Below are 288,358 nucleotides of genomic sequence, written 5' to 3'. Positions count from 1 at the left end.
GATTAAGGAGCGACATGCGACTAGCTCTGAGCAGGTGGTAACTATACCGACCACAGTTCCTGATCTTAACACAGACACTAGCAGGAGCCGTGGGATGTTCCTGTCACTCCCTGGACACCTCGTCACAGTCGGAGATCTAGCTACCCCTAAAGGTAGAAGCAGGAAAGCTATCTTGCCTCAGAGAAAATCCCCAAAGGATAGGACAGCCCCCCACAAATAATGACTGTGAGAGGAGAAGGAAATGACATACGTAGTATGAAACAAGATTTAGCAAAGGAGGCCACTACTAGCTAGAAAGAATTAGTACAGGACAGAACACTGTGCGGTCAGTAATAAAAACTAGAAAAAGTCCACCGCAGAGAAATGCAAAAATCTCCACACCTGACTAAAGGTGTGGAGGGCAAACTCTGCTGCCCAGAGCTTCCAGCTTAGCTGACTAGATACATACTGATAAGCTGGACAAATGAGCAAAACACAGAAAGTGCTAAACAACAAAGTCCACAACAAGTGAACTGCAAAAAGACAAGCAAGGACTTAGCTTTGCTGAAATGGTCAGAGTGACAGGGAAATCCTCAGAGAGCCATGACTCCAAGCTCAACAATTGACAACTGGCATTGAATTAGGGAAAAGGCCAGACTAATATAGCAGAGCCAGAAAGACGATCAGTGAAAACAGCTGCTGATGCTAAATCCAAGAAGCAGCCATACCACTCAAAACCACAGGAGGGAGCCCAAGAGCAGAACTCACAAAAATGCTACTTATAACCACCGGAGGGAGCCCAAGAGCGGAATTCTCAACAGTGCCCCACAACGTTACAAGAGAGGGGCCCATCATAGAACAGCATACTAAAGAATTCATCTAGGAGGAAAGGAGTGTGGGAACGCTGTGGATGCAGTTGAAGGAATCTGTCCCCATAGAGAGAGAAGTTTGTTCAGCCGGGCAGCACAAGCAAGATGTGGCAGGTCTTTGCCTGGGCGGCAGTTCTTAGAACCGGGACGAAGCGGTGTTGGACTCCCCCATGTGAGGCAAGAATTACGGATGGAATAGATTCTGCAGGACCGGAAGATTTGGTCCAACCCGGGGCTGAGCAAAGTGAATAAAAGGACAGAACAGGAACAGAAGAGAAGGTACTGAATGCGATATCCAAAGTGACTGTACTTGAATGGACTGTGGTGAGTAAACAAGTTGTTACTGAACTTAAGCCAGAGTGTGTGTCTTTCATTTCAGAACCATCTGTGAGGAATACAGGTCCAGATGGTGCAGAGAATCAGCACAGAGGTAATGCAGCAGAGAAATGTGAACTTATGTGGGAAGGGGTCCCGGGAGTGATGCAGGGATTGCTGTCAGCCATGGCTACCTCCCTGGCTCCCCCTTCCTACTACACAACCCCACAGCAATATCCTCCTCGACCAAACTTTACAGCTGCCACAATGGAGTCAGGCAGGTAATGTTTTCCTGGCATTCACCAAACCTGTGTATGCAGCATTAGTGATAAACACTTTTACCAAAGTGGGCTTCAAAAATAATTTTAATTAGATTTGTCACTTCCCATATGTCTCCTATGCAATTCTACTTCAAAAAAGATTTATAATGTCAGCTCTTTTTCCGACTGGAAATTCTATGTGATAGAGAGGTCTATGGATATTAATATTTTCTATGACACTGAGCAAGGAGTCTACAATGTAGCATTTCTCCTTGTGGAGAGTGACATGGCTTACATGTAGTGTAAGTAGACCATGAAATGCTCCTCTGAGAAATTAAATCTGTAAATAGGCTCTTTAGAAGGAAAAGAACTTGATCTCTTGCACCACGTATTGAATGTAACAATCCTAAAAGTCAATATCAACCCTTCAGAGAGCCTTGCCGCATGACTTAGGGTCACCATGGAAGTAGTCAGGCCCTCGTGATGATGTCACGAGGGCACCGATCGGAGGAGCCCCCTCCCTCTCCCTACCTTCTAAATGCTGCTATCAATGTCGATTGCAGTATTTAGGCGGTTAAACAGCTGTGGGCCGTGTGGGCACCACTCCTGGCAGTGAGAGCCAGGTGTCAGCATTCTTGTTAGCTGAACACCCAGCGCCAATTAATCAAATCTATTAATTCAAATGTACTTTGTTTGTGGGACAACCCCTTTAACCATTAGCATGTGTACATAAATAACACAACACCTTAAAGTTAGGAAAACCTACACAAAAGAAAGTCCTCCAGCAAATGTCATATAAAAAATATACATTTTATTAAACCATGTTTAAAACATAATTAAAAATTGATTACATCATACAGAAAGGAATGAAAAAACAAGCAAACGTTGGGCAGAGGTATGAATTATGTCCAACAGTGCTAATAACTGCATAAGTAGCACCACTGGTGTCCAACTGTAAATAAATCAATAGAAGGCTAGTGCTTAAAGTGAATCCATTGCAAAAGTGCATATACATATGGACCAAAAAATCCTACAGGACTGGGTACAATTGTTTCAATAATATGATGCGATACGCGCTTAGCAAAGTTGCTGAGAAGCCTTATAAAGGAGAAGTACACTGTTCAAAAAATAAAGGGAACACTAAAATACCACATCCTAGATATCACTGAGTGAAATATTCCAGATGCAAATCTTTATTCATTACGTAGTGGAATGTGTTGAGAACAATAAAACATAAAAATGATCAATGTAAATCAAAATGAGTATCCCATGGAGGTCTGGATTTGGAATGATACTCAAAATCAAAGTGGAAAATCAAATTACAGGCTGATCCAACTTCAGTGGAAATGCCTCAAGACAAGGAAATGATGTTCAGTAGTGTGTGTTGCCTCCATGTGCCTGTTTGATCTCCCTACAATGCCTGGGCATGCTCCTGATGAGGCGGCGGATGGTCTCCTGAGGGATCTCCTCCCAGACCTGGACTGAAATATCCGCCAACTCCTGAACAGTGTGTGGTGCAATGTAACGGTGGATGGTGCGAGACATGATGTCCCAGACGTGTTCAATCGGATTCAGGTCTGGGGAATGGGTGGGCCAGTCCATAGCTTCAATGCCTTCATCTTGCAGGAACTGCTGACACACTCCAGCCACATGAGGTCTGGCATTGTCCTGCATTAGGAGGAACCCTGGGCCAGGAAGCAGATCGCTCTCCACGGCGTCTACAGACTCTGTCATGTCTGTCACATGTGCTAAGTGTGAACCTGCTTTCATCTGTGAAGAGCACAGGGTGCCAGTGGCGAATTTGCCAATCCTGTTGTTCTGTGGCAAATGCCAATCATCCTGCACGGTGTTGGGCTGTGAGCACAACCCCCATCTGTGGACGTCTGGCACTAAGACCATCCTCATGGAGTCAGTTTCTAACCATTTGTGCAGACACATGCACATTTGTGGCCTGCTGGAGGTCATTTTGCAGGGCTCTGGTAGTGCTCCTCCTGTTCCTCCTTGAACAAAGGCTGAGGTAGCGGTCCTGCTGCAGGGTTGTTGCCCTCCTACGGTCCCCTCCACGTCTCCTGGTGTACTGGCCTGTCTCCTGGTAGCGCCTCCAGCCTCTGGACACTACGTTGACAGACACAGCAAACTTTCTTGCCACAGCTCGCATTGATGTGCCATCCTGGATGAGCTGCACTACCTGAGCCACTTGTGTGGGTTGTAGAGTCCGTCTCATGCTACCACGAGTGTGAAAGCACAACCAACATTCAAAAGTGACCAAAACATCAGCCAGAAAGCATTGGCACTGATAATTGCCAATAATTTCCATCTGTTGTCTATTCCATTTGCACAACAGCATGTGAAATTGGTTGTCAAGCAGTGTTGCTTCCTAAGTGGACAGTTTGATTTCACAGAAGTTTGATTTACTTGGAGTTATATTCTGTTGTTTAAGTGTTCCCTTTATTTTTTTGAGCAGTGTATTTCTCTGCACATCATAGCCAGAATTACGTTTTTTTGGTCGCCGCGACATTGCATTAAAATGCAATAACGGGCGATCAAAAGAACGTATCTGCACCGAATTGGAATCATTAAAAACTCCAGCTCGGCACGCAAAAAATAAGCCCTCAACCGACCCCAGATCATGAAAAATGGAGACGCTACGAGTATCGGAAAATGGCGCAATTTTTTTTTTTTTTTTAGCAAAGTTTGGAATTTTTTTCACCACTTAGGTAAAAAATAACCTAGTCATGTTAGGTGTCTATGAACTCGTAATGACCTGGAAAATCATAATGGCAGGTCAGTTTTAGCATTTAGTGAACCTAGCAAAAAAGCCAAGCAAAAAATAAGTGTGGGATTGCACTTTTTTTGCAATTTCACCGCACTTGGAATTTTTTTCCCGTTTTCTAGTACACGACATGGTAAAACCAATGATGTCGTTCAAAAGTACAACTCGTCCCGCAAAAAATAAGCCCTCACATGGCCAAATTGACGGAAAAATAAAAAAGTTATGGCTCTGGGAAGGAGGGGAGTGAAAAACGAACACGGAAAAACAAAAAATCCCTCGGTCATGAAGGGGTTAAAAATGTCACTTCAAATCTGCACCAATAATGCATCAAATAAGGAGGAATACACATTATTATTATTATTATTATTTATATAGCAACATTGATTCCATGGTGCTGTACATGAGAAGGGGTTACACACAAGTTACAGATATCATTTACAGTAAACAAACTAACAATTACAGACTGATACAGAGAGGCGAGGACCCTTCCCTTGCGGGTTTACATTCTACAGGATTATGGGGAAGGAGACAGTAGGTTGAGGGTTGCAGGAGCTCTGGAGTTGGTGAGGTGGTAGGTCCGGTAGTGGTGAGGAGGCAGACGGGTCAGTGCAGGCTGTAGGCTTTCCTGAAGAGATGGGTTTTCAGGTTCAGTCTGAAGGATCCAAATGTGGTTGATAGTCGGACGTGTTGGGGCAAAGAATTCCAGAGGATGGGGGATATTCGGGAGTAGTCTTGGAGGCGATTGGATGAGGAGCGAATAAGTGTGGAGGAGAGAAGAGGGTCTTGGGAGGACCGGAGATTACGTGAGGGAAGATATCGGGAGATTAGTTCAGAGATATATGGAGGAGACAGGTTATGGATGGCTTTTTAGGTCAGTATTAGTAATTTGAACTGGATACGCTGAGGGAATGGGAGCCAGTGAAGAGATTTGCAGAGGGGAGAAGCGGAGGAGTAGCGAGGAGAGAGATGAATTAGTCGGGCAGCAGAGTTAAGGATGGACTGGAGAGGTGCAAGGGTGTTAGCAGGGAGGCCGCAGAAAATGATGTTGCAGTAGTCGAGGCAGGAGATGATGAGGCCATGCACAAGCATTTTAGTAGATTGACGGTTGAGGAAAGGACGGATTCTGGAGATATTTTTGAGCTGGAGGCGACAGGAGGTGGAAAGAGCTTGGATGTGCGGTTTGAAGGACAGGGCAGAGTCGAAGGTTACTCCGAGGCAGCGGACTTCCGGTATGGGGGAAATCGTGATGTCATTGATTGCGATAGATAGGTCAGGTAAGGAAGATCTATGGGATGGAGGAAAGATGATGAGTTCAGATTTGTCCACATTTGTACACATTAAAAGTGCAGCAAAAATGCAATAACCGGAGAACATCGTTATTGTGTAGTTTTGTGCAGACACCTGCTGAAAACGTGCTGAAAACAAAGAACTCAGTATTTATGCAGTATATGGGCATGGCCTTACAGACACAAAAAAGCAAGACCTCAAATGGAGAAGCTGACATAAAAATGAGAAAGTTCTGGCTGCTACAACAATGAATGAATGAACAAAAAATAAATCCATAGGTCCTAACTAAAGATCAGCATCACACACCAATGACGTTGTGACAACCCTGGATAATCAAAAGCCAGAAGGGAAGAGATTCGTCCTTCTGTCCATCTGCCAGGTAGCACTGACCTGGACACTGAACTAGAGTCCTGTGAATCGACCTGCTCACCTATGGTCACAACCATCCTGGATACAGCGGACAGTCCTGGATTTGGGTCTACGCCCTTCAGTCCTGGGCATCTGCTGAATGTCACTCACTACCGCTGCCCTTCTGACATATATTCCTACTAGGATTCAAAGAAATGATAAATGTGTGTGGCTAGGGGCATGGTTAAAAATTGCCATGCCGCATATATCGTGCCGTATGGTTTAACCCTCTTTCCGTTCTATAAAAGTCGGGAGGTGTGATGTTAGGCTAAGTTCACATTAGCGTTTGAATCTGCAGCGTGGTGCTGTGGACTTCCTTCCTTAAGCGCCACCTACTTCCACATGCGTCCTGCGTACCTATCATTGTGTACAGGGACATGCGTTGTATGCGGAAGCGTCCGCATGCGTTGTTTTGACGTGCCCGCCGAACACAAGAAAATGCAACCTATACAAATGCCCCCATAATTTATATTTTTTATATTTATATATATATTTTTATATTTATATTTTATATTTATATATAATAATATAGTTATATATATATTTTTGTGAAGGCCCTTTGCAATGTATTAACATAGCATATCTCCATTTCGTGGTATCAGAAACTTTTGCCATTATCAGGAAGACATTCATAAAAAAGTCTAAGAATCTGGAGATATGGCAAAAATGGTTGTCGGAGGAATAAAAACATAAGAATGACAAGTTTTATAGACTATAATTCTGATTTTTATGACTGGTTTATTATTTCTGCTAGTAGCAATGACTATTACTATGACTATTCTTAGCCGTATCCAAATAGTAAGTAAAAATAACCACCCAAAAGTGAAAAATGGTTGTTTGGAGGAGTTTTCCTCTCAAGAAAGAAGAAAGATAACCAATAAATATAATCTATGAGGGATTATATATATATATATATATATATATATATATATATATAGTTACGCAAAAGCTGTGTAGGAATAAGGAACAAGGGTGGTCTTTTGGAACAATCTTATTGTACTGTCTTTTCTCCACTGGATTTTCTTTTTGTTTAGATAGTCGCTTATAACTCACTATTATTCACAGCAGAGGGCGCTCACGCCTTGTATAACAATATCTGACGGGACTAGCGTTAGCTGTCTTACTAGCACAGGTCAGGAACATACTGGGAAGCAAACACATTTATGCTAGTAATTTCACATTTTATTGGACTTACTAATCTTTACATCATTTGCACTTTTTCGGCTCTACAGATGTGAATTTAATAGTATAATGGTTCCTGGATATCTCCCAGGGATTAAAAGATCCGCTTTATACCCTAAAACAATTTGTACTGTAATAGAGCACGCTTACACACCTATATCTTAGTCACAGATGGATGGATAGATGTGGTCAATACTACTTGGCTCTTCTACTGTGCACCAACCTTTGGATGAACTCTTCCCAACTAATCTACCCACATTTGACAACAGTAGACATTTATATACAGGTCTTTCCCTGAAAACAGTTTAGAGCTGAACAGTCAATGTTTTCAGACCCAAAGTAGACGTAAACAGTAATAAAGTCTTATTGCCTTCCCCACAACCATATAATTGTTTCTTCCTCAGTTGGGAACTCCCTTGTAAAACAGGAGCAAGCCCGATGTAGCGGAGATGAGTACACAAGAAACCTTCTGAGCACCAAAGTAGGAAACACATTCCTCCACATGCAAGGAACACTATTGTTATTGATAAATATCATTAAGGTGTTTTTTTTTCTACTTTAACCATGTTTTCATTCTAAAACCGCAAGCTCGGAAATTAAGTTTTCCAAAATTAAGGTAAGACAAACTCATTGGCATGAACCCACTTGTTGATTTTCCGGACCTGGCCTCTCCTTTTAGCACAGTGGAGTTGCTTTGACACATTGACAAAAAATCATATTAAAGGCATGCTTACATAAATAGAGCACCAAAGCTGAAGCAAATATTTATAGGTGTGTGCTTAGATGTCTGGATTTGAAATATTTTCAGGATTACCTGTTGCTAAATGGAGAAGCCACAAAGAATATACAACCAATTTAAGATGTTTGGCAAAGAAATCATCAGCTTCAAATGTTTTTTTAAACTTGTCAGTGGAAATCGGTATGTAATTGGAGAAGTTTCACCCCAAGTTAATGGTTCACCCAAGCTCTCCGTGGTTGAAGGATAAGAGTCTTGGGATAAAAGTTATACCGGCCCACCTGCTGATTCTGTGACACAATACATAATATGTAGATACTATGTGTATGCTGTATATAATGTTTGTACATTATATTTTTCGGATTATAATACACACCTGACTGTAAGACCCTTCCCAAGTTTAGACAACAGATAACAGGGAAAAATACGTTTGGGGTGTAGTGGGAGAAAGTCACGCTATTGCCTCCTATAATGTTAGCAGGCAAGTACTTAACAATCAACAGCAAAGAAGAACACCCGAAATACATCAAGTGATTAAAATCAAATCAAAATTTTATTGAAATATAAATAGAAAACTAATAAAAAGGTGGGGACAACACCAGAACTTGAGGGGAACACCAAAGGGACTGACAAGCTGCAGGATATTCAGTAAAATAAAATAAATAAATAGAGTGTTCTGTTCTTTCTAGCCAAGCACAGTAATGCCAATCAGAGACTGGGGTTTAGCAAATCTCTCCCACTATGTATCCGCAGGTCGCTGCATTGCAGCAATCTCTGGAGCTGAACAGTTAAAGGCTTATTCAGGTGGTGATCTTCAGCAGGAGCCCACTTCTTCCTCGCCTCCAGAGTGCCTGCTTCCTGGGGTTGGTTGCAGTCCTGCTTGATTAACAGCCGGACCAGTAGCATCATTGGACTACTGCCCCTGATATATATATATTTTTAAAGCTTGATGGTGTCCAATTGGAATAGGACACTTTATTGGATGAATATGACACTGAATTACTTTATGCCAATATCCGTCATTCTGACAGTTTGGTTGCTGTCTCCTTCTTTCTTCCATCCAGTGACTACTGTCATCATGCATCATCTATTAAGAAAATTCTAGAAATACTGCACAGAAAGGGTAAATGTAATGGCATCATGTGAAAGTCAAAATATCTTATCTGAATATATTAATTGGATAATGTGAGAAAAACTCTGATATCATATGAGGCTAAAAGAAGATGGAGTGCTGACTTCATGAGTGTAAAAAGTAAATTTTATTAATCACAAACAATCATAAAAACGAGAGGTGTACATCAAGAAGGAAACATTAAAATGTCACCTAGAGAACATCCAAAAAAAGTGGGCTGAAAAAATTCAGAAGATCATCATAGCAAGTATAAAGCTAGTATCATGGGTCTAACATATAAGAGTCCCTATTATTATATAGTGTAATAGATCACCTATGGTGAAGAGCCTCCAAAGAAGTGAAAGAAATGTATATAAAGTGCATCCATATCTTAATGGTATTCATATCCCTGCAGAAGAAGTATAGACAGGTGACTCATACAAGAACAACCCATATGCTTATTAAGTAAAAAAATATTCAACTGAAGGAGACTAATCCATATTAGGCCTCTTTCACACGTCCTGATATTTCCGGTACCGGAAAAACCAGTACCGGAGATATCCATGTCCGTGTGTCCATGTGTTTGTGTGTGTAATACTTGCGGCACATGTGTGGCAACCGTGTGCCGCCAGTGTGCCAAAATGCGACCGTCCAGGCTGAGAACAGCATCATTGACCAGCAATGACATCATCGAGGCTCCCAGCCAGGCTGAACTGTGGTGACCTCAGGGCCGTGGGAAAAAGTCAGTGATGAGGTCACCGCAGTTCAGCCCGGCTGGGAACCTCGATGACTTCACTGCTGGTTAATGATGCTGCTCATTCACCAGTGGTTCTCAGTCTGGACGATCGCATCTTGAAAACTATATGGCCCCCAGATATGGATTACGGTGTGGGACAGAACGACAGACAGGTTTGGTATATTGTTGTTTATTCTGGCTGTGTCTTTATTTACCATAAAATGATAGGATTAGTAATGGATAGGTGTCTTATAGACACCTCTCCATTACTAAGCGTGGGCTTGATGTTACCTGACAATGCAAAGGTGACATCAACCCCACAAATATTAACCCCACTTGCCACTGCTACAGGGCAAGTGGGAAGAGTCGGGCAAAGCGCCAAAATTGGCACATCTAATAAATGTGCCCTTTCTAGGTGCTGCGGGCTGCTGTTTTTAGGCTGGGGGGCCTAAATCAATGGCCTCTTACCAGCCTGAGACTACCACCCCCCAGCTGTAAGCTTTGGCAAGGCTGGTTGTCAAAAATGGGGAGGACCACATGCCTTTTTTAAATTTATTTAAATAATTAAAAAAATAGCATGAGGACCCCTCTATTCTTGATAACCAACGTTGCTGAAGCTGACAGCTGAGGGTTGCTGCCCTCAGCTGTGAGTTTTGCCTGGTTGGTAAAGAAAATAGGGGGGAACCATCACCGGGTTTTTCATTCATTTATTTAGTTATATTGCAGGTGGCGGGTGAGGAATACCCCCATTCTCCGCTCCTGCTGTCACTGTTCTTAGTGGCAGCAAGTATAGGTTGATGGGAGTAATAGTTCCAAAAACCCCTACCTGCTGTCATCGTTCTGACTTTAATATAACTTTCATCATTCTCCTCTGCTTGTGCCAATCACCGGCAGAGCAGGGAAGAATGATGAAAGCCATCTTCAGCACCTGCCACCGGGGAACAGCCCTTACTGTAGCGCTTCTTCCCCAGTGCCGATGCGTGTCACATGGATGCCATCAATGTGTGTTCTCCGTGTGACATATGCACAGACCCATTCATTTGAATGGGTCTAGGTGTGTCAGTGTCTCTGGTATGTGTAAAAACTGTCACCACACGTACTGGAAACACGGATGTGTGAAAGAGGCCTTAAAGTGCAAATGCAATTCAATATTCCCTAGGGACCACCCCAACGCACGTTTCGCGTTCGCTTTCTCAAATTGGTCCCCTTGATGTTTTCTTCTTGATGTACACCTCTCGTTTTTATGATTGTTTGTGATTAATAAAATTTACTTTTTACATTCATGAAGTCAGCAGTCCATCTTCTTTTAGTCTCATGTCATTTTTATGCATCACATTTTGTTTTAGAAATTTTGATTTCATCCTCACTTACAATTTTTTAAACTTTCAATGAGTCCTTCTACCTGAAGGTCCAAGGCGTTATTATGGGAGTGGCTTCCACATCCTCATATGCAATTCTGTTTCTCAGGCTGTGGGAGAAGGACCTCTTTATGGCAGATCAAGATGTCTCAATGAACCATGCCCTTCTTTGAGTGTGGTACATTGATGAAATCTTGATCTGTTAATTATTTATAATTCATTAATGTCAGCACTTAATCATAAAACCTACAATGTTCATTTTACCTACAAATAATATCACAACAGAACTAATTTTCTTGATGTTTCATTATTCCCTGATTTGAAGAACCTAAGAGCATCTAACTAAATGCACTTCTACATACATCCTCATCCCATCCTTATTCTACCATTGAGGCAATTCCTACTAAATAATTTGTTATAGTGAAAAACAGCTGCTCAACGAATGATCAATTTGAAAATCAAGCTATGTATTTAGTTCAGCATTTTTGGAATCTAGGTGATAGTAGTGGATCTATTAAGAAGGCTTATATCAGAGCTAACATACATCACAACATGACCTTCTGTACTTAATTTATTCTGATATGCAGGTAAAGTTTGTCAACAGTTATTACGCACAATGGGTTACTATGAGTGAAGGCATATACAAACAGGGCCTGGACAAGGGGTAGGCAGGAGGGTAGTCAGCCACTTAGGTCCCTACCTCCTGCCTCTCCAAGGGGGGTGTACATTGTTAAAAAAGCCAAGACAATGCTGAATGCCTGTGGCTGCTTGGCAACTTCCTCCGGTCGTAGTCATTCAGCACAGTATCGGCCGGGGATGCAGGCACACAGGGGAGCAGTGTCAATCACTAACATTGCTCACCCCTCTCTCTTCCTGCGTCCTTGTTGTTGCTGCCTCCCTGCACTCAATTGTATTGCTGTGAGCGCTGCCTTGGACAGGAGCAAAGAAAGTCAGTGCTCTGTTGGAGACAGTACACGCAGGGGGCGTCGGATGGCACAATGAAGTGATGCTGTTGTGCTGTCCAAAGCGCACTGCTGTCCTTCGTAGAAGAGGAAATGGGATTATGTCCACATGAGCTTGTTTTTTAAATTTTTCTTATTTTACTTTGATGAGTAGGGACACAGTGAGGAGCTGACTGAGGACATTGAGGAGCTGATGTGGGGACGTTATAAGGGATTGACTGTGGATATTGTGGGGACTGGATGTGGGGGCTTTATGAGGGGCTGACTGTGGTGGGGCATTAAGAGGAGCTGGCTGTGAGGACATTGTGGGTGACTGGCTGTGGGAACATTATGAGGGGCTGACAGTGGGGACATTATGTTGGGCTGTATGTGTGGACATTATGAGGCACTGGCTGTGTGGACATTATGGGGTACTGGCTGTGTGGACATTATGAGGGTCTGGTTGTGGGGACATAATAGATGCTGGTTGTGGCGACGTAACAGGCTGGCTGTGGGGACACAAGAGGGGCTCACTGTCTGGTCATTACAGGAGTGGCTGTCTGTGGGGAAATAAGAGGTGCTGGCTCTGGTGACAGAAGAGGGACTGGTTGTGGGTACATTACAAGCAGAGCTGACTGTGGAGACATTACAAAAGGGGCTGTGGGGTACATCACAACAGTTGCTGTGTAGGACATCACATATGGTAGACTGTTAGGTACATTATACTGTATACAGAGTGCTGTGGTGGACATCATACTATGCAGTATATGAGTGGCTGTGGTGGTGACCACACTATATAACAGAGGGCTATGGTGGACATCATACGTCATAGGGGGCTGTGGTGGACATTGCAGTGTATATTTGGGGACTGTTGTGGATATACACATACATTTCCTTTAATGGTACAACCTCTGCTTGCTGTCATCTGCTGTTTATCATCCTGCAACATTTCCTTTAATGGTACAACCTCTGCTTGCAGTCATCTGTTTATCATCCTGCAACATTTCCTTTAATGGTATATAACAGTGCCTGCTGAATCTTTGCTAAATTCATTTGTTGCATTGTACTCAATAGTCACTGCTCTATATCCATGCTTGGGTCACTAGAGATGTAATCTGGTGCAAGGTGTTATAGCATATAGATGTAGCCAGGCCTAGTGTCTTCGATCAACTAACCTCCCCTGGTGTGCTAGCCATTTGCTACTTTATCCAAAACCAGCCTTCACAATCCCTCTCACCTGATCCTCTCCTTACTATAAATTTAGTAGCATTCTAAGGGGTGCACGTGTAAAGGGGTGCCACGCCTCTACCCCTTAACAGTGTATAATTATGTTACTATGTGTAAGATATGTATTTATTCCACGTTGTTATGTGCATTTCTCAGTAGTGATAGGGTAAGTGTAGTACTCTTAGTCAGACACTAGATGGGGTACAATATTATACATAGTTATGTAGGAGGGGCTGTCTGTGTCAAGTGGAAAGTTTCTTCCTGTTTAGAGTTAGTAGGGGCGTAGTGGCCATGCTGGGCAGGCAGCTCTGCAAGGTTCAAGCATTATACCCAGCCATTCAGAGTCCGGATGGACAGCAAGTGCAGCTTTGGCAGCAGAGTAACCACAGTTCAGGATAGAAGCTAGAGAAGTGGTCCAAGACCAGTACAAGGACACAGGTCGGTCACCATGTGGCAGATCATTGCTTGGACTGATGCATTTTGTACCAGAGCTAAACGGGCGGAGGAACACTCAGGTGTAGTAAGCTCGCACAGGGAGGATGCTGAGCTATCGCAAGAGGCGATACGTCCCCGTAATGTACTGCAGGACGTAGGGGAAGGCATAGGGAGAGCAGAGGATGAGAACTGTGTGGAACCTAATGCTGATGATGATGTACCTGACAAGAATGTGCTGTGACAAACAAACAGTAAAGTTCATCGTTTTAAGTTTGAGCAAGACTCTGTCTTTTATTGTACTATGGAGGGAGCAGAACTTCAGCCAGCCCGTTGGGACCCAGAAGGTGTAGAGTGCGAAGCGAAAGGTATGCTGCAGAAGAGACATTGTTTGCATGTAATTGGGAGCCAGGGCATGTGTAACCAGTTAATCTCATCCACGACTACGGCTCTGGTTCAGTCTTTTCAAAATATGCGTGTGGGGTCTGGTATGCATCCCCCTGCAGCAAAGTATCACTGCAGCAAAGCATCGAGAAGCTGCAGTTATTTCAGCAGCAGTTAGTCACAGCAGGAGTCAGGACCCCACACTATGTATCTGTCTGTTTTGGGTATGTCTGCCGAGTAAGCACTTCTTATTACTTGGACCTAGCTTTTCTTTTAACCCATCTGACCCCTTCACCATGATTACAAGTGCTCTTACAGTGTTTGCTCCACTAAGCCTCACTCTCCTTTGCTATCCCCAAACCCCAGCACCCTCTAACCAAATAATCATCTCCCCTTCCCTCTTCCCTCCCCACCTGACCTCCTCTGCCGACCTGCTCCTCAACCTCAGATCTCTCCTAATAAAACATAAAACAAGCTGGCCACTCTCCTTCTCCCACCTGCTCTCCCTTTCTCTGCTTCTCCTCACTGCTGGTGACATATCTCCCAATCCTGGACCCCCACAGCTCATATGATGTATGGACAGCCATATCCTCCTCCTCTCGCTTCCTCAAACTCAATGTGGACAAATCTGAACTCGTCATCTTTCCCCCATCCTCTTATTTTAATGTATAAATATATGAGGGGACAGCACAGAGACCTTTCTAATACCTTTTTACTCGTAGACCTGAGACGGGGACAAGGGGGCATCCTCTGCGTCTGGAGGAAAGAAGGTTTAAGCATAATCACATACATAGATTCTTTACTGTAAGAGCAGCGAGACTATGGAACTCTCTGCCGTATGATGTTGTAATGAGTGATTAACTACTAAAATTTTAGAGGGGACTGGATGCCTTTCTTGAAACGTATACTGTTATAGGTTATACACAATAGTTTCCTTGATAGGGCGATGATCCAGGGAACTAGTCTGATTGCCGTATGTGGAGTCGGGAAGGAATTTTTTTCCCCAATGTGGAGCTTACTGTTTGCCACATGGGTTTTTTTGCCTTCCTCTGGATCAACATGTTAGGGCATGTTAGGTTAGGATATGGGTTGAACAAGATGGACTTAAAGTATTCCTTCAACCTTAATAACTATGTTACTATCTCACAGATCTTCCTTACCTGATCTATCTATCACAAATAATGACATCACGCTTTCCCAGTACCGGAAGTCCCCTTCCTCAGAGTAACCCTTGACTCTGCCCTGTCCTTCAAACCGCACATCCAAGCTCTTTCTACCTCCTGTCACCTCCAGCTCAAAAATATCTCCTGAATCCGTCCTTTCCTTGACCCTCAATCTACTAAAATGCTTGTGCATGCCCTCATCATCTCTTGCCTCGACTACTGCAACATCCTTTTCTGTGGCCTCCCTGCTAACACTCTCGCACCTCTCCAATCCATCCTTAACTCTGCTGCCTGACTAATTCATCTCTCTCCTCGCTACTCCTCCGCTTCTCCCCTCTGCTAATCACTTCACTGGCTCCCATTCAATCAGCGTATCCAGTTCAAATTACTAATACTGACCTACAAAGCCATGCATAACCTGTCTCCTCCATATATAATCTCCCGATATCTTCCCTCACATAATCTCCGGTCCTCCCAAGACCTCCTCCTCTCCTCCACACTTATTCGCTCCTCACCTAATCGCCTCCAAGACTTCTCCCAAATATCCCCCATCCTCTGGAATTCTTTGCCCCAACACATCCGAATATCAACCACATTCAGATCCTTCAGACGGAACCTGAAAACCCACCTCTTCAAGAAAGCCTACAGCCTGCAATGACCCCGCTGCCTCCTCACCACTACCACTGCTACCGCCTAACCAACACCGGAGCTTCCGCCACCCCCCAACCTACTTTCTTCTTCCCCACCATCCTGTAGAATGTAAGCCCGCAAGGGCAGGGTCCTCGCCCCTCTGTATCAGTCTGTCATTGTTAGTCTGTTTACTGTAATTTGAATGTAACCCCTTCTCATGTACAGCACCATGGAATCAATGGTGCTATATGAATAAATAAATAATAATATACTGTATGGGTAGCTATGTTGACAATCACACCATGTAGGGGAATAATGTGAAGAGGGGGAACCATTTGGAGAGGACAACATGGTGAGCAGGACAACATGGTGAGCAGTATTAGCGCACAGTGTGAAAAGGGAGCACAGAATCAGTATGGATATGGGGCAGTATGATTGGGCAGAGTGTGCAAGGTTAAGAGTGTGTAAGGTTAAACAGTGAAGAGGGGACAGCCATGGTTCAAAAGGGCTGATGGTGTGGTGGTTATAGCTAATGATGGCAGACAGTGGGGTGGTTATAGATCATTATGGTGGACAATGTGGAGGTCTTTTTTCATATGAGTCTTATTTAGAGCAGAGTATACACATTATTTTATGCAGAGAGCACTTTAATAACACTTTGTTTTTTAAGGGGACCATGTTGGCTTGTGCTGAAGAAGAGGAGAAGAATGAAGTCTGCAGAGAAGAACTGTGGATGTGAAAAAGTCCTCATGGCATCTGAACAGGCTGGAAATGAAAAGAAATTAGTCAGAGAAAATATCATCTATAAGGTACCTGGATGTAAATGTTTACTTGTTGATACTGACTATGTCTCACCAGTACTGTGGTTTCTGTGTGGTCCATAGTCTGATAATGACTGATAACAACAACTCCCAGCATCTCCTTACCATTGGTAAAAACATACTGGAAATTTTAGGAGTGGAGATACAAATTGATATGATCCTGACTTGACATTGCAACTGATTGCTGTACTTGCTCGTATTCTTCCATCACTCGACCATCAAACCTACTGCGCATGCACGTTTACCCTCTGCCATGTGCGCTGAGGAAAGTGGTCATTCCCGGATGTGATGTATCTTTGCCTTCTGGTCTCCGATGCATGCGCCAGACGCCCGCCTCACTCTCATCACTGACAGCGATCATGGATGTGACACAAAGGTAAATTCTTCCCTCATCTTCGTTTTTGTATATATGTAAGCAGGTTGGGGGATGCAGTGACAGACAAGAGGCAGAGCAAGAGTTAACAAGATGTAACAATTTAATAAACAGGTTATTCACTCCTCGCATGGAGGTTAATGGTTAAAGGAAGGATAATAGGAGTAGCAACTGTAAAACAATAGCAGTCCAATGAAAGAACTTTTCGTGTTCTGTATAGTCCTCTGCAGAAGATGATCCCGCAGTTGGAAAGGTTGTTGAACTGGCAGTGGCCGGGCGATGTGCTCAGATGGGATCCTTTAAGCGATGGTCTTCTGGCGGCAGCAGTCTGTCTCCGGTACCTTCCGCTGAGCCCCTATTCCTTAAGCACGTGCGGCCAAAACAAAAAAGGTCGCGGCACTCTCTGAGTCAAATGTAAATGGGTGGGAAGCAAGTGGCAAGTTAGGCCACAAGAGTCTGTCCGGTACTCAGCCTTCTCTCCTCTGCACGTGCGCGGTACTCACAGTCGCGGAGCGCACGGCACTTAAGTGTCTGGCAGCTACTGAGCGTATGGCACTTCTGTCCCTGGCAGCTACTGAGCGCGCACAGCACCTCGCTCTGCAGCAGTCCCACTGGAGGCGGTGGGGAACAAACAATGCAGCCCGTCGCGGCACCAATGCTCAGAGGACGGAGCACGCTGCTCACCAGGCTGCTAATTCCCACCAAACTGCCCACGGCTGCTCGCGCTTTGCTTTTTAAGCTGCCCCTCCTACCTGGGTCATGAGGTCGGTCCTGCTCCTCATTTCTTCCCCCACGCAACAAGGGAGGCAGCCTCAACAGTTCCGGACCCGGCTGGGTACAGCTATGGTCCGGTCTTCCTCTCTCTCTATATATATACAGTATATAGATATATATATATATATATATATATATATATATATATCCACTTGCATCTATGGACATACTTTCCCTGGCGAAGCTGTTGTGTACAGCGATAAGCGTGGGTTCTTCCCCACAGCCCTGCTTCTCGGGTCAACAACCTATTATGGCTCTGTCCTTTAACTTGAAGCATAGTTTTGTCTGGGGTTAGTATTATTAACAGTTTTTGCAGGACTAGCAGTATTCCTCACACTGTTGGATATTACTTTATGTGACTTGCCCTCTATCTTATCTTTCTGTGGTATTTGTACCATTCATCCTCTTTTCTTGTGTATTTCACATGTTTTTGCTATTTGGCATTTGGTGCACCTGGTGTTCCTCCTATCTTAGTACCATTGGGATGAGTTATATTCATCATGCATATTTTCATGCTTTGATTAGAGGTCCACACAAAGGTCACAGACTTTTCTCATAATATGGTATCCTGAACCCTTTACATTTTTCACTCTTTCTTGAATTTACCAAATGGCTGAAATGAAACAAAGTTCATTTTTTTCACATTAATGTTAGTCCCTATTATACTATTTGTACTCTGGTGAAATTGATGCCACTTTGATGATGTCTGCAACTAATTTTTGGAAATGTGAACACTCCTGGTTGTGTCTCCGTTTGCTGGATTGGCTGTAGTGGAAGGGGTGTTGGTCCCTGTTATACTATTTCTACTCTGGTGAAATTGATGCCACTTTGTTGGTGTCTGCCATACATTTTTGTAAATTTGAACACTCCTCGTTGGGTCTGCATCTGCTGGGTTGGCTGCAATGGAAGAGGTGTAGGTCTCTAAACACTATTTCTACTCTTGTGAAATTGCTGCCCTTTTGTTGGTGTCTGCCACTAATTTTTGGAAATGTGGAGACTATTGATTGGGTCTCCCCGTCTACTAGGTTGGCTGTAGTGGAACAGATGTCACTCTACTTCACTGTTTCTACTCTGGTGACATTGATGCCACTTTGGTGGTGTCTGACCCTAATTATTTTAAATGTGAACACTACTGGTTGGGTATCCATCTGCTGGGTTGGATGTATTAGAAGAGGTGTCTGTCCCTATTATACTATTTCTACTCTGGCGAAGTTGATGCCACCTTGGTAGTGTCTGCCACTAATTTTTGTAAATATGTAGACTCCTGGTTGGGTCTTCTTCATGCGTGTTGTCTGTAGCAGTAGGCCTCCGAGACCGGCAGGCCTCCACCACATTTGAGTTAACTACCCATGTTACTATCCTTACATTTTTCTGACAGTAGTAGCCTATAAAACTGATATTTGTGCCACTTGAGTGTGGCTGAGCATCAAAGTAGGTTGAGCTGTTGCATGTGGTATCAGGGCTACCCAACACAGCAGGCCTACACCAATGACTCACCCACCTCGTCTTAATTTGAAGTTCATCTGGAAGCTGTAAATGCTGGCCCAGACCCTGATACCTCATGCATGGCTGATTGCTGCCATGCCATTCTAAAATTTGTACTGTGGGTCAATTGAGGCCACTTTTGGGGTCTGTCCCTAATTTAATGTGTTTTGGCAGCTTTTGGGCCCATTTGAAGGCGTTTTGTATGCGTTTGTTTTTGCCTCCAATGATGTTTGGCTATGTTCGGCGAATATTCGATGAATAATTAAGCAATATTTCAAATTCGGCGACCGTAATCCGAACCGAACATTGAAATATTCGCTCATCTCCAGTAGCAATGTTTTGAATTTTTGACTTTCAGGCTCCATATCTCACCATCCTCTACTGCTTCGATCATGATACTACCATCATTTTATATACAATCATCTTGGCTATCTCATACACAAATTTGACTTGCAACTGTTTAGCATATGATTAGATGTACAGATTCTTGTCATGAAACTGCATCGTTACTGTTTTGCTCCTAGTGGTGTAAAAATCTTTTTCTGAACCTGTTCTCACATTCCCTAATAGCTCAATGTGTTACTAGGTTGATTCCCAAGCGAAAGGTCACTGGTTTAAATTGACCATAAAATGATGGAAGTCTCACTTTCTAAGAGAGATATGGTGAGATATGGAGCCTGAAAGTCAGAAATTGAAAACATTGTTACCCTTTTGCTCTTCAGTGTATGCTCATTTGGGTTGGAAACCTGTGTATAGAAAAAATAAAATTAGACTATTTTGATAAATTGGCTTATAATTGTTCTGACTCTGTTTTCTTCTTATGGAAAGGCAAAGTATTACAAGTGGAAAAATACTAATGGCAATTTCTATCACCATAATGACTATGAGACTTTGTCCAAAAAATATTACTGATGTCTCACTGAAAGCAGGAGTTAAAGGAAACCTGTTACCAGATGTTTGCTTAACCATCTAAGAGCTGCATGATATAGGGGCAGAGACCATGAGGCAGAGACCATGATTGCATAAATATGTCATTTACTTGGCTGTCGTAAATTTGACAAAATCACTGTTTTATCTGCTATAGATCTACCTGCTCTCGGAATGTTAAGCTCTGATTTACCCTGATCACACCACTAATTGGCATCTTTCTGTGTACGCTGTGCATAGGCAGAAAGCTACCAGCCAATAATGAAGATGAGGTTAAACCCAGCCATGAATATGAAGGACTACATGGCAGCAGGTTTACTAGTCCTCCAGTGATAATGTCCTGTTGATAAAACAGTGAATTTATCAAAACTACCTCAAGCAGCCCAGTAAGTGTTACATCTCAGATATGGTGGCAAAAACCTGGCGACCGATTCCCTTTAAGTCTGAATTACACCTGTGCTGATGTATTGTACAAAGCTTTAATGAATATTACTTTGTTGAGCTAGAAGAAGAAGATATTATGTATGGTTCCAGGCTTCAATATTTTCCAGCAGAACATTGCCCAGCTCATCATACTGTCTTCACAGGTTAGTCATTTTCCCATAGTGCATCCTAGTGCCATGTTTTCTGCAGGTGAGAGGCGCACACGCAGCTTGGCATTCTCATGGTGTAAAAGAGAGCATTATTTATCAGATCAGGTCACCTTCTTCCATTGCCCCATGATTCAGCACATATGCTCAAATGCCCATTGTAGGTTTTTCTTTACTGTGCACGGGCTCCAGTAGCTGTTCTAAGGGATTGAAACAGGCAGGCAAGCATTGCCCTCCACATGCATGTGTAGAAGGGAGAACTAGGCTGCAAGTGCTGCTGAAGCACTGGGTCCGGAACTGCCGAGGCCGCACCTCCTCTTGCAGGGGGAAGGAATATAGAATCAGTCTTACCGGTAATTCGGTTTCTAGGAACCTTCCACGACAGCAGTATCGGAGGATGTCTCCCCGCCCTAATAGGGGACAGGAAACAAAGAGGTTAAATACCCCTCCCCTTCCTGCAACCACCAGTGTTTTTTCTTGACACAGTAGCATATATAGTTACCACTCAAGTGCATGAATCATCCAGTAAGAATATCAGATAGGGAGGGAAATTAGTGCTGTCATGGAAGGTTCCTAGAAACCAAATTACCGGTAAGACTAATTCTATTTTCTCCAGTCACCTTCCACAACAGCAGTATCGGAATAAGGCCAACAACTAATTTCTTAGCATATCTGCTCAGATGATGCGTTCCCTCTCCTCCCAGGAAGTTGAGACTGAACGAGTGGAGTGGGCCTTCAGCAATGCCGGAGGTGAAAGATTCTGTGATGAATATGCTAGACAAATGCCTTGTTTGATCCAGTTAGCGTTTGTATTCTTGGCCGCCTTCTTGCCTTTATTCTGTCCTGCAAACTGGACAAATAGGTTTTGGTCTATTCTCCAATCTTCAGTCTGTTGGAGGTAAAAGAGAACCACCCTGCGGACGTCCAGGGTGTGAAAAGCTTCTTCCTTCGGATTAGAGGAATTTGGGCAGAATGAGGGTAAAACGATATCCTGACCTCTATGGATGTCTGAGTCTACTTTAGGCATAAAGGAGGGGTCTAATCTAAGGATTATGCTATCCATATTGATGGTTAAATATGGCTCCTATATTGATAGGGCCTGCAGCTCTCCTATACGCCTAGCGGTAGTGATTGCCACTAGAAAACAGTTTTTAAGGGTCAGGATTTTTAAACTCATGGCTGATATAGGTTCAAATGGATCCCGGGCTAGACTATTTAGGACTAGGTTCAAATCCCAAGGAGGGGTTTGGCTATGGAGCCTAGGACAGATCCTAGTTGCAGATGTCATGAAACGTTTAACCCAGCGATGGCCCGCTAAATCCTGATCAAAGAAGGAACTAAGAGCTGACACCTGATCCTTCAGTGTACTAGGCGAGAGTCCTAAATCCAGTCCCCTCTGGAGAAAATCTAAAATTTGTGCAATGTTGGGATCGAAGAGATCGGGCTTATTTGGGAAACACCAGGATGAGAATTTTTTACAAACCTTGCCATAGATGACATTGTTTACTGGTTTCCTACACTTCTGGAGAGTCTATATTACATCATCTGAGAGACCTCTGGCTTTCAGAATCCCTGCCTCAGTAACCAGGCCGCAAGATTCAATCTGTGTAAGTCCGGGTGTAGCAGAGGACACTGCTGAAGAAGGTCGACCTTCTGTGGCAGAAGTATCGGGCCTTCCTGAGTCATGTCCATCAACGCACTGTACCAGCTTCTTCCCGGCCACATACAGTAGGTGCTACCAGAATCGTTGTGACTCGGTCTCACCGAATCTTTTGTAGAGTTCTCGCTAACATAAAACTTAACATGGACAAAACAGAATTCATCGTCTTTCCCCCATCTCACGCGACCCCCCCCAATGAACCTATCCATTACAGTAAATGGCTGCCCACTCTCCCCAGTCCCACAAGCTCGCTGTCTTGGGGTAATCCTTGACACTGATCTCTCCTTCAAATCACATATCCAAGCCCTTTCCACTTCCTGCCGCCTTCAACTAAAAATATTTCACGGATCCGTACATTCCTAAACCAAGAATCTGCCAAAACCCTAGTCCATGCCCTCATCATCTCCCGCCTCGACTACTGTAACCTCCTGCTCTGTGGCCTCCCCTCTAACACTCTTACACCCCTCCAATCTATTCTAAACTCAGCTGCCCGACTAATCAACCTGTCCCCCCGCTGCAACAACAGTAGATACCAGAGAACTAATAGGTTTGTGTAATACATTATAAACACCAAGGAGCAACATTTCATGATATGCTAGACTCCAACCCACCATAATGTACATAGTACGCTAGACTCAAACCCACCATAATGTACATAGTATGCTAGACTCAAACCCACCATAATGTACATAGTAGGCTAGACTCAAACCCACCATAATGTACATAGTAGGCTAGACTGAAACCCATCATAATGTACATAGTACACCAGACTCATACTCACCATAATGTACATATAACATTAGACTTGACACTTTTCTCCTAAAAATAGGCTCATCAGGAGTACATACTGTGCAAGTTTATTAGCATGGTAAATATAATTGAAAACTAAGCTCATGATGGTAGTAATGGCCCGATTGATAAAGAGCCTCGTGCATACTTTTGATTCACAAAGGACTAAGCCCACTCAAGGTTCGCCCCATAGTACCAGGGATCAATTCCATCTCACAGTATCACTTGGACAGGGTCACATTGGTTTTGGGGATCTGTTGATATTAGAACATTGAGTTTTTTAATGAATACCAAAAAAAGTTATACCTCGGTGTTCACCAACTCCAGTCCTCAAGAGCCACCAACAGACCATATTTTCAGAATTTCCATAGTAGTGCACAAATAATGAAATTATCACTTGGAGACACTAAGGAGGTAGTGAAAACATGACCTGTTGGTGGCTCTTGAGGACTGGAGTTGGAGAATATTGTTACAGCTATCAGTGTAAATGTTAGCGCTGGGCAAAGATGTAGATTTACTCCACTTTAGTACAATTAAAGCTGGGTTCATAATGTGGTATTCGTCAGTCTTGATAGAAAACAATCTTCATGTCAAATTTGACAGAATCTTCGAAAGAGGCTTCACACAGAGCCCCTGCCACAAATATGTACAGAACCTACATTCCGATTTGTAAGACATCATGAGTGACGTTAGCACTTAGTTTTCCGGTATGATAAACATGGCACTTATCTGTGTTTTGGGGACTTCATTTATCAAAACTAATGCAAAGAAAGGCAGTTACTAATATTTTTGGTTATAGGCTGGACTCATAATTAGAAAGCCTTGTAGCTTGGCGTCAAACTGTGTAGCAAACCTTTCACGTGTGACCAAAAAATGTTGTTCTCTGTGATAAAGCTTGGGAGATCCATTCAGTGGGGAACATGACTCATTGCCTAGGAATGAAAGCAAAAACAAAATGTGATATGGGTTGTTTATCGCAGAATTTACAGTAATAAAACGCATTAGCAAATGTTATCATTTAGCAAAACAGTTCAACCAGAGCTGCTGATCTGAGCAAGATATAGCATATTTTTCTCAGGAACATAGGAGGTGCCTGTAAATTCAATATTTTCTGTTTAACCATCAATAACTGAAGTAAAAAAAAAATTACATGTCTTTTCCCACCACAAGACATTGACGGATTTTTACTAATCCTAATGTTTAGATAAACTAGAAAATGTTAGAATGCACCAAATTTTCATATTTGCTCATACGGTTTGATAAAGTTCGTGCAAATTAAGACACTTTTGTCTAATTTTACACACCGTCTATTAGTTGGCTTATTAGGGCGCTTTCACATTGCTTTCTGTGTCCCCACTGGGGCATACATGTGAAATCCCCAGCAAAACGGGGGTCGGACGCCTGCACCGGCGGGGCCAATAGACTGTATTGCTGATGGCAGAGCAAATGTGCGCTCTGCTGGTCACTTTTTTTGGGACTGTACACCTACAGGAGACCAACACTCAAACACAGTCTACTATGTCTGAGTGTCCACCTCCAGTAGGCGTACACTCCCAAAAAAGTGCACAACAGAGCACATGTTTGCTCTGCCATCACCATTGCAGTCTATTGGCTTCATTGGCGCATGTGTCTGGACCTCATTTTGCCGGGGATTTTTGCCGGGAGAACGCAATTGGAAAGCACCCTTAATTTTCCCCATCATTTTGCAGCAATTTTGGAAGAATTCTCAACGCAATGCTTTCTAGCAAGACAGTAAAAGTGTCTCGATCCAAAAAAAAATGGTGCACGGCATTTACCGTATTTTTCGGACTATAAGACGCACCGTACTATAAGACACACCCCAAATTTGGGGTGAAAAATGCAGAAAAAAAGATTTTTTATAAGATGGGGGTCCGTCTTATTGTCCGAATTTAAGATCTCTTACCTGAGGGCAGGCAGTGGCAGAGCAGGGTCACAGGAGGCATGGTGGTGGCAGAGGTGAGGTGATGCTGAGGTGCGGTGGGCGGAACGGCGTGCACCTGAGCAGGGTCCCATCCTGCTTAGGTGGGCGACGCCATGGCCTGGTGTCCATGGGGAGGTTGCTGTGGCGGTGGCAGACGTGCGGTCACTTCCTCAGGTGGCAGCGGCCAGGGTCCCTTCCACATTTGAGGTGACGCCACAGCAGTAGTGAAGGAGAGCAGCAGAGCTGGGTGGTTTTCCTGGTGGCAGCGGGCTTACCGGCATTGTGGCGGCGACAGAGGTGCGGGCATGATGTGGCACGGTGAGCTGTATGGCGTGAGCCATACCGTAACTGATAGGATTTTTAAGTTATTAAGTTTTGGCCCTTCTTGGCCACAGCACTATAATCCGAAAGCCCATGTCAACATTATCTAGAATGTATATTCTGTAGTAATGCACATTAAATTATAATATTAGTAAGTTACCACAGTTTGCATTATACTGCATTGACTCCTGCGTTAAAGGGTTGGTACAAACTCCCGATTACGTTTCCTCCTAAATCCCTATCTTTTTAATGGCATAATATAAACTACCGTATGGAGAGCAGCAGCGCTGGTGAGTTACTGTATTTTCCGGTGGCGGCGGCCATCTTGCTGAGGCCGCGCATGCGCAGATTCACTACTCTGCGTCCCAGGGCTTCAGGAAAATGGCCGCCGCGATCTCCATCTGCGCACGCGCGGCCTCCCGCGGCCATTTTCCTGAACCCCTGGGACGCAGAGTAGTGAATCTGCGCACGCGCGGCCTCAGCAAGATGGCCGCCGCCACCGGAAAATACCGTAACTCACAAGCGCTGCTGCTCTCCATCAATACCGGGCCGCGGATTCACCTCAAATATGGATGGGACCTGCTCACGCCATACAGCTCACCGTGCCACATAATGCCCGCACCTCTGTCGCCGCCACAATGCCGGTAAGCCTGCGTTCCGAATATAAGACGCACCCCCCATTTTCCTCACAATTTTTTTGGGGAAAAAGTGCATCTTATATTCCGAAAAATACGGTATATGTTTTGGTGCAAAATGAGCCAGAATTGATTTAGCTTGGATAATCTACCCCATCAACTGATGGCAGTCCTGCTACTGGAGCTGCTCCTTGGCATACTGCAAGCTTACTTCACCTTATGACAGATGCGCCTGTGTTTATCACCTATCCTGCAGGTGTATTGACATGCATAGATGTATTTAGTGGAAAAATGCTTTAAACACCCCAGTGTTGTGCTGCGTTTTGATGGCAAGACCCATAAGGAAGTGCTGAGAATATCCAGGAAATCGCAAAGGAAAATGAAAAAAAAAAAGTACACGAGCAGTGACTGTTACCCAAACAGGGTGTGATGTACTAAGGTAATAATTGGTTTCCATGTCTGTAGAAGCTATATTTATTTCCTAATCCAAACTAACATTTTGTTCTTATTTTTAAATCCTAGGTACGGTAAAAATGATGTCTTCTGCTCATGACTCATCATATTTGTGACAGTGAAATCTGGAAACCACTGGCAGTCTACAGAAATAGAGCCTCAAAAGTAGGTACCGTATTTTGCGGACTATAAGACGCATCGGACCATAAGGCGCACCCCAAATTTGGGGTGAAAATTGCAGAAAAAAAGATTTTTTATAAGATGGGGTCCGTCTTATTGTCCGAATTTACAGTATCTTACCTGAGGGCTGGCGGTGGCAGAGCAGGGTCACAAGAGGCATGGTGTCGGCAGAGGTGGGGTGATGCGGTACGGCGTGCACCTGAGCAGGGTCCCTTCCTGCTTAGGTGGGCGACGCCACGGCCTGGTGTCCATGGGAGGGTTGCAGCAGTGGTTAAAGGCACAGGTGCTGGGATGAGGAGGAGCAGTGAGAGGTATGGCGTGAGAGGGGTCCCTTTCCCCGGTGAGGTGATGCAGCAGCCCTGTAATGCAGCAGAGCCGGGTGAATCCTGTTGTTACCGGTGGTGGCGGCCATCTTCCTGAGGCCGCGCGTGCGCAGATGGAGCGCTCTGCTGCCCGGGGCTTCAGGAAAATGGCAGCGGGATGCCGCGCGTGCGCAGATGGGGATCGCGGCGGCCATTTTCCTGAAGCCGAGTTCGCATCTGTATAGGACGCGGTGATTCTGCACGGTTCAATGAACACATTCAGAATCACCTGCGTTCAAAAGCCGGCAGTGCTTTTGACGGAGCGGACATGTGCTGCGTCCAAAGTGCTGCCTAACACTGACCGTGGGGACCTAGCCTTAGATGTCAGGTCACCCACCGAGTTTTCTTAGGCAAAGTCGCTTCAGGAAAACACCAGTGATCATTTTACTGAGGCAACTGCTACTCTATACTTTCAAGTATAGGATGCAAACAGTTTCCTAGAGGAACCTGCCTGACGAGTGAGAAAATTTCTTTTAACACTTCAGGATTTCCATAAGCCCAGAAGCTGTTAAAAGACAAAACAGTAGACGGAACAAGGGCACAGCAATGTCGTTTTGACATTGCTGCACATTATGTTTATTTTGTAGGCCGCTTTTGCAGGCAGATGTCAGATGCCTTAAAAAGAAGCTGTATGCACGTACCTTTTGTGATGTAGCGATGTCCTTGCTATGCAGTGAATAGGCAGTGACCCGTATCAAGTTCAAAATAAAGTCTTGTTTATTTCACAGCATACTCACAAACCGGACAAATAAGCAAACAAGTCCTTTGGTATGCAGCCGGGAAAAGTAAAGACAGTCCACAATCTGTTGCCGTGAACGTAATACACCACCGTGTACGCTGGGGTGTCAGGCTTTTCAGGCTCTGCCAGGCCCGTGTTGCACCACACGGACAGAGCTTCTCATAAAGCTCCTGCTAGGTCTGACTCCCAGACCAACACTGACACACCCAAACTCTCTTGCAGGTTTTTTTTTTCTTTGCTCCAGATTCTATGGCCATGGGCCACTATAAGATCTGGGCTGGAGGGAAGGGACCGGCCCCACTGCCTTCCTGCAGTCCGTTTCAAAAATAAAAGCCCATACCGGGTTTTCCTGAATAATTTCTGGGTCAAATAACTTGATCCAGTTCACACTCACTTTTATTCTTCCCTGTGTCTCACAGGCAAACCTGCTGTGAGCACAGGGCACTCCAGCGGATCTAATATGCTTCTAAGCACATCCTGGGGGATACATAGCGACCCTCGCATATGACACCGGTCACTGCCTTACATACCCCCCCTCTGTTCAGACTTGTGGGGTTGAACATTTGTCAGCATACATGGTGCCCGTGACAGGGCATCCGCATTTCCCTGTGATTTCCCAGCCCGATGTTCCACAGAGAAGCTGAAGTTTTGTAGAGACAAGAACCATCTGGTGACTCGGGCATTCCTCTCTTTTGCATTTCTCATCCAGACCAGGGGTGAATGGTCCGTTACCAACCGAAACTGACGCCCGAGCAAATAGTAGCGTAGGGACTCCAAGGCCCATTTAATCGCCAAGCACTCCTCCAATACGCTATAATTTTTCTCTGCCGGGGTCAGTTTTCTGCTTAAATAGGTGACTGGATGCTCATCCCCGTTCACCTCTTGCGAGAGCACCGCTCCTAAGCCTACCTCTGAGGCATCGGTTTGTACAATAAAGGTTTTCTTGAAGTCGGGGCTGATGAGGACCGGCTGTCCACACAACGCTGACTTCAGAGACCGAAAAGCTTCCTCTGCTTGAGGATTCCACTTGACCATCACCGTTTTCTTCCCTTTTAACAGGTCCGTTAGGGAAGCCGATTTACCAGCAAAATTGGGTATAAATCGACGGTAATACCCAATGATGCCAAGGAATGCCCTCACTTGTTTGGTACTTAAGGGCTTGGGCCAGTTTTGTATGGCCTCAATTTTGTTCACTTGAGGTTTGATCACCCCTCGGCCGATCACGTATCCTAAGTACCGGGCTTCCGTGAGACCTATTGCGCATTTCTTTGGGTTTGCTGTTAACCCTGCGGCTCTAAGAGAGTCCAGCACTGCTTGTACCTGGGACAGATGGGTATCCCAGTCGGTACTAAAGATGACTATGTCATCCAAATAGGCCGACGCGTAATCTCTATGCGGCGCCAACACAACGTCCATCAACCTCTGGAACGTGGCCGGAGCCCCATGTAACCCAAATGGTAAGACAACGTATTGAAAGAGACCCTCTGGGGTTATAAAAGCAGTCTTTTCTTTCGCTGACTCTGTTAAGGGAACCTGCCAGTAACCTTTCGTGAGATCCAGCGTGGTGAAGTACTGTGCCTTCCCCAGTCTCTCAATTAGTTCGTCCACCCGTGGCATGGGATATAGGTCAAATTTTGACACTTCATTTAACTTCCTAAAGTCATTACAGAAGCGTAATGACCCATCAGGTTTTGGTATTAGTACAATGGGGCTAGCCCACTCACTTCGGGATTCCTCAATGACTCCCAACTGAAGCATTTGCTTTACCTCGGCCGCGATGGCTTGCCTTCGGGCTTCTGGCACTCGGTAGGGTTTCATCCGCACCTTTACCCGGGGCTCAGTGACAATGTCATGCTGAATCACTGAGGTTCGGCCCGGCAGCTCTGAGAATACATCCATATTCTGCTGTACCAAAGCTCGAGCCTCCCGCCGCTGCTGTTTTGTGAGGTCATCATTGACTTTTACCTCACACCTGGCTGTGTCCTTGGCGAGTGCCAGAGGGACTTCCGACTGTATGACCGTAGTTGCTTCTGTGACCAAACATTCTCGGTCTTTCCAGGCCTTTAGCAGGTTTACATGGTACAGCTGCTCGGGTTTTCTTTTCCCGGGTTGGTACACTTTATAATTCACTTCCCCCACCTTCCCCCGTATCTCATAAGGCCCTTGCCACTTGGCCATGAGTTTACTCTCTGGGGTGGGTACTAGTACCAACACCCGGTCTCCTTCTTTAAAGGTCCTGACCGTGGCCCTTTTATTATATGTACGGCTCTGAGCGGCCTGGGCATCCAACAGATGCTCCTTTACTATGGGTTGCATGACCGCAATCCGATCCTGCATACTGGCCACATACTCGATTACACTTTTATGTGGAGTGGGCTCCTGTTCCCACGTCTCTTTGGCTACATCCAGCAGTCCCCTCGGCTGTCTGCCATACAATAGCTCAAATGGGGAGAACCCCGTGGACGCCTGCGGTACCTCGCGTATGGCGAACATTAAATATGGCAATAACATATCCCAATCCTTCCCATCCTTGGCGACCACCTTTTTGAGCATGGCCTTGAGGGTCTTATTAAACCTCTCGACCAACCCATCGGTTTGTGGATGGTACACTGACGTACGTAACTGTTTAATTTGGAGCAATTTACATAGCTCCTTAGTCACTTTAGACATAAAAGGGGTTCCTTGATCTGTAAGGATCTCCTTGGGAAGCCCCAGGCGACAAAACATGGCAAACAGTTCACGGGCTATTAGTTTAGCCGAAGTGTGCCGGAGCGGTATCACCTCTGGATACCGGGTGGCGTAGTCTACGACTACTAATATGTGCTGGTGGCCCCAGGCGGATTTTACTATTGGTCCTACCAGATCCATCGCTATCCGCTCAAAAGGTACCTCTATGATGGGCAGAGGCACTAATGGGCTCCGGTAGTTCGTGATGGGTGAGGTTAGTTGACACTCAGGACATGTGTCACAGTACTTTGTAACCTCAGCGTATACACCAGGCCAATAAAACCTTTGTAATATGCGCTCTAATATCTTTTTGGCCCCCAAGTGCCCCCCCAACATGTGAGTGTGAGCCATGTCGAGCACCGCCCGACGATAGGGTTGGGGCACTATCAGTTGTTCCACCACCTCATCCCGGATTTTATCAACCCTGTACAGTAACTCCTGGTTGATCATCATCCGGGGAAACTCTTTTTCTGCACCAGGCTGTTGTGCCACCCCATTCACCTCGATTACTCTTTCCCTTGCCCGGGTCAGAGTGGGATCCTGGAGCTGGGCAGTCCCGAACTTACCAGGTGACACCTCCAGCTCAGGAATTGGTGGATTCTCCTCCACCTCTCCTGCCAATACCTCTAGGGGAAACCTATCGGGATTACACACTGTCCCTATTGTGGCGACCCCTACGGCAGGTATCCCTGACTCGGGATCTTCAGGTTCTGCACCTAGAACGCTTTTTACCCTGAGAGGGTTAACTCTGTTCTCCCAGAGGGACCAGAACAGGGGCAAGTCTCTACCGATCACAGTCCCATACGGAAGAGTCTTTACCACGCCCACAACATGTTTTATCTCTCCACATGGGGTGGAGAAAGTGACCTCCGCAGTTGGGTACTCTCGGATTTCCCCATGGATGCACACTACCCCCACCTTTCGTCCATTAGGACTGTCCCCAGCAACCAAGGACCCGTGTACCAGGGTCACCAAGCTCCCTGAGTCCAAGAGAGCATCCGTCTGGTACCTGTTAACGAGTACTCTACACAGCTGAGGTTCAGTACCGGCAGGGTCTGTAGTGGCAATGCAGACTGGCTGGGCATTCATAGACACCCGACGGGTATACACGCAGTCCATGGGTTCTGTTGTTAGGGGGCAACTAGCAACCACATGTCCAGGTTCTTGGCATCGCCAACACGTAACGACTGTGGCACGAGGTAACCTTGGGGCCAATTTAGGGGACCCCGGTCTGTGGTCACTCTCTTTCCGAGACAACCCTTCAGCACGGACTCGGTCCGGTTTTGTCCCAGTGGAGGGTCGTGGACTTTTCTCAGACTCCTGAGCTGGCGGAGCCTTACGTGACAGTCGAAGCGGAGCAGTGTCCCGTATAAAGTCCTGGGTGGCCTTATACCGCTCTACCAGACCTACAACCTGGTCTAGGGTACCCGGGTCCCCTTGACCCACCCAACGCTGTATGGCTGCTGGCAGAGCCCTCACCAGTCGGTCGACCACCACCCTCTCCACCATCTGTCCTGTGGTTAAAGTCTCAGGTTGGAGCCACCGTTTCACAAGCTGCAGTAAGTCAAAAATCTGAGACCGGGCAGGTTGGGCTTCCACAAAAGTCCAAGAAAACACCCGTTGAGCTCTCACATAAGTATTAACCCCCAGTCGGGCAAGGATCTCACCTTTTAGCTTGGCATAGTCCTGGGCATCCTCCCGACTGAGGTCAAAGTAGGCCTTTAGCGCATCACCCCTCAGGAACGGAGCCACAACTTCAGCCCACTGTGCTGCTGGCAGATTCTCCCACTCTGCCGTGCGCTCATAGACGGTGAGGAAAGCTTCCACGTCATCTTCCGGACTCAATTTCCTCAGAGCGGAGCGGACCTTGTCTCGGGCATCGCGACGTTCTGGGGTCGGTGCTGGAGGTGCCTCACGCAGGGCTGTAATTTGCTGCAGCAACAGGTTATTAGTTTGTTGCTGTTGTTGCTGTGTGAGGACCAGCTGCCTCAGGATCTCCTCCATTTTGTCTGTAGGCCTGAATTGCAATGTAGCAGGCTTAACAACAGACATGCAAATGGTGTTGGGGTATGCCTTAATTCACACTGCTCCGCATTCTCCAACCAAATGTGATGTAGCGATGTCCTTGCTATGCAGTGAATAGGCAGTGACCCATATAAAGTTCAAAATAAAGTCTTGTTTATTTCACAGCATACTCACAAACCGGACAAATAAGCAAACAAGTCCTTCGGTATGCAGCCGGGAAAAGTAAAGACAGTCCACAATCTGTTGCTGTGAACGTAATACACCACCGTGTACGCTGGGGTGTCAGGCTTTTCAGGCTCTGCCAGGCCCGTGTTGCACCACACGGACAGAGCTCCTCATAAAGCTCCTGCTAGGTCTGACTCCCAGACCAACAATGACACACCCAAACTCTCTTGCAGGTTTTTTTTTTCTTTGCTCCAGATTCTATGGCCATGGGCCACTATAAGATCTGGGCTGGAGGAAACGGACCGGCCCCACTGCCTTCCTGCAGTCCGTTTCAAAAATAAAAACCCATACCGGGTTTTCCTGAATAATTTCTGGGTCAAATAACTTGATCCAGTTCACACTCACTTTTATTCTTCCCTGTGTCTCACAGGCAAACCTGCTGTGAGCACAGGGCACTCCAGCGGATCTAATATGCTTCTAAGCACATCCTGGGGGATACATAGCGATCCTCGCATATGACACCGGTCACTGCCTTACAATTTATTCCCCTTCAACAGTTTTCTGATGTAAACGTTGTAAATTTAAACAATAATTTGATGCTTTTAACACCACTTGTGGTTCTTAAACATCACTATGAAAGAGTATGTGGTCAAGTGAAACCAGAGAAATGTACTATAGTTTACACCAAAAACTGGCATAAATTGTAAAGTAAATCTACACAAGGTGTGTGGGTGCCTCTTAAATAAATTAGGCAGTTGTTACTGAAGAGGGCTTTTTATTAAGAGAGGCATAAAAATAAAGCATGTCCTAATAAATTCCGCCAATATCCTTCTCAAAGTAAAGTTTATGGTGATTTAGTGTTAGAAGTTGGAAAGTTTTTACTGGGACTTACCGTATTTTTCGGATTATAAGACGCACCCCAAATTTTCAAAATGAAAATAGGGAAAAACCATTAATGTGTCAATGTGGGTCTGTCTTACAGTCCGAAATCAGCTTACCAGGGGGATTGGCAGCGCTGGTGGAGCATGGTCACGGGGGTGTTTGTTGGTCCGGTGATATGACTCCCATCCCAGACTGGTGCAGCAGGTTCGGCGGTGCTCTGTGATGCTGGGGCTGCGCCGGCATTTTGTGAAATCCTTGAGGCCCCCACACATCCATTGCTGCGATGTGGTGGCCTCTGGGAAAATGGCCTCCGGGGACGGCACATGCTCAGATTGAGATCTCGGCAACGGTGAGATCTTGGCACCGAGATATTGTCTCTTGATATCTTGGGACGAGATCTCATTGCCGATATCTCAATCTGAGCAGCGCCGAACCTGCTGCACCAGCCTGGGAAGGGAGTGTGATCATCACCCTGCAGCGTCAGACCGGGACTGCTGCAGAATCGCCTGACTCCTGCTGCCGCCACACTACTTGGAAGTATATTCCGACTATAAGACGCACCCCCATTTACCCCCAAACATTTTTGGGAAAAAAGTGCATCTTATAGTCCGAAAAATACGGTAAATATTACTGACCTTTTTCTGATAGTAATGTTTGATTTGTGCAACCTCACAAACCTTCGGTCATTGGCACAGTAAAGCTGCATCAACTCACCGGCTGTGCTATATCCCTTTGTGCCCATTTACACGTCAGTCTTTCATGTACAAGTCCTATCTGTCTTTTTCACAGATAGAACTCGTGCCTATTATAGTCTATAGGCCTGTTCACATGTCCACGTATTTTTACGGATTGAGAATCACAAAGACATGTCCAATTTTGATCCGAGACTGTTTGATAGAAGCATCGGAAAACTCCATTTTAATTTTTTTTCCATACAAGAAAAAACTGATTAAACTCTGATGGCAAAACTTGTTATTTTTGCCAAACTGTGCTGAAAATCTCACCAAAAATACTGGCACGAAAAATCACTGACTTCTGAATGACTGACTGAGGCCTTTCACTGTTGAGACACGCAGAGCCTTGTGTGCATGTGGATGGTTGTGCTTGGTACTACAACTCAGTCTTATTCAAGACATGCTTGCAAAAATTTGGTTTGAACAAGATCAAGTCAAAAGAAAGTGGGAATGAACATTATTTCATATCACTCAAAAAAAGGTCATACTTACCGGTTAAAACACCAGTTCCCAGCACAATAAAGACAAGTTACAAGCGAAGTAGAAATAACACCAGACATTTTTATGGCAACCAGAAAAGCCACAAGCCAAACCTATTTAAACAAATGTTATTAATGATGTAGACTATGATACTAACAGAATTGTTTTTAGTTTTGCAGTTGACACCAATCTATGTGTTACTCACTTTTCTCAACTCCTGGACTGGCTCCGCTCCTTTCACCTATGATCACCGTCCTTTTCTGTGTTCCACATCAAGTTTCTCAAGTTACCTGTTGTACTCACTGACATCATCAAACAAGGCCTTTTAAGGTTGACTTAGACACACCTGTTTGTCTGAGTATTCAGTTTGGTGTTGAGTTCAGACATATAGCTGTTGGAGAAAGAGGAGGAAAAAAACAAAGTGTGAAAACGAAAAATCACCTGATCTTTAAGAGGTGAATCTACTTAGCAAATTATATGTATATAAATATGTAGTAAAATACTGTCCTATCTTAATTCCCCCCAAAAGACAAGATGGCTCTTCCTCTATCTGTAGAAAAAAAACATGTTTGATTGCCAGAGCTGACAAGCATTCTTTACAATAAGATTTGTGAATCTGGATAACGGTCTCCCTCTGGAGCTGGTCACAGCAGAAACGGGTGATGGCTTCAAAACAAGCAAAGACGATTTGTGAGAAGAATAGACGATAACCACTAATGTAAATGTATAGAATTCTGTTTGACAGTTGATCCTATCAGACCACCACTTGGGATCATTTTGCAATTTACTGTAGGTCAGATTGATCCATAATGTATGGACTTCATGAGTACCAAAGTGCAAGACACTGAGACTCTTGAAACCACCAAATCCTTGGATACAAGGGACTACCTGGAACACAATTTCTATATACTAAACTTCTGTTCTGTGGACAACTGAAAGTAAGTCATAAACTGTTACTGATACATCTTTTTGTAGGGAAACTGGCAAGAAATTAATTCAATCCCCACACGCTTCATTGCTTCTCATCTGCCTACCTTCAAAGGGTGGGATGTAATGATGTCATCAGCCTGAGCATCCGGTTGTGTCTTATTTAAATAAGCAAAGACCACATTACCTTTGCTTGAGCATCAGTTGATATTTCTGGACTCTGCCTATTGCTTACATTTGTGACTACTCCAGAATGACATATGACCTTGTTATTGTCATCTCTCCGGTTTGACCTCGGTCTTGAACTTTTGAATCTTCCTCCATTTCCTTTTGCAGTATCGTGCTGGTTCTGATCCATACCTGGTACCTACAATGTGTCTCATAGTGGTGACTGAGAACCGATGCTTGGGGATTCTCTGGTCCCTGGTGAAAATCAGGATAGATTCTGCATGTAACTTAGTCAATATTTCAGAAGAAAGAAACTTATCAAATCTGACAACCAGGACAGGTACACTGTAACAATTGATTGCGGGAAAAGGTATCTATTTTTAAAAAAGTTGTCTGACAGTGAAATATATTATTTTAGAAATAGATGGTTGTGAACTAGTAGGCAGAGGCACAAGCTACGATTTCAGCTGGGGGGGCGAAAAATTTGAGCGGGCCCCTAACCAGGTAATCCTGACTACAGCTACGTGGCGCACCCTAATTGTGAGTATAGGGGAACATCAGCAGATGACCGCACTGTGACTCAAAATACATCTATATACAAAAAGCAACACTGATATTACTATGTGAGGACTATATATTGGTAGACAACAGTGCTGCAGACCACATAAGTGATCACAGCACAGTTATAGATGGTGCCTTACAGCTGATGTTCCTTCGTATGGAGTCGTTCACTTTTCCCGTCTTTTCCATCTCGCCCAGACCAACATGTCAACTTCTCCAGCCATGACTCATCTGCAAAGATTACAACAACGACACATTTGACTTCTCACATTTCCTGCACCGTCCATATCTATGCCCAATCTTTGCAAACTACTCATTCTGCTGATACCCCAATACTGAGTCGCTGCTGCCATGTGTCCTACAGCACCTGATACCCCAATACTGAGCCGCTGCTGCCATATGTGTCCTACAGCACCTGATACCCAACTTCCATATGTGTCCTACAGCACCTGATGCCCAGTACTGAGCCGCTGCTGCCATATGTGTCCTACAGCACCTGATACCCAAATACTGAGCCGCTGCTGCCATATGCGTCCTACAGCACCTGATACCCCAATACTGAGCCGCTGCTGCCATATGCATCCTACAGCACCTGATACCCCAATACTGAGCCGCTGCTGCCATATGCGTCCTACAGCACCTGATACCCCAATACTGAGCCGCTGCTGCCATGTGTCCTACAGCACCTGATACCCAATACTGAGCCGCTGCTGCCGTATGTGTCCTACAGCACCTGATACCCCAATACTGAGCCGCTGCTGCCATATGCGCCCTACAGCACCTGATACCCCAATACTGAGCCGCTGCTGCCATATGCGTCCTACAGCACCTGATACCCCAATACTGAGCCGCTGCTGCCATATGTGTCCTACAGCGCCTGATACCCCAATACTGAGCCGCTGCTGCCATGTGTCCTACAGCACCTGATACCCAATACTGAGCCGCTGCTGCCGTATGTGTCCTACAGCACCTGATACCCCAATACTGAGCCGCTGCTGCCATGTGTCCTACAGCACCTGATACCCCAATACTGAGCCGCTGCTGCCATGTGTCCTACAGCACCTGATACCCCAATACTGAGCCGCTGCTGCCATGTGTCCTACAGCACCTGATACCCCAATACTGAGCCGCTGCTGCCATGTGTCCTATAGCATCTGATACCCCAATACTGAGCCGCTGCTGCCGTATGTGTCCTACAGCACCTGATACCCCAATACTGAGCCGCTGCTGCCATATGTGTCCTACAGCACCTGATACCCCAATACTGAGCCGCTGCTGCCATATGCGCCCTACAGCACCTGATACCCCAATACTGAGCCGCTGCTGCCATATGCGTCCTACAGCACCTGATACCCCAATACTGAGCCGCTGCTGCCATATGTGTCCTACAGCACCTGATACCCCAATACTGAGCTGCTGCTGCCATGTGTCCTACAGCACCTGATACCCAATACTGAGCCGCTGCTGCCGTATGTGTCCTACAGCACCTGAAACCCCAATACTGAGCCGCTGCTGCCATATGTGTCATGCAGCACCTGATACCCCAATACTGAGCTACTGCTGCCATATGTGTCCTACAGCACCTGATACCCCAATACTGAGCTGCTGCTGCCATATGTGTCCTACAGCACCTGATACCCCAATACTGAGCCGCTGCTGCCATGTGTCCTACAGCATCTGATACCCCAATACTGAGCTGCTGCTGCCATATGTGTCTTACAGCACCTGATACCCCAATACTGAGCCGCTGCTGCCATATGTGTCCTACAGCACCTGATACCCCAATACTGAGCCGCTGCTGCCATATGCGCCCTACAGCACCTGATACCCCAATACTGAGCCGCTGCTGCCATATGCGTCCTACAGCACCTGATACCCCAATACTGAGCCGCTGCTGCCATATGTGTCCTACAGCACCTGATACCCCAATACTGAGCTGCTGCTGCCATGTGTCCTACAGCACCTGATACCCAATACTGAGCCGCTGCTGCCGTATGTGTCCTACAGCACCTGATACCCCAATACTGAGCCGCTGCTGCCATATGTGTCATGCAGCACCTGATACCCCAATACTGAGCTACTGCTGCCATATGTGTCCTACAGCACCTGATACCCCAATACTGAGCTGCTGCTGCCATATGTGTCCTACAGCACCTGATACCCCAATACTGAGCTACTGCTGCCATATGTGTCCTACAGCACCTGATACCCCAATACTGAGCTGCTGCTGCCATATGTGTCTTACAGCACCTGATACCCCAATACTGAGCCGCTGCTGCCATATGCGTCCTACAGCACCTGATACCCCAATACTGAGCCGCTGCTGCCATATGCGTCCTACAGCACCTGATACCCCAATACTGAGCCGCTGCTGCCATATTCGTCCTACAGCACCTGATACCCCAATACTGAGCCGCTGCTGCCATATGTGTCCTACAGCATCTGATACCCAATACTGAGCCGCTGCTGCCATATGTGTCCTACAGCATCTGATACCCAATACTGAGCCGCTGCTGCCATATGCGTCCTACAGCACCTGATACCCAAATACTGAGCCGCTGCTGCCATGTGTCCTACAGCATCTGATACCCAATACTGAGCCACTGCTGCCATACACTCACCGGCCACTTTATTAGGTACACCATGCTAGTAACGGGTTGGACCCCTTTTGCCTTCAGAACTGCCTCAATTCTTCGTGGCATAGATTCAACAAGGTGCTGGAAGCATTCCTCAGAGATTTTGGTCCATATTGACATGATGGCATCACACAGTTGCCGCAGATTTGTCGGCTGCACATCCCAAGGATGCTCCATACAAGGCAGGATGGATCCATGCTTTCATGTTGTTTACGCCAAATTCTGACCCTACCATCCGAATGTCGCAGCAGAAATCGAGACTCATCAGACCAAGCAACGTTTTTCCAATCTTCTACTGTCCAATTTCGATGAGCTTGTGCAAATTGTAGCCTCAGTTTCCTGTTCTTAGCTGAAAGGAGTGGTACCCGGTGTGGTCTTCTGCTGCTGTAGCCCATCTGCCTCAAAGTTCGACGCACTGTGCGTTCAGAGATGCTCTTAGGCCTACCTTGGTTGTAACGGGTGGCGATTTGAGTCACTGTTGCCTTTCTATCAGCTCGAACCAGTCTGCCCATTCTCCTCTGACCTCTGGCATCAACAAGGCATTTCCGCCCACAGAACTGCCGCTCACTGGATTTTCTTTCTTTTTCGGGCCATTCTCTGTAAACCCTAGAGATGGTTGTGCGTGAAAATCCCAGTAGATCAGCAGTTTCTGAAATACTCAGACCAGCCCTTCTGGCACCAACAACCATGCCACGTTCAAAGGCACTCAAATCACCTTTCTTCCCCATACTGATGCTCGGTTTGAACTGCAGGAGATTGTCTTGACCATGTCTACATGCCTAAATGCACTGAGTTGCCGCCATGTGATTGGTTGATTAGAAATTAAGTGTTAACAAGAAGTTGGACAGGTGTACCTAATAAAGTGGCCAGTGAGTGTATGTGTCCTACAGCACCTGATACCCAATACTGAGCTGCTGCTGCCATATGTGTCTTACAGCACCTGATACCCCAATACTGAGCCGCTGCTGCCATATGTGTCCTACAGCATCTGATACCCCAATACTGAGCCGCTGCTGCCATATGTGTCCTACAGCACCTGATACCCCAATACTGAGCCGCTGCTGCCATATGTGTCCTACAGCACCTGATACCACAATACTGAGCCGCTGCTGCCATATGTGTCCTACAGCACCTGATACCCAATACTGAGCTGCTGCTGCCATATGTGTCTTACAGCACCTGATACCCCAATACTGAGCCGCTGCTGCCATATGTGTCCTACAGCATCTGATACCCCAATACTGAGCCGCTGCTGCCATATGTGTCCTACAGCACCTGATACCCCAATACTGAGCCGCTGCTGCCATATGTGTCCTACAGCACCTGATACCCCAATACTGAGCCGCTGCTGCCATATGTGTCCTACAGCACCTGATACCCCAATACTGAGCCGCTGCTGCCATATGTGTCCTACAGCACCTGCTGTGTGGTACAATAACGGCTCCTCTTACCGTGTCGCATAATACTGCCACCGCTGTGCCCCTTATATAGTAAAAATGCCACTTTTGTGCTCTCTAGATAGTAAAATTCTCCCCTAGTAAATATTAATGCCCTGTGCTAGTGCCCTCCACATTTTGTCCCTAAAAAGTAATAATACCCGATATGCAACTTTGATGGTGACAATACTCTGTGTGTCCCTAAAACAATAATGCCTAAGTGCCCACTTAGCATTTAATAATGTATCCGGAGTCCCCCCCATGTACAGTAAAAATGGCCCCAGCATCGCTGATGTCAGCAGACGGTCATGTGATGACTCTTTCGGCTTCTCTCAATCCTCTTTTATTGAGAGAAACCAAACATTTCTAGTGAACACATCCACATAGCAAATATGGGGTCCATGACCATCTGATAACGCCAGTGATATTGGGGGCTCATGCAGCAGTCACTCCCTGTCATGATTTGGCAGTCTGCAGTCACATAAAATGACTGCAGACATTTATTCCAAACCTTTATTAAAGTTATAATAATAAATTGCTTATTATTAAAGCACCACTCCAGTTTTTTTTTCTTACAGCTGGAGTGGTGTTTTAAGCGCAAGTCCCCTGCCCCGGTCATATACTCATCCTCTGGTGTATTCACCGTTTTTTGGCACCGCCCACAGCTTAAACTTGTGAGTGCAGCTTTTGACTGACCAGAAGTTAGAAACTGTGTCACAAGCGCTCAATGTAAGTCTATGAAAGACAGAAAGACGCGAGAACGAGGCCAGAACGAGGCTCTCATAGACTTACATTGATTATAGACCTCTGTTCCGCTCCATGAAACACTGGCACAACGGACAGGTCACAAACTGCAGGAGACGAGCCGAGCGGAGGCAAAAACAGATGAAGACGCCGGAAGGTGAGCATCAGTCGCTAGAGGTCTTGATTTTAAGGCGTCAATCCAGCAGTGAAATAAAAAAAATTGCTGGAGTGGTGCTTTAAAGGGAATCTGTCACCTCTGGGATGTATATCACCTATTAATATGGGCATACAGGTTATAGAAATGTTACACTAGTCCTACCTGTCTGCCTCATATTAATGGTCTTTTTGCTGAGAAATGTTATATTCTGTCTATATGCTAATGATTTATTCCAGGCTCCAGGGCGTGCGGTGCTGTAAAAAATCCCTGCCCCCTGTCCTCATTGTAATACTACCCGCCTCGTATGTCAGTTATGGTGCCGGAATCCTGCGCCTGCGCCCTGCGAGTCACCACAGTCTGTACCTCTTCCTTCCTTCTATGGACTTCATTCAGGGATCTTCTGCGCCGGCGAATCACTGTGACCTCTGGCATGCGCGCTGATAATATGCTCTTCCCACTTCCTCCCTGCACAGTCATCGCTAGGAACCATGTGTACATGGTGATGACTGTGCAGGGAGGAAGTGGGGAGAGCACACCGGAGGTCACTGGAGCGGAGATCGCCGGCGCTTGCGCAGAAGATCCCTGAATGCAGTACCCACAGAAGGGAGGATGAGGTATGTATTTCTGAGGGAGTGCAGGGCACAGGATTCTGGGGCCGTAACGGATGTGCATGAGAAGGTGGGGGTAGTATTATAATGAGGGCAGGAGGCAGGGATTTCTTCCAGTGACCACGCGCTCAGAGCCTGGAAGAAATCATTAGCATGAAGACAGAATATAACATTTCTCAGCATCAAGACTATTAATATGAGGGAGACAGGTTGGACTAGTGTAACATTTCTATTACCTGTGTGCCCATATTAACCCCTTTCTGACCTCGGACGGGATAGTACGTCCAAGGTCAGAAGCCCCTCTTTGATGTGGGCTCCTTCTGTGAGCCCGCATCAAAGCTGGGACATGTCAGCTGTTTTGAACAGCTGACATGTGCCTGTAATAGGCGCGGGCAGAATCGCGATCTGCCCGTGCCTATTAACTAGTTAAGTGCCGCTGTCAAACGCAGACAGTGGCATTTAACCTGCTCTTCCGGCCGGGCGGCCGGAAATGAGCACATCGCCGAGCCCCGTCACATGATCGGAGGTCGGTGATGCTTGTACATTGTAACCATAGAGGTCCTTGAGACCTCTATGGTTACTGATGCCCGGCAGCTGTGAGCGCCACCCTGTGGTCGGTGCTCACAGCACACCTGATTTTCTGCTGCATAGCAGCGAACATCAGATCGCTGCTATGTAGCAGAGCCGATCGCGTTGTGCCTGCTTCTAGCCTCCCATGGAGGCTATAGAAGCATGGCAAAAGTTTAAAAAAAAAGTAAAAAAAAATGTGAAAAAAATAAAAAAAATATAAAAGTTTAAATCACCCCCCTTTCGCCCCAATCAAAATAAATCAATTAAACAAAAATCAAACCTACACATAGTTGGTATCGCCGCGTTCAGAATCGCCCGATCTATCAATAAAAAAAAAGCATTAACCTGATTGCTAAACGGCGTAGCGAGAAAAAAATTTGAAACGCCAGAATTACATTTTTTTGGTCGCCACGACATTGCATTAAAATGCAATAACGGGCGATCAAAAGAACGTATCTGCACCGAAATGGTATCATTAAAAATGCCAGCTCGGCACGCAAAAAATAAGCCCTCAACCGACCCCAGATCATGAAAAATGGAGACGCTACGAGTATCGGAAAATGGCACAATTTTTTTTTTTTTTTTTTTTTTTAGCAAAGTTTGGAATTTTTTTTCACCACTTAGATAAAAAAATAACCTAGTCATGTTAGGTGTCTATGAACTCGTACTGACCTGTATAATCATAATGGCAGGTCAGTTTTAGCATTTAGTCAACCTAGCAAAAAAGCCAAACAAAAAACAAGTGTGAGATTGCACTTTTTTTGCAGTTTCGCCTCACTTGGAATTTTTTTCCCGTTTTCTAGTACATGACATGGTAAAACCAATGATGTCTTTCAAAAGTACATCTCGTCCCGCAAAAAATAAGCCCTCACATGGCCAAATTGACGGAAAAATAAAAAAGTTATGGCTCTGGGAAGGAGGGGAGCGAAAAACGAACATGGAAAAACGGAAAAACCCAAGTTCGTGAAGGGGTTAATAGGTCATATACGTCCCGGGGGTGACAGATTCTCTTTCAATGTGCAGCTCATGGTTATTATATGGGGGCTTGTTATACTAACACTCGTAAAAGACCCAGCTGGTAAGTATCAAAAGCCCCCGACCTCCCATCTCCAGCCCCCCAGACAGCAACCATTACATGTAATAGAGTGCATAAAATCTCCTAACAAAACAATATAATAATCAGTTCCCTGTCGCCCCTCATCCACCTCAGTCCTCGCAATACCCCCATCTTCTCACATTCAGCCCCCAGTACCCTGTCCCTCTCCCCCACAATACCCCCATTCTCACATTCACCCCCCAGTGACCATGACATGCCACTTACCAAGTCTGCAGGCAGTGAGGCAGGACCAGGAAATGTCTGAGAGAAATGCACGGTCGGCACTAGGACCCAGCATGCCTGAGCCAATCCGAGCGTGCACCAAACTGCCACCCGGAAGAAGCTCCTCAGGTCAGTAAACCCTGCACCGTACAGTGCAGGAGGGAGTCTGTGCTAACAGCTTGCAGAATGTCCGTCAGGCAGGGGAGCAGGCCTTTCCCTGCTCTCCTCCTGTGCTGTGTTCTGCCTCATCAAAAAGCGACAGCGACTCTCAGTGGGCCCCTTCATGTGACGGGTCCCGGGGCAATGGCCCCCTCTGCCATCCCAGTAGCTACACTACTGGTCAGAGACATAATCACCATCCAGTGCCACTGTGGATACAGCGCAGGCTGCTCTGGAGGGCTGAACTGGCTGCTGAAACAATGTTTGCAAAGATTGGAAATCACAGGACCGCTGCAGTCTGTGATTGACTGCAGCAGTCCTGTGATTGCCAAATAATACAGACATTTCTTCTAGAGCCAATACAGACTTCCGGTCTGACCTGCGTTGAATCGGTGGTGGCACTGGAAGGTGAATGAGCCTCCAATTATTATTACATTATCATCCATGGCTAAAAAAATGTATATCACTGTCACTCAACTATTTTAAAGTAAAGGATGAATGACGATAAAAAAAAAAAGCAGAAACATAAAAGCTAAATTATTTCCAAATTACTGAAACCTCAAAATGTTTGACATCATGGCCTGTAAACTACTCACTAATAATGATTTTATGTCCATTACCATCTCAGAAATATTGAAATTCTATATGATTGGTGCTCAATACTCAATAATGTAGCTTTATATCTATATATTTTTAGTTTAAATTACAGCTGAGATTTAACAGAAAATCTTCATGAGCAGAGTCTTAACTTTTGTGTTAGTTTACACTCCATCTGTGAGTGTTTCTGTTCATTGTTTGGATAGTTAGGTCTTGAAGATAAGCTAAGCCCCTCGTTCTAAATCGCATTCTATGAACAAATAACAGAGGAGGCAGTCGGCCAATAAACCTTGTATAACTTTTATAAAACTTGCCAGAAACTTTAAAAACTCCCATCACTCCTCCCCTCTGTTCACCAGTACAAGCACCAGCAAAACTATAGAAATATGAGAAGTGGCTCACTCCTCTCCTTTGCCTAAAACACAGACAAGCTGCTGCCCTTTCATTGACAATAATTGCTTCTATTCTGAGCTTTTGACTTTTTCTCATACTTCTGTGATTTGTATGACTTTTTCATTGAAATCTCAATACTTTACATTTTTATTTGGAAGATGGACTCCTCTAAAGTGAATTTATTTTTACTGCATCTTGTTGGTCTCCTATTATATTGTGTTTTGCAAGGCACCTGCCAACATCAGAGGATAGCTGGAGGTCCAAACCCTTTATGGAGGCAAAGAGTTCAGTGGCAGAACAATGGAAGAGTGTACAGTCTATTGAGCCAGGGCTCGGAATATCAGCCATCAAGGAGAAGAACTTCTACATCTAATTCATCACACAGCCCCTTGCTGCTATTAAGCAGCAGAAATAATACATCTCCAGGAGCTTCAGGGAGACCACAAGCTTCCAGACCTGAAAACCCTCAGACTGAAGTTCCACAAACCACAGGCTCAAATCAGGCAAGTGGGACTGCTGGTCGTCACTGGTTCCAGGCTGGCAGACCAAGAAGTCAAGGAGAGGATGCTTCTCCTAGACAAAGAAACAGACAAGAGAGTGCTACTGATAGGAGGCATACTCCTGCACAGCCATCAAGTCCACAACCATCACAAAGAGTTAATGCAACTGCAAACAGGGCCAGACTGGACATGATGCAAGGAGATGATCCCTATAACCCTTACAAGTACAATGATGACAATCCCTATTACAACTACTATGACACCTACGACAGGCCAAGGTCATCTGACAGACAGCGACCTGGTTATGGTACCCGGAACCATCAGTATGGTAAGATATAGAAATGCATGGAGGAATGTCAATAAATAATATGGCATAATTTATATGTAAATATGTATATGTAAAAATGTATCAACGCTATGCATGGAAATACCCAGAAATATTGTCATTTTGACTAATAAAATTTGACCTAGTTTCGAGACATATAAGAGCCTCAAGGGGGCCCCAATATACCACAATAGTCTCTGAAGGCAGACTATCTAATGTGTCAGACGCGGCTAATTTATACAATTGTTATGTAGATAGTAAATGGCTACTTAATGCATAAAATATACACAATGGGCAGAGTCTAATATTACAATGACAGATTTAGTGGCAGTACTGCATGTGTACAGCGTCCGACATACTTCTGTTACACATTCATGAACAGTCAATAAAACGTAGCTGCAAGTTATCAAGTCTGAGTAAGGATATATATAGTTCTGGAGACTAAATGGAAAACACTGAAGGAACATAAATCCAGAGGATCGAGTCTGGCAAGTGAACAACTAGGCGGAGATATATAGATCTATGTCACGCATTAACCTAAAAATAGAAAACAAATGTATTTTCCCTTTCAACTCCGTATCCACTGAAGCAATCTGAATTCCTAGACTTTGTTATCAACAATCTGTTACCAAGATGATCTCCAGGCATGGGTACGGTAAGGATGGACATGATGACAATAAGGAGTAGCATGTAGGGAAACGTATAGTCATAGTCACCCTTGGACGACCATATCACTATCTGTTTTTACCTTTAATGAGAATCTGTGCAGAATTCCTGCTTGTTTGTATTTTAGACCATGTAAATTTCTAAGTGTTTTTCCAACTTTTTTTGGCTGTTTTCCCAGAGAATAATCATGACCACTATCTATGGATATCAGTAACTTATCAGCAATGTCTTACCAAATGAATTATACTGCTTGATATGTTGATCTGATGTAGAACAAAAACAGTATGCCATAATGAGGCCATTAGAATGAAGCAGCAGTGTGCATGGTCTACTGCCACTCTTTCCTTTCTCTATGGGACTGATGGAGAGATGTATTTAGCTTTTTTCCGCAGCCCTATAGGTAATGAATGGAGCAGACAAACATTCTAATAGAGGTAAAAGTGCATCGGTCAGGCTATCAGTGGGGGACCAAACACTCAGGCCCCACCAATTTAAAAATGATCATCTATTCATTGGCTCAACTTGTTCCAACTGTACGACTCCTTTAAAGCTAACCTAAAGCTGTACCTAACCTCGCATGCTTGGGATAGGTCATCAGTATTGGATCAGTGGATGTCAATTTAAAGTGATAAAGGATGTGGAATGGATTCTAATTGGTAGGTAATGTCAGCAGGATTTCACACTACAAACTATTTATATGTAAGTAGCACTTTCAAGTCCAGCAATACCTTTACATTGTCAGTCCATTCCTCCGCTCCTAAGAAATCAGCGTTTGACTTGATATTTAAATGAAGAGCTATTAGTATATGAAGCCTCTGTCACTACAGCTCTATTTCTTGGCCAGCGCTGCCTACTACTGCTTGCCTGACAACTGTCAGTGAGGCAGGAAGAGGAGGTGCTAGGCCTGGAATAGAGCTGGATTGGCAGAGACTTAATATCTACACATAGTTCTTCAGCTCATTTACATCTTGATTCAAACACTGATTTCTCGATAATGGAAACATGGACTGGCCTTGTAAAGGTTTTTGCTGGTTGTTTTTGAAAGAGCTACATGTATATATAAATAGTTTAGGGGGTGAAATCCTGCGGGCATTCCTTCAAGGGCTCACTCACATTGGTGAGTACCATATGATGCTTCTCTCATGCAAGAGAGAATCGGATGCTATATGCAAATGACTCTCGGCTCCATCTCTGATGCTAGCGTGAGCCAAGTATCATTCTCTTGCATGAGAGAATCACAGCACAGGTACGGAGAAGATGGAGAAAGTAATTTCTCCATATCCTCCATTGCCGATGCAGTCCGATGCTTCACACACACTCATAGACTTGTATGGGTGCATGCAATCCGATTCTTGGATGCACTTGCAGCATGCAGCTAATGTTTTCTCATGCCGAATCGGCATGAAAAAATAATCTCAGATCTGCACTGCCCCGTAGAATTACATTGGGCCGAGTGCTATTGGATAAAACATCGAATAGCACTTGGCCATGTTATACTGCCGTGTGAGCGAACCATAAACTGGCATTTGGCAGCTGTTCATGAGTGCTCTCAATATAAGGTCCAAGAGGGGTCAATGCAAGTGAATGAGGCTATCATTCTAATATCACTAGTTTTCAGCTAGAGATAGTAGAAACTTAAGAACTGGTCAACTTAACAATCTGGGGAAAAGGAATGCAAGCTCAGCAACGCTAAAGTGCCTGGAAGAGCAAAGATTGTAAAGAAATCCCACTCAGCATCTAACCAATTCAAGAACACTTGGTGTAAGATTGTCAAAATCCACAATCAATAGACGCCTCAATAATAAAAATACAGAGGGTTTAACTCAGGAAGCAAAGCACTGATAACACTCAAGAACAGAGAGAACGTAAAGCCCAGATAAGCCTTTACTAGGCTATATTTGAAAGCGCAGGATGAATTGTGAAAAATATAGAGCTTTACATTCTGCTTGGATTCAGTCAAAAACTACAAAACTAATTGGATGATGCTTCACTATACAGATGGATAATAACCACAACATACCACAAAAGTAACCAACCAGTTTCTTAAAGTGAACCTGTCAGCAGTTTTGGCCGATATAAGATACGGCCATCACCTTTCAGGGCTGATATACAGCATTCTATAATGCGGTATATCTGCTCCCAAACCGACCTGCAAGAGAAGAAAAATATCTTTTATTATACTCACCTGCAGGGCAGTCCGGTCCGATGGGCATCGCTCTTCTTGGTCCGTCGCCTCCCGTTTTCTTATGATCCCATCCTCCTGCTTACTTCGTGTGGATGACGCGTCTCTTCGTCATCCACACAGTCTCCTCGGCACAGCGCTCCTGCACAGGCGTACTTCTCTGCCCTGTCGAGGGCAGAACAAAGCACTACATGTGCACCAATGCTCTGTGACCTTTTCCGGCACCTGCGCACTGCAATACTTTGCTCTGCTCTCAACAGGGCAGAGAAGTGTGCCTACGTAGGATCGCGGTGCCAAGGAGACGCATCATCCAAAGGAAGCAAGCAGGAGGGCGGCATCGCATGAAGAAGGGGGGCGCCGGACCAAGAAGAGTGACATCCATAGGGCCAGACCACCCCACAGGTGAGTATAATTAAAGTTATTTTTCTTCTCTTACAGGTTGGGTTGAGGGAAGACATACAGCATTATAGAATACTGTATATCAGCCCTGAGAGGTGATGGCCATATCTTATATTGGCCAAACGTGGTGACAGGTTCCCTTTAAGATAAAGTAATGGGATATTCTTCAGTGGCTGACTTTGACCTGACTCAGCATGCATTTGGCTTACTGAATATAAAAATTAAGGTTGAGAAACCCTCAACCAGAATTAATGGGAATCTATCAGTAGGATCAACCCTCCTAAACCATTGATATGGACACATAGGTCATAGCTGAATAAAGTAATTTCTTGATATTTGCAATCCGATGTTTTTTTCAGAAAAATCTATGTTTTTGTTATATGCAAATGGGCTATTAAGGTCTATGAGCTGGACACTGATCTACATGGAAATTTGCCTTCAGAGCTTGTTTTTAATTAAAGGGGGAGTTACCAGTGTGAGATATATAAATAATACAGTACAGTAGAAGTGAGCGTTCTACTTATAAAGATATTTGCTGCAGTTCTCACAGCTCTGCTGTATTGCAGCACGATTTCAACTCTAGCTGCCTGTGAGATGAAAGCTGAAACACTAAGAGGACTCCTGGATATCTGTTAAAGGGGTTGTCCAGCCTTAGGTTACAAATCTGCAGTCACTCTATAACCTGCTGTTGATTTGTTCATTCTGCCTTACAAACACCCTCTGATGAAGGCGGAAGCCGAAACGCGCACCGGGGTGGATGCCACTAGGATGAAGGAGCTCCTTTTGATTGTGTATGTCATTTGTTTCTACACACTACTACCATATGGCTTACAATGTTAGGTGATTTACCAAATTAGGCTTATACCATACCAGGAGCATTGTCTCCTGTCTTCCTCTACTTAAACACTACATCCATTTCTTTGTACTTACAGATTACAAATCTATTTGCATATGGATTTTGTGTATGATTATTTTTCAGTTGTGATATCACCTACTGCACTTGCACTTTACCTATTTCTACATATACATGTCTATACTTGATAAATATGGCTAGTCACTTTGTGCTTATTGTTATGCACTTTATATCATGAATGACTCCACTATACTAGCCCTGTTGGCTCTCCTTCTAGGACAATTGTCCATATCCTTCTAGGGTCTGCGTTCCTGTTTTTATTCTCCTTTAATTTTTTTTATTGTTTTATCATTGTTCTGTTACCCCCATATCACCTGGTTCTAATAAAGTATTCTTTATTCATAATCATTGTACTGGGACTTTCTGGTCGATTTTTTTCCTCATCTTCCTGCCTTACAAACATTGCATTTGGCTTACATTTATCCTGTGCTCTATGCTGAGCGTTTACATCGCGGTCTCCATGTAAATCTCCAAAATACATCATTCAGACAGAACTCCCAGCGGAAGATTCCCTATAATTAGGCAGATGGAGACACTGTGGTTGTCATCTGGTCTATGATCTGCTGGTGTATGCCTTTCTAAGTGTGCATAAAAGGGCAGTCGGCCACAGTTTTGTTCACTTCTGAAAAGAAGGACAACGCTGAACAGAGGCCAGACAAAACAAAGATAAATTCCGCTGCCTGATTATATTGAATGGATCCCTCAGGGGTTTCATCTGAATCATGTCATTCAGAGATTTAGATGTAAACCATGATGGAAGTGCTCAGCATTGAGCACCGGAGAGATGTGATCCAAAATTGTATGTAAAATGTTCTCAATAAAAGCTTCAACTCATCCACAAAAAAGGAAGTCTCTACTCAGGTCTGTCATCAGTCAATGGAAATATAGAGGTTTCCACGGTACTAGTAGCACAAAGGCTTTGGTTCATGGCAACCCAAAAGAAAACCAGCAAATTCTGCATTCCCAAATCCAAATGCCCCCCTCCCCTTTGCTCCCCACAAGCCTAAACCACATTTAGCACCCACATCTTTGGCATCTCTGTAGCGATGAGAGCCAAGTTAATTTATGGGTACATGTCTCCAGAAGCATGAGCTGGGCACAATATACATACATTACAGTGTACGGGCACTACATTGTTTCTAGCAAACACCCATGGAGTAAAAATCATCCCTACAACTGTAGTTAAATTCCCAGAGGGGTGTAATTTCCAAAATGGGTTGACTTCTCTTCTGCCGGTTAGGGGCTCTGTATATGGAATCCGCAAACTATTCTATGATAATTTGTTCTCTAAGAGTCAAGTAGCGCTCCTTCTGTTCTGAGTCTCACCATGTGGCTATACAGTACTATACAGCCACATATGAGGTATTGTCATGTTCAGGAGAAATTGTGTGACAAATTTTGGTGCCATTTTACCCATTTACTCTTGTGAAAATGTAAAATCTGGGGCAAAAACTAAATTTTTCTGGCAATAAATGTAACTATTTTTTCTTCACCGCCCAATGGTATAAAATTTTGTGACACACCAGTGGTGTCAAAATGATCACTGGATGAATTCCCCAGGGGGTGTAGTTTGTAAAATGAAGTCACTTATGGGGCTCTGCTGTTCTAGCACCTCTGGGGCTCTGCCAGTGTCACATGACACTCTCTAGCTTTTACATATACTGGTTGGTAACCGGTTCATGCAGCATTACATGAACACCCGATTTCTTACATTATGGCTGGTCAGAACATTATTACCATCCACCTTTCATGTCTCCGCTATTTCCTCGTAGATTGTAAGCTTGTGAGCAGGGCCCTCACTACTCTTGGTATCTGTGGATTTATGTGATTATTGTTATGCTGTAAGATCTTTTATTGTCTGTACAAGTCCCCTCGAAAATGTAAAGGGCTGCGGAATATGTTGGCACTATAGAAATAAAATTATTATTATTATCTAACCATTCCAGTACAATCTGCACTACAATATAGTGCTCATTCCATTCCAAACTTTGCACTGTGCCTCGTAAGTGGTTTTCAACCATATATGGGGTATTGGTGCACTCAGGAGAAATTGCTTAAATTGTACCATTCATTTTCTCATATTAATCCTTTTGAAAATTGAAAACATGGGGCCAAAGAAATATTTTACTGGAAAGAATGGTAATTTTCCATTGACTCAGACCAGTGTTATATATTAATATGAATCACCTGATGGTTAAAATGCTCAGTACACTCCTAGATGAATTCCTAAAGGGGTGTAGTTTCCAAAATGGGGTCACTTGTGGGGGTTTCTGCTGTTTGGCATGTCAGAGGCTCTTCAAATGTGACATGGCATCCGCAATATATTCTAGCCAAAATTGTGCTCCAGAATTCAATTGGCGCTCCATCCTTTCTGAGCCCTGTCGTGTGCCCAAACAGTAGTTTTACACCTCACTTGGGGTATCGGTGTACTTAGGATACATTGCACCACAAATTGTATGGTCCATTTTTTCCTGTTATTCTTGTGAATACGAAAAAATTTGGGGTTAAAGCAACATTTTTGCAGGAAAAACTTATTTTTTAATTTACACAGGTCAATGTTATAACATTTTGTGTAGTACCTGTGGGTTCAGGTACACCTCTAGATAACCAGGAGTACATACTCTCATGGGTACAAATTAGGTAGTAAGTGAAGCCCAAATAGTTTAAATATGGTATGAAAAAAATCTTTATTGCACAAAGCTCATTCACAATAAAAAGTGGCTGTCTGCCAGAGTACAAAATACATGACGAGAGATGAGAAGGGAAGGAAATACAACAAAACAACCAATCAAGATGCCTCCAAAATTGTTAGAACCAAGAGCAAGTAAAAAAGTCGTAACATGAGCACCCCTTAATCCTGGCCAGTTTATCTGTCAATGGGGAACTCACACCGGCAGTTGCCGGTCTAATATAAACAAATATATCATTGCTCATGAGCCCAAACATAGCACGTGCTTACCCATGTGGGAAGGAGAGACCTCGACTGGCTGAATATACAAACCCCGATGCCCCCCGAGGAAGCCAGCTACGCAAAACTCACCGAGGTTTGTATATTCAGCCTTCAACTTTTTGAATGTGTGAATTATTGTGCGAATATGAAAGCACTTTGAGCGGTGCAGTTTTTAAAATGGTATCACTTTGGGTATTTTCTATCACATAGGCACCTCAAAGTCACTTCAAATGTGATGTGGTGTCTAATAAATGATTTTATAAATCTTGTTGGAACAATTAGAAATTACTGATAAACTTTTAATCCTTCTAATTTCCTACCCTACCAAAAAATAATTGTTTCAAAAATGATGCTGAATTTGTAAATTGTGAATTTTTTCAACTTTTTGACAAAATTACAATATTTGCACAAATAAACGCAAAAAATGTTGACCTAAATTTACCTCTAACATAAAGTATAATGTGTCTTTAAAAAACACTCTCAGAATCACTGGGATTCACTGAAGCATTCCAGAGTTATTATCGCAAAGTGACACTAGTCAGAATTGGTAAACTTGACCTGGTCAGGAAATGGAAAACAGGCTTTGGGGTCAAGGGGATTAGGAGACTAAATGATAGATCCCCTCCAGTCAAGAGTCTTCCTCTAATTTCAGCAGAATTGAAGTGGTTTGCTTCTGGACTACTGACTATTTTAAAACTTTCTGCTACTAAGTAGTACCAGATTTTGACATATGGGTTTTCTTGGCACTGCTTCAAAACTGATTTTAATAACTGATACCTCTAACTGCTTAATTGCACACATTTTTAGATTAGCTTAGATTTTGTTCCAAACAATTGCTTCAATGAGGATCTTCCATCACAATATGTTGACCTTTTGAATGGCAGTGTATAAAGGTCTCACGCCTGCACCAATGATTGATGGCAACTTTGTACACTGGCAGATAAACAGTGGATGTCAATTATTGTTGAGAGAAAAGGAAAAGAACGGAGGGTGTACTGCTGATACAACCTAACAATTAATCTATGGAGTGTAACTGTCATTTCACGTAACTTTGTAGAATATGTTCCGTGTGTACACAAGGAATAACAGTTTCTAGCAATTTTTTAACAGATTTGAAAATGTGTAGGCTCTAGACACAAGAAGTTACAGCAACTTCTCTTTGCCTCTATATCGCTAAAACGGTTTCCAACATCTCTCCATAGACTTCTACTGACAGCTGCTGTAATCTGATCCCTTAATAAAAACAGATCAGAAGTCAGATTTGAGCAGTGAACTCAAGAGCAGGAGACAGATGGGTCAGGGGAGAGAAGTGACTGATCAAGGGGAAAGAGGCATTTTCTCTAAAATGATATATTACAAAGTTTTTTATCTTTGCTTGTACTGTTGGTCTATGAAAAGAATGATTGCTAATTAAAGAGAACAGAATATTTTGATGACCCGCCTGATTTTAAGCGGCCCGCCAGCTAGCTGTCACTTCTGACAGTCGCCCCCAGCACCGCTCGGCCAGACGCTTCTGAGGAGGACCGCTGGTGGCTGGAGTGAAGGCCCCGAGCTCTGTACGTCACGTGCAATGTGAGCAGCAGAGCCGGGTTGATCACCGTTTTATCGGTGGCGGCGGCCATCTTCCCGAGGCCGCGCGTGCGCAGATGGCGTGCTCTGCTTCACGGGGCTTCAGGAAAATGGCCGCGGAAGGCCGCGTGTGCGCAGATGGAGATCACAGCGGCCATTTTCCTGAAGCCGAGTTTGCAGATTTAGATCTCGGCTTCAGGAAAATGGCCTCCACGATCTCCATTTTCCTGAAGCCCCGTGAAGCAGAGCACTCCATCTGCGCATGCGCGGCCTCGGGAAGATGGCCGCCGCCACCGATATTCAACCCGGCTCTGCTGCTCACATTACATTCCGGGCCGCTGGGTCACCTCACCGGTGGAAGGAACCCTGCGCACGCCACACCACTACTGGGGGGCATGGACACCAGGCCGTGGCGTCGCCCACCTAAGCAGGAAGGGACCCTGCTCAGGTGCACGCCACACCGCATCACCTCACCTCTGCTGACACCATGCCTCCTGTGACCCTGCTCTGCCACCACCAGCCCTCAGGTAAGATACTGTAAATTCGGACAATAAGACGGACCCCCATCTTATAAAAAATCTTTTTTTCTGCAATTTTCACCCCAAATTTGGGGTGCGCCTTATGGTCCGGTGCGTCTTATAGTCCGAAAAATATGGTAATTATATTAGTCCGGCCCTCTAAAACCATCCCAATTTCTCATGCGGCCCCATGGCAAAAGGAGTGTGTAGGAGTAGCTATGTGTGGCCATTATACGGTACGAAGTATCATGTTCTGCCAATATACAGTATGGAGCATCATGTGTGGTCATATACAGTATGGAGCATCATGTGTGGCCATTATACAGTATGGAGCATCATGTGTGGCCATTATACAGTATGGAGCATCATGTGTGGCCATTATACAGTATGGAGCACTGTGTGGCCATATTTTTTTGTTTATAATTATTCTTTATGAAACAGTGTGATCAGCAGTGCTAAATGGGTGTGGTTGGGACGTGGATATGGGTGTGGCTAGTTATGAATGGGTGTGGTCAGAGGCGTGGCCTAAAATTTGCCATGGCGCGCTTTGCGCGCCGCAAACTTTGTCCCTCTTTCCCATCTTCAAAAGTTGTGAGGTATGTTAAAAGTAGTAGGGGCGCAACAAAATAGTTTTGCCTAGGGTACCGTAATCTCTCGGGCCGGCCCTGTTTCTAGCACTGTTCAGCTGCTCCATATTGCTCAGCTGGTGTGTTCCATGTTGCCATCTCATCCCACTGAACTGTATACCAGTGTAAGAAAATGTGCTGGATTCAGTTTGTGGCTTCAGTTGATAAGCCTTGATGAAGGAAAATTGGGGTGGATTAATTAAGGGGGTGTGTAGTTTAAAAAACCAACTTCAAAATTTGTATTAGAGAATTCTTCAGGGAAGGGGAAAAGAAGAAGTGACTCCTTTATAGGACCTACATGCAGGGCCAGTTTTAGACAAAGTGGGGCCCTGGGCAAAAGTTTAAAGTGAGGCCCCAAATGCTAACATATTGCACAATCACACATAAAGTTCAGGCCGGTTAACGAGCCTGACAATATTGAAGTTCTTCGATGCTTGTTTCCCAGCCTCGTTAGGGTAGGTGCACATGTTTGGTAATTGGCAGTGCTTTGGATGCAGCACATGTCCGCTGTATCCAAAGCACTACCGTCTATTGAACACAGGTGATTCAGCATGTGTTCATTGAACCATGCGGATTCACCGTGTCCAATACATTGTACGGGTGAAATTTATCTTACAGAGTCTCGTGTCTCCGAAAGATAAATAGACATGCTGCGATCTAGAAAGATGTGCCGCATGTCCGTCTCCACAGGTAAGCCGCGGGCGTCGTGCACGCATAGTGGGCATGGGATTTCTTGAAATCCCATCCACTATGCTGTAACATCTAGACGCTGTGCAAGCACGCAGCGTCCAACCCGCATCGTTTACTGAGTGTGTGCACCTACCCTTACTCTGGCTGAGGAAGAATGATTGGTACACATAACTCTCGATACAGTATAATGCAGGTCCCATATAGTACATATAGTAAAATGCACTCCACTTGGCCCTTGTGTATAATGCAGCCCCCCTCAGAGTATACAGCAGCCCCCTCATAGAGTACTCATAGAGTATACTGCAGCCCCCCTCAGAGTATAATGTAGTCCCCTCATAGAGCATAATGCAGTCCCCCTCAGAGTATAATGCAGCCCCTTCAGAGTATAATTCAGCCCCCCACAGACAGTATAATGCAGCCCCCTCAGAGTTTAATGCAGCCACACATACAGTATAATGCAGCCCCCAGAGTATAAAACAGCTCCCTCAGAGTATACTGCATCCCCACACACAAAGTATAATGTCCCCCACAAACACACACAGTTGTTGTGAATTAGACCTTTTTGGCTCCCTCTAGTGGTTACTAGTGATATGACTCTGGGATTTCCTTCCCTCTGTTTGCACCCAGCTGGGTCGTTACTTCAGGGGTGTTGCTATATAAACCTCCTGGAACCTTAGTCCAGTGCCTGGCATCGGTGTTATCAGACACATTCTGTTTGCTCCTGTTTGCTGGTCCTGGTTCGTGCTAAATTAAGCTAAGTCTTGCTACTTTGTTTTTTGGGTTATTTGTTTGCTATCATTTTTGTCCAGCTTGTACTAAATGTGATTCCTGACCTTGCTGGAAGCTCTAGGGGGCTGGTGTTCTCCCCCCGGGCCGTTAGACGGTTCGGGGGTTCTTGAATTTCCAGTGTGGATATTTTTGATAGGATTTTTTGCTGACCATATAAGTTATCTTTCTATATTCTGCTATTAGCTAGTGGGCCTCTCTTTGCTAAATTCCTAGCTCATTCTTATGTTTGTCTTTTCCTCTTACCTCACCGTTATTATTTGTGGGGGGCTTCTATCCAACTTTTTGGGGTATTTCCTCTGGAGGCAAGAAAGGTCTTTCTTTTCCCTTCTAGGGGTAGTTAGCTCTCCGGCTGGCGCGAGACGTCTAGGATCAACGTAGGAACGTTCCCCGGCTGCTGGTATTTGTGGTGCTAGGATTAGTTATATGGTCAGCCCAGTTACCACTGCCCTATGAGCTGGTTTTCTGTATTTACTGACTTAGCATAATTCCTGAGACCCTCTGCCATTGGGGTCATAACAGTATGCCAGGCCAATATTGAATGTTTAAAGCATTGCAGAAGTGGGATAATAAGAAAGGAAATTCTGAGGTTTTTTTTTTCCTTCCTTCTCTTCCTCCCCTTTACCTTTGAGTGGCGTGTGCTTGCTGCAGACATGAATGTGCAGACCTTGATTACAAGTGTTGACCAGCTGGCAGCTCGTGTGCAGGGTATACAAGATTTTGTTACCAGTAGTCCTATGTCTGAACCTAAAATACCTATTCCGGAATTGTTTTCTGGAGACCGATTTAGGTTTAGGAATTTCAAGAATAATTGTAAATTGTTTCTTTCTCTGAGACCCCGTTCATCTGGAGATTCAGCTCAGCAAGTTAAAATTGTTATTTCTTTTTTGCGGGGCGACCCTCAGGATTGGGCTTTCTCGCTAGCGCCAGGAGATCCGGCATTGGCGAATCTTGATGCGTTTTTTCTGGCGCTCGGATTGCTTTACGAGGAACCCAATCTTGGAATTCAGGCAGAAAAAGCCTTGCTGGCTATTTCTCAGGGTCAGGATGAAGCTGAAGTGTATTGCCAAAAATTTCGGAAATGGTCCGTGCTTACTCAGTGGAATGAGTGTGCTCTGGCCGCAAATTTCAGAAATGGCCTTTCTGAAGCCATTAAGAATGTGATGGTGGGTTTCCCCATTCCTACAAGTCTGAATGATTCTATGGCGCTTGCTATTCAAATTGACCGGCGTTTGCGGGAGCGCAAGACCGCTAATCCTCTGGTGGTGTTGTCTGAACAAACACCTGATTTAATGCAATGTGATAGAATTCAGACTAGAAATGAACGGAAAAATCATAGACGTCAGAATGGGTTGTGTTTTTACTGTGGTGATTCTACACATGTTATATCAGCATGCTCTAAACGCCTAACAAGGGTTGTTAGTCCTGTCGCCATTGGTAATTTGCAACCTAAATTTATTTTGTCTGTGACTTTAATTTGCTCTTTGTCTTCTTACCCTGTTATGGCGTTTGTGGATTCAGGTGCCGCCCTGAGTCTTATGGATCTGTCATTTGCCAAGCGCTGTGGTTTTGTTCTTGAACCGTTAGTAAATCCTATTCCTCTTAGAGGTATTGATGCTACGCCATTGGCGGAAAATAAACCGCAGTTTTGGACGCAGGTGACCATGTGCATGACTCCTGAACATTGGGAGGTGATTCGTTTTCTTGTTCTGCATAAAATGCATGATTTGGTCGTTTTGGGTCTGCCATGGTTACAGACCCACAATCCAGTCTTGGATTGGAAGGCAATGTCTGTGTCAAGTTGGGGCTGTCAGGGAATTCATGCTGATTCCCCGCCGGTGTCTATTGCTTCCTCTACTCCTTCGGAAGTTCCTGAGTATTTGTCTGATTATCAGGATGTATTCAGTGAGTCCAGATCCAGTGCTCTGCCTCCTCATAGGGACTGTGACTGCGCCATAGATTTGATTCCAGGTAGTAAATTTCCTAAGGGAAGATTATTTAATCTGTCAGTACCTGAGCATGCCGCAATGCGTTCATATATCAAGGAGTCTCTGGAGAAGGGGCATATCCGTCCATCCTCTTCCCCTCTTGGTGCGGGATTCTTTTTTGTGGCTAAGAAGGACGGATCTTTGAGACCTTGTATTGACTATCGGCTACTGAATAAAATCACTGTAAAATTTCAGTATCCTTTGCCTCTCTTGTCGGACTTGTTTGCCCGGATTAAGGGTGCCAAGTGGTTCACCAAGATAGATCTTCGTGGTGCATACAACCTTGTGCGCATTAAGCAAGGTGATGAATGGAAGACTGCATTTAATACGCCCGAAGGTCATTTTGAGTACTTGGTGATGCCTTTTGGGCTTTCTAATGCTCCCTCAGTATTTCAGTCCTTTATGCATGATATTTTCCGGAAGTATCTGGATAAATTTATGATTGTTTATCTGGACGATATTCTGGTTTTCTCTGAAGATTGGGACTCACATGTGGAGCAGGTCAGGATGGTGTTTCAGGTTTTGCGTGAGAATGCCTTGTTTGTTAAAGGCTCAAAGTGTCTCTTTGGAGTTCAGAAAGTTCCCTTTTTGGGGTTTATTTTTTCCCCTTCTGCTGTGGAGATGGACCCAGTCAAGGTCCGAGCTATTCATGAGTGGACTCAACCCACGTCAGTTAAGAGTCTTCAGAAGTTCTTGGGTTTTGCTAACTTCTACCGTCGTTTTATCGCTAATTTTTCTAGCGTTGTTAAACCTTTGACGGATATGACCAAGAAAGGTTCTGATGTTTCTAACTGGGCTCCTGCAGCCGTGGAGGCGTTCCAGGAGTTGAAGCGCCGGTTTACTTCGGCGCCTGTTTTGTGCCAGCCTGATGTCTCACTTCCCTTTCAGGTCGAGGTGGATGCTTCTGAGATTGGGGCAGGGGCCGTTTTGTCACAGAGAGGCCCTGGTTGCTCGGTAATGAGACCATGTGCTTTCTTCTCTAGGAAGTTTTCGCCTGCTGAGCGGAATTATGATGTGGGCAATCGGGAATTACTGGCCATGAAGTGGGCATTTGAGGAGTGGCGTCATTGGCTTGAGGGTGCTAAGCATCGTGTGGTGGTCTTGACTGATCACAAAAATTTGATGTATCTCGAGTCTGCTAAACGCTTGAATCCTAGACAGGCCCGCTGGTCATTGTTTTTCTCCCGTTTTGACTTTGTGGTCTCGTATTTACCAGGTTCAAAGAATGTGAAAGCTGATGCTCTTTCAAGGAGCTTTGTGCCTGACTCTCCTGGAGTCACAGAACCTGTTGGTATTCTTAAAGAAGGAGTTATTTTGTCAGCCATTTCTCCTGATTTGCGACGTGTGTTGCAGAGATTTCAAGCTGGTAGACCTGACTCTTGTCCACCTGACAGACTGTTTGTTTCTGATAAGTGGACCAGCAGAGTCATTTCCGAGGTTCATTCCTCGGTGTTGGCAGGTCATCCGGGAATTTTTGGCACCAGAGATCTGGTGGCTAGGTCATTTTGGTGGCCTTTCTTGTCACGGGATGTACGGTCATTTGTGCAGTCCTGTGGGACTTGTGCTCAAGCTAAGCCTTGCTGTTCCCGTGCCAGCGGGTTGCTCTTGCCCTTGCCTGTCCCGAAGAGGCCTTGGACACATATTTCCATGGATTTCATTTCTGATCTCCCGGTGTCTCGGGGTATGTCTGTCATCTGGGTGGTATGTGATCGCTTTTCAAAAATGGTCCATTTGGTGCCTTTGCCTAAGCTGCCTTCCTCTTCCGATCTGGTTCCTGTGTTCCTTCAGAATGTGGTTCGTTTACACGGCATTCCTGAGAATATTGTGTCTGACAGAGGATCCCAGTTTGTTTCCAGGTTCTGGCGATCCTTTTGTGCTAGGATGGGCATTGATTTATCGTTCTCGTCTGCCTTTCATCCTCAGACTAATGGACAAACTGAGCGAACTAATCAGACTCTGGAAGCTTACTTGAGGTGTTTTGTTTCGGCAGATCAGGATGATTGGGTGACCTTCTTGCCGTTGGCTGAGTTTGCCCTAAATAATCGGGCTAGTTCCGCTACTTTGGTTTCGCCATTTTTCTGCAACTCTGGTTTCCATCCTCGTTTTTCCTCGGGACATGTGGAGCCTTCTGACTGTCCTGGAGTAGATTCTGTGGTGGATAGGTTGCAGCAGATCTGGAATCATGTGGTGGACAACTTAAAGTTGTCACAGGAGAAGGCTCAGCGTTTTGCCAACCGCCGCCGCGGTGTGGGTCCCCGACTTCGTGTTGGGGATTTGGTGTGGCTGTCTTCTCGATTTGTTCCTATGAAGGTCTCCTCTCCTAAATTTAAGCCTCGCTTCATCGGTCCTTACAAGATATTGGAAATCCTTAATCCTGTGTCCTTTCGCTTGGATCTTCCGGTTTCGTTTGCCATTCACAACGTGTTCCATAGGTCTTTGTTACGACGCTACATTGTGCCTGTGGTTCCTTCTGCTGAGCCTCCTGCTCCGGTGTTGGTTGAGGGCGAGTTGGAGTACGTGGTGGAGAAGATATTGGATTCTCGTCTCTCCAGGCGGAGGCTTCAGTATTTGGTCAAGTGGAAGGGTTATGGTCAGGAGGATAATTCCTGGGTGGTTGCCTCTGATGTGCATGCGGCCGATTTAGATCGTGCCTTTCACGCTGCTCATCCTGATCGCCCTGGTGGTCTTGGTGAGGGTTCGGTGACCCCTCCTTAAGGGGGGGGGTACTGTTGTGAATTAGACCTTTTTGGCTCCCTCTAGTGGTTACTAGTGATATGACTCTGGGATTTCCTTCCCTCTGTTTGCACCCAGCTGGGTCGTTACTTCAGGGGTGTTGCTATATAAACCTCCTGGAACCTTAGTCCAGTGCCTGGCATCGGTGTTATCAGACACATTCTGTTTGCTCCTGTTTGCTGGTCCTGGTTCGTGCTAAATTAAGCTAAGTCTTGCTACTTTGTTTTTTGGGTTATTTGTTTGCTATCATTTTTGTCCAGCTTGTACTAAATGTGATTCCTGACCTTGCTGGAAGCTCTAGGGGGCTGGTGTTCTCCCCCCGGGCCGTTAGACGGTTCGGGGGTTCTTGAATTTCCAGTGTGGATATTTTTGATAGGATTTTTTGCTGACCATATAAGTTATCTTTCTATATTCTGCTATTAGCTAGTGGGCCTCTCTTTGCTAAATTCCTAGCTCATTCTTATGTTTGTCTTTTCCTCTTACCTCACCGTTATTATTTGTGGGGGGCTTCTATCCAACTTTTTGGGGTATTTCCTCTGGAGGCAAGAAAGGTCTTTCTTTTCCCTTCTAGGGGTAGTTAGCTCTCCGTCTGGCGCGAGACGTCTAGGATCAACGTAGGAACGTTCCCCGGCTGCTGGTATTTGTGGTGCTAGGATTAGTTATATGGTCAGCCCAGTTACCACTGCCCTATGAGCTGGTTTTCTGTATTTACTGACTTAGCATAATTCCTGAGACCCTCTGCCATTGGGGTCATAACACACAGTATAGTGCTGCCCTCTCACACACAGTATAATGCAGCCCCTTCAGAGTATAATGCAGCCCCCTAAGAGTATAATGCAGCCCCCTAAGAGTATAATGCAGCCCCATACACAGTATAATGCAGCCCTCCAGAGTTTAAAGCAGCCCTTTCAGAATATAATCCTACCCCAGAGTATAAAGCAGCCCTCCAGAGTATAAAGCGGCCCGCTCAGAATATAATGCAGTCCCCCACGCATAGTATAATGCAGCCCCCTCACACAGTATAATGCAGACCCCACACACACAGTGTAATGCAGCCCCTTCAGTGTATAATGCAGCTACCTATCAGTATAATGCAGCCCCCTAAGAGTATAATACAGCCCCACACACACACTCATACAGTATAATGCAACCCCAAAGTATAAAGCAGCCCCCTCAGAGTATAATGCAGCTCCACACACACAGTATAATGCAGCCTTCCCACACAAACACTATAATTCAGGCACCCCACAGACACACAGCATAGTGCAGCAGACACACACAATACTTACCTCTCCTCATTCCCCCTCTGTTCTGGCTTCTGCAGAGCATCTCAGCATCTCATCAGCTCCACTGTTGGCACACACTGAGTCAGAGGCATAGGGGGAGTGATGGGAGAGGGAGTCCTCCATCACTGCCTTCAACTGCATCGACATCTATGATGCCGATAAGATGAATGCGCAATGTGGGCCACGGCGCTGGGCCCCTCTTACTCAGGGGCCCAATAGCGGCCACTGGCTGGGGGCCCCTGGATGAGTGGGGGCCCTAGACGACTGCCTGGTCTGCCTGTCCCTAACGCCGGGAACCTGTCAGCTGATACATGCTGCTCAAACTGGTAGCAGTATGTATCAGCCACTAGCTGCACAATCTCAGCCATGTACTTGCTAACTATTTTCTGTTCTACCAAGCGATGATCTCTTCCAGCTCAGATCTATCACAGATTGCTCCTGCCAGTGATTCTCATACTTTCAGTAATGTCATTTTGATAGAGCAGCTTCTTCTCTTCTGCAATGCTCTGTTGACGGGGCTTCACTGCCAATATATTGCTGATTGATAGCCGCCTCCCTGCTGCCTAACTGTGGGGAGCCAGCTGTCAATCAGAAAGATGTCGGCAGTGATGCCCTATCAAAAGAGCAGACCAGAGCTCTAATGACAGGAGGTGACATAAAGTCAGAGAGTCACTGTCTGAATCAGCAGATATTTCCAGGCAGAACAGGTAGGTAGTTAGCACCTATTTGTCGGTAAAGTTCTTGGCCCCATAGAAAAAAAATAACTGAAATCCTGGATATCACCTTTAATTACTGCCCCTATAGATTACCTTTGATCCATGGAGATCCTAGAAGTGGGATGTCCTGTGATCAACTCATGATTTTGGGTCCATTGTAACAGAAATGGATTGATAATAGTAGTTAACCACAAATTTCAACTATCCTTGCACATATTGATTAACAGCTTAAAGCCTATGCACAGTGTATTATTATTATTATTTATTATTATAGCGCCATTTATTCCATGGAGCTTTACATGTGAGGAGGGGTATACATAATAAAAACAGGTACAATAATCTTGAACAATACAAGTCGCAACTGGTACAGGAGGAAAGAGGACCCTGCCAGCAAAGGGCTCACAATCTACAAGTGATGGGTGAGGATACAGTAGGTGGGGATAGAGCTGGTCATGCAGTGGTTTGGTCGATCGGTGGTTACTGCAGGTTGTAGGCTTGCCAGAAGAGGTAGGTCTTCAGGTTCTTTTTGAAGGTTTCGATGGTAGGTGAGAGTCTAATATGTTATGGTAGAGAGTTCCAGAGTAGGGGTGATGCGCAAGAGAAATCTTGTATGCGATTGTGGGAAGAGGAGATAAGAGGGGAGTAGAGAAGGAGATATTGTGAGGATCGGAGGTTGCGTGCAGGAAAGTACCAGGAGACGAAGTCACAGATGTATGGAGAAGACAGGTTGTGGATGGCTTTGTATGTCATGGTTAGGCTTTTGTACTTGAGTCTCTGGGTAATGGGGAGCCAGTGAAGGGATTGACAGAGGGGAGAGGCCAGGGAATAGCGGGGGGACAGGTGGATTAGTCGGGCAGCTGAGTTTAGAATAGTTTGGAGGGGTGCGAGAGTGTTAGAGGGGAGGCCACAGAGCAGGAGGTTAGAGTAGTTGAGGCGGGAGATGAAGAGGGCATGGACTAGGGTTTTTGCAGATTCTTGGTTTAGGAATGTACGGATCCATGAAATATTTTTGAGTTGAAGGTGGCAGGAAGTGGAAAGGGCTTGGATATGCGGTTTGAAGGAGAGATCAGTGTCGAGTATTACCCCGAGACAGCGAGCTTGTGGGACTGGGGAGAGTGGGCAGCTGTTTACTGTAATGGATAGGTTCGTTGGGGGGGTCACGTGAGATGGGGGAAAGACAATTAATTCTGTTTTGTCTATGTTAAGTTTTAGAAATCTAGCGGAGAAGAAGGATGAAATAGCGGATAGACATTGAGGGATTCTAGTTAGTAGGGTGGTGATATCTGGTCCAGAGAAGTAGATCTGTGTATCATCAGCATAGAGATGATACTGAAAACAGTGAGATTCTATGAGCTGCCCCAGGCCAAAAGTGTAAAAGGAGAAGAGCAGGGGCCCTAGAACTGAACCTTGAGAGACGCTGAATGTTCGGTCAGTTAGGTATGATGAGATCCAGGATAGGGCCAAGTCTGTGATACCAAGAGATGAGATGGTCTGTAGTAATAGGGAATGGTCCACTGTGTCAAAGGCAGAGGACAGGTTCAGGAGGAGGAGGATAGAGTAGTGTCGCTTGCTCTTGGCGGTTAATAGATCATTGGTGACCTTAGGGCAGTTTCAGTGGAGTGGTGAGACTGGAAGCCTGATTGTAAGCAGTCTGAGAGGGAGCAGGAAGATAGATGGGAGGACAGTTCAAGATGGACGTGTTGTTCCAGTAGTTTTGAGGCATAGGGGAGAAGTGATATAGGGCGATAGCTAGATACAGAGGATGGGTCAAGAAAAGGCTTTTTGAGGATAGGTGTGATTGAGGCATGTTTAAAGCTTGAGGGGAAAACACCAGTTGTTAGTGATAGGTTAAAGAGATGGGTTAGGGTTGGGATGAGGACTGTGGCGAGGTTTGGGATGAAGTGGGAAGGGATCGGGTCAAGTGCACAGGTGGTGAGATGCGATCTTGAGAGTAGAGTGGAGAGTCAATCTTCTGTAATGGTGGAGAAGTTGGTTTTGGAGGTGGAGGGCTGGGTAGTTGGGAGGAAGGGCTCTAGGGGTTGTCGACTAAAACTGTTTCTGATGTTCTCAATCTTCTGCTTGAAAAATGAGGCAAAGTCTTCAGCTGAGATGAGTAGGGAGGGAGGAGATGCTGGGGGACGGAGAAGAGAGTTGAAGGTGTTGAATAACTGTTTAGGGTTGTGAGACAGGGAGGATATGAGAGATGAGAAGTAGGTTTTTTTGCTGTGGCGAGTGTGGTCTTGAAAGTAGTGAGGGACTGTTTGAATGCGATAAAGTGCTCATTGGAGTGGGATCTTTTCCATCTCCGCTCTGCAGCCCTGGAAGCTCGCCTCAGTTCTTTGGTCAGGCTGGTGTTCCAGGGCTGTCTGTTGATTTTGCGAGCTTTGGTATGTGTGAGAGGGGCAAAAGTTTCCAAAGCAGCAGCTATTGTGGTGTTATATAGATCGGCAGCGTCATCCACATTGTGTAGGGAACTTATGTCTGTGAGAGGGAGGAGGGATTCAGAGAGTGAATGTAGATCAAGGTGTTTAAGATTTCTGCGAGGGTGTTCAAGTTTGTGGTATGGGGATTGTAGACAAGGAGTGGAGAGGGAAGAGAATGTGAGTAGATTGTGGTCAGAAAGAGGAAGAGGTGAGTTAGAGAGGTTAGATAGGGAGCAGAGGCGGGTGAAGATGAGGTCCAATGTGTGACCATCTTTGTGAGTGGCTGCAGAAGACCATTGAGTGAGGCCGAAGGAGGAAGTGAGAGATAGAAGTTTAGTGGCAGCTGAGAGGGACTGTCAATGGGTATGTTGAAGTCGCCCATGATGATAGTGGGGATGTCCGCAGAAAGGAAATGAAGTAGCCAGGTGGTGAAGTGGTCAAAGAAGATGGCTGGCCCTGGGGGGCGGTAAATGACAGCCAGTTGGAGGTTGGTGGGGCCATAGATGCGCACAGAGTGCACCTCAAAGGAAGGGAGGGTAACAGAGGGTGGCAGTGGGATTGGGGTGAAGGAGCAGTTATCTGACAGGAGAAAACCAACTCCTCCGCCATGCTTCCTGCTGTGGCGGGGTGTGTGAGAAAGGTGGAAGCCACCATATGAAAGTGCAGCAGGAGAGGCTGTGTCAGAAGGGGTGAGCCAGGTTTTGGTGATGGCGAGGAAGGAAAGTTTGGTAGTAACAAAAAGATCGTGGATGTAGGAAAGTTTGTTGCAGACAGAGCGAGCGTTCCACAGAGCTCCTGTTAGTGGGACAGGGGAAGTGGGGGCTGGGCGAATGGCTATAAGGTTAGAGAGGTTACGGAAATTTGTGATAGAGCGTGGATGGGAGGTAGAACTGACTGTGGGGATGTGGTGAGGAGGATCAGGATTTGGAGAGATATCCCCAGCAGTGAGAAGGAGCAGAGAAAGTGTTAGCAGGTGGGAGCAGGAGAGGGCATGAGGTGGCTGTCTGTCCTTGGAGACAGAGGATTGTATGTTAAGGAACAGTTCTGAGGAGGAGGTGAGATGGATGGGGAGGATTGAAGAAGAGATGTACAGTTCTTTACTAGGAGAAGGGATTAGGGGAGTTTGCAGAAAGAGAAGAATTATAGGGGTGAAAGTGAAAACAAACAGAAACATTGTTTACAGTGACTGGCCAGTTCCCTTCAGTTCCCTTCTGGTTCAATTCTGGTTTTAATTCTAAATTAATCTTCACACTTCTAGGACACACTTATCGGAATCACACTGCAGACTAAAGTCAATGACTTGTTCTATGCAATATATGTACAACTAAGTGCATTCAGGTGTGAAGCAAAGAGGAGTGGTCTCTGCTCATCTTGGTCAGGGAATTAAGAGTGGACCAGATGCATACAATCAAGCCAGAGTAAGCAAGGTCATAAATAACACTGGGGTAGGCTGGGGTTAGCTGAAAGGCATACCATGTGAATGCTAGGAGCAGAGGAAAGTCTGTGTGGAAAGTTGGGTGATGTACTATGTGCACTTCATAGACAGACAAGGCAGGAGAGCAGGCTGGAGAGCTGGGTGCATGAACATATCATGTGAATGCTAGAGCAGAGAAAAGTCAGTGGAAAGTTGGGTGATGTACTATGTGCACTTCATAGACAGACAAGGCAAGGCAGCAGACTGGAGAGCTGGGTGCATGAACATAGTGTATGCAGAAAGCTATCAATCTGTAGTGGGGGAGTCGTCAACAAGAGACCTGCCAATTCAGTCCCCATGCTGTTTATTCATAGCTTTCAGCCTATGAATATTATAGCAAAAAAGCTGTCAACTAATGATTAGTTTGGAAGTGTGTCAAGCTCATCCCTGAAAGGTGTAGCAGTGTTGCAGCAGATGAAAAGTGATTACAGTATTTTTCGGACTTTAATATGCATCGGACCATGAGACGCACCTATGTTTTAGAGGAGAAAATTAGAAAAAAATGTAAGCAAAAAATGTGATCAATTCTGTACTTAATATTCCCTATCCTGGATTATATGGCCCCCTCATCCCTATCCTGGTATGCATGGCCCCTCTCATCCCTATCCTGGTATGCATGGCCTCTCTCATCCCTATCCTGGCATGCATGGTCTCCTCATCCCCATCCTGGTATGCATGGCCCCCTCATCCCCATCCTGGTATGCATGGCCCCTCTCATCCCTATCCTGGTATGCATGGCCTCTCTCATCCCTATCCTGGCATGCATGGTCTCCTCATCCCCATCCTGGTATGCATGGGCCCCCTCTTTCTTATCCTAGTATGCATGGTCTTCTCATCCCTATCCTGGTATGCATGACTCCCTCATCCCTATCCTGGTGTACATGCCCCCCTCATCCCCATCCTGATATGCATGTCCCCCTTATCTTTAGCCCGGTAGGCATGTGACATGTCCCACTCATCCCTATCCTGGTAAGAATGGTCCCCCTTATCCATATCCTGGTATGCAGGGCCCCCATCTCTGTCCTGGTATGCATGACCCCATCCTTATCCCCATACTGACGAGTGTCCGTCTAATCACAGTTATAAGGTACTAGATGGTGGCCCGATTCTAACGCATCGGGTATTCTAGATTATGCATGTAGTTTATTTCCGAAGATTTCAGAATAATGCAATGAATACACAGGATTCGGCTGGCCGGGTGCGACCAATTAGCGAAGCGTGGTTCAAATCCCGCGGCAATTCGCGGCCGGACTGTGCCTGTCGCTGATTGTTCGTGGCCGGCTACGTAGTATATAGCACAGCTACGTAGTATATAGCACAGCCACGTAGTATATAGCACAGCCCACGCAGTATATAACACAGCTCACGTAGTATAGAGCACAGCCCACGTATTATATAGCACAGACCATGCAGTATATAACACAGCCCACGTAGTATAGAGCACAGCCCACGTAGTATATAGCACAGACCACGCAGCACGCAGTATATAACACAGGCCACGTAGTATATAACACTAACACGTAGTATATAGCACAGCCCATGTAGTATATAGCACAGCCCATGTAGTATATAGCACAGCGAGGTACTATATAACACAGCCCATGCAGTATATAACAGCCCATGCAGTATATAACACAGCCCACGTAATATATAACACAGCCCACATAGTATATAGCAGTGTGGGCTCCATATCCCTGTTAAAAAAAGAATTAAAATAAAAATTTGTTATATACTCACCTTCCGGCGGCCTCCGGATCCAGCCCAGGCTTTTAGCAATGCTCCTCGCGACGCTCCATTCCCAGGAATGCCTTGCGGCAATAACCCATAATGATGTAGCGCTCTCGCGAGACCGCTACGTCATCATCTCGCGAGACTGCTATATCATCACGGGTCATTGCCTCAATGCATTCTTGGGACCGGAGCGTCGCGAGGAGCGGGAAAGTCTGGCGCGGACGACGGAAGGTGAGAATATTATGATTTTTTTAATTATTATTTTTAACATTGTATGTTTTTAAAACGTAAAACGTTGGTCACACTTACAGGCTTAATGGCAGCATTAACGGACTGCGTTACACCGCGTTATGCCGCGGTGTAACGCAGTCCGTTTAACGGACTTCTGAAACGCTATGTGGGCGCTGACTGGAGGGGAGTATGAAGGGGACACTGACTGGAGGGGAGAAGGGAAGGGGCACTGACTGGAGGGGAGTAGGGAGGGGCCAATTCGTGGCCGGACTGTGCCTGTCGCTGATTGGTCGCGCCCAGCCGGCCGCGACCAATCAGCGACGCGGGATTTCCGTTACAGGCAAACAGACAGAAGTGGAAAACAGACAAACAGATGGAAGTGGACCTTAGACAATTATATATATAGATAGCAATATAGGAGCATTGCTATACCTTATAGCCTGTCAGCCCTACATACACAAGTTAGTTATGTCATGCAGTGTGCATGATCTAACTAACTTTCTAGTGCCTGGTGACTCGGATGTCATCATGACAACATCAGGTCACCATGGCAACGATCGTGACCCCGGAATGACATCATGGGGTCTCCAATCCAAGTGCAGAGGGGCTTTCTTCACTGTCTGCTCCCGGAATGCTGTGATCGAGTTCTCTTGCAGCAGTTAGAGGGTTAAAGTGCCAGGAGCGGTCCCGCACTGCTCCTGGCACGTTAACCCCATAAATGCTACGATCAGCTGACACTCGTCAAAGATCGCGCGCACACAGCCTCTGTGTGATCACCATAACGTATCCATCCATCCCAGGTCCTTAAGTACCAGGCCACAGGGACGTATGGATACATCTAAGGTGATAAAGGGGTTAATGTAACGGTCTGGGTGGTTGAAACACTGTGCCGTGGTCCGAAGAGAGCCTGGAGGGGCGTGACTAGGTGTCAAACCTCTGATGCACGGTGGCTGACGAAACGTGCTACTCCAGGACCCTGGGTAGATGACAAGGAACCAGAGGCAGGTACAGCCAGGGATGGTGGGCTTGGCAAGCACAGACAGGCACAGCTGAGAGGCATGCTGGCCGGAACGGCAGGTAGGCAAGCTGGCGGTAACGGCTGATATACAGGCAGGTGGACATGGCTGATAGGCTAGTGGGCACAGCTGATAGACAGGCTGGCAGGCGTGGCTGATAGGCAGGCATACAAGAATACAAGCAATGGGACCTGAGAACTAACAAGAATGTTACAAACAGACTTACAATGTTGCACAGGCACCTTCCACCTGGTGGAGATGCCTTAAATTATAAGTGTTCCCCAGCCATTGGCCCTTTAAGGCACCGGGACCGCGTGCGCAGTGCCCGGGAATCTGTGAGCAGTGTGCAGACCCGCTGCAGCTACAGGAGGATGAGGATGGGCTGTGGGACCGCGGTGGTGAGTATGTCGGCGTCTCTTCTGGGGAGGAAGGCAGAGTGCAGAGATGCTGGAGCCATAACAGCAACAGCAGGAGAAGGAGCAGGAGGTATGAGGCTGCAGTGGTGAGAGCATTGGCATCTCTTCCAGGGATGGGGGTGCAAAAACACTGGCATTACACTTTACTATTCACAATAACTGTAATTTTGATCAGCTCATGAGCCTGCTCCATACACCTGAACTTGTTTTGGAACATACATGCCTGTCTAGTGTTAGAAAGGGATTGCATATTTTTAAAATTCAGATATTTTTTGTGTTAAATTGTACATCAGAAGCTATTTAACAACATACAGTTTGCCTGGGAAATTAATGTTTTATACAATGAACTTTTAAGTTTCCATCTAAAATTTGGTAACTATGGGTATGATATTCTTAATACGGATCTAATCTTAGTATTCTGAGTGCACAGTGGTGTACTGTTGTAAACCATGCTAACTGGTCCTTCTATTAAAGATCTGAATTGCAATGTGCATTAAGGTACAAAAACAGTGGAGTATAGAGAAGGGTAGCAAAATTTATATGTTTGATTTTACAAACCTTATATGGACAAAAATATTAGGACATACTTCTTAATCATTCAATTCTGGTTTTTCATAGCATTCTATTGCAGCAGGTAATTAAAATCAAGTACCTAGCCATGCAGTCTTCCTTTACAAACATTTGTGTAAGAATGGATCATTCGAAAAAGGTCACTGAATTGAAGTGTGGTACTGTTCTAGGATGCCACACTTGTAACCAGTCAATATGTAAAATTTCCTACCTCTTAAATATTCTATAATCGACTGTGAGTAGTAGAATTGAAAAGTCAAAGCATTTAGGAACCACAGCAACTCAGCAAGGAAGTGGCAGAGAATGTAAAGCCACAGAATAGGGTCATTAATTGCTGAGGTGAAATGATACAGAATCCCAAACGTCCTCAGGCATTAATATCAGCATAAAAACTGTGCGCTGAGAACTTCTTGGCAAGGATGTCTATGGCCAAGCTTCCCTATGCAAGTATTCCATCACCAAGCACAATGTCAGGCTATTATTTGGGGTTAAAGCGTGCCGGCTTAGGATTCTGGACTGTGGAGTGACAAGTCACACTTCTCTTCCTAGCAGTCTGGTGGACGTTGTCTAGGTTTGGTGAATGTCAAGAGTACATTAACGGTCTCACTGCATTGTGCCTCTCCATTGTGCTGGCTGTAAACTGCTATAGGGTGCTATGATGGTGCTTTGGGGATGTTCATCAGGGGTTGGAATATGCCCTCAGTTCCAGTAAAGGAAAATATTAATACTTTAGCATATCAAAACTTTTTGGATAATTGTGTTCTTCCAACTTTGTGGAAAGAGTTTACTAAAGGCACTTTTCTGTTCCAACATGACTCTGCCATGACTGGTCCATGATGGCATGGCTAGGAGGCTTTGGTCTGGAAGAACTTGACTGGCTCGCACATAGCCATGACGTTAACGCCATTTAACACTTTTGAGATAAACTGAGAAAGGAGATTGTGAGCCAAGTCCCTATCCAACATTAGTGTCTGAACTCAGAAATGCTCTTCTGGATGAATAGGAAAAAAAATATCCCACAGATGCTCTCTAAAATCTATAAAGCCTTTCCAAAAGATCGGAAGCTGTTATAGCTTGCAAAGGGGATAGGGAGGACAGCTCCATATTAATGACTATAGATTTAGAATGTGATGCCATAATAGCTTCTGTAGGTTTAACATTTTGGCATCCCAATACTTTTGTCCATATTGTGTTTGGTCTGTAACTAATGTTAGTAAAAAATGGAGCCTCAATTTCAAGTCCATTTCAATGTCTTATATGTATTTTTTTCAGCAAACATAAAAAACATAAAAAAACAGTTTAGATATGTGTGATATTCAAGGAATCTATAAGGAGATATTCACGTGTCCAGTAATCATCAGTTAGAATGGATCCAGCAGCAATTTGCTGGCAAAAATTTGGGGCAGGCACAACGTCTTGGCTGTTTTTAAAAATTGGTTACGGCTGAATATGTTTTTTAAGATTGAAGTCTATTGAAATGGGATCCGTTAAATAGCCATTTATTGTTTTCCCATTTGAAATGGATCCCTTTTTGCTTACTGGATCAGTGTCATAAAAGATGATTACTTGAAAGTCCAGGTCCTGAATATATGATAAATATTTCTTTTTCCGCCTCCAGTAAGCACAAAAAAACAGATCCGTTTCAGATGGGAGAACAACAAATGGATATTTAATGGATCCGTTCTCCTTAGGCTATGTGCACACGATGCGGATTTGTAACGTTTCCGCAGTATTTTTTCCGCTCGGAAATGCTCCAAAAACACAATGGATTACTTAAGCAATGTTAATCAATGACATTCCTGAAGTGTTGTGCACATGATCCGTAAATTTCCGTCCTTATTTGCTTATTTTCCGCAGCATGTCTCCACAACTTTTTTGTCAATGGATTTCTGCTGACATGTGAGCATAGCCTAACTTGTACGCATCTTATATCATCTTTAGCGTTATTCAATCACTGTGTATTGCAGAAATGTTTTCTACTCTACATCTGTGTAACAAATTTGCTCAATCCTTACAATAGAATTTTTTTCCAAGGAAAAATGTAGTTACTGACACCTGCAGCTGAGTTTGCAATGATTACTCTGCACTTTGTCTAATCAGTGTGTTTACAATGCAGGAATACTGCCCAATTATCGATGTCAGTCGCTATCGTAACATATGCTAAACATTCATCCTGCATTCTAAAGCAGCAACCAACACTAAAGGTCAGCATACACCATATCTGTCCAATACAAGCATGTGGCACATAATACGGTAAAGCTGGAGGACAACCCAAAACTGGAGCATTTCATCTGAACAGCAGGCACCAATAAGAACAAATTCATTGCATAGTAGTCTTCAAGAATCTGAAGCTGAATGTTGCATGCAGTGGGAAAAAAAAATGTTGAGATTTAGTGTAAGAGATGCTAAATATGTGAGAAGGAAAAGAATTTCTTTCTGACCTGGTTTTCATGGCTGCCAGATGTGTCTGGATATGGCTCTTTCACAGTTATCCCCCAGGGAACCTGTATGTTATATACTGTTCTCACCTTTGCATCCTGAGATGTGCCCCTCACAGGGTGCATGCAGGAATCTTAGCATGCAGGTCTTTATAAGCTCACGGGCATAAGCAGATCTGGAAGATATGTCAAGTCTCAGTCTATAATGTGAAAAAAATAACATATGGGCACAGAGCCAAAATTCTCATTTTTTGTTCTACTTTAAAGTGCCATGGAAACTCTACAACCCCCTTGTACATAGCCCGAGATCACTCCCAGATCTGTTTTCTATGATTTATATTACAGGGCTGAAAAAAATGCTAGTTAAGATACCTAGATTGCTATTTAGCCCCTGCATTTGCATGATATATAACCTTAGAGTTGGAAAGGGAGGTCTGGTAACTTTACTCCAAACCCCCCTCCCCTTTCCTTACTACCAGCACCAGCAGAATATTAGAAAGATGAGACGGGTCTAGCCTCTCTCTAGCTAACTGCTACCTAATATATTGAGCTTTTTTAAATTTTAGAACTAATTTGTAATTGTAGATATCCCAATACATTCATTTTGGCCACAATATAAAACATGGGATGCTCACTAGGAAGTATATTTTTACTACAGCTTGTTGTGTACTTTTATTGCACTCTGGAAGGCAGCTGCCAAAACCAAAGAAGTCATAATGGAGTTAGTACATATTGGAGACATAGGGTACAATGGCAAAATGGTGGAAGAGTTTATAGCCTGATGAGCCAGGGTCCACAGTACCAGCCTCCTAGAAGAAGGGAATCAACGGTTCATACCGCCAGCAGTTCTTCACTTTTGCCGAGCACCCAAAATCAGACAGGTACTTTGGCTGCTGGAAGATCTCAGTCTCCCATTTCTAACAGCAACCGAAGAGAAAATTCACAGCATATAAATACTCAAAGGCCAAGGGAGGCTCCTGACCAACTATGGTTCCAAGCATCAAGGTCGGGAAACCGTGGAAATGATGCTACAGGAAGGAGCAGAGATGGTATCTCAGATAGACATCAAGGTACAGTCCATCCTCAACCTCAGCAACCACACCAAAGAGTCAATGCAACAACAGGTAATACCGCAAGATCTGAAGTGATGCAAGCGGATGATCCACGCAACCCATACAAGTACCATGAAGAAAATTCCTATTACAACTATTTTGATACATATCAAAGTAGGAGAGAAAGCCAAAGAAGGAGGCCAGGCTATGGCACAAGACATTCCCAGTATGGTAAGATACACAGGCAATTTAATCACCTAGTTATGCCATGATGACACTTAGTCCGGTACTCTTTTTATCATTTAGTTCCTAAGTGCTAGCACACATTTCTTACTTCCACGCAAACTAAATATAGACAATTCTTAAAAATATATATCTAATTGGTTATCTTGAAATTCATGTTCGTTTTTCTGGTAACCTGATTCATAACACTACTCAAAGTAGTATGTTCAATACTTCAGTAAGTTTGTTTCAGCCCAGTGAGTACTCTATAGCATAATAGTTCACTCTTATTCTTCTACCGATACGTGATCCCGATATCGGAAAAACACCATATGGGGAATATTTTCTACCTTTGAGAATGTTAAGATATCTAGTCTGTGTTTCTTTCTGTTGAAAAATTTGGTGCATTTTTAATTGTTTAGGCTACCTATTGGTTTATTTTCTGCCAATACTTTTTGAGACAGATTGTAATTTTCTGCTTAATATCTTTAGTTAAAACTTAGACTAGTCATGCCCACTTTGGAGCAAAACAAAACAAAGTGTTGAGCTTGTAGAATTCTTGGCTTATTTCTAATTGAAAGTGGCGCAAATATCATGCACCAAAATGTTGTTGCATTGTACGATTAGAATCTGGCATTAATGCTGAATCTACTAGTCATTGTTTATTGACTGATGTTACAGAACAGATTTTGTGTGTTTATACTGGGCAAAACATTGCAATTTTTTCATCCAGCTTTTGCTGGCAGAAAATTCACAGTGTATTAAAGAACCAAAAATGTAGATGAGATTTTTACCAAATGTCATCCACAAACTTAATAAATATTCTGTGAAGAAGGTTTAAATCCACAAGTTGAAAATTTATAATGCGGATTTCACCCGCTATAATGCGTAGTTTGAAATCCATTGCAAATATTTGACAAGATCTGGATAGTAAACATGCTGATTTTTTTTCTGTGGATTTTGACAACCTTGTATGTTGAAACTGCATCAAATGTCTCTGCAATTTGTGGTTTCATGTGGATGTGATCTGATAGTCACCACATACTCTACAAACCATCCTAGTCATTCTAGTTCCATTGGTCAGATAATTCTCTACAATGTAACTTCATGGGAAAGTAGTTTGGATTTTTTCAAGTCTGCCTGGTTGCACTGTTGCAAGAGATATCTACAATTTTCCTGAACTAATGTAATTTGTGTTTTTTTGGGTTAATGCTATGAGATTCTTAGAACAGGAAAATAATCCAACATGTAAGTCTGCTGCCAGCATGATACTGATATTGTATATGTAAAGTGAATGAAACAGGAAACAGGGAAATTATACTGTAAGTCACATTCCTATATGTATTTTCCAGGTCTTGATATATTACATTTCATTTCACTCCAGCCATGTCAAAAGAAACAAACTCTTGCAAGAATTCATTCCAGGTTTTGCTCTGACACTTCCAACAAAGGGTCATTCATGAGCCAACTACGGGCTATACATGCACTGCATGACCACTTTATTCCATCTACCTTTTACTTCAAATCTAACATTGTTTGTTTGCCACATATTTATGTGAAACAAATGCTCCAGATATGTTTGATTGAAATGTATCACATTACGTAATGAAATATGTAGTAGTTCACTTGGCATGGGTTCTCTCTCTACTGACAACTCATGCAAGGTGACTTGATCTCAGTCCTTTGCGCCTGTTTTTTGCTTAGTTTTGAGTGTTTTGTGTCTTCTTTTTGTTTGCACCCTATTCATTATGCCATTTGCATTTTTATATGTGCTTGCCTAATTTTTGTTGTTTTCCGAGTTTAGCTATTTCCAATGTTTTTTCCTAATTCATCAATTGCAATGACATTGTCATGTCGGACGCTATTCACACTAGGGTGCCCGACAGATAGCGGTAATTCCACATTTGTCCACTATACGCTCAGTGGCGCCGACTAGATTTTTATCCAGGTTGCCCAGGGTTAATCTAGCTGGTACACGGGTTGGAGGCTGGGTCATGCCCACGGCCTTTAAATAGTATTGCTGGACTTTGGGCGTCACCGATTATAGCTTGTGCCTCGTGCCTAGTGATTCCGGTCTGGAGTGGTGGTCTTGGAGTAGAAATGTCGTATCTGGTGGTGTATTATCCTTTGTCATATTTCTCCTTCCTATATTTGTATTTGTTTTGCCCTGTGCACATTATAGTATTTTCCTGTGTGTCTGCGGCGTGGTGCGTTTTTCAGTTTTCCCTGTCTGTGCTTTCTGTAGGGGTTGGTGTGTGGTCTATTCACTGGGTGGCGGGTGGTGGTTTCAGCATAGGGCTGAAACAGGAGTCAGGGCCAGGCCTGGTGGCCCAGACAAGCACACCATTAGTGTAAATTCTGGGAGAGGGACAGACAGGGTTTTCCCTAGTCTGAGGGATATCGCAGGGGCCCAGGTAACCAGCCTTAGCTTACCAAGTCTTCCCGTGACAGACATGGATACATCAAGACTGTCAATTTTTTTTCAGGTCTTGATGAATCCACGTTATTGACTATGGTACCGATTCATCATTTGCTTTTCTTTTTAGGTCACTTTCTTTTTTTGTCTGTCTTGTAGTATTAGTTTGGACATCAAATTCTTTAAAATGACACGTGATTCAGGAATTTGGCATACAGTCAAAAATGGTCCGTTTTCCAGTTTTAATAGTTTTTTGTACTCTCTTGAAAAGTCACACGTTTTACAAAAGGGCACAATTGATGAAGTAGGAAAAAACATTGGAAGTTGCTAAACTCAGAAAACAAGGTGGACTCTAGGTGGAGTCAGATGCTCCTGATCCATGATGTGGGGCACACATTTTCATGAATCAATAGTGTCTGACAAGTGGCATGCTCCTCTGTGCACCACACCAGAAATCTTACTGAAGTGAAATGTCTGGCGTGTTGAACATCACAACTCGTCATGAGATAGCTGAGCTATAGGTCCCGTCATGCCCCTCAATCGCCCCAGCTGGGAGAAGCTATCATGAAAACGCCAAAAGAAGCAACTTTGCAATTTGCTTCTTATTAAAATGCTCTCCATTTTTAGTTTTATTGTTTAATGCTCATTGTCTTAGTTACTGGCTACCTTTGCGGTCTATCAGAGGTGACTGGTTTCTTAGACAATGAGAGCGTGCTTGCAAACTGTTAGCTAAACGACTTGCATGTGCAGTTCTAAAAACTGGCCGAGTCACTGGATCTGGCCAGCTTCAGTGCCCCTGTGCTCCTCTGATGCTGCAGAAGAAAAGCTACCTTTGCATTAAGCGTGGGAGAGTGCCACCTCAGACCAGTAGCGTGTCTAAAAGCTTAGTCTTCAGGAGCGCACTAGGCAGGGGATTGGTACACTACTGAAAAAACAAGATAATATAACATCTTTAATTCTGTAATGAAGAGTTTCTGACTTCATGATAACTTTCTGATAACTTGAATTTCACACCCTATTTATCATGGGTACTCATCGCATTGTAGAGGTCCAGCTGGCATGGCATTTTTCAGGCAATATCCCATTATAAAACTATATAAATTAGCTATGCTGCAGAAGCCAGACAAAATACTCTAGTTTATGAAGTACCTACTATAGCTTCTCACTCTGCTAGCCAGCACCCTGCTCTACACTATAGAGGCTAAAACCGAAAACATAGTTGAGAGTCTTTTCCTTTTGAAAGAAACTCTGACATCTTAAGATCTCTAGTTTTATTCAATGGAACTTCTATGTGTGGGGCATTGACTTACAGGACAGCTATCTCCAATAAGTAGCACTAGAGACATAGATTTTCTTCCTTCTGGAGGGGAGCTATTAGGCACAATCTGCTAGTAATACAGCAAGGAATTTAGTTTAATTAATCATGAATTAATATACACTTGCAATTGGTAATGGTAACAATATGGAAAATGGTTGGTTACTATTGTGAATGATCAGTGTTGACATCATGAGGTCACTGTTGCTAATTCAGCTAGTCTCGTTAATCTTATGATCAAAAGACACTTTTACATTCCTGTTAGAATGAAACTCCCATCCACGTAACAATTGAGTAGAGTAATTGGCAACTGTAGAAAAATATTTCTGGAAGAAATCACAGTTTTCATGTTTTTGATAGGTCAGCTTGTAAGAGGGGGTTTATGTACTCCCACTCTTTTTCTTTTAGCTATGTTACCAATGACTCTTCTCATCTATTAGAGAATGCATAAAGTATGCTGGATGTTTATACAAGTGGAGGCAACAGGAACTATTTCCTAATGTTCCTCCTACACCTTTTATAAAACATCTGGAAGTGGATTGTTATCATATTTTTAGAAAAAGGTTGAGTTTTTGAATTTACTTGATTTGTACTTCATTACAGCCCCAAAAGGCAAAGTAGGATCAAATTAGATCCATACAATCAACAAACTATTTTAAAAGGGCTGTCCAGTCTTAAGGTACCTTCACACTAAACAACTTTCCAACGAGAACGACAACGAACCCTGACATTGCAGCATCCTGGATAGCGATCTCGTTGTGTTTGACACACAGCAGCGATCTGGATCCCGCTGTGATATCGCTGGTCGGAGCTAGAAGTCCAGAACTTTATTTGGTCATCAGGTCGGCGTGTATCGTCGTGTTTGACAGCAAAAGCAAGATGCCAGCAATGATTTACATGGAGCTAACGACCTGTGACGACCTGTGAGAACGATAAGTGAGTAGCCCTTACGTCACAGGATCGCTCTTGCATCGTTCTGGAGCTGCTGTGTTTGACATCTCTACAGTGACCTAAACAGCGACGCTCCAGCGATCGGCTCGTTGTCTATATCGCTGCAGCGTCGGTGAGTGTGACGGTACCTTTAGACTATAAGTTTGCAGTCTCTCTGAAGTCTGCAGTATATGACTGCAGAATTGTGAATCTTCACAGTGCGCAGTTCTGTGGTGCCAGCGTCGGGAGCAGTGGGCATGTGACCAGAAATATACAATATGCGTACATGCGGTCATGAGCTGCCTAGACGTGTTCGGCCTTGTTCAATGCAAGGAGAATCATAACACACAGTTGTCAATTTATGCTTATATATTTCTCTGAGGAATAACAGATGAATGGTACAACACAGAGTTCTAAGAAAATATCCTCATAAACTGCTCTTTCATGGCAAATACAAGTGTTAACTAAAAAAAGATAACAGGTCCTCTTCAAGCCGTATACAGAAACTTTTTATCTTTTTCAGTACACCTATTTATGCAATTGATGTAGGTCTGACAGTAATTTTCCTACACACACCAATTAAATATTACGCTTAAACTTTTCCTAGACCAGATCAATTGAAACCTGATGTATTGAGCAATAAAAAATGACAATTTTAGTAGTCATAATTTTATCACATTACATATCAAAAATTCAACACGTGGAACAACACCAAGTACTGACATTTTGAATGCAGAATTTCGCCCTTAAATCCCAGGAAGGATAAAACAAAATGGACCAAGTGGTGGCATAATACAACTAAGTATATTTTCTTTTAATAAGCTCATACAAATAGAAATGTTCCTACCCCTGGAATTCTGATCATCCTTATATTTTTTACTTAATGTAGAAAAATTTCACCTCAAAGACCTCAAACACATGTGAGCAGATCCTATAAGTCACTAATGAGGGCCTCCATGAATAAGGTTGTTTTTCAAATAAATCCCTCAATTGTAATGATATTTGAAAAATTTAGAGACCTTAAATATGTTGTCATGTGCCTCAACTCATTCCCAAATTATTTTTCGGAATGTGGTAGGGTCCAAGGCCCTGTTGAAAGAGGCCACTGTCAATAGAGAATGCTGCTGCCATAAACGGGTGCACTTTTTGGACATTTTTTGGGGGAAGCGGAGTTGTAGAAGCTTTGATTCAGTTATCTTACAATCCTTCCATTGTAAAATTCACCAATTTTACTGGATTTGAATTCTTATTTTGAATTCCCTATCTCTTATGATCTTCTTGTTTGGTGGTCATCTAATAAAACATTCATTACCTTATTTATAAACCCTTGGCATTCTTTTATGGTAACTAGACAATGTAATATTGAGTAATGTTTTCCTCTCCTTAGGGCTCCCAGACCTGGTTCCAGATCCCTATTATATCCAGGCCTCCATTTATGTGCAAAGAATGTCAATGTACAGCTTGAGATGTGCAGCTGAGGAAAACTGCCTTGCAAGGTCAGTCTAACATTTTTGTGTGTGGGTGGTTTGATTAAATTTCGGTTTTGAAAAATTAAAGGAAAAGGCCAATACTGCCCAGGAGAAAAAAATATTTTTTGTGCTTGAGATATGCTAACTTATTTAGTGAAGAGCTATCGTCCCTGACCTCAACACATACATACTTACATACATAAAAGAGCCTGAAGACCCACCTCTTCCGATAAGCCTACAACCTGCAGTAACCACCGATCGACCAAACCGCTGCATGACCAGCTCTATCCTCTCCTACTGTATTCTCACCCATCCCTTGTAGATTGTGAGCCTTCGCGGGCAGGGTCCTCTCTCCTCCTGTACCAGTTATGACTTGTATCGTTTAAGATTATTGTACTTGTTTTTATTATGTATACCCCTCCTCACATGTAAAGGGCCATGGAATAAATGGCGCTATAACAATAAATAATAATAATAATAATACTTGGCCTCTAGCAGCGGTTAACCTACCAAGTGAAAAAAGGGCCAAGAGTGTTGAACTCAAACATGATCGATACTAATTTCCCGATCATCCTCATTTGGAAGGCAACCAAAATCTATTAGAGTGTACTTTTGCAGAGCCTACCAAAATTTTTCTGCTGTATATGAGCAGCGGTATTATACTGATTGGGGCTGACACTTTAGATTGCATTAAGTGCTTGATTTGGAGCTAGCTGTAAAATGATATATTGGGGTCGGCCATTCCGAGAGATGATAAAATGATCACTGTTCCATCTGTGCTCTTGTGACATTTAAGGTCCTTATGTTCATCAAAAAAGAAGGTTTAGTCTTGGCACTGCCGCCTACACTCGGGACCGGAGCATGCGGGTGCGTGTATTTCTATGCAGCTGAACGCTCCGTTCCCGAGAGCCGGTGGCAGTGCCCCGTATTGATGCGAGAGACTTGTGCGAGTTTCTCGCATTGCACTCGCAAGTGTGACATCGGCCTTACTCAAAATGTAGCTTACGGCTCATAAGGTGCTTCTAATTGGTATGCATATAATCTCTTATTTTTATTGAAACATGGTTCTAGACAAACTTGCCAACATTTTAAAAATTGCAAAGGAAAATTCGGGTCATAAATTTAATTTGAGAATGGACAACTTAAATTGTTATAAAAGGCTGCCATTGTGGGTTAGTTTCAATTGATAATGCATTTATTCTGGAACATTTTGAATAAGTGCAATAATAGTAAAACATTGTTAATTATTAAGTTTCAAAATGCAGCAAAATTCCTTTAATTTATCACTAACTGGTTAAAATAGGTGTCGAATTAGAAATATTTTGGAAGTACTAAACAGTCAATGGGGAAAATTGTCCACAACGAGCACTGATCGTCGATATAACTAGTCACTGAGCCATTTACACTGGGAAATGATCAGAACTGAATATTAATACAAATGATTGTTCAGGCAATTGTCACCCTATGTCCAAGTCACTTAATGGTCTGTTACTAGCCTATTGGATGCTCTTAGGAAACATAGAATAACCAGACCTTGGCTATTAGAATCAGAAGTGGGCAATTAAATAAACAAGGAAGACAAAGAGAAAACACAAGACATGATACATAGCATATAATTGGCAAACCGCACTGAGAGATATCAGAGATGTAAAAATGTGGATATGAAGATTGTTTCAAAGTTTAAACAGATGTATCATTGTTGTGGACAGACAAAAAGTAACAGACTAAAAACTGAAAAAAGAATTCATCACCTACAGTACACATGTAGTATGTCCATTTTACATTGTATGCAGTAGGAGAAATAGATAGTAGGATAGTGTCACCTGGTAGTAAATCTATAAAAGAAGAAATATTTTTAAACTCCTTATTGAAAAAGAGATTACTGACAAACATAGGTGCAAGCAATGGCATTGTGTGCTAGAGCAAAATAGGAAAACCTAGGCATTGTCGTAAAAATGGCCAAAAAGTTGGCTGGAAGAAATAAAAGGGAACTAAAGAGTAGCCTAATGGCTGAAGGAACTTAAATAGAAGAAAAGGCAGCCAAAGTACTGTCTAGAGGAAGGGAAATTTGAGATAAAACAAACTCAGGCACGCAAAAAGAATTATAGGAGTTATAAAAAGCAGGGTGGCAGTAGACGAGAACAGTACATGTAAAATGTGGCACACAGTGATATATGCTACAGAAGAAAAGATGTAACAAAACAATATGTAGAATTCCATATGTTTACCACATTATTTTCTCAAATGGAATGCAGTTATCAGAATTAAGCATTAATGCATTCTTTACTTTTAGGAGGCACAGATTGTACCTCAGTACGTGACACAACATCATATTTTCCTTCAAACATCTTTTTGATCTGTTTTATAGTGCCCGAGGCAAAATTTGCAAGATGCAAAACTATGGAAGGGAAGGAGAGTCCTCTATGATATGAAATTATTGCATTACAAATTTTACTTAATTATTTTCTTAATTAAAATTCCTAAATATATATTTATTCCTAAGTCATAAATTAATAAATAAATAGAGAAAACAAGGTGAAATAGCAAAGATTCATGCCAAAAAACTTGCCCGGGATGGCCCCGCTGCATCAAAAGGAGACATTTATGGATACGCATTCTCATTACCCGCTTCTACAGTACTGCACAAATGTTTTAGGTGTGAAAAAAATGCTAAAGATAAAAAGGGGAAACACTGGCGCTACAGGCAGTTGCTGGTGAAGAGACAATTGCTTGCTGTAGAATGCTGCTGGTGAATACAACAGGTTCTGTGTGGACCTGTTAGATAAGTAGTATAGATACTTGGTAAAAAAAATATATATAAAGCATTCACTTGTGCTGTCACATTACATAAGCAAAAAATAAATGTGTGTAGTAAAGTGGATATAAGTTCAAAAAGCACTTACTCATTAGATCATCATTGATGATGAGGTAGATTTTTTGATAAACCCTTATAGTTGCTGGTAGAATCTTTTTAAAGGATAAGAGAGAGAAAAAAAAAAGGGCAGATGCTTTTATGTTAATCAAATTCAGAAGTATAATAGAATAGTGAGATATAGAATTTCTACTCACTTAGGTACTGAATGGCAATATGCGGTTGGGGACCGTGAGTCTTTTGTGTCCACAATTATTAATGGTGTCGTGATGGCTGAAAGTGCTTTTTCCAAGGCTGAATGGTTCCTCCTGCTTAGGCCGGGGTCACACTAGACCGTAATACGGACAAGTGCTATGCGATAAAAAATCGCATAGCACTCGGCCCAATGTTAATCTATGGTCCAGCTCCCATCATCCGATATTTTCTCCACCGTATTTCGGATCCGAGGGAACTCGCAGCAGGCTGCGATTGTCAGCGTATCTCGGCCGAGACTCGCCAATGCAAGTCTATGGGTGCGAGAAAAAATCGGATTACACACGGACCATGCATGTGCATTGCGAGAAATACGCAGCGGTGTTCTATAGAAAAGCCGGTAATTCAATTGCCGGCTTTGCATTTCTCCTTCACAAACCCGACAGGATATGAGACATGGTTTACATACAGTAAACCATCTCATATCCCCCTTTTTTTTGCATATTCCACACTACTAATGTTAGTAGTGTGTATGTGCAAAATTTCAGCGCTGTAGCTGCTAAAATAAAGGGTTAAATGGCGGTAAAAATTGGCGTGGGCTCCCGCGCAATTTTCTCCACCAGAATGGTAAAGCCAGTGACTGAGGGCAGATATTAATAGCCAGGAGAGGGTCCATGGTTATTGGCCCCCCGTGGCTAAAAACATCTGCCCCCAGCCACCCCAGAAATGGCACATCTGGAAGATGCGCCTATTCTGGCACTTGGCCACTCTCTTCCCACTCTGTTGTGAATTTGCTTTTTGCTCCCTCTAGTGGTTACTAGTTTTTTGACTCTGGTTTTTCTGTCATTCCTTTTATCCGCACCTGGGTCGTTAGTTAGGGGTGTTGCTATATAAGCTCCCTGGACCTTCAGTTCAATGCCTGGCAACGTAGTTATCAGAGCTAGTCTGCTGTGCTCTTGTCTACTGATCCTGGTTCCAGTTATATCAGCTAAGTCTGCCTTTTGCTATTTGTTTTGGTTTTGTATTTTTGTCCAGCTTGTTCCAAATCTATATCCTGACCTTTGCTGGAAGCTCTAGGGGGCTGGTGTTCTCCCCCCGGACCGTTAGACGGTTCGGGGGTTCTTGAATTTCCAGTGTGGATTTTGATAGGGTTTTTGTTGACCATATAAGTTACCTTTCTTTATTCTGCTATCAGTAAGCGGGCCTCTCTGTGCTAAACCTGGTTCATTTCTGTGTTTGTCATTTCCTCTTACCTCACCGTCATTATTTGTGGGGGGCTTCTATCCAGCTTTGGGGTCCCCTTCTCTGGAGGCAAGAAAGGTCTTTGTTTTCCTCTACTAGGGGTAGCTAGATTCTCCGGCTGGCGCGTGTCATCTAGAATCAACGTAGGAATGATCCCCGGCTACTTCTAGTGTTGGCGTTAGGAGTAGATATATGGTCAACCCAGTTACCACTGCCCTATGAGCTGGATTTTTGTATTCTGCAGACTTCCACGTTCCTCTGAGACCCTCGCCATTGGGGTCATAACAGTTTGCCAGGCCAGTATTAAATGTTTAATGCATTGCAGAAGAGGGATTATAAGAAAGAAGATTCTGAGTTTTTTTTTTTTTCTTCTTCCCCTTTACCTCAGAGTGGCTATGCTTGCTGCAGACATGAATGTCCAGACCTTGATTACAAGTGTGGACCAGCTGGCTACTCGTGTGCAGGGCATACAAGACTATGTTATCAGAAATCCTAGGTCAGAACCTAAAATACCGATTCCTGAACTGTTTTCCGGAGACAGGTTTAAGTTTAGGAATTTCGTGAATAATTGTAAATTGTTTTTGTCCCTGAGACCCTGTTCATCTGGAGATTCTGCTCAGCAAGTAAAAATTGTTATTTCGTTCTTACGGGGCGACCCTCAGGATTGGGCTTTTTCGCTGGCGCCAGGAGATCCGGCATTGGCTGATCTTGATGCGTTTTTTCTGGCGCTCGGTTTACTTTATGAGGAACCCAATCTTGAGATTCAGGCAGAAAAGGCCTTGCTGACTATGTCTCAGGGGCAGGACGAGGCTGAAGTGTATTGCCAAAAATTTCGGAAATGGTCCGTGCTGACACATTGGAACGAGTGTGCACTGGCCGCTAATTTTAGAAATGGCCTTTCTGAAGCCATTAAGAATGTTATGGTGGGTTTTCCCATTCCCACAGGTCTGAATGATACTATGGCACTGGCTATTCAAATTGACCGGCGGTTGCGGGAGCGCAAAACCGCAAATTCCCTCATGGTGTTGTCTGAACAGACACCTAATTCGGTGCAATGTGATAGAAAAACCGCAAATTCCCTCATGGTGTTGTCTGAACAGACACCTGATTTAATGCAATGTGATAGAATCCTGACTAGAAATGAGCGGAAAATTCATAGACGCCGGAATGGCTTGTGCTACTACTGTGGTGATTCTACACATGTTATCTCAGCATGCTCTAAACGTATAGCTAAGGTTGTTAGTCCTGTCACCGTTGGTAATTTGCAACCTAAGTTTATTCTGTCTGTAACTTTGATTTGCTCACTGTCATCTTATCCTGTCATGGCGTTTGTAGATTCAGGTGCTGCCCTGAGTCTCATGGATCTCTCATTTGCTAAGCGCTGTGGTTTTACTCTTGAACCATTAGAAAATCCTATTCCTCTTAGGGGTATTGATGCTACACCATTGGCAGCAAATAAACCGCAGTATTGGACACAGGTTACCATGTGCATGACTCCTGAACACCGCGAGGTGATACGTTTCCTGGTTTTACATAAAATGCATGATTTGGTTGTTTTAGGGCTGCCATGGTTACAGACCCATAATCCAGTCCTGGACTGGAAGGCAATGTCAGTCTCAAGTTGGGGCTGTCGTGGTATTCATGGGGATTCCCTGCCTGTGTCTATTGCTTCTTCTACGCCTTCGGAAGTTCCGGAGTATTTGTCTGATTATCAGGATGTCTTCAGTGAGTCTGAGTCCAGTGCACTGCCTCCTCATAGGGACTGTGACTGTGCTATAGATTTGATCCCAGGCAGTAAATTTCCTAAGGGAAGACTGTTTAATCTGTCGGTACCTGAACATACCGCTATGCGTTCATATATCAAGGAGTCTCTGGAGAAAGGACATATTCGTCCGTCTTCTTCCCCTCTTGGTGCGGGATTCTTTTTTGTGGCAAAAAAGGACGGATCTTTGAGACCTTGTATTGATTATCGGCTTTTAAATAAGATCACTGTCAAATTTCAGTATCCTTTACCGCTGTTGTCTGACTTGTTTGCCCGGATTAAGGGTGCCAAGTGGTTCACCAAGATAGACCTTCGTGGTGCGTACAACCTTGTGCGCATTAAGCAAGGTGATGAATGGAAAACCGCATTCAATACGCCCGAAGGTCATTTTGAGTACTTGGTGATGCCTTTTGGGCTCTCCAATGCGCCTTCAGTTTTTCAGTCCTTTATGCATGACATTTTCCGGAAGTATCTGGATAAATTTTTGATTGTTTATCTGGATGATATTTTGGTTTTTTCTGATAATTGGGATTCGCATGTGGAGCAGGTCAGGTTGGTCTTTAAAATTTTGCGTGAAAATTCTTTGTTTGTCAAGGGCTCAAAGTGTCTCTTTGGTGTACAGAAGGTTCCCTTTTTGGGGTTCATTTTTTCCCCTTCTGCTGTGGAGATGGACCCAGTCAAGGTCCGAGCTATTCTTGATTGGACTCAGCCCTCGTCAGTTAAGAGTCTTCAGAAGTTCTTGGGCTTCGCTAACTTCTACCGTCGTTTTATCGCTAATTTTTCTAGCATTGTGAAACCTTTGACGGATATGACCAAGAAGGGCTCCGATGTAGCTAACTGGGCTCCTGCTGCCGTGGAGGCTTTCCAGGAGTTGAAACGCCGGTTTACTTCGGCGCCTGTTTTGTGCCAGCCTGACGTCTCACTTCCCTTTCAGGTTGAGGTGGATGCTTCGGAGATTGGGGCAGGGGCCGTTTTGTCGCAGAGAGGCCCTGGTTGCTCTGTTATGAAACCTTGTGCCTTTTTCTCTAGGAAGTTTTCGCCTGCCGAGCGAAATTATGATGTGGGCAATCGGGAGTTGTTGGCCATGAAATGGGCATTTGAGGAGTGGCGTCATTGGCTCGAGGGTGCTAAGCATCGTGTGGTGGTCTTGACTGATCACAAAAATCTGATGTATCTCGAGTCTGCTAAACGCCTTAATCCGAGACAGGCCCGCTGGTCATTGTTTTTCTCCCGCTTTGATTTTGTTGTCTCGTATTTACCAGGTTCAAAGAATGTGAAGGTCGATGCTCTTTCTAGGAGCTTTGTGCCTGATGCTCCTGGAGTCGCTGATCCTGTTGGTATTCTTAAAGATGGAGTTATCTTGTCAGCTATTTCTCCGGATCTGCGACGTGTGTTGCAGAGATTTCAGGCTGATAGGCCTGAGTCTTGTCCACCTGACAGACTGTTTGTCCCGGATAAGTGGACCAGCAGAGTCATTTCCGAGGTTCATTCCTCGGTGTTGGCAGGTCACCCGGGAATTTTTGGCACCAGAGATCTGGTGGCCAGGTCCTTTTGGTGGCCTTCCTTGTCAAGGGATGTGCGGTCATTTGTGCAGTCCTGTGGGACTTGTGCTCGAGCTAAGCCTTGCTGTTCTCGTGCCAGCGGTTTGCTCTTGCCCTTGCCTGTCCCGAAGAGACCTTGGACACATATCTCCATGGATTTCATTTCTGATCTTCCGCTATCTCAGGGCATGTCCGTTATCTGGGTGATATGTGATCGCTTCTCCAAGATGGTCCATTTGGTTCCTTTGCCTAAGCTGCCTTCCTCTTCCGATCTGGTTCCTGTGTTTTTCCAGAACGTGGTTCGTTTGCACGGCATCCCTGAGAATATTGTGTCAGACAGAGGATCCCAGTTCGTTTCCAGGTTCTGGCGATCCTTTTGTAGTAGGATGGGCATTGATTTGTCGTTTTCGTCTGCTTTCCATCCTCAGACTAATGGACAGACGGAGCGAACCAATCAGACTTTGGAGGCTTATTTGAGGTGTTTTGTCTCTGCTGATCAGGACGATTGGGTGACATTCTTGCCGTTGGCTGAGTTTGCCCTTAATAATCGGGCTAGTTCCGCCACCTTGGTTTCGCCTTTTTTCTGCAACTCTGGTTTCCATCCTCGCTTTTCTTCGGGTCATGTGGAGCCTTCTGACTGTCCTGGGGTGGATTCTGTGGTGGATAGGTTGCAGCAGATCTGGAATCATGTGGTGTACAACTTGAAGTTGTCACAGGAGAAGGCTCAGCGCTTTGCCAACCGCCGCCGCGGTGTGGGTCCCCGACTACGCGTTGGGGATTTGGTATGGCTTTCTTCCCGCTTTGTTCCTATGAAGGTCTCCTCTCCCAAATTTAAACCTCGTTTTATTGGGCCTTACAAGATATTGGAAATCCTTAATCCTGTATCTTTTCGTCTGGATCTTCCTGTGTCGTTTGCTATTCACAATGTATTTCATAGGTCCTTGTTGCGGCGGTACATTGTGCCTGAAGTTCCTTCTGCTGAGCCTCCTGCTCCGGTGTTGGTGGAGGGCGAGTTGGAGTACGTGGTGGAGAAGATCTTGGATTCTCGCCTCTCCAGGCGGAGGCTTCAGTACCTGGTCAAGTGGAAGGGCTATGGTCAGGAGGATAATTCCTGGGTGGTCGCCTCTGATGTTCATGCGGCCGATTTAGTTCGTGCCTTTCATGCCGCTCATCCTGATCGCCCTGGTGGTCGTGGTGAGGGTTCGGTGACCCCTCACTAAGGGGGGGGTACTGTTGTGAATTTGCTTTTTGCTCCCTCTAGTGGTTACTAGTTTTTTGACTCTGGTTTTTCTGTCATTCCTTTTATCCGCACCTGGGTCGTTAGTTAGGGGTGTTGCTATATAAGCTCCCTGGACCTTCAGTTCAATGCCTGGCAACGTAGTTATCAGAGCTAGTCTGCTGTGCTCTTGTCTACTGATCCTGGTTCCAGTTATATCAGCTAAGTCTGCCTTTTGCTTTTTGCTATTTGTTTTGGTTTTGTATTTTTGTCCAGCTTGTTCCAAATCTATATCCTGACCTTTGCTGGAAGCTCTAGGGGGCTGGTGTTCTCCCCCCGGACCGTTAGACGGTTCGGGGGTTCTTGAATTTCCAGTGTGGATTTTGATAGGGTTTTTGTTGACCATATAAGTTACCTTTCTTTATTCTGCTATCAGTAAGCGGGCCTCTCTGTGCTAAACCTGGTTAATTTCTGTGTTTGTCATTTCCTCTTACCTCACCGTCATTATTTGTGGGGGGCTTCTATCCAGCTTTGGGGTCCCCTTCTCTGGAGGCAAGAAAGGTCTTTGTTTTCCTCTACTAGGGGTAGCTAGATTCTCCGGCTGGCGCGTGTCATCTAGAATCAACGTAGGAATGATCCCCGGCTACTTCTAGTGTTGGCGTTAGGAGTAGATATATGGTCAACCCAGTTACCACTGCCCTATGAGCTGGATTTTTGTATTCTGCAGACTTCCACGTTCCTCTGAGACCCTCGCCATTGGGGTCATAACACCACTCCCTGTAGCGGTGGGATATGGGGTAATGAAGGGTTAATGCCACCTTGCTATTGTAAGGTGACATTAAGCCAGATTAATAATGGAGAGGCGTCAATGATGACACCTATCCATTATTAATCCAATTGTCTGAAAGGGTTAAAAAACACACACACACACACACACACATTATTAAAAATTATTTTAATGAAATAAACACACAGGTTGTTTTAGTATTTTATTGTTCTCTCAATCCAGCTGCAGACCCTCGCTTGGCAAAATAATAAACGCACAAGATACATACCTTCTGCTAACCCGTCACGTCCCACGAGGTAATCCATCTGAAGGGGTTAAAATTATTTACAAGCAGGAGCCCTGCAAATGCAGCTGTGCTCGTGCCTGTAATTCCCCGGCGAATGAAGGAAATGTAGGTCATTGACCTACATTTCCTTCAGTCGCGGTGATGCGCCCCTGCTGGATGTTCTCATGAACTGCAGCCTGGGAACTTTTTCCCACGCTCCAGGTCATATGAGGACATCCACCAGGGGGCGCATCACCGCGACTGAAGGAAATGTAGGTCAATGACCTACATTTCCTTCATTCGCCGGGGAATTACAAGCACGAGCACAGCTGCATTTGCAGGGCTCCTGCTTGTAAATAATTTTAACCCCTTCAGATGGATTACCTCGTGGGACGTGACGGGTCAGCAGAAGGTATGTATATTGTGTGTTTATTGTTTTGCCAAGCGAGGGTCTGCAAATGGATTGAGAGAGCAATAAAATATTAAAACAACCGCTGTGTTTATTTCATTAAAATACTTTTAAATCATGTGTGTGTGTGTGTTTTAACCCTTTCAAACAATTGGATTAATAATGGATAGGTGTCATAATTGACGCCTCTCCATTATTAATCTGGCTTAATGTCACCTTACAATAGCAAGGTGGCATTAACCCTTCATTACCCCATATCCCACCGCTACACGGGAATGGGAAGAGAGTGGCCAAGTGCCAGAATAGGCGCATCTTCCAGATGTGCCTTTTCTGGGGTGGCTGGGGGCAGATGTTTTTAGCCACGGGGGGCCAATAACCATGGACCCTCTCCTGGCTATTAATATCTGCCGTCAGTCACTGGCTTTACCACTCTGGCGGAGAAAATTGCGCGGGAGCCCACGCCAATTTTTTCCGCCATTTAACCCTTTATTTTAGCAGCTACAGCACTGAAATTTTGCACATACACACTACTAACATTAGTAGTGTGGAATATGCAAAAAAAAAGGGGATATGAGATGGTTTACTGTATGTAATCATGTCTCATATCCTGTCGGGTTTGTGAAGGAGAAATGAGAAGCCGGCAATTGAATTACCGGCTTTTCACAGATATCGCGCTGAATGAAATATAAATACAGAATATATATATACAGTGGGGCAAAAAAGTATTTAGTCAGTCAGCAATAGTGCAAGTTCCACCACTTAAAAAGATGAGAGGCGTCTGTAATTTACATCATAGGTAGACCTCAACTATGGGAGACAAACTGAGAAAAAAAAATCCAGAAAATCACATTGTCTGTTTTTTTATCATTTTATTTGCATTTTATGGTGGAAAATAAGTATTTGGTCAGAAAAAATATTTCATCTCAATACTTTGTAATCTATCCTTTGTTGGCAATGACAGAGGTCAAACGTTTTCTGTAAGTCTTCACAAGGTTGCCACACACTGTTGTTGGTATGTTGGCCCATTCCTCCATGCAGATCTCCTCTATAGCAGTGATGTTCTTGGCTTTTCGCTTGGCAACACAGACTTTCAACTCCCTCCAAAGGTTTTCTATAGGGTTGAGATCTGGAGACTGGCTAGGCCACTCCAGGACCTTGAAATGCTTCTTACGAAGCCACTCCTTCGTTGCCCTGGCGGTGTGCTTTGGATCATTGTCATGTTGAAAGACCCAGCCACGTTTCAACTTCAATGCCCTTGCTGATGGAAGGAGGTTTGCACTCAAAATCTCACGATACATGGCCCCATTCATTCTTTCATGTACCCGGATCAGTCGTCCTGGCCCCTTTGCAGAGAAACAGCCCCAAAGCATGATGTTTCCACCACCATGCTTTACAGTAGGTATGGTGTTTGATGGATGCAACTCAGTATTCTTTTTCCTCCAAACACGACAAGTTGTGTTTCTACCAAACAGTTCCAGTTTGGTTTCATCAGATCATAGGACATTCTACCAAAACTCCTCTGGATCATCCAAATGCTCTCTAGCAAACTTCAGACGGGCCCGGACATGTACTGGCTTAAGCAGTGGGACATGTCTGGCACTGCAGGATCTGAGTCCATGGTGGCGTAGTGTGTTACTTATGGTAGGCCTTGTTACATTGGTCCCAGCTCTCTGCAGTTCATTCACTAGGTCCCCCTGCGTGGTTCTGGGATTTTTGCTCACCGTTCTTGTGATCATTCTGACCCCACGGGGTGGGATTTTGCGTGGAGCCCCAGATCGAGAAAGATTATCAGTGGTCTTGTATGTCTTCCATTTTCTAATTATTGCTCCCACTGTTGATTTCTTCACTCCAAGCTGGTTGCCTATTGCAGATTCAGTCTTCCCAGCCTGGTGCAGGGCTACAATTTTGTTTCTGGTGTCCTTTGACAGCTCTTTGGTCTTCACCATAGTGGAGTTTGGAGTCAGACTGTTTGAGGGTGTGCACAGGTGTCTTTTTATACTGATAACAAGTTTAAACAGGTGCCATTACTACAGGTAATGAATGGAGGAAAGAGGAGACTCTTAAAGAAGAAGTTACAGGTCTGTGAGAGCCAGAAATCTGGATTGTTTGTTTCTGACCAAATACTTATTTTCCACCATAAAATGCAAATAAAATGATAAAAAAATAGACAATGTGATTTTCTGGATTTTTTTTTCTCAGTTTGTCTCCCATAGTTGAGGTCTACCTATGATGTAAATTACAGACGCCTCTCATCTTTTTAAGTGGTGGAACTTGCACTATTGCTGACTGACTAAATACTTTTTTGCCCCACTGTATGTGTCTCAATTACATATCTATATATATATATACTGTATATATTTTTTACCGAACATTTGAGCACATAAATCCATTAGATGTCGGTTTTGCAAGCCTGCGCGAAAATCTCAGCATACGGATGCCATACGGATGTCACACGGATCATTTGATGTGAGGAAATCGCATCCTCGCACTGCACACGGATCACTGTTTTTGAAACATTTGTGCGATTCTCGGCCATGAAAAACGGACCGTTTTTTTATACGTTAAGTGTGTCCCCGGCCTTAGAAGGATATACACCCTTTTACAAGTGTGATTCTAAATGTCTGTGATCCAGTTCTCACAACATTAAGTATACTTACTACTGATAACGTCAGGAGTGAAGCAAGGTTTCGTTAGTGGTGAGTATGTAATTTGCCGTCAGGTGGTGTTTGAAGTAGGTTACTTTAACTAGAGACAGTTACCCGTGCATAAAAAATGAGTGGTAATCTTCCTCCAGTGAGACTGTTAATAGTACTGATATATCACGGCTTAGGCTACTTTCACACTAGCGTTTTTGGCTGTACGTTGCAATGCGTCGTTCAGGAGAAAAAACGCATCCTGCAAAGTTGTCTGCAGAATGCGTTTTTTCCCCATAGACTAACAGTACCGACGCATTGCGACGTATTGCCACATGTCGCAACCGTCGTGCGACGGTTGCGTCGTGTTTTGGCGGACCATCGGCACAAAAAAAGTTATATGTAATGTCGTGTCTGCCATTTTCGACCGCGCATGCGCGGCCGAAACTTATCCCCTCCTCCTCGGACCTTACAATGGGGCAGTGGAAGCGTCGTAAGACTGCTTCCGCTGCCCCCGTTGTGCATTTCTTTGACAGCATGCGTCGGTACGTCGGCCTGACACACTGTGACGGGCCCAAATCCACACTAGTGTGAAAGCAGCCTTATGCATGCATATGTAATTGGGCTGTACTCACTGTCTCGCTGGTATAGAGAGGAGCGGTTCCGAGGAATCTGTGTTGCCGCTGTATCGCCGCCGTAGCAGGACGGTGGGTTAGGACAATAGATGCGGCAAGAGCCACAAGACCGCGAAACCGTGGGTGCCCCAGCCGGAAGCAACGCTGAGGTAGTGGTCGGAGAGGTGGGTGGAGCTACAGGTGATGTCACCAAGCTACGGGGCCAGAGAGAGCAGGTGTGCTAGAGCAGCTAACCAACCAATGCATTTCAAGGGCTCTAGCCCTCTTCATCAGGGTTATTGCTGCTCCCTAATTTGTCTGCTCTTATGTAGCGGCGTGCCCTCCCCTCCTGTGTATAATTATTGGTGGCACTTGTTCAATTAAAGAATCGCACCTGCATAAAATAATTGGTTTGCACCTTTAAAGGAAAGTTGCTGGTGTGTGTTTATGTGCTTGAATATGGATCTTAATGGAATTGCCTACTAATTGAAGCTGAGATACATAATAATCTAAAACTTGGAATTGCTAAAAGGTCAATACTTTATTACTTTTAAATAGTTAAAAGCTTGAAAAATATTAAAATGGGGTTCTGTCTCTCAACCAGGCTAACTAAATGCAGCCCAGAGACTAAAAAAAAAAGGTATACCATATTACTATAAATAGAGAAATAAAATGCATAAACATTAAAAGATACATAAAATATGTTTTAAAAAGTTAGATCCCTCTGACACTTGTTAGCCGTCTGTCTCTATATGTAGTTACCAATTTATGGTGTTAACATGGGATGCTCACCTGTTCACTAGATTATACTTTGCTGTATTGAAAGCTATTACAGTTAGTATCCTGAGGGATGGAATTTAATTTGATATCGTGTCTAAAAAAAGGCATAGAGTTCAATTTCCTGGTTCAACCCCTTGGGCACCAGGCTCTCCAGTGAGAAAATCCATTTTGATTCTATTCTTGACATGATTTTAATGTAATTGCCACTCCTTGGATTCTTGGGTACAGTTTGAATACCATAGAAGGAGATACCCTCACATGATTTGTTGTGCTCATAGATTGTAAGCTTGCGAGCAGGGCCCTCATTCCTCCTGGTATCTGTTTTGAACTGTGATTTCTGTTATGCTGTAATGTCTGTTGTCTGTATAAGTCCCCTCTATAAGTTGTAAAGCGCTGCGGAATATGTTGGCGCTATATAAATAAAATTATTATTATTATTATTATTATTATTATTGTGTTTCTCCTGAAAATGTTGAGATGAGGGATGCCCTGTGAAGTCCTTCCGGATATTATCCTGATGTTGCTTTATGCGGACTTTTAGGGGTCTTTTGGTTCACACATGTGATGTTAGACTTGATGGGATATTTATGCACATTATTTGTATCTGTAAAAGATGTGTAAATTTTCCTGCCACATTTTGTATGTTTGCAGCAAAAACATCTGCCGCATGATCTGAAACCTATCATTCTGGTAGTTGGCACTTTATTCGTATTCATGGAATTAGATAGTACTGGTTTAGTAGTGGGGGCAAGTAAGAGACCCAAATTTTGCACTTTGGTGTACACGAACCTTGGATTTTTCGGTAATAAATCCCTAATGTGTTTATCGCCTTGTAATATAGGCCAGTGTTTCCGGATTATGTTATTAAACCTTCTATATCCGGAATGGAACTGGGTAATTATAGGTAATTTGCCTATCTGTTCCTGGAGTGTGGGTGGACTGGGCTTTGTACAGATTTTATAGATCATCATTTTTCTTGACATATGCATTATTTCATTTCTAGATTGGTGTAGGGCCAATGGGTTGTACCCCTTTTTCACAAATTCTGTTGTCAAACGATCGCTTTCAATATGGTAATCTTTTGTGTTGGAACAATTGCGTCTGATTCGCATATATTGGCCCCTTGGGATATTTGACAGCCAGATGGGTAAATGACAGCTGGTCATATGAATGAAACTGTTGGAGTCCACGTCTTTGTGAAAACATTTTGTGACCAATTTGTTGTTCTCCACACAGATGGTTAAATCTAGAAGGTTTATACTGGTTCTGCTTATGGTTGGCGTGAACTCCAAGCCATAATTATTGTTGTTCAGGTTTGAAATGAATGATTGTAGGGCTGAGGATGAACCATTCCAGATGAATATGATGTCGTCAATGAAGCGACGCCATAATATAAGTCCCTCCCTCAATTTACCATTCTTATATATATAATCATATTCCCATTTTCCTACATATATTAGCATTCCCGGGCGCGAACCGCGTACCCATCGCGGTCCCATGCGTTTGGAGATAAAACTTCTTTTCATACTTAAAATAATTATGCTTTAGGATGAACTCGATACTGTCCGTGATAAATTCTATTTGGAGTTCTTTGTATTGCCCTAGTGCCTGGAGGTAAAATTTAGCTGCTTGGCAGCCCTTGTCATAGTCAATTATGGTGTACGAAGATTTTATGTCAAGAGTCCGTAAGGTGAAACATTCTTGCCATTCCAATTGATCTAAAATTTGTAATGTGTGGCTGGTATCTTTTAGGTATGCTGGTATCAGTGACATGCATCGCTATAGATGTGAGTCTACGTAATGAGACAGGTTTGCTGTTAGGCAATTGATACTGGATATGATTGGCCGACCAGGAGGATATGTTGTATTTTTATGAATCTTTGGAATATGGTAAAAAATTGCTATACTAGCAGTTTTGTTATTGAATTGATGTTCTTTTTTGGTGAGTATGCCCAAGGATTTTCCTTTTGTGGCTAGTGTATTCAGTTTCTTAGTGAATTCAATAGTGGGGTCCCTAAAAATTTTTTTATATGTGATAGTATCACTCAGAAGTTTCAATGATTTGTTGTGGTACATAGATGTGTCCATTACAACAATCCCTGCTCCCTTATCTGCCGGGCGGATAATTATTTAATTGTTTTCTTGAAGATCAATGATGGATTGTCTTTCTTGACGATTTAGATTATGATAAGTGAACTTGGGATTTTTCTTATTTAATTTCTTAATGTCCTTGGTGACCATGGTTTCAAAAGCTTTAAAGGCATTGGAGTATTCTTGGACAGGATTAAATGATGACGGTTGAGAAAGATTGGTATGGATATATTCTGAAGTGGTGGTTAAAGTCGAATAGTGCGTACCAGGATTGGTTGCATTTTTCTTAAGAAAGTATTTCTTTATAGCTAGATTGCAGAGAAATTTTTTTATACCTACATACAGGTTAAATGGGTTTGCATTGGAAGTGGGAGCAAATTTCAAGCCTTTTTGTTAGAGGGATTCTTCATTTGGTGATAATTTGTAAGAACTTAGATTAAAGATTTTCTGGTCATTTAGACCAATTTTGCTTTTCTTTATTATTTTCTTTTTGGAGAGTTTCCCACTCCTCTTGCCTCTTTTTGTTTTTGGCCTTGTACCCGGAAAAAATCCCGGTTCACAGATGTGTGCACTTTAGGGTTAGTGCTAATTTTATTAGGATGGCCTCTGGTTACGGCGGATTTGCTGGGATTTTTCTTGAATTAGTCATTGGTGTTCGTTTATTCAAGGGATTAATAGATTGTAAGAAGTTACGGTTTGGTTTGTTATGTCCTTTATTGGTTATTCTTAAAGGTGAATTGCAATAATTACTCGTGGATGGTGTAGATTGTTCCCATTCGTCAGTGTTGCCTGGTTCCTCGACCAGTGAGTTTAATTGGGAGAATCGGTTTTGTGTTTGAATTTCAATTGTTTCTACGATAGGGGCTTCCGAGGACAGGGGTTCCTCCTCATTTCTTTGTATGGTGTATGGAAGTGTATCATCTTGATGTGAATTAGTACGTATGAGGCAATTATTATTTCAGGTGGATAACGGCGTATATTGTGTGGAGTTGCTATATGTTGAGAAGGCAAGAGATGCATCTATTGAGTTATGGGTTGAGGTCACGTTGAATTCATCCAAGGTTACAAATTTAGTGGTTAAACTTGTATTTAATTCTTCATGGTCTTCTGGCAACAAGGATGTTGGTGTATTTTCCAATAGAATATTATCGCGGGCAAATTTCCGCATTTTTTTATTTATGATTTCCTTCTCTTTTTCCTTTAATCTATACATGATATTAGAGGTGAAGTCATTGATGCTTTCATCCTAGTTACAAGCATCTAATTGGTCAAAAAGTTGCGAGATTGTTAGACTAGTTTTCCACAAATTTGACTTACGTTTATCAATAATGAACTGGAGGGCCAGGTTGGAAAAGTTTAAAAACAATTTGTCCCAGTCTGCCTGTATATTGGGGTCACCAATATATCTTGTGGCTCTTGCCGCATCTATCGTCCTAACCCTCCATCCTGCTACGGCGGCGGTACAGCGGCAACACAGATTCCTCGGAACCGCTCCTCTCTATACCAGCGAGACAGTGAGTACAGCCCAATTACATATGCATGCATAAGCCGTGATATATCAGTACTATTAACTGTCTCACTGGAGGAAGATTACCACTTATGCACGGGTAACTGTCTCTATTTAAAGTAGCCAACTTCAAACACCACCTGACGGCAACTTACATACTCACCACCAACGAAACCTTGCTTCACTCCTGACGTTATCAGTAGTAAGTATACTTAATGCTGTGAGAACTGGATCACAGACATTTAGAATCACACTTGTAAAAGGGTGTATATCCTTCTAAGCAGGAGGAACCATTCAGCCTTGGAAAAAGCACTTTTAGCCATCACGACACCAGTAATAATTGTTGGCACAAAAGAATCACGGTCCCCAACCGCATATTGCCATTCAGTACCTAAGTGAGTAGAAATTCTATATCTCACTATTCTATTATACTTCTGAATTTGATTAACATAAAAGCATCTGCCCTTTTTTTTTTTCTCTCTCTTATCCTTTAAAAATATTCTACCAGCAACTATAAGGGTTTATCAAAAAATCTACCTCATCATCAATGATGATCTAATGAGTAAGTGCTTTTTGAACTTATATCCACTTTACTACACACATTTATTTTTTGCTTATGTAATGTAGACAGCGCAGGTGAATGCTATATATATTTTTTTACCAAGTGAAAAAAATGCTGCAGTGTAAGATGATTTCAAAAATAGAAGTAATAGTGGTTTATTTTTGTCAATAAACTAAATACAATGTGAGTGAACAAAAGATAAATCAAAATCAAATCAATAGTTGATCACCTACAAAACAGTATTAAAGCATCAACTCTTCTAGGTAGACTTGCACACAGTTTTTGAAGGAACTCAGCAGGGATGTTGTTACAAGCATCTTGGAGTAAAACTTACCACAGATCTTTTGTGGATGTAGACTTGCACAAATCCATCTATCTCTTCATATATTCCAAGACAAACTTAATGTTGAGATAAGGGCTCTGTGGTGGCCATATCATCACTTCCTGAACTACTTATTCTACTTTACGTTGAAGATAGTTTTTAATGATATTGGTTGTATTTTTGGGGTTGCTGACCTGCTGTCTAATAACTTTGGAACCAATGAGATGCCTCTCTGATGGTATTGTATGATGGATAAGTGTCTGCCTGTATTTTCCAGTGTCATAGAAAACATTAAAATCTATAAAGCTACTCTAGTGAGAGGGCATTCATCCCTACCTGTCCCCCCGACCCACAGAATTTTCAGTAGGAAGAAGAACTTACATTCTAAGTTTCTTTGAAATAGAATTGCCCAGTTGACATATGGGAAATTGCATATAACTAGGGGGAGAGGAAACCAATTAAGATAGGAAGAGTTAACCATTCATATTCCCTTTGAAGCCAAAACTCCCTGGTGTGAACAAGCAATTAATTGTGCTCTCCAGGATGAGCTTTGTGTCTCCAGGATGAGACATGCATTTTCAACTGTAAGGGTACCGTCACACAGTGCCATTTTCATCGCTACGACGGCACGATTCGTGACGTTCTAGCGATATCGTTACGATATCGTTGTGTCTGACACGCTACTGCGATCCAGATCCCCGCTGAGAATCGTACGTCGTAGCAGATCGTTTGAAACTTTCTTTCGTCGTCTAGTGTCCCGCTGTGGCGGCATGATTGCATCGTGTGACACAGGTTGTATACGATGTGCGCACAGTAACCAATGGCTTCTACATCGCAAATACGTCATGAAATTATCGCTCCAGCGCCGTGTATTGCAACGTGTGACCGCAGTATACGACGCTGGAGCGATAATCATACGACGCTGCAACGTCACGAATCGTGCCGTCGTAGCGATGAAAATGGCACTGTGTGACGGTACTCTAAGACTTAGCGGGTAAGAGCATGCATATTTTCTCATTACTGTGATACCTGCCTATAATCCCCTATTCAATAGTGCTCTGATCGCTGACACCAGTTGTGTCATGTTTACTATCTATGGAAAGGTAAAATCATGATAAAAAATATGGTGGCAATTTCGACATCTCTAATCTTCTGAGACGAAGATATCTCATAAGTGGGTAATTTCATAAAATCCTGAAAAGCTGAGAACATCCCACAACCTGGCCCATGTGATGTCATCAAGGTGGTGTGTGGGTGTAACTAAAGTGCTGATAAAAGGACAAGAGACTTATGATCTTTGTTCAATGCTAAGGAAGATACATCTCAGTGTAGGCTTGATCCACCTCAACCAGACGTTTTCAATCAGATTGCTTCCATCCGCTAGGTGAGCCATCTCTGTGACCAGCATAGCAAGTTTCTCTGTTAATCCATTTTATTTTATTTAGCTGTTTATGTTGTATTGTTTTCTTCCCTTTGTAAAATATTTTTAATATTTTTATAAACACTGTCTATCGTTTTGTATTAAATGTAAAATTTGATAGTTCTACTCCTTTTGTTCTTTAAACCGCACCCCAAACTATACACTGGTGGCAGCGAGTAGTTCTTGTGTTATCGTAGAGTTAGCAATCGCGTAATTGTCCAATCAATAGGGGGCAGCAGAGAGCTGTTAATGACAAAAAATAACAGCGGGGTTGTTCAGCTTGACTCTCCTGGCCATGATCTTTGACAATTGGTAGCAGCAGTGGGATTCTGCGTGATCTCCCTGGTATCATTCCTTGACACCCAACATGATGGAACCTCCACCAAATTTTACTGTGGTTAGCAAGTGTTTTTCTTGGAATGCTGTGTTTTTTTGCCGCCATGCATAACGCCTTTTTGCATGACCAAACTCAATCTTGGTTTCATCAGTCCACAGGACCTTCTTCCAAAAATAAATTGGCTTCTCCAAATGTGCTTTTGCATACCTCAGCCGACTCTGTTTGTGGCGTGCTTGCAGAAACGGCTTCTTTCACATCACTCTCCCATACAGCTTCTCCTTGCGTAAAGTGCGTTGTATAGTTGACCGATGCACAGTGACACCATCTGCAGCAAGTTGATGCTGCAGCTCTCTGGAGGTGGTCTGAGGATTGTCCTTGACTGATCTCATCATTCTTCTCTGCCTTTCTGATGTTTTTCTTGGCCTGCCACTTCTGGCCTTAACAAGAACTGTACCTATGTTCTTCCATTTCCTTACTATGTTCCTCACAGTGGAAATTGACAGGTTAAATCTCTTAGACAGCTTTTTGTATCCTTCCCCTGAACAACTATGTTGAATAATCTTTGTTTTCAGATCATTTGACAGTTGTTTTGAGGAGCCCATGATGCCACTCTTCAGAGGAGATTCAAACAGGAGAACAACTTGCAAGTGGCCACTTTAAGTAGCTTTTCTCATGATTGCATACACCTGGCTGTGAAGTTCAAAGCTCAATGAGGTTACAAAACCAAAAAAAGTGCTTTAGTAAGTCAGTAAAAAGTAGGTAGGAGTATTTAAAACAAGAAAATGATAAGGGTGCCCATACTTATGCACCTGTCAAATTTTGTTTGAATGCAGATTGCACATTTTCTGTTAGTACAATAAACCTCATTTCAAGGCAGAAACATTACTGTGTCCAACAGTTATTAGATATATGAAACTGAAATAGCTGTTGCAAAAAAAACAATTTTTATAAAACATTAAGCTTAAGATTAATAGGGGTGCCCAAACTTTTTCATATAACTGTATCATGAGATATGACCATAGACTTTCTTCTGGGTTGATACCAAGCATGTTATATGTGAAACTATGTTTGCACATTGCACTTTAACTGTTTGTACCTATAGTGTTATAATTTACTAATAGTAAGTGCTGTGCACTCGGATCCATCCCACATATGCTCTATATGTGGGACTATTGATAATCTAATATATAAAGCTGAATGTGTGTGTGTATGTGTGTATGTCCAGGATTGGCATCTGCACCGTCGCAGCTACATCCACAACATTTTGCACAGTCACACGCCTGGACCCCGAGAGCGTCATAGGCTATGTTGTGAGGCAAAATTTTAACTGTGCATGTTCCAATTCACCAAACAATTTTGCACCTATCTACATAATGGGGAAAGAGTGAAAGGAAAAGTGTTGGAGGCAAATTGACAGCCAGGAGGAGATGGCATACAGGTATATACTATATACAGGGGAGATGATATACACGCATATACTATATACAGGAGGAGATGACATACAGGTATATACTATATACAGGGTAGATGACATACACGTATATATTATATACAGGAGGAGATGACATACAGCTATATATTATATACAGGAGATGACATACAGGTATATACTATATACAGGGGAGATGACATACAGGTATATACTATATACAGGGGAGATGACATACAGGTATATACTATATACAAGGGAGATGACTTACAGGTATATACTATATACAGGAGATGACAAACAGGTATATACTATATACAGGGAAGATGACATACAGGTATATACTATATACAGGAGATGACATACAGGTATATACTATATACAGGGGAGATGACGTACAGGTATATACAGGAGATGACATATAGGTATATGCTATATACAGGATAGATGACATACAGGTATATACTATATACAGGAGATGACATACAGGTATATACTATATACAGGGGAGATGACATACACGTATATACTATATACAGGAGGAGATGACATACAGCTATATATTATATACAGGAGGAGATGACATACAGGTATATACTATATACAGGGGAGATGACATACAGGTATATACTATATACAGGAGGTGACATACAGGTATATACTATATACAGGAGATGACATACAGGTATATAATATATACAGGGGAGATGACATACAGGTATATACTATATACAGGGGGATGACATACAGGTATATACTATATACAGGGGAGATGACATACAGGTATATACTCTATACAGGAGGAGATGACATACAGTTATATACTATATACAGGGGAAATGACATACAGGTATATACTATATACAGAAGGTGACTGTCATGTCAGACGCTGTTCACACTAGGGCATCCGACAGACAGCAGTAATTCCACTTACGTCCACTACACGCTCAGTGGCGTCGGCTAGATTTTATCCAGCTTACTCGGGGTTAATCTAGCTGGTTATCAGGTTGGAGGCTGGGTCACGCCCACGGCCTTTAAATAGTCGCGCTGGACTTTGGGCTTTGTCGATTATAGCTTGTGCTTTGTTCCTAGTGATTCTGGTCTGGAGTGGTGGTCTTGTTGGAGGAATATCGTATCTGGTGGTGTATAATCGTTTGTCATATTCCTCCTTCCTATATTTGTAGTTGTTTTGCCCTGTGCACATTATAGTGTATTCCTGTATGTCTGCGGCGTGGTGCGTTTTTTCAGTTTTCCCTGTCTGTGCTTTCTGTGGGGATTGGTGTGTGGTCTCTTCACTGGGTGGTGGTCTCAGCTTAGGGCTGAAACAGGAGACAGGGTCAGGCCTGGCGGCCCAGACATGCACACCTTTAGTGTAACTTCTGGGAAAGGGACAGACAGGGTTTCCCTAGCCTAAGGGAAATCGCAGGGGCCCGGGTAACCAGCCTTAGTCTACCCAGTACTCCCGTGACAGTGACATACAGGTATATACTATATACAGGGGGATGACATACAGGTATATACTATATACAGGGGAGATGACACACAGGTATATACTATATACAGGATAGATGACATACAGGTATATACTATATACAGGAGGTGACATGCAGGTATATACTATATACAGGAGGTGACATGCAGGTATATACTATATACAGGAGGTGACATACAGGTATATACTATATACAGGGGGATGACATACAGGTATATACTATATACTGGAGGAGATGACTTACAGGTATATACTCTATACAGGAGGAGATGACATACAGTTATATACTATATACAGGGGAAATGACATACAGGTATATACTATATACAGGAGGAGATGACATACAGGTATATACTATATACAGGAGCAGATGACATACAGGTATATACTGAGGGGAAAATAAGAGGTGTGAGGTGAAAATTAAGAGGTGTGAGTGCAAAAGGAAAGGAGTGAGGGGAAAATAGTGGAGTGATTGGAAAAAGACAGGTGTGAGGTCAAAGTGACAGGTGTTAGGGGTGGGAAATGAGAGAAGTGAGGGGAGAAAATGAGAGGTGTGAGGGAGAAAATGAGGTGTGAGGGGGAAAATAAGGTGTGGGGGAAAATGAGAGGAGTGAGGGGAAAATGAGAGATGTGAGGGGGAAAATGAGAGAAGTGAGGTGCTATAACTATTAGTTACTATGACTAGGCAATGCCGGGCTCTTCAGCTAGTATATAATATAATTGTGGGTCTATTGATAAATACATGCATTCTAAAACGAATACACCATAACCCGTTTATAACTAGTCCTGTGTGAATGGATCCATCCTGCATAAATTGTTTGTGTAGGAACTTTCATAACAAATTTACCATTTGAGAAGGTTAAATGCCTTTGTATTGAGACTGACAGATGTAAGGTGATACTTGCACAATGCACTTTGTATAAACTCTGGTCCATCTCTATGATGTTATGGTGCTAAATTGCTGATATATTAGGAATACGTGTCCTTACATTTATGATTACAAATATAACCTTATCAAATGGTATGTCCTGATATTTAAATTGGTAAATGTAAGGTGACATTTGTGCCATATATCCTCTTTAAAATTCAGTTTACCTTATATTACGCTATGGTGCCAAATTATTGACATATCAGGAACACACAATGAAAACTTTTTTTTGGGAGCCACAAGATAGATACACCTGGCCTTTATATAGACTACTTTGGTGTTTATTGTGTAATAGCCAATGTTGTGCTTTTTAAATGTTTTTACATTTTTGTGGTTTGGTCTTGTTTTTGCTGAAACTAATAAATATTTTGTAAGGTGATCACTATTGTCTTTATATCTCTCTTTCTTTTGTCCCAAAACCCACTTATTTAACACAATGGGCCAACACGGCAATTTAACTTAAATACTGAGGTTTTAGTTAAAAAAAAAGCACCTTGTACATTAGCGCACTGTAGAGTCTATAATAACAAAGCGCTTGTAAGCACTGCATTCTGAGCTTAAGATACTAGCCAACGATTGCAGTGGAGGTCTGTTATTAAGAATGGAGAGGATTATTACCATATTTTTCGGACTATAAGATGCACAGGACCATAAGACGCACCCCAAATTTTCAGAAGGAAAATAGGGGAAAAAAAAATGTGTCAAATGAGGGTCCGTCTTACAGTCCGAATTCAGCTTACCGGGGAGATCGGCAGCGCTGGTGGAGCGTGGTCACAGGGGGAGTTTGGTGGTCCGGCGATATGACTCCCATCCCAGACTGGTGCGGAAGTTTGGTGGTACTAAAGGTGCGGGGGCTCCGCCGACATTTTCTGAAAGCCCGGAGCCCCTGCACATCCATTGCTGTGATGCAGTGGCCTCCGGGAAATCCCATACCAGGCTGGTGCGGCAGTGCTCTGTGGTGAGGGGTCTGCGCTGGCATTTTGTGAAAGCCCGTAGGCCCCGCACATCCGTTGCTATTGTGGGCATTGGTGGAACCCCTGCAAGGACACTCCTATGGGTACCATATTTAGTGTGCTACCAAAGTTTGACGGCAATAATATGCCACTTTCCGACTGGGTGTCCCGGCTGCACCTTGAAGATTTATATCATCAGCCCAGACCTTGAAGCGATGGCCGGGGGACCAACACGGTGCAGGAAGACTACTGTACACAAGATGAAGTGCAAACAACAAAGGGTAGATTTATCGGAAGGCAAGGAATGAAGTGGATGAGGAAGATGCAAACAGGGGTATGCAATGGCAAAAGATAACTTACAAGAGTTATATTCTTTAGCTTGTCCGTAAAATAGCACGGTGCTCCAACTGTTACAGACTCAATATATGTCACACAAGTAAATGCAAACAATAAACAAAGAATGATGCTACTCTACGTATAACCTCCCTGGCCTTTATTAAGCAGGCCTCACGGCTGCTGTGTTCTAACTATTGAAGCCTACACTAGGCCCTAACATGTGCACAAAACAGGAACAAACTCACGGTGATGTTGGGGACTCAGATCCAGTCCCGGGGGGCCCCCTACAGTCTAGTACGGTGGTGCGCACAGCTTTCTGCTAGCTCAAAACGTGGTCTTCGCCTTGCTTCGGGGTCCTGGAGGTGCTCCTGGAAACTGTAAATCCCTTTCTCGGTATCTTTGTGGCTCCTCGAACTAACACAGGACAGCCACCCTCGCTGCACCCGGAAAGGTCTATGAAATCTCACAAGTCCACTCCATTACAGGCTAGGGGTCCTCTCTTGCAGCTATATCAGGACTAGTGTTGAGCATTCCGATACCGCAAGTATCGGGTATCGGCCGATACTTGCGGGTATCGGAATTCCGATACCGAGATCCGATACTTTCGTGGTATCGGGAATCGGAATCGGAAGTTTCCAGTGTATGGTTCCCAGGGTCTGAAGGAGAGGAAACTCTCCTTCAGGCCCTGGGATCCATATAAATGTGTAAAATAAAGAATTAAAATAAAAAATATTGATATACTCACCTGTCCGGAGGCCCCTGGACTTTACCGCCGTAACCGGGAGCCTTCTTTGCTTAAAATGCGCGCGTTTAATGGTTTCCGTGACGTCACGGCTTCTGATTGGTCGCGTGCCGCCCATGTGACCGCGACGCGACCAATCACAACAAGCCGTGACGTAATTTTCAGGTCCTGATGCCTAATTACGTCACGGCTTGTGATTGGTCGCGTCGCGGTCACATGGGCGGCACGCGACCAATCAGAAGCCTCCAGGGGCCTCCGGACAGGTGAGTATATCAATATTTTTTATTTTAATTCTTTATTTTACACATTTATATGGATCCCAGGGCCTGAAGGAGAGTTTCCTCTCCTTCAGACCCTGGGAACCATCAGGGATACCGTCCGATACTTGAGTCCCATTGACTTGTATTGGTATCGGGTATCGATATCGGATTAGATCCTTTGCCGGAATCGGCCAATACTTTCCGATACCGATACTTTCAAGTATCGGACGGTATCGCTCAACACTAATCAGGACACAGTTCTCTTCTCTTGCAGCTATAAGCACAAAGTTCTCTCTGCAGAAGCCTCAGCTCACACACGCTGTTCAGGCTCCATCCCTGCCATCTGTACAGTCCAGTTCATTCACACAGTATATCCCGGGGGAGAAGCAGAACATTCCATCCTGCCAGACAAGAGGGTGCAGTCTCTTAAAGTAACAACGTGTTCCTTACTGTCCATAACAGCACCACCCTCCTACACTATGATGTGGTGGCCTCCGGGAAATCCCATCCCAGACTGGTGCCGCAGGTTCGGCGATGCTCTGTGGTACGGGGGCTGCACTGGCATTTTGTGTTTTCACAAAATGCCGGCGCAGCCCCTGCACCACTGAGCACCGCTGAACCTGTCACACCAGCCTGGGAAAGGAGTGTGATCATCACCCTGCAGCGTCGGACCACCGCAGAATCACCCGACTCCTGCTGCTGCCACACTACTTGTAAGTATATTCCGACTCTAAGACGCACCCCCATTTTCCCCCAAAATTTTGTGTCTTATAGTCCGAAAAGCACAGTAATCAAAAGCAAAATTGCAAAGCTTTTTAGCAACCTCTTTGCAATTGTAACCCTTTATCATGATGAGAATAACCCCTTAAGCCAGGGAAATTTAAATACACTGAGTGCCAAAATTAAAAGCTAGGACAAGGTTGCGGGCCAATCTTGATATTTGTTAAAAAAATGCCTACAATTGAGGAAGTTTTTCCTTATCAAATGAAACGAATAAATTTTGGAATTATATTGGAATAATATAATATGTTATGTAAGAGCAGTTAGAAGCATATGGCCTAATGGCATAATTTAAATATGTGATAACAAAGGATAAAAAACCTTGAATAAAACAGATAGTAAAGTATGATGCAAACAAAAGTGCCCCCAATAACAGTATGATGCCCCCACGGTGAATTCCTCCACAGTACCATCCACACACACAAAATGATGACTCTACTGTACCCCCCTCAATCACCACAACAAAGAATGGTGACCCCATCACAGTATGATTTTCCAACTGTAATCCATTCTCCACATAGCCCTCCATACAGTATAATGGACACAAAAAGTCCTCCTTACAGTATAATGGGCTAAAAAAGTTCTCCATACAGTATAATGGACCCACATAGTCGTTCATACAATTAAATGCTAACCACATAGTGCTCGATACAGTATAATGAGCCACACATAGTTCTCTGTTATGATCCTTAGTGGCTGAGGATCACATAATGGACTAGCTAAGTTACTGAACATAGAACAAGCTCTAGGGAGGTGGTAACTGGACTGACCACAACCTAATCCTAACAAACACACTAAAGGTAGCTGGTGAACGTGCCTAAATTCCTGGATGTCTCGACGCAGCCTGAGAAACTTGCTACCCCTATAGAGAAAATAAGACCTCACTTGCCTCAGAGAAATGACCCCAAAGATATAGGAAGCCCCCAACAAATAATAACGGTGAGGTAAGGGGAAAATACAAAACGTAGAAATGAAAACAGATTCAGCAAATGAGGCCCACTAATACTAAATAGCAGAAGACAGGCAGGGAACTGTGCGGTCAGTAAAAAACCCTATACAAAATATCCACGCTGAGAATTCAAGAACCCCCACACCAACTAACAGTGTGAGGGGAGAAACTCAGCCCCCTAGAGCTACCAGCAAGCAAGGAAATCACATATTAGCAAGCTGGACAAGGACAAGTAAATAACCAAAAAACATATTGAACACTGATGAGCAAAAAATAACCAAACAGAAAACTTAGCTTCTCTTGGAGAGACTGATAGCGAAGGAATTCAGGAGTGATCAAAATAGCACTGAATACATCGACAGCAGGCAAACACTGAAAGTCCAGGTGAGCTAAATAGGAAACCAGCTAACAGATAACGAGACAGCTGATCCAGCCTCAGACCTGCAGAATGACACAAAGAGCCACCAGAGGGAGCCCAAAGACAGCACTCACACAGTACCACTTGTGACCACAAGAGGGAGCCCAAAAACAGAGTTCACAACAGTACCCCCCCCCTTGAGGAGGGGTCACCGAACCCTCATCAAAACCCCCAGGGCGATCAGGATGAGCCACATGGAAGGCATGAACCAAATCGGCCACATGAACATCAGAGGCGACAACCCAGGAATTATCCTCCTGACCATAGCCCTTCCACTTAACCAAATACTGAAACCTCCGTCTAGAAATACGAGAATCCAAGAACTTCTCCACCACGTACTCCAATTCGCCCTCAACCAGCACCGGGGCAGGGGGCTCAACAGAAGGAACCACAGGCACCACATACCTCTGCAACAAAGACCTATGGAACACGTTATGAATGGCAAACGACGCTGGGAGGTCCAAACGAAATGACACCGGGTTAATGATTTCCAAAATCTTATAAGGACCGATGAAGCGAGGCTTGAATTTAGGAGAGGAGACCTTCATAGGAACATACCGAGAAGACAGCCATACCAAATCCCCAACACGAAGTTGGGGACCCACACCGCGACGGCGGTTGGCAAAGCGCTGAGCCTTCTCCTGTGACAACTTCAAATTGTCCACCACATGGTTCCAAATCTGCTGCAACCTATCCACCACAGAATCCACCCCAGGACAGTCAGAAGGCTCAACCTGACCCGAGGAAAAACAAGGATGAAAACCAGAATTGCAGAAAAACGGCGAAACCAAAGTAGCAGAACTAGCCCGATTATTAAGGGCAAACTCGGCCAATGGCAAAAAAGTCACCCAATCATCCTGATCAGCAGAAACAAAACATCTTAAATAAGTTTCCAAGGTCTGATTAGTTCGCTCGGTTTGGCCATTCGTCTGAGGATGGAAGGCCGACGAAAAAGACAAATCAATGCCCATCTTAGCACAAAAGATCCGCCAAAATCTGGACACAAACTGGGATCCTCTGTCAGACACAATATTTTCAGGGATGCCGTGCAAGCGAACCACATTCTGAAAAAATAGAGGAACCAAATCGGAGGAGGAAGGCAACTTAGGCAAGGGCACCAAATGGACCATTTTGGAAAAACGATCACACACCACCCAGATGACAGATATTCTCTGAGAGACTGGAAGATCCGAAATAAAATCCATGGAAATGTGCGTCCAAGGCCTCTTCGGGACAGGCAAAGGCAAAAGCAAACCGCTGGCACGAGAACAGCAAGGCTTAGCCCGAGCACAAATCCCACAGGACTGCACAAAGGAACGCACATCCTGCGACAAGGAAGGCCACCAGAAGGACCTAGCCACCAAATCTCTGGTACCAAAAATCCCAGGATGGCCTGCCAACACCGAAGAATGAACCTCGGAAATAACTCTGCTGGTCCATCTATCTGGGACAAACAGCCTCTCTGGTGGGCAACGGTCAGGTCTATCCGCCTGAAATTTCTGCAGCACTCGTCGCAAATCTGGGGAAATGGCAGACAAAATCACTCCCTCTCTGAGGATACCAGCCGGCTCTGAAACTCCCGGAAAGTCAGGCACAAAACTCCTTGAAAGAGCATCAGCCTTCACGTTCTTCGAACCAGGCAGGTACGAGACCACGAAATCGAAACGGGAGAAAAACAACGACCAACGAGCCTGTCTAGGATTCAGCCGCTTGGCAGACTCGAGATAAATCAGATTTTTGTGATCAGTCAAGACCACCACACGATGCTTAGCTCCTTCGAGCCAATGTCGCCACTCCTCAAATGCCCACTTCATAGCCAACAACTCCCGATTACCAACATCATAATTCCGCTCGGCAGACGAGAACTTTCTTGAAAAGAAAGCACAAGGTTTCATCACAGAGCAATCAGAGCTTCTCTGCAACAAAACAGCCCCTGCTCCAATCTCAGAAGCATCAACCTCGACCTGAAAAGGAAGAGAGACATCAGGCTGACACAAAACTGGAGCCGAAGAAAACCGGCGCTTCAGCTCCCGAAAGGCTTCCACGGCCGCAGGAGACCAATTAGTCACATCAGAACCCTTCTTGGTCAAATCCGTCAAGGGTTTAACCATGCCAGAAAAATTAGCAATGAAGCGACGGTAAAAATTAGCAAAACCCAAGAACTTCTGAAGACTCTTAACAGATGTAGGCTGAGTCCAGTCATGAATAGCCTGGACCTTGACTGGGTCCATCTCAATAGTAGAAGGAGAAAAAATAAAACCCAAAAAGGAAACCTTCTGTACTCCGAAGAGACATTTTGAGCCCTTCACAAATAAGGCATTAGCACGCAGGACCTGAAATACCATCCTGACCTGCTTCACATGGGACTCCCAGTCCTCAGAAAAGACCAAAATGTCATCCAGATACACAATCATAAATTTATCCAGATATTCTCGGAAGATGTCATGCATGAAGGACTGGAACACAGAAGGAGCATTAGAGAGTCCAAAAGGCATCACCAAGTACTCAAAATGGCCTTCGGGCGTATTAAATGCTGTTTTCCATTCATCCCCCTGCTTGATATGCACAAGGTTATACGCACCACGACGATCTATCTTGGTGAACCAACTGGACCCCTTAATCCGAGCAAACAGATCAGATAATAATGGCAAAGGATACTGAAATTTGACCGTGATTTTATTTAGAAGACGATAATCTATACAAGGTCTCAGAGAACCATCCTTTTTGGCCACAAAAAAGAATCCTGCACCAAGAGGGGAGGAGGACGGGCGAATATGTCCCTTCTCTAAAGACTCCTTTATATAACTCCGCATCGTGGCATGTTCTGGTACAGACAAATTAAAAAGTCGTCCCTTAGGGAACTTACTACCAGGAATCAAATTTATAGCACAATCACAATCCCCGTGAGGAGGCAGGGCACCGGATCTGGGCTCATCAAATACATCCTGGTAGTCCGACAAAAACTCAGGGACCTCAGAAGGAGTGGAAGAAGCAATTGACACCAAAGGAGCATCGCCATGAATCCCCTGGCAACCCCAACTTGAAACAGACATAGCTTTCCAATCCAGAACTGGATTATGGGCCTGCAGCCATGGCAGACCCAAAACGACAACATCATGCAAATTATGCAGCACAAGAAAGCGAATCACCTCCTGATGTACAGGAGTCATGCACATGGTCACTTGAGTCCAATACTGAGGCTTATCCTCAGCCAATGGTGTAGCATCAATTCTTCTCAGTGGAATAGGGAATTCCAAAGGCTCCAGAACAAAACCACAGCGCCTGGCAAACGACAAATCCATCAGGTTCAGGGCAGCACCTGAATCCACAAAAGCCATAACCGAGTAGGATGACAAAGAACAAATTAAAGTAACAGACAAAATGAATTTAGGCTGTATAGTACCAACGGTGACAGATTTAGAGATTTTTTTTACGCGCTTAGAGCATGCTGAGATAACATGAGTTGAATCACCACAGTAAAAGCACAACCCATTTTGACGTCTATGATTTTGCCGCTCAATTCTGGTCAGAATTCGGTCACATTGCATAGACTCAGGTCTCTGTTCAGAAAACACCGCTAGATGGTGCGCAGATTTGCGCTCCCGCAAACGCCGATCAATCTGAATGGCCAAAGCCATTGAGTCATTCAGACTTGCAGGCGTGGGGAACCCCACCATAACATTCTTAATGGCTTCAGAAAGACCTTCTCTGAAATTTGCAGCCAGGGCACACTCATTCCATTGAGTAAGCACCGACCATTTCCGAAATTTTTGACAATACACCTCAGCTTCATCCTGGCCCTGAGAGAGAGCCAGCAAGGCCTTTTCTGCCTGGTTCTCAAGATTAGGTTCCTCATAAAGCAATCCAAGCGCCAGAAAAAACGCATCCACATTCAGCAATGCAGGATCTCCTGGCGCCAGGGAGAAAGTCCAATCTTGAGGGTCGCCACGTAACAGGGAGATAACAATTCTAACTTGCTGAGCGGAATCACCAGAGGAACGAGGTCTCAAAGAAAGAAATAATTTACAATTATTCTTAAAATTCAGAAACCTAGATCTATCTCCAGAAAACAACTCAGGAATAGGTACTTTTGGCTCAGACATAGGACTGTGAACAACAAAATCCTGAATGCTTTGCACACTTGCAGCAAGATGATCCACACTAGAAGTCAGACTCTGAATATCCATGTCTGCAGCTGAACTCAAAGCCACCCAGAGATTAAGGGGATGAGAGAAGCTGGACAGACTGCAGCAAAGGGAGAGGAAAAAAAAAAATTGTACTCAGGACTTCTCTTATCCCACTTCTGCGATGCATTAAACACTTTTTGGCCTGCTGTACTGTTATGATCCTTAGTGGCTGAGGATCACAGAATGGACTAGCTAAGTTACTGAACATAGAACAAGCTCTAGGGAGGTGGTAACTGGACTGACCGCAACATGATCCTAACAAACACACTAAAGGTAGCTGGTGAACGTGCCTAAATTCCTGGACGTCTCGACGCAGCCTGAGAAACTTGCTACCCCTATAGAGAAAATAAGACCTCACTTGCCTCAGAGAAATGACCCCAAAGATATAGGAAGCCCCCAACAAATAATAACGGTGAGGTAAGGGGAAAATACAAAACGTAGAAATGAAAACAGATTCAGCAAATGAGGCCCATTAATACTAGATAGCAGAAGACAGGCAGGGAACTGTGCGGTCAGTAAAAAACCCTATACAAAATATCCACACTGAGAATTCAAGAACCCCCACACCAACTAACGGTGTGAGGGGAGAAACTCAGCCCCCTAGAACTACCAGCAAGCAAGGAAATCACATATTAGCAAGCTGGACAAGGACAAGTAAATAACCAAAAAACATATTGAACACTGATGAGCAAAAAATAACCAAACAGAAAACTTAGCTTCTCTTGGAGAGACTGATAGCGAAGGAATTCAGGAGTGATCAAAATAGCACTGAATACATCGACAGCAGGCAAACACTGAAAGTCCAGGTGAGCTAAATCGGAAACCAGCTAACAGATAACGAGACAGCTGATCCAGCCTCAGACCTGCAGAATGACACATAGAGCCACCAGAGGGAGCCCAAAGACAGCACTCACACAGTACCACTTGTGACCACAAGAGGGAGCCCAAAAACAGAGTTCACAACAGTTCTCCATACAATGTAATGGGCCCCACATAGTCCTCCATACAGTATAATAGGCCCCACATATTCCTCCATACAGTGTAATGGGCATCTCATAGTGCTCCATACTGCATAATGGGCCTCACATAGTCCTCCATAGAGTGTAATGGGCCCAACATTATGCTATATGGAGTATAACAAGGCCCTGCGTTTCCTTTTATGCAGCATAATGGTCCCACAGAGTCCTCCATACAGTATAATGGTTCCACTTAGTGCTTCATATAGTATTATAGCCCTACATGCTGCTCCATACAGTATAATGGCCCCACCTGATGCTCCATACATTATGATGGACCGACATAATGCTCCATACAATTTATTGGTCACACATGATGCTCCATACAGTATATTGTGCCCTACATAGTCATTCATACAGTGTAATGGGTCCCACATAGTCATCATACAGTGTAATGGTCCCCACGTATTCCTCCATACAGTGTAATGGGCCTCACATAGTCCTCTATACAGTGTAATGGTCCCCACATAGTCCTCCATACAGTGTAATGGGCCTCACATAGTCCTCCATACAGTGTAATGGGCCTCACATAGTCCTCCATACAGTGTAATGGGCTCCACATAGTCCTCCATACAGTGTAATGGGCCTCACATAGTCCTCCATACAGTATAATGGCCCCACATGGTGCTTCATACTATATAATGACCCCACATGATGCTCATGTGTCAAATCCCCTCAGCACTAGCGTTGTTGCCACTCTCCTCTGCACGCGCACCATCCCCTCAGCACTTGCGCCACCACCCTCCTCAGCATGAGCGTGGCCTGATGAAACAGTGCGCATGCAGTGGAGAGTGGCAGAGGTGCTACTGATGAGGAGGATGGCATGCAGGCTGAGGAGAGGGCACATGTGTAGAGGAGAGTGGCGGCGGCAGTAGTGCTGAGGAGATGGTGCACATGCACACCGGGAGGGCTCTGTGTGCCCCCTCTGGCACGAGTGCCATAGGTTCGCCACCACTGCTCTAGGGTTATGGATTGATTTAAGATTAGACTTAGGGCTAGAGTTAGGCTTAGGGATAAAGTTAGGGTAACAGAATTGATACTTAAAACATTAATAATTGAGAGAAAAAAAATGTATAACATACGTATTTTATTTTTGTAGTTTGAGCAAGTAGAAGGAAAACAACAACTAGGAGGTCAAAGTGCAAACTATGATTACATAAGCTTTTCCTCAAATTATAATCTATGGGCTTGTGAACTGATTCTATCCCCTATCATTTTCCTGTGCAGAAAAGGCCCTCTCCACACTGAAAAGTAGTGTGCTGATAAACAATCCTAATTAAGCAAATATATCTTTTTTATTCTGTACTCTTCTATTGGGCTTTCTCTTTTCTTTGCAATGTGTTTTGGCTTACAGCAAGAGAAAATCTAAACATTTTTACAAACTGTAAAAGTAAAATAAACAAGGAAAGGCATAAAATTAGAATATTCTTCCCGCCAAATGTAATGATGCAATCAGAATTTACTAGCCCCGGAGGACTTGCTACGTGGCTTTGTTCCAGATTGTTCAGCTTCGTCATCACAGCTGAATCCAGTAACACATTATTGTAATCTGTCTTACTTGTAACAATAAGAATTTGTACCCTGACTATGGAGGCCCCACTTACTACATCTGTGTCTTAATCAAGACGATCTTGAAAAAAAACCATTTCCTGCATATGCAGTAGATAGACTATACTAGGGAAACAATGTACATCATTAGCAATCACTTGATTAAATAAAGCATAGACAAATATATCACAAAAGAAAAGAATGAGAATTTTTGTCTTAGGGTACTGTCACACAGTGCAATTTTGATCGCTACGACGGCACAATTCGTGACGTCGCAGCGTCGTATGATTATCGCTCCAGCGTCGTAGACTGCGGTCACACGTTGCAATCACGGCGCTGGAGCGATGCCGAAGTCCCCGGGTAACCAGGGTAAACATCGGGTTACTAAGTGCAGGGCCGCGCTTAGTAACCCGATGTTTACCGTGGTTACCAGCGTAAAAGTAAAAAAAAAAAAACCGTACATGCTCACCATCTGATGTCCGTCAGGTCCCTTGCCGTCCGCTTCCTGCTCTGACTGAGATCCGGCCGTACAGTGAGAGCAGAGCGCAGCGCTGACGTCACCGCTGTGATCTGCTCTCACTTTCCGGCCGGCAGACAGTCAGAGCGGGAAGCGGACGGCAAGGGACCTGACGGACATCAGATGGTGAGTATGTACGGTTTTTTTTTTTTTTACTTTTACGCTGGTAACCACGGTAAACATCGGGTTACTAAGCGCGGCCCTGCGCTTAGTTACCCGATGTTTACCCTGGTTACCAGCGAACGCATCGCTGGATCGCTGTCACACACAACGATCCAGCGATGACAGCGGGAGATCCAGCGACGAAAGAAAGTTTCAAACGATCTGCTACGACGTACGATTCTCAGCAGGGTCCCTGATCGCAGTAGCGTGTCAGACACTGCGAGATCGTAACGATATCGCTAGAACGTCACGAATCGTGCCGTCGTAGCGATCAAAATTGCACTGTGCGACAGTACCCTTAGAGGGAATGATTGTTCCACCCAAGCACAGTGTATTGTAGGAGACATAGCCCTAATAAAAATCATGCCTAATACAAACTGAGCCTTTAGGGGCTATTTTGTAATTTGCATTTATTCAACTGACTTTGCCTTTTGCCATGTTGTCTTCAAGGCCATTTTTTTGCATCAAATTCTTCAAAATGCATGTGGGCTGATGAATTTTGTGCAAAATTGTTTTTACTATCTTGGAGGCTTTTTAGAGTAAACAGTTGCACGTTCCATTAAAATGTCACACATTAGTAGACAATTGGGAAAACATTTTGCTTACATTATGAAAAGTCAAAAATGATGAATTAGGTCAACCAATTTGGATAACCAAATTCACAACCATAATGCTGAAAATAAAAAAGTAGAATTCAAGTAAACTTTATTTAAAAACAGGAGCAGATTAAATAATGAATAAAGTCCAAATATAAAAGTAACTTTTAAAACCATTTTACGCCAGAAAAAAAGACAGAAAAGCAATGATGAAGTCTCCCCTTGGTGTCCAAATCCATTGCTGTATTTGTTGTAAAGCAATGCTTACTGAAATATGCTGATGAGGAGCTCAGTGCACCCCTGGTGTCATCGAGCAGGCACCTTTATACCTTCTTCTTATTACTTGATTAACAGCTCAAGCTTTAAAAGAGCCAGAGGAGGGAGAAGTTAGTTGGAAAACAAGAAAGTGGGAAGGTGCACTTTTATGATAAGAAAAAAAATTCAGCTCACCTCTGAGATGCTATTCAAATCCGGGAGGAGCACGGCGTCCCCGCTGCTGCACAGAGCTGGAGTTGATTGCGGAAAATAGAGTTGGAACCAGATCAACACACTGGAAAAATTAAAAATTCACAAAGTCTTTATTGGAAATCCTTTAATATTAGATGTGATGAAAAAATGGGCATCTCAGACAACAAAGCAACAACAAAGGGGTAGTGTGTATAACAGGAATCACTCCATACGCATTTCGAGCTACATGGCTCTTGAACACTGGATAGAGAGTGGTATACAAACTTGGATTTAAATATACTCCCAAGTAATCAAGGAAAAACAAAACACATGGCACATATGTGAGAAAAAAAGGTTTGCATGAATGTGTACAAGGAATGTATGATGAAAAGCAATAGAAAATAAAATTAAGACATAAAACATTGCAGAAAATTGACAAAGAAAGAAAAAAAATTTGCAAATTACAAGAAGGGCAAATGTGGCAATGCAAATATAAACAACCTAAAAATTCTGCACAATTCACTACAAATTTTGGAAATTACACCCCTCTGGGAATTTACATACAGGTGTTGTGACGATTTTAACTCCATATGTGCTTTCCAGAAACAAGCAGTACTGGATGTTGCTGATTGAAAATTGCAAATCTACTATTGTAGTGCCCATACATTGCAATGGTCAGAATGTTGTAGTGACCAGAACATTGTAGTGCCCATACATTTTGCCCAGTTCTTGCTTATGGAGACATGGACCCCATAAACTAGGTGAGCTCTCATGGCTTCAGAAATGCCAAACATGTGAGTGCTAAATATGGTTTGGGCACGCTGTGGGGCTCAGAATGAAGAGGGGCATTTGGATTTGAGAGTGCAGAATTTGCTGGATTTCTGTTGAGGGGCTAAGGGCCATAGCACTTTTCTAAAGCCTTTGTGCTACCAGTAACTTGGAAGCTGCCTATATTTTCGATAACAGATGATGGACCTGTGTAGGAACTTGCTTTACTGTGGATTGAGTTGAAGCTTTTATTGGGAACATTTTACATAACATTTTGGATCACATTTATCCTGTGCTCTATGCTGAGCACTTACATCGAGGTTTCCATCTAAATCTCCAAGTGACATGATTCAGATCACACACCCTATGGATCCAATCACTATAATGAGGCAGCAGAGTTACTCTGGACTTCATCTGCCTCTGTTCAGCTTTGTCCTTCTGTTCAGAAGTGCACAAACCTGTGGCCATCCGTTCCCTTATGCACGCTTAAAAAGATGGACACTGCCAAATCACAGGTCAGACAGCATCCACAGTGCCTCCATCTGCCTCATTATAAGGAATCTTCCATCTTGGGTTCCGTCTAAATCACGTAGTTCAGATATTTACACGGAAACCCTGGTGTAAGTGTTCAGTGCAGGAAATATCTTAGCTGAGCCTTATTACAAACTTTGGGAGGCAGAAAGAATAAATCAACAGCAGGCTAGGAATTTGTTATGTTTTAATTTTTTTATTTTTGCAATTTAAAAAATACCGTTCAAAAGTTTAGGGTCACCCAGACAATTTTGTGTTTTCCATGAAAACTCATACTTTTATTAATCAAATGAGTTGGCAAATGAATTGAAAATCTAGTCCAGACATTGACAAGGTTCAAAAAAATTTTTTTTATTTGAAATAATAATTTTCTCCTTCAAACTTTGCTTTCATCAAAGAATGCTCCCTTTGCAGCAATTACAGTATTGCAGACTTTTGGCATTCTAGCAGTTAATTTGCTGAGGTAATCTGGAGAAATTTCACCCCATGCTTCCAGAAGCCCCTCCCACAACATGGTTTGGCTTGATGGGAACTTTTTGCGCACCATATGGTCAAGCTGCTCCCACAACAGCTCAATGGGGTTGAGAACTGGTGACTGCGCTGGCCACTCTATTACAGATAGAGTGCAGCTACATGCTTCTTCCCTAAATAGTTCTTGCATAATTTGGAGGTGTGCTTTGGCTCATTGTCCTGTTGTAGGATGAAATTGGCTCCAATCAAGCGCTGTCCACAGGGTATGGTATGGCATTGCAAAATGGAGTGCTAGCCTTCCTTATTCAAAATCCCTTTTACCATCTACAAATCTCCCACTTTACCAGCACCAAAGCAACCACAGACCATCACATTACCTTCACCATGCTTGACAGATGGCGTCAGGCACTCTTCCAGCAGCTTTTCAGTTGTTCTGCGTCTCACAAATGTTCTTCTATGTGATCCAAACACCTCAAACTTGGATACGTCTGTCCATAACACTTTTTTCCAATCTTCCTCTGTCCAATGTCTGTGTTCTTTTGCCCATATTAATTTTTTTCCTTTAACTAGCCAGTCTCAGATATGGCTTTTTCTTTGCCACTCTGCCCTGAAGGCCAGAATCCCAGAGTTGCCTCTTCACTGTAGATGTTGACACTGGCGTTTTGCATGTACTATTTAATGAAGCTGCCAGTTGAGGACCTGTGAGGTGTCGATTTCTCAAACTACAGACTCTAATGTACTTGTCTTGTTGCTCAGTTGTGCAGCGGGGCCTCCCACTTCTCTTTCTACTCTGGTTAGAGCCTGTTTGTGCTCTCCTCCGGAGGGAGTTTTACACACCGTTGTAGGAAATCTTCAGTTTCTTGGCAATTTTTTGCATGGGAAAGCCTTAATTTCTAAGAACAAGGATAGACTGTCAAGTTTCACATGAAAGTTATTTTTTTCTGGCAATTTTGAGAGTTTAATGGAACAACAAATGTAATGCTCCAGAATCTCAACTAGCTCAAAGGAAGGTCAGGTTCTCTAATCAGCCAAATTGTTTTCAGCTGTGCTAACATACTTGCACAAGGGTTTTCAAGGGTATTCTAACCATCCATTAGCCTTCTTACACAGTTAGCAAACACAAAGTACCATAAGAACACTGGAGTGATGGTTCTTGGAAATGGGCCTCTATACACCTTACCACATTAACAATGTATAGAGTGTATTTCAGAATCATTTAATGTTAGCTTCATTGGAAAAAAATGTGCTTTTCTTTAAAAAATAAGCACATTTCTAAGTGACCCTAAACTTTTGAACGGTAGTGTATTTTTCATTTTTTTCACATTTTTTTACTTAGTCTCTCTATGGGACTTTATCTTTCATTACTCTGATCACTGGTATAATGCATTGCAATGCACCAGCATTGTAATGCACTACACCTGTCAGTGTTACACTGACAGACGCCTCTTAGACCATGCTTCTGGCACGATCTAATAGTTTTGCCATAGCTGGCTGACCCAGAGGTCGTCATGGCGACCGCAGGTTGCCATGGCAACTATCAGGCCCTTGCAATCACATTGTGGGACTATGATTGGAAAGGAAAATAATAATAATTATTATAAGCCTCCTTCCTCTCCCTGCCTTCTAAATGCTGCAATTGATATCAATTGGGTCTTTTAGGGGGTTAAAATGCCCGGGGCAATGCAAGCTCCACTCCTTGCAGTGACAGCCGGAGCTCAGCTTTAACTTAAACTGAGCACACTCCAGCGATCGCTTGGTCACAGCTCCTGTGCCATGCACAATAGCTATGAAGCACCTAAAGGTCGGATGTGACTGGTCCGAGTATGGACATCTGAAGCCGACCCAAGGTGTCCTTCACACGTCCAAGTTTCAAGTACATGTGGTATCCATTTTTATGACGGATACTACATTTAATCATTATAACCCATGATGCTATGCACATGTCTTGTTTTTACACAGACCGTGTGTCCATGCAAAACATGTGTGAGACATGTGCGTTTTTTTCCTGGTAACACGGATGAAAAACATCAATGCAAGTCTATGGATCCGTGAAAAACACGTACAGCACAGATGCCATCCATGTGCCGTTCTTGTGCTGTGTGTGATTAACATTGCAAAGTATAGGAGAAACTTTGTAATTTCTTTCTTTATCCATATCGAAAAAACAGTGATGGCAAAAATGAACACATTGATGACATACTGATGGAAAACTGAAGACACGGGTACCGTTTTTTCACGTACGTGTTTTATACGGACGTGTGAAGGAGACCTACAGTGAAGGAAAAATAAAGGTTTCCTAACTTGAAATGAACAACCACACCATGATGATGACACAGCTCTACCTCCTATAGCAGTGCTTAAAAAATGAAAAGTTAATTCGGGAGACATTTTTCTAAAATATATACTGTATATAGCACACTACCTATGGCTAGACAACCTCTGGAAAGAATACAGCATTTTTGTAAAAGTACAAACTAATATCAAATGTGATAAAAATTGGCTATTATGTGTTGTTAATTTCCGTGCCATCTCTAATAAAATATTCCTGCAAATGTGTAAATAACATTTTGTGATGGCCTTTCATTTGGAAAGATTTTCGACTTACTCTCAGTCATCATTTTAGGTGGCATTTTTTTTATTAGAAAATATCATTGAATGTTTGTGGCTTGTGTGCCCCTCGACTGTTGATTTTTCCATATTTTATATATACGAAGAGTATACTTGTGCATAATAACGTAGAGGAAAAGATGAGCTGGGGCACATTCGTGTCATTTTAGACTCTGACTAACCTGGTTCCAGAATGTCTGAAATGTAATTACATAACAGTATTTTTTTTGGCAACATATCCTCTAGCAAGAATGTGCAGCAGCTGATAAACCAAATCAGACTTCATTGTCATTCTATGTTTTGTGACATGAGTATAATCATTGAGTTCTCTGATGTATGGTGCAGGCATACAAATCTGCCGAGATGCCTAGACACTGGAGACATTGATTAGTCTAGTTCACATTTTGTTCTAATAAAAGATCTACAATTGCAGGTTATATTAAGTTCAGTGGAGAGCAAACGTATTTTTCACAGGGGCCTCCTAATATCCTTTATGGCCCATGAATACCACCAAGTCTACAAAGTTCAGTGACAAGGCTGATATACACTTAGCTGGCTAGTCAGACCAAAAATATATTCAAAGAGTTATGGATCAATCCACTATAGACCATAAATACATTTAATTTATTGTATTTACTTACATAACACCATTAACCCCCTTAATGACCAAGCCAAATTTTACAATTCTGACCAGTGTCACTTTATGAGGTAATAACTCTGGAAAGCTTCAATGGATCCCACTGATTCAGAGAATTTTTTTTGTGACATACTGTACTTACTATTAGCGGTAAAATTTATTTGATATGATTTGAGTTTAGTTGTGAAAAAAAATGGAAATTTGGAGAAAATTTTGAAAATTGCAAAATTTTCAAACTTTGAATTCTTATGCCCTTAGATCGGAGAGCTATGTCACACAAAATAATTAATAAATAACATTTACCACATGTCAACTTTACATCAGCACAATTTTTTAAACAAGTTTTTTTTTGTTAGGAAGTTACAAAGGTTAAAATTTGACCAGCGATTTCTCATTATTCCAACAACATTTTTAACCCCTTCCCGACATTTGACGTACTATCCCGTCGAGGTGGGGTGGGCCCGTATGACCGCCGACGGGATAGTACGTCATAGCCGATCGGCCGCGCTCACGGGGGGAGCGCGGCCGATCGCGGCCGGGTGTCGGCTGCATATCGCAGCTGACATCCGGCACTATGTGCCAGGAGCGGTCACGGACCGCCCCCGGCACATTAACCCCCGGCACACCGCGATCAAACATGATCGCGATGTGCCGGCGATGCAGGGAAGCATCGCGCAGGGAGAGGGCTCCCTGCGGGCTTCCCTGAGCCCCCCGCAGCAACGCGATGTGATCTTACCTCCCTCCCTGCCTGCTCCAGACCCGGATCCAAGATGGCCGCGGATCCGGGTCCTGCAGGGAGGGAGGTGGCTTCACAGAAGCCTGCTCAGAGCAGGCACTGTGAAGCAGCCTGTACTTCTCGCAGATCGGTGATCTGTCAGAGTGCTATGCAAACTGGCAGATCACCGATCTGTATTGTCCCCCCCTGGGGCAAAGTAAAAAAGTAAAAAAAAAAATTTCCAAATGTGTAAAAAAAATAAAAAAAAATATTCCAAAATAATGAAAAAAAAAAAATATATTATTCCCATAAATACATTTCTTTATCTAAATTAAAAAAAAAAAACAATAAAAGTACACATATTTAGTATCGCCACGTCCGTAAAGACCCGACCTATAAAACTGCCACACTAGTTAACCCCTTCAGTAAACACCGTAAGAAAAAAAAAAAAAAAACGAGGCAAAAAACAACGCTTTATTACCATACCGCCGAACAAAAAGTGGAATAACACGCGATCAAAAAGACTGATATAAATATCCATGGTACCGCTGAAAACGTCATCTTGTCCCGCAAAAAAAAAGCCGCCATACAGCATCATCAGCAAAAAAATAAAAAAGTTATAGTCCTGAGAATAAAGCGATACCAAAATAATTATTTTTTCTATAAAATAGTTTTTATCGTATAAAAGCGCCAAAACATAAAAAAATGATATAAATGAGATATCGCTGTAATCATACTGACCCGACGAATAAAACTGCTTTATCAATTTTACCAAACCCGGAACGGTATAAACGCCTCTCCCAAAAGAAATTCATGAATAGCAGGTTTTTGGTCATTCTGCCTCACAAAAATCGGAATAAAAAGCGATCAAAAACGGTCACGTGTCCGAAAATGTTACCAATAAAAACGTCAACTCGTCCCGCAAAAAACAAGACCTCACATGACTCTGTGGAGCAAATGTGGAAAAATTATAGGTCTCAAAATGTGGAGACGCAAAAACTTTTTTGCTATAAAAAGCGTTGCTGGTTTCACACTTCCGCTTTTGTCTGCAGCGTTTTTTGCACAAAAAAACGCATGCGTTTTTTCCCTATATTTAACATTGAAAACGCATGCGGTTTTTTTGTACGCGTTTGGTCGCGTTTTCAAACGCATGCGGTTTTTTTCTGCATGCGTTCATTTTCAGAAATACAACCTGCAGTATTTTCTTGCGTTTTTAAGCACATGCGTTTGTTTGCGTTAAAAACGCATGCATTTTTATCGAAAAAAACAGAAAACACACTGAAAAGCCACCCACCACCATCAAGGTGATAAAGGGATCCAAACCCTAACCCTAACTCTACCCCTAACCTCACCCCTAACCGTTTAATGAACATTTTCTGACAGTCATAGTGCCATGTATTTCAGTGCCACGTATTTCAGTGCCACGTATTTCAGTGCCATGTATTTCAGTGCCACGTATCACGTATTTCAGTGCCACGTGTTTCAGTGCCACGTATTTCAGTGCCACATATCACGTATTTCAGTGCCACATATTTTAGTACCACGTATTTCAGTTGCACGTATTTCAGTGCCACGTATTTCAGTGCCACGTATTTCAGTGCCACGTATCACGTATTTCAGTGCCACGTGTTTCAGTGCCACGTATTTAAGTGCCACGTATCACATATTTCAGTGCCACGTATTTCAGTGCCACGTATTTCAGTGCCACGTATTTCAGTGCCACGTATTTCAGTGCCACGTATTTCAGTGCCACATATCACGTATTTCAGTGCCACGTATTTCAGTGCCACGTATTTCAGTGCCACGTATTTCAGTGCCATGTATTTCAGTGCCACATATCACGTATTTCAGTGCCACGTGTTTCAGTGCCACGTATTTCAGTGCCACGTATCACGTATTTCAGTGCCACATATTTTAGTACCACGTATTTCAGTTGCACGTATTTCAGTGCCACGTATTTCAGTGCCACGTATTTCAGTGCCACGTATCACGTATTTCAGTGCCACGTGTTTCAGTGCCACGTATTTAAGTGCCACGTATCACATATTTCAGTGCCACGTATTTCAGTGCCACGTATTTCAGTGCCACGTATTTCAGTGCCATGTATTTCAGTGCCACGTATTTCAGTGCCACATATCACATATTTCAGTGCCACTTATTTCAGTGCCACGTATTTCAGTGCCACGTATTTCAGTGCCACGTATTTCAGTGCCACGTATTTCAGTGCCACGTGTTTCAGTGCCACGTGTTTCAGTGCCACGTATTTAAGTGCCACGTATCACGTATTTCAGTGCCACGTATTTCAGTGCCACGTATTTCAGTGCCACGTATTTCAGTGCCACGTATTTCAGTCACGTTTAGGGTTAGGGTTAGGGGTAGGGTTAGGGTTAGGGTTGGAGGTAAAGTTAGGGTTGGGGCTAAAGTTAGGGTTGGGGCTAAAGTTAGGGTTAGGGTTTGGATTACATTTACGTTTGGATTAGGGTTGGGATTAGAATTATGGGTGTGTCAGGGCTAGGGGTGTGGTTAGGGTTACCGTTGGGATTAGGGTTAGGGGTGTGTTTGGGTTAGGGTTTCAGGTAGAATTGGGGGGTTTCCACTGTCCAGGCACATCAGGGGCTCTCCAAACGCGACATGGCGTCCAATCTCAATTCCAGCCAATTCTGCGTTGAAAAAGTAAAACAGTGCTCCTTCCCTTCCGAGCTCTCCCGTGCGCCCAAAAAGGGGTTTACCCCAACATATGTGTTATCAGCGTACTCGGGACAAATTGAACAACAACTTCTGGGGTCCAAGTTCTCTTGTTATCCTTAGGAAAATAAAAATTTGGGGGGCTTAAAATCATTTTTGTGGGAAAAAAAAGATGTTTTATTTTCACGGCTCTGCATTATAAACTGTAGTGAAACACTTGGGGGTTCAAAGTTCTCACAACACATCTAGATAAGTTCCTTGGGAGGTCTAGTTTCCAATATGGGGTCACTTGTGGGGGGTTTGTACTGTTTGGGTACATCAGGGGCTCTGCAAATGCAACGTGACGCCTGCAGACCAATCCATTTAAGTCTGCATTCCAAATGGCGCTCCTTCCCTTCCGAGCTCTGTCATGCGCCCAAACAGTGGTTCCCCCCCACATATGGGGTATCAGCGTACTCAGGACAAATTGGAAAACAAATTTTGGGGTCCAATTTATTCTGTTACCCTTGTAAAAATACAAAGCTGGGGGCTAAAAAATCATTTTTGAGAAAAAAAAAAAAATTATTTTCACGGCTCTGCGTTATAATCTGTAGTGAAACACTTGGGGGTTCAAAGCTCTCAAAACACATCTAGATAAGTTCCTTAGGGGGTCTACTTTCCAAAATGGTGTCACTTGTAGGGAGTTTCAATGTTTAGGCACATCAGGGGCTCTCCAAACGCAACATGGCGTCCCATCTCAATTCCAGTCAATTTTGCATTGAAAAGTCAAATGGCGCTCCTTCCCTTCCAAGCTCTGCCATGCGCCCAAACAATGGTTTACACCCACATATGGGGTATCAGCGTACTCAGGACAAATTGCACAACATTTTTTGGGGTCCAATTTCTTCTCTTACCCTTGGGAAAATAAAAAATTGGGGGCGAAAAGATCATTTTTGTGAAAAAATATGATTTTTTATTTTTACGGCTCTGCATTATAAACTTCTGTGAAGCACTTGGTGGGTCAAAGTGCTCACCACACATCTAGATAAGTTCCTTAGGGGGTCTACTTTCCAAAATGGTGTCACTTGTAGGGAGTTTCAATGTTTAGGCACATCAGGGGCTCTCCAAACGCAACATGGCGTCCCATCTCAATTCCAGTCAATTTTGCATTGAAAAGTCAAATGGCGCTCCTTCCCTTCCAAGCTCTGCCATGCGCCCAAACACTGGTTTACACCCACATATGGGGTATCAGCGTACTCAGGACAAATTGCACAACATTTTTTGGGGTCCAATTTCTTCTCTTACCCTTGGGAAAATAAAAAATTGGGGGCGAAAAGATCATTTTTGTGAAAAAATATGATTTTTTATTTTTACGGCTCTGCATTATAAACTTCTGTGAAGCACTTGGTGGGTCAAAGTGCTCACCACACATCTAGATAAGTTCCTTAGGGGGTCTACCTTCCAAAATGGTGTCACTTGTAGGGAGTTTCAATGTTTAGGCACATCAGGGGCTCTCCAAACGCAACATGGCGTCCCATCTCAATTCCAGTCAATTTTGCATTGAAAAGTCAAATGGCGCTCCTTCCCTTCCAAGCTCTGCCATGCGCCCAAACAATGGTTTACACCCACATATGGGGTATCAGCGTACTCAGGACAAATTGCACAACATTTTTTGGGGTCCAATTTCTTCTCTTACCCTTGGGAAAATAAAAAATTGGGGGCGAAAAGATCATTTTTGTGAAAAAATATGATTTTTTATTTTTACGGCTCTGCATTATAAACTTCTGTGAAGCACTTGGTGGGTCAAAGTGCTCACCACACATCTAGATAAGTTCCTTAGGGGGTCTACTTTCCAAAATGGTGTCACTTGTAGGGAGTTTCAATGTTTAGGCACATCAGGGGCTCTCCAAACGCAACATGGCGTCCCATCTCAATTCCAGTCAATTTTGCATTGAAAAGTCAAATGGCGCTCCTTCCCTTCCAAGCTCTGCCATGCGCCCAAACAATGGTTTACACCCACATATGGGGTATCAGCGTACTCAGGACAAATTGCACAACATTTTTTGGGGTCCAATTTCTTCTCTTACCCTTGGGAAAATAAAAAATTGGGGGCGAAAAGATCATTTTTGTGAAAAAATATGATTTTTTATTTTTACGGCTCTGCATTATAAACTTCTGTGAAGCACTTGGTGGGTCAAAGTGCTCACCACACATCTAGATAAGTTCCTTAGGGGGTCTACTTTCCAAAATGGTGTCACTTGTAGGGAGTTTCAATGTTTAGGCACATCAGGGGCTCTCCAAACGCAACATGGCGTCCCATCTCAATTCCAGTCAATTTTGCATTGAAAAGTCAAATGGCGCTCCTTCCCTTCCAAGCTCTGCCATGCGCCCAAACAATGGTTTACACCCACATATGGGGTATCAGCGTACTCAGGACAAATTGCACAACATTTTTTGGGGTCCAATTTCTTCTCTTACCCTTGGGAAAATAAAAAATTGGGGGCAAAAAGATCATTTTTGTGAAAAAATATGATTTTTTATTTTTACGGCTCTGCATTATAAACTTCTGTGAAGCACTTGGTGGGTCAAAGTGCTCACCACACATCTAGATAAGTTCCTTAGGGGGTCTACTTTCCAAAATGGTGTCACTTGTAGGGAGTTTCAATGTTTAGGCACATCAGGGGCTCTCCAAACGCAACATGGCGTCCCATCTCAATTCCAGTCAATTTTGCATTGAAAAGTCAAATGGCGCTCCTTCCCTTCCAAGCTCTGCCATGCGCCTAAACAATGGTTTACACCCACATATGGGGTATCATCGTACTCAGGACAAATTGTACAACAACTTTGGGGGTCCATTTTCTCCTGTTACCCTTGGTAAAATAAAACAAATTGGAGCTGAAATAAATTTTGTGTGAAAAAAAGTTAAATGTTCATTTTTATTTAAACATTCCAAAAATTCCTGTGAAACACCTGAAGGGTTAATAAACTTCTTGAATGTGGTTTTGAGCACCTTGAGGGGTGCAGTTTTTAGAATGGTGTCACACTTGAGTATTTTCTATCATATAGACCCCTCAAAATGACTTCAAATGAGATGTGGTCCCTAAAAAAAAATGGTGTTGTAAAAATGAGAAATTGCTGGTCAACTTTTAACCCTTATAACTCCGTCACAAAAAAAAATTTTGGTTCCAAAATTGTACTGATGTAAAGTAGACATGTGGGAAATGTTACTTATTAAGTATTTTGCGTGACATATGTCTGTTATTTAAGGGCACAAAAATTCAAAGTTGGAAAATTGCAAAATTTTCAAAATTTTCGCCAAATTTCCATTTTTTTCACAAATAAACGCAAGTTATATCGAATAAATTTTACCTTTAACATGAAGTACAATATGTCACGAGAAAACAATGTCAGAATCGCCAAGATCCGTCAAAGCGTTCCAGAGTTATAGCCTCATAAAGGGACAGTGGTCAGAATTGTAAAAATTGGCCCGGTCATTAACGTGCAAACCACCCTTGGGGGTGAAGGGGTTAAGGGACCACTTCACATTTGAAGTGAGTTTAAGGGGTCTATATGACAGAAAACACCCAAAAGTGACACCATTCTAAAAACTGCACCCCTCAAGGTGCTCAAAAACACTTTCAAGAAGTTTATTAATCCTTCACGTGCTTCACAGGAACTGAAGCAACGTTGAAGGAGAAAAATTAACATTGCTCAAATTAAAAAATCATAATACAAGTGTGGCACCACTTTCTAAAAGAAATAAAGCATACCCCACACCAATAGATGTTTTACAGTGCCATGCGTGAAATTTACAGGAAACTTGTGGTTTTCCTGATTTTTGTAGGATTAAATTACTCAGGTGTATAAAAGCCGAAACTTCATCCAAACTGCTGTAGTCACGGTAGACAGATTATTCACTTCATACTTTCTTTTCCTGTTAGGTTTTCCCTGGGCTTGTGGTTATGTGATTCATATTGAATCATTCACATTGACCGTGGTAATACATTTGTATGGAGTTGTAAATGGGTTTTAGAACTTTCTCCACTGATGTCACTCAATTTTGTTTTTTATGTGTCACATCTTAGAAGACATTTATAGTAATTCTAATTTTATATATTTTTTTGTGCCTTTGTACCAATGCAGCTCGGCCTACCGCTCAGATGTCAGGGATTACGATCAGAGGGTGCTTCTTCGCTTTCCCCAGAGAGTGAAAAATCAAGGCACAGCTGACTTCATGCCAAGCAGACCCCGTTATTCCTGGGAATGGCACAGCTGCCACCAGTAAGTATGAAATGTACCTTAGTAGGGATGCTCTGTCATGCTTCCAAAAATAAACTGTGGCTATAGAATCAGGAGTCTGGAAACTGGAAGTCTTGGTTTGTGTGTAGAGAAAGAAGACAAAATACCAGATTTTCCAAACTATTAGGTCAGTCCGTGCACTATAGATTATGTACAATTATGTACACTAAAAATATATGCCAAATGAAGCAAAATACTACAATAAAAACCTGACAGACAGTGTCAAAAAATACAACATAATAATGATTATAATAACTATATATTAATAAACATGCTATGGCAAACAAATTAAGTAATACAAAGTAGTACAACAGTATGACTTCTTTTCATGAATCAACAAATACCAACCCAGTTGCACATGACACTTTGCTGTAATATTGCACCTAAGAAGAACAGTAAGTAGCTCATACAACTCCTTCAAGGTTACATTGACTTTACTGTTGTCATTGTTTCTAGGGCTTGTTCAGATGAGTGTATGAGTGTATTATATGTACTTGTGCAGTCTGTGTTGACATCGGATAACACAAAGTCAGCACATGGACCAATGTTACTCAATATGGCTGTTTCAGCTGAGAATTTTTTCGAACAGGTCTATTCAAGTATATCAGTGTGAAACAAATCCAAAAAACGAATCCCTTACAGATCACCTGTATTGCATCCATTTTATTTATATACTTTGCAATTATTAATAAAGGAAGCTAGTTGTGGTCATGTACACATTTGATATTGTTGATGTAGAAAAACAGATATCATATGGATTTTTAAAATGTATATATATAGATGACAATATGGATGCAAATCCTCCGTTTTCCTGGATGAAAAATTTATGATTTTTCATACAGTCTTCTGAACCCAGCCTTAAACTAATGAACAAATGGTCAAACGTATGACATTTAAAATGTGGTATATGATCAGCCTAGTAAAGAGCAGATCTGCACCCTTAATCCTAAACACTGTGCCATGTGCATGACAGGAGGCTCTGATCAGGCAATACATAGGACATGTACTTACACGGAACCTATCATGTAAAATAACGCTATTGGCCTGCAGATATGGAGTCAATATGCAGGTTAATAGCATTGAGACACCATGTGGTGCCAGCACTGAGAGCCCCGCTGCCGAGAGGAAATTAACTCTATTCCCCCTGGCAGCATTCAGTCATAGGGGTGGCACCGGCACGGAGGCTGCACTGACTGACAATGCTGTGCTCTAATCCTGAGCCTGCTATCAGTCAGTGCTGGGGGCGCGGGTACAGCTCACTATACACAGAGCGGTGGCTGAAACCGTGCCGGCGCCACCCCTATGACAGAATGCAGAATGCTTCCAGAGGGAATAAAAGTCATTTCCTCCCAGCAGTGGGGCTCTCAGTGCGGTGGCCACACGGTGTCAGAACGCTATTATCGTGCAGATTAACCCCATATCTGCAGGTTAAAAGCTTTATTTTACCTGACAGGCTCCCTTTAATAAGGTGTATTCATGAGAAGAGCACTTCCCCTGACTCTCCACTTCCCACTTTGATATGAAAAGTTTATCAATTACTGTGGAAAAAGGGTGGATGGATGAGATCAGTCAGGTTCTGTAGTCAGCCAGTCATTTTGATGGTAAGAATATCGATTCATACTCTTTTATTCTTCCAGTCACTTATGATGTAATCTGTGATGGAGACTCCTGATAGAGCCTATGATGCACACAGCCTTATGCTCAATTACAAACTATTTTGTTTGTATATTATACCATATTACATTATGTTGCTATATATACACTTCTCAAAAAAATAAAGGGAACACTTAAACAACAGAATATAACTCCAAGTAAATCAAACTTTTGTGAAATCAAACTGTCCACTTAGGAAGCAACACTGTTTGACAATCAATTTCACGTGCTGTTGTGCAAATGGAATAGACAACAGATGGAAATTATTGGCAATTATCAAGACACACTCAATAAAGGAGTGGTTCTGCAGGTGGGGACCACAGACCACATCTCAGTACCAATGCTTTCTGGCTGATGTTTTGGTCACTTTTGAATGTTCGTTGTGCTTTCACACTCATGGTACTGTAGCATGAGAAGCACTCTACAACCCACACAAGTGGCTCAGGTAGTGCAGTTCATCCAGGATGGCACATCAATGCGAGCTGTGGCAAGAAGGTTTGCTGTGTCTGTCAGCGCAGTGTCCAGAGGCAGGAGGCCCTACCAGGAGACAGGCCAGTACACCAGGAGACATGGAGGAGGCCAACAACCCAGCAGCAGGACTGCTACCTCAGCCTTTGTGCAAGGAGAAACAGGAGGAGCATGGCCAGAGCCCTGCTAAATGACCTCCAGCAAGCCATAAATGTGCATGTGTCTGCACAAACGGTTAGAAACCGACTCCATGAGGATGGTCTGAGTGCCCGACGTCCACAGACGGGGTTGTGCTCAAAGCCCAACATGTGCAGGACGCTTGGCATTTGCCACAGAACACCAGGATTGGCAAACTCGCCATTGGCACCCTGTGCTCTTCACAGATGAAAGCAGGTTCACACTGAGCACATGTGACAGACGTGACAGAGTCTGGAGACACCGTGGAGAGCGAGCTGCTGCCTGCAACATCCTTCATCATGACCGGTTTGGCAGTGGGTCAGTAATGGTGTGGGGTGGCATATCTTTGGAGGGCTGCACAGCCCTCCATGTGCTCGCCAGAGGTAGCCTGACTGCCATTAGGTACCGAGATGAGATCCTCAGACCCCTTGTGAGACCATATGCTGATGCGGTTGGCCTTGGGTTCCTCCTAATGCAGGACAATATCAGACCTCATGTGGCTGGAGTGTGTCAGCAGTTCCTGAAAGATGAAGGCATTGAAGCTATTGACTGGCCCGCCCATTCCTCAGACCTGAATCCGACTGAACGCATCTGGGACATCATGTCTCGCACCATCCACCAACGTCACGTTGCACCACAGACTGTCCAGGAGTTGGCGGATGCTTTAGTCCAGGTCTGGGAGGAGATCCTTCAGGAGACCATCCGCCGCCTCATCAGGAGCATGCCCAGACGTTGTAGGGAGGTCATACAGGCATGTGGAAGCCACACACACTACTGAGCATCATTTCCTTGTCTTGAGGCATTTCCACTGAAGTTGGACCAGCCTGTAATTTGATTTTCCACTTTGATTTCTGGTATCATTCCAAATGCAGACCTCCATGGGGTATTAATTTTGATTTACATTGATCAGTTTTATGTTTTATTGTTCTCAACACATTCCACTACGTAATGAATAAAGATTTGCAACTGAAGTATTTCATTCAGTGATATCTAGGATGTGATATTTTAGTGTTCCCTTTATTTTTTTGAGCAGTGTAGTTTTATATTCATGTACTGATGTATATGTACAATCTAACTGCTCAGTTGGTCCTGACACCAATATATTATGTATATTACAGAAATCACCCTGCAATTAAATTCTAAAAATCTACTCCCCAGTTGAAAATTAGACCTTTATAATACCCTTGTAATTTTAACCAGAAAACCCATCACCTTAGAGATGCGCTAAATTTCAACAATATACCTAAGCTACAACTAGGAATGGAGAATGCATTGAGCAATTCGGTAACTCCTCTGACAACAATACAAAACTTGCTTGGAATTTTTCTTTGCTGCTGTAAAAAGAATTTCCATCCAATTTCGTTGTGCCTTTAGGGGTTCACTTTTGTCAGAGCTTTGTCACTCAACCTTAAAAAATGCTGTATTTCATTCATCTATGTTTTTGAACAGGAAATTATGAAAATGCTGAACTTCTGAACATCTGGATTTATTCAACAAAGTGAAAATCTGGTGGCTGCACAATTCCTTTTTCCTATTTTGAGATCACCCCTTTGCTATGTTGAAATATTTGATGATGCACATCTATACTTCCAGACAGTTAAATAAACTTTTTTTTCCAGTAAATGTACAGCCAGTTACATTTGCTTTCCTCATTCACTCGTACACTGTCTCTTCCATCTTTGCTTTTCATTTTTTCCAGCACAAGAAATAATAAGTAAATGTACAGTTATAGAGCGAGGGGCAGAAAACAATGAATTACCAATATCAAAGCTAGGATGTTACTGTGCAGAAAAAAACTCAAGAAATGAGACAAGCGCTCATAGTCTTCCATGTTCAGTTGCCAAAAACAGAGTCCATGGCTGAGAATGTGGAAGTGCTCAATTGAACTGCCAATGACAATGTGCCAAGAACGTCCTGTGACAGAAGTGATGGAGGGGAGATACGTGTCACTGCGCATGATCGCGTCAGTAAAACCAGAATAGTTCCCTCCAGCACACTGCGTGGTGGGACGGTTTACATAAAATTATATAATGGGCTGGCTTTAGTGGACCTCATAGAGCGGGAGGGAGAATGTCCACGTATCTCCACCGGCAGAGCTGCCAGGACCTGTGTGATGTCAGAATCATGTGATCATTCACATGATAGAGGAGTCACAAGGTCTGGGCTTAAATGGCTGACTGCCAGAGCTTCCAGTATTCAGTGGTTCCTGGAGAGATAGGACTCCAAGAAAGTGTGTTCTAAGCTGAACTGTGGACATTGCTGTCTGTGAGCCGGCTGATCCCTCCTGTGTTTCTTTGTTTTGCTCTTTTGCATGGAGCTTTCCCAGCTTGGTTTATGCTGCTAGAATAAACCAAGCCTGTTCTTAAAGAGACAGTGTTTCAGTTATACCTCTGTGTCCAGCCGAGTGAGCCGCTCTACCACAGTCCATAGAGCCACTAATGTAGACAAACACTGCTGCCTACTAAAACATAAGGAACAATCAGCTGCACAACCTGAATCTTTTTAGTCCCAATGCAAAATCTCCAAGAGGGCTCCAAATTATCATGGAACTTTACTATTAATAGTCTTTTTATATGGGTCAAAGGGACCTTTTAGCCTTCCAACTCTCCAGGGTTCCGATGCAATTGCAATCCCTGCACCTATTATGGCCAAAAGTTCAATTTTGGTCTCATCTGACCATTACACCTTCATTTTGGGAGTCTCCAACATGTCTGTTGGCAAACTCAAAAATAGCCTTGTAATTTTTGTGCAAGTAAAGGTTTTTTCTGCCCATTCTTCCTTAAAGGCCACCTCTATGGAGTGTACGGCTTATTGTGGTCGTATAGACAGAGACTCGAGTCTCTGCTTGGGAACTCTGCTGCTCCTTCAGGGATACCTTTGGTCTTTGTGCTGCTCTATAATTAATGCCTTCCTTGCTTGCTTTTTGTGGGCAGCTTTCTCTTGGAAGGTTTTTTTGTGGTACCATGTTTTTTCCATTTGATGACAATGGATTTGATGGTGCTCCAGGGGATCATCGGAGAGTAGGGATATTTTCTTTTATAACCCAACCCTGACTTGTACTTCTCAAAAAAAAAATTTCCCTGACCTGTTTGGAGATTTCCTTGGTCTTCATGGTGTTGTTTCGTTAGTGGAGCCTCTTTCTTAATGGTGTTGCGGCCTCTGTGGCCTTTCAGAAAAGTTGTGTACATACTGACAGAACATGTGACACTTAGACTGCACACAGGTGGCTTCCTGTCACTAAGCATGTGACTTATGAAGGTAACTGCTCGCACCAAACATTTTTAGGGGCTTCAAAGCAAAAGCGGTGAATACATATGCACATGCCAATTTTTTGATATTTAATCCCATGCATTTAATTTATGCTTATATTTGTTAGGGCTAGCGGAACGCACCAAATAATTAGAGAAAAGGAATAAGGTGCGTTCGCAGCCCGGGGTCCACCGTGCAGAGATGGAACCTGCTGCTAAGCAATGACGGACTATATGGCGGTAAAATGAGGATACACACGGGTTAGCGCCACCCTGTGTGAAATAGGCGAACCCTGTTGCGTCACAGGGCCGCAGTACCGCACGTAACGAAACTAATAATTAAATAGTACGAGAGTGCATGCGATGCCGCACTGGCGGACGCCACTAACCACCCAGACTTGGGCTTGGAAAGCGCGGTGATAGCGCATGGCGCTGCACTGGCGGTCACAGCAATAGACGCTGTTAGTGTATCAGTGTTGGTTACTAGTCGGGCGCTAGATTACAATCATCCTCCTTATGCGAGCATTCAAACACAAGGGAGGGGATGATTAAGAGCGACTTTCACTCACAACACACACACATAAACAAGTGTATACTAGCGCATGGCCGTGCGGCCATGCAAACCTCTTATCGCTGCAGCATGTACAGGACCTTCCCAGAAGGACCAATGGGAGGCTGCCACAGAAGTTGAGCACCTTCAGGACCTTCCTGGAGGACCAATGGGATCTGCTGCAGTATCTGAGCATGTGACCCTCGATCTCCAACGGGAGATCTTGCCCTGGGCATGCTCAGAAGGGGAAAAGCAGGACTTAGTCCCAAAAGCGTCTGCTCGCCGCTGCCCAGCACTGGCTTCCATAGCAGAAGCTGGAAAAGCAGCAGTAATCCTCCTCACAGAGTGAGACTGAGCAAGACGCTGGTACCGACGTCTCCGCTGAGCAGGCTCCACTGCGGCTGATGCAGAATGAGAGACCGCAGCAAACATGGTTCGAGATTCCCCCTGCGCAGCAGTGGGAACTCGACTCCTAACAATATTTTTCTCACTTCACCAACTTAGACTATTTAGTGCTGCTGCGTCACACACAAATCGGATTATTAAAATATTAAAACAGAGATTATAACAAAATAGGCAAAAAGCCAAGGGGGTGAATACTTTCGCAAGCCACTGTGTACAGGCACACCCATACGCACAATAGGTTGAGGTTTCTTCCAAAGTAAAACACATTGAAGTCAATAAATGCAGTTGTAATTTCATATTTGTCATTTACAGACATTACCACAGTATGGATGAATTCAGTCACTATGACTTACTTGATGCACAGTCGCACAGAAGAGTTGCTGAAGGACACAAGGCCAGCTTCTGCTTGGAGGATACCTCTTGTGACTACGGTTACTATAGGAGATTTGCATGTACGGCACATACACAGGTGAGAAATGTAATGCGGAAGTATGAACCCAAATGATCATTATATTAAGCAGCAATTTATAAAATATTGTCTATATGGGCAAAAGTATTGGGACACTTACACATTACACTTACTGGAGCACTTAGGCTACATCCCCACGGTCAGGAATCGGCAGCGCTTTGGACGCAGAACATGTCCGCTCTGTCCAAAGCGCTGCCAGCTTTTGAACGCAGGTGATTCCGCATGTGTTCATTGAACCGTGCGGAATCACTGCGTCCCAACACATTGCATGGGCGAAATTTATCTTGTGGAGACTCGTGACCCCGCTAGATAAATAGACATGCTGCGGTCTATAAAGGCGCGTGGCATGTGCGTATATGCAGGTAAGCTGCGGGTGCCTGTGCACGCATAGTGGAGATGGGATTTCTTGAAACCTCATCCTCTATGCTGTAACATCTGGCCGCTGCGGGTTGGATGCTGCAGATGTATACAGCATCCAACCCGCAGCATTTACTGACCATGGGACATACCCTAATGATAATCAATTCTAAACCCATTGACATGAATATAGAGTTGATCCCCTCTTCTGCAAAGGTTTTCTACAAAATTTTCGAGTGTTTGTGGGAATTTTTGGTGCAGGTTCTAACTATTGTACTTCCTCCCAAAGGTGATGGATGGGGTTAACGTCAGGGTTCTGTATGACCAGTCAAGTTCTTCCACACCAAAGTTCCCCAACTATGCCTTTATGGAGCTTGCTGTGTGCACAGAGGTCACAGTCATGCTGGGGCAAGAGAGCCTTGCCCATACTGTGCTCCCAAAATTGCATGTTTTGTCACTTCATGACTGAGTTGCTGTGGACAGTTTCACTTCTCAATAATACCACTCACTGTTGGTCGTGTAATATTTAGGAGGGAAGAAATTTCATTAACTGACTTACCAGTTAACTTCATCCACCAGCATTAAATTATCCACTTTTCTAAGTATCACAGTTTACTTGCACATATCTACAAGGTTAAGGATAGTATTAGGTAGTCTTTGAACACAGAAACAATACAACACGATACTGTCCAATTGTGTCTAGGACTTTCCTATTTGTATATCATGAGGACAATGCCAGGTGGCTTCAGAACACACAGACTTGGTTATATCCAGTATTCTATGAACTCTTATTGTCAAACTGACAAGAATATCTTCATCCAGAGGAAAGAATAGACTGTTCTACAAGCAGAACAAGAGGCTTAATAGCAAGAGTTATTTGGCTTCATATAATCTGAACATTTTCCTATGCGACGTGAAACCTCAGACGCTATTTGATCAGAAGCCATTTTCTATTCAAACCCAAAGCCAAGATTTTTAAAAAATCCTTTTATGTAATAGCATCCACCACGTCTGCAGAGAAGCACGCATGGCCCACTTTCCTTAAACCTCTACAGCCTCACATTACCCTGAAACGTGCCTGTCTGCAAATACACTGTAGGGATTTTTCTCTTCTACTTTTGTTTTATAGAAATAGTATAATAGTAATTAGACATTATTTTTTCTATAGACCACTCCTTTTGCAGTGATGGAAAGTTTTTGATCAAATAGTAAAGCATTCTTAGGTATGTTCTTCAGGAGGGCAGAGGCCAATACACTAGAGGAATAGCTTAAAGTTCTTAGGCTCCAAAAAAAAAGTCTACACCAGGATCCACAAATTACATGTGCCATTTTCATGTCTAGAATCCTACTTGCAGATGAGCTTTTGGGTATCTGTCCACAAAATAGATCAGTGTAGAACTATAAGTCTGCAAAAAAGACATGCCCATTGCCCTAATGAGTATATTGTGGCATATTTAACAAGCTAAGAGCTCACTGACACAAGCGTATACATCAGTCAAGTGTTATCCAATGTTTTATCAGATAGCATTCGGTCCAATGTTATTCTGTGGGGCAGTGCTGATCAGCTTTTTTTTGTAAAAAAAAAAATAGCTTTATGCTGTGATTTTCACCACAAATCAGATGCCACTCTCTCATTCATGTCTATGGGTGCGTGGAAAACATCACACTGCATTTGGATGACATTGGAGTGCAGTCCGATTTTTGCCGACTCACACAATGGAGAAGATGGAGAAATGTTCTCCATATTCTCCTTACAATAAGTGACAATCTGATCAAATTTGATCGAGTTTCATTACTATAATTGATCTGATTCTGTTGGAGAAGAGAATGTATGACTCCAGTAGAAATGTATAAAACAAGAAAAGTTTTTAAACCTACAGCAATACAGTCCAAATACTCAAAATAATATTTTTTGGGACAATATAACATAATGGAAACAAATAAACGAAATTTATAAAGATAACAAACTTTATTTAAATATTATAAATGATAACATCATATCAGTAATAAATATGTGAGAATCACCAGACAAAAAACAGGAGATAAGAGATTTTATCAGGCAGCAAAACGCAGGATGGAAACCACACCACACTAAATTACTAAATATATAAAAGACCCCAATCTGAGATTCCATATGTAAAAACAACCATGGCATTTAAGTCATAATGGACTTAAAAAAGGTTCAAACAAAGTATGATTGAACTAAAGTAGTATATCATGTTCACAGTGGTGACTAACTAGTTTAAACCTCTAACACAAAAAGATAAGGAAGGTGTAAAAGTGTAGCATATTAGCTTGCTATACCTGTAGCCATGGTTGATCTGTAGAGGGTGGGTAAATCCTGCTGCTGTGCTGCCAAGCGCCTCGACGCGCGTTTCGCCCGATGAGCTTCGTCAGGAAAAGTTGGAGTAAAAATGTCCCAAACAACATATTTAAAAAATAAAAAGTACAAGATTTATTTATTCAACAGTACAAATAACAGGTATGTAATTATAAATGCTGTATACAAAGTATAAAAACCAGGAGATAAGACAGAGGAGACATGATGGTACGCCGGGTTAAGGAGGGGTGACAAAGTTCATCCCCAGGGTGCAAGCATCACATAGAGAAGTTAGGAATAATCCCACTGGCCTCCAGTAATACAAGTTACAATGTGTCAATACAGATAAAGCCCAATATACCCCACAGTAATTTCAGTAATGCATGCTTACCCATTGAATGATCAGGGGAACGTCCCCACCACGCCCGGCAGCCGCGACGTGCGTTTCGCGGTATAGCTTTTTCAACAGGGATTCCAGCAGAAATGTGTTGTAATTCGCACAAAAAAACAGGTCTTTCATGACTTGCAGCACGGTATGCCAAAAACTACGGCAAAATAGTGGCACACATATAGGGCATAAAGTAAGCGAACAGGTGGTGTAAACAACTTTGATGAATTTGGCTGGATTTTAAGACTATCTTCTAGACTAACTTTACACAGTTTAAAATTAGACAGTTTTGATTATTATACCCCAGGGGCCTTAATTCATCAAGACCAGTGTCTTGATGAGATGTGCTGGACTCTTTAAGGAATCTGGTGCATCTGAAAAGTGACGAGTGTACACCTCATCACAACTCTTTCTCCAGTAGGGAACAGGAGTAAGATTTGTGGTGTAAGGGATGAGATTGTTTGTCATGAATTTGATGAGTAGAGTCTGCCATGCTCCTGTCCCAACCCAGCCCTGCCCACTTCAGGCAAAAAGGGAGTGAGAATGCCAAAGGTCACAAAATTTTACCGCAGCCTCACTTTGTATCAAAATTTTACAACTTTTCAAAACTTTTACAACAGAATTCTGCAATAAAAGCTTTTATGATTCGGGGCCCAATGTGTCTTTGTGCTGTCAGTGAAAAAAAACACATGAACAACAAACACTGTCCTTTGAAAAAGCCTTTAATCAGGTATTCACTTAATCAATGTACCATGGTATCAACACTTAGGGTATGTGCACGTTTTTTTAAAGCAGAAAACCTTCTGAAATAAACAGAAATCAGAATGAACACACGTATTTCTATGTAAAAATTACTTAATGTCTTTTAACTGCTGCATGTTTATATCAACGCCAAGTGGTTAAAGAAAGTAACATGTCAATTCTTCTGGTGTTTTCTGGTCAGAAGACAGTATGTACTGTTCAAATGCAAGTCAATGGGAATCTGTCTCTATGTCTTTTGTAGCGTTTTTTCCATTGTTTTTGCTTTAAAACACCAGCCGTTTCATCATTATTTAATGGAGTGAAAAAACAACTTGAAAACAACAGTAAAAAAAAGACACCAAAAAAAGCCTGAGAAAACCCTCCAAAGCCAAAATCGTAGGAAAAAACTCAGGAAACAACTGAGAAAATTACACAAAAGACCCCAGTAAAAATATGAAGCATTTTCTGACTGATAAAACTCGGAGGGTCCTCCTGAGTTTGAGTCTTCGTGGACACGGACCCTTATAGTCCCCTGATGTGTTATAATGCAATCATAATCACGTGTGGGGGCTGAATATATATTTAAATCTGGTCAAACATTTCCATCTCTTTCATTGCCCACTCCTCTGTAAATGGATACTGTATATAACATAAATGCAGGTTCCATCTTACATCTACAGATAAAAAAAGTCTGTCATTATCGCAATGCGCTCATTGTAATTTTGTGATGCCCTAATTCTGATTATTATAGCATTTTGATATAGACCTAGTAAGGCCGGTGTCACACTTGCGAATGCAATGCGAGAAACTCGTGCAAGTTGCATCAATAGCACTCAGGACCGGAGTGTGCGGCTGCATGTATTTCTATGCAGCTGAATGCTCCGGTCCGAACCGCCGGCGGCAGTGCCAGGAATTGATGCGAGAGACTCGTGCGGGTTTCTCTCATTGCACACGCAAGTGTGACATCGGCCTAATAGTGAGGTTATTTTGTGAATCCATTTTTTTCCACTAAAATGTTGAAAATGTTTAGGTTCAAAGGAATGCAATAATTAACATTTTATTGTCTCCAGCTTAGTAAATAGATCAAGTGAAATCATGTATGCAGGAAGCAAGTTCTTGTGAAGGCGGGAGACTTGTTTTTTCCATTCCATAATGTAGCATGTAATATACATGGATTTGACAAAATATCTTTGATCTTGACAAGTCAGTATAAACAAAGACCACTGATTACCTAACACATCTCTGGTAATGGACTAGTTTATATTACATGTCAGCCATTAGAGCAGACTCTTTGCTGTAGAACATGCTGACATGAAAGAGGAAAGAAGTGAGTGGCAGAGCGGAGCAATGTAGGATCCTGCAGGATTGTCAGGAGATTTTCTATGTTATATGATATTACATTATTGCAAAAAGTGTACTGTTTGTACAATTTTAAGCAGTCAAGGTTGTCTATCCTCAAAATCACTCACGCTTTTAAAGGGGTTGCCCATTACTAGTACAACCCCTTCTCAATCTGAGTGTTAAAATAAATAATCAGCGTTGGCATCACTGTCTCCACCTTTGGACATATATCAAGAGGAGGTGAGAGTAGCGGCAGGCCAGTAACTCCCTGATTACTTATTCATCCGAAGGCGAGACAGCAACACCAGCACTGACTGGGTGCAGGGCTCACATGACGTAACAACCTCACATGAGCCCTCGGAACACAAGTGCCGACACCAGTGGAAAGGTGCTGGCACGGGAAGTTAGTATAAGGCCGCGGTCACACTTGCGAGTGTGATGCGAGAAACTCGCACAAGTCTCTAGCATCAATACCCGGCGCCGCCACCGGCACTCGAGACCAGACTGTGCGGCTGCATAGAAATACATGCAGCCGCACACTCCAGTCCTGAGTGCCGGCGGGTATTGATGCACGAGTTTCTCGCATCACACTTGCAAGTGTGACCCCGGCCTAAGTCTTTTTATTTTAACGGGAGCAAATCTTCAGATTGAGAAGAGGTTGTCCTAGTAATGGACAACTGCTTTAATATCAATAAAACAATTAAAAGTTCAACAACTGGTTAATAAACTTGAGCACAGCTGGATTTTGGGCAAATTACCCAAGACTCACATTTCAATGTAAGTCCTCAAGGATGTGAATCCTAAAAACAAACTAAGCCAACCAGTCTTACAGTGGTATAATAATATTTGGGAACTTTATGGAGGTACTATTTGGTCCAAAATTAGTAAAAATCTAAAGTGGCAAGTCAAGGAGGCCTTCTTTACTCGTTGTCCATAGTCCCATTCTGTAGAAAATGGGAGGAACCTATAAGCTGATGACTAGAGGATTAAGTCACCAATTGAGGCTGCAGATCATGGTTTTTGTAGTGGTTTCTCTGCTGTTCTGATCTTATTGTACATGACACATTGTATAAGGATTACTCATAGCTCATGCAATTTACAATAACCTATGTTCTAATGTTCAGGGACTGAGTCCTGGTTGTTATGACACCTACAATGCTGATATTGATTGTCAGTGGATCGACATCACAGATGTAAAGCCTGGAAACTATATTTTGAAGGTGAGGAAAGATTGGAAGATTATATTTTTTTGCAGTTGCCAGGTAGCACAACACCACAATACTAATGAAAAATAATCTTATTTCACAGGTCAGTGTGAATCCAAGCTACTTGGTCCCGGAATCTGATTATTCCAACAACATTGTCCGCTGTGATCTACGATATACTGGCAATCATGTATATACTTCTAGCTGTACAGTTACTCAGTAAGTATATAGGTCTATTAAATATTATAAGCAATTAAAATGGTTATAATAAACTATTGATGTAGATGATTTTCAGAAACTCAAAAATTATAAAGTGGCGCAGAAAACTTCTAAAACAGTGGTTTAATATTCTCTACTTCATTTACTATACAATTGTATTATATTATGTTCTGTTACATGTGGAGATTTCCCTTCAGGATATAATAAGAATTTCAAAGACATGTAACCTTTTTATTGATGGATCTCCCTAGTGTTTTAGGGAGTTTGATGGTTTAGAGAATGTAATTCTTTAAGTCGTGGAACTTGACTCCATTGTAACATAATGAGACGAAGACTGGCTTAATGGAGATTCTTTTAAAATTCTACAAGCAACAGATTTCATTCTGTCTGGTTGAGATATCTTTCAACTCTTTTCCTGGATGTTGTCCAGCTAGGAAAGGTTTTTTTTTCTTGTCTAGAGCTAGTATTATTCCTCTGACTCATTCCTTAAAAACTTCAGTGCTTCAGTTGCCTCTGTAACTTCTTCAAACAATAGGGTTTTTAGGCCATGGAGAAAAATGAGACACAAAATACTTTTTAAAAAACGATAACACTCTTTTGGTCATAGTCAAATTACAGGTTGTCTTCACAGGCAGTAGTATACTCTTTTCTAGAATCAGGGTACCTGCAACACACTGCTTGACTAGATGCAATGGAATCGAAAAATAAAGTCTCCAGCTGTATGCAGACTTAAGGTACCTTCACACTAAACGATATCGCTACCGATCCGTGACGTTGCAGCGTCCTGGCTAAGCGATATCGTTGTGTTTGACAAGCAGCAGCGATCAGGATCCCGCTGTGATATCGCTGGTCGTTGAACAAAATTCAGAACTTTATTTGGTCGTCAGACCGGCGTGTATCGTCGTGTTTGACACCAAAAGCAACGATACCAGCGATGTTTTACACTGGTAACCAGGGTAAACATCGGGTTACTAAGCGCAGGGCCGCGCTTAGTAACCCGATGTTTACCCTGGTTACCAGTGTAAAATGTAAAAAAAACAAACTACATACTCACCTTCGCGTCCCCTGCCGTCCGCTTCCCACACTGAGCGCCGTAAAGTGAAAGTGAAAGTACAGCACAGCGGTGACGTCACCGCTCTGCTGTTAGGGCCGGCGCTCAGTCAGTGCAGGAAGCGGACGCCGGGGGACGCGAATGTAAGTATGTACTGTTTGTTTTTTTTACATTTTACGCTGGTAACCAGGGTAAACATCGGGTTACTAAGCGCGGCCCTGCGTTAGGGCAGTATAGATACCCTGTATGTTGCCACGTCCAGCATACCCCTTGACGCGCGTTTCGATGTTCAATCTTCCTCAGAAGGGGTGCCGCCTTGTTAATGGCCTACACACTTCTTACATCATACATACTGCCGCAGTTCTGACAACTTTAAAACAGGTGTAGACTGAGGCCATGTGCACACATTCAGTATTTTACATCAGTATTTGTAAGGCTAGGTTCAGATTGCGTTAGGGCAATCCGTTTAGCGCTAAGCGCTAGCGGATTGCGCTAACGCAATGTCTTTTTAGGGGTCGCGTTAAACGTCCCCACTAGCGCAGATCCCCGATCTGCCAGAGCGGGGAACGGACCTCGGGCGCGCCGCGGACGCTGCAAGCAGCGTCCGAGGCGCGCCACAAAAGAACGGCACATCGCTAGCAAGGCGCTTTAACATTGCTGGCAATGGGAGCGCTAACGGACGTGTTGCACGGCGTTAATTTCGCCGAGCAACGCTGTCCGTTAGCGCTCACACAAAAACGAAATGAGAACCTAGCCTAAGCCAAAATCAAGTGAGGAACAATCAGAGGAAAAGTATAATAGAAACACGTCATCTATTCTGTATTTATCACCCACTCCTGATGTTGGCTTACAAATACTGATGTAAAAACTCACCAAATACTCAACGTGTGCACGTGGTCTAATAGTCAAAGAGGTAGATATCAGCCTGGTATCCTCGCCATGAGCCAGAGTGGACCATTACTAATTAGGAGCAGCTCCCGTTCTGGAGGACTTGAGGTGTCTCTGTGCGGTGTTACATCTGAATCACTGTCAAATAATGGTCTACTTCTTCTACATGTGCTAAAATGTCTGGTTGGTCATGGCATCCCCTAAAAAGATCATAGCAGCTGGCTGGGATTGTCAGAAGCTGGCTAGCTGCTGTATTAAATGGGGTTACATGTGGTGAGACTTTAAAGTAATTTAGATAAGTTCCTTTAAATTAAGCGGGCTGTCGACTACTCGGACAACAGCTGCTGAATCTCAGTTTCCACCAAGTAAAATAACACCTATACTCACCTCCGGTACTGGCTATCCTGGGGAGCACGTTCCATTATGTCACGAAATCCATGCTGCAAGTCAGTTTCCTCTATGGATGTAATTGACAGAGTGAAGCCAGCGCTGAGTGGTCTCAGTGATCATATCACGAGAGTCCCAGAAGAGCCAGTGCCGTAACTATGCCCACACTAGAGGTGAGTATACGTATTATTATTTACTGGGGGAAACGTTGAGATTCAAAAGGGGTTGTATGAGTAGTTGACAACCCCCTTTAAGGTAATAGTAATATTTCAGAAGAATTCTGTACTAGGAAGTGCAATTGCACGCAATATGTGCAGTCAAAGTACTTATTGTGGTTGGACATGATATTAAGACTGAACTATACTAATAAGCACATGTGCTGCCTCCGTTGATAAGAGTGGAACGTTAAAGAAATTATACTTTGTGATATACACCTTTGGTGTGCTGTATATATAAAAAAAAGTCCAGAAAATTACACTTTCCTAAAAAGTAAGGCATGCAGACAGTAAACTGTAATTCATCCTTGCTAAGTAAAAAAATTATAACTGCAATATGGTTACCTGCTCTAAACCCATAGCCATTAATGCAAGTTCAGCACGAGTAGACATGAACCTACGTGCAATAACTACTGTAAGCACTGTAGGTATCAGGGAGGGGGTGCCAATAATGAATGAAAATATGTTATGACACTTATTAGAGCTGTCAAATATATTTTGGGATAAACAGAAATGAAAATGAAATCAGCAATAAGTTAAAAATGTTTTCTTGAAAGTGTCACATTTGGAGAATTAACATTATCTAATTATACATAAACGTGGGTGGTTTTCAATAACAAATTTTGCTGTCTTTCAGCATCCAGAAAAAAAAATAATTTAACAGCAGGGAATCTCAGTAAAGATATATATAGACATCCCATTACTGTTGCTGACTGTACTTAGGGTTATTGAATAATGGTGGTAAGTTTTTTTGCCAGTAAGTTGTTGTTATTGTCCCATCAGTAGGAATTATACATGATGGGTGCTGTAATAATTTTAGAGCCAATTTTGTGACAAAATTTTCCTTTTTAAATCTTTTAAGATGTTTTTCTCATAGTCAAAAAAAGGGTTTAGGGACTCTCAGGGTAGGAGAACCAGCAAAATATTTTCTTCCTCTCTTGGAAATATGGGTACATAAGGTTTTAAAGGACATTCACATTTTACTGCATTGACTGTTGTGAAACTAGAAAAAAAAAATCTAAAGTTGTGAGAAAACAAAACCACATAAAAAAAACAAAAACAAAACTTTTTATGACACTAGTGTCACTGGAGACATGAAATAATTGCCCTGGGATAAAGTGTATTTTTTGAAGTCCTATTTCCATGAACAAAGCCAGTGTCTTCCATATGAGTGTTTCTTTCTGGCACGCACAGAACCATTTCTCTTGTGCAGTTGTGAACGTTAAATTTCCATTTGGATAAAAGGAATTCATTCTGATCAGCTTGTGCTGGATATTACCAAATAGTTTCCATGATCTGAAAAACAGCATTACCAATTGCATAAAAAGTCAGGATGCCCATGCCAAGCCCCTTGTGGCATGTGCATATTTTAATGAACAAGTTGCAGACATTCCAGAAATTTTTTTCCAAGCGTAGGTTAAACCGTATTTTGTTCTTTCTTTTCACAGCTATTAGACTGCAGTAAAGAAATCCATTCATTCAAAGGTTCGATTATTCTGGAGTTAAGAAGTCGTTGGATGTAAACACTTTTCAATGGAAGCATATGGACTTTGACAAGAGCGTAACTGGATTTTTATCACATGTAACAAAGCGAGCGCTATTTTAATATATACAATATCTGGTTGATCTGTGTAGGAATACCGGTAATTTAATTTTTTTTTTCTGATACAAACAACATTTAAGTGTATGCTACAAATGATTTCTGTATCAATGAGAAATAAGACCCAACGTGTGTGTCTTACAAACCTAAAGACGTGGATTGTTAGTGATAATGAGTATTGTAACACTAATATGTACAACTGAGCCAGAAAATGCCATGTATTTAAGTGAATATTATGTGGAAAATCTATGTAGACAACTTAAAGTGGACCATAAAATAGAAAAGCAGCAGCCGACAGCACTTCAGATATTAGAATGAACGTTCTGGTTCCACTGGACCCAAATGGAAGAGTACATACCAAAAGATAGAGAAGAACAGCATCTAATCCAGGTGAAAAATTTAAATTAACTCTTTATTTTTGCCAAAATGCAACGTTTCGACCAATATAGGTCTTTTTCAAGCATGTTGTTCTTCTCTATCTTTTGGTACGAACTTAAAGTGGACCAGTCATCCATTCATAAAACTGTCAGTGGTATAGGGTTAACAGCAAAGTACTATATAAAAACATGAATTAATCATATTTGTATATTCTTATGATGGGTAAAAAATGCTACACTATATAATTTTCTTGTATATATCCTATGTATGAAGATGACATACTTCTTCACCATTGCACTTATAAGCTTCCTTAAGAATCATACTGGAGTGATGACTTTTCATAAAGATATTTAACAATTATTTTCAGTTATGTTCCTCATGCAAGTGGAGCCGGTAGTCAGAGTGATGGCGATAATTACATAATCTTACTCTGGAAATGAAGTAGTCAACAGATTGTGCTACTTACAGGAATGGACACTACTGAATTGGGCTTCCACTAAAGGAGAGATGTGGAAGTCGCTACCTATAACTCAATGTAATTGTTGTGCTTTCCGATAGATTAGGGCATATTTGAATTATGACAATCCCTTAAGATGCTAGTATATCTTTATAAATAGTCATAGTATGATCTAATGGTAAAAATGACTACATATGGTCTGCAAAAGTCCAATCCTAAATTAAGATGTCTGAATTGTGTTTACAACTGGGAAAAATTTTTGTAAAATGAGCCAAAATGGGCATTAATTTTACACCATACAGATACTATATCGTCATTGCTTAAGCTACAAGTGTTTTTTTCTAATACATAGGCCATTGGGCCCTTCCATGCAAACTGCAATACTTGCCTACTTGACTTTAGTTATTCGAGAGAGTTGCATCAAAGATCAATTTGATTAAAGAGGATGAGCTTGTTTATAAGCCTATTTTACAACTCCAAAAATAAAAACACAAAGTTCCATTGCAAATGGTCTAGATTACATTTTTGTAACAGCCAATAAACATGCAGTTGCAGGGACTTTATGATATTATTCGAGCACCAAGATACTCGGATAACACCCGAGCATGCTCAGATCACACGTTATCCGATCACGTTCGCTCATCACTACTGGTGAAAGATTCTCTTTAAGCTAAAAACTGTAGCTATACTTAATCTCTTTATCCAATGCTTGGTGACCGTGGCTTTCATTCCAAGCAAAATCCTGGGTGCAGACGGTATGGTGACATGTCATCTATGTAGACTGGGGTATAACAATGTGTTACAAGTGTAATGTATTAATGTATTCTAGCGTGGTCACTTGATGTGGTCACTTGATGTAGTCAAGATTAATGTTCACTCGTCAAAACGCAGCTCGATATTTTCTCTTCCAAAAGAGAGCAACTCAAATTTGCAAATGTGTTCCAAGAACAAGTATAGCATGAGGTCCAAACTTAATGCCGATGATATAATTTGACATAGGCTGCACACGTGTATAGAATTATACATCTCCAGGTATAGGGCATTTAGGAAATGATCAAACTTCATTTGCACTAGGATATTGCATGTTTAATCTAAGTGTAATAATAACGGATATAGTGTTGTAAAGAGTTAAATATCAACTAACAGATCTGATGCTGAAAGTGTGTGGTGTTAAGTTTGCCTTCTTTACAAGGTACTATTTTCAATTCTAAACCGAAAAAAATTAACTGGAATACAAGCTGGGACATGAACAAAATAGGAGCACGTTCACACCGGTCATCAAACAGACAAAACCAAAGACAGAAACAAAATAAACAAATACCCTGCTGTAAATATATCAGTAAAAGAAACGGTGCATATAAATAACATGTGGTACTTGGTAAACACCATTTCTGATAATAAAAAGCATAAAAGCCATCTCAGCTATGTCAAGGTGTACCCAAAGTCCTAACCTCTAATATCAAAACTTTACCCTGCGCCATAGTGACCTCCGGCTTATTAAAAAAATAAACAAAAAGTCCTGCTTAGCCCTTCGTTATACAGGACGTCACTATGATGCAAGGTTTTAATGTTAGAAGTTAGGACCATCCCGAATTTGGGTACACTTTGACGCTGGTGGGAAGGCTTACGTTTTTTTAAAATTCAAAAATAGGGTTTACCAAAGTACCCTATGTTATTTATATACACCATTGCTTTTACTTACTTACATCAGGTTATTTGTTTATTTAGTTTCTGTCTTGGGTTTCATTCCTAATCCTAGCCGGGTTCAGTCTTTTTAAAATCATACTCCAGTTTTTTTCATTTTTATATTCATTTGGTCATTAGTCCCCAGATTTGTATACAGTGGCTTGCGAAAGTATTCATCCCCCATGGCTTTTTACCTATTATGTTACATTACAACCTGTGTTTAAATATTTTTGTAATCAAATTTGTGTGTGATGCATCAGCCCCAAATAGTCTTAGGCTATGTGTTCACAAGATGCGTTTTTTCAGCTTTTTATTTTTTTTAATGTAAATTTTCAGCTGCGTTTTACAGTACCAGCAAAGTCTGAGATTTCAGAAATCTCATGCACACGGCTTGTTTTTTTCACCCTCAGTATTTTGTGCAATACTTTGGCTTTTGCAAAATGCAGCATGTCACTTCTGTCAGCGTTTCTTCGGGTGGCGCAAAAACGCATGTAATCGGTTCTTGCTGTGTTTTTGGTGCAAAAACCTGATGAAGTAGAAACATATTTTTTCATGCACTAAACTTTATCAGCATGTACAGGAGACAAAAATACCATGAGAAAACGCAGGAGAAAACAAAAACGCAGCACAAAAATGCAACAAAAACTAAGAAAGACCTGCTGTTTTGAAGAAAGTTTCTTACTGCTAAGAGAGCAGATTTTGTCTGCGGAAAAAAAGCATCAAAAACTCAACATGTGAACATAGCCTAAGTTTGTGAAGTGAGAAAGATGTAGGCATACATTAAATTTATGGGATCAAATAACTAAAATTGGCATATGCATATGTATTCATCTTTTGCTATGAAGCCCCTTCATAAGTCAAATGCTTAGTGTCTGCTCATAAGATCACAATAAGCCGTACACTCCATGGAGGTGGCCTTTATGTAAGAGTGGGCAAAAAAAAGGCTTTACTTACACACAAGAATTGTAAGGCTCATTTTAAGTTTGCTAAAATACATATGGAAGGTGCAGTGGTCAGATGAGACCAAAATTGAACTGTTTGGCCATCAAGGTAAATGCTATGTCTGGCGCCAAACCAACATAGCTCATCACCCAAAGACACCATCCCCAGAGTGAAACATGGTGGTGGTGGCAGCATCATGCTGTGGGGATGTTTTTCGACAGCAGGAACAGGGAAAATGGTCTGAATCGAGGGGAAGATGAATGGTGTGAAATAAAGGAATATTCTTTAGCAAAACATGTATCAGTCAGTCAGTGATTTGAAAGTAGGACCGAGGTTCACCTTCCAACAAGACAAAGAACCACAACATACTGCTAAAGCAACACTCAAGTGTTTTAAGAGGAAACATGTAATTGTTTTGGAGTGGCCTAGTCAAAGCCCAGACCTTAATCCAATTGAGAACCTGTGGTCAGACTTGAAGATTATTGCTGTTCACCAGAGGAAACCATCTAAGTTGAAAAGAGCAGGAGCAGTTTTGCCTTGAGGAATGGGCAAAAACCCCAGTGGCAAGATGTGGAAAGCTCATAGGAGACTTATTCAAAGCAACTTGCAGATGTAATTGCTGCAAAAGGACTCTCTTCATAGTACTGACTTTGGGGATTGGGATGGGAGGGTGAATAGTAATGCACACTGAAGTTTTCAGTTATTTTGTCCTATTTGTTGTTTCCTCTACAATAAAAAAAAGTTCTTTACATAAACTGATGCAAACCCTAAAAAAAAAAAAAAAATGTGAAATTCCAGGTTGTGAGGTATCAAAACACGAAAAATGTCAAGGGACTGAATATGTTTGCAAGCAACTGTAATTCAGATAACTATACTTTTCGTTGCATCCATCTTTAATCATTAATTTACAACATACGGTACTTCTTCAGTTAGGTCCTGTGATCTCTTGGTCACTCCTTGGGAATTCCGTGGGTTTATATTCCCTGAAGGGGGTCACTATAGGTCACTAGAACTTCCTGTATGAACAAATTGCATGGCAATACTGTTGAAGTTTCCCCACAGAGTGATTTGGAAAGAAAAAAAAAAAAGTTATACCTACTGATGATAATTCCACGGCTACTGTCACACACATGTATTGTGGATGACAGGTCAGCCTCCCTGACAGTATACCTATATTCTCTTAAATCTAGGGATAGTACTGAGAGATGGTACTGACAATCTATTCATATGATACTATGCTGACACATCATGGGATTACTAGTGGAGTATAGAGAAATCATATACAGGATGAATCAAGATGGATGTTGAAGCTAAATTATATAAATGTGCGTAATACACTGTCATTAGAGAAGTGTTACAGACAATCAGGTGGTGGGTACATTTAGAAAAAAAACAGGGAGTGCTTCTCTCATTAATGACAGCCAATAGGTCTTTTTACTGACCTGAGATGTAAGAGAATAGCCTCCCCATACAGGTGACAATCCAGCAGCTGCCGGCTGTACGCTATATTAGACATCTTGCTGCATCAGCTATGATCAGTGTTGGCACCGTCCATATCTGTTTAACCCCTTAGATGCTGCTATCAATAGTGACTACATCATATAAATGATTAACAGGGTGGGGGGGCACGATCTATATCCCCATTGACACCCTGAGATCACGATTGTGTGGTCCTGATTTTTACCATGGTAGTTCACTACCAAATTGCGGCCTTAGAGTCTGCCGGCTATAGTAGCCTGTTCAGAAGTTAGAGACATTTAGGTGGTAAAAATACACTTTTTCATTCCTTTCATGTCACTTTGCATTAATTCCTGAAAAGCACCTGAAGGGTTAATAAACTACTTGAAAGTAATTTTGAATACGTCAAGGGGTGCCGTTTTAAATAGTATCACTTTGTGGGGTTTCTGAATATATAGGACCCCAAAAGTCACTTCAAACCTGGATAGGTCCCTAAAAAAAAAAAAAAAGTTTTGTAAATTTCCTTGAAAAAAAATGAAAAATTGCTGCTACATTTTAAACTTCATAAAAGGCTAAAAAGATAAAAATAACATTTTACAAATGTTGCTGATGTAAAACAGACATGTGAGAAATGTTATTTATTAACGTTTTTTTCTGTGGTATGACTATCTGGATTAAAGGGATAATCATTCAAAGCATGAAAATTGCACATTTCTTTTTAACATTTTTGTCAAATTTCTGATATTTTCTATAAACACAATACATATCGATCTAAATTTGCCATTATCATAAAGTACAATGTGCCATGAAAAAAAAAAATCTCAGAATCATTGGGATCTGTTGAAGCGTTCCAGAGTTATTACCACATAAATTGACACTGGTCAGATTAAAAAAAATTAGCCCGGTCACTAAGGGGTTAATTAGCTTATGGCTATGTTCACACGGCTAATAAACAAAATCCCATATGTGTGTAACAGGGATGAAGAGGCATAGACAATAAAATAATATAAAATATATAATTTATTCAATCATACATTAAAATATAAAAAAATATAACCAGGGAAATTTCTCAAAATGAAGCTGGGAGTGAAAACAAGGGCCAGGAGCAATAACAGAAGGGCAATAAATGACTTACAAAACACCGTTTCTTAATAGGAGCTGGTGATGTAAAGAGCCGCTTTAACTAGTATCCATACTCAATACAGTGCATCGTGCTTTTAATATGTAAAGCAATATTACACGCGGAGCTCTAACCAAGATGCTAACACAGTGTGCAAGTATTAATAATATCCATGTGGTATATACATGCCTTTTACTGAACAGTTATCAACACAACAATTCAAGATGATTATAGTACTTACATAAATGTTTGTCCTGGCCCAGGGCACCCCTCAGCTACCCTGACAGTGCCGTTTCACCTAAATGGCTTCCTCAACAGGTGGCATGCCCCCTATTGAGGAAGCTAGTCAGGCGACATGGTGCTGTTGGGTATACCCCCTATTGATAAAGCCAGTCAGGCGAAACGGCGCTGTCGGGTATGCCCCCTATTGAGGAAGCCAGTCAGGCGACACGGTGATGTTGGGTATACCCCCTATTGATAAAGCCAGTCAGGCGAAACGGCGCTGTCGGGTATGCCCCCTATTGAGGAAGCTAGTCAGGCGACACGGTGCTGTTGGGTATACACCCTATTGATAAAGCCAGTCAGGCGAAACGGCGCTGTCGGGTATGCCCCCTATTGAAGAAGCCAGTGAGGCGAAATGGCGCTGTCGGGTATGCCCCCTATTGAGGAAGCCAGTCAGGCGAAACAGCGCTGTCGGTTTTGTTCACATGGTGCAGATTTCTTAAATCTGTTTTGGCAACTTCTTTTCATATATCTGAATTGATTTAGGGGGAGGCAGTCGGTATTTATTCGCCAAACTGAAAATACAAAAATAAAGGGGGTGACGAACCCGAGAAATACAGCATGACATTATTTTAGTACTCTTAGTAGTGCTTATTTTTTCTAGATGTGGTGCTGTATGGAATTTGAACACTTGCTGCTGGATTACTCGACGGCTGATCGCTGTGATTATAGATAGGTTATCATGGGGAAACGCTTCCAATAAAATTAAGTCTTCGTATTCAGATCTCTAAGTGTTAAAAACAGTTATGGTATAACTGCAGTGTGTGAACCAAGACAAGCTGAGCACACACAGGAACCAATGTTTTCCCATGACCTGAAAAATATTTTGTTCACCGTACACGTCCTATTTAATATGATTATGAAAGAACATATCCTTTTTGTTACCAGATAGTGCATGTGACATCACTATGCAGTGTCATACGTCGCTAAGGAAAAATGGTATAGAATGGTTTTGTTTCCTTGGAAGAATGTGTTAAATGGTGCTTAATTGTAACTTGAATTAAATCCATACAAGCCTATGCTACTTACACAGAGAGCTTTATCTTTATGTTTCTATACTGTAGATTTGGTGTTGACTTCACTTTGCTTCTGTTTCTTGTTTGCTTTTAAGTTGAACTTCTATTCAGAAATCTCATATTTATGACACGGGCTACTTTTCTAGCATACTTTCATATTTGTCTTTTGCCTGCCTCCACTCTGGTTGCAAATTATGTGCATTATGTGAAAATGACTTGAATAAAGTATTTCAAGTTTTCCATAAAGAACAAGTTGTCTTTTTTTATATGTAAGTAGAGGAGTAAAATGTGGTTTTCAATTTCAAATGTTCTAAAATCGGAGATTCTCGCCCTCTACAAGGTCCAGTGATGCCTCTTTGGTGCCGTCCTGGTCATTTGTTGACAGGACAACTGCAGCATGTGATGGCTACAGCCAATCACTGAGCTCGGTGGAGATGCAGACGTAGACAGCACGAGCTTCTGAGCCTGGTGATTGGCTGCAGAGGTCATGTGTGCTGCAAGTCCTGACGTCCCTGCTGCAGCCTGTCAACAAAGAAAAGCAGGGCAAGTATATGACCGCGTTACCCAGGTATTTGCTTGAATAATAAGAGTGCCATTTTATTACATAATTTAGGTTCAGGAGTCTACAGGGGGATTTCACTGTGAAATAAAAAAAATCAATTCACTTTTCTTCTCAGAACTAACCCTTATCTATATAGTGAATGGAAGATCAATTCATGCTCAAGACTAGTGATGAGTTGTTATCCCAGCAGGCTCAGATGCTAACCGAGTATCTTCGACATGTTCGAATAATGTGTTCGGGTCCCGGCGCCTGCATGTCTCGCTGCTGTTGGACAGACACAACACATGCATATATTGCCTGTTCGATAGGCATTCCATACATGTGTTGTGGTTGTTGAACAGCAGTCGCGGGTCTCGAACATATTATTTGAGCACACTGAAGACAATTGGTTAGCACCTGAGCATGCTTGGATAACAACTTATCCGTGCACGTTCGCTCATCACTACTCAAGACCCAAGTCTGAGCAGAAAAGCAATAGACAAGCTGAACAATAGATTCTCAGACCAAGGCCCCAGAACACAGCCTAACCCTCTGATGTTTTGGAAATCGGACAACCATCTCTCCCCTTTCAGATGCTGTTGGTGAGGGAGAGACAGATCAGGCAGCTTGAAGCCAAATGTCTTATTCTCTTGATTTTTCACTAGGTAAGGCTTTCTGACCACACCACACACAGAGAAGGGAGAGAGCCAAGCAAGCTTACTGGACAATTTGGACATGGACTTGGGATGGTCAAGCTAAAGAATGAATCAAACATCTAAGTCTCCTCTCACACTTATTCTATTCTCTCCAAAGGCAACATGTGAATGCTTACCAGAGTTGAGAATTTGTGCAGATCACAAGTACATGTAGTTCATAGTAGTGATCTCTATCTCCTCGGTAAAAAAAAGACTCAAGGGGGTGGTCGAAAACCAAAGTTTAATTTAATCTTAAATTTCTATCTAATGTAATATTCTAATCACTTTTCTAATATAGCTTACCGTATATACTCGAGTATAAGCCGAGATTTTCAGCCCAAATTTTTGGGCTGAAAGTGCCCCTCTCGGCTTATACTCGAGTCATGATCGGTGGTGGGGTCAGCGGGTGAGCACTGTCATATACTCTCCTAGTCCCGGCGTTCCTGTCGCTCCCCCTGCCTGTCACACTGTCTTCGGTGCCGCAGCCTCTTCCCCTGTTCAGCGGTCACGTGGGACCGCTCATTAGAGAAATGAATAGGCTGCTCCACCCCCCATAGGGGCGGAGCCGCCTATTCATTTCTCTAATGAAGCGGTGCCGGTGACCGCTGATAGAGGAAGAGCTGCGGCACCGAAGACCAGCTGTCCGGGGAAGGAGCGGGACGCCGGGAGCAGGTAAGTATCGCATATTCACCTGTCCTCGTTCCACACGCCGGGCGCCGCGCCATCTTCCTGGCGTCTCTCCGCTCTGACTGTTCAGGCAGAGGGCGCGATGACGCATATAGTGTGCGCGCCGCCCTCTGCCTGATCAGTCAGTGCGGAGAGACGCTGGGAAGATGGCGCTGAGGAGCTGCAAGCAAGAGAGGTGAGTATGTGTTTTTTTTTTTTTTTATTGCAGCAGCAGCTATGGGGCAATATTGGACGGTGCAGAGCACTATATGGCACAGCTATGGGGCAATGGTGCAGAGCACTATATGGCACAGCTAAGGGGCAACGGTGCAGAGCACTATATGGCACAGCTATGGGGCAATAATGGTGCAGAGCACTATATGGCACAGCTATGGGGCAATGGTGCAGAGCACTGTATGGCACAGCTATGGGGCAATGGTGCAGAGCACTGTATGGCACAGCTATGGGGTAATGGTGCAGAGCACTGTATGGCACAGCTATGGGGCAATGGTGCAGAGCACTGTATGGCACAGCTATGGGGCAACAGTGCAGAGCACTATATGGCACAGCTATGGGGCAATGGTGCAGAGCACTATATGGCACAGCTATGGGGCAATGGTGCAGAGCACTATATGGCACAGCTATAGGGCAACGGTGCAGAGCATTATATATATGGCACAGCTATGGGGCAACGGTGCAGAGCACTATATGGCACAGCTATGGGGCAATGGTGCAGAGCACTATATGGCACAGCTATGGGGCAACGGTGCAGAGCACTATATGGCACAGCTATGGGGCAACGGTGCAGAGCACTATATGGCACAGCTATGGGGCAACGGTGCAGAGCACTATATGGCACAGCTATGGGGCAATGGTGCAGACCATTATATATATGGCACAGCTATGGGGCAACGGTGCAGAGCACTATATGGCACAGCTATGGGGCAACGGTGCAGAGCATTATATATGTGGCACAGCTATGGGGCAACGGTGCAGAGCATTGTATATATGGCACAGCTTTATGTGGAGTATCTATGGGGCAATGGTGCAGAGCATTGTATATATGGCACAGCTTTATGTGGAGCATCTATGGGGCCATAATGAATGGTGCAGAGCATTATATGTGGCACAGCTTTATGTGGAGCATCTATGGGGCCATAATGAACGGTATGGAGTATCTATTTTTAATTTTGAAATTCACCGGTACCTGCTGCATTTTCCACCCTAGGCTTATACTCGAGTCAATAAGTTTTCCCAGTTTTTTGTGGCAAAATTAGGGGGGTCGGCTTATACTCGGGTCGGCTTATACTCGAGTATATACGGTAATTAAAAAATTCCCTTCCGTCCTCTCTCTCCTTCTCTACTCTGTCTTCCTTTTTTTTTTAAATTTTCTGCTTTGAAGAGTTTTGTTTAAGTATTTATCTTTAGTTATTCATTTATATAGCCCAGTAATTCCACAGCGCTTTACTTCTTATCTCAACATGCAATGGGGATTCTCAAATGGGACATCATCAGGGGAAATTGGCTGCAGCAGTCTCTGTCACCTCTCTGAAACTCATCTGTGGCTTCTGTTTCATGGGCTTAGTATGAGCTACATGCTTCCAGTGCTATATTACCTTTGAATGCGCACTGACATTGCGCTCCCTCGTCGGACCTAATGGGAAGTAATGAGCCAGCAGGAGAGCGCACTGTCAGTGGGCATTGTAACGGAGAAGTGGTGGCGAGCAGAGACCAACCCCAGCCGCTGAAAGTGATGTCACAGTAAAGAAGAACTGAGTATCTATATACAGGATATTACTATATGATGCAATAAAGAGATGATGTGTTTTCTAAGTATAGCAAGGTTGGCAGGAAACATTACACTGGCGGGCCCAAATGAGCTTGTCAGCTTTCACCATGACGTCAGAGGGCAGATTTGAGACTGACATCACTGTCCCTGTCTCTAGCAAGTAAAAAAAAACCCAGTCATCTGCAAAAATCACATTATGTTTATTAATTTTACTCACTTAGCAGCATTAATTTTGACCTTTTTCCACACATCTACAAGTCAATCTGCTCAAAGTTGGACAGTATATTCAAAGTAGTAGGTTCACTTTAGAAGGAGATAAAATAGTGATGAACAGAGAGATATTGTTGCATTGTGATGTTAGGTGCTGTAATAGAGCAATGATAAACAATGCATTACCATACTTTGCGCCTTTAATTTTAAAGAGAACCTGTCCCCCCAGGCATTTGTAACTAAAAGAGCCACCTTGTGCAGCACTAATGCTGCATTTTGACAAGGTGGCTCTTTTAGTTCGGGTCCCTGGCACTGCTGAAAGAATGGTTTTTGAAATTTGTCCCTCATACCGTGAAATCGCCACGGGGGCAGGTCTTTCCCCCCTAATCCAGACGTCTCCCAGTCCTCAATCATGGCCTCTGCGCGCCAGGCACCGCCTCCTCTTCCTTTGGTAGCGTCCCCAGCGCCTGCGTGGTAAGTTCGAAGGGCAGCGCAACTGCACATGCCCGGAAAAAAAAATAACAGCGCAGGCGCCAGGGACGCTAATGAAGGAAGAGGAGGCGGCGCCCAGAGGCCATGAATGACGGCTGTCGTGCGTCTGGATTAGGGGGGAAAGACCTGCCCCCTGGTGATTTCACGGTATGAGGGACAAATTTCAAAAATCATTCTTTCAGCAGTGCCAGGGACCCGAACTAAAAGAGCCACCTTGTCAGAATGCAGCATTACTGCTGCACAAGGTGGCTCTTTTAGTTTCAAACGCCTGGGGGGGGTGACAGGTTCCCTTTAATATAGTTTTCTTTTTCTGTTGGATTCCATACAAATCAAATGCAATGGAGATCACTGCAATCTCCATTGGGTTCTGAATGTACGAATGCATTCTCCCTAGAATCACTACTTTAGGCTGCTATATAGACTCCATTCTGTGTACATTACACAAGTAGAAAAAGGCTCAAACATTCAATGAAAAAAATCATAATTTCCAATTATCTACAAAATATCCCATTCATTAATTCACAATAAAACAGAAATATGTACATATTTTTATTACAATTATTATAATATAATTAAACCTAGTCATCGAATACTATCTTTTTGCCTTGAAATACTGCGATCTGAGACTGCTCTTTCCGTTTTCTGCTTGCTTCCCATGACGGGTGTAGAGTCTCATTTTCCACTTTGCTTTGCTGTTTAACATTTGAGGCTTTGACAGGCTGCGGTTTTCGTGACAAAGTGTTCGCCTGAGGAAAAACTAAAAAGGGAGAATTATTTTTTAATATGCAATAGTATAAACAACATTAAATGGAATCTGTTACGTCCCCAAATGCTATTAACCTGCACACACAGGGCTAATTATGCACGTTATTAGCATTATAATGCTGTTCTGCTGCCTTACTGAATGTGCAGCTATCAGGAGAAAACTAACTTTATACCTCCCGGGAGCCGCCAGCTTTAAGTGATACAGTCACCGCTCAGTACACAGTGCTGCGAGCGCTCCCTGCAACACGTCCGACTAAAAGCCGGCGGCTAAAGGGAAGAATAAAGTTCATTTTCTACCCATTTTAGTAAAAAGTGGCCGTACAGCTTTGTAATGCCAATAACCTTCTGATGCAGCCTGTAACTGCAGATTAATAGTGCTTTGAGGACATGACATGCAGAGAACCATAGTTCACCCCTCTTGGCTGTCTTATTTACAACCATTTGCCATTCTTGAACTGCCTGTACAGCTATGATACCCTAAAAGGGTTAAGCCATTGTGGCTGGGAAAGACATGTAATAGCTAAGGGTCACCGTTTCTCAGCCCATTTTCCAAATTCAGAGTCACTTGTCATTATATGATCACGGGGAGCACTTAAACCTTCAGTAAAAGTTCTGTAAATTAAGGCATTTCACTGTCTGAGAAGATTCTGCTTTGACTTTATATCCTAATTCATGTGTCAAGGCCTCTTAAAAGGGTCAATCTAGACTTATAGAATTGTTAACTTTCAAATGGTAGCACTAGAGACACTGATCTATGTGAAGAGGATATATGCATATTGCATTTACCAGGGAGCATTGGTGGTCTCCTTATGGAGAAACTTTACTCCTCAGATTCTTTATTCTGTTAAAAATATCTAAAGTTGGAAAATGATGGGCCAAATATTGGTTCTCGTCTACCACATGAAAATCGTATAAATCACATACCTGGTTTCTTGTTTCTGATTGGTGGCATTTTAGACTCTCTGTAAAGCAAAGCTTCATGTCAGTAGTTGCCAATATACATATCACATTAATATGGGGGTAACTGACGACTATGGTAAAGAAGCAAAGAAATGATCACACAGAAGAGAGATGGAGAGAAAAAAAGAGAAATAGAGAAAGCAAACACATTCCTACTGACAGCACATCACTTTTTTGGATTATCTGACAATGTCGAATATTTTGGGACAAATGGCCATTTCGGAATAGTTACTTGTCTCCTATTGCCATCGAGTAACGATAAGTATTCCTACGTAGAAAAAAACCTACACCAACATAATAGTTCCACAAAGTGAGTCTGGAAAAAATACGCTTTAGTCAAACTGATTTTTCAAACGAAGAAATACCAAAAGCAAGCTAAATAAAATATAAAGTATGAAACTAGCAGGGGCGTATGCTATAAAATCCCATAATCATTTTTCGGTTCTGTATGGACCTGGTAAAGCAATCAGTGTATAGCTACACAATGACGTACTAGTGTGCTGTGGTGATGATGTGGAGTGTGGAGCTTCTGCGTCTTGTGAGGTCAAGTGCTGCATGGGTGGTCTAGGAATCATTACACACTGTCCAGTTGTCACATTTTTGGTTTTTAACCCTTAATTCTGCATCTTACCTTTTCATATACGATGCCTTTGGTTTAGCTTGAGCTAATGATGTGCAAAAGACTGACTCCAGCTTCACATTCTTGGGGCCTACTCTCGCTTTCTGTTCTTCTGGTCCACTAAATGGAGGTTTCGCGATTGCCGGTGGGAGTTTGTCTTTCTTAACCTGGTCGTTGTTTTTGCTTGTTTTTTTCTTTTTTGTTCTTCTTACTTTACCAATAAAGAAGTCATCCTCGCTGTCACTAGCACTCTCCTCAAATCCAAGCGGCTGCTTTATAAACCTTTCTTCTGTACTGTCATCAAAGTATTCCTTATCCTCCTGGTCGGAGTCTTCAATATCACTAGAATCCGAATCATTTGTAGGTGCCACTTTTTCAGCAGGGCTCCTTTGTTTAATTCTCTTTTCAGGACTAGTTGGCATTGCATCTTTTCCTGAACTACTTTGCAACATGTTCTTTTTGTCAGGCACTACTATAATAGCTTGTAAAGCCTCTGCTTGTGGTGTGACTGGAGAACAGGGCACTTCATTACTGGGGTCTCTGGCTGCAAGATCTTTCTCATTATCAATGGTTTCTACTACAGGATTGTTTTGAACATTATTTTCCAGTTTTGTTTCCTGAATTTTCACTTTCGGTTTTGCTTTGCCTGGCTTTGGCTTTTTCTGTGCTTCTTGCTTTGGCCTTATATCTGCTTCTTGCTTTGGCTTTTTCTGTGCTTCTTGCTTTACACTTTTTGCAGGTTTGGAGGGTAAAGGCGGCTGTTTGGGTGGTGTCCCTTTTTCGGTATTGGTCATTCTTGCCTCTTTAAATGCCTTAATGGCATCTATAATAAGGGATTTAAGGAGTCGTGATTAGAGTTATGGTAAGGCAAGCAGTTTACAGTTCATCGGTGATTCAGTAATGGAAGCAGGCAGTGTACTAACCTAGAACGCCCAAGCTCCATCCTCTCTGACTAAAGTCACCTGCTTATAAACCGACTTGTTCTCTGTGAAGCCTGCAATGTCTGTGTCCTCTCCCTGTGAAGCCAGCCTTGCCTGCTTTGGCATCACCCTTCAGAGCACACTGCACAGCTGCTGGCTGAGCCGCACAAAGCACAGACCGGAAATCTCTGTACTCTGAACAGCCTTTAGCAAGAAGCTGGGGGTCACAACACCACATATGACCGCTCCGGAGAAGAGCAGAATCTTAACAGTAAATAAATTAAAATGCTTTAATAATATCTGTACTCAGAAAACCCCCTTAATGCACCAATTTACAGTGGCTCATGGTGGATGGCAAATTTGGCAAAGCTTTTGTCTAGTTTTGCACCACCAATTGGTTGGCTTGCTTCATGCCAAGTTTTCTGTACTTACAATTTCATTAAATTTGGTACATGCTGTCACACTTAAAGCAAATTCCCTGCCTGCTAAGTCAAGCACATTTTTGAGTGAACGGCAAAGTGTTTTGTATAAAAATGTTACATATTTTCAATCTACAATGTTAAATCTGCCACAATGCGCTAGTATGTGCACAATATTATACATTGAAAAACCAAGCAAAAGGTTACACATAAATAGTTTAGGTGAGCAGTCAAGTATCATAAAAGATCTTTAGCTTTATAAATTCAGAGAAAATAACAGACCAATTAAAACAAATGAAAAAATAAAACATTTTAAAATGATCATCTCTTTTCTGGAAAGTTCTCCTAATAGCTCTTTTAGTAGATAAAAAAAAAAAAATTGGGCTATACTCCCCTTCCATGGGGTGTTACCTGCAATGTAAACACCACATTGATAGCGCAAGCAGGCAACCATTGAGATCAGGTGGCTCAGTCAACATCAGCAGAGCTGACGAGCCCAAGTACTGTGCTGTCAATGTAATGTCACCCTGCAGATAACGACTGACCCGGAAGAGACTCAGGGCTGAATCGGAGCAGAGTGAGTAAAGCACAATTAGGGTTTTTTTTCCTACTAAAGGAGCTTATAAGGGGACAATCTCTAAGTTTATTACAAACCTGTGCCCTGGACCATTATAAGCAGAGCAATCCGCATCAATCTCTAGACTATGAAATGGTCTAGGTCTATACCATCTGTCAAGATAAGGTTATATTCAAATCCTGTAAATTGCTTCTATTTCGCGTACGCCTCTAACAGTAGCCTGAATATCCCATTGTTGAAGCATCCATAGGGTCATTGTCCCTCGAGTCATTGTCCCTGAGGGCTCAGCAGGGGAGGGGGAGTGGCGGCTGTGACATACTCACCTGCTCCTGGCGAGGTCCCAGCATCTCCGATGGTCTCCGGGCGTGGCAGCTCTTCCAGCTTTGAGCAGTCACATGGTACAGCTCATTACAGTAATGAATATGGATGCGACTCCACTCCCATAGGGGTGGAGCCGCATATTCATTACTGTAATGAGCGGTACCAGTGACCGCTCAAAGCTGGAAGAGCTGCCGCACCCAGAGAGTCCATCAGAGAAGCTGCCAGGGACTTCGCCGGGAGCAGGTGAGTAAAATGGGGAGGGGGAGCACGGAGATATTCACCTCTCCTCATTCCACCGCCGAGCGCCATCTTCCGCGTCATCTGCCTGTGACACTCAGGTCAGAGGGTGCAATGACGTGGTTAATGCGCGCCCTCTGCCTGAGCGTCAGTGCGGAGGACGGGGAAGACACAGTTGGGCCCGGCGGTGGAATGGGGAAAGGTGACTATAGCAAATGCCGGGGGCCTGAGTGACGAGGTGAGTATGTTTTTTTTTAAATCGCAGCCACAGCATATGGGGCATAATAGTCTATGGAGCATCTTATGGGGCTATAATCAGCATTTGTGGAGCTTTATATGGGGTAAATATCTCTATGGAGCATCTTATGGGGCCATAATCAGCATTTGTGCAGCATTATATGGGGCAAATGTCTGTATGAAGTATTTTAAGGGGTCATAACATTTGTGCAGCATTATATGGGGCCCATCAAACTTTATGGAGCATTATATAGGGCGTATTTTGTGTGGAGCATCTTATGGGGCCCATCATGAACTGTATGGAGCATTATATGGGGCTCCTGATTAAATATGGATAATCAAAAACACTTAACCTACTGATGTCTCAATTAATTTTACTTTTATTGGTATCTATTTTTATTTTTGACATTTACCGGTAGCTGCTGCATTTTCCACCCTAGGCTTATACTCCTGTCATTACGTTTTCCCAGTTTTTTTGTGGCAAAATTAGGGGGGGTCGGCTTATACTCGGGTCGGCTTATACTCGAGTATATACGGTTTTAACAATTAATATTTAATATTAACAATTGTAGTTAAATGTAAAAAAAAAACCATTTTTTTTACTAATATTAAGAGATGGGGAATTAGCATTGTGCATATATTTTATAGCAAAAAAATAAAAATTCCAAAGTGGAGCCAACAGTACGTGACTGGAAAACTGTGCCGAGGTTATGACCGTCAGGGACTAATAGAAAACAAAACAAGGAATGGAAAGAAAAATATGAAGATGATACTAAGGGGAGGTAGAAGCGGAGAAACTGCTGTGGATGTGCCAAGAGGAGACATTTATGATTATTTGTTTAGCAAATGCTTAAAACTACAGTTGTGCTCTGGCAAAGTTCTAGACATATGGGTCATAAATTTACCTATGTAAGTCTATAGAATAAAAGTCCTTATTTTTCATTTATTGCATTAAACCTAGATGATAAATTATATTTATAAATGATTCCTGCAGGAACATTATGAGACTACTCAAGCAATACGTGCATAATTTTACACTAAGTATTATACAGAAACCACAGGGTATAGGTGTGGGCCCCAAAGTCTCTACCCTCCTGAACCAGGAAACCATAACATATTAGGATGTTATTTAGGCAACTGAACTCTTCTCCATTGCTTGTGTTTTGCTGCAAACATATTGGGGCAGATTGAGAACACACATGAATGCTCTGGAGTAGAGAACTCAATATGCACATGAGACGTCTCCGGCAACTATTTCCCCAAAGTCTACCACAGTGAAAAGGATGGTAAGTGTGGGGACTCCCAACATTTTCTGAAAGCCAGGAGCCCACCGCAACCTCGCACCGCCGAACACACCCTCCTCCCAGTATACATATATATATATATATATATATATATATATTTATTATATATATATATATATATATATATATATATATATATATATATATATATATATATATATATATATATATATATATATATATATATATATATATACATACATACACACACACACACACACACACTAGATGGTGGCCCGATTCTAACGCATCGGGTATTCTAGATGCATGTACCGTATTTTCTGGTGTATAAGACGACTGGGCGTATAAGACGACCCCAACTTTTCCATATAAAATATGGAGTTTGGGATATACCCGCCGTATAAGAAGGGGGTCATCTTATACGCCCAGCCATCTTATACGGTGTGTGCGGTGCGGATGGTTTCCACGATCAGTCACGCGACGTCATCGAAGGTCCTTCACTCACTGCATCCTTAGGAACGGAGGCCGCCACTTGCACTGCTGAGAGCCGGGGGCCATCGGAGGGTGAGTATATCCCATATTTTTTATTTTTATTCTTTTTTTTTTACATGAATATGGATCCCAGGGCCTGAAGGAGAGTCTCCTCTCCTTCAGACCCTGGGAACCATACAGGACTGCTCCCTGCACACGCCGTACTCGGCGTATAAGACGACCCCTGACTTTTGAGATGATTTTCAGGGGTTAAAAAGTAGTCTTATACGCCGGAAAATACGGTAGTTTATTTATGAAGATTTCAGAATAATGCAATGAATACACAGGATTCGTCCACCCGGGCGCGACCAATCAGCGAAGCGTGGTTCAAATCCCATGCCAATTCGAGGCCAGACTGCGCCTGTCGCTGATTGTTCGTGGCCAGCCAGTCGCGACCAATTAGTGAAGCCAGGGCCAGCTCCAGGTTTTTGAGGGCCCCGGGCGAAAGTCTGACAGCCCACGTAGCATATAACACAGCCCACGTAGCATATAACACAGCCCACGTAGTATATATAGCACAGCCCACGCAGTAGAGAGCACAGCCCACGCAGTAGAGAGCACAGCCCACGCAGTAGAGAGCACAGCCCACGCAGTAGAGAGCACAGCCCACGCAGTAGAGAGCACAGCCCACGCAGTAGAGAGCACAGCCCACGCAGTAGAGAGCACAGCCCACGCAGTATAGAGCACAGCCCACGCAGTATAGAGCACAGCCCACGCAGTATAGAGCACAGCCCACGCAGTATAGAGCACAGCCCACGCAGTATAGAGCACAGCCCACGCAGTATAGAGCACAGCCCACGCAGTATAGAGCACAGCCCACGCAGTATAGAGCACAGCCCACGTAGTATAGAGCACAGCCCACGTAGTATATAGCACAGCCCACGTAGTATATAGCACAGCCCACGTAGTATTTAGCACAGCCCACGTAGTATATAGCACAGCCCACGTAGTATATAGCACAGCCCACGTAGTATATACCACAGCCCACGTAGTATACAGCAAAGCGAGGTAGTATATAACACAGCCCACGCAGTATAAATACAGGCCACGCAGTATATAACACAGCCCACGTAGTATATAACACAGCCCACGTAGTATATAACACAGCCCACGTACTATATAGCAATGTGGGCATCATATCCCTGTGAAAAAAAGAATTAAAATAAAAATTAGTTAGTTATATACTCACCTTCCGGCGGCCCCCAGATGCAGCCCAGGCCTTTAGCGATGCTCCGTTCCCAGTAATGCCTTGCGGCAATAACCCGTGATGATGTAGTGGTCTCGCGAGACTGCTACATCATCTGGGGTCATTGCCGCAATGCATTCTTGAGACCGGAGCATCGCGAGGTGTGGGAAAGGCTGGCGCGGACGCCGGAAGGTGAGAATATAATGTTGTTTTTTTTTTTCTTTTTTATTATTTTTAACATATGTTTTTACTATTACTATTGTCTCCTCACCCAGCGTCTTACTTATGGTTTTGTAGCCCATTCCAGCTTTGTGCAGGTCTAGGATCTTGTCCCTGACATCCTTAGAAAGCTCTTTGGTCTTGCCCATGTTGTAGAGGTTAGAGTCTGACAGATTAATTGAGTGTGGACAGGAGTCTTTTATAAAGGTGACTATGTAAGACAGCTGTCCTTAATGCAGGTAACGAGTTAATTAGGAGCGTCTAACTGGTCTGTAGGTGCCAGAACTCTTAATGGTTGGTAGGGGATCAAACACTATATTTTTGCGGATTATAAGACGCACCCCAAATTTTGAGGAGAAAAATAGGAAAATAAACTTTTTCTAATAAAATGGTGGTGATTCTTACCGGGGGTAGTGGCTGCGGTGAAGCGGGGTCGCCGCTGGAGGGGGAAAGAGTGTAGCGTTGCTGCAGGCCGCAGGCTGGGATGAGGGGGTGTTGGGATGTGCGGGTGTTCAGCGCTAAAATCTCATCTCCCAAGATCTTGGTGCCGAGATCTCCATCTGCGCATGCATCGCCCCCGGCTGGCAGCCATTTTCCCGGAGTCCAATCCACCGCATAGGAAACCGTGTCACTGCCCACTGCGGGGGCTCTGGGCTTTCACAAGATTTCGGCAGAGACTGCCCCCCCCCCCCCCCCCCCGCAGTACCGGACACCAGTAGTGAACTCCCCCTCATTCCAGCCTGCGGCCGGTAAGGCATTATAAAAACGCACCCCCATTTTCCCCCCAAATTTGGGGGAAAAAAGTTCATCTTATAATCCAAAAAATACGGTACTTATTTCTCACTGCAAAATGCAAATACATTTTTATAATTTTTACAATGTGATTTTCTGGATTTCATTTTTGATATTCTATCTCTCAATATTAAAATTAACCTACCCTCAAAATTATAGACTGTTCATGTCTTTGTCAGTGGGCAAACTTACAAAATCAGCATCGGATCAAATAATTATTTCCCCACTGTACGTACACACACACACACACACACTTTAATAGAAACCAGCACGAGTGCACCCCCTTTGAAAATATTTCAGTCAATATTTCACAGAACACAAAAACTATTTACAAAATGTAGACAGTTTCACAGAACATTATTTTAATCCGTATTACGAAACTATGGTTAATAATATAACTTTAATTATAAATTCTTCAGTTTTACCCAAATTAGCTATGTTAAATAGGGCCACAAAGTGCTGGAGAGTAAGGAGAATCCGAGTCCTCCGGACTCCAATGATCAGTGAAGATACCAATTTGATGTGTAGACCTTGAGCAGGATCATACACACACATACTAGCGTACACATAGTGGTATATAGGCTCAATTGTAAGTCTATTGGTCCGTACACTGCTCTCACTGGAACTGTGCACTTCATGGTGAAGAGTTGAGTGATGGGTTGGAGCCTCGCATGGTGTCATACAATCATTAATCAACAGCACTTTGCAAACCAGCAGAACACGGGTAGCAGAATAGATTGATATATAGTTTTGTGAGAAAATCAGTCAAATCTGAGTTTTAAACATATAATCCTCTGCTCTTTGTGATTTTTGGCCCACTAGGCGGTCCCATCAGTGACTGACAGCCATCTCTGTATGCAGTTATACATAAAAAGCTGTCAGTCACTGGTAGGACCGCCCACTGGACCAAAAACAGCAGAAAGAGCAAAGGATTCAGTGATTAAAACACAGATTGTACTGAATATTTTATCACAAAACTATATATCAATCTACTCAGCTCCCCCTGCTCTATAACATGCTGCCTGCAGATTGCCCTTTAAGGTCCTGGTGACAGGCTCTCATTAATGCTGGAGCATTACCGTTTTTACATTACAGGAAGTCCTCAGCAGAAATGCCTTATTGGAAAGTGTCTTTTTTTAGCCCAGTAAAATTTACTCAATATTTGAAGGCCCATAACACAATCATGTAAGAATTACAGGCCCTCCGCCTTACCTTTAATAGCAGATATCTTTTTCTTAATCAAGGGATGTGTGGCTAACCTGGTGACTGCTCGCGTTTCCATGGTGCTGTTTGCCTATCAATCAAAAAAATTGAAAAATGAAGACACAAAAGCAATAAAAGTACCGTACTCAAGTATTTAATCCTTCAGAAAACAAATTAGCAAAGTCAAAAGCTGCAAAAAAAAAAAAAAAAAAAGCCAATTAGGATCCATTACACAACAGACCAATCAAGAGATTCAAGAGGTTAAGTTCGCCATTCACCATAAATAATGGTCATTTGCTCACCAGCTCATTTTTCCAATTGCCCCATAGATATGAATGCTCGGTTTGACAGATGATTCACATATACTCTATGGAGAGAATGCAGTAAGCCAAACCAGCAGAATCATCGGGCAGCGGCTTATGTACATGAATCCGTAATAGAGAGTTGAGAGGCACATTAGATTGCCTCCCAATTCTGTAAATAAAAGAAAAAAAAAAGAAAAAAACAGTTGGTTTTGCTGACGCTAATGTGCATAGGGGCCTAGGGTTATATTGAATATTTTACATTCATTTACATCAGGCTCGGTCTTCTCTGCACCAAATGGAGCCTATAGCGTTATGTTGATAGCTGTGGCAGTAAGAATAGTGTAGCATATTCTTTCTGATAGGAATGGAGGAGGAAGCTTTAAATCATGGGTAATAAAGCAAACAATATCAGCTAAAACCACTACAAACTAAAGGCTGTTTGTGATATAGCATAGGTGCAAAGCTGTAGGGTAGGGTATTTTTCAGGCAATGTCATCCATTATACATCTGTAATCTATCTAGAAAGAATGCAGCCCATCTGCTGAAAATAGTAGAAGTTTGTCATTTTTTTTTCAGTTGCTCAGATAAAGCACGTGTCAATTCTACACTTTCCCAAAGCTGTGCTATTCCTCCTGTTTGGTCTCATGATTCTCTGATTCTCTGAGACGGGTGCCATCCATGGTTTTCACATGTCCAATTTAGATCTTAAGTGGCGAATCAAAATTAGCAATGTAAATCTATGGGTCTATGAAAAAAAATCAGAACGCACTCCGAATTCGGTCTAATGTTCACGGATTGAGAATTTTCTTCCCCACAACCAAGAAAAACGGATGCCAACCTGATCAAACTCAGAATAACGGGAACGTTTTTTTCAGATGTGGAGAAATCGGTTGTGTGACCCCAGCCTTAGTCTGGCCAAGGCTCACAGTACGGGACCACAAACACATTAACACTTCGTCATCTGCAGCCTTTACTATTTCATCAGAGCTAAGGTACGCTCTCAAGGATTATTGATGGAGCTGCGGTCATAGAGCAGCCATTGTCGGTAGCCCGGACATTACAAGAAGGTCACATCGCAGCGGCACGGACATCACCAGAACATTGCCGCTGCGGGGAGTGCGAGAATATACTGCTTTTATTTTAATTTGGGTCCTGAATTAAGGTGGGGTTATCTAGTAGTGGACAATTCATTTAAAGAAAGTAAATTAAAAGGGGCAAAGTAGGAGCAAAGCACTATGTAAGTTCTATGTGACGGGGAACGCTACAAAGGGTCTTGCTATTGTGTTCACATGGATTGCAGCAGAAGAAATCTCTATATTATTGGCACATCAATTGCTGGACCTTTTGGGCCTGGATGTACCTGGGCCCAGTCCAGTCAAATCAGTGTTTAGTCCGTCATCTAACCATGGTCTTTGGTCTGTGATGTAGGATTCCTACCTTACAATAAGTTAGTTAGTTGGGGAACCCCTCCAAGTTATTGAACATATGCGTTGAGTTACAAATGTAAAGACATTCATTTAAAAAGCTTTGGGCAGCACGACACTCATTCATTGATTGCCTCTGTCATTACGTCACTAGATCCACTCCCTGGAAATCCACCCGGTTAGATAGTTTTCTATTCACTAAGACTTGGAAAATAGCATTTTCTCCAAACAATGGCACCTTATGTTTGGAGTGGGCTTAACAAACTAGTCTTTAACGGCACAGCGCAGGGTTCTGCCTCCACCGGCCCAAACTTCCCATATTCTGTAAATAAACATGAGGCAATGTCTTCTGACTGCGGCAAAATAACAGCATTTTGTGCTACGGCTTTTCAGATGAATAGACTGTAAAGAAATATTGTGGTACTCGCCCGATGAATGGAACAGTAATGGAACACCGAGACGTAGTCATACCTACACAGTGCGCAATGTGCTTGGAAATTAGCATTCCTCCCTCACATCTTCCTCTTACAAGTGGAGAGCATTGTGCCATTATTAAATTATCACCATGGCGTCTGCACAATGAACAGTTACGTTGTTCAGGAACAGCTTGGCCAGTCACCACTATGAAGTAAGCCCTAGTTTATAAAATCTGTGCATTCAGAGGAAAGTAGTAAAAGATATGAATCAAAGTTTTCCTGGCCCAGACTCGATGACTGACTGATCTGATTACATGCAAGAAAGAAGATGGAGATCACAAACTGAGAAGTGTGCAGGCATATAGGATGTGCAGTTATACTGGTTTCTTTACCCAATGCCCCCATACAAGGACTACACTTGTTGGCCGATCCAACAACATACGTGGGTTCGGCCAACATTAATGTGTATGGGGCCTTCAGACTCATCACCTCTCAGGGAAGAAAAGGATCCACCACATTGGCAGATCCCTTTCTTTTCCAGGAAATAAGTCACTGGGTCAAATAGCAGCCCTCTCATGCAAAACACAGAAGCGCTCGACTATGTATGAGGAAATCTGAGGAGCTAGCTATGGGCCGAATGATGGCTTCAATGGTGACTATGTATTGTGTAAGGGTGGGGCGTAGGTGGGCCTCAAGACAGCAGTGTCAATCTTCAGGGGGAAAGCCGACCTGCTGATGAGTAGGAGGTCTCCCAGACTCACCTATGATCAAAGATTAGGGGAGAGGAGGATTGGACTTCTTTAGTTTAACCCCTTAATGACCAGCCATTTCCCCCCCCATTTTCTCCGCAATTCAGCAGCCTTACCCCCTACCACCTCCACTAGAGTGGCAGTATGAGGTGCTGTTTTACTTATTTTCACCACTTTTTGGGATTTATATAAATTAAGGTGTAATTTATTGCTTGTGTGACGTGAATATAGAAAAAAATAACTTGTCTGCGCCTACTATGACCTAGTGGCTCTGCTAGACCGGACCAATGCCCATTGATTATATGATCGCTGGGTCCAATACAATCATCAGCAATGCTAATACTTCTATTCAGTAAACCAGTGATCATTGAGTGCTGTGTCGCCTAAAGGAGAGGGGCCAGAAGCACTGCAAAACTGCTCCCATCTTCTCCATTGGGGCCCCTAAAAGTCGAATACCTGAGGTGCCCCAGCTAGAGTGGCAGACGTGTCTAGCTGTAACACACATCAATGAGACAGCAGTGAGCCGGCACTGGCCTCTCCAGCGCTACCTATAGCATTTCTGGAGGGTAACTAGTTGTATAGCACTGGGAAGAACGGTTTCTTCTTACTAGAGCAAAGCCAATTTGCAGAATATCATAATGGATATTGTACAATGAACACATAACACACTGGAAAGTGAAGTGATACATTGTATTATAACATAATGGTAACACCGTAATCTAAATCTACACAATTCGGTGTAAAATTAAAATGAACAAGTTTAGCAAACAAATCTGAGCAACAGTGTATGCCAGGCTTCCAGGAGGCCTCCTATATAACCATACATATGTGCTTTTCCCATAAAATAGAAATACCACTTTCTGCTGTATAATTTTATTTTACAAGAGCAGACTCATTGAAATTTAATAGTGCAGAAGAGTCAGGATTTCATGTGGTTACCAGAAATGGAACTCCTTCATGGCCTGAAACCACAGATCCCTAAGGAAAGATGACTTTATAGGATAAAGGAGAACTGCTATTGACAATAGATTTGGGATTTTATCTACCATTCTGGTCATCATCTAAACGAAAGTAAATGTGCAGTTTATGTTACCGTATATATGTGTCATTTTCTTTATTCACTTGAAAATTTGCATCCACATTTCAAGCTTATAAAAATGCGGCACGTATAAAAGTATATTAACCCCTTCCCGACCCATGACGCCTATGTGGCGTCATGGAATCATCGCATCCCTGCAGATCGGGTGAAAGGGTTAATTCCTATTTTACCCGATCTGCAGGGAGAGGGGGAGTTGTACTTCAGCCTAGGGGGGGTGGCTTTGCCCCCACGTGGCTACGATCGCTCTGATTGGCTGTTGAAAGTGCAACAGCCAATCAGAGCAATTTGCAATATTTCACCTATGAAAATGGTGAAATATTGCAATCCAGCCATGGCCGATGCTGCAATAGCATCTGCCATGGCTGGAAATCATGTTCTGGCCCCCCCCACCGCCCCCGATCTCCTCCCCAGTCCTCCGTTCTGTCCGGTACCCCCCTCCGTCCCCCTGTTCGCTCCCCCGTGCTCTTGTCCGCTCCCCCGTGCTCCTGTCCGCTCCCCCTGTCCTCCGATCCCCCCCCCTGTGCTCCGATCCACCTCCCCACCACCCCCTCATACTTACCGATCCTCCCGAAGTCGGTCCGTCTTCTCCCTGGGCGCCGCCATCTTCCAAGATGGCGGGCGCATGCTCAGTGCGCCCGCCGAATCTGCCAGCTGGCAGATTCGTTACAAGTACATTTTGATCGCTGTGGTAGGTTCTACCACAGCGATCAAAATAAAAAAATAATAAATAAACCCCCCCTTTATCACCCCCATAGGTAGGGACAATAATAAAATAAAGAAAATATTTTTTTTTCTTTTTCCACTAGGGTTAGGGTTAGAACTAGGGTTAGAACTAGGGGTAGGGTTAGGGGTAGGGTTAGGGTTACGGGTAGGGTTAGGGGTAGGGTTATGGCATGTGCACACAGAGCGGATCGGCAGCGGATCCGCAGCGGATTGGCCGCGGATCCGCAGCGGATCGGCAGCGGATCCGCAGCGGAATGGCCGCGGATCCGCAGCGGAATGGCCGCGGATCCGCAGCGGATTGGCAGCGGATTGGCCGCGGATCCGCAGCGGATTGGCCGCGGATCCGCAGCGGATTGGCCGCTGCAAATTCGAAGCAGTTTTCCATCAGGTTTACAGTACCATGTACACCTAAGGAAAACCAAATCCGCTGTGCCCATGGTGCGGAAAATTCCGTGCAGAAACGCTGCATTGTATTTTCCGCAGCATGTCAATTCTTTGTGCGGATTCCGCAGCGTTTTACACCTGTTCCTCAATAGGAATCCGCAGGTGAAATCCGCACAAAAAAACACTGGAAATCTGCTGTAAATCCGCAGGCAAAACGCAGTGCCTTTTACCTGCAGATTTTTCAAAAATCGAGCGGAAAAATCTCACACGAATCCGCAACGTGGGCACATAGCCTTAGGGTTAGGGTTGGAATTAGAGTTAGGGTTGGAATTAGGGCTAGGGTTTGAAATAGGGTTAAGATTAGGCTTGTGGTTAGGGTTACGGATAGGGTTAGGGGTGTGTTGGGGTTACAGTTGTGGTTAGGGTTGGGATTAGGGTTACGGTTGGGATTAGGGTTAGGATTAGGGTTGGAATTAGGGTTACGGTTGTGTTGCGGTTAGGGTTGTGGTTAGGGGTGTGTTGGGGTTAGGGTTGTGATTAGGGTTATGGCTACAGTTGGGATTAGGATTAGGGGTGTGTTGGGGTTAGTGTTGAAGTTAGAATTGAGGGGTTTCCACTGTTTAGGCACATCAGGGGTCTCCAAACGCAACATGGCGCCACCATTGATTCCAGCCAATCTTGCGTTCAAAAAGTCAAATGGTGCTCCCACCCTTCCAAGCCCCGACGTGCGCCCAAACAGTGGTTTACCCCCACATTTGGGGTACCAGCGTACTCAGGACAAACTGGGCAACAACTGTTGGGGTCCAATTTCTCCTGTTACCCTTGCAAAAATAAAAAATTACTTGCTAAAACATAATTTTTGAGGAAAGAACAATTATTTTTTATTTTCACGGCTCTGCGTTATAAACTTCTGTGAAGCACTTGGGGGTTGAAAGTGCTCACCACACATCTAGATAAGTTCCTTCGGGGGTCTAGTTTCCAAAATGGGGTCACTTGTGGGGTGTTTCTACTGTTTAGGCACATCAGGGGCTCTGCAAATGCAATGTGACGCCCGCAGACCATTCCATCAAAGTCTGCATTTCAAATGTCACTACTTCCCTTCCGAGCCCTGACGTGTGCCCAAACAGTGGTTTACCCCCACATATGGGGTATTAGCGTACTCACAACAAACTGGGCAACAAATATTGGGGTCCAAATTCTCCTGTTACCCTTGTGAAAATAAAAAATTGCTTGCTAAAACATCTTTTTTGAGGAAAGAAAAATGATTTTTTATTTTCACGGCTCTGCGTTGTAAACTTCTGTGAAGCACTTGGGGGTTGAACGTGCTCACCACACATCTAGATAAGTTCCTTGGGGGGTCTAGTTTCCAAAATGGGGTCACTTGTGGGGGGTTTCTACTGTTTAGGCATATCAGGGGCTCTGCAAACGTAACATGATGCCCGCAGACCATTCCATCAAAGTCTGCATTCCAAAACGTCACTACTTCCCTTCCGAGCCCCGGCATGTGCCCAAACAGTGGTTTACCCCCACATATGGGGTATCAGCGTACTCAGGAGAAACTGGACAACAACTTTTGGGGTCCAATTTCTCCTGTTACTCTTGCAAAAATAAAAAATTCTGGGCTAAAAAAATATTTTTTAGGAAAGGAAACATTTTTTATTTTCACGGCTCTGCGTTATAAACTTCTGTGAAGCACTTGGGGGTTCAAAGTGCTCACTACACATCTAGATAAGTTCCCTTGGGGGTCTAGTTTCCAAAATGGAGTCAATTGTGGGGAGTTCCTACTGTTTAGGCACATCAGGGGCTCTGCAAACGCAACCTGACGCCCGCAGAGCATTCCATCAAAGTCTGCATTTTAAAATAGTCACTACTTCACTTCCGAACCCCGACGTGTGCCAAAACAGTGGTTTACCCCCACATATGGGGTATCATCGTACTCAGGAGAAACTGGACAACAACTTTTGGGGTCCAATTTCTCCTGTTACCCTTGGGAAAATAAAAAATTGTGGGCTAAAAAATCATTTTTGAGAAAAGAAAAACTATTTTTTATTTTCATGGCTCTGCGTTATAAACTTCTGTGAAGCACTTGGGGGTTCAAAGTGCTCACCACACATCTAGATTAGTTCCTTGGGAGGTCTAGTTTCCAAAATGGGGTCACTTGTGCGGGAGCTCCAATTTTTAGGCACACAGGGGCTCTCCAAACGCGACATGGTGTCCGCTAATGATTGGAGCTAATTTTCCATTCAAAAAGCCAAATGGCGTGCCTTCCCTTCCGAGCCCTGCCGTGCGCCCAAACAGTGGTTTACCCCCACATATGGGGTATCATCGTACTCAGGACAAACTGGACAACAACATTTGGGGTCCAATTTCTCCTATTACCCTTGGGAAAATAAAAAATTCTGGGCTAAAAATCATTTTTGAGGAAAGAAAAATTATTTTTTTATTTTCACGGCTCTGCGTTATAAACTTCTGTGAAGCACCTGGGGGTTATAATTGCTCACTATGCATCTAGATAAGTTCCTTGGGGGGTCTAGTTTCCAAAATGGGGTCACTTGTAGGGGAGCTCCAATGTTTAGGCACACAGGGGCTCTCCAAACGCGACATGGTGTCCGCTAACGATTGGAGCTAACTTTCCATTCAAAAAGTCAAATGGCACGCCTCCCCTTCCGAGCCTTGCCGTGCACCCAAACAGTGGTTTACCCCCACATATGAGGTATCGGCATACTCAGGAGAAATTGCCCAACAAATTTTAGGATCCATTTTATCCTGTTGCCCATGTGAAAATGAAAAAATTGAGGCTAAAAGAAATTTTGTGTGAAAAAAAAGTACTTTTTCATTTTTGCGGATCAATTTGTGAAGCACCTGGGGGTTTAAAGTGCTCACTATTGCCTCTAGATGAGTTCCTTGGGGGGTCTAGTTTCCAAAATGGGGTCCCTTGTGGAGGAGCTCCAATGTTTAGGCACACAGGGGCTCTCCAAACGCGACATGGTGTCCGCTAACGATTGGAGCTAACTTTCCATTCAAAAAGTCAAATGGCACGCCTCCCCTTCCGAGCCCTGCCGTGCGCCCAAACAGTGGTTTACCCCCACATGTGAGGTATTGGTGTACTCAGGAGAAATTGCCCAACAAAATTTAGGATCCATTTTATCCTGTTGCCCATGTGAAAATGAAAAAATTGAGGCTAAAATAATTTTTTTGTGAAAAAAAAGTACTTTTTCATTTTTACGGATCAATTTTTGTGAAGCACCTGGGGGTTTAAAGTGCTCACTATGCTTCTAGATAAGTTCCTTGGGGGGTCTAGTTTCCAAAATGTGGTCACTTGTGGGGGAGCTCCAATGTTTAGGCACACGGGGGCTCTCCAAACGCGACATGGTGTCCGCTAAAGATTGGAGCCAATTTTTCATTCAAAAAGTCAAATGGCGCTCCTTCCCTTCCGAGCCCTGCCGTGCGCCCAAACAGTGGTTTACCCCCACATATGAGGTATCAGCGTACTCAGGACAAATTGGACAGCAACGTTCGTGGTCCAGTTTCTCCTTTTACCCTTGGGAAAATAAAAAATTGTTGCTAAAAGATCATTTTTGTGACTAAAAAGTTAAATGTTCATTTTTTACTTCCATGTTGCTTCTGCTGCTGTGAAACACCTGAAGGGTTAATAAACTTCTTGAATGTGGTTTTGAGCACCTTGTGAGGGGTGCAGTTTTTAGAATGGTGTCACTTTTGGGTATTTTCAGCCATATAGAACCCTCAAACTGACTTCAAATGTGAGGTGGTCCCTAAAAAAAATGGTTTTGTAAATTTTGTTGTAAAAATGAGAAATCACTGGTCAAATTTTAACCCTTATAACTTCCTAGCAAAAAAAAAAATTTGTTTCCAAAATTGTGCTGATGTAAAGTAGACATGTGGGAAATGTTATTTATTAACTATTTTGTGTCACATAACTCTCTGGTTTAACAGAATAAAAATTCAAAATGTGAAAATTGCGAAATTTTCAAAATTTTTGCCAAATTTCCGTTTTTTTCACAAATAAACTCAGAAATTATCGACCTAAATTTACCACTAACATGAAGCCCAATATGTCACGAAAAAACAATCTCAGAATCGCTAGGATCCGTTGAAGCGTTCCTGAGTTATTACCTCATAAAGGGACACTGGTCAGAATTGCAAAAAACGGCAAGGTCATGAAGGGGTTAAACAAAGAGAGAAAAGCCTATATTGGATCCATTATTAGTAACAGGGAAAACACTCTGCATCAACTATATGCAAAACAAGCACTGAGAGCCACCTCAGGCTCAGCTGCTGCGTGCGTATAATCGCCTAGACGTATTCATATGTCCAAGGTCGGTAAATACCTACTGACCTGGACATATGGATACGTCCAAGGTTGTGAAGGGGTTAAAGGAAATCTGTTCCCAGGATTTTATATCCCAAACTACCGTATATACTCGAGTATAAGCCGACCCGAGTATAAGCCGACCCCCCTAATTTTGCCACAAAAAACTGGGAAATCTTATTGACTCGAGTATAAGCCTAGGGTAGGAAATGCAGCAGCTACCGGTGAATTTCAAAAATAAAAATAGATGCTCCATACCGTTCATTATTGCCCCATAAGATGCTCCATATAAAGCTGTGCCACATATAATGCTCCATACATTTTATTATGGCCCCATACATGCTCCATATAAAACTATGCCATATAGAATGCTCCATACATTTCATTATGGCCCCATAGATGCTCCACATAAAACTGGGCCATATAGAATGCTCCATACATTTCATTATTGCCCCATAGATGCTCCACATAAAACTGTGCCACATATAATGCTCCATACTGTTCATTATTGCCCCATAAGATGCTCCATATAAAGCTGTGCCATATATAATGCTCCATACCGTTGATTATTGCCCCATAGATGATCCATATATAGCTGTGCCATATAGAATGCTCTTCACCGTTCATTATGGCCCCATAGATGCTCCATACAAAACTGTGCCATATAGAATGCTCTGCACCGTTCATTATGGCCCCATAGATGCTCCATATAAAGCTGTGCAATATATAATGCTGCTGCAATAAAAAAAAAAAATGACATACTCACCTCTCTTGCTGCCCGCAGCTCCTCAGCGTCCCGTCTCGGCGTCTCTCCGCACTGACTGTTCAGGCAGAGGGTGGCGCGCAGATTAGTACGTCATTGCGCCCTCTGACCTGAACAGTCAGAGCAAGAGGACGGGAAGACGGAGCGGCGCCCGGCGCGTGGAACGTGGACAGGTAAATATGTAATACTCACCTGCTCCCGGCGTCCCTGGCTCCTTATCCCGGACAGATGGTCTCCGGGTGCTGCAGCCTCTTCCTCCGTCAGCGGTCACCGTTACCGCTCATTAGAGAAATGAATATGCGGCTCCACCCTTATGGGAGTGGAGTCCATATTCATAACTTTAATGAGCGGTCCCACGTGACCGCTGAACAGGGGAAGAGCTGCGGCACCCGAAGACCATGGGACAGGCAGGGGGAGCGCCAGGAGCCCCGGAAGCAGGTGAGTATATGACAGACCTCTCTCCCCCTCACCCGCCGACCGTGACTCGAGTATAAGCCGAGAGAGGCACTTTCAGCCCAAAAATTTGGGCTGAAAATCTCGGCTTATACTCGAGTATATACGGTATTTTATATTCGCATACGGCTCTTTTGACAAATCCAGCAATACCTTTATATGGTCCATCTGTTCCTCCATTATTGGGAAATCAATGTTTGAATTGATATGCAAAAGGATATGGTAGGTCTGAAGCCTCTGTCACCCCAGTTCTATTACCCGCAAAGCCCAGACTCCTCCCGCTTGATGGTTCCTTTACCTTAAAGTGAACCTGTCAGGTCCCCCATGCCCTCCACTCCAACAGCATTCAGCTATTTGTGATTACACGGACTCTCTAACCATCCCCGTATAACATAATTCAGTTAAATGCTTGAAAAGAAAAGCACTTCTAACCTCTGATTTTCCTATGCCAATGAGGGTTTTGGCTAGTCAATGGGGCATTAGTTGCTCTCTTTCCATGATATCATGCCCCTGTGGGCGCCATTCATGCAAATCTGAGCAAGCGCACAGCTCATTCCGGCAGCATCACTGCATCTCTGAAGCCAGGTGTACGCTTCCCGGCTTCAGAGGCACGCACTGCGAATGATCTGAAGCCATCTTCTGAACATCTGGTCATGGCAGTTTAATCACAAATAGCTGAATGCTAATGGATTGGAGGACATGGGGGACCTGACAGGCACTTTAAGTAACTCAGCATAGAGGCTGTCAAACAGGAGGAAGAAGCGCTGGGCGGGGAATAGATCTGGAGTGACAGAGGCTTCAGATCTACCATCGTGATTTGCATATCATCTGAAACACATTCATAAGTAATGCAGGAACGGACTGGTCATGTTTAGGCTACTTTCACAGTAGCGTTTTTTTTGCATACGTCGCAATGTGTCGTTTTGGCAAAAAAACGCATCTTGCAAAGTCATCAGCAGGATGCGGTTTTTCCCCATAGACTTACATTAGCGACGCATTGCGACGTATTGACACGGTTGCGTCGTGTTGTGGCGGACCGCCGGCAGCAAAAAACGTTACATGTAACGTTTTTTTGTGCCGACGGTCCGCCATTTCCGACCGCGCATGCGCGGCCGGAACTCCGCCTCCACCTCCCCGCACCTCACAATGGGGCAGCGGATGAGTGGAAAAACAGCATCCGCTGCCCCCGTTGTGCGGCGCTTGCACAGTATGCGTCGGGCCGATGCAGCACGACGGCCCCGTACCGACGCTAGTGTGAAAGTAGCCTAAAGGTATTGCTGGACTTGTCTTTAAAAGCGCTACATGTGAATATAAACAAACAGTTTGGGACGTGAAATCCTGCTGACCAAATCCCTTTACGTACATAAGAATTTCATTATTAGTAATAATAAAAAAAAAAAAAAAAAACTATACGTAAATTTACCATGAACATGAAATACAATGGAAAAAACAGACTCAGAATCACTGGCAATTGTAGAAGTATTCCAAAGATATTACTACAGAAAGGGACACTTCAGATTGGAAACATTTGGCCTGTGAAAACTGGCTTTTTCGACAAGGAGTTAATGGTCAGAAATAGTGTTATTCCTTATGTACACACAACAGTTTATTCTGAATAGTTACGTAAAATAACAGTTACCCTTAAAGCATATTGCTACCGATCTACCATGTAAAGAGGTCATTTTTTGCTAAATACGTAAAGCACATCTAAGTAATACTAAACACTAACTTTAGATTTCGATTGTAAAACCTAATAAATTGCATCAGTATATACTACAGCGCTAGCACAGATACATGGAACAGTTTAGATGTGTGGAATCAATGTTGTTGGATGTTAGGTCACATACTCACCGTATATGGAACAACTATGCATCTAAGTTGGTGGACCATAGTAGGACACAGGTGTGTAGAGTAAAATATTTAACAGTATCAGCTGGTATGATTCAGCCCAGTGGCTAATACGTATCTTCACCAATAGGGCAGGGTGAACTGCGCACACAATGACAAAGTGAAAATATAATTAAGTTCAAGGGATCAATAGTCCTAGAATGTCCCCTGATTCTCCGCAGGGAGACTGCCTGAATTCAGTTTAACTGGGTGTATGCTGCAGTTTACTCCAATACTTAGTGCTAAACTTACTGATCCATAGCTTTGTGTGTGGAGTGGGAGCTGGATGACTGCCACCAACCCAAAGTGGTGATTATGGCAAGGTCTTGTCTCTACACACCTGTGTCTTATTGTGGTCCACCAACTTAGTTGCATAGTTGACCATATACATAAATGACCTAACAGCCAACAACGTTGATTCCACATGTCCAATTGGTTCCATGTACAACCCCTGGCAAAAATTATGGAATCAACGGCCTTGGAGGATGTTCATTCAGTTGTTTAATTTTGTAGAAAAAAAGCAGATCACAGACATGGCACAAAACTAAAGTCAAGAACAAAAAATGTGGTAGTCAGTAATGGTTACTTTTTTTTAACCAGGCACAGGGCAAAAATTATGGAGTCACTCAATTATGAGGGAAAAAAATATGGAATCATGAAAAACAAACAAAAAAACCCTCCAAAACATCACTAGTATTTTGTTGCACCACCTCTGGCTTTTATAACAGCTTGCAGTCTCTGAGGCATGGACTTAATGAGTGTCAAGCAGTACTCTTCATCAATCTGGCTCCAACTTTCTCTCATTGCTGTTGCCAGATCAGCTTTGCAGGTTGGAGCCTTGTCATGGACCATTTTCTTCAACTTCCACCAAAGATTTTCAATTGGATTGAGATCCGGACTATTTGCAGGCCATGACATTGACCTTATGTGTCTTTTTTCAAGGAATGTTTTCACAGCTTGTGCTCTATGGCAGGATGCATTATCATCTTGATGACTTCATCATCCCCAAACATCCTTTCAACTGATTGGATAAGAAAAGTGTCCAAAGTATCAACATAAATTTGTGCATTTATTAAAGATGTAATGACAGCCATCTCCCCAGTGCCTTTACCTGACATGCAGTCCCATATCATCAATGACTGTGGAAATTTGCATGTTCTCTTCAGGCAGTCATCTTTATAAATCTCATTGGAACGGCACCAAACAAAAGTCCCAGCATCATCACCTTGCCCAATGCAGATTCGTGATTCATCACTGAATATGACTTTCATCCAGTCATCCACAGTCTACCATTGCTTTTCCTTAGCCCATTGTAACCTTGTTTTTTTCTGTTTAGGTGTTAATGATGGCTTTCGTTTAGCTTTTCTGTATGTAAATCCCATTTCCTTTAGGCGTTTCTTGCAGTTTGGTCACAGACAAGACTCCAGTTTTCACCCATTCGTTCCTCATTTGTTTTGTTGTGCATTTCCTGTTTTGGAGACATATTGCTTTAAGTTTCCGGTCTTGAAGCTTTGATGTCTTCCTTGGTCTACCAGTATGTTTGTCTTTAACAACCTTCCCATGTTGTTTGTATTTGGTCCAGATTTTAGACACAGCTCACTGTGAACAACCAATATATTTTGCAACATTGTGTGATGATTTACCCTCTTTTAAGAGTTTGATAATCCTCTCCTTTGTTTCAATTGACATCTCTCATGTTGGAGCCATGATTCATGTCAGTCCACTTGGTGCAACAGCTCTCCAAGGTGTGATCACTCCTTTTTAGATGCAGACTAAAGAGCAGATCTATTTTGATGCAGGTGTTAATTTTGGTTATGAAAATTCACAGGGTGATTCCATAATTTTTTCCCTCATAATGGAGTGACTCCATAATTTTTACCCTAAGCTTGCTTAAAAAAGTAACCATTACTGACTACCACATTTTTTGTTCTTGATTTCTTTTAGGGTTTCTTAAAGCCAGAAAGTTGCCATTTGAAATGACTTTAGTTTTGTGCCATGTCTGTGATCTGCTTTTTTTCTACAAAACTAAACAACTGAATTAACATCCTCCAAGGCCGGTGATTACATAATTTTTGCCAGGGGTTGTATATGTGTTAGCGCAGCATTATGTACCGATACCTCCTTTCACCCACCTGTCGACAGGCTAGCATACAGCTACTGCCGGCAGCTTCACTATATCAGCACTTAGTGAGCGCCACTGTGCGTTTTCCCCCGTTAAATCATGTTACAAAATCTAAGACCTGATAAACGGATACGCAGACGAAAACTTCGAAAAGTGCAAATGAAAAGTCCAAATGTCATCGGTTCTAAATAATGTATTGGAAGAAACTAGGATATGCTTCTGATACACCCCTGAAACAGCAATCTGAAGAAAAGGTGCAGACACAACAATGTCAGACTGCGAAGACCATAAATATTACACTTTAACTGGTCTTCAGATAATAAATTCTCATCACCTAAGGGAACTCTTATTCTTCACTCAGCATGATGATCACCTCTGCAATAATTCTTACCTCACTATTGCCTGGTGTAAACCGGCCCCACGATCAAACAAGAAAACACTATATTCTTTTCTTTTTTTCCTGCTTAAAAACTAAAATATTGTTGATGATCACCACAACCTCTTGAGTAAACAGGGAATGTACCACAGACAATATTGGGCAGTTGATCAGCCTATACAAGGTGATCTTGAAGGGCACCTAAAACTCCAAATTTACAGTTCAAACGAATCACAAAGCAAAAGATAAAGCAATAATATAAATCTAATTTCCTAATCTGTTCCTCCATTACCCCAAGAATTAACTTTAATGTCATATGCAAATGAGGGGGCTCCGGGCACCATGGCTTTGCACCCTCATTTCTTAAAAGGTGCTGCTCTATTTTTCTAAATAGCAATGTCAGCAGAAAGTAGACAGTCATGTGTGGGCTCGCTCCTGCACTGAAGTGATAGCACAGCAGACGAGCGAGGTCAGTAGAGAAGAGAGCATCATATGTGGGCTTGCTCCTGCAATGAAGTGATAGCACAGCAGACGAGCGATGTCAGCAGAGAGGAGAGCGTCATATGTGGGCTCGCTCCTGCACTGGAGTGATAGCAGAGCAGACAAGCGAGGTCAGTAGAGAAGAGAGCGTCATATGTGGGCTCGCTCCTGCACTGAAGTGATAGAGCAGACGAGCGAGGTCAGCAGAGAGCGTCATATGTGGGCTCACTCTTGCACTGAAGTGACAGCAGAGCAGATGAGCGAGGTCAGCAGAGAGGAGAGCATCATATGTGGGCTCGCTCCTGCACTGAAGTGATAGAGCAGAAGAGCGAGGTCAGCAGAGAGGAGAGCTTCATATGTGGGCTCGCTCTTGCACTGAAGTGACAGCAGAGCAGATGAGCGAGGTCAGCAGAGAGGAGAGCATCATATGTGGGCTCGCTCCAGCACTGAAGTGATAGAGCAGAAGAGCGAGGTCAGCAGAGAGTGATGTCTGTGCTCTCTTATTCACACTTAGAGCTTGGAGATCCACTCCAATCTAAACTTGTACAAACATGTGGTGAAGGCTGCGTTCACATATAAATGTGTAATGTCTAATTTTTTTTAAATTTTTTATAAATCAGAAAGCACTAGGACCAATAGAGCAGAGAGCATCACGTGTCCATTCATACATCCATGAAAATCATGGATTCAAGATCATATTCAGAATGTCCTATACCAGTGATCCCCCAATCTCCCTCAAGAGTATATTGCTATCGAGCTCTCGCCTCTCTACAGAAGTGACACCCAGAGCCTCCATTATCGGTAGAATGACAAACAAAGCTTCCCCACAGAAATCACGCCAAAGCATTATACTTGCACCATGCTGACACATCCAGCCACACATCATGGTCATCTGAGCAAGCAGTCGTGCAGCACGTAGACATTCAGACGGATGTTTAATGCCCCCTAACTTGTGGCGATGTGCAGAGTAGGTAAGAGATGTCAGTCTGGAGCCCATGATGGAGACAAATTTATGCTGTTGCAGTGTTTTGCTTACACAGATACAATGTATGTACTCTGAATGAGAGATCAGTCCAGAAAACCGGAATTGGGATAATAGTGAGGAATTGAAGCACAAAATACAAAAACACTCAACAAGTTCTCTTTACTGGTCATTACTATCTTTACAGATCTGCAAAATGCTCATATGAACCCTCTGGTCAAGTAAAAATCTCCACAGTCTTTGATGAAAAGGATAAGTGGCTGTCGAGTGAACGCTAGAGGCACTGTTATCTATGTGACATAGTAACCTTTCCATAGTTCACAGAATGCCAGGTATGTGCACTTCACCTGGTTGATAAATGGGAAGTTAAATTGCAATCATCGAGTGAGCAGAGATTGAATTAGATTGTTTGCTTTGTTGTAAACAAACAGACAAGACAAGAACGTGGAATGATCTCGACTAATGACTATCGCAGCTGACATCCGGCACTATGTGCCAGGAGCGGTCACGGACCGCTCATGGCACATTAACCCCCGGCACACTGCGATCAAAGATTATCGCAGTGTTCCGGTGGTATGGGGAAGCATCGCGCAGGGAGAGGGCTCCCTGCGTGCTTCCCTGAGACCCTCGGAGCAAAGCGATGTGATCGCGCTGCTCCGAGGGTCTCTTACCTCCTCCTCCCTGCAGGCCCGGATCCAAAATGGCTGCGAGGGGCCTTCCGGGTCCTGCAGGGAGGTGGCTTCCAAGCGCCTGCTCAGAGCAGGTGCCGGGAAGCCTCCCTGCAGTGCCTGTGTGATCGCTGATCTGACACAGTGCATTGCAAAGTGTCAGATCAGCGATCTGACCTATATAGTCATGTCCCTCCTTGTGACAAAGTAAAAAAAATATATATTTACACGTGTAAAAAAAAAAATCCTAAATAAACCCAAAAAAATATTGCTCCAATAAATACATTTCAAAAATGACGCTTTATTATCATACCGCCAAACAAAAAGTGGAATAACACACGATCAAAAAGACCGATATAAATAACCATGGTACCACTGAAAACGTCATCTTGTCCCGGATAAAACGAGCCGCCATACAGCATCAACGAAAAAATAAAAAAGTTATAGTCCTCAGAATAAAGCGATGCAAAAATGATTATTTTATATATAAAATCGTATCATATAAAAGCGCCAAAACATAAAAAAATGATATAAATGAGGTATCGCTATAATCGTACTGACCCGAAGAGTAAAACTGGTTTATCAATTTTTCCCAAACGGCGAACGGTATAAGCGCCCCCCCCCAAAAAAAAGAAATTCATGAATAGTGCCCGAAAATGGTAACAATAAGAACGTCAACTCGTCCCGCAAAAAACACCTCACATGACTCTGTGAACCAAAATATGTAAAAATTATAGCTCTCAAAATATGGAGACGCAAAAACTATTTTTAGCAATAAAAAGCGTCTAGTGTGCGAAGGCTGCCAATCATAAAAATCCGCCCCCAAAAAACGCTATAAAAGTTAATCAAATCCCCCTTCATCACCCCCTTAGTTAGAGAAAAATAATACAATTTTAAAAAATGTATTTATTTCCATTTTCCCATTAGGGTTAAAGTTAGGGTTGGGGCTAAAGTTAGCGTTAAAGTTAGGGTTAGGGTTGGGGTTGGGACTAAAGTTAGGGTTGGGGCTAAAGTTAGGGTTGTGGCTAAAGTTAGGATTAGGGTTGGGGCTAAAGTTAGGGTTTGGATTACATTTACAGTTGGGATTAGGGGTGTGTTTAGGGTTATGGTTGGGATTAGGGGTGTGTTTGGGTTAGGGTTTCAGTTAGAATTGGGGGGTTTCCACTGTTTAGGCACATCAGGGGCTCTCCAAACGCGACATGGTGTCCAATTTCAATTCTAGCCAATTCTGCGTTGAAAAAGTAAAACACTGCTCCTTCCCTTCTGAGCTCTCTCGTGCGCCCAAACAGAGGTTTACCCCAACATATGGGGTATCAGCGTACTCAGGACAAATTGGACAACAACTTTTGGGGTCCAATTTCTCCTGTTACCCTTGGGAAAATACAAACTGGGGGCTAAAAAATACTTTTTGTGGAAAATAAAGATTTTTTATTTTCACGGCTCCGTGTTATAAACTGTAGTGAAACACTTGGGGGTTCAAAGTTCTCACAACACATCTAGATAAGTTCCTTGGGGGGTCTAGTTTCCAATATGGGGTCACTTGTGGGGGGTTTCTACTGTTTAGGTACATCAGGGGCTCTGCAAATGCAACGTGACGCCTGCAGACCAATCCATCTAAGTCTGCATTCCAAATGGCGCGTCTTCCCTTCCGATCTCTGCCATGCACCCAATCGGTGGTTCCCCCCCACACATATGGGGTATCAGCGTACTCAGGAGAAATTGGACATCAAAAGTTGTTGCCCAATTTGTCCTGTTACCCTTGGGAAAATACAAAACTGGGGGCTAATTGTGGAAAAAAAAGAATTTTTATTTTCACAGCTCTGCGTCAAACTGTAGTGAAACACTTGGGGGTTCAAAGCTCTCAAAACACATCTAGATAAGTTCCTTAGGGGGTCTTCTTTCCAAAATGGTGTCACTTGTGGGGGGTTTCAATGTTTAGGCACATCGGGGGCTCTCCAAACGCGACATGGCGTCCCATCTCAATTTCAGTAAATTTTGCATTGAAAAGTCAAATGGCGCTCCTTCCCTTCCGAGCTCTGCCATGCGCCCAAACAGTGGTTTACCCCCACATATGGGGTATCAGCATACTCAGGACAAATTGTACAACAACTTTTGGGGTCCAGTTTCTTCTGTTACCCTTGGGGGGAAAAAAATTGGGGGCGAAAGATCATTTTTGTGAAAAATTATGATTTTTTTATTTTTACGGCTCTACATTATAAACTTCTGTGAAGCACTTGGTGGGTGAAAGTGCTCATAACACATCTAGATAAGTTCCTTAGGGGGTCTACTTTCCAAAATGGTGCCACTTGTGGGGGTTTCAATGTTTAGGCACATCAGGGGCTCTCCAAACGCGACATGGCGTCCCATCTCAATTCCTGTTAATTTTGCATTGAGAAGTCAAATGGCGCTCTTTCGCTTCCGAGCTCTGCCATGCGCCCAAACAGTGGTTTACCCCTACATATAGGGTATCAGTGTACTCAGGACAAATTGGACAACAACTTTTGGGGTCCAATTTCTCCTGATACCCTTGGTAAAATAAAACAAATTGGAGCTGAACTAAATTTTTTGTGAAAAAAAGTGAAATGTTCATTTTTTTTTTAAACATTCCAAAAATTCCTGTGAAACACCTGAAGGGTTAATAAACTTCTTGAATGTGGTTTTTTAGCACCTTGAGGGGTGCAGTTTTTAGAATGGTGTCAGACTTGGGTATTTTCTATCATATAGACCCCTCAAAGTGACTTCAAATATGATGTGGTCCCTAAAAAACATGGTGTTGTAAAAATGAGAAATTGCTGGTCAACTTTTAACCCTTATAACTCCCTAACAAAAAAAAATGTTGGTTCCAAAATTGTGCTGATGTAAAGTAGACATGTGGGAAATGTTACTTATTAAGTATTTTGTGTGACATATCTCTGTGATTTAAGGGCATAAAATTTCAAAGTTGGAAAATTAGGAAAATTTTCAAAATTTTCACCAAATTTCCGTTTTTTTCACAAGTAAACCCAGGTAATATCAAATAAGTTTTACCACTATCATGAAGTACAATATGTCACGAGAAAACACTGTCAGAATCATCAGGATCAGTTGAAGCACTCCAGAGTTATAACCTCATAAAGGGACAGTGGTCAGAATTGAAAAAATTGTCCCGGTCATTAACGTGCAAACCACCCTTTGGAGGTAAAAGGGTTAATTATGTGATGTCATAGACCCAATGAAAAGCAGAAGAATTAACTGGGTAGAAAGGCAAAATGAGCAATTGTAAGTACACAATGCTATAATATGATTGCAATATTATAAGCGAATACAAATTTTGATGGGAGTGCTTCTTTAAATTTCACAATTTAGGATGGAAGTATAGCAGCCATGCAAAAAAAAATAATTACCTTATTAAATACGTTGTCAAAGGCAATTTCTGTTTGGAGAGCATATTTGGTCACAACATCTGGTTTCAGCTTCTGTTGAGAAAAAAAAAATAAAAGAAAATAAATAAAAAGCATATTAAATACACCAAGTCATAGCTTTACTAGGATTTTTCACTTTGAATACCCAGTGTGGAAAATTCAGAGAAACCAAGGCAGCAAAATGCAAAAAAAAACAAAAAACAAACAAACAAAAAACCTTGAACTTTAATGCATATTAGTTAATACAGGAAGACAAAGCTGGCAGCGTTTTGGCCATATTTGGCCCTGTTCAAACCTAAAAAAATACAGTTTTGTAAAGTCAATTACTATCAATTATGGCTGAAAAGTTGCCGGCTTTGTCTTCCTGGTTTATCTAATATGGATTAAAGTTAACATTTATTTTTTAAATCAAGAACCTGTGGTTCTGCTGCCTTGGCTTATCTGGACTTTGTACGCTGTTTTTGTACCTACTGTTTTTGTACCTACTTTGTCAAAGGTGCATATGAATCTACTATTGGACCGAAAACCCAGTGTGGCCATATTGGGCACTTCTGCACTACTATTTTCTCCCTTCAGAGAATTATGTTGCATTACTAATTATAGTGCTTTGGAACAAAGCACTATACTGTTATTCCACCGTGGTAAACTTCTTATTCTTATTATTCAGTCCGCACGTAATGCGGCCCGAACCGCTTCACTCACAGACTCCAGTGAGGTGTCATTTCGAAGCCAGCGTCCCCAAGAGGTGTGCTAAGTATTTTTCGTGTCGATCGGATTTGTAGTTTTGGCGCAATTTGCGTTTGAAAAAAGTGTTTCAATGCATTTCAATACGGAAATTTTACCATACGTTTATAATGGGCCTGATTTCTGAGGCAATTTCTAAAAATAACTGCCAACTGCCACCTGGCTGATTGGCTCATTGATATGCGCAGTCAGACTCAGTTACTATGCCAACGCCTACGAACTCTACCATGACAGTTTTGCCAGATAATATCAACTCTTAAAGTGACCCACCCACCAATCGGATCCCGAGGTGCGCAGCCCACCAAATTGGACCCCGAGTGGCCTCGCCCAACAAATCGGACCCCGAGTGGCCTCGCCCAACAAATCGGACCCAGAGTGGCGCCGCCCGCCAAATCGGACCCGGAGTGGCGCCGCCCGCCAAATCGGACCCGGAGTGGCGCCGCCCGCCAAATCGGACCCGGAGTGGCGCCGCCCGCCAAATCGGACCCGGAGTGACGCCGCCCGCCAAATCGGACCCGGGGTGGCGCCGCCCGCCAAATCGGACCCGGGGTGGCGCCGCCCGCCAAATCGGACCCGGGGTGGCGCCGCCCGCCAAATCGGACCCGGGGTGGCGCCGCCCGCCAAATCGGACCCGGGGTGGCGCCGCCCGCCAAATCGGACCCGGAGTGGCGCCGCCCGCCAAATCGGACCCGGAGTGGCGCCGCCCGCCAAATCGGACCCGGAGTGGCGCCGCTCGCCAAATCGGACCCGGAGTGGCGCCGCCCGCCAAATCGGACCCGGAGTGGCGCCGCCCGCCAAATCGGACCCGGAGTGGCACCGCCCGCCAAATCGGACCCGGAGTGGCGCCGCCCGCCAAATCGGACCCAGAGTGGCGCCGCCCGCCAAATCGGACCCAGAGTAACTCCGCCCGCCAAATCGGACCCGGAGTGGCGCCGCCCGCCAAATCGGACCCGGAATGACGCCGCCCACCAAATCGGACCCGGGGTGGCGCCGCCCGCCAAATCGGACCCGGGGTGGCGCCGCCCGCCAAATCGGACCCGGGGTGGCGCCGCCCGCCAAATCGGACCCGGAGTGGCGCCGCCCACCAAATCGGACCCGGAGTGGCACCGCCCGCCAAATCGGACCCGGAGTGGCGCCGCCCGCCAAATCGCACTTGGAGTGGCGCCGCCCGCCAAATCGGACCCGGAGTGGCGCCGCCCGCTAAATCGGACCCGGAGTGGCGCCGCCCGCCAAATCGGACCCGGAGTGGCGCCGCCCACCAAATCGGACCCGGAGTGGCGCCGCCCGCCAAATCGGACCCGGAGTGGCGCCGCCCGCCAAATCGGACCCGGAGTGGCGCCGCCCGCCAAATCGGACCCAGAGTGGCCCCACCCACCAAATCGGTTCCAGAGTGGCCCCACCCACCAAATCGGACCCAGAGTGGCCCCACCCACCAAATCGGTTCCAGAGTGGCCCCACCCACCAAATCGGTTCCAGAGTGGCCCCACCCACCAAATCGGTTCCAGAGTGGCCCCACCCACCAAATCGGACCCAGAGTGGCCCCACCCACCAAATCGGTTCCAGAGTGGCACCACCCACCAAATCGGTTCTAGAGTGGCCCCACCCACCAAATCGGTTCCAGAGTGGCCCCACCCACCAAATCAGCACCTGAGTAATGCAAACACCTCAGAATATCTCAAAACCTGAGGTAAAATACTGAGTGATGCGAACACTTCAGAATATCTCACGCCCTGAGTTGTCTACTTGTCCATAGGATTTTTGAGAATCGTGAAGTAAACCTCTGGGAGAGGTGAGCACCTCATAACTGGTTATGTTATGTTATGTACAGTAGATCTTTGGATGAGGCAAATGCCTCAGAGTGGGCCATATTGTGAGGTAACTCTCTGGGAGAGGAAAACGCTTCAGAGCTGCTAGTACCGTGAGGTAATTGTCTAGTTATTATAGTGCTTTGAAAAGCACTATCTTGTAATCTGAACGCTGCTAATTTATTATAGTGCTTTGAAAAAAACACTATTTTGATAATTCCTTGCTCTCAGTTCTACTGTATCTAATTGAGGGGGAAAAGCCTATTGTGTATGTTTTGGCTTTCTAATAGTTATGGATTCGAGCTGAAGGCACATCTTCAAACAGAAAACTTAAATTACACAAAAAATTGATAATATGCTTATTTTTTTGTCAATCAGCTGTGTGGTCAGCTGAAGTTGATTGCTGTGATGCAACCTAGGATTTTTACTTTCACTTTACCTCAGCCTGTGTGAGAGAGCACTTCAACATCTATTCAATTGTCATATTACACTGAACAGGTTAGAAAAATTATATGTAATTAATATATTAGTGATCATACATTTACTTATTGGCTCTTGTTATTGTCTGGTGCATTTTTTTTAACATTTGTTGGTAACTTATGGGACAGACACATTTTGGAGTCGCCAGTTGTTTTATGACAGGATTTTTCCATTACTCTGTTATTTGGTAGGATTGTTCTGAGAGGATTTTTCTATTTTGCTATATTCCCACTACTGTTATAGGTTTCCTATCACAGAAAAAGCTGAACGGGAGCATTTTTACCTTCAACTTTGCTACAGCCTGTGTAACCGAACACATCATCATCAATTCAATTAGCATATTACAGTGAACAGGTTAGAGACATTTTATGTAATTAATATATTGGAGATGATACATTTACTTACTGGCTTTTGTTATTGTCTGGTGCATTCTTTTTGGGGTTTTTTCTGTTAACCTATGGTGACAGATCCATTTCTGACCCACCATCTGTTTTATAGAATTTTTAGATTAGGTCTTATTCACACAGGAAATTAGTGCTAGCAAAATTGCTTTGAACAGAGGTGATTTTTTTTCTATGGGCTCCTATGGTAGAATAATTGCTAGCAATTTAAAATTTAAAAATTTAGGGCAGTGCTTTCCTGTCATAGGACACCATAGTAAAAATATAGTCTCTGTTCAAAGTGATTGTTCACTAGAAAAATCGCTAGCAATAATTGCTAGGGAAAATCGCCTGAGTGAATAAGGTCTTAGGCTTCATGCACATGGCCACTTTTGCCCAGTGCTGCTGGTAATTATCATTTTGATTTTCTCCACCATTACCATTATAGGTCAGTGACCTACTGTATAATCAGCAATTACCACTGGTCTTTTTGCTGGCCCCATTGAAATAATTAGGGCGCAGTCCTACTATGAATTTTCGGTGGTGATAATCGCAGCCAGAAAAAGCACTTGTGTGAATAGGCTCTTAAGGCCCCATCACACAGTACGAGATTTGTCATAACGATTTGACAATCTGTGATGTAGCAGGCTTGTAACTCTGACTTCATACTGTGTGAAATACTGTACATGGTTGGGCCCCTGCTCTTCTTTGTATAAGGTGAAAGTTCAGCCCTTTCTTTGCTCCTAGGAATCCTGCTGTGACCGCGCTATCGCTACATGTGACAGCGGGATATGACATTGTATACATATGTCGCAGAATCACAATTGCAGAGGTTATCTGCCAGTGTGACAGGGCCCTTACTCTGTTATTTTAGAGGATTTTTCTATTAAGCTACATTTTCAGTATTGTTACAGGTTTTTGGTCACCTGCTCTGTCATAGAAACAACTGAACGAAAGGCAAGAGGAGAAAAATGTATTAATTTTTGTTCTTTTTGATAGTGGGAATGGAATGGATTCATTTGGCCTCTGTGGTATGCTTTCCGTTTTTAAAAATACAAAAGCAAAGGTTGCAACCCTTTTGTTTCTGTTTAAAAAAACTGAAAAGAATACAAATGAATATAAAATGAATCATATAATTTCCCATTGCCTTCAATGAGAACAAAAACGAATCAATTTTTCTCCATTTTCTTCAATTCATGGATGGAGTAACTTGTAGAGAAAGGGAGTCAGAACAGTAGAAGTCAGCATTTAGGGCTAAAACACACGGCCAAAAAAAGCATCTGAATTCAGATGCTTTTTTTGGGCGTGTGTGAAGCTCTGGCCGCGAGTAAGCAGTGCAGAACTCTGAGGCTCAGGTGAGCCTCCGAGTACAGGCCAGACCGACCATGGCACTCAGAGACTGAACTCTGAGCACTGAGCAATTGTCGGGTGCTCAGAGTTCAGTCCCTGAGTGCCGTGTTCAGGCCGGGCTGTGCTCTGGGGCTCACCTGAGCTGCAGAGTTCAGTTCTGCAGACCAGGCATCCAGGGTGGATATCCCTGTCCAAATTTAGATGGGAATATTCACCCGTGTGTCTTTGCCCTTACTTTGACAGGATTTTTCAGACAGAATTTATCTATTAGGTTGTGTTCACACATTCATTTTTTTCAGTTATGCTGATCAGTTTTTTTTTCATTTGGCTGCACCAAAAAAAAACAAACATCTGTTTGCTTCAGATCCATTTTTATTTCAGTTTTTGAGTAACACAACAGCACAGGCTGCAGCAGAGATGTTTAAGTGTATAAAGCTAAAACAAAATGGATCTAAAGCAAACTGAAGCCATTCCGTTTTTTCAAGCTTCATTGAAATCAATAGCAGAAAAATGATTTTGTTACATGCTAAAACATATGTACGAGCACAATTATTGCGTGACTATATAGTGTGGCATCACACAACCCTGTTGCACAAAAATGCTATTTATATTTGCTATTCTGAGGTGATTCTTACTGTTGAAAACAATGCGTTCAGACTTTTGCCATGATTCTCTGGTGCAAGATTTCTGGCAAACACTTGCCCGTGTTTTTTAGCCGCTATACATCTGTCTTTTAGTTTAGTTGCTCCAAAAAACAGATCAGTATGAGAACCCCTTTACACTCTTCAATCATTGTTCATCAATTGTTCGGCAGATCTGTGGTTGCAGTGAAATTGTGGACAATCAAGGCCAGATTTGTGGCCATGTGCAAATGGAATATGTCCCCAATTTAACAGCAAGCACTGATGTGATGAACCATCAATAAACAATCATTGAAGTGTATAAATGGGTCCTCAGGGTTCATTGACATCTACATTTTGACAGATCCACCCTACTCTGCTTTTCAGCAGCAAGATGAATTGGTAACACACATAGAAACTATTACTAAAGGGGGTCTAATACTGTGATGTTGCTATAAGCGATTGTTGACAAGCATCGCTCATGGCTATATGCTGGTATGTTGGTCGCTTTGGTTAGACCCAGTGATACTCACTAGTAATCATAGCAACTTATTGAACAATTAGCCATGGTTGCAATTCTTCTAAAATATGGCAATATAAATACATTGCTGTGGTTTTAGCAGTATTGCTAGAATTGCATTTAAATGCAGTATTTGCCTGTCGCTAGTGACAGGTGAATGACTTGCCATCTCCCAGGCATAAGCAGTTAAGTATGATTTATTGCTCAGTACCCAGTTTGTGGCTGCATTCAAAGCTAGTAATATTGCTTGTTAGATGGCTGATGCCAGCCAATATCATTGATACTGATGTTCATTGTGTAAACCTCCCCTAACACTGACAAGAGGAGACCATGTACTAAAATTGCGTTAATTTGCTTGTGCTTTTTATAAGTGGAAAGACAACTCATGTATGCAGTATTTTTATCCTTGTTTATAAAAAGTGCTAGCAGATTAACATTATTTTAGTCTATGGTTCCTCTTTTTAGTGTTATGGGGGGTCACATGCACAGATATCTCTAGAAATATTGTTTGTTAGAGGCTGGCACCAGCGATCTAACGAACAATATCACTATATTAGAAGTGGGCTGCAATTCTGGCATCCAGTTATGAATTAATTGCTTGATGTGTAGCAGATTGTGGTCCATTCTGATGTTCACTATAGCTAATTGATAGTGCCATTTGAAAGCAGCTCTAGTAATATCACTAGACCTGAGCAATGTATTTTTATTGCCGTGGGTGTAGTGGAATCACAAACTATGATTTCTCTCTCTGATTAGCAGCCTTGACTGTTTGTGGCTGCCAGGGATCATTCACAGTGATATTCTCATGTGTAAACCTCCACTTAGTGCACGATGTTACAATGCGTTTTACTGAACTATGCAATAATGTAGATGTAAATGTAGCCATAGGACTAAAACACACGGGCAAGACTTTCGCATAACTGTTGTGTGATAAAATCTTCCTAGCAGTTGCAGCTCATAGTTTTTAATGGGCTTAAACAGATGGATGTTTTTCTTGCCACAATGGCGGCAAGTAAAAAAAGTGCTAATGTGTTATTCTGCTGTGGGTATCGCAGCACAGTAGAACAATGTAATATAATAGTCAAGCGACAAGGTCGTGTGATGTTACAACAGTGCCGCATGACTATCACACAAGCCCATGGGGGTTCACTCTTAGGGGAGCTTTACACACTATAATATATTTGGTAGTGATTGCTAGTAATTGTCGCTAGTGTGATTGCATGACCCAACGTTTGTTGCATTCAATCTTAGAGATGATCACTAGCGTTAAAAACAGCTTGTCTGGTTGGTCGTTTCAACTGCTGCAATGCAAAATCAATTCTATTACATTCCAATACAATTCACTCCATTTGAGATAATGAAAGTTACTGCGATCTAAAATCTGCTGAGCATCTGCAATCAATTAGTGATGGATTGCTCTGTCAGGTTTGTGGCTGCATTCAAATGGAAAAATATCGGCCACATACAGCTGGCACTAGCGATCACCTGCACAATATCATGAGCAATACATTGTGTAAAGCTCTCCTTTGGGTGTGTTTACACGATACAATCATTGTATGTCTGGTTGTTGACGGAAGCAAATTTGTGCAGATACAATATAATATCTTTCCTTTTGTACACAGCCACATATCTGGCAGTGCGCAATTAATTGCTCAAAAGTCATAGGTCATTTGCAGTCTGCTTTTCAGTGATATTTGCACAACTGTTGCAATGAATTTGTAGTGTAGCCAATGAGGCAAATTTTCACTGACGCAAATGTTTTAGTGAACGACTATTAGAAGTAGGATACACTGTCCTATTTGAGATTGGACATCCAATGTCAGATCCTATTGAGCTCTATGGGTCCATTGCTTACTAAGGCCAGTTTCACACGTCAGTGGCTCTGGTACGTGAGGTGACAGTTTCCTCACGTACCGGAGACACTGACACACGTAGACTCATAAAAATCAATGCATCTGTTCAGATGTCATTCATTTTTTGCGGACCGTGTCTCCGTGTGCCAAACACGGAGACATGTCAGTGTTCGTGGGAGCGCACGTATTACACGGACCCATTAAAGTCAATGGGTCCGTGTAAAACACGGACCTCATACGGACATTCTCCGTCTGGGGTCCGTGTGCGTGCAGGAGACAGTGCTACAGTAAGCGCTGTCCCCCCACATGGTGCTGAAGCCGCGATTCATATGTTCCCTGCAGCAGCGTTTGCTGCAGAGAAAATATGAATAATAGTGTTCAAAATAAAGATCTATGTGTCCGCCGCCCTCCCACCCCCTGTGCGCCCCCCCCGCTGTTCAGAAAATACTCACCCGCTCCCACGTTGGCTGTCACTCCTTCCTCTCTGCCCCGCGCCTTCTACTGTATGCGGTCACGTGGGGCCACTCATTTACAATCATGAATAGTCGGCTCCGCCCCTATGGGAGGTGGAGCCACATATTCATGACTGTAAATGATCAGCCCCACGTGACCGCATACAGGAGAAGATGGGGCCAGACCAGGAAGGAGCGACAGCCAACGAGGGAGTGGGTGAGTATTTTCTGAACAGCGGGGGGGGCGGCAGACACATAGATCTTTATTTTAAACACTATTATTCATATTTTCTCTGCAGCAAACGCTGCTGCAGGGAACATATGAATCGCGGCTTCAGCACGATGCAGGGTACCACACGCGTGGGTACCACACGTTCCGTGTGGTACCCACTCGCCATACGGGCAGCACACGTGTGCCGCACGTATGGCCTACGTGAGTTCCCAGGCACACGGACACGGATAACTCCGGTAACGATTTATTCCGGTACCGGAATTATCTGGACGTGTGGGACAGCCCGAAATTAGCATCCAATTCAACTATCTGACAGTCTGATCTGATTTTTAAAGATCAGACCTGTCGGACTTTAATGTGAGATTGAATGTTGATCCATAGGAATCAATGGCTCCAACATCAAAATTGGATAGGGTACAATTAGATGCCATCAGTAGCATCTGACATTGGATCTGACTTTGGATGTTGGATCTCATGTCAGACAGTGTGTGCTAGGTCTTATTTGGCTGCTAGTGATTGTCGCAGCGCTAAAACTGAACTATTGGTTGTGTAGTCACAACAGCCACTATAGCTAGTGATGGATTTGTCTAAGGTCATGTTCACACTTGTCGGATTACAGACTGATTCTTCTGTCAGAATTTTCAGTAGGATTTTTCAGTTCCGTAGGCTTAATCTGAATTAACCCATAGGCAGCAATGTAAAACAGTCAAATCCCTGTGCACACTTGCTAGGGGAATTTTCTGACCGGATTCGTCCGGATTTTTCACTCCGCTGCATGTTGTTGTTCTCGTCGGATCCATGTCGGAGCTCCGATGGGGGCAATGCATTGTAAAAAAACCCGCTCCTAAATTCCGCCGGTAAATCCGATGCCAAAAGCAGTGGATCGGATTTATCGGCAGAATTTCAGCGCCCAATCCGACGGAAGAATCAGTCTGTAATCCGACAAGTGTGAACATAGCCTAATATCATAGTGTCTAAACCCATCTGTAGGCTGGGCTTACATGCCTAAATAATTGTGCTATCATTATAATGATTAAATAATTATTAATTCAGAGCTATGATTGCAGTGAAATCTTGTACATATTGTTCAATTTGTACATGGCCACAAACCTGGCACTGAACAATTTTTCACTGAAAATCGTGTGTTGTCCTGCAGTCTATGCATGACTAACAACTTTTGGAGATAAATCGTTCAATGCCAGGTTTGTGGCCATGTACAAATGGAACAATATGTCCCCGATCTAATGAACAATGATTGCACAATCATTGAAGAGTGTAAACCTTATGTCTGTTATTTGACAGCATTTTGTTTCTGAAAACATGTTGCTAAAGGGATGCATTATCATTATTACTGTACAGAATGCCACGCAAAGGGAAACGATCTGAAGCTCAAAAAAAACGCTTGCAAAGAATCAATATTTCTGCTTGTGAAAAGTCTGGTAAGCTGCCACTTGGTCATAGCATAGAAGAGAAGAAGCAGTTAGAAATTGTGTGTGATGCTGCTGAATTACAAAAAGAACAGGTCAAAAGCGTTACTTCTGTACAAGCGTCTCATAGTCAGGGCGATTACAGGTATACAGAATTTTCCAGAAACAAACAGTGCACATGTAATTCCCTAATTTTTCTCATTGCCCTTAATGAGAACTCAAAGTTATCAAGTAATGATCTTGATTATATTTTGAAAGAGGGTGACTTGTTGTATACAAGCACAAAGCAAAAGCTAATTACTGAAGGCAAGTTTGTGCATGACTTTTTAGCTCATGATGAGCTTCCAGACACTGTTGTGTACAATATGCATACATACAGTGTTATTAAATTTCCCTCACAGTATGGATATTTAAGGAAGCGGGGACCTGATGGTGCGCCAGACTTTTTGGAACTTTCTGAAAGATTACAGTGTCTGTCTTCAGATATAAAATATGCACTACTCACAATGAGCAGTCTGACTATTGCTGTGTTCTGCAATAGTTTAGGCCACTTTGGTTTTTTCGATCCTCACTGTAGGTCTCCTGAAGGATTGTTCTCTGACACAGGTACTGCTGTAATGGTGACTTTTGAATATCTGAATGACATGATTGAAAGACTGCTTTTATTTCATGCATTGCTACCAACACCTGATGACTGCATTTATGAGTTTATGCCAGTTATGTTTATCTGTACAATGGACAGTCAGCAGGCAAACAGTTCTTCTAATATACAATCTGCAGTGAGCGAAAAGAATGCACCAGTCGACGAATGTGGTACTTCAAATTTAAACACATTAAACATGCTAAAGCGTAACAAAAATAGAAGACGCAGAATAGTAATAGCAAATAAACAAAAGAAAATGTACCATAAAGAGGTCATCAAATTGAGAAATCATATTTATTATGAAAAAAATAAGACAAACATGTTAAAGAACCAAAAAGACAAGTATTTAAATTATTCTCATTTTAGAATGAAACAAAAAGCATTTATTACAGATCGATATTCCCGTGATGCGCACTACAGGATGAAGCAACAATTATATGTCAAGTTGCATTATTCTAGGGATGCAGATTACAGACTGAGGAAAAAATCATGTGCAAATGTACGTTATGCTCATGATCCAGAGTACAGACTGAGGCAAAAATCATATGTAAATGTACGTTATGCCCATGATCCAGATTACAGACTGAGGAAAAAATCATATGTAAATGTACGTTATGCCTGTGATGCAGACTACAGATTTAAACGGATAGCATACATGAGGAAACGTTATCTCAATTACCCTGAATTTCAAAGAAAACGGAAAAACTACATGCGACAGTATGCATCAGACCTTCAAAACAAACAGAATAGGAAGCAACGTTTTGTAGAAAAATACAAAAATGAAACTTATTTCAGAATGTTTCATAAAATGTTATGTGCTTTCAGGATACAACAAAAATATAAGCAGTCTAAACTTCAACTAATTCGACAAAAAATGAAAGCAGTTAAATCAAATTCTGATGACAGGGTTAGTGCTATAATGCAACAAGCCATTGACGCCTTTCATATGGAAATACAGAGTGGACCAACTCACATCTGCACAAGCTGTCACAGAGCCCTGTTCCCCAAACAGGTGAAAGTGTGTAAACGTGAGAAATATTAAAAAAACACAGCCATGGTATCACATTGTCTTACAGGGAAATATGTTCATGTTTGTAGTGATGGCTGTCAACATGTAGAACTATGTGCAGTACCTGAAAGGATGACAGAGTGGATTTGCCACAGCTGCCACGAAAACCTAATGACAGGAAATGTTCCTCCAATTGCAGTTTTTAATAAGTTAGAACTGGCGCCAATTCCAGCTGAACTTGCTGACTTAAACATACTCGAAAGACACATAATAGCACTATATATACCATTTGCAAAAATAATCACTCTCCCTAAAGGGCAACAGAGAGCGATCCATGGTTCTGTTGTGTGTGTTCCATCAGAAGTGGAGACAACAGTCAATGCTTTACCGAGACCCATTAGTCAGTCTCAGTTGTTAAAAGTAAAACTAAAAAGACGACTTAATTACAAAGGACACTACCAATTCCAAACGTTAAATATGTGCAAAATACTAACTGCACTGCTTAAACTGAAAGAAGTACATTCAGAATACAAAAATATAGATATCATTCATGATAGCTGTCACTTTGATCAGCTATGTCATGACTTAACAAATGAAGATGATATAATAGAAAACATATCTGAAATTAGAGATGATATTCAACAAGCAATTGATTTAATGGAAACAGACAATTGGGATAACATTACAGTAAACGAAGAAGCAAGACCCAATAGCCAACTCCCAGAACCCTCAGAAGAAAACATTGATCAGGAGGACTTGCATGCTTCGGATCAAGAAACTAATGAACAGAATGGCGCTTGCTACTTTGATAGTTGTTTACAGCCATCTGATATTGCCCAAGAGCTTATAGCATTTGGTGAGGGTATCTTTTGTGTTGCACCATCAGAAGGAAAAAAGCCAGTGAGTTTTTTTAGAGTACCAAAACTAGAGGCTATGGCTTTTCCAGTTCAGTTCCCGACTGGTATTAACACCTTAGATCAAATGAACAGAATTAGGAATTTGACTCCGAGCAGGTACTTTAATGTACGTCTCCTTTCTGTCGACAATCGTTTTGCTATTGATTCAAATTATATTTTCTTTGCACAGTTTGTCACTGAAATGCATTTAGCAACATCCAGTATGTCCATTCAGCTCCGGAAAGGAAAACCTGTGACCAGAGATGGACGTAAAATCACAGTTCAAATGCTGAAAGATAAGAATGAAGTTGAAAGACTAGTAAGGAATAAAGATGCAACTAGATTTATGCAGCCATTGAGAGGCACTCCAGCTTATTGGGAGAAAACCTTGAGAGATCTTTTTGCTATGCTTCGTCAGTTGGGAACTCCAACTTTCTTCTGCACATTTAGTGCTGCAGAAATGAGATGGCCAGAAGTCATTCAAATAATAAAGGCGCAGCAAAATGAGCAAGTTAATTTTTCTGAGATGGACTGGGCCTCAAAATGTGAAGTTTTACATAGTAACCCTGTAACAACTATGCGTATTTTTGAAAAAAGAGTAGAAGCACTACTAAGACATCTACTCTTGTCACCCGCACAGCCTATTGGAGAGGTCATTGACTACTTTTATCGAGTGGAATACCAAGCTAGAGGATCTCCACATATACATCTTTTGGCTTGGTGTAAAGATGCACCTGAATTTGAGAAAGATCCCGATAAAAAAGTGTGTGAGTTCGTGGATAAATATATAACATGTCAGCTACCGGATCCTAATGCAGACCCAGATCTTTACAAAATTGTAACTGAAGTACAAACTCACAGCAAAACACATTCAAAGTCATGTAAGAAAGGAAAAAAACATTGTAGATTCGGATTTCCAAAGCCACCAGTAGAACATACTTATATAACGAGACCTGTTCCAGCACAGACCAGTGAAGAACAAGCAGCTGATTCAGACAGTGATCCATCTGTCATGTCCCTTGAAAAAGCAAAAAGGAGACTTAAACCCCTTTGGGATTTACTGCATAAACCTGAGGCTTCATCTGCAAGCATATCCCAACTACTTGCACAATGCAAATTAAGTCATGAGGAATACAAGTGTTGTATAAGTTTCCTAAACAGTTCTAGTGCGCTAATGATGAAACGACAGCCAAAGGATGCCTGGGTAAATAATTATAACAAGCATTTGTTAAGAGCATGGAATGCAAATATCGATATTCAGTATATATTAAATCCACACTCTTGTATAATGTATATTTTATCATACATTTCAAAAGGTGAACATGAGATGAGTCATTACCTTAAAAGAATTGTTGCCGACACAAGACAAGCTAACATATCTGATCGTGATGAAATGAAACAGATTATGCAGGCCTATTCTAAAAATCGAGAGGTCAGTATTCAAGAAGCCGTTGCCCGTGTATGCAGTCTGAAACTTAAATCCTGTTCTCGTCTTGTTGTATTCATACCCACTGATGACAATGCCTTAAAAATGAGTTTGCCTTTGAGGTCCTTAAATGATAAAAGTCCAGAAATCAGAAAATGTTTGGATGTCAGGAATAACAGAAAAATATCAAAACAGGCCAGACACACCAGAGTTTGAAAACATGTGCATGGCAGAATTCGCTTCCACTTATAGAGTAGTCTATGGTAGGCAGAGAAAAAGCAGAAATGTCCTGTCCCTTCTAAATGGTATTGGATCCATTCAAAAACGAACACAAGGAAAACCTGCTGTCATTAGATATGCTCGATTTTCCCAGAAAAATTCTCCTGAGAAATTCTATGCCACAGTACTAAAACTATACCTACCCTACCGCTCACCTACACAGCTCAAACCAAAAGATTTCCCATCATACGAATCTTTCTTAGCTTGTGGAACTGTACAGCTTCCTGGAAGTAACTGTGTTCAGACCGTGTTTTCAATTGTCAAAAAAAATAGGGCACCGTACGAAAAATACAGTAAAACAGTCGAAAAGGCCATTGAAGAGCTTGAAAAAAATGGACCGATGGAGGATGCATGGGCGACACTTGCTCCAGAGTCTGAGCTTATTAGACTGGAGTGTATTTCAGAGCGTGAGGAGATAAACCCTGAGGAACTGAACGAATTAGATGATGTTCCTGAATACAGTAAAAGTCCCAAAAAGAAATGTACCACAGCAGCAACATTTGAAGGACCTGTTGCAAACCCTGCTGTGATGAAACAGATGTATCAGAATCTGAATCAAAGTCAGGCATCCATTTTCTATACAATACGTAAATGGTGCGTAAGACGTGTGTGCGGAGAAAATCCAGAACAGTTTTTTCTATTTGTGACTGGTGGAGCTGGTACTGGTAAATCACACCTCATTAAATGTATCTATTTAGAGGCATCAAAGATACTTCAGAGGCTTCCCAGGATTTCTGAGGAAACTGATATTTCCATGCCTACTGTCCTACTCTCAGCCTTCACTGGCACAGCAGCCTTTAACATTTCAGGCAAAACTTTACATTCCATTTTGAAATTACCAAGAAGTCTTAAACCACCATACCAGGGGTTGGGAAATTGTCTTGATGAACTGAGAGTAGCGCTGTCAAATGCTGAAATTATTATTATTGATGAGGTGTCCATGGTCTCCAAACCACTGTTTGCTTACATCAATTGGAGGCTACAAGACATTAAAGGTATCAAAAAACCTTTTGGAGGCATGTCTGTTCTAGCAGTGGGAGACTTCTACCAGTTGCCACCTCCAGGTAAAGCGAAACCTCTCTGTGTTTTTGAAGACCACATGCTTGATTTCTGGCAGGACCTCTTTCAGGTAGTTACCCTCACGGAAATAATGCGCCAAAAAGAGGATGTAGCGTTTGCCGAACTATTAAACAGAATTAGATTAAAAGGCAAGGAAGAGGCAATATCTGAAGTAGATAGAGCCTTACTTTCTCAGCAGTTTGTGACTCAAATTGAAGATTGTCCAAAGGACGTCCTTCATGTGTTTGCCAGAAATAAAGATGTAGATGAGCATAACGCAGCCATTATATCTGCTTTGCATTCTGTAGTGATAAACATCGATGCACATGACTATAAAAAAGATCTTAAAACAGGGCGGATGGAAAAGCAGAAAATACCTTTTGCAAGTCAAAAAGGGGATCTGCCAGACAGGCTACAAGTTGCTGAGGGTGCACGTGTGATGCTGATTAGAAACATAGATGTGGAGGATGGACTAGTAAATGGTTCATTTGGAAAAATTGCTGCTATTGTTTCCCAATTAGAAGATGATAAAATAGTTGTAATGAAGCTTGGTGTTGAATTAGATAATCCAAATGCCGGACAGAAGAATCACAACAGGACATGCACACCAACAGGTAACTTGGTGTATATAGAGAGAATAGAAGAGCCCCTGAGCAAAAAAGGAGTTGTTCGTCACCAGTTTCCTATTAAACTTGCTTTTGCCTGCACAGTACATAAGGTGCAAGGCATGACTACAACTTCTGCAGTAGTTTCATTAAAGCATATTTTTGAACCAGGCATGGCATATGTTGCTCTCAGTAGAACAACTTCCCTTTCTGGACTACACATTTTTGACTTCAATGAAAATCAAATCTATGCTGATCCACAAATCACAAGATCTTTGGAAAACATGAAAATAGCAACAGTCAATAATGCTATGCCTTTACTCAATAGTCTTCAATGGCCAAGTTCTCCTTTTCTAACATTTATTCACCACAACGTGGAAGGACTGTCAGTCCACATTGATGATGTGAGAAGTCATCATGAAATGTGTCGTGCAGACATTTTATGTTTCACCGAAACTCATCTTTCAGGCCAATTTGTCAGTAATGACATAGAATTACAAAACTATCAAATGTTTAAAAGAAACAGGCAGGTTTCATATTCAACCTATTCTAATCTGTCTAATAAGAATGGCGGTGGAGTAGCCATCTATGTGAAAAATGACATTCAAGCAAGTCCAATGCAATATATGCAGAGCGTGACTGACCTTGAGTTCCTGGTTTTGAGAGTTGAGGCACCAATTCCATCTCTAATTTCAGTAATTTACAGGCCTCCAGATTACAGCACTAATCTGTTTTTGCCACAACTCTCTAACTTGTTGAATTCTTTAGAAATTATTCAACATGGTCCACTAATTATTTGTGGTGACTTCAATGAGGATCTATTGTCAGATAGAAAGAAGCCCATATTTGAAATGCTGCAGTCCAGAGGCTACAAACAGCTAATTACAGCAGCTACTACAGAGAAGAATACACTTCTAGATCATTTGTATATTTTCAGCCAGGAGTATTGTGCCGAATCTGGTGTACTCCAGACATATTACAGTTATCATAATCCTGTTTATTGTATTTTAACCTAATTTGCACTCCTGTAATCAATTGATCTCCTGCAGTACTGCTAGACATGTGGTTCTCCTCCCATTCCTTTCCCTGTGGAGGGTTAAATGGCAGGAGCTAAACTCAGGACAGGATGCAGGCAAGCACCTGATGTGTTGTGGATCTTTTCTCTTTTATGAGGGAAGCGCAGAGACTGGGAGTAAAAGTATGATTACAGTTTACTAACTAGTTGGCTGGGTTTTGACTTAATCTCCTCTCTATTCCACATGCACTCTAGCAATGTTATCTTTACTGAACTCAGGGCCAGGATGCAGACAAACACCTGTGCTGTGGATCTTTTCTCTTTTATGAGGGAATAGCAGAGACTGGGAGTGCAAGTATGATTACAGTTTACTAACTAGTTGGCTGGGTTTTGCCTTAAGGTACCGTCACACTAGGCGATATCGCCAGCGATCTGTGACGTTGCAGCGTCCTGTATAGCGATATCGCTATGTTTGGCACGCAGCAGCGATCTGGATCCTGCTGGGATATCGCTGGTTGCAGGGAGAGTGGACGAACTTTCTTTCGTCGCAACTCTCCCGCTGACACCGCTGGATCGCCGTGTGTGACGCCGATCCAGCGATGTCTTCACTGGTATCCATGGTAAACATCGGGTTACTAAGCGCAGGGCCGCGCTTAGAAACCCGATATTTACCATGGATACCATGGTAAAAGTAAAAAAAAAAAAAAACACTACATACTCACCGTCTGTTGTCCGTCACGTCCCCTGGAGCTTGCCGTACTGACTGTCTCAGCGCCGTCCGGCCGTAAAGCAGAGCCCAGCGGTGAACCTGCAGTAACAGCGGTTCACCGCTGGGCACCGCTGTTACGGCCGGCCGGCGCTGAGACACAGTCAGTGCGGCAAGCGCCGAGGGACATGAAGGACGACAGAAGGTGCGTATGTAGTGTTTTTTTTTTTTTTACATGGGGACTTCGGCATCGCTGAAGACAGTTTCAGCGATGCCGAAGTCGCTTGGTCGCTGGAGAGAGCTGTCTGTGTGACAGCTCCCCAGCGACCACACAGCAACTTACCAGCGATCACGTCGCTGGTCGCGATCGCTGGTAAGTTGCTCAGTGTAACGGCACCTTTAATCTCCTCTCTATTCCACATGCCCTCTAGCAATCTTATCTGTACTGAACTCAGGGCCAGGATGCAGACAAACACCTGTGCTGTGGATCTTTTCTTTTATGAGGGAAGAGCAGAGACTGGGAGTACAAGTATGATTACAGCTTACTAACTAGTTGACTGGGTTTTGGCTTAATCTCCTCTCTATTCCACATGCCCTCTAGCAATCTTATCTTTACTGAACTCAGGGCCAGGATGCAGACAAACACCTGTTCTGTGGATCTTTTCTCTTTTATGAGGGAAGAGCAGAGACTGGGAGTACAAGTATGATTACAGCTTACTAACTAGTTGACTGGGTTTTGGCTTAATCTCCTCTCTATTCCACATGCCCTCTAGCAATCTTATCTTTACTGAACTCAGGGCCAGGATGCAGACAAACACCTGTTCTGTGGATCTTTTCTCTTTTATGAGGGAAGAGCAGAGACTGGGAGTACAAGTATGATTACAGTTTACTAACTAGTTGGCTGGATTTTGGCTTAATCTCCTCTCTATTCCACATGCCCTCTAGCAATCTTATCTGTACTGAACTCAGGGCCAGGATGCAGACAAACACCTGTGTTGTGGATCTTTTCTCTTTTATGAGGGAAGCACAGAGACTGGGAGTAAAGCCCCCATTACACATAATGAGATCGTTAGCAAGATCGCTGCTAAGTCACCAGTTTTGTGATGCTACAGCGACCTCGGCAGCGATCTTGCTGTGTTTGACACCTAGTAGCGACCAGACCCCCGCTGTGAGATCGCTGATCGTGACGTAACGGCCTGGACCATTTTCTGATCATTCCTCTCCCGCAGGGCGGCATGCATCAGCGTGTTTGACGCCTAAGCAACGACCTCCACAGCGATTTCCTGGTGCGTGGCTCGTCTAACAGGTCGGCGTATGGGTCGTTACAACGACCCATATCGTTGCTGTGTCGCTGTGGACGTAGTTGTTTTTGACATCTCACCAGTGATCCCAATGATCATTTCGCGACGTTCCAGCGATCCTGGCCAGGTCAGATCGTTGTTGGGATCGCTGGAGAGTCGCTTAGTGTGATGGGACCTTTTAAAGTATGATTACAGCTTACTAACTAGTTGGCTGGGTTTTGGCTTAATCTCCTCTCTATTCCACATGCCCTCTAGCAATCTTATCTTTGCTGAACTCAGGGCCAGGATGTAGACAAACACCTGATGTGTTGTGATCCATGTCATGTCAAATCCATCACGGATCACCTTCTGATGGAGAGGGGCGCAAGTGGAAACGAAGCCTAACCCTGTACTGCTGAGTGGGGTATCTTGCCTCAGCAGTCCTTTTACGTTTACTTATACTGTTGTAGTTTATTTTGTCTTTACTAGTTCTGTATTTACCTGAGACTATATCAGGTATACAGCAGTCCTTTTAAGTTTATTTATACTGCTGTAGTTTATTTTGTCTTTAATAGTTCTCTATTTACCTGAGACTATATCAGGTATACAGAAGTCCTTTTAAGTTTACTTATACTGCTGTAGTTTATTTTGTCTTTACTAGTTCTCTATTTACCTGAGACTATATCAGGTATACAGCAGTCCTTTTAAGTTTACTTATACTGCTGTAGTTTATTTTGTCTTTACTAGTTCTCTATTTACCTGAGACTATATCAGGTATACAGCAGTCCTTTTTTCGTGTATTTGACTCAGGACCCAGTGGAATATGGGTTTTATTATTATTTTTTTTAGTTTTACAAGTAAGGTATGGATTCTTTTCTGTGAGTAACAATATTATGTTATAAATAACTACATTTTACAGAATAGTTGTTGATCCAGGGATTTAATCTGACTGCCATATTTGGAGTCGGGAAGGAATTTTTTCCCTATGTGGAAAATTGGCTGCTACCTCATGGGGTTTTTTGCCTTCCTTTGGATCAACACTGCAGGATAGGTACACTAAAATAGGCTGAACTGGATGGACACAGGGCGTTCTTCAGCATAAGGGGTCAAAATAAGAGTGTGTGCAAATTTGTAGGTAAAAATCGAATGCGGGGAGGCAATCTGTGGGGACCTAGCCAAGATTGGGAGAAGATTTATCCCCGGTATGTGACATCTAGGGAGACGCGGTATCCCTGGTATGGAACATATAATATACATATGTATGAAGCTGAGTTATGGCTCCTACACACGTGTTTTATTAGTGCGAATTTGCACTAAAAAAATGCACCCCATTGATTTCAATGGGTTTACACACACTAGAGATGGGGGGGGGGGGCTAGAGAGGAAACAGAGCAGACATATTTTGGTCAGTCAAGTGGGGAACATGTTAACAATCTTTCACCCATCTCTATTACACGTCTATCACCCAAATTTATTATACATGTCATTGCCCACCTGTCACACATATCTCTCAAGTCTTCTCGTGTCAATTGTTTGCATGCCTGAAGAAATGCTTCACACTTCTATCAGACACATATCGCAAGCACGCATCGCAGGCGTGCATCACAAGCATGCACACGATATATGCAGCGCAAGCATGCTCAGGATATATGCAGAGCAAACATGTACTGAAGGCATGGGGTGCAAGTGTTTGGACAGAAGGCAGGAAAGTCCGAGCACCCTCACATTAAGTGTATACCGCGACATGCACAGAATCTCCCCTGTATAGCCATTATTATTCCCTTCCTTGCACTTGGTTTTATTGTTATCAATAAAGTATATATTTTTGTATCATACTTTGTTAGACCATGTATCATCCTTTGTTCGGCGTTAGTGACATGCACAGAAGGCAGGAAAGTGCAAGTTGCGTGCACCCCATACACCTTATGTGTGAAGCACAAACATGCACTTGCATGCAAGCACAAGCATGTATCTAATGCATGTAATCGCGGCACCTATATCGTGCATATATCACACTGTACTTCTATGATGTAGTGGCATTTACTGAAGGCATGCATGCCACTTGCATGAGATAGTTTTATTGCAAGCGGACGGCTTGCATCTCCACTAGTTGGGTTCTCTGGCTAGCATGGGGAACTGACTCTTCTTTCAAAGAACCTGCACCTATCATCACCACACTTGGAGAAGGGGTTATAACTGATTTGCTTTGCAGGATCACGTGTGGCATATGTGGGCATGCATCACCACTAGTCGTGTTCTCTGGCTAGCATGGGCTACTACTGACGCTTCTTTCATAAAGTTTTCGATTCTGTCGGCTCCATTTCGGGGTCCGTCTCTTTGCAGTTTTCTGTATAGAAGACGGACACCCAAGAGGACAACCGAGATGGCGCCTACACATGGCGGAAGACAAAACGTGTAAGAACCTGAACTGATCATCACTTTAGATTGTAAGCTTTTAGGAGCGGGGTTAGCGCTAGGTAGGAGGATAGATATGATGCAGGGTGATGAAGGCTCCATTATGCTTCGTTTTTCTGTTAGCTTCGTCTCAATATTCGCCTCTTTGTAGTTTCCTGTAGCTGGACACCCACAGGGCAGAAAAACGAAACATGACAGACCCTGAACCGACCGCCATATTTGGGGTCAGGAAGGAATTTTCTTTCCCCCCTGAGACTCGGATCTCCGGGGGTTTTCTTCGCCTTTCTCTGTATCATCGAGTTGTGTCTCTTCTGTCTTACAATAGGAGGACGATTTGTCTCCCGGAGCTCAGGCTCCACAGGGGTCCTGATACTAGAGACGCAGCTCCTGTCCTATAATACACGCCATTATTAATGGCTCCTCTGCTAAATGCAAATAAAAGGAGTAAAATGTAAAAAAAAAAAAAAAAAGAATTTTTTGCAATCAAACTTTTTTTTTTTTATTCGCAAAGCCAAATGTACATTGGCTACTCTAAATTTTGACCACCCTAGCTTAGATAGTCTCCCCTTTTATTTTTTTTAGTTAGTTAGGACTCGCAAGAAGATGAGGAGCCTTGACGTGGCTTGCGAGCTTACGTATTGCTGCACAAATTTTCAGCTACTTTTTTTTTTTTTAAGAGTTGCATTTTGCATAAATTACGTTTTTAAAAACTGAAATTTGGGCAGAATACTAACCAAGACCTCATATACAATCATTGTGGTACAAAAAAGTAGACAAACAAATGAATGTGAGAATTTTGCATGGTGGGCTTTACACAATACAATATTGGTTGCAATATCATCTGCTAGCAGATAGAGATGAGCAAATGATTGCTTGGTGCCCGGTTCTCGACCAAGTTTAAGCTTAGAGAAATCTGATTGCTAGATCTTTGGTAGCCGCTTTTGGCAGACGATATTGCTAGTGATCTTGACTAGGGATGAGCCGAAACCGTCTTTTTGCCGTTAGTTGGAACCATTTCCAAATACTAACTTTTTTTTGTACGAATCTGAATACTAATACACACGAATACGAACATACGCAATAGGGGAAAAAGTGCGTATATACTGTACGTATGCATATTCGCTAATATGCGTACATATATTCGCTAATATGCGTACACATATTCTCTCATATACGTACGCATATTGTCTTATGTGTACGCATATGCATATGCATAGCGGCATAGGCGGTGGAGTCAATGGGTTACGAGCAGGGACTCCAGAGCTCCGGAAGAGTCCCTGCTCTTAACCCATTGACTCCACTGATGCCGGGACCTGCTCTTTCGCTGTCATCTCACATGCTGCTGATGCCGGGACCTGCTACTCCGATGCTGTGGGACCTGCCGATGATGATGATGCTGTGACCTGCCGATGGTGATGATGCTGTGACCTGCCGATGGTGCTGATGCCGGGACCTGCCGATGGTGCTGATGCCGAGACCTTCCCGATGGTGCTGATGTTGGGACATGCCGATGATGCTGGGACCTGCCGATGGTGATGAGGCCAGGACCTGCCGATGGTGATGATGCCGGGAGCTGCTGATGGTGCTGATGCCGGGACCTGTGAATGGTGCTGATCCTGGAAACCTGCTCTGCTGACCCCACGCCGCCGACAGGTAAGATGACAGAAAAAAAAAAAATTTGGGGGAACGAACTTTCAGCGTGTGTTCGTATGCACCAAAAGTGAATACAAACACACAAGATTCGCTACTAATAACGAACCTCAGGGAACGGTTCAGCTCAACCCTAATCTTGACACATTTAAACTTCACCTTATATGTTCTGGGGATCTTCCACATGTTGGCCGATGTCAGATCTGCAATTTCCATTTTTAATTTGCTCTTACATTTTCTGAAGATCAAAAAATGGGCCCTAGGAGGCGCAAGTGGCCTCAGCAGGTCCCCAGGGGTTAAGCTCAACCCTGAGGGGCTACAACTACCAAACCAGCGCCTGAGGGGCACCCAAGTGTGAAAGTCTTGCAGGGGCAGCCCGGGCACCATTCCAAAGCACTATCTGTAGTTCCTTCAGGAAATACCCATCTAGTTTAATTCTGTCCATGTGTAGTTCTGTTTTTAAGTGTTCACTCAGTTCCTTCCAAATTTCAACAGCATCCGCAATAAAACAGCTATTTTTCTGTATTTTGTTTAAAGCTTGAGAGATGGGTTTCAGGAAGCTCAGCATATGTTCAACATTTCTCTTAAGCCCAATGTTGAGGATTTTGGCCGTGACAGTGCCATCTATTTTATCTCGATTTTCTTCACAAAGTGTCATCAGAATAGGCCAGTTTTTGATATACTGCTCAAAACAGTCCACCACAGAGTTCCATCTAACATCTTGTGGGAGCGTTAGCTTGGTTCCACCCATCCTTTTCAGAGCTGCTGCAGCAAAATGATTATTACGGAAGTATTTAGCAATTTCAACAACATTAGCCTTTATTTCTGGAACACTTAAGTCTTTGGCTAAGAGGTGCAGCAAATGAGCACTGCAACCATATGTTATTAGCAGCTTTGTATTCCCTCCCTGCTCTTCTAAATCTCTTCTCATCTTGGATACGTTTGCAGCATTGTCAGTGACCAAACTGCGTACTAGACATTTGAATTTTTGTTCACATGTCGTTATAGCTTTTACTGCCACTTCTTGTAAGTATTCTGCTGTGTGTGCATTTCCTGACTTATCAGTTGTTTGTGCAAGGAAGACTTTACCTTCTTCTGTTGTTATACAAGCACATACAATAGGATCATTGTGGACATTACTCCACCCATCAATACTTAGGTTAACAATTTTACCCTCCAGAGCTGTTGCACATTGCTCCATTTCTCTGTCATACACTTGATCCAGCAGTTTCCCTGCAACATCAGCTCTGCTGGGTGGACTGTATCCTGGTCTCAGTGACTGAACCATATTAATGAAATGTGGGTTCTCAGTCAGACGGAAAGAAGAGTTCGTTGCATAAATAAACTGGGCAATTTTTTCATCAATCAACTCTTTTTCTAATCTGCTAGTTCTTATCACAAACCTATCTATGGTGGTTCCAGGAGGTAAAGGTTTTTTCTTCCTTTTGGGTGATGGTGATATGTGGCTGTGGGTGTCTGATGATGATGCTGCTGCTAATGAAGCACTATCCTGGATGGATAACTCTGAAACTGTAGAACAGGATGATGGTGATCTTGGAGGTGGATAGTTTCCAGAATCCATGAATTCCCCTAAACAAAAAAAGTCAATGCTGTTATTTTATTGTTTATACAATTTATGCTTATTGTACACAACACATCACTGCCCCTGCCCCAAAAGGAATATTTGTTTTTCTTCATAACTGTACCAAATGACAGTAACATGCAGTAATAATAAGAAATATAATTTTTCTCACACATGACAGTTCAGTCTTTAGAAATAGGATTCAATAAAAATGTTTACCAACCTGAAGATCCTGCCTGTTCAGAAGTGTTTCTTTGGTCATCTTCATCACCGCACTTCTCATGATGTTGCCTCATTCGCGCCACCTCTTGCATCTCTTTGTTGCATCGTTTGCATTTTGCACGCATGCCTGCCTTACCGATAGGCGAAGGAGCTTCATTAAAATATTCCCAAACTGGGTCTCTTTTACGGCCTGCTGCCATTATAAGGAAAGAATGTAATAAACCTCAGATCGTACACACAAACAGATCCAGACTTGTCTGTCTGTGGCTATGCTGCAATATTGTGCTCAAAGTTTAACTTTCATTTTCTTGTCTGCTTGCCCTTCCTCCTCCTCACACTTAGATTCACATTCTTCTTGTGTTGTGCAGATCTATTCCACTCCAAACAATCAGAAACATATTGTCTAACTTCTTGGACTTGGCACTGAAGGGGTTGATTCTGTATTCATAGGTTTGTAGAACAATAGGATTAAGCTCTTTTTCTCAACTCTGTTCATGTTGTAACATTTTTGCCGTGAAGAAGAGGCTGGGACCTCTGCGGAGTCAAATTCAGTTTTGAGAACTGCGTAAGTAAAGCGAGCGTCTGTGATAATATAGGAGAGAAACTGCCCACTAATCCTACAGAAACCTCTGGAAGAGCATGGCATTGTGAATGTTACACATATACAGCCTTTATTCTACTGAGTTAAACAACTCAGCTTTATCTCATGATGGAAGAACCTTTGGATGGTAAAATATTTTCCTCAAAAAGCAGTTTATTGAAAAAAATCCGATTTAAATCAAAAAAATCCGATTTTTTTTATTTTTTTTAAAAAAACATTGATTTTTATCCACCCTGGCCTTTTGCAAGGTGCTGAACAAGTGGCATGGAGAACCTATAAAGATGTGATCTTCAACTTCCTTGGCAACAGCAGGGCACCGAACTTTGAACAACTCGTGGACAACATGCTCACAGCATATCATTTGATGAAATGCAATATGTCACTAAAAATGCATTTTCTACATTCTCACTTGGACTTTTTTCCAGCCAATCTTGGTGCCGTTAGCGATGAACACGGTGAAAGATTTCATCAAGACATTGTGCTGATGGAGAAAAGGTACCAGGGAAAGTGGAGTATGTCAATGCTGGCTGACTATTGCTGGAATCTTATTCGAGAAGCGTCTGACTCGGATTATAAAGGAAAGTCGTCTGCAAAACACTTTTGAACAATTGCTTTTGCTACTGACATCGATGCACATGTATGTAGTTTCTCGGACGTCATACTGTAGACTATAAACTGTTGTTTCTTAACCCCTTACTGCCAGCTGACGGAATAGTAAGTCAGCTGGCAGTATCCCTTGATTTGAGGTGGGCTCCGGTGGTGAGCCCACCTCAAAGCTGCGACATGTCAGCTGTTTTTAACAGCTGACATGTGCCCGCAATAGGAGTAAGCGGAATCGCGATTCGCCCGTGCCTATTAAGTAGTTAAAGGGAACCTGTCACCCCCCTCTGGAGTTTGTAACTAAAAGAGCCACTTTGTGCAGCAGTGATGCTGCATTCTGACAAGGTGGCTCTTTTATTTCGGGTCCCTGGCACTGCTGAAAGAATCGTTTTTGAAATTTGTCCCTCATACCTTGAAATCGCCAGGGAGGCAGGTCTTTCACCCCTAATCCAGACGTCTCCCAGCCGTCACTCATGGCCTCTGCACGCCGGCGTCGCCTCCTCTTCCTTTATAGCGTTCCCGGCACCTGCTCTGTAAGTTCGAAGGGCAGCGCAACTGCGCATGCCTGAAAAAAAAATAACAGCGCAGGCGCCGGGAACGCTTATGAAGGAAGAAGAGGCGGCGCCCGGCGTGCAGATGCCATGAGTGACGGCTGGGAGGCGTCTGGATTAGGGGGGAAAGACCTGCCTCCCTGGCGATTTCGAAGGTATGAGGGACACATTTCAAAAACGATTCTTTCAGCAGTGCCAGGGACCCGAACTAAAAGAGCCACCTTGTCAGAATGCAGCATCAGTGCTGCACAAGGTGGCTCTTTTAGTTACAAATGCCTGGGAAGGGGGTGACAGGTTCCCTTTAAATGCCGCTGTTAAACTCTGACAGCGGGCATTTAAATGTACTTCCGGACGATGATGCGAAAATATGCGCAGCGACGACCCCATCACGTGATCGGGGGTCATCGCTGCGTTGCCATCACAACCAGAGGTCTCCTCGAGACCTCTATGGTTGTTGATGGCAGATAGCTATGATCATCACCCTATGGAGGCTATTGAAGCATGCCAAAAGTTAAAAAAACAAACAAACAAAAAAAAGACATAAAAAAGTTTAAATCACCCCTATTCGCCCCGATCAAAAAAACAAAAAAACAACAAAACAAACCTACAGTACATATATTTGGTATCGCCGCATTCAGAATTGCCTGATCTATCAATAAAGAGAATTAACCTGATCGCTAAACGGCGTAGCGATAAAAAAAAAATCAAAACGCCAGAATTATGGTTTTTTTTGGTCGCCGCAACATTGCATTACTGTAAAATGCAATAACGGGTAATCAAAAGAACGTATCTGCACAAAAGTGGTATCATTAAAAACATCAGCTCGTCCCGCAAAAAATAAGCCCTCACACGGCCATATTGACGAAAAAATAAAAAAAAGTTATGGCTCTGGAAAGGAGGGGAGAGAAAAATGAACATGAAAACTCAAAAAAAGCTCCAGTCATGAAGAGGTTAAAAACCTTACGCGATACAGACTTTTGGAGCACATATTCGTGTTCAGCATATCAAAATTTGTTGTTTGTTGCACAGTGCTATCAATCACTGCGCTGGTCCACAAAGGCCGGATATCATCTGTCTACAGGATAAGCAATACACAACTGAGAACCTCATAGATCCCAAAAAGAGTAATCATAAGCCACCCACTTCTCCTCTACACGACCACAAGTTTGAGGAGTTTAAAAGGGGTTGTCCCACATAGGATCTGAAAGGTTTTAGAAAATGAGAATTACTTCTACAGATGCTATGAAAATTGGCACACAAATGCACTCTACAATTTGCATAGCTCCAGTAGAAATAAAAGGAGAGAGTCTCATAGCCATATCCTCCCCTCCTAACAACAATGGAACCCATTTTCGAGATAGATGAGATATTCCGGAGATGCACAATGTCATAAATCATCCAAATTGGACACTTCCTTAAATAGAGTGGTGTTCACATACGAGTCCTTCTGCTTCATTTAACATCTATAGGGCCCTAACGTTTTTCTATGGTGATACCTAGTTGTCTGCCATTTTCAGTATTGTAATAATAAAAAAAAATAAGAAGGTATTCAGGCATGCCCCAACAAAAGACACAAGAATGTTAATTAAGATCTGAGAAATTAGCCATTAAGTCCACAATTGTTTTCTCACTATTCTAGTGTTTAAAGAATATCATTAAAGCCTTTACAATTAGATGCTAAAGAAACCAGATGAAAAAAAAGATACGACTGTTCTCATTCTAGCTGTATCTTTAATTCCAGCTGCCAGCACATAGGACCACTTCATCCATCTGCTATTACAAACCACAAGCCTACAAGGGTTGTCTAAAATAGCATAGGCCCCTCTAATTAAACTGCACAGCAGCTGGCCACGCACACGGATGACCCATGGGCTTTATATATCTCAGGAATTAAAGATCTCAATCTACTTTATAGAAACGGCATTTCCCCCAGGATTTCCTCATTACTAAATCGAAATATAAAAAAGGACATGTAAGCTTTTCTAACATATCTGTGGGAGTAAATAATGGTCTTCCCCAAAATATAACAATTCTGGAGCTTTCTGCCTCAGGACGCCACATCTCCTCCGTTACGCCTTTTAGAGATTGATGAATAATTTAACAAATGGGTGCCACCCATCGGGGGGTTCCTACAACACTCATACATTCTGCAACTTGCACCGACACTGTCAGACAGTGAGGGGGATGCACCACTTGACAAGAGGTATTGGTCTGTGTCAAAAAAGCCAAATAAAATCTATCAAGACTTAATTTTTACAATTCTCACCAAAAATCATGGTGTCTGGGGTTGGTACTTGCAGTTATTTGATGCCTATAGAAGGTATATATCCCCCGTATACTTTCTAAAGGCACTAGATATGAATAGACAACAAAAAGGAAAAAAAAAATTAAGAACAGTTATATTTTCATTTCTGATGCAGAAAAATTCCGTGTGTTGCCCAACATCTTGGAATGGTTTAACTGACTGTATCAAGATGAAACGATTGTAAAGTTTTGTTCTCAGATACAAGTATGCACTGGGAAGTTTTACTTTATTGGCCACATTTCCAATTTGTCTACCGTTCTGAATGTGCACTTGGAAAGGACAAATGCTCACAGCCCGCCGGCTCGGCCAAGCCACAATTGTGTAATACGCTCCATGGATAGCTTTAAGTAAACAAAATGTTCTTCTGGCCCAAACCCAATGGTCAAAGGATCCTAACACTAATCCAAAACAATAACAAGGGCTACAGCTTTAACTCCGCTAATCTATGTAAAAGGTGTTAAGCTCATCAATAGCCAAAATATAGTTGGTCATGCTTAAGTCTCTTGATCCATTTTTTAGATCATGGTGAACACAACTAAACTTAGAATCTCACAATTGGGACAAGAATAACAAAAGACATAAATGATATAATCTGTTATCAAGTTATGCGACTGTACTACAATTACCATTCACAGCATAGTGAACCTCCACAATGTTTTAATGGATCGACCATAAATAGGCAGTAAATTGCCCGATATATCCCATGTTGCCCTAGCACTGCTGCTCTCTGCTGTGACCGCTGAAGCCAATCAGTGGCTTTAAGGGTCTTGCTGTGTTGTAAGCTAATTGGCTTTTGCTGTAGAGTGTCACTAAGAAAATCCTACTAGAACAAGCTAATCTTTATATAGAGTTGATCAGAATCACTGTAAATGATGGCAGCTGTTTACTGATTATTATTTAACCTGAGTTTAAATGTAATTGGCCAATTATGAACACAACTTTATCCCCAATTATAAGAGGGTGTTCACACTTCGGCAACCACATCATTTTAGTCTTATTTAGACTTTCGTTCTATAAATTAGTTCAGTTTGTTGTTGGCTTTACAGATTATAAGTGACATTAAAGATAGGAAAAGTTCTGAAATGATTCTTGGTATGATTTTTTACATGACAAGGGGTGTGTAGACTTTTTATAGCTACTATATGTAGTGCAGAGCATTAACTAGCCTATCATTGTTATACTGACAAGGCTTCCTAACAGATTGTGTGTATAAACTAATAGGCTTTCATCTGTGGCACACTGGAGGCCATTGTTAGGGTTTCATAGCAACTATCGGCTCCCAGTCTTTTCGCTGTGGAGAGCCAATGGAGTGAAAAAGGAAGCAAACGCCCTGTCACACTACTTACAGTACATGCAGTAGCTGCTACTGACCATGGCATGTAAGGAGTTACGGTAATTGTTATAAAGTGGAACCACGGGCGCCATGATCCTGGGGTAAATAATATGTGGCATTTTACCCCTTTTACATAGTAATGGGAAGTGGCATGTTCATTAGGAGGAGAAAAGGCAGTAGAGTGACAGGAAGTGGTTAATTTTCTGTCTATTAACCCCCATGCAGCATACAACCTGCAGTATATATACTGTAGAGGTTCACTCTCTCTGGTAGGCATTAGACCATAAGTAGCATTCACACAGGCAATGCAGCTTTGGTCCAAACACATACAGTTTTTACTGCTTTTCACAAGCTGCACAGCACCAACATATATCTCCAGCTTTGTCCAGGAGCTAACTAAACAGAACAGACCCTGGCTACACCTGCCACAGCTGAGCTAGCCAAAGCTTGGTCAAACAAAACAACTATTGTCCATAGCAACAACTGATAAATGTGGTTCTCAGGGATTTTGGTTCACAGGGATTTTGGCCCATCTCTCGCTTCAGCTCCAAGATACATCCAGTCTGGTCAGTTTCCCGGAGATGACTAAGAAAGCCAGCCTGGTTATACGCAGGGCCAGCCAGGCAATCTAATCAGAACCCTTAAAGCTAGGATTTAACTGTAGCCTACCTTGGCCTGCAGCTTCATTTTTTTCACAATGGTAAGGCTCTATTCACATGTTCGTTCAGATAGCTCATTTGCCAATCAGGAAAAGACAAAGGAATAAGCGATGCGTTGCAACAGTATTGCAAACAGAAGACCGAGGAATCCCACTGATTCATTTCATCTGAGCGCAAAAAACACTGTTCAGATCTGGTCACATCAAAAGTTTGGATTCCATCCAGGGAGTAGGTATAGTTTCCACTTTCCACCCCCACCCCACCCATTTGTACAGCATCCTAAAATCTTTAATAAGGCGTGAACAAGCCCTCCCAATAAACATTTATTAAGTAAAGGTAGCAAACACAATGTACTTCTCTAATTAAAAGGTTAAATATTACAAACTTATTTCAGGAGACTTTAACCAGAAAATGAGAGTGTCCCACCAATCAAAAGTACACGTTGGATCATATATAGCGCTACACATGCTGGCGTCTTTACTTCGGACTACAGAGTCATTTTAAAAACTTTGCTTCATAAGAGAAAATGCATTGACAAGAAAATATAAGGATCTACTACAAGAACCCACAAGATGTAGGAAAGCATGTGTTCCTTATCTTCAGACAATCTTTAGTGCACTTTTCTCCAAAATTATCCAGATTTTCCTGAGTTCTGGGCACAGAGTGAATAATGACAACATCTTCTAAAAATGTAGAAAGAACTGGCTATAGTTGGAGCATGGGAGAATGAGGTCAGCATACACTTCTCCTATCCACAAGTCTACCAACACAGGAACTTTCCTCCTTTTCTGAGGACTTTCAGCAAATACTCCAACCTTTAGAAAGTGCATGCATTCCTAAATAAATGTACATTGAGCTTGGCAAGCATGTGTGCCAAGTAAGTCAAGATCACAGAAGAAATATAAGAAAAACATGGAAAAATGTTGGATTAAAATATCTCAAATGTTCCAAATGATTTGTAAACGTGAGTTATGAGCGATATAATAGACTACATATGGCTGAAGAAAGACATCTTTTACCCTGATACTTTGCATTTCTTCAAGAAGTCTTTGCACTCGTCTTTGATTTTTGAGAACTTGTTCTTCTGGTCCCCTGTTAATGCAAGTAAAAGTAGTTAAAAAGACAAGTAAAAAGCTCAAAAAAGGAACATAATAAATGAACACATAAACACAATGAATAATAATAATCGCGTACACATCACATGCTCATCAGTTGTACTTGGCTTATTAGCTGTAAGGGAAATAAACACAAGCCTGCTGATGATGCACAATCATTGTCAGCTTGGCAGCATCTTCTGGTTCTAGCCGTCACCGATCTCATCTTCCAACCTATTCTCATCCACAGCTGCATACACTATTCTGAAAGGTTATGCACACCTAATCACAGAGTTGTTTCTTAATTATTCATTTACTTTCTAGATGTAACGTTGAGCAGCTTCTGAATAGTATTCATTAAAGATTTTCTACCAAAAATGTCCACGTCATTTTTCTAACGGAATCCCCAGACCAAACTCTCAGTGTTAGAGATAGCATGAGGAAGGGAAGGGGGAACAGAGGGAAGAACAAGGAAATATGTTATATAGACAAGGAGATCACCACATTGACAGGTTATAAGTGCAGTTCTGGGGCTGTGTGGATAAAGCAAGCAGGACAGGACAGCAGCACCCCGAATACTAAGTGCCCATCCAGCCTGTAGCACAGGGAGGGAAACTCTCACATGAGAAAATTCTGAGAATTGGATCAGACTTCAAGCTGCAGAAAATCAATAAAAGTTACAGGGAAAAGTGTGTAATTTTATTATCCACAACTTATCCAATAACACATGTGAAAAATAGGTTTTCCATGTCAAAAGGTGTCCCTAGATTTTAAAGGGAACCTGTCACCATGAAAATGCAGTCCAATCTGCAGGCATCATGTTATAGAACGGGGGGGGGCGGCGGCTTAGAGGATCGATCTGTAGTTTTGTGAGAAAAGATTCTACATAACCTGTGTCTTATTCATTTAATCCTCTTCTGTTTCTGTGATTTTCGGTCCAGTGGGCGGTGCCATCAGTGCTGACATCTTTCTTTTCTGATTCTGCATACAGAGCGCTGTCAGTCCCTGATAGGACTGCCCATTCAACCGAAAATCACAGAAAGTGCAGAGGTTTAAATGATGAAAATAAGTTAGCGCTCACTCACACTGGTGTGATTTTACATGCATCAAGGGAATAGTAATTATTATACATTTTTATAGCGCCATTTATTCCATGACGCTGTACATGTGAAAAGGGGGCAAATATAGACAAACACAATAAGCATGAGCGAAAACAAGGCACACAGGTACATAAGGAGGGAGGGCTCAGTCTGCAGGGGATGGGTGAGGATACACTAGGAGAGGGTAGAGCTGGTTGTGCAGCGGTTCAGTAGGTTGAGGATCATTGCAGGTTGTAGGATTGTCGGAAGAGGTGAGTCTTCAGGTTCTTTTTGAAGGTTTCTATGGTAGGTGAGAGTCTGATGTGCTGGGGTAGAGAGTTCCAGAGTATGAGGGAAGCACGGGAGAAGTCTTGGATGCGGTTGTGGGAAGAAGAGATAAGAGGGGTGTAGAGAAGGAGATTTTGAGAGGATCGAAGGTTGCGTGTAGGTAAGTACCGGGAGACGAGGTCACAGATGTATGGAGGAGACAGGTTGTGGATGGCTTTGTATGTCATAGTAAGGGTTTTGAACTGTAGCCTCTGGACGATAGGAAGCCAGTGAAGGGCTTGGCATAGGGGAGAGGCCGGGGAATAGCGGGGAGACAGGTAGATTAGTCAGGCAGCAGAGTGTAGGAAGGATTGGAGTGGTGCCAGAGTGCTAAAGGGGAGTCCAGAGAGTAGGAGGTTGCACTAGTCAAGGCGGGAGATGATAAGGGCATACACTAGTGTTTCTGTGGTTTCATTGTCGAGAAATGCGCGGATCCGGGAAATATTTTTGAGTTTGAGATGGCAGGAGGAGGTAAGGGCTTGGATATGTGGCTTGAAAGAGAGGGCAGAGTCGAGGATCACCCCGAGGCAATGAGCATGCGGGACAGGGGAAAGTGAGCAGCCATTGACATTGATGGATAGGTCTTGTGGAGGGGTAGAGTGAGATGGGGGAAAGATGATGAATTCTGTTTTGTCCATGTTCAGTTTTAGAAAGCGAGCAGAAAAGAAAGCCGAGATAGACACACCGTGTGGGATTTTGGTCACTAAGGACGTGAGGTCAGGTAGATCTGTGTGTCATCGGCGTAGAGGTGAGAGTAGGGGTCCCAGAACTGAGCCTTGAGGGACACCGACAGACAAGGGGGCGAGGTGAGGAGGTGGTGTAGGAGAGAGAGACACAAAGTAAATTTAAAAAATTTTAACTTTAAACTATCATTTTGTTTCGATGAGCAGAACTGTACACACTTATGTAGATGAACAAATGTGTATATCTCTATACACACCGCCAACATATTTGACAAAACCTCACCAGATATGCAGAGGTGAACCACTTTTTTTTTCTGCTACCCCTTTCCGTAGAACGGAAAGCAAATTTAACATACAAGAGAGTCTTGAGAGATAATATTTTCAAACCAAACCTGTCCTTATTTCAGAAGACTTTATACAGATGGGAGTTTGAAGATGGACCAAATAGCGGTATGGGCCAAAAACTTACTGGCTCTTACCACTCCAATTCTGAATATGCACAGACTACTGAAATCACCAGACCTCCAGCAAATTCATCCCTCATACCACTATAAATAAGTGTTTAGATTAAGACTTACTTGTTTTATCGTCTTACAATATCAATTAGAAATAAAGTCAGAGACCATTCTAGAGCTCAAAGTAGGAGTACTGACATATAATTCTTACTAAGTATAACCCTCACAGAACAAGAAGCTTTAATTTATCCATTGAATCCTTCAGATTGTGAGTCAGTTTGAGCATTCTTCTAACCCCCTTCACAGCCAGATATTTCAAGGCCATAGAGTAGCGAACAAATTAACTCAAATTGTCTATTTATATAATTGCCTTGTAATGTTTTCACTTGCTGTTCTGTCCAGATGTCACCGTATCCTAGAATTCCAAGCAGAGGAAACTCACCAACCACCATATTGGGACACCTAAGTGATGGGTGTCTCAATATGGAAACTGCTGCTGGTACCAACAGCGGAACACCGTTGCACCACACACAGTCTATATGCCATACGCACCACACACACACACTCACTCAGCCTCTTGCACGGTACCACCAGAGGACCACCGTCGCGAACACGCCGCCGCTGGGATCAGCCGAATGATTCACTGACTGCCTCCATCTTTGTACAGGAGGAGCGCATGCGCAGTTTTAATGTGACCGCCGCTATCTGTCTGCACAAAGATGAAGAGCAACAGCATCGCTGGGACAAAAAAAATGCATATAAGCATAGGCGACAAGATCATGGGTCCCCTGATGCAAAAGTCATTAGATTACAAGATGCCATTAAGCAACAACAGCGCTGCATGCCTGCCCCCATCGTGACATTACCGCCCTCCCGATGCGATAGCACTGGGCCTCCATCTAGTTTCAAATAAAAGGAGATAGAGACTGACTGGGTCCCTCCATAGCATCTACATAAACACTACTGCTATAATTCAGAAACTAGAGACAAAAGCTTTTGTCCTAAGTCGAGGCATGAGACAGAGGGCCAAGCCAATGAGGCAGCAGGCCTAAAGAGTAGGGCTACCCAAGACAACTAGACTACTCCTTGTGGAGATACATATCCTAGGGACCAACAGACTGACCTAGTCACTGCAATCTTCAGATTCTCAGGCGGCACTCTCCAAGCTCCTCTGTACAAACGTCAGAATATTACCAAAGGAGGAAGTGGGTGGCCTTTTATTTGTTCTAGGCTTGCTATCCAGTTGTAGTATGGAGACTCATCTCTCTGGTGCAATCTTGTGTAATGGGAAAAACAGACACGTGAACAGCTCCACTAGATAGAATTAGTTTGTGTTCTATAAGTAAATAACATGTATGTGACAAACGGAATCCTGAATGATACATGGGGAGGGGCGACCTTTAACCACTGAATGTGTAAAGCTTGAAAAATGTTGGCAATGGAGGCGTGTGCCCATCAAACACCCCCTTTCTTCATACAATCTTTTCTATGGAATTATCTTTAGGTGCTGGATAACTGGTTGCTGAAGGCAAGAATGGGCCAAGGAAATGTAAGTACCACAACCACTATTATAGTTGATAAAACTAATAGAGGAGATGAGCGCTACCACACGCATGGAAAAACACTTATACTGTGGATATGTAACAAGTTAAAAGGACATTAAAATATTGAGTGACTAACTTTCTGGATTTCAGCTGCGAGACATGGCGGATCAGCTTGCGGATTGTTAGAGCCTTCACTTTCTTGACATCTGCCCGCATCCTCACCACCTGTGGGAGTAAAGGAATTCCAGACAAGAATTATGAAGAAGCAGAACTGGAAAAGCACTTTATGCATCGGTATAAACACCACATATTAGCTGCAATGGGCACAATCAGGTCAGCTTCGTCTATATGTAATAGAAATGTAAACGGGGGCTCTATTACTTCAGTATATGGGATGCATCCACGTTCAATGGGTGGAAAACTGTGGAGAAGGGTGGGGAGGACCAAATGAGGCATCCAGCGAAAAATGGCTTCTGACTCAGAACAGTGAGGAATACTGATTGTTCAAATTACACATATAGGTTTAATAGAACAGGCAGATAGTACACAGAATTGTGCCAAAAACCTCAAATTTCAAACTTTTTTTTTTATTTAGTAGGGGCTTGCTCACACACACACTGTTGCAAAAAAGACAAAAAACAAAACAAACCAAACATGCCATTTTACAGTACCAGCACAGTGAAACAGCTTTCTGAATCTCATGCACACACACCACTTGCTTTTTCCATGCAAATTTGAATTTTGAGGGTATGTGTCCATGGTCAGGATTAGGCAGCGCTTTGGACGCAGCCTATGTCCACTGCGTAGAAAAGCGCTGCCGACATTTGAACGAAGCTGACTCTTCTGTGATCACTGAACCGTGCAGAATCACCGCATCCAATACATTGTATGGGTGACATTTATCTTGTGGAGACTCATCTCCTCTCATCTTATCTCCGCAAGATAAATAGACATGCTGCAGTCTGGAAAGATGCGCCGAATGTCCATCTCCACAGGTAAGCCGTGGGTATCTGTGCACACATAGTGAATAATGAAGCCCATCCACTATGCTGTAACATCTTGACGCTGTGGAGGTACGCAGCGTTCAACCCGCAGCGTTTTATGACCACGAGCACATACCCTCAAACCATTTTTTCAAATTTGCAGCCTGACATTTCTTGGGGGAAAAAAATGGATGCAAAAACACTTGCATTTTATGGAGCGTTTTTCCTGCTGATACTCTGCAGCAGATTTTTCTACTGCCAAAACCAAATACCCGCCAACATGTACACATCATATTTAGGCTTGTGGTGATAGACACGTGGCCACAGATCACTATGTGCCACTGCTGTATCTGGATCACTTTGCAATAAGCAAGTCACAAAAAATCTGGGTCTGACTCTTTGCGCCAGCACCTTAGGGGTTGCCATGGGACCCATTCACCTGCATTATGCAGGTATGTATCACATAGCAATCTTTGGCTGTTTGACCTGTGTTGTAGCCACAGTTGCTGTCGAGCCCCAGCCTTATGCCTGCGGTCCTATCTTTATACTGAATTGCTGCTTAGGCTGGCCACAGAAAGGAAACTTCATCATTGTTGCTGTGTAGCTGATGCGCTGAAGCATATCTCTTATCACATCCAAGGTGAGGAGTAAGTCTTACTATTTATTCCCTGGGAATTAGAAGTAGTCATCAACTTTTCCTTAGAACAGAGGAAAATTGGTATAATTAGAAAATATGTTCGGCAGGCAGGAGACCCTAAACTCAACTTAAAGGGGTGGTCTGAAGGTAAAGTTATTTTCCTCCTAAATCCCCATTTATTGCCATAATCTAAGGCTAGTTTCACACTAGCGTTTACCAGATCTGCGGCAGGCTGCGGACTTCCTCCGTGAAGCCCCGCCCTCGGCCGCACCTCCGCCGCTAGCTCCGCCTACTTCTGCATGCAGCCCGCATGTGACCACCGTACCTATCTTTAACATTAGGTACGCAGGTCGTGCCGCTGTATGCGTATGCTGCCGCATGCGTCGTTTTGACGATGCGGCGACCAGCGTAGGACGCAGCCTGTAGCATTTTTTTTTCCACATCGTCAAAACGACGCATGCGGCAGCATCCGCATACAGCCGCACAACCTGCGTACCTAATGTTAAAGATAGGTACGGAGGCCGCATGCGGGCCGCATGCAGAAGTAGGCGGAGCTAGCGGCGGAGGTGCGGCCGAGGGCGGGGCTTCACGGAGAAAGTCCGCAGCCTGCCGCAGATCAGGTAAACGCTAGTGTGAAACTAGCCTAAACTATTTTCTAATATACCGTACTTAAAAATTCCCTCTCCTTCCTTAACTACACTAAGTAACTTCTTTTCTATTCTCTCACTTCCGTGGCTGGGCTGGTCCCTGCGCGCTCTACATTGCGAGCTCTCTGTTGCCGGCTCAAACCAACATTAACGAGCTGGCAACAGAGCTCATTGTCAGAATACCAGGCGGGTCCACTTGTGGGGGCAGCGCAGGTCTCTACAGAAAATAGTTTACAATATTGCTCTAAATACATAGGGATTTGGGGGAAAAATACTTCGACTTCAGACCACCTCTTTAAGCCCTTTGCTAGACTCTAGCTACACTGAATTAGACGATTTGGCTCCGGGCTACCACTCCGGTGGCATTCGAATAAAATGTCCAGGTTGTAATAGTTGGACTATAGAGGAATGTCACCTCCAAGCAGCCCTCAACTTTATCTCCAAAAGGGGAGTAAGGACGTTGCCCCATAATAGTGCTTCTGGGGAGAACCAGCAAAACGACCGTATTTTACTTCTACTTCTTTATCCATCATGGCCAGATCTGATGACCGCCAGAAGTAATTACACAGATGTCCGTGAATTAGCTCAGCAGAACATTTTAGTAAAGAATCACATTTAATTTGAAAAACAGTAAGAGATATACACAAAAAAACCCAACAACTGACCACTCCAGTGCAATGACCAGACACATTGCATTGTACTCTATCGCAGTGAGGTCCCTGTAAGCTATAAAAACAAGCACCATTACAATTCACGTAATAAAAATCCTCTCCATTTTGGGGATTTTTATTCTGTATAGTGTACAGCTCATCGCTAGGTTTCCCACTTCCTCTGCAGTCTCAGAGTGGGGCACAGAAGCAATCTAAAAAAAAAAAAAAATCAAGTAATCCCAAAAGAAAAAAAATGTAGAAAGTTAAAACTTCACATTTAATGAAAGACAATTAAAAACAAAGGGGAATTAGAAAAGGGGGAATAAAAATTAGACTACAGACGACGCGTTTAGAACCAGCATGGTTCTTACTCAAGAAGTGGCAGAGGAGTGGTGGTACGCTCATGAAGGATCAACATGAGCACCTGCCTAAAGGCCCTCTTATACATTTCTTCCTGCATATTACCTTACCAGAACTTCTTGAAAAAAACAAACAATCTATGGTATAAAATAAACAGCCCGAAAAATAAAAAAGACACTTCATGCTTAAGCCAAGGCTCTGGAAACCATAACTGGCTCATAGTGTCACTTTTCATAGAATGTTCCACCTTTGCTATGGACCAGGATGGGTAAAACAGCCAGGTTTCTGTCAGTTAATCATGACCACAGAAATATGTAAACCGTTTAGTCTTATTTTTAGAGCCCTATTGGCATAGTTATTCTACGCGAAAACTAATATGAGCAGACTTTATAGATTATTTGTCCTGAATTTACAAAATAAATTCTATTATAAGGGTGTAAAGCGGCTCTGCTCACCTCCACATGGGCAGAGGACGTCACATCAGCAGATCTGCAGGGGCACATGCTGGTTTAAAGCAGCTATTTTAGTCTAATAGATAGGGTTAGTGCACAATACATTGTTCAAGCAACACTGCAAATATGACATTATCAGCCACGATTACCTCCCGATGCGGAAATTAGAGTGTGATATTATAGACGAAAAAAGAAGGCCATGGGCATAGAATAAAACCCGATCTAATAAATACCGTAGATTATGCATAACAAGCCCAATTTACCACCAGCGATTCTCAGGCTGAGGTCTCCACACATGTCTTGCAGAAAGCAAGCAGCTATTAATAAGAAGTCAGCATTTAATTCCAAATGATAAACCAAAAATATACTGGGACTTGTGTTTAGCAGTTTCTGAGCAGCAAACAACTCTGCCGTGTGAAAGGTCGGACCCCAGTTTAACAGAGTTGTCTACTAGTTAAAAAAGAAATAAAATCAGTATAATGATAATGTGAAATAGCCTAACAACCCCCTAAAATCCCCTCCAGCACCAATACTCCTATGGCTGCAGCAAGGATGTGTCAAACTTACATGCGTGATCAGAGACCCCAGAGCTCAGCGATTTGCTGCAAATGTCCATGCACAACACATCACGGCTGCTGCAAGAGACAATAACCAGAGGTGACCACCGGCGCACCAGCGCTCTGGACAGTGGAGAATACTGGGGGAGTGTTTGCTATCCTCGCTCTTCACCTGTGATTTTTTTTATTTTTTAAATAAATCCCAACAGGGGCCTCCTACTTAAGGCTGTGTTACGGCTGTATAAACACTATAGAATGATTTATCAAAGCATTCATGCCAGAATTCTGGCGTAAAAGCTTTGAAAAGTCACAAAATTTAGGGGCAACTGAATGGAGCCTAGGTTTTGCAATTTTGGGGGTTTTCATGTCAGTTTCTCTCAGCTCTACTAAAATGGCAGTGACGCCACAGCTTGTCCAACACAAGCCAGAACTCTCACTCTACTGCCTGACTGGAGTAAGATTTCTGGCATGGCACATGAACCAACAGAGTGACTTCAGTACGCCCTCTCATCAAGACCAATGTGAACAACACCGGTGATCTTCAGAAATTGGCCTCGATTCGTTTTCAAACACGGGAGTATGTACCCATAGACTTTTATGGAACCCAATGCACCTTCCATTTAATATGGTATTGAACAGGAAGGAATCTGTGGCATGGCTACTTCACAAGGCATTTTACATACTGTCCTAATAAACTTGCAATATTATCTTGCACAGAGCACTGGGGGCCGCACACACCCTATGGGATGCTAGATGGAGTATTTGTTTTTTTAATCTGTCATGGTGACTACTAATTAGGCTGATGTTTGGTTTTTTTAAAGGCTCCAGATAAACCATGTCCATCTTCTTTCTGTTATGGAATATGCACACTTTTTCCGAGCACCCAGGAGAGTATTAGACGTGGTGAGCTGACCTAAAAAAATATATTTCCATATTTAAAGAATCCCTGTGTGCCATGGAGCCCATGACTCTGTACATTCTGCCGCACAACACTCTGCTGTGAGCATGAAGTCTGGTCTTGGCAGAGTCTCACACCCGTCAGGCAGCATTCTGTCCTAAAGCCAATGCCCGTCGCATCTTGAAGCCAGTACTCTGCAACCAGAGGGAAGTTCTGGAGATGTTCCGACTCTTCTGGAAGTCCAGCAGTTCTCTCCTGCTTCTGGGAGTTTTCTGGAAAAGTTAGAAGGCATAGGAGACACGTCCCATCTGAAACATGGTGCCCACATACAAAATCCTATAAGCTATACTGTATGTAGACTGACAACCACTGGAAACTCTCACTAGCTGACATTTTGATATTTAGAAGTAAAGCGCCTTGTGTACAGAGCTGCCCCTTCCAATCAACCATCGAGCTGCCTGTAAAGCCACTTTGTTACCCATAATAACATAACTGAGACCTTCCAGATGCCGTCAATCATGGCAGCAGTTAGTTAGATCACCCTTTAAAAGGCTTGCTTCATAAGCCGGTAGTCTACCACACGCATGGCGCTCATGAGAGGTATGGTTTGAGTCAGGCTACTAATAAAAAGTTACCACAAAGTAAATCTACAAATACAGAATATTACTAACGCACATACAGGCGGGCTGCCCAGTGCTACAAAATGCATGCTGTGCGAACAGAGGCCTACAGTCTACAGAGCCATCTTGGTCCAACTGCACTATGCAAGATAAAGTGCAAAAAAACATATCAATGTATGTAAGGTATACATATATACATACATAAAAGAAAAGCCAGCAGTTCATCTGCCATGTAGTGTAAAACCACAGCAGGAAAAAAAACTGTTCATCAATGTTTCAGATAAGTTTTTCTTCAGTCTGGACAATGTGGTTTTCGGCAAGAACATTTGAGTTATACGCCAAAAGAAAGTGTGTGTAATGAGATTTATATACTGCAGAGAGTGTGTATAGATGTGTGCATAGACGTGGTAGTGTGTATATGAGATTTATATACCATAAATATACGTATGCGCGCGTGATATGATTATATATATATATATATATATATATATATATATATATATATATATATATATATATATATATATATATATATATATATATATATACCGTATATATATTTATATTATTACACACACTCTCTGCGGTATATGCGGTAAATCTCACAACACACACTTTCTTTTAGTGTATAACTCAAATGTGTTTTATAATAAATTGTTTATTTTCACGGTTACAATAAATTAATCTGACATTAGCATACTGGCAATTTTTCATATTCCCACAACTGAACAAACAGGAAATTATTATTATTATTTATTGTTATAGCGCCATTTATTCCATGGCGCTTTACATGTGAGGAGGAAATCTTTTAGTGAAGTTCAAAAAAACAAATTACTTGGCAGGAAACCTGGATTTCTCTTTCCAGGCTTAAAGAGGTTATCCCCTACTTTTACAATGATGGTCTATGACACCTTTTTAAGACAAGTGTCCGACCACTATATTGGATCGTATAACTATTTTTCCATTAAAGTCCAACAACAAAGTCTCAAACTATATAATAGTGACAGCATAAAATGCCTTCTGTGGCCAAGATGCGCTCATACATACACATACTGACTGTCTGAATTTTCTTATTTATGTACAGGGCCTCAAGATTTCTGACTTTAGGGTATGTGCACACGTTGCGGATTTCTTGCAGAAATTTCCTGAAGAAAACCGGAAATTTTCTGCAAGAAATCCGCATTTTTTTTTGCGTTTTTTTTCCGTTTTTTTCGCGTTTTTTTAGCATTCTGCAAACGTAATTAGCTTGCAGAATGCTAAAGTTTTCCAAGCGATCTGTAGCATCGCTTGGAAAACTGACTGACAAGTTGGTCACACTTGTCAAACATACTGTTTGACAAGTGTGACCAACTTTTTACTATAGATGCAGCTTATGCAGCATCTATAGTAAAAGATAGAATGTTTAAAAATAATAAAAAAAATAAAAAAATGCTTATACTCACCCAGACATCTCATCAGCGGCGTCCGTTCGTCTTCCTATAGCTGGTCTGTGCGCACAGGACCTTCCGTGACGTCACGGTCACGTGAGCGGTCACATGACCGCTCACGACCAATCACAGGACAGTGACGTCATCGGCAAGGTCCTTCGCCGCACATCAGCTACAGGAACCGAAGCGACAGCATGCAGTGGAGGCGGGAAGACATCGAGGGTGAGTATATCGCTATTTTTTATTTTAATTCTTATTTTTTGACCACTTATATGGTGCCCAGTGCGTGGAGGAGAGTCTCCTCTCCTCCACCCTGGGTACCAACCGCACATGATCTGCTTACTTCCCGCATCGTGGGCACAGCCCCGTGCGGGAAGTAAGCAGATCAATGGACCCCTAGGTGTGCGGAATCCCCTGCAATTCCGCATTTTAATGAACATGTTGCTTTTTTTTCCGCGATGCGATTTTTTCGCGGAAAAAAAGGCTACATTTGCACAAAAAATGCGGAATACACTTAAAATAATGGGAGGCATATGTAAGCGTTTTTTTTGCGTTTTTATCACGTTTTTATAGCGAAAAAACGCGAAAAAAACGCGAAAAATACTTAACGTGTGCACATGGCATCCCATGTGCACATGGCATCCCGCGGCCATTTTCCTGAAGCCGCGGCCAGCAGAGCGCCGCTTCTGCGCACGCGCGGCCAAAGGAAGATGGCCGCGCCCACCGATCACCAATGAAAACGAACAGCGCGCTCTTTTAAATCCCCTGGCAGAGGATTCAGGACTTTGGGCATGCGCACACCACTACGCCACCAACGGAAAACTACGCAAAATCTGGGGGAAGACAACGCCCTTTTGACCAGACCAGCCTGATTGACAGGCGAAAACGGAGACTTTGCAAAGGTATTTCGGCAACTTAGGTGGGTAATAAACGCATAACAAACACACTAATGTAACGCCCACCTCTGCCCCTATTTAACACTATTTTTATCCCATCTTCCAAAAACGTGGTGACAGGTTCCCTTTAAAGAGCCTGCTGATTAGGTTAACAAAGGGATGACAGATACCAGAAGCCAGATAGGCAAGATTTATAGCAAATTGCTGCTGGCATTTTTGGTGAACACCTTTTGGGTTAAGTTCCACGAAATTTGAGCCTAGTTGAGGGTCAGCAGTATCTCGCTGACCGTTCAGTGTATGTCAGTGCTGGCAAAAAAAAAAAAAAAAAAATGCAAGCAGTATTCAGGACAACCTTCATCAGTGCTTTGAGCCATAATCCTGTGATAAAAAAGGACTGTCGGCACAGAATGACTGCTCAAAATACCACCGCTCGGCGCTTCTTGGCGGGGCCAATCATTCAAATACACCTTCCCACCTGCTTGTTTTTCCATCAATCTCCAACCCACCTCTTTGACAGCTCTGGCTTCATAGGGCCAGGGGAAGGTGGAGATAGATGGAAACCAAGCAGGTGGTAAGGTGTATTTAAATAACTGGCCTCGATGTGAAGACTTATTTTTTATCTTGGATATTGGAACCCCCCTTGGGACTAGTGGAGTCTCACAATGTGAGTAATTAGCAATGGGTAAAGGAGTAATAAACCACTAGTGGTAAGTAGTATTAAAGCAAAAAAAGTGGTAATATAAAACTTAGCTTTTAATAATGCAAATAAAACCATTGAACAGATACAGTGGGGAAAAAATGTATTTAGTCAGCCACCAACTGTGCAAGTTCTCCCACTTAAAAAGATGAGAGAGGCCTGTAATTGACATCATAGGTAGACCACAACTATGAGAGCTAAAATGAGAAAACAAATCCAGAAAATCACCTTGTCTGATTTGGCAAGATTTATTTTGCAAATTATGGTGGAAAATAAGTATTTGGTCATTAACAAAAGTTTCTCTCAATATTTTGTTATATATCCTTTGTTAGAAATGACAGAGGTCAAACGTTTTCTGTAAGTCTTCACAAGGTTGGCACACACTGTTGGTGGTATATTGGCCCATTCCTCCATGCAGATTTCCTCTAGAGAAAGACCCATTCACGTTTCATCTTTCAATGCCCTTGCTGATGGGAGGTTTGCACTCAAAATCTCACGATACATGACCCCATTCATTCTTTCATGTACAAGGATCAGTCGTCCTGGTCCCTTTGCAGAAAAACAGCCCCAAAGGATGATGTTGCCACCCCCATGCTTCACAGTAGGTATAGTGTTCTTTGGCTGCAACGCAACATTATGTCTCCTACAAACACAATGAGTTTTGTTTCTACAAAACAGTTCTACTTCAGACCATATGATATTCTCCCAATACTCTTCTGGATAATTCAGATGCTCTCTAAGAAACTTCAGATAGGCCTGGACATGTACTGGCTTAAGAAGAGGGACACGTCTAGCACTGCAGGATCAGAGTCCCTGGCGGCGGTAATATGTCACTAGCACTGATTAACAAATAGGTCTGTGGATCCAGGCAGTATAAAGCTAACAAAAATGTTACCTTATGATCAAGGACTCTCACGGTGCTAGTGGGGATGTCACCAAGGTCACAGCAGTTCAGCCCAGCTGGGAACGGAACCTCACTGACCAGAGGTAACCTCGATGATGTCACCACCTGTCTCTGAGTTTGCAGTTCAGTCTCCAACGGTTCTCAGCCTGGATGGTCGCATCTTGGCACCGTCCAGGTTGAAAACGAAGTCATCCAGATATGGATTACGGCGTGGGATATTATTGTTTTTTTTATTTTAGTTTTATTACAGAAGAACGAGGGCTTCGGTAGAATAGGCATTTAAATAAAAATGGAAAACTGTGTTTTGTTTTATTTCTAATAAAGGACTTTATTCTTGCGGTGTCTTTATTTACCATACAACTGTAGGAACAGTAATGGATGTCTTACAGACGCATCTCCATTAGTAAGCCATGGGCTTGATGTCAGCTGACAATACAAAAGGCACATCAACTCCACTTGCCACCGCTACAGGGCAAGTTGGAAGAGTTGGGCAAAGCGCCAGAATTGGAGCATCTAATAATGTGCCTTTTCTGGGCAGCTGCAGGCTGCTATTTTTAGGCGGGGGGGGGGTATCCATGGCCCCTTACCAGCGAGAGAATACCAGCCCCAAGCTGTCTGCTTTACCAATGCTCGTTGTCAAAAATGAAGGGGACCTAACGCCGTTTTTTTCCAACTATTTAAATAATTAAATTATTTAAATAATTAAGGAAAGATATATATCTTGGTACCGTGTTAGCCAGTAGATAGAAAAATATTTAGAATTCAGAGCCCTCAGTGGTTGATACCTTTTAACGGCTAACTGAAAAGATGGCAACAAATTGCAAGCTTTCGAGACTACTCAGGTCTCTTCATTAGGCATAGACAGGTCAGGTCTATGCCTGATGAAGAGACCTGAGTAGTCTCGAAAGCTTGCAATTTGTTGCCATCTTTTCAGTAAGCCATTAAAAGGTATCAACCACTGAGGGCTCTGAATCCTAAATATTTTTAAATAATTAAAAAATATGGCGTGGGGACTCATCTATTCTTGATAACTAGCCTTGCTGAAGCTGACAGATGAGGGCTACCTGGCTGGTTAGCAAAAATACTGGGGAATCCACGCCATTTTTAAAAAAAAAAATATTTATTTACAGTGCAGGAGCGGCTGATGAATACTCCCATCCGTCGCTCCTGCTCTCACTGTTATTAGTGGCAGCAGTTGTCCCATCAGGTGACCGGAGGTGAGCTTTATACCTCCGATCACAGATGAGTGTGGGAACCCTCTCAGACCGGCGGGGATGATTTCACCGAACAGAAGTGGTGTTTGCCGCGCTGTCATGCACATGACAGCGTGACAAACACTGGATGTTCGGGCCTCCCATTCAAGTGAATGAGGTCCAGGTTTGGGTACTGTTCTGGAACCCAAACTTTTTTGGCTGAACCCGAACATCCAGGGGCCCGCCCATCTATATTATTGACCACTTTATATCTTCTATCTCTTGCTGCATTGATGAGTTAATCATATAAAATTAAAACATTAAGTACTCTAGGTGAGAGCAAAGAACTAGCTTGCTTAGCCTGCTTGATTTCATTGTTAGGTGCCTGATGTCATATATGCATTAAGTTACCAATCAAGTTAAAGAGTCTAGGGGATGGGAAAGGGCAGGGAAATTACCTCAGGGGGCACTGGCTCCTTAAAGGGTTTGGGCACTACTTTATACTTGATGGCATATTAATGGGATAGGCCATCAACATTCGATTGGTGGGTGTGTGGGTTACGGAAAATCATCCCCCTATTCAAATGGATAGGGCTTTAAACTGTAGTACCCGGAAGGGACCACTATAGTTTTGATGGAGCTGCTGTGTTTCGGCAGCATCTGAGAACTTCCAGTCGGAGAAGCAAGTCGTTGCACGCATGCACCAATCAGATATTGATGGCCTTTCCTGAGGATAAAAAAGTTGACCAAAGCCTTTAAGTGCTCATAGCACTTGGTGCCTCATTTGCATATGAACTAAACTGCAAATTACTAGGAGAATGCAGCAAAAGATAGAAGATATAAAAGGTGTAGATTGAAATGTAAATCAAAGACCAGCCTGTCCATATATTTGGTTTGGTATGGAGAAGGGTTGATCAGCATGAATTGCTGTCAGGTGGACCATGCACTTCTCTAGAGATCAGCACATTTTTGTGGTCAGTCAAAAGAAACACTTTTATTAACTAAAACTAAAGCAAAAGGTCCCATGAATATTTATAAAAGAATATGACCATAGAGAAGCTTTCCCATCATAGTCGCATAAAAGGAGACAATAATGTATGAGAGACTACAAAAATAAATCTTGCCTTTTGGGGTCTTTCAAATAGAAATAATTAGCAAAAAACCATCCGGGGTCACAAAATAGATTATTGTGTTTGGACATGTCATAGCACCAAAATGATAAAAGCAAATATCCAGCCAAATAACTGAAATGGAATGTGCACAAAGCTTTTGAGGCATTAACCCAATGAGAAACTGCAGAGATCGTCTCGTACTTGGGGACTCATCATGCAGTTACAAAAAATCCATTACTGAGCGGTCAGAGAACTAAAGGCAGCAACAAGCGGGGCTCTAGGGCACCAAGAGATCCAAAAAGTTGGCTCGGTGACTGACCACTGAAACAGAATAACGTTTAGAGTTTTAGTTTTTTTTTTCCCTTTTAGAGAATTCAACAAATTCCATCAAAACCAAAATGGTATTGGGGTAAAGTCAGAAGCAAAAGTTCATGGAGCTTTTCCAAGCTTTCCAAGAGTGTATTTTATAAGAAGTGACCCCATATGTAAAGCATAAAAGTATTTTTTTTTTATAACAAGCAATAAAAAGTAAGGTGCTTTCCCACCTCACTTGTTCTTGCTAAAGAGCAAACCTTTGAATACTTGTTATTCCATCTGTAAGACATAAATTAGCTGGAAGACAGAAGTAAAGTAATATGGGACATAGAACAAACAGTACATTGTATCAATTCAAAGTGACAGCCACCCAGAAACACTTCTCATCTGCGGGCCATAGACACGATGTCATTATGTAAAGCTGCATTACAACGACTATGGTAATTATACAATAAACACAGTCTATGTATACGTCCAATAACAAAGGCTGCCAAACAGTGATCCTTAAAAGACAAGTCACTCTAAACGCAATTTGTGGATCAAAGACTTGAGCCTAAATGTAATTAGCCTTAACCAAATATTCTGCCCATTATAACAAAGCAGTCCTCCACTTCAGGTCTGTAGGGGAAGTGAATGCTACTTTCACACCACCAGTGTTATTACAGGAGCTTTCCAGGACTTGGATATATCTTTAGCCTGTCTGCAGTGATTAATGTGATGTGGCGCTCCAGCACTCCATAGCGAACATGGTTGGTCCCCAATGCTCGGCAAATAAATGTTCAGAAGTGGTGTATGGCCTAAAAAAGGGGGTGAGGACTGTCAGAAGCCATTTTAGAAACCCAACTGCATACCGATTCCACTAAATGGAAGCTCAGAACTTGCTGAGCTGAGAGGAACATGGTGATATATTCCTGGTTAAACTAGAAAGATTGGATACAAAACAAAACTAATGCAGAAATTCATATGGAAAAATGGCAAAAAACAAACAAAAAAAACAAAACAAACAAACAACAACAACAACTGCTGCTACATTTTTAAACCTAACAAAAAAACTAAACATTTTACAAATGATAATGATGTAAAAGCAAACATGAGGCAAGTGCTATTTATTAACTTTGTGTGGTACGGCCATCTAGATCACACGTTAAACTACTGTATGGAGGGGTCATCTTTATTGTATAGAGCAATATGTGGGGGCCATTATACAGTATAGAGCACTATAAAACCTACAAGAAGCAAAACGGACAAACCCTGCTGTAACTAAATACCGCATATACTCGTGTATAAGCCGACCAGAGTATAAGCCTTGTCCCTTAATCCCCATCCCCGTCTGCATGGTCCCTCATCCCCATTCTTATATGTATAGGCCCCCATGAGAGAAGCACAAAAAAAAAAAACCATACAAAAAAACCCCATCCCACTTTCCTTCCCTGTGCACCCCCGCAGCATCTCGTTCCGGTGCCAGGCGCTCCTGCGGCCACGAGATCACATGTTCCCGCTCATTAAGGTAATGAATATTCACCTCTTTCTATGCCTATGGGAGTGGAGAGAGGTAAATATTCATTACCTTAATAAGTGGGCACCCGTGATAGCCCGTCAGCTGCTGGAAGCCGGCGGCTGCAACTGCGCGCGCTATAAGAGACATGCATATTCATTGCCTGTGCAGTGAATCATATCTCTTTAGCAGCGGGCACAGGCTTTAGCCACAGCCGCCTGCCTCCTGTGACCCGCTGCTCCCCCTCCCCACCGTAAACTGGGACAATGACTCGTGTATAAGCCGAAGGAAGCATTTTCAGCACAAAAAAATTGTGCCGAAATACTCTGCTTATACAAGAGTATATACACTGCAAGTAAAAAAGCAAAAGTGCATTTAAACAACACAGGGTTCCTAGTAACACTGTTTTTGATCAAAAACAGCATAAAAGAAACCCACCGTTGGCAAGGTGACCCTGATCGGGATGGTCCTATGCTGTCTAATATTAAAAACTTTACCATGTGTCAGAGTTGACCTTAGTGTGTGAAAAAGGGCAGACAAAGGACCGGGCCCCAACCTGTGGACACCAGCCTAGCGAAGTTTTTAAATGTAGTTTCCAGCTCAAGGGAGGGAGGCCACGCACCAGCTTGTACAAAATGTAAAAATACAAAGAAAAAAAAAAAAAAATGGAGCATGGTTTAAGTTGGTATACATGCAGCACATGAAGACCCGCCCTCGGCCGTCAAAACGACGCATGCGGAAGCATCCGCATACAGCCGCACGACCAGCGTTCCTAATGTTAAAGATAGGTACGCAGACCGCATGCCGGCCGCATGCAGAAATAGGCGGAGCTAGCGGCGGAGGTGCGGCCGAGGGCGGGGCTTCACGGAGGAAGTCCGCAGCCCTCCGCAGCTGCTACAAACGCTAGTGTGAAAGCAGCCTAATCCAGGTGCACAACTATAGTAACCGTAAATATAGGAGGTGCAAAGCCAGTAGTAAAGGCAATCAATATAAGTGAGAGAGAGAAAAGCATTACTGCAAAATATGCCCACTACACCTAAAACATAACATAACATATAACCTTGTGCTGGAACCTATGGTGCGTTCCATAAATAATCCAGTATGTAATATCCCATATAATTCAGGGTATGTATGACCATAGATTATGTCATAGGTCTGCCCACTATAAGGACCCCCATATAGCAATAAGGGATCACACAATCTGCAATAATCCACTGCCTACAGAGGATGAATCAAGGACCCCCACAGGCACAGTTACCAATACACAAGTAGAGGTGAAACAGATCAAAATGAAGAGGAGAGCCAAAAGGCAGACAATAGGACACCACTATCAAGCACAATATGGTAATAACCAACAAAAGGGCCCCAAATGGTAAGGGGGAACTTATATCAATAAGTCAGTAAATCAGAAGATTGCATCAGGCAAGGGAGAAAACCCGACTACCAGGACACGAGTGGAGGACCCAGATGTGGGGCCGCATCTGGGTCCTCCACTCATGTCCTGGTAGTCGGGTTTTCTCCCTTGCATGATTCAATTAATTCATTCCTGCACTGATCTAAAGCCACTTCTAAAGAAACGTGCACAAATGGACAGCAACATTTTTTTCTTATCCAAATGCAAAAAGGAGAATCTAATTCCCAAAGGACTCTGACAGTGCAGGAATGAATGTGTGGCATGGATTTACGTCTTTTTACAGCAATTGAGGAATTTGCTCTTCAGACCTTCTGGGGTCATCACAACACAGAACCAGACCCAATAAGAGGACCATAAAACATTAAAGACTTCCTTATCTATGAACTGTTCCATTATATGTCTATCCCTCTCACATAATGATAATTCTGCTTCACGTCACTTGTCTTTTCTATTGCCTTCTTTCTCTCTGGGCTGTGTTGTATATGCGATTCTTCAGAATTTGCATTAAGGTACCTTCACACGAAACGACATTATAACGATATCGCTAGCGATCCGTGACGTTGCAGCGTCCTCGCTAGCGATATCGTTTCGTTTGACACGCAGCAGCGATCAGGATCCTGCTGTGATGTCGCTGGTCGCTGAATAAAGTCCAGAACTTTATTTGGTCGTCCGATCGCTGTGTATCGTTGTGTTTGACACCAAAAGCAACGATACCAGCGATGTTTTACACTGGTAACCAGGGTAAACATCGGGTAACTAAGCGCGGGGCCGCGCTTAGTAACCCGATGTTTACCCTGGTTACTAGCGTAAAATGTAAAAAAAACAAACAGCACATACTCACATTGCGTCCCCTGCAGTCTGCTTCCTCCTCTGACTCAGCACCGCAAAGTGAAAGTGAAAGCAGCACAGCGGTGACGTCACCGCTCTGCTCTCACTGTACGGCGCTCAGTCAGTCAGGAAGTGGACGCAGGGGGACGTGAATGTAAGTATGTGCTGTTTGTTTTTTTTACATTTTACGCTGGTAACCAGGGTAAACATCGGGTTACTAAGCGCGGCCCTGCGCTTAGTTACCCGATGTTTACCCTGGTTACCAGGGGACCTCGGCATCGTTGATCGCTGGAGAGCGGTCTGTGTGACAGCTCTCCAGCAATCAAACAGCGACGCTGCAGCGATCGGCATCGCTGTCGCTATCGCTGCAGCGTCGCTTCGTGTGAAGGTACCTTTAGTCTGTGCCTGATGAAGAGACCTGCGTAGCTTGCAATTTGTTATGCTGCTTTCACACATCAGTTTTTTGCCGTCAGGCACAATCCGGAGAATTTTGAAAAAAAAATGGATCCGGCATTGTATTGGCGACGGATTGCCTCATGTTTCATCTATTTTTCGCTGGATCCATCAGAAAAATTTTTTCCGGCGGCCGGAGAAAACGGACATAGTGACATTTTTTTGTGTCTGTCGAAAAAACGGACAGCGACTGATCCGGCTTTTGCTAGAATACAAGCTTATGGCGCTCTCTCTCTCTTTCCCCCCTGGGTCATCAACTAGAAATAATTACCCAGATCATTGAGTTGAATCCGGCAAAAAACGGATCCGTTGCATCAGTTTTTCACAATTTGCAACGGATCCGTTTTTTCCAGAATACACCGGATGGAGCCTGATGGCAAAAAATTGATGTGTGAAAACTGCCTTACCATCTTTTCAGTTAGCCATTAAAAGGTATCAACCACTGAGGACTCCCAATTCTAAATATTTTTCTATCTACTGGCTAACACGGTACCAAGATATATATCTTTCCTGTACAAAATACCAGAAATGGTCTTTCCACTGTCTCTAACATTATGTTCTCCCTCTATCTAAAACTGAATCTGCCAAAAACTGAACTCCTTGTGTTTCCCCCCTCCAATAACCTAAATATGAACTATATTGTCATTTCTGTGTGAGGTTCCACCGTTACTCTCCAGCAACATGCCCACTGTCTTGGCGGCACATTTGATGCAGATTAGTGGTGAGCGAGCGAAATCGGATAAGGGATTATCAGAGCATGCTCAAGTGCTAACTGAGCATTTCGGTGTGCTCAAAGAATATACTCGAGTCACCGCAGCTGCATGTCTCACGTCACGGCTGCACAACAGCAGCAACACAAGAAGGGATCGCCTGCATCTTTCCTTCACTCTCCACATCCGATCACTCATCCGCTCATATCATCTACACCTCAAACATCTCTAGAATTTGACCTTTTCTTTCTTTTGACTTGGCAAAAAAATTTACTGTAGCCCTTATTAATTCTCATCTGGACTATTGTGTAACTCTCTAATAATCAGTCTCCCTCTTACCAAACTCTTCCCTCTCCAATTCATTATTATTTTTTATTATTATAGCACCATTTATTCCATAGCGCTTTACATGTGAGGAGGAGTATACATAATAAAAACAAGTATAGTAATCTTAAACGATACAAGTCATGACTGGTACAGGAGGACAGGGGACCCTGCCCATGAGGGCTCACAATCTACAAGGGATGGGTGAGGATACAGTAGGTGAGGGTAGAGCTGGTTGTGCGGCGGTTTCATCCTGAATGCAGCAGCCAGGATCATATTCTTTTCCAACCCCTACACTGATGCCTCTACCCTGTGCCAGTCATTGCACTGGTTGCCCATCCAAAACAGAGTTTAATATAAATTTATCACTCTCACCTACAAAGCACTCCACGGATCAGCACCACCCTACATGTCCATCTACCACCTTACTCGCGCCCTCTGTTCTGCTAAGGACTTAAAACTAAAATCCACAATAAGCTGAACCTTCCACTCGCATGCTGCGCCAATTCTTTGAAGTACACTAGGCATGACAATTCGATTAACTCCCAATACCCACAGTTTTAAGTGTGGCCTAAAAAGGCATTTCTGTAGACTGGCCTATTGCCCCACCTCACTTATCTAACTATCCCTGTTTTGCTTATACAAAATTTTAATTCCAAATCAGGACCCCCATAGCATCCGTCCACACCCTCCATGCACTTAATAGCCCTCTGTGCCTGTACTGTACACATACTGGATGGTGACCGGCTCATGCAGCATTATGTGCAGCCCCCATCTAGTATATTATGGCTGTAGCGTGCAATATCAGCCCTTTTTACCGTTCGTGTCTCCCCTATTTCTTTAGGCTGTGAGCAGGGGCCTCACTCCTTTTGGTATCTGAGTTACCGTATGTTTATTCTGTTAATTGTAAAGTACCGTGGAACATGTTGGCGCTATAAACATAAAAATGATTTTCTTTTGTTACCCACCTTCAAAACACAGCCACGCCTAAACTCAGGTTGTGTGCAGTATTGCAGTTTAGCCTTAGTCACGTCTATGCAGAACTGCAATAGAGCAGCCCCAGTGTGGGGGGGCTTTCTAGAGCAGGCGTATTCTTCTCACTTGGAACAATCCTGCTGTACGGTGGGATGTACTGACTGAACGAGGAGTCGTGTACACATGAAAGCGGTTACTTAATCACACTTTATCATACATACCACAAGTATTACTGAGCTCGCTTACAGACTTTTCCATTGCCGAGCAGAGAGGGCTTTCATTCTCCGGAGCTCAATTTGTCTGTGGTATCACAGAAGTGATGATGTGGCAGCCTGCGAGCAGCTGCTGGAAGCACTCCCATGTACACAGCAACACAGGCATTTTCCTAATCTGCACGGTATGGTGAAAAATATGCTTATATCTAGAAGTTCATGCCATTCCCAAGTATTTGCATATTCTGGCCATGAAGGCAACTCAGCCCAGAATACATTTTCAAAGAGAAAACATTCCTAAGGCTATAATAGTATAACAGTGTTTACATTGTACTGTGGGATTTAATTACACTGGGATTATTAAAAGGGGTTATCCATGATTATACTTTTTTTTTTTTTATATAAGCCCAAGAACCAACAGGCAGGTATTTGTCACCTGCGCATATCTCTACCAGCAGAGTGGTTGGTCACAGCCTGCTCCTGCCAGCAAGTCAGTGGCTTTCCCTGAAGTCACGCTGACCATTGTGCTCTGTTGACAAGGGGGAACCAGCAGTCAATCATCATGACGTCCACAGTCATGCCCCTTCGACATCACAACCCGGAAGAAGAAGAGCTGCTTTGTTGACGTTGAGCAGCTGAACGGCTGACAAAAGCTATCGGTGATCCATCTGTGCTGGCACCAAGTACAACAGGCCGGTAGTTGTCGCGGTTAGAAACAACCTGCCTGTTAGTTTTTAGAAAAATTAAAATGATGGACCTACCCTTTAACCCCTTAGTGACCGTCAATACGTCTTCTAACTGACCTGAGATAGTGACTACATCATATAAATGGTTAACAGCATGTGGGGGGCTTCCTCTTTTTCCCAATTGGTGCCCTCAGATCATGATTTTGTGGTCCTGATGTTTGCCATGGCAATTCATGACCAAATAGCGGTCTTAGAGTCTGCCGGCTACACTGACCTGTTCAGAAATTAGCGGCATTTAGTTGGTAAAAATACATATTTTCATTTCTATCACGCCACTTGGCATTCATTCCTGAAAATCAACTGAAGGGTTAATTAACTACCTGACAGCAGTTTTCAATATGTCAGGGGGTACGGTTTTTAAAATTGTATAACTTTTGTGGGTTTCCCAATATATGAGACCCCTAAAGTCTCTTCAAACCTGGATAGGTCCCTAAAAAAATAAAATTTTGTAAATGTCCTTGAAAAAAAATGAAAAATTGCTGCTACATTTTTAAACCTCCTAAAATGCTAACAAAATAAAATAACATTTTACAAATGGCGCTGACGTAAAGCAGGCATGAGGGAAATGTCATTTATTAATGGTTTTCTATGGTATAACTATCTGGATTAAAGGGATAATCATTCAAAGTTTAAAAATTGCTAAATTTTTTACATTTTTCTCAAATTTCTGATATTTTTTATAAATAAACACAAAACATATCGACATAAATTTACCATTATCATAAAGTATAATGTGTCACAAAAAAAAACAAACTCAAAATCACTGGGATTTGTTGAAGCGTTCCAGAGTTATAGCCACAAAAATTGACACTCGTCAGATTTCAAAAATGTGCCTTTGTCACTTAAAGGGCCACTGTCACCCCCCCCCCAGCCGTTATAAACTAAAAGAGCCACCTTGTGCAGCAGTAATGCTGCAGTCTAACAAGGTGGCTCTTTTAGTTTTTGATTCATTTATTACCTCAATAAAGCGTTTAAAAAATTGGCCACAAATACCAGATATTGTACCTGGAGGCGGTCCGAAGCGTCCTGTATGAATCCCCCAACTGCCGTCACTCTTCTCTTCAGGGGCGATGGTCGCCGCCCCCTTCGCGCTGTTGCTTCTTAAATCCGGCGCCTGCGCTGTGCGTGCCTGCCTGGGGCCTGCGCAGTCTTCATCGTTAGTCACAGCTCAGACGCAGGGTGCCTGACTGCGCAGGTGCGGGCAGTGCGGCCACCCTGTTCCTGAATCCCCACCCCGCACTGTTATTCATTATGCACAGTGCGGGGCTGGGGTTCCTGGGCATGCGCACTGCGCTTGTCAGACGCTCCCCCGGTCCCCCGCCTTCCAGCGTTGTTCTTTGTGGCTGTTCAAAACGTCGGCAATGAAACCTGTATATTCCGGCAATGCTGGAAGGCGGGGGACCGGGGGAGCGTCTGACAAGCGCAGTGCGCATGCCCAGGAACCCCAGCCCCGCACTGTGCATAATGAATAACACAGTGCGGGCCCCAGGCAGGCACGCACAGCGCAGGCGCCGGATTTAAGAAGCAACAGCGCTCAGGGGGCGGCGACCATCGCCCCTGAAGAGAAGAGTGACGGCAGTTGGGAGATTGATAGAGGACGATTCGGACCGCCTCCAGGTACAATATCTGGTATTTGTGGCCAATTTTTAAAACGCTTTATTGAGGTAATAAATGAATCAAAAACTAAAATAGCCACCTTGTTAGACTGCAGCATTACTGTTGCACAAGATGGCTCTTTTAGTTTATAACGGCTGGAGGGGGTGACAGTGGCCCTTTAAGCTATGTGCACACGTTGCGGTTTTTACCGCGGAACCGCAGCGTTTCTGCAGCTGAGGGTCCCCCGCAGTTTCCATTGCGTTTACAGTTACATGTAAACCTATGGAAACCGCAATCCGCTGTGCACATGCTGCGGGAAAAAACGCTCAGAAACGCAGCAGTTTACATTCCGCAGCACGTCACTTCTTTGTGCAGAATCGCGGCGATTCTGCACACATAGGAATGCACTGTTCCGCTTACTTCCCGAATGGGGCAATGCCCACGATGCGGGAAGTAAGCGGATCAAGTGCAGATGGTACACGGGGTTGAGGAGAGGAGACTCTCCTCCAGGCCCTGGGAACCATATTTGTGTAAAAAAAAAAGAATTAAAATAAAAAATAATGATATACTCACCTCTCAGCGCTGCACGCGGCCGTCCGGTCACAGGGTTGCTATGCGAGCAGGGCCTGCGATGACAATGCGGTCACATGACTGAGACGTCATGAAGGTCCTTCTCGCACAGCATCTTTGGAACCGGACCGCCGCGTGCAGCGCCGAGGAGATCGGGACGTCAGAGGGTGAGTATAACCATTTTTTAATTATTTTTAACATTACTATTGATGCTGCATATGCAGCATCAATAAAACCCGCAGCGGAAACCGCAAGACAAACCGCGATAAATCTGCAGGGATAACCGCAGCGGTTTTTCCCTGCAGATTTATCAAATCCGCTGCGGGATAACCCGCAGAGGACCCTCCCTACGTGTGCACATAGCCTAAGGGGTTCAAGGCATTTATCTTGTTTATTATTCTAGTGATGTATTCCACAGTTTGGGCCTCTACAATGTATTAGGGAGTTCTACCCTACAGGTATTTCAAGGGGTAGTCAGAAACTAATATAGTCCATTTATTGTGATAAATAATGAGAGTATTTCAGGAGCTGAGCTAGGCCCTGCTCTACTGAGCAAGCATCCTTGTCAATCAAGACATGATTGACTGTAGAACCACGGGGGTCAAATATTTGGCACCCTGTCCAATACAGATTAGTAGAGAATTTCATAGACAGATTATTTTGATGGTAACAGGTGTAAGAAGACACCCATTCTCCATATAAATCCTTGTCGTGGAGGAGACTTGTATTCCATTCCTGTAAACCTAAGGAAAGTTATTAGGCCCACAATATCATTAAGTACAAGATGGTTCGTCACTCGTAAAAGGGAATCTATCAGCAGGATTTTTTCCCAAAACTATTTATATGCGCATGTAGCTCTTTTCAAATCCCTTTACAATGCCAGTCTGTTACTCCTTCACTGAGAAGTCAGTGTATGAAATGATATGCAAATGGATACTGTAGCTCCGAAGCCTGTGTCACTCCAGCTCTATTGCCCTGTCAGCGCCTCTGTGACAACCTCTAGTCTGTGTGACTTCAGGCAAAGTAGTCAGTCATCAGGAGGTGGCGGTGCTGGGCGGGAATAGAGCTGGAGTGATGGAAAGTTCAGATCTACAGCCTTATTTGCATTTCTATTCAAGTGCTGATTTCTCAGTAATGGAAGAAGGGGCAATGTAACAGTATTGCTGGACTTGTCTCTGAATGAGCTACATGCACATATAAATAGTCTGGGAGGTGAAAACCTGCTGAAAGATTCCCTTTAAAAGTAAAGCATCATCTGACGTGAATTATCGTATTTTCTACACAGACTTTGTATAAATCCTATTATTTCATACATCACAACGTGCCTCATTTTCTAGTCATCTCAGGACAAGTATTTTAACACTTTTTCCTTTCAGAATTCTTACCATGTCATTGTACCTTTTTTTAAATGGAGGGTTAGAAATCTTATAGAATAGAACTAGAGATATCCAGCCTTCCACAGGAATAGAATACCGTATATACTCGAGTATAAGCCGAGATTTTCAGCCCAAATTTTTGGGCTGAAAGTGCCCCTCTCGGCTTATACTCGAGTCATGATCGGTGGTGGGGTCGGCGGGTGAGGACTGTCATATACTCACCTAGTCCCGGGGCTCCTGGCGCTCCCCCTGCCCACGGTCTCCGGGTGCCGCAGCCTCTTCCCCTGAGCGGTCACGTGGGACCGCTCATTAGAGAAATGAATAGGCTGCTCCACCTCCCACAGGGGCGGAGCCGCCTATTCATTTCTCTAATGAAGCGGTGCCGGTGACCGCTGATAGAGGAAGAGGCTGCGGCACCGAGGACCAGCTGTCCGGGGGAAGGAGCGGGACGCCGGGAGCAGGTAAGTATGTCATATTCACCTGTCCTCGTTCCACACGCCGGGCGCCGCTCAGTCTTCCCGGCGTCTCTCTCTCCGCACTGACTGTGCAGGTCAGAGGGCGCGATGACGCATCTAGTGTGCGCGCCGCCCTCTGCCTGATCAGTCAGTGCGGAGAGACGCCGGGACGGGACTCTGAGGAGCTGCAGGCAAGAGAGGTGAGTATGTGTTTGTTTGTTTTTTATTGCAGCAGCACAGCTTTATGTGGAGCATCTATGCGGCAACGGTGCAGAGCACTATATATATATGGCACAGCTATGGGGCAATGGTGCAGAGCACTATATGGCACAGCTATGGGGCAACGGTGCAGAGCATTATATATGGCACAGCTATGGGGCAACGGTGCAGAGCATTATATATGGCACAGCTATGGGGCAATGGTGCAGAGCACTATATGGCACAGCTATGGGGCAACGGTGCAGAGCATTATATATGGCACAGCTATGGGGCAACGGTGCAGAGCATTATATATGGCACAGCTATGGGGCAACGGTGCAGAGCATTATATATGACACAGCTATGGGGCAACGGTGCAGAGCACTATATGGCACAGCTATGGGGCAACGGTGCAGAGCATTATATATGGCACAGCTATGGGGCAACGGTGCAGAGCACTATATGGCACAGCTATGGGGCAATGGTGCAGAGCACTATATGGCACAGCTATGGGGCAACGGTGCAGAGCATTGTATATGTGGCACAGCTATGGGGCAACGGTGCAGAGCACTATATGGCACAGCTATGGGGCAATGGTGCAGAGCACTATATGGCACAGCTATGGGGCAACGGTGCAGAGCACTATATTGCACAGCTATGGGGCAACGGTGCAGAGCACTATATGGCACAGCTATGGGGCAACGGTGCAGAGCACTATATGGCACAGCTATGGGGCAACGGTGCAGAGCACTATATGGCACAGCTATGGGGCAACGGTGCAGAGCACTATATGGCACAGCTATGGGGCAACGGTGCAGAGCACTATATGGCACAGCTATGGGGCAACGGTGCAGAGCACTATATGGCACAGCTATGGGGCAACGGTGCAGAGCACTATATGGCACAGCTATGGGGCAACGGTGCAGAGCACTATATGGCACAGCTATGGGGCAACGGTGCAGAGCACTATATGGCACAGCTATGGGGCAACGTTGCAGAGCACTATATGGCACAGCTATGGGGCAACGTTGCAGAGCACTATATGGCACAGCTATGGGGCAATGGTGCAGAGCACTATATGGCACAGCTATGGGGCAACGGTGCAGAGCACTATATGGCACAGCTATGGGGCAATGGTGCAGAGCATTATATATATGGCACAGCTCTGGGGCAACGGTGCAGAGCACTATATGGCACAGCTATGGGGCAACGGTGCAGAGCATATATGGCACAGGTATGGGGCAATGGTGCAGAGCATTATATATATGGCACAGCTATGGGGCAACGGTGCAGAGCACTATATGGCACAGCTATGGGGCAACGGTGCAGAGCATATATGGCACAGGTATGGGGCAATGGTGCAGAGCATTATATATATGGCACAGCTATGGGGCAATGGTGCAGAGCATTATATATATGGCACAGCTATGGGGCAACGGTGCAGAGCACTATATGGCACAGCTATGGGGCAACGGTGCAGAGCACTATATGGCACAGCTATGGGGCAACGGTGCAGAGCATATATGGCACAGCTATGGGGCAACGGTGCAGAGCACTATATGGCACAGCTATGGGGCAACGGTGCAGAGCATTATATATATGGCACAGCTATGGGGCAATGGTGCAGAGCATTATATATATGGCACAGCTATCTATGGGGCCATAATGAACGGTGCAGAGCATTATATATGGCACAGCTTTATGTGGAGCATCTATGGGGCCATAATGAACGGTATGGAGCATCTATTTTTATTTTTGAAATTCACCGGTACCTGCTGCATTTTCCACCCTAGGCTTATACTCGAGTCAATAAGTTTTCCCAGTTTTTGGTGGCAAAATTAGGGGGGTCGGCTTATACTCGGGTCGGCTTATACTCGAGTATATAAGGTAACTAAAAATGTCCACAAAAGTCAAGGTAGTATTTCCAAAATGCAGTAAAACAGTTTATTCATAGAGCAAACGAAAGATTATTTCCTACAAGCATAAGCAATGATCGCATCTAGGCCGAGACAGAAGCGTCTCCGGAAACACTTGTCCCCCGTCCAATGGCAGAGCCGAATGGGCAGTTATAGGAGAACAGTAGCTAGGATAAGTCAGCTATTAACAAAAAGTTAAATTATATATCCATGAAGCCTGTACCCGAGAAATTAACCACCAAGCTTGTCCGATTCATTCTCAGTAAAGCCATTTCATGCAGTGGAAAGTCTGATTCACACATCCATGTTTCGCAGGCTGATGAACAGACTGGCCTCGAGGCGGGTTTGAAATCAGCAGCCTCATATAGGCCTACAGTGGCTAGAAAAAGAATTCACCCCCTTGGCTTTTTACCTATTTTGCTATATTTAAACACAGGTTGTAATGTCTGATCTCCCAGAGCACCCTCAAATCTATTATCATTGAAAGGAAAGAACATGGTACCACAAGAAACCTGCCAAGAGAGGGCTACCCACCAAAACTCTCAGGCCAGGCTAGGAGGGCATTAATCAGAGAGGCAGCACAGAGACCAATAGGAAACCGTGAAGGAGCTGCAGAGTTCCCAAGCAGAGACTGGAGTGTCTGTCCATATAACCACAATAAGCCGTACACTCCATAGAGGCGGCCTTTATGGAAGAGTGGGCAGAAAAAAACCTTTACTTACACACAAAAATTGTAAGGTTAGTTTTGTGTTTGCCAAGACATGGGATACTCCTCAAATGTATGCGGGAAAGTCCTGTGGTCAGCTGAGAATTTTTTTTTTTTTTTTTTGGCCACCAAGAAAAGCACTGTCTGGCGCCAAACCAACACAGCTAATCGCCCAAAAGAACACCATTTCAACAGTGAAACATGGAGACAGCATCATGTGTGGGGGTGTTTTTCGGCAGCAGGACCAGGAAAAGTTGTTTGAGTCGAAGGGAAGATGGATGGTGCGAAATACACAGATATTCTTGAGCAAACCCTTTTTCAGCCTGTCAGAGACTGTCAGGCTTCACCTTCCAACAAGACAATGACCCAAAGCGTACTGCTAAAGGTACACCCGAGTGGTTTAAGGGGAAACGTGTAAATGTTTTGGAGCGGCCTAGTCACAGCCCAGTCCTTACTCTAATTGAGAATCTGTGGTCAGACTAGAGGATTATTGCTGTTCACCAGAGGAAACCATCTAAGTTGAAGTAGCTGGAGCAGTTTTGCCTTGAGGAACGGGGAAAAATCCAAGTGGCAAGATTTGGAAATCTCATGAAGATTTATCCAAAGCAACTTACAGCTGTAATTGCTGCAAAAGGAGGCTCTTCATAGTACTGACTTTAGGGGGTGAATAGTTATGCACACTGAAGTTTTCAGTTATTGTCCTAATTATTGTTTGCTTCACAATAAAAAGAAAACAAAAATGTTCTCAGTTGTAGGCATGTTCTTTATATTTATATTACGGTATTATTATTTATTATTATAGCGCCATTTATTCCATGGCGCTTTACATGTGAGGAGGGGTATACATAATAAAACAAGTACAATAATCTTAAACAATACAAGTCATAACTGGTACAGTAGGAGAGAGGACCCTGCCCGCGAAGGCTCACAATCTACAAGGGATGGGTGAGAATACAGTAGGTGAGGATAGAGCTGGTCATGCAGCGGTTTGGTTGATCGGTGGTTACTGCAGGTTGTAGGCTTGTCGGAAGAGGTGGGTCTTCAGGTTCTTTTTGAAGATTTCGATGGTAGGCGAGAGTCTGATGTGTTGTGGTAGAGGGTTCCAGAGTAGGGGTGATACGCGAGAGAAATCTTGTATACGATTGTGGAAAGAGGAGATCAGAGGGGAGTAGAGAAGGAGATCTTGTGAGGATCGGAGGTTGCGTGTAGGTAAGTACCGGGAGATGAGGTCACAGATGTATGGAGGAGAAAGGTTGTGGATGGCTTTGTATGTCACACGGTTAGGGTTTTGTACTGGAGTCTCTGGGCAATGGGGAGCCAGTGGAGGGATTGACAGAGGGGAGAGGCAGGGGAATAGCGGGGGGACAGGTGGATTAGTCGGGCAGCAGAGTTTAGAATAGATTGGAGGGGTGCGAGAGTGTTCGAGGGGAGGCCACAGAGCAGGAGGTTGCAGTAGTCAAGGCGAGAGATGATGAGGGCATGGACTAGGGTTTTTGCAGATTCTTGGTTGAGGAATGAACGGATTCGTGAAATATTTTTGAGTTGAAGTCGGCAGGAAGTGGAACGAGCTTGGATATGTGGTTTGAAGGAGAGATCAGCGTCAAGGATTACCCCGAGGCAGTGAGCTTGTGGGACTGGGGAGAGTGGGCAGCCATTTACTGTAATGGTTAGGTTCGTTGGGGGGGGTCGCGTGAGATGGGAGAAAAGATGATGAATTCTGTTTTGTCCATGTTAAGTTTGAGAAATCTAGCGGAGAAGAAGGATGAAATAGTGGACAGACATTGAGGGATTCTGGTTAGTAGGGAGGTGATATCAGGTCCAGAGATGTAGATCTGTGTGTCATCAGCATAAAGGTGATACTGAAAGCCATGAGATTCTATGAGCTGTCCCAGGCCAAAGGTGTAAATGGAGAAGAGCAGGGGCCCAAGGACTGAACCTTGCGGGACTCCGACAGATAGGGGGCGAGGTGAGGAGGTGGTGTGTGAGTGGGAGACGCTGAATATCCGGTCTGTTAGGTATGATGAGATCCAGGATAGGGCCAAGTCTGTGATGCCAAGGGATGAGAGGGTCTGTAATAATAAGGAATGGTCCACTGTGTCAAAGGCAGCCGACAGGTCGAGGAGGAGAACAGAGTAGTGTCGCTTGCTCTTGGTGGCTAAGAGGTCGTTGGTGACCTTAGTTAGGGCAGTTTCAGTGGAGTGGTGTGACCGGAAGCCAGATTGTAAGCGGTCAAAGAGAGAGCAAGATCTGATGCAAACCCTCAAAGAAAAAGAAAAATAATAATGAAATTCCAGGCTGTGAAGTAGCAAAACAGGAAAAAATGATGGGGGCCCATGGTATATGTTCTGGTCAGGAGATCAAAGGATAGTCCTTATATCGAGGTCCATGGATGTGTGCAGCCGGCATAAATTACCACTCCATCATCAAGCAGGGAACAGTATCCAAGAGCCTGAAGGTGCCAATAGTTATACTACAAATCTCACTATTGACAGAGGTTATAGCATTTATGACTCATTTTATTCACTTATCGCTGAACTCCAGGGTAGATTAAGCATGTGGGCAACATATGCCCTCCTAGCGGCACCCAGTTATATATAGTAGACTGTCAAAGCGTCACGCACAAGTCATCACGCTATGCTCTTAGGAGTGTGCTCTACTACTGGATAGGGAGAAGTCCGTCAGGCTCACACAGAAAAAGAAATGTTAACTAACCCCTTATTGCCAGAGCCAATTTTGGACTTCATAAGCCATTCCCTTTTTATCAAATCTGACCCATGTCTCTTTATGTGGTAATAATTCTGTAATGCTTCTCAATATCCAAGCGATTCTGAGAATGTTTTATCACTGTACTATTTGTTAAGGGTAAATGTAGGTTGCTAGGTTTTGAAGTTTATGAAAATATCTGAAATTTGACAAAAATGTGGAAAAATTAGCAATTTGAAAGATTTTTGTTTTTATACCATTAAACCAGATAGCACTACCACACCCATAAAAGGTAACATAGTAACTTAGTTATTAAGGTTGAAGGAAGACTTTAAGTCCATCTAGTTCAACCATAGCCTAACCTAACATGCCCTAACATGTTGATCCAGAGGAAGGCAAAAAAAAAACCATGTGGCAAAGAGTAAGCTCCACCTTGGGGAAAAAAATTCCTTCCCGACTCCACATACGGCAGTCAGACTAGTTCTCTGGATCAACGCCCTATCAAGGAATCTAGTGTATATACCCTGTAACATTATACTTTTCCAGAAAGGTATCCAGGCCCCTCTTAAATTTAAGTAATGAATCACTCATAACAACATCATACGGCAGAGAGTTCCATAGTCTCACTGCTCTTACAGTAAAGAATCCGCGTCCCTGTCTCAGGTCTATGATTAAAAAGATCATCAGAAAGGTCTTTGTACTGTCCCCTCATATATTTATACATTAAAATAAGATCACCCCTTAGCCTTCGTTTTTCCAAACTAAATAGCCCCAAGTGTAATAACCTATCTTGGTATTGCAGACCCCCCAGTCCTCTAATAACCTTGGCCGCTCTTCTCTGCACCCGCTCCAGTTCAGCTATGTCTTTCTTATACACCGGAGACCAGAACTGTGCACAGTATTCTAAGTGTGGTCGAACTAGTGACTTGTATAGAGGTAAAGCATTAAGCTACTTACGGTAGCGGCATTTCTCGGAGGCCCATGACAGCACGACGAGAGAGGGGATCCGCCCATTAGGAACAGGAAACCTACAGATACAAAAGGGCGGCACCTCTCCCCTGCATCAGTTGTATTTCAGAGCCTTGAGAGGACTACCGCGGTTAGTGGCACACAAAAATATACATTATATACAGTTTATATACAATATTATAACCCATATATTGGAACTGGGTATTATACGTGAGATATATACATTATAGGAGGTGCAACCCCCACGTGAATAGGGAGGGAACTAAGGGTGCTGTCATGGGCCTCCGAGAAATGCCGCTACCGTAAGTAGCTTAATGCTTTACTCGGACTCCCATGACAGCACGACGAGAGATTTACAGAGATGTAACACTACCTTAGGGAGGGACTATAGCTTGCAGCACCCTTAACCCGAAGGTGAGATCAGAGGAGGCCCCTAAATCCAACCTATAGTGTTTAAAGAAGGTGGACGGGGATGACCATGTGGCCGCCTTACATATCTGGTCGATTGATACTCCAGATTTTTCCGCCCAGGATGTAGCCATGGCTCTGGTGGAATGCGCCCTCAGATTCTGCGGAGTCGGACCCCCACCTGCAGTATAAGCCAAAGAGATAGCCTCCCTAATCCACTTCGCTAGTGTGTACTTTGATACCCTGAGTCCCTTTCTAGGATTTTGGAAAGATAATGCGTTATTTCTATCTTTCTTCCATGTATCGGTAACAGAGATGTACTCTAACAGGCATCTCCTAACGTCTAGCGTATGGAGTAGTTCTTCCTTAGGGTTGGAAGGGTTAGGAAGGAAAGATGGTAACACTATCTCCTGAGACCTGTGAAACCGAGATGATACTTTTGGTAAATAGGCCGGGTCCGGTCTGAGGACTACCCTATCTGGCAGAAACTCTGTATAAGGGGAAATTCTGGAGAGAGCTTGTATGTCTCCCACCCTACGGGCAGATGTTATCGCTACCAGAAATGCTGTTTTAAGGGATAATGCCTTAATTGAAGCTGACTGCAATGGTTCAAACGGCTCTCTAGTCAATGCTGACAGGACTAAATTAAGATCCCAAGGCATAGATCTATCCTTATGTATGGGTCTAGCCCTACTAGAAGCTTTAATGAACCTTGAGATCCAATAATTATTGGCGACGTTACAGGAAAACAAGGCCCCTAGGGCCGAGACTTGTACCTTTAGGGTACTAGTGGATAGATCTAGCTCTAAGCCCCTTTGCAGGAATTCTAAGATCTGTTTTATAGGAATTCCCTCTTCTAAATTAAAGTCAGAAGAGGCTAGGAATTTCCGCCAGGTTCTAGCATAGATTGTTGTTGTAATCTGCTTTCTACTTTTCATAAGGGTTTCAATCAAATTTTGGGAGAACCCTTTGTCCTTCAGTAACGCCCTCTCAAACTCCATGCCGTTAAATGGAGATTCTTTACTTGAGGATGGCTGATTGGACCCTGGTAGAGTAAATCTGGAATGTCCGGAAGCACCCAGGGGTCCTCTACTGACATGATCCTGAGCCAGGTGAACCAGGCCCTTCTGGGCCAAAATGGGGCAATCAAAATAACTCTTGCCCGATCCTCTCTTATCTTCCTGATTACCAGAGGTATCAAGGCCAGCGGGGGGAACGCATAAGCCAGCCGAAAGTTCCAACTGATCAGAAAGGCGTCTACCGCTAGAGGATTCTCCCTGGGATTTAGGGAACAGAATTTTACTGTCTTTCGATTGTCCCTGGTGGCAAATAAATCCACCTCTGGATGTCCCCATTTGTGGACAATCTGGTCGAACACAAGACCGTTTAGAGACCACTCCCCTTGTCTCAGGGTGTTGCGGCTTAGAAAGTCCGCTTTTACATTTTCTTTTCCTCTTATGTGCAGTGCGGTTAAAGATAGAAAATGGTCTTCCGCAGTCTGGAATAGACGATCTGTCACCCTCATCAGTGATTCGGAATGAGTTCCACCCTGGTGATTTATGTACGCGACTGCCACCTGGTTGTCCGAGAGGATCTTGACGTGGTGACCCTGCAGATATGAGAGTAATTTTTTAACTGAAAGTTCAACCGCCATTAATTCTTTTTGGTTGGAGGAGGCTGATGTTAGGGGGTCCCATAGACCCTGAACTATCATGTCGTCCATGTGTGCTCCCCAACCTGAAGGGCTAGCGTCTGTCGTTACAATACGTGTCGCCTGTGTCACCCAGGGAACTCCTGCCGATAAATTGTCATTGACTAGCCACCATCTAAGAGATGTCAGTGCTTCTGGACCCAAAGTAATCTGACTTTGCAAGGACCCTTGTAAGATTCTGTCATTAACCAGTACCTCGGATTGTAAAGGTCTGGTGTGAAATTGGGCCCACCGGACAGCGGGGATGCACGAGGTTAGAGATCCTAACAGTGACATAGCCTGTCTAAGTGTCATGGATGGATTATCAGTTGCTCTAGACACCTGTTGTTGGATGTGTAATAACTTGTCGGGCGGAAGACAACACTGTTGGGTCTCTGAATTTAACAACAGTCCTAAGAATCTCTGTATTTTCTGGGGCTGTAATCGGGATTTTTCATAATTCACAATCCACCCCAGATGCTCAAGTTTGGTTGTGGTTGTCTGTAGCTGAGAGAGGCAATGGTCTGCTGAATTCCCAACTATAAGGAAATCATCCAAATAGGGGACAATTAAGATGTCAGACTCTCGTAAGTGCGCCATGACTTCGGCCACTAACTTGGTAAACACCCTAGGAGCCGCTGATAAGCCAAAGGGAAGAGCTCTAAACTGGAAATGACGAATTTGTCCCCCCATTGACACAGCTACCCTCAGGAATCTCTGGAAGTCTTCATGTATTGGGACATGATAGTACGCGTCCTTTAGATCTACAACTACCATGAAGCAGTTTTTAAACAACATCTTTATTGCTGAACCAATTGATTCCATTTTGAACGATTCATTGGTCAGAAAATTATTAAGGCCCTTAAGATTTATGATCGTTCTAAATGATCCATCCGTCTTCTTGATCAGAAAGAGAGGAGAGTAAAATCCCCTCCCTCTTTCTGATACTGGGATTTCAACCAAAACATTCTTGAAGCATAAGTTTGTGACCTCTGCTTCCAAGGCTGCTTGCTCAAGGGGGGAGGAACGTAAAGGGGTTAATTTAAATTTGTCCCGAGGCCAGTGATCAAAGTCAAGTCTTAGACCTTTCGCTATGATGCCTCGGACCCATTTACTGTTCGAAATGTCAAACCAAGCTGAGGAGAATGCTGACAGTCTACCCCCCACAGGGATCGCTAGTCATTGGTCCGGTTTTTTCTGTTCTTTCAAGGAACGGCGAAACATATAGCCCGTACCTCTTCCGCGTCTGTCCTCCCATCTAAAACTCTCTCTAGAGGGTGAGGATCCGCGTTTCTTCCCGCGACCAAATCTCCTCTTAATGAAGGGCCTGCGGTAGGATGCTGAAGACGGATTAGGAAATTTCTTCTTATCATCCCCCGCTTTCTCCAGCAACTCATCTAGAGTTGGTCCAAAGAGATATTCTCCTTTACACGGAATGGCGCAGAGCTTAGTTCTGGATTGAATGTCGCCAGACCAGCACTTCAACCATAAAGCTCTACGAGCCGCGTTGGAGAGTCCTGCTGCTCTAGCCGCCATCCTGACTGAGTCCACAGATGCGTCTGACAGAAAGGCCGCAGCATTCTGCATTGTTGGTAATGCCTTCAGAATGGAATCTCTGGAAGCGCCGTCCTTGAGATGGGATTCTAACTGATACAGCCAGACCATTAAAGACCTGGCTGTACATGTCGCGGCAACTGCTGGTCTTAGAGATCCTGCCGCCGTCTCCCAGGTTCCTTTAAGGAAAGTATCTGCCTTTCTGTCAAGGGGGTCCTTGAGGGTCCCCATATCCTCAAATGGCAAAGAGGCTTTCTTTGACGCTTTTGCCACCGCCGCATCCAGCTTAGGGGCTTTATCCCATGTTTCCACAACCGGATCATTGAAAGGGTACCTGCGTTTCAACGCTGGCGGTAAGGAACCCTTTTTCTCGGGTTTCTTCCATTCTCGGAGAATCAGGTCTTGGATTTTTTCGTTCACCGGGAAAGATCTATGTTTTTTACGATCCAATCCGCTGAACATCATATCCTGCTTTGAGGGTTGCGGTTTGGGCTCTTCTATCCCCATTGTGCCTCTAACAGACTTGACGACTTTGTCAATTCTATCCAGGGGTAGACAGAATCGTCCAGACTCCTCATCTGATGAAGAGGAGGAAGGACTTGAGTGATAGGCACCCTCTTCTCTTTCTTCCTCCGAAGAATTAGAGTCCAGGGGGGTCCTATGTTTTGAACCTCCCGCTTGGGACAGGGACCGTAGGGATTCCCTTACTTCCAAACGGATCATTTCTTTCAGGTTAGCCGCACTCACAGATTCTTCCGCTACCTAGGGGAGGACAATATAGGTGATAACTACTATCTGACCTAATGTCACTTCCACCCAACCACTCCTGTAGACCTCACCGTCTGTTGTATACAGGGGGCACATAATTTTTTGGGACAAGAATCAGGTAAGGGGACCCCACAGAGGGCACATTCCTTATGCTTCGACTTGTCCGTGCTTTTCTTCCCCTAGAATGATAAAGTATAGGGGCCTGCGTCACAGAGTGAACTTTCACGTAGATCACTTACCCGTGCGCCAAAGCAAGTACCGGAATACGAGGGGGTTCTTTCCTAGCCGAAGCTCTGGATCCTTTTGCGGACGAGCTTCTTCGACTGGACTGGTCGCTTCTGTCCTTGGGCTTCTGACGCACCTCATCCAGCTGCTGCTGCTGCTGCTGCTCACCACCACTCTCCATGATGATTTGCGACCAAAAGCAGGGCTCTGTAGTTGTCACCCGCTTAAATCCCCCTTGGATCCGGTCAGCAGATAGGTCAGACGCTGCCCCATTGGCTCAGGATACCGCAGGGAGGCAGGAAACCATGTGGGAGAAAACAGGCATCAGGATGCTATGGGCGCCGCCATCTTGGATCGACTGCGCATGCGCAGACACCCGGCGACCCGGAAGCGGCTGCTAACTCCGCCCCCTCACGTCACCGCACCCGGAAACGCTCCAGCACACGCTGAGAGCGGTGCAGGACGCCGGGGACGGACCGCAGCGCTCCGGGAGTTCACCCAGACAGCCCTGACGCCGGCACCCCACATTCACCGCACCGCTGCACCACCAATGGGTATACTTACCGGCGCCGACGGAGGCAGGAAATCCTCCGGACTCCGCTCCCTGCTGCGAACGCCAACGCGTGCAGTCCAGCCAGGACCACCGTGGCGTCTCCAGGGTTCTCCGCACCGGCCGAGGTAGGAGACCCCCCCGCTACCAGATTCGGTCCGGCCGGCCTGGGCTCCTTTAGTTCATCTGTAGGCACCCGTCCCTTTAGGAACAGGAAACCAACTGATGCAGGGGAGAGGTGCCGCCCTTTCGTATCTGTAGGTTTCCTATTCCTAATGGGCGGATCCCCTCTCTCGTCGTGCTGTCATGGGAGTCCGAGTAAAATTATGTTCTCCTCATGAGCATCTATGCCTCTTTTAATGCATCCCATTATTTTATTTGCCTTTGTAGAAGCTGCCTGACACTGGCCACTAAATGGCATTATTTTTTTTTTTAATATCTCCATTTTATTAGAAGGCTTAAAACTTTGTTGGTTAAACAGCCGTTCTGCAAGAAAATTAAGGGATAACATTTTAAAACAGTCACAAAAGCGGTGACTCCATTTGCCTTACAACCAGTATGAGATACTAATTATCATTCTGCATTTGCCACAAGAACAAAAAACGGATGACACTTAGGGTGTGCGCACAAGTTGAGCATTTGCAGATTTTTCTATGTTAAAATTAGAATGATGGCCAGAAAACCGCTGCCGTAAATACACTTTTTTTTTTTTTACAAGTCATGTGAATGATTAAAAAAAAAAACCCTGTGCAAAAATTGACATGATATAAAATTAAAAATAAAAAAAAACTGTGATGGTTTGAAGACAAAGAGAAAATAAGCAACATGTGCATGAGGTTTCAGGAAGGTTGTTCACTTTGCATATAAAATGCAGAAAATAGAACAGCAGAGAAAATATGGTGCTCGTGTGCTGCCATCTAGTGTATAAGCACATTATTGCAGTCAGGCATTTTACCATTTCAGTTAGGCTACTTTCACACTAGCGTCGTGCACTGCACTTCGCTATGCGTCGTTTTGTAGAAAAAACGCATCCTGCAAAAGTGCTTGCAGGATGCGTTTTTTCTCCATAGACTTGCATTAGCGACACAGTGCGACGCAATGTTACACGTCGCAACCGTCGTGAGACGGTTGCATCGTGTTGCTTCGGTCTGTTGCCACCAAAAAACGTTGCATGTAACTTTTTTGGTGCATCGTGTCCAGCATTTCCGACCGCGTATGCGCGGCCGGAACTCCGCCCCCACCTCCCCGCACCTCACAATGGGGCAGCGGATGCGTTGAAAAACAGCATCCGCTGCCCCCGTTGTGCGGCGCTTTCACTGCTTGCGTCGGTACGTCGCAACGACGCAATTTGTCGTGCGTCGTACGACGCTAGTGTAAAAGTAGCCTTATGTTCACATCAGATTTTTGTAACTGCTGCACCTAAACAGAATCAAATTTAACACCACTGAGATATCAGTGGTATTAATGCTACTTATTTATACACATTTTATATTCCACCACCCTCCCCAACAAATGCTTCTGCTAGCGCAACAAGACAGCGGCCATTTTAATTCTATAGCAATTCCTCTCTGCACAAAACAATTGTGATTAGATAATTAAATGCATTTAGGAGTATATTCATGATATTTCGTAGCTTTTTTTTCTCCTCTACTCCCAGAGAAACCTTGAAACGCTCATAATCTCTCCAGCAGGGTGAAGGGTCAGGACACCTTTATACTGGTCAAAGGAGGCAGAATTTTTGAAAAGGGGCAAACCCAGCGCACACAAGCCTGGGCTGGACTTTGTGTGCCTTGCCAGGAACCTTCTGTCACACCTGTTTGACCTTTCCAAAAATAATACCTTTTTGGGAAGCCATTAAACAAGAAATTAAAGATGATCAGCCGTAGAGACAAAGGGCCCAAATCATCAAGCAGTTTTCGCTGGACCCCTGGGGTTAGACTTCTTGCTGTATCATATGAGACTTGAATTTGAGTAAGTGTTGTGACTTTTGGTGCAGGACAAACCAGTGTGGGCAACTTACCTTCAGCATGACAGAGCGAGGGCGAGTACACCTGACAAAACCATCATAATGGACGCGATAAGAGGGGTATAAATCTAAGACACACGGATAACAGCCAGAGACTGCAATATGCTTCTGGTGGAGCAGGACGGCAGTTTGAGAAGTGCCAAATTCATTAAAGAGGCTCGCAGCTCTAAATGAAGGGGTACACTGGAGTAAGAAGCCCCCAATTAATGTCTGCCATGGTAAAGGTCAATCTTACTGAAGCAGGACCATTATCTTCACACCCCACACCACTGGAATCAATTCAGAGGCCCTGGTCCATTGGCCATGTCAGCAGTCTGTGGCTCCTGGACAAGAGGCCCGAGAACCACCTCTTACCGCATGGCATTCCCGGCTCCTCTTTGGATTAAACAGCCTGGCATGACGCCATCATTGCAGAGTGATGGACAGGCCCGGGATGTAGTCAGGTAAGAGGCAGTTCTCAGGGTTACCGGCCAGTGGCCACAGATTACGGATGCTGCTGATGGACCAGGTCCTAAGAATCGAGTTGCACTAATTGATACCTTCCAATGATTGTACGCCTACAAAATATCATCTAGTGTCTTGGTCCGTTCAGCCAGCTAAGCTGCTCTTACCCCAGGTAGAGAAACAAACCAGCTCAAAACAAAAATGGAGGGATACAGTTCAGCAGTAGTGATGAGCGAACGTGCTCAGATAAGGTGTTATATGGGTATCTTGGGCGTGCTCGGATATTATGCTCGAGCCCCTGCAGCTGCCCGTTTTGTGGCCGATAGACAGCTCCAACACATGAGGGGACTGCCTGCTAGGGAATCCCCACGTGTTCAGGCTGACAGCCGAAAATCATGCAGCCGCGAGGACTCGAACATAATATACGCGCTCGCCCAAGATACCCATATAACACCCGCGAGTGCTGGCTCATCACTATTCAGGAGCTTTGCCGTGGAGTACAGATGGGATACTGATACATGCCAAATATTACTTAATGCACTGATCTGGTTTTATCCAGTTACAAATCCTGAAACCACTAAACTTTGGCTCGCTCTGCCAGTCCCGACATTGTCCTCCCAGGACTGTGACATCTCTGCAATCTCAGCACATCCAGGAGCTCCACTCTACAGATCAGACACACACCGTTTTGCTTGCTGTCACTATAATTAACAATTATGAAGCAAAATCTGTTGCCAGGCCGTTGGTTTGGACATGGAGTATGCACAGACCCAGTAAGGTTTGTCACCAAATTACATTTAAGAAAAAAAAAAAGATATTTATTGGCAGTTGATGTAGAGTCACAACTCAATGATGCTATTGATTATGGTGTATTACAATTTTTGAGCTTCATGAAACCTAAACCAGTGATGTGTAGTCGTCCAGGCCACTTCTCCCCAATCTAGAAAGGGAAGATCGTGCTGACGCCAGAGATGGGGACACGTCACCACGGTAAGCGGAGGGTTACACCTGTAATAGTGAGGAACAATCTCCGCTCTGGCTGCGTTTCCCTTTGTACGCTCGTCCCTCTGCAGTGACCCACAGCCTCTACAGCACTATGGACCCAGCGGTGGAGTTGTAGTCCCGCAGCACCGTGAGCCTGGGTCAGGGCATATTGGGTGATGGAGTCTTCCAGAAGCGGCCAGGCAATGCTGACATTTGTAGTTAGTTACTGCTAGCAATGGAGGCCAGGGCATCCTGGGGGTAAAGCTTTACTACAGCGTGTGAACCAGGGAGTGGTGACCATCAACACATAATGTGCCATAGTAAAGCACAGGGATAATTATACTGAAAAACCCCTTTAAGGCATCGCCTGGTATTTCTTAAATGAGACAAAAAAAGTGTAAAGAACATTCTAATATAATGAACTAAGCATTTCTTCTTCACATGACGCTGCATTAGCTCCCGTCCATCAGTCACGTTACTGCTGCAGCCAATCACTTTCCTCAGTAGTGATGCTTCCATGCATGGATGCCTGAAGCCTGTGATTGGTTGCAGCAGTGGGGCCACAGGAGGAGCAGGTCATTCAGGGGCAACTAATGGGTATTTCATTACATTCGTATAGTTCTGCCTAAAGTTAAAAAAAAAAAAAAAAATCTGTGAGTGAGCGGAGCGCAACTACCCTGACACTGCAGCTGCCAGAGATACAAGATCATCATATATCACTGGAGATTTCTGAAAACAATGAAAAAGCAGAGTACAAGAGCTCAGGCCCATTTACAGGAGCCGCTGACCAACAGACGAACAAGCCGCTCGTCCATCAGGTGATTGGACAGATTATGCCTGCCCTGTATAAATAGGAGCTGAGCTGCCGATAACTCGATGGATGAGGGGATCACTATTGTGTAACACACAGGCTGCGAGATGAGCACTGACCGGCTTGTATGGGGGTGATCATTAAAGGGCTTGTGGCTGACTGGCCATGGTAGTCATGTTACGCATCACGTGACCGCCAGGAGATCACAGGAGAGGGACAGCAGACAGGTGCACACTTTTCTTAGGCTACTTTCACACTAGCGTCGTACGACGCACGATGACTTGCGTCGTTCCGACGGTAGCAGTGAATGCGCCGCACAACGGGGGCAGCGGATGCCGTTTTTCAACGCATCCGCTGCCCCATTGTGAGGTGCGGGGAGGAGGGGGCAAGCACTTTTGCAGGATGCGTTTTTTTCTACAAAACGCCGCATAGCAATGTGCAGTGCACGACGCTAGTGGGAAAGTAGCCTTATTTGTTGTCTCAGACGGCAGCTGTTAAAGGGGCGTTTTCAGAATGGCTCTTCTGCCTCCTGGGTTCAGACCAGCCACATGGGGCGCTCTAGCACACAGCCACGTCTCTGGAGCCAGGGAGGAGTGCAGGAATGGCGCGTCTCCTCTGCGGTACTGCTCATGCTAGGACACCACAAGTGGTCGGTAACCAAGGCAACAAGCTGGCCACAGTAAAGATTCCTCCGTTCTTGAACCAGAAGAGAATATTGCAGAGCGGCTTGTCTTCATGGACGCTTTACCCACAGCTGAATCGGAGGCAGCCCCCTTTACCAAGGAGTTGTTCAATACCAGAGTGATCACACAGGCAGAGAGCAGCGGCTGCACATGGCCCAGACATGGAGTCAGTGCTCGGAGCATCGCTGCACGGAGCTCGGCCATGGTCGCCTGTAGAACGAGCACTCTCCTGCCTGCACCGCAGGGACTGATATCGGGTGTGACCATAAACGCACAGAACACGCCGATAGCGCCGCACTCACCTCATTGTTCAGGTTGAGCACGGGGCCCGCCGCACTCATGGCGCCGACTGGTTGTTTCCGCGGAGTAGATGAATCGTCCGCACGGTAGATGCAGGATCCTCGTGTGCTACAGGACCTGTGATGACGTCATGTCCACGTGATGCGTCCCATGGTGTGGAGAAATGTCACGTGATTCTCTCTTCCTTTCCGACCATCTGTGACAATGTGCTGCGTACACCGGGCAGTACACACCGCGGATGGGAGCAGCGGGCAGTGACCTCGGCTCTCACCTCTAGTGTCCGCCATTGTCAGCGATGGGAAGAGCAGCTACATGCAGCTTCTCCACAGCGGCCTGGCTGCTGCACTCACTCAGGTGACCGGTCACATGTTCTAACGTCATCACAGGTCCTTGGTTCTCCGAGCGGCAGACACACCCTCCTCCATGCCTGCACCTACACACAGCCGCGCACGTGTGTGACTACGGAAGCCTGCGAGGACCCAGCGGCCCGGCTTTTGGCTCCTGCGGTGACCGCTCGGCTCCCGTCCGTGTGGCCGCATGAGGATTCTGCAGGACGAGTTGTAGCTTCTAATGATCTCATTCATGTGACCCAATAACGGGGGGAAGCGCAATTCCGCCATTGTCTCTGGGGTTGGTTCAGTGTTTACTGTGCTGTAAATCTGACCAGGCCGCAATCTCCAGGCCAGGCCGCGTTCAGACCATCAGGTTTTCGGTCCATTTGTCCCGCAGACAGCGCTCGGCCCAGTGTTGTTATGATTGGGGCAGTGCAGGTAAACGCCATGTATCAGTGACTCCATGTAGTCGGCACGTGCGCTCCTATCTTCTATAGACTGGCTGAGACTCCCCGGCATTCACGTCTGTGGGAGCGGACAAATCTCAGATCACACCCGAGCTGCAGTATTACACCCGATTCTTACACTGCACCTCTGTAATCTAGGAAGCTGGAAATGGTTAATAGCTGCTGCTGTGAAAAACGGATTGTAAACGGACTGCACCCGGATGACTGGTGAGAAAAATCATCAGCCCTCATATCTGGATGAAACGGAACGATTTTTATATACGATGACTGAAAAATGGCATCTCGACGTTGCAATGGTTTGGATTTTTCCGCCTTTTACCATATGGGCTAATTAACATTATGTTTTCCTCAGATGTAACTTTTACAGCACCCAATATATTTGTTTTCTCTATTTCCAAATAGAAAAGAGGCTATGTGCACACGTTGTGAATTTTGCTGTGGAACCACAGCGTTTCCGCAGCTGCGGGTCTGCAGCGGTTTCACATGAGTTTACAGTTACATGTAAACCTATGGGAAGCGAAATCCACAGTGCACATGCTGCAGAAAAAACGCTCGGAAACGCAGCAGTTTACATTCCGCAGCATGTCAATTCTTTGTGCGGATTCCGCAGCGGGTTTACACCTGCTCCAATAGAAATCTGCAGGTGAAAACCCGCAGAGGAAACCGCAAAAGAAACCGCGATAAATCTGCAGTAAAAACTGCAGCAGTTTTGCACTGCGGATTTATCAAAACCGCTACAGAAAATTCCGCAATGGAATCCGCAGCGTGTGCACGAGCCCTTAGTGTTTCACAATAGATTTTTTTTTTCGTATTTATTTTTTTTCCCATTTACTAATCTTTTAGTCCTAGTGGACTGATACACAATTGTTTGGTCACTTGTACTATGTACTGCCCTAGAGAAATGGGTGGCAAATAATACAAATATGCAGGGACTGAAATAATTTAAAGAAAAAAAGTTTTTATAAAGGCTCTTTTACACATCCTGATATTTCCAGTACCGGAGCTATCAGTCTCCGTGTGTGTAATACTTGTGGCAACCGTGTGCTGCATCAGTACCACACGTATTGGTGCCTGGGAAGCAGCAGTACAGTTAGCGCTGCTCCCCGGCACCAGGTGCTCAAGACGACACTCGTCATTCTCGTGCTGTGCTCAGCACTAGCAGGAGACAATATTGAGTTGTATTCAACTGATAACAGTGAAAGCAGATGACAGCTGATGGGACTGCTACTTCCATCAGCCTACACCTGCGCTATTAATATTAACCCCTTTCTGACCTCGGACAGGATAGTACGTCCGAGGTCAGAACCCCCCCTTTGATGCGGGCTCCGGCGGTGAGCCCGCATCAAAGCCGGGACATGTCAGCTGTTTTGAACAGCTGACATGTGCCTGCAATAGGTGCAGGCAGAATCACGATCTGCCCGCGCCTATTAACTAGTTAAATGCCGCTGTCAAACACTGACAGCAGCATTTAACCGGCGCTTCCGGACGGAAATGAGCGCATCGCCGACCCCGTGACATGATCGGAGGTCAGCGATGCTTCTGTATAGTAACCATAGAGGTCCTTGAGATCTCTATGGTTACTGATCCTGGCTAGCTGTGAGCGCCACCCTGTGGTCGGCGCTCATAGCACACCTGCATTTCTGCTGCATAGCAGCAATCTGATGATCGCTGCTATGTAGCAGAGTCGATCACGTTGTGCCAGCTTCTAGCCTCCAATGGAAGACTATTGAAGCATGGCAAAAGTAAGAAAAAAATAAAAGTTTAAATCACCCCCCTTTAGCCCCATTCAAAATAAATCAATAATAAAAAAAAAAATCAAATCTACACATATTTGGTATCGCCGCATTCAGAATTGCCCGATCTATCAATAAAAATAAGGGTTAACCTGATCACTAAACGGCGTAGCGAGAAAAAAATTTGAAACGCCACAATTACGTTTTTTTGTCGCCGCGACATTGCATTAAAATGCAATAACGGGCGATCAAAAGAAAGTATCTGCACCAAAATGGTATCATTAAAAATGCCAGCTCGGCACGCAAAAAATAAGCCGTCACCCAACCCCAGATCATGAAAAATGGAGACGCTACGAGTATCTGAAAATGGTGGAATTTTTTTTTTTTTTTTTTAGCACAGTTTGGAATTTTGTTTTCACCACTTAGATAAAAAATAACCTAGTCATGTTAGGTGTCTATGAACTCATAATGACCTGGAGAATCATAATGGTAGGTCAGTTTTAGCATTTAGTGAACCTAGCAAAAAAGCCAAACAAAAAACAAATGTGGGACTGCACTTTTGTTTGCAATTTCACCACACTTGGAATTTTTTTCCCGTTTTCTAGTACACGACATGGTAAAACCAATGATGTCGTTCAAAAGTACAACTTGTTTCACAAAAAATAAGCCCTCACATGGCCATATTGATGGAAAAATAAAAAAGTTATGGCTCTGGGAAGGAGGGGAGTGAAAAACGAACACGGAGGGCGCGTGGCCTGACTGCGAGAGGGATCAGTCGCACTTCACATGAGCTCCTGCCCAGTTTCTACCTAATGTCGGTATTATTGGAGCCACCGGGATAATTACATCTCCTGAGACGGACATTAGTGTGCTGACTGCCTCTAGAAGCCCCGGAGGACATTTGTAACATCTCATCCCAATACGTGAGCCATGGATCTTAGGGGAGAGAGGGAGAGGGCACTGAGCCGCCGCCGCCATTTTGGTTGATTTACTGACCCGAAGTGCTGCTAGCTGTGACAGCTTCAGAGAGGTACCTATCTGCCCTTCACCGGATAGCTCCCCAGCTCCAGCGTGCCACTTATCCGACCTGCCGCTCACCTGCTTCGGCGATGCCCTGTGGTGCTCTGCGGGACGCTGATCTTCCTGCTGCGGGGTCGCGGCCGCGGCTCCCTATCTGTGGCGCCTATCAGCAAGACGCGCCTGTCATAGAGGGAGAGGAGACGCCGCCTATGTGAGGAGTATACACGCCGGGTCCGCGGCGGAACATAGCGGACGAAAAGAGGTACGAACTGCTCCTCACCCGGACACAATCCCCTGCTCGGCCCACCGCTCACACGTCTTACCTCCTTCCTGCGTTCCCCCAGCGGGGATCTGCAGTGTGCTGCGGGTGGGGCGCTGCAGTTGGCGTTTTTACGGGGTGCGCTCTGTGGTGTAGCGGACTCGCCCTCGCCTGCTCGCTCTCTATCCCCTTGGCGGCCCGGCGAGTCCCCGATCTCCTGTCTGACAGCGGGGTGAGGAGGCTGGGAATTTCCTGCCAGTCCAGGCGCCATCTTGTTTTGGCCGCATGGTGTGGAGGAGATCCCTGCACACCTGAATAGAGAACTGCCTGGCTGGGATCGCTCCCCATCTATATCCCTGTTATCATCCGGTGACCTTGGAGCCGCATGAGAGACTTTCTCAGGAGTAGGTGGTACCTGTACTGACCGCAAACCCTAAACTAACACCGCAACTAGAAGTAGCCGTGGGATGTACCTAACACGTCCTAGACACCGCGACACAGCCGGAGGACTAAATACCCCTATAGATGGAAATGGGAATTCTATCTTGCCTCAGAGCAGAACCCCAAAGGATAGGCAGCCCCCCACAAATATTGACTGTGAGTATAAGAGGAAAAACACGCAGGCAGAAAAACAGGATTTAGCAAAAGAGGCACTTCTAGCTAAATAGAAAAGGTTAGGACAGAATTCTAAGCGGTCAGTATTAAAATCCTAAAAATATCCACAGCAGATAATACAAATATTCTACATCTAACTAAAGACATAGAAAGTATATCTGCATCTCCTGAGAATCCAGCATGACTGAAAAATCCAAAGTCTAAGCTGGACAAAACACAATGAATTGCACTAAATTGCAAAGCACACTGCATGTGTGCACAGACAAAAAGCCAGACACTTAGCTGAATTGGCAGCAGGGCATGAGGAGCCAGAGAGAGATGCAATCCCTCCAAGTACAATGGACAACTGGCACGGACTCATGGATCCTGCACACCTAAATACCTAATAGAGCTGCAATCAGCAGAAACACCTGCCCTGGATTACAACCCCAAAACAACTGCACTACCACCAACAACCACCGGAGGGAGCCCAGGAGCAGAATTCACAACAGTACCCCCCCCTTGAAGAGGGGTCACCGAACCCTCACCAGAGCCCCCAGGCCGATCAGGATGAGCCAGATGAAAGGCACGGACCAAATCAGCAGCATGGACATCAGAGGCAAAAACCCAAGAATTATCCTCCTGGCCATAACCCTGACAAGGTACTGAAGCCTCCGCCTCGAAAAGCGAGAATCCAAAATCTTCTCAACCACATACTCCAACTCCCCATCAACCAACACAGGAGCAGGAGGATCAACCGAGGGAACAACGGGCACCACATATTTCCGCAATAAAGATCTATGGAAAACATTATGGATGGCAAAAGAGGCCGGAAGGTCCAAACGAAAAGACACCGGATTGATAATCTCAGAAATCCTATAAGGACCAATAAACCGAGGCTTAAACTTAGGGGAAGAAACCTTCATAGGAACATGACGGGAAGACAACCAGACCAAATCCCCAACCCGAAGCCGGGAACCAACACACCGACGACGGTTAGCAAAACGCTGAGCCTCCTCCTGAGACAACATCAAATTGTCCACCACATGAGCCCAAATCTGCTGCAACCTGTCAACCACAGAATCCACACCAAGACAATCAGAAGGTTCAACTTGCCCCGAAGAAAAACGAGGATGAAAACCAAAATTACAACAGAAGGGCGAAACCAAGGTAGCCGAACTAGCCCGATTATTAAGGGCAAACTCGGCCAATGGCAAGAAAGCCACCCAATCATCCTGATCGGCAGACACAAAGCATCTCAAATAAGTTTCCAAAGTCTGATTAGTTCGCTCGGTCTGGCCATTTGTCTGAGGATGAAATGCGGAAGAAAAAGACAAATCAATGCCCAGCCTAGCACAAAAGGCCCGCCAAAACCTAGAAACAAACTGGGAACCTCTGTCGGACACAATATTCTCCGGAATACCGTGCAAACGAACCACATGCTGAAAACACAACGGAACCAAATCAGAAGAGGAAGGCAATTTAGGCAAAGGCACCAAATGAACCATCTTAGAAAACCGGTCACAAACCACCCAGATAACCGACATCCTCTGGGAAACCGGAAGATCTGAAATAAAATCCATAGAAATATGCGTCCAGGGCCTCTCAGGGACCAGCAAAGACAAAAGCAACCCACTAGCACGGGAACAACAAGGCTTGGCCCGCACACAAGTCCCACAGGACTGCACAAAAGAACGCACATCACGCGACAAGGCCACCAAAAGGACCTACCAACCAAATCTCTGGTACCAAAAATACCAGGATGGCCAGCCAACACAGAACAATAAACCTCAGAAATCACTACTAGTCCATCTATCAGGAACAGTTTCCCCACTGGACAGCGGTCAGGTTTGTCAGCCTGAAATTCCTGCAGACCCCGTCGCAAATCAGGGGAAATGGCAGAAAGGACCACCCCTTCCTTCAGAATGCCGACCGGCTCAAATACCTCAGGAGAATCAGGCAAAAAACTCCTAGAGAGGGCATCAGCCTTAACATTCTTAGAACCCGGAAGATACGAGACCACGAAATCAAAATGGGAGAAAAACAGGGACCATCAAGCCTGTCTAGGATTCAGCCGTTTGGCAGATTCGAGGTAAATCATATTTTTATGATCGGTCAAGACCACAATACGGTGCTTGGCTCCCTCAAGCCAATGTCGCCATTCCTCAAACGCCCACTTCATAGCCAACAACTCCCGATTGCCGACATCATAATTGCGTTCAGCAGGCGAAAACTTACGGGAAAAGAAGGCACACGGTTTCATCAAGGAACCATCAGAATTCCTCTGAGACAAAACGGCCCCTGCCCCAATCTCAGAAGCGTCAACCTCAACCTGAAACGGAAGAGAAACATCTGGCTGACGCAACACCGGGGCAAAAGTAAATCGGCGTTTAAGCTCCTGAAAGGCAGAGACAGCCACAGGGGACCAATTTGTTACATCAGCGCCTTTCTTCGTCAAATCGGTCAGGGGTTTAACCACACTGGAGAAGTTAGCAATGAAACGGCGATAAAAATTAGCAAAGCCCAAAAATTTCTGAAGGCTCTTCACAGATGTTGGCTGAATCCAATCATGAATATGCCTGAACCTTAACCGGATCCATCTCTATAGATGAGGGAGAAAAAATGAAGCCCAAAAAAGAAACCTTCTGCACTCCAAAGAGACACTTAGACCCCTTCAGAAACAAAGCATTATCACGAAGGATCTGAAATACCATCCTGACCTGTTTCACATGAGACTCCCAATCATCGGAAAAAATTAAGATGTCATCCAAATATACAATCATGAATTTATCAAGATAATTCCGGAAGATATCATGCATGAAGGACGGAAAAACAGATGGAGCATTAGAGAGCCCGAATGGCATCACAAGGTATTCAAAATGGCCTTCGGGCGTATTAAACGCAGTTTTCCATTCATCACCCTGCTTAATACGAACAAGATTATATGTCCCGAAGGTCAATTTTAGTAAACCAACTAGCCCCCTTAATCTTGGCAAACAAATCGGAAAGCAAAGGTAAAGGGTATTGAAACTTGACCGTGATCTTATTCAAGAGGCGATAATACAGGGTCTCAAGGAGCCATCCTTCTTAGCAACAAAAAAAAAATCCCGCTCCCAATGGTGAAGAAGATGGCCGAATATGCCCTTTCTCCAAAGACTCCTTAACATAACTCCGCATGGCGGTATGTTCCGGGACAGACAGGTTGAAAAGTCGGCCCTTAGGAAACTTACAGCCTGGAATCAAGTCAATAGCACAATCACAGTCCCTATGCGGTGGAAGGGAACTGGACTTGGGCTCATCGAATACATCCTGAAAATCAGACAAAAACTCTGGAACTTCACAAGAGGAGGAAGAGGAGATTGACATCACAGGAACATCATTATGAACCCCCTGACAACCCCAACTAGTCACAGACATAGACTTCCAATCCAACACAGGATTATGTATCTGCAGCCATGGAAAACCCAGCACAATAGCATTATGCAACACCAGAAAACGACAATCTTCCTGATGGGCTGGCGCCATGCACATGGTCACCTGTGTCCAAAACTGGGGTTTATTTTTAGCCAAAGGTGTAGCATCAATGCCCCTTAAAGGAATAGGGTTCTGCAAAGACTGCAAGGGGAGACTACAACGCCTGGCAAATTCAAAGTCCATTAAGTTCAAAGCGGCGCCTGAATCCACAAACGCCATGACAGAAAATGACAACAATGAGCAGATCAAGGTCACAGATAACAGAAATTTAGGTTGTACAGATCCGATGGTAACTGAACTAGCGATTCTCTTTACGCTTTGGGCAGACTGAAATGACATGAGAAGCATCGCCACAATAAAAACACAACCTATTCTGACGTCTGAATCCTTGTTGTTCCGTTCTAGACAGAATCCTATCACACTGCATAGGCTCAGGCATCTGCTCTGAGGACAACGCCACAGCGCGAACAGTTCTGCGCTCCCGCAAGCGCTGATCAATCTGAATGGCCAGAGACATAGAATCACTCAGACCAACAGGCGTGGGAAACCCCACCATAACATCTTTAACAGATTCAGAAAGACCCTTTCTGAAAATTGCCGCCAAAGCATCCTCATTCCATTTAGTCAGCACAGACCATTTTCTAAATTTCTGAAAATACAATTCTGCCGCTTCTTGACCCTGAGACAGGGCCAACAAGGTCTTCTCCGCTTGATCTACAGAATTTGGTTCATCATATAATAATCCTAGAGCCTGAAAAAAGGCATCTACATTAAGCAAGGCCGGTTTCCCAGATTCCAGGGAAAATGCCCAATCCTGAGGGTCGCCATGCAGCAGGGAGATGACAATTTTAACCTGCTGAATGGGATCACCAGAGGAACGAGGCTTCAGAGCAAAAAACAGTTTACAATTGTTTTTAAAACTCAAAAATTTGGACCTGTCCCCAAAAAACAAATCAGGAGTGGGAATCCTAGGCTCTAAAAGCGGAGTCTGAACAATATAATCAGAAATACCCTGTACCCTAGCAGCAAGCTGGTCTATACGAGAAACTAATCCCTGAACATCCATGCTAGCACAAGACTCCTCAGTCACCCAGAGGAAAAGAGGGAAGAAAAGACAAAGCAGGCTACAGAAAAAAAAAATGGCTCTTCCCTTCTTCTGAGATGCATTTAACTCATTGTTGGCCAGTTGTACTGTTATGATCCGGTGACCTTGGAGCCACATGAGTCTTTCTCAGGAGTAGGTGGTACCTGTACTGACCGCAAACCCTAAACTAACACCGCAACTAGAAGTAGCTGTGGGATGTACCTAACACGTCCTAGACACCTCGACACAGCCGGAGGACTAAATACCCCTATAGATGGAAATGAGAATTCTATCTTGCCTCAGAGCAGAACCCCAAAGGATAGGCAGCCCCCCACAAATATTGATTGTGAGTATAAGAGGAAAAACACACGCAGGCAGAAAAACAGGATTTAGCAAAAGAGGCACTTCTAGCTAAATAGAAAAGGATAGGACAGAATTCTAAGCTGTCAGTATTAAAATCCTAAAAATATCCACAGCAGATAATACAAATATTCTACATCTAACTAAAGACAGAAAGTATATCTGCATCTCCTGAGAATCCAGCATGACTGAAAAATCCAAACACAGTCTAAGCTGGACAAAACACAATGAATTGCACTAAATTGCAAAGCACACTGCATGTGTGCACAGAGACAAAAAACCAGACACTTGTTTTAGCTGAATTGGCAGCAGGGCATGAGGAGCCAGAGAGAGATGCAATCCCTCCAAGTACAATGGACAACTGGCACGGACTCATGGATCCTGCACACCTAAATACCTAATAGAGCTGCAATCAGCAGAAACACCTGCCCTGGATTACAACCCCAAGACAACTGCACTACCACCAACAACCACTGGAGGGAGCCCAAGAGCAGAATTCACAACATGTCCTACAACTGTGCCTTATTCCCTGCTGCCCCATACCCACCTGCCTAACACTCACTAGATTGGACACACCTGGATAAGGAGCTACATCCTATGCTGGGATCGCTTCACACCTGCAGCCCATAATCTCACCCCATCTGCTGCCCCATACCCATCTGTGTCTGGGGTGGGAACAACTGTGGGAGGTTGTTGCACAGTAACACCGGTGCCTACTCGAGCGAGAAGCTACACCCGGTGCTGGAACACATTCTGTGCTTGAATCGCTACTTCTCTACAGCACGGAATTGCATCTTATCTCCTACTGTACCATACTCAGCAGCTTTACACCTGCAGGGCTGGAACAATAATTGCGGATAGTTCTGTTAACCCTCTAACACGAGGATATCAGGAGATCACTTTATTTTCCTAGATTCCTATTGGATCTTTATGTACTATCTCTCTTTGCCTCTATCCGTTTCTTGACAACAGGGAAAGTGCTCTGCAAGTTATCTCTACAGTGACATCTAGGGCACAATCCAAACATTGACTTTAAACCCAATACATCATGGGAAGTGCTTAACAAGACATTATTTCCTTCCCTGACCCTACAGTGACACCTAGTGTCCAAACTGAATTTCTGCTTTAAATTCAATATAATGAGTAAAATGTTTAGAATTGAGAGTCCTAAGTGGTTGATACCTTTTAATGGCTAACTGAAAAGATGGTAACAAATTGCAAGCTTTCGAGACTACTCCGGTCTCTTCATCAGGCATAGACTAATACAAATTCTGAAGAATCACATATTTATGCACAACATAGCACAGAACAAAAAAAAAAACGGATAAGACAGGTGGCATGAAGCAGAATTACCATGAGTGATAAAACAGTTATGTCCATAAATGGACATAACTCTTTATCACTCATGGTAATTCTGCTTCATGCCACCTGTCTTATCCATGTTTTTTTTTTTTTTTGTTCTGTGCTATGTTGTGCATAAATATGTGATTCTTCAGAATTTGTATTAGTCTATGCCTGATGAAGAGACCGGAGTAGTCTCGAAAGCTTGCAATTTGTTACCATCTTTTCAGTTAGCCATTAAAAGGTATCAACCACTGAGGACTCTCAATTCTAAACATTTTTCTATCTACTGGCTAACAGGGTACCAAGATATATATCTTTCCTGTATATAATGAGTAAATAAGTTTTCCCCTCCTTTGTCCAAGTTGTGACTGCAGCACTCCGCGTTACCAAACACCCTTAACATGGTTAAATCACACAAAGAACGCGGAAAACTAGCGAACAAAGCTATGGCAGACGATCAGAAAAAAAGTGCCCATGGCGCTCTTGACTCTTATTTGAAGAAAAACAATGATGCTTCACAGACTCCTACGAGACGTTCTCTTTAAAAAAGCAATTTTTTCTGAAAACATAGAGGAATCAGATCTCAGTGAAATTGACTCTGATAGTGACTCCACCTCAGGGAACATAGCTCCCATTTCCAGAGCCTTCATGAAGAAGTTGATGGCCCAAAACATGAAACCTCTCCTTGAGGAAGTTACAGGAATGCGCTCAGACCTTCAACAATTAGGTCACAGAGTAGAGTCCCTGGAATCCGCAAACAATGACATGATCGATGCTGTTACCTGTCTACATGAACGAACTCTTAAACAGCAACAACACCTGAATGTAGCACTACTAGCAGCTGAAGATCAAGAAAACAAGCAGAAGGAAGAATATCTGAATTAGAGGTGTTCCAGAATCCTTTGCTCGAGAAGGCTTAGATAAAGTATCTAAAGAAATTTTTGCTAATCTCCTAGGACAAGAGAGAGCCTCAACAATCACAATTGAAAGAGTCCATCGTGCTCTAAGGCCCAAACCAAAAACAGTTGAACCACCCAGAGACATTATCTGTGGACTTCTCAGCTATGTGGACACAGCTGCCATCCTCTCAAGCGCTAGAGAACAAGACAAAATTCTTTATGAAAATTCGCAATTACAACTCTTTCAAGATTTAGCCCCATCCACTCTGGCAAAGAAGGATCCTCAGACCTCTTCTATCTGCCCTGAAAACTAAAAACTTGACATACAAATGGCTATTCCCCTTTGGTCTTGCAGTAAACGTTGCCGGCCGCCAACTTATAATCCGTTCTCCAGAGGACCTCCATAAAGTATGGGAAACCCTGGACATTTCACCAATTGACCTACCTTCCTGGATGCCAGTTGACTCCAACTGGAGCTTACCCCCGATGAAGAAACCACAGGAGTGGTCACTAAAGAAAAAGCTTACCTCTCCTAAAGTCAAGAAACAAGATCCCAAGAAGCATCCACCATGAAAATTTTTCTTCTCTATAAGAGTATAGTAATGTTTCAGTTTGTTCATTGTCTGTAAACCGTAGACAATATTGTCTGCCTCATTAAGTTTTCTAGATTGTGCAAAGATTTTTTCTCTCTCATTACAACAGGTTATATTCACAACTTGGACCACCTCGCCTATGTTTGGGTACTCCCCCCCCACGTTAGGCGAGTCTTCAATTGCACAAAGTTTGTTATTCATGTTTTTCTTGTTTTTCTTTAGATACCAGGGCGGGAATGATACCTCTTCAGAACATGACGAGTATGAATAGTCAGGTGAGCTCGGGATCCATCACAGTAGTTTCTTTTAATGTTAAAGGTCTAAATGCGCCCGCAAAACGAAACCAAATTCTCACATTATTAAAAAAACAAAAGGCTCACGTGGCCTTCCTTCAAGAGACCCATTTTAAAAACGGTAGAACCCCTAACACTTCCTTTTCCCCCTACCCGATATGGTTTAATAGTTGCAATTCGTCTGCATCTAAAGGGGTCAGCATAGTACTAAATAAGTCTACCATTCTCGCCCAAAGATACATTGAGCGACCATGAAGGGAGATACATATTTGTAAAAGGTCACTTAGGCAATACTATGGTTACGTTTGCCAATTTATATGCACCTAATAAACAACAAGCCCAATGGATCTCAAAAACACTAGATGTACTACAACTTTTCACAGAGGGACTGTTAGTTGTGGGAGGTGACTTTAACTTAACCCTAAATCCTGAGATTGATTCAAGTGGTCTTTCCTTTATTTCCCAAAAATCGAGACATATCTTGCTGAACAAATTATCTACACTACATCTTATTGACCCCTGGCGTACTATTCACCCTACCACGAAAGACTATACTTTCTTCTCCCCTCCCCATTCGTCCTACCATCGTATTGACCTCCTTTTGATCCAGTCGCGATCTTTAGGTCAAATTAAATCTGCTAATATAGGCTCAATCACAATTTCTGACCATGCCCCGATCTTCATAGACATTACCATTGATACCTTACCTCGTCCCGCAACAACTTGGAGACTAAATGAATCCTTACTAGATAACCCACAAAATTTAGAGAAGATAAAATACACGATCTCACGCTACTTCACAGAAAATGTTAAGGAGGGACCACTAACACCTAACATCTGGGAAGCACACAAGGCAGTACTTAGGGGAGAATTTATATCAATCGGGGCCTTCACTAAAAAAGAAAAAGAGATAATGTCACTCTTACATCAGATCGCAATCACTGAGCGTCTCCACAAAAAATCTAATACTCAGAATCTTCAACAGGACCTAGTCTCCCTTCGCGGGAAATTGAAAGACTTGCTTAATTTTAAATCTGCAAAGATTTTTATGCAATGTAGATACAGATTCTATGTTCATGGAAACAAAAATAGTAAGCTGACTTCTCATCTACTTAAAAAGCAGAAAGAGAATACATTTCTAAAACATATCTACAAAAACCCCAATACGAAGGTAGACAGGTCCGAAGATATTGCAGAGGCATTCAGATGTTATTATGAATCTCTCTATAACTTAGAACCACCCGACCCTATGAAAGACCATTTAGCCGCGATAGACAGGATCCAGGAATTCCTGGCCCCGCTCTCCCTCCCAAAAATCCAAACCAAAGACCATGCGGCTCTTCTGGCTCAGGTTACCCCCCCAAGAAATTAGTGATACGTTACAAAATATGGCAATAAATAAGACTCCAGGCCCAGATGGCTTTCCTGTGTCCTACTATAAAAAATTCTCGGATCTACTCCTCCCGCACTTGACCTCTTTATTCAACTCTTTCCTTACAGGAAACCCCCCAGCCAAAAGACCTTAGAGGCACACATTTCTGTTATCCCTAAGGATGGGAGAGATGGCAGCCTATGTGGTAATTATCGCCCCATCTCTTTGCTAAATTCTGACGTAAAACTCTGGGCAAAAATCCTTGCATCCAGGATCAATACTGTTCTAGAATCCTTAATTCACCCCGATCAAGTGGGTTTTGTTAGAGGAAGGGAGGGTAAAGATAACGCCACAAAAATTCTCTTAGCCATTTCACATGCCAGGCGTTATGGCATCCCGTTGGCTGCTTTCAACTGACGCTGAGAAGGCATTCGACAGCTGGCATTACATGGTCTGCACTTTATGGAAGTTTGACTTCCCCCAACCTCTTATTGATGCCATTATGACGCTGCACTCACTCCCATCTGCTAGAGTTAGTCAACGGTTTGCTTTCGGATTCCTTTGGGACTGGAAATGGAACTAGGCAGGGCTGCCCTCTCTCCCCCACCCTTTTTGTGTTGGTAATGGAGACCCTAATACAGGGAATAAGGCAAGAGGAGTCTATCAGGGGTCTAATAGTAGATCAGACAGAATTCAAGACAGCCGCTTTTGTGGATGACCTCCTGATTCTGATCTCAAACCCAGAGATAGCCTTTCCTACTCTACTGAAACTACTCGAGTTTGGACTTATCTCTAACTTTAAGGTCAATATGCACAAATCAGAAGTTCTCAACATCTCATTATCAGATAGTGTAGTCTCAAAACTTAAAAAGCTTTCCCCCTTTAAATGGCTCACTGAAAAACTGAAATATTTAGGCGTCTTCTTTACTGCAGACCCCTTGGCCCTTTTTAAACATAATTTCGAGCCTCTCCTAGACAATATACAAAATCTTCTTAAATCATATGATCTGCCGTATCTTTCGTGGATTGGTAGGATCAACATAATTAAATCCTATATACTTCCAAAAATATTCTACCATATGAATATGATACCCATACGTCTCCCCAAATCCTTCTTCGTATCAGCTAATAGAATAGCCAATGGTTTTGTGTGGAGGGGCAGAAGAGCCAGACTCTCCTTTAAAATCCTCACCCTTCCAAAGAAGAAGGGAGGACTGGGACTTCCTAGTCTCAAGACCTACTATCAGGCGATACACTTAGCTCGATGGTTTAAACTGACTAAGTTGGTAAGTGACCAAAAAACTCCTAACCTGGAACTTATACTACTTGGGGGAAAGGCGGAGATTTATCTCTGGACCTCTGCTGCCCCCCCCGCAGGGCACATTGGGGACAATAACCAACAACACCTTGGCTATTAGAAGAGAGATTATACCAAATAAAGGGCCACAATGTCTTTTTCTGGATAACATCCCTTTAAGGATTATACCCTGGCTCATGGAACCAAAATACATAGATGTTTATGACATATGGAATTCTTTGCTGGATTTCCCGATTTCACAGTTACTCACCAACCAGATCAAATGCGTAGATAAATGGCCCCATGATGCCAAAAAACGACCCAGAGACTTCATACAATCACACCATGTACAACACATCATCTCAAAACTTAAGTCAGATATCCAAATGACACAGACTGGTTATGGTTGGAACTTCTCTTTAGGCTCAAACCCATACCTCCTAAGTTAATATCTAAATTATATTCTAACCTAATTTCCCCCAAAACACAGTTTACTCCCTTATACATATCCTCATGGGAAACTGAACTAAACATATCTCTTTCAGCTAGAGAGACGGAGCAGGTCTTGGGACACTCACACGGTTTCTCGGGATGTGTCCTGTTGCAAGAGAATGCCTTCAAAATACTCTCCAGATGGTATAAAACCCCGGAACTACTCTATCACTTAGGCCTCTCTGACTCACCTCTATGTTGGAGATGTATGAAGTCCAAGGGCTCTTTGATACATATTTTTTGGTCTTGCCCAATTATCTTTAAATTCTGGGAAAATATCTTTGACTACCTCCGCAAGATAGGATTGATAAAACGGAACCTTACCCCCCAAGAGGTCCTGCTGTTACTCCCCACAAGGTCATACAACCCTAAGAAACACGACTTGCTTCCCCTCCTGATAGCTGCAGCTAAACATTTGATTTCTTTACATTGGTGGCAAACGTCTCCCCCTCACATTAGCAAATGGGTTAAAAAAGTGCAAGACATCTATAGGATGGAAGAGCTGTCCAGCTGGGATGCTCGGACACACGATAAATTTTTTCACACCTGGCTGCCATGGCAACTTGCCTCTCCAATAGACCCATAGCTCTCTATCAACTATCTTTGCTAGTCACATGCAATTTTGACCTTTTTGTTTTTTCACTTCACTGCACTGTGATGGATTCGGGCTCAGCTAATCTAGCTAACCAATAGACTGTCTCTCACAATTGTCTCTGTGTTAGCCCTGACTACTTAATACATATTTTGTAGGTCTTTCACTACTTCACCTGCTCGTTTATGTTCATTTCTAGTGCTAATTTATGAAGTTTTTCTCACTGCTTCCCTCCCCCTGGTACACCCAAATTTTCTTATTGTTTTGTTTTGTTATTTTTGATGTTGTTTTATTTTCCTTTGACCCTTGGTCCTACGTGAGATGCATGGACTGATATTGGTAATTGACCAACATTTACTGGAATTTTTTGTATGCTTATGCAGAAATTTTTGGACGCTTCCGGTACAAGAATTAAGGCAGGACGTTCCTAGATTGTTTTCACATGCTTCTATTTTCAATTTGTTCCTGCTTGACTTATGTCCTATTTATTCTTTGTGTTGTTTTTGTATTTTGAAAATTGAAAATAAACAATTAAAAAAAAAAAAAAAACGAACACGGAAAAACGGAAAATCCCAAGGTCATGAAGGGGCTAATATTAAAAAAACTGATTTCTCCTGTATTTTTCATAACCAGCCAGGCAAAACTGACAGCTGCAGGCTGCAACCCTCAGCTATCAGCTTCAGCATGGTTGGTTATCAAGAATAGAGGGGTCCCCACGCTATATTTTTAACTCATTAGTGACAGAGCCAAAATTTGACCAGTGTCGCTTTATGTAGTAATAATTCTGGAACGCTTTGACAAATTCCAGTGACTTTGAGATTGTTTTTTCGTGACACATTATACTTTGTTAATGGTAAATTTAGGCTGATATGTTTTCTGTTTATAAAAAATACCAAATTTGACAAATGTAAAAAAAAATTAGCAGTTTTCAAACTTTGAATAATTAGCCCTTTAATTCAGATAGTCATACCACAGGAAAACATTAATAAATAACATTTCTCTCATGTCTGCTTTACATCATCATTTGTAAAATGTTCTTTTATTTTGTTAGCATTTTAGGAGGTTTAAAAATGTAGCAAACCTATCCAGGTTAGAAGTGACTTTAGGGGTCCTATATATTGGAAAAACCCCAAAAGTGATACCATTTTAAAAACAGCACCCCCTGACAAATTAAAATTTGCCATCACGTAGTTCATTAACCCTTCAGGTGAGTTTCAGGAATTTAATGCAAAGTGGCATGATAGAAATGAAAAAGTTGATTTTTACCACCTAAATGTCGCTGACTTTTTAGCAGGTCAGTGTAGCCGGCAGACTCTAATTTGCTTGTGAATTGCCATGACAAACATCAGCACCACATAATCATGATCTCAGGGTGCTGATAGGGATAAAGAGGGAGAAGCCACACTCCTAAATATATGATGTAGTCACTATTGACAGCAGCATCTAAGGGGTTAAACAGATATGGACGGTGCTGATGCTGTAAGCTTTCAGCTATAGTGTCCAGCCGACAGCTGCTGGATTCTTACCTGTATGGGAATGCTAGTCTCATATATCAGGTCAGTTAGAAGACGTATTGACTGTCATTAAGGGGTTAAATTATTTAAATAAGGGGCCATGGGTATTGACCCCCCCCAGCCTAAAAGTAGCAGCCCGCAGCCTCCCAGAAAAGGCATTAGATGTGCTAATTCTGGAGCTTTGTCCGGCTCTTCCCACTTGCCCTGTAGCGATGGCAAGTGGGAGGCAGAATGAAAAAAATCAACAGCATGTGAAGAATTGGTTTTATTTATTTTTACGCTGTTCCTCATGCGGTGTAAGTGATTTGGCGACTTTATTCTTTGGGTCGGTGCGATTACAGCGATACCAGATTTATATCGGGTTTTTATGTTTGGTTGCTGTCACACTAAAAGAAGCATTTTATTACAATAACTAGTTTTTGCATCCAGACAGCTGTAATTTTCCATATTTCAGCCGACAGAGTCATTTGATGGCTTGATTTTTTTGTGGAACAAGTTCTTTTATTGGTACCATTTTTGAGCACATTACTTTTTTTATCGCTTTCTATTCCGATTTTTTAATTCCGTTCCGCGGGTGGTAAAATTGATAAGTCAGCATTATTCTTCTGGTCAGTATGATTACAGCGATACCCCATTTACCGTATTTTTCACTTTGTGAGACACTCCGGATTATAAGACGCACCCCAAATTTTAAGGAGAAAAATAGGAAAAAAACTTTTTTTTAAATAAATTGATGGGGCTTCTTATGATCCATGCATCTTATTGCTTACCGGGGGTTGTGGCTGCGGTGGATCAGGGTCCCAGGGTCGCTGCTGGAGGAGGCAGGAGTTGAGTGTTGCTGCAGGCTGGGATGAGGGGGTGTGCAGGTGTCCTGTGCTGTAGAGGGGCTCCTGTGCTGTGGGGGGCTCTGCCGACATTTTGTGAAAGGCCAGAGCCCCCCCGGCAGTTGTCCATGCTTTCCTGTGCGGTGGACTTTGGGAAAATGGCCACCGGGAGGCGGCGCATGCGCAGATGGAGATCTTGGGACTGAGATCTCAGTGCTGAAATCTCATCTCCCGAGATTCCAGCGGCCATTTTCCCAGACATTTTAACAAAATGTCGCCGGAGACTCCAGCATCACCCTGGGCAGTAGCGGACAACCACGGCGGCGGACACCCCTTCATCCCAGCCTGTAACGATAAGCGGTATATCCGCTTTGTAAGACGCACCCCATTTCCCCCCCCCAAATTTGGGGGAAATAAAGTGCGTCTTGCATAGCGAAAAATACGGTATATAGTTTTTTTATGTTTTGGCACAATAAAAACTATTTTAAAGAAAAAAATTTTTGCATCACTTTACTCTGAGAGCTATAACTTTATTTTTCCGCTGATGGAGCTGTGTGATGGCTTGTTTTTTTACATGACAAGATGACGTTTTTCCCGTCTCCCATGACAGCACACCTGAGAGAGGGATCCGCCCAGTCAGGACAGGAAACCTACTGAAATAAAAGGGCGGTACCTCTCCCTCGCTTCAGTTGGGTTTCCTGTCCTGATGGGAACCCTTGTGCTGAAGTCACGGCGGTATTTTTTGATCGAGGTTCCACTCACCCACTCCTGTCCCGGCACTGGAAGAGCAGGCAGGGCGCCTGTATGATGGCCTTCAGGAAGCTGGAAGCGCCGTTCGCAGATCCTGTGGGCTCTCGCGCACGTGCGGGCGTCGGGCTAGCGCTGTGTCTCCCACACCGCTCTCTCCCCCTCTGTGATCGGTCACTTCCGGGCGCACGGCCGGCGTTGCGCGTGAGGCATGCTGGGTGATGGGCGTGCCTGCGTGACGTCGGAGCTGTGCGCCGGATCCAAGATGGCGGCACCTGTTGTGAATTTGCTTTTTGCTCCCTCTAGTGGTTACTAGTTTTTTGACTCTGGTTTTTCTGTCATTCCTTTTATCAGCACCTGGGTCGTTAGTTAGGGGTGTTGCTATATAAGCTCCCTGGACCTTCAGTTCTATGCCTGGCAACGTAGTTATCAGAGCTAGTCTGCTGTGCTCTTGTCTACTGATCCTGGTTCCAGTTATATCAGCTAAGTCTGCCTTTTGCTATTTGTTTTGGTTTTGTATTTTTGTCCAGCTTGTTCCAAATCTATATCCTGACCTTTGCTGAAGCTCTAGGGGGCTGGTGTTCTCCCCCCGGACCGTTAGACGGTTCGGGGGTTCTTGAATTTCCAGTGTAGATTTTGATAGGGTTTTTGTTGACCATATAAGTTACCTTTCTTTATTCTGCTATCAGTAAGCGGGCCTCTCTGTGCTAAACCTGGTTCATTTCTGTGTTTGTCATTTCCTCTTACCTCACCGTCATTATTTGTGGGGGGCTTCTATCCAGCTTTGGGGTCCCTTTCTCTGGAGGCAAGAAAGGTCTTTGTTTTCCTCTACTAGGGGTA

The 288,358-nt window shown here is 43.5% G+C and overlaps 2 protein-coding genes and 1 long non-coding RNA gene across 5 annotated transcripts; 2 read left to right on the top strand and 1 right to left on the bottom strand.

The window, feature by feature from the left end:
- Positions 1-26,383: 26,383 nt before the first annotated feature.
- Positions 26,384-35,371, top strand: LOC143793826 (uncharacterized). The gene is made up of 3 exons (XR_013220283.1): positions 26,384-26,547; positions 26,631-26,726; positions 35,027-35,371. It is a non-coding gene; the product is annotated as an uncharacterized LOC143793826 (long non-coding RNA).
- A 9,687-nt stretch (positions 35,372-45,058) lies between these two features.
- LOX (lysyl oxidase) lies at positions 45,059-153,721 on the top strand. Of its 2 annotated transcripts, XM_077290922.1 has the most exons (8): positions 45,059-45,907; positions 75,506-75,558; positions 81,598-81,706; positions 131,528-131,665; positions 138,497-138,653; positions 144,925-145,020; positions 145,109-145,224; positions 149,214-153,721. In XM_077290922.1, exons 1-8 carry the CDS (start codon positions 45,288-45,290, stop codon positions 149,218-149,220), a joined length of 1,296 nt encoding a protein of 431 aa, XP_077147037.1. In that variant the 5' UTR covers positions 45,059-45,287; the 3' UTR covers positions 149,221-153,721. The 2 variants fall into 2 exon arrangements, with proteins under 2 accessions (XP_077147037.1, XP_077147026.1); XM_077290911.1 differs by lacking the exon at positions 75,506-75,558 and having other exon boundaries at positions 45,065-45,957.
- Positions 153,722-160,574: 6,853 nt separating this feature from the next.
- On the bottom strand, positions 160,575-268,698 carry SRFBP1 (serum response factor binding protein 1). 2 transcript variants are annotated; one of them, XM_077290890.1, is made up of 8 exons: positions 268,231-268,698; positions 227,928-228,016; positions 223,629-223,701; positions 191,893-191,964; positions 171,358-171,439; positions 163,454-164,264; positions 162,787-162,824; positions 160,575-161,854 (listed from the first exon to the last, which is right to left on the bottom strand). In XM_077290890.1, exons 1-8 carry the CDS (start codon positions 268,267-268,269, stop codon positions 161,676-161,678), a joined length of 1,383 nt encoding a protein of 460 aa, XP_077147005.1. In that variant the 5' UTR covers positions 268,270-268,698; the 3' UTR covers positions 160,575-161,675. The 2 variants fall into 2 exon arrangements, with proteins under 2 accessions (XP_077147005.1, XP_077147013.1); XM_077290898.1 differs by lacking the exon at positions 268,231-268,698 and adding an exon at positions 246,560-246,671 and having other exon boundaries at positions 161,535-161,854.
- Between the last annotated feature and the right edge of the window lie 19,660 nt (positions 268,699-288,358).

Source organism: Ranitomeya variabilis, chromosome 1 (genome assembly GCF_051348905.1).
Source record: "Ranitomeya variabilis isolate aRanVar5 chromosome 1, aRanVar5.hap1, whole genome shotgun sequence".
NCBI classification, from domain to species: Eukaryota; Metazoa; Chordata; class Amphibia; order Anura; family Dendrobatidae; genus Ranitomeya; species Ranitomeya variabilis.
Note: the sequence above shows the minus strand (reverse complement) of the source record. Positions and strands in the feature narration are given on the sequence as shown.

Excerpts from the sequence above, each read along its gene's own strand:
- LOX (XM_077290922.1), top strand. The coding sequence starts at position 45,288 with ATGGACTCCTCTAAAGTGAATTTATTTTTACTGCATCTTGTTGGTCTC. Across the intron at positions 81,707-131,527 it reads GAGGAAAACTGCCTTGCAAG|CTCGGCCTACCGCTCAGATG; the intron begins GTCAGTCTAACA and ends GTACCAATGCAG. Across the intron at positions 145,021-145,108 it reads CTGGAAACTATATTTTGAAG|GTCAGTGTGAATCCAAGCTA; the intron begins GTGAGGAAAGAT and ends CTTATTTCACAG.
- SRFBP1 (XM_077290890.1), bottom strand. The coding sequence starts at position 268,269 with ATGAGTGCGGCGGGCCCCGTGCTCAACCTGAACAATGAG. Across the intron at positions 228,017-268,230 it reads TGCTCAACCTGAACAATGAG|GTGGTGAGGATGCGGGCAGA; the intron begins GTGAGTGCGGCG and ends TTACTCCCACAG. Across the intron at positions 223,702-227,927 it reads TCGCAGCTGAAATCCAGAAA|GGGACCAGAAGAACAAGTTC; the intron begins GTTAGTCACTCA and ends TTGCATTAACAG.